This window comes from Squalius cephalus, assembly GCF_949319135.1.
Source record: "Squalius cephalus genome assembly, chromosome: 5".
Lineage (NCBI taxonomy): Eukaryota > Metazoa > Chordata > Actinopteri > Cypriniformes > Leuciscidae > Squalius > Squalius cephalus.
In genome coordinates, this window is record NC_137126.1 from 40,691,905 (window position 1) to 40,980,262 (window position 288,358).

General features: G+C 37.7%; 8 protein-coding genes across 33 annotated transcripts in view; 4 read left to right on the plus strand and 4 right to left on the minus strand.

The window, feature by feature from the left end:
• Positions 1-14,052: 14,052 nt before the first annotated feature.
• Positions 14,053-31,602, minus strand: hira (histone cell cycle regulator a). Its single transcript, XM_079871396.1, has 25 exons — positions 31,350-31,602; positions 30,729-30,791; positions 30,458-30,568; positions 30,077-30,167; positions 28,877-28,971; positions 28,684-28,779; positions 27,543-27,703; positions 27,272-27,439; positions 27,037-27,150; positions 25,669-25,739; positions 25,435-25,540; positions 23,750-23,965; positions 22,596-22,681; positions 22,327-22,503; positions 22,051-22,218; positions 21,765-21,969; positions 20,804-20,902; positions 20,432-20,580; positions 19,243-19,404; positions 18,992-19,050; positions 15,987-16,092; positions 15,697-15,819; positions 15,455-15,618; positions 15,244-15,332; positions 14,053-14,679 (listed from the first exon to the last, which is right to left on the minus strand). The coding sequence occupies exons 1-25, from the start codon at positions 31,384-31,386 to the stop codon at positions 14,563-14,565; spliced, it is 3,033 nt and encodes a 1,010-aa protein (XP_079727522.1). The 5' UTR covers positions 31,387-31,602; the 3' UTR covers positions 14,053-14,562.
• Positions 31,603-32,487: 885 nt separating this feature from the next.
• On the plus strand, positions 32,488-38,289 carry rnf215 (ring finger protein 215). The gene is made up of 10 exons (XM_079872897.1): positions 32,488-32,830; positions 33,676-33,825; positions 33,906-33,977; positions 34,069-34,154; positions 34,253-34,307; positions 34,407-34,511; positions 35,612-35,728; positions 36,556-36,705; positions 36,821-36,923; positions 37,026-38,289. The coding sequence occupies exons 1-10, from the start codon at positions 32,627-32,629 to the stop codon at positions 37,037-37,039; spliced, it is 1,056 nt and encodes a 351-aa protein (XP_079729023.1). The 5' UTR covers positions 32,488-32,626; the 3' UTR covers positions 37,040-38,289.
• Positions 38,290-39,688: 1,399 nt separating this feature from the next.
• ascc2 (activating signal cointegrator 1 complex subunit 2) lies at positions 39,689-48,511 on the minus strand. Of its 2 annotated transcripts, none has more exons than XM_079872301.1 (19): positions 48,429-48,511; positions 47,647-47,743; positions 47,361-47,519; positions 47,029-47,202; positions 46,400-46,529; positions 46,210-46,277; positions 46,019-46,120; positions 45,594-45,706; positions 45,404-45,475; positions 45,106-45,210; positions 44,946-45,014; positions 44,147-44,221; positions 43,411-43,636; positions 43,103-43,299; positions 42,592-42,711; positions 41,895-42,131; positions 41,437-41,515; positions 41,105-41,199; positions 39,689-39,911 (listed from the first exon to the last, which is right to left on the minus strand). In XM_079872301.1, exons 2-19 carry the CDS (start codon positions 47,731-47,733, stop codon positions 39,740-39,742), a joined length of 2,280 nt encoding a protein of 759 aa, XP_079728427.1. In that variant the 5' UTR covers positions 47,734-47,743; positions 48,429-48,511; the 3' UTR covers positions 39,689-39,739. The 2 variants fall into 2 exon arrangements, with proteins under 2 accessions (XP_079728427.1, XP_079728426.1); XM_079872300.1 differs by having other exon boundaries at positions 47,647-47,772.
• Positions 48,512-50,373: 1,862 nt separating this feature from the next.
• zdhhc8b (zDHHC palmitoyltransferase 8b) lies at positions 50,374-111,664 on the plus strand. 2 transcript variants are annotated; one of them, XM_079872970.1, is made up of 11 exons: positions 50,374-50,779; positions 99,500-99,621; positions 99,773-99,930; positions 100,030-100,202; positions 100,877-100,979; positions 101,303-101,394; positions 103,690-103,822; positions 104,087-104,198; positions 104,542-104,651; positions 105,298-106,331; positions 108,076-111,664. In XM_079872970.1, exons 1-11 carry the CDS (start codon positions 50,676-50,678, stop codon positions 108,224-108,226), a joined length of 2,292 nt encoding a protein of 763 aa, XP_079729096.1. In that variant the 5' UTR covers positions 50,374-50,675; the 3' UTR covers positions 108,227-111,664. The 2 variants fall into 2 exon arrangements, with proteins under 2 accessions (XP_079729096.1, XP_079729095.1); XM_079872969.1 differs by having other exon boundaries at positions 50,391-50,779; positions 104,087-104,202; positions 104,546-104,651.
• Positions 111,665-112,096: 432 nt separating this feature from the next.
• LOC307158116 (uncharacterized protein) lies at positions 112,097-129,014 on the plus strand. The gene is made up of 5 exons (XM_079870419.1): positions 112,097-112,286; positions 124,112-124,986; positions 127,166-127,217; positions 127,496-127,632; positions 128,884-129,014. The coding sequence occupies exons 1-4, from the start codon at positions 112,206-112,208 to the stop codon at positions 127,556-127,558; spliced, it is 1,071 nt and encodes a 356-aa protein (XP_079726545.1). The 5' UTR covers positions 112,097-112,205; the 3' UTR covers positions 127,559-127,632; positions 128,884-129,014.
• On the plus strand, positions 128,779-134,904 carry LOC307159148 (uncharacterized protein; the record flags this gene model as incomplete). Its single annotated transcript, XM_079872359.1, has 4 exons — positions 128,779-128,794; positions 128,884-129,017; positions 132,382-132,621; positions 133,371-134,904. The coding sequence occupies 4 exons, from the start codon at positions 128,779-128,781 to the stop codon at positions 133,917-133,919; spliced, it is 939 nt and encodes a 312-aa protein (XP_079728485.1). The 3' UTR covers positions 133,920-134,904.
• Positions 134,905-136,202: 1,298 nt separating this feature from the next.
• Positions 136,203-151,645, minus strand: chfr (checkpoint with forkhead and ring finger domains, E3 ubiquitin protein ligase). 5 transcript variants are annotated; one of them, XM_079870417.1, is made up of 18 exons: positions 151,530-151,645; positions 150,295-150,452; positions 149,028-149,127; positions 145,789-145,898; positions 145,614-145,673; positions 144,724-144,891; positions 143,703-143,894; positions 142,496-142,670; positions 142,162-142,316; positions 141,355-141,517; positions 140,977-141,107; positions 140,742-140,858; positions 140,575-140,658; positions 140,416-140,486; positions 138,796-138,883; positions 137,991-138,098; positions 137,772-137,844; positions 136,203-137,539 (listed from the first exon to the last, which is right to left on the minus strand). In XM_079870417.1, exons 2-18 carry the CDS (start codon positions 150,404-150,406, stop codon positions 137,497-137,499), a joined length of 1,950 nt encoding a protein of 649 aa, XP_079726543.1. In that variant the 5' UTR covers positions 150,407-150,452; positions 151,530-151,645; the 3' UTR covers positions 136,203-137,496. The 5 variants fall into 5 exon arrangements, with proteins under 5 accessions (XP_079726543.1, XP_079726542.1, XP_079726540.1 ...); XM_079870416.1 differs by having other exon boundaries at positions 143,703-143,897; positions 151,530-151,623; XM_079870414.1 differs by having other exon boundaries at positions 136,223-137,539; positions 140,965-141,107; positions 143,703-143,897.
• A 14,801-nt stretch (positions 151,646-166,446) lies between these two features.
• fbrsl1 (fibrosin-like 1) overlaps positions 166,447-288,358 on the minus strand; it is a 315,258-nt gene continuing 193,346 nt past the window's right edge. For 4 of the 20 annotated variants that reach the window (XM_079871214.1, XM_079871211.1, XM_079871218.1 and 1 more), the window contains 15 exons: positions 269,090-269,119; positions 204,483-204,531; positions 183,538-183,907; positions 182,594-182,838; positions 180,429-180,691; positions 177,428-177,478; positions 177,198-177,293; positions 175,690-175,761; positions 175,549-175,578; positions 175,374-175,445; positions 175,002-175,134; positions 173,692-173,775; positions 169,782-169,865; positions 168,964-169,225; positions 166,447-168,871 (listed from right to left, as the gene is read on the minus strand). In XM_079871214.1, the coding sequence (XP_079727340.1) occupies positions 167,569-168,871; positions 168,964-169,225; positions 169,782-169,865; positions 173,692-173,775; positions 175,002-175,134; positions 175,374-175,445; positions 175,549-175,578; positions 175,690-175,761; positions 177,198-177,293; positions 177,428-177,478; positions 180,429-180,691; positions 182,594-182,838; positions 183,538-183,907; positions 204,483-204,531; positions 269,090-269,119 (3,144 nt within the window). In that variant the 3' untranslated portion in view covers positions 166,447-167,568. Of the gene's footprint in view, positions 168,872-168,963; positions 169,226-169,781; positions 169,866-173,691; positions 173,776-175,001; positions 175,135-175,373; positions 175,446-175,548; positions 175,579-175,689; positions 175,762-177,197; positions 177,294-177,427; positions 177,479-180,428; positions 180,692-180,830; positions 180,992-182,593; positions 182,839-183,537; positions 183,908-204,482; positions 204,532-228,634; positions 228,666-269,089; positions 269,120-288,358 lie in introns of those variants that run through there. The other 16 variants (XM_079871205.1, XM_079871203.1, XM_079871210.1 and 13 more) reach the window with 13 other exon arrangements.

The following is a 288,358-nucleotide window of genomic DNA, read 5'->3' on the forward strand; positions in this document are numbered from 1 at the left end:
GTGTGTGTGTGTGTGTGTGTGTGTGTGTGTGTGTGTAGTATTTTAATTTTTTATCATGTAATTTTACATATTTATCTATGTTTTTGTTTTGTTATGTCTCATGCACAGTCCATTTGTCATGGACTTCAAGGCCCAAAACTCAGTTTTTGAGTTCATGGCGTACTGAATGAGAGAGGTGAACACCACTCTTCAGCTGTGATTATATCCACACACACAAAAAATATTGCTCAAATAATAAAGTGGTAACTGAGACCTTAGTGTTCAAACTCTACTCCCATGACAACAGTCTCATGCAGGTGTTTCCGAGATCATGGTTGTAAATAAATATAAACCTTGAGAAGGAATCCAGCACAGCTGTTTTAAAAAACCTAAGAGCTCTAGTGTGCTTTATCATGTGTATGTGAAGTATAATATCACTGATCCAGGCTGACTGCTGTCAGATTACGGACCCTGCAAGCCAATGTTTTTAACAGACAAGACAGTGCGGAATGAACAGGTTGTAGAACATGACATTTCTTTCACATTCTGATTACTTGTGTGTGTGCAATGGCTGGGTCTGTTTGTTTGTTGTGGGCTGCAAAGTCTGAGTGTTCATCAGAAATCCACAACAACCCAGCAGAGGGTATAATTTACAGTGATTGCATTTGAATACTCTCTGACACTCACTCCTTGACAATTCTCCTTTCTTTCTTTCTTTCTTTCTTTCTGCTCTCCATTCTTACACAATTGCTTTCTGTTTCACTGTTTTTCACTGAGCAGGTTTGGACAAGTGTGTCAGCAGTCGGACAGATTGGTTACTACCTGGCCTGAGGTTTGGGCATGTGTCAGGTAAATAAGCTAGACACTATATACCTTCTTCTGTTCCTCCTCTCAAAAAAAGAAAGGCTGTCACTGAGGCGCTAACCTTTTAAAAGGTACACCTTTGTAGGCCTACTATACCCATAAACAGTGCATATTACTGTCTTAAAGGTACATTTTAGTTCCTAAAGTGCACATATTAGAGGCATTCGCATCATTCTTGTAACTATTGGCAGAAGTGCCCGCCTTTTGGCCTGTTTGCACCACAGGAACTGGGAACAATTTTAGGAATGCCCTTTTGGAGGACTAAATTAGCTCCAACTTCAAGCACACTAGGAACTTCCAGTGACGTAAGTGTACGCTGATTGGACGAAAGCATGCCATACGAAACCCTGGCACCTGCCATTTTTAAAAATCTTACTGGCAGTGCGAATGCAACCATTGCATTGGAAAATTGCTCTAGGGGAAAATGTATTAGGTACCCCTAATAGTACCTAAATGGTACATATTAGTACTTTTTGTAAAGGTACCGTCACAGTGACAGCTTTTGTGCCTTTTTTTCTGAGGGTGATTTCTTTCATTAAAACTGATATTAAATAATGTAAACAAACCGAAAATCTAAAATGAAACAAACAGTTGTTGTTGGTAGTCTAATTTCACTCTGACTGATGGCAATCAGTGTTACTGTTAACTAAAAAATACTAAAACTGAAATTAAAATGAAAAAATATATAATAATAATAATAATAATAAAAAACTACTTAAATTAAATAAAATTACAAAACCTTAAGCTAAAATTAAAAACTCTAATTCAAATTATTAATAAATACTATAAAATAGTATATAAATAATAATAAAACAACACTAATTGCAATATGGCATTCCAGCTGAAAAGACCCGCATAGCTTTGACCTCAAACATTACATGATCTAGCGTGAACAGCTTCTTATGGTTCAGTTTTCCATTTTAAAGGTCTTTATCAAACAAAACAAATAGAATAGAATATACCCGAGCACAAAAAGCAGACTGTTTGTTTGTCTGTAGCTCAGTCTTGTCACTCACTTAACATTCAGCAGAGCAGAGACTGATGGATTTAATTATGATTCCATCCATGTGAGTGTGTGAATGATTTCTCAACATTCCAGAATGCAAATAGCAGGAGAGGAGGGAATTGTGCATGATGGGAATCAGGCAGAGAAAAGAGAGAGTGGGTGGGGTGTGGTTGGGGGGGGGGGGGGTGGGGGGGGGGGTATTGCATGTCTGATTAGTTGGAAAGTCGTTTACACATTAAAGTTTAACTGGCTTGTGGTATAAGAGCATATCGGCAGCCAAAAAGTGATAAGAACAGGACGCATGACTCAAGATGTAGGTGAAATGGGACGATCATTTTCCTTTCTAAATAATATTATAGGAATGCAACGGTCAGAATACATGGCACTGTCTATGATACAGGGTACAAAACTTGATCTTTTATATGACCCTTTACAACAAATGGTCGATGAAAGGAGGTGCTTAACTTTAGAAAATGTTGATTGGCAAATTATATAAGTTGTTTTTCAGCTCAGGTCAGTAAATTCCCAAAAATATTTTTTTCTTACAACAACTTGTAAAACAACAAATCAAATCAATCATCAAATCAATCATCGTCGGCAATCATCACAAAAATATATGTAAAAATTATTAACAACAATGATTTGTTCAATAACAAAATTGAATGATTTACTTGTAAGTTCACTGTGCTGTAAAAAAGTTGATTGAACTTATTGTTTTGTGAAAATGTTTTTAGGTGTAATTGTTTATCTAACATTATTCTATGGGGCTGTTAAATGCTTGATTCTGATTGGTTGATGAAAGTTATAAGGTTTGCAATTATTTTCCAGGAAACGCACAGCTATAGGTCCAAGCAGGTCTTTGTGTGCATTATTTGATTATTTATTTATTTATATATAAAAAACATTTATAATAAATAAAAAATATATATAACATAGGGGAGACTGGGACTAGTTGTCAGGTATAGATTTTAACTAAAAAGTTGAACCTGTCTCCTGGGACAAGGCTATTTTTTCACATTATATTTTGGCCTCTTGTGTAACACCAATAAAACAAGCAATTATTAATTAACAACTATACAATTCTACAAGTAGGCTACTCTCATCTCTCCCATCTCTCACTGTTGAGTAAGCTTTAAGATCACTGCTGTTTTTTCTATATATTTGTTTAAAAATGATTGCTCTACATTCATGTCAAAAGATCCTAGTCATTTTTTTCTTCTTCTTTTGCCTAAAGACTCCAGATGGAGGTAAAGTGTTTGTTGTGTCTGACAGTGCAGTTTGTGCTCTAAAGTCTCTCATGTGGGTTGGATATTCTAAAGCTATATTTAAATAATAAAAATCCTAGTTTGATTGATTTGCACTGAGAACTTTATTTGTGTTTGGATGTTTGGATGTGATCAGTCTGGCTCTTCTAACAGCCAGATGACTGTGTTTTTGATTAATTGTCCAACAATCATTTGATTGACTGCTCCTTGTTTTGTCTTCTGGCAGTCTCACCACGTCAGTATTCTCAAAATACAAGTGCTGGTCTCGTCCTGGAGAATCTGCAAGGAGGAAATCATGACTGAAAGCTGCAAGGCAGCCAAACAGGTGCTCGGCAAAACCTTCAGTCCTCACAGACTTCCCCGCTGTTGTGTATTTATATAAAGGTGACTCGAGAACTGCATCCGCCCACCTTCCCCCTGTCTGTCTCTCAGATCCAAGATCTTATCAGCTGAAACTGAAGTGTTGGACCTGTGCCCGCACAGACATATACACACCTTTAAATCTAGATAAGAGAAAAAGACATTTCAGATTTAGTGCTGACAGCGTTCAACACTCTTGCTTCTCCTAACCGGAGATGTCTGTGAGTGGGGCTGGGCAATAAAACTAATGGCGATAATTATCGCAATATAATTGTATTAGATAAATTAAAACAAAAGTTCGATAAGTGTTCAATATGATGTTCATGCGCTATGCAAATTATGTTATGCATGCTTGTTGCAGACCATTGCACTGGTGACAATATGCGCTGCCATTTCTGTTGCGTATGCAAAAAATAAAAATTGCAAACACGGCAAAAGCAGAACGAAACGTTTACTCACTGTCACTGATCGTCTCGTTCATGCGACCACTAAACAGTATGGAAGTTTGTTTCCGCCACAGAATGCAACATTTTAAAAGATAATTGCGACTTTTTATCTCACAATTGCGAGTTTACATCTTGCAGAATTGCGAGATATAAACTCGCAATTGCATGTTGTAAAGTCAGAATTGCGAGATATAAACTCGCAATTCTGACTTTATAACTCGCAATTCTTTTCTCAGAATTGTGAGATATAAACTCGCAACTGCGATGACTTTAAAAGTTATAATAATGAAATAAAAAAATACATTTCGACATACCAAATTGAAATTATGAGATTAAAAAGTCAAAATTCTGAATTAAAAAGTCAATATTATTACTTTAAAAGTCGAACTAAGTCAAAATTACCTAGGCCTATTTCTTGCTGACTTGCAAGCTCACTGATTTGTACGGAAGCCCTGAAGCACAACGTCAAAAAATAAATAAATCTAAGATTACGAGAATAAAGTTGTAGCAAAATTAGATTAAAGTCGTAATATTTTCAGAATAAAGTCATAATTACGAGAATAAATTCAATCTGCGTGTTAAAATTTATTTCATTTTGGCTGGAATTCGCTTTGGAATTCTATTGAAGATACAGTCGATAGCATTTGCACAAATAAGTTTACGAGTGTTAAACTATACAACTAAAATGAAACAAACTTATCTTATAAAACACTGTCAATTTCACTGTAAACTCTAAAAATAGATCAATTCAAAATGAATGTTTAAGAGCAAGCATGTTGAAGATTAGCTGATGGGCTGTCGATTCATTAAACGATAAGCTGTTTCCTCACAAAAGCGGTTTATTCAGTATTGTGAAGCCTCTCCTCCATTGACATCCATTAAAAAAATGTCCTCTGGTCTCCTTCCCTGATTACCGCAGCGTTAGCTAGGCTTTTTTCGCTTAAGGTTGGAGGTTTGCCTTCAAGTGGCTTTGCAACTGCTGTTTAAATCATTGCTTTTCACACAAATTGTGTTGACTCACAATGAGTTTGGAACAGAAAAGGTCTCTTTAAAGGGACTTTTAGCATACTTTAGTATACTCTAAAAATGTTTATAAAATAAAAAAACATAAATTTCAAGCTTTTATATTTTATTGTTGTGCGAAAAGCAATATACATTTTTTTTTCTTTTTTTTTAAATGTAAAATAAATAATAATAATGTAATCAACCCCTCGGGACATTATAGTGATCAAAGTTTAAGAAACACCCATGAATAATATAAGATTTGTTGTTGAACGTGATATGTTTCCTTGTGCTAACTATACTTTATATTACTCTCCAAATGGCACAGTTTGTGTTTTAAAAACTCCGCCCCTTTCGAACAATCGACTACAAGCTTGCATTCAGATCTGGCACCATCCAATCAACAGTCGGTAGATTGAACCAAGACCCCGCACAATTTTTTTTCTTTTTCAACAATGTATGTCACACATAAGGAAATATCCATTTCATCTCAACTTTAAGAGTTTGGCTCTAAGACCTTCTGGAGTTCTCAGAGGGCAAATTATGTTCCATTTGAAAGAAAGCCACAACATGAACAGAACAGCTGGAAATCAGCAGTTCATTCCATCTTGGTCAAAGCAGCAGTTGCATGCTGGTCCTTCAGCAACCTGTTATTTGGGTATTAATTACAATCAGCAAGTGAAGCAGTAAAAGTACCAAATTGTTGCACCACAGTGATAACCTCATACATATGATTACAATCCACACATTTTATGAAAGAAATTCATTGTGGAGAGCATTATGGATATAAGCGAAATTGACATCAGATCAATATAGAGTTGATTTAAGGGGAATGTTTGCTGTTTTTCTTTTTTTGGACACGTACCAATTGGTATGATCACACCTTGACGCCTAAATTAGACATCAATCCATTCTGAACCATATCGTATATAGATATGTCCGAATTTTTTCAAGCCTAGCAATTATTATAACAGTGGTGTGATGAAAGTCATTATGTGTGAAGTCAAAAAATGTGACTGTATAAATTTATTTAACTTTTCCTTGACTCACAGATGATCTTTTTTTTTTTTTTTTTAAACTATATGTAATAAAAAAGCATTCTTACAAAGCAAAAAAAAGTAACTATTGAAAAATAGAAATAAATAGACTATAAAACTAATTATTGTCAGAAATAACATCAAAGTTTGCCATGGGGGTTGACCCTTAACTTAGGTAAAAACACTGTAAAATATGACCTTGAGTGACTTATATTTATGAAACGGATACATTTTAAAATATGATCGATAACAAAGTCCATTTCAAGGAAAGTCTGTTCACTTGGCGGCCATATTTGCAACGCCTCTGTGCAGCTAATTCCATGGCATCCAATACCAAGTCCTACTTGAATGGGGGAATCCTGAAACTTACAATTAAATAACATATTTCAAATCAGCAACAAAATCTGACACAAACTGTCCCATAAATGGTGTGTCCAAATAGCGTAAAAAAAGCTTATTTTTCAGGCTAGATCAGCCAATGCGCATGTGCAGTCCTAAGCGCGAGTCTCATGCAAGCGGCAACCTTCCGGTCTCTCTCTTGAATCCAACACAGAAGTGACTTAAACTGCAGTTCATCGACTGGCCGCTAGAGACAGGCTCCAAAAGAGAATCAATCCCAGACCAGTGGTCTTCACTATTTTTTTCATGAGAGCCACACTGATAGGACAAAGTCAGGAGAGCCAATTTTACCGCAAAGTATCAAAAGTTACATCCAGTCATAAATACCATGACTGCTTATCAATCTGTCATCCATGAACATACAATATGCATTGCAATAGCCTAAATACAAAAGGGTGGGGGGGGGGGGAAACATTCTTTATGATTTACCAGTAAAAATTTTAATTCAGACAAGACGATTTCCCTTAATGACAAAAAAAAGCAGGATTTCCAGAATATATTCATCCCAGAATATATTAAATGGCCTTAAGATATTTTTTAGCGCAATTTTCCTACGGACAAAATTGCGATTGTTAACTCATGATTTCTGTTCTGTCTGTGCGCACCAATCTTGCACTTCTATCTCCTCCTCAACCAGACCACCTAGAGACTTCGGGTTTTCGGCATTATGTTAAGGAAGGTCTAATCTCGGGAACGCACACACAAAAAAAAAACAAAAAACATTTACTATCTCTTAGTGTTGTGATCCCATGACGTCAGAAAATTGCGCTAAAACACTCACTGAGTTTTTATTACTTGTTTTTCTACATTAGCCCATCATGTATCTAACCATCCTGATTGATGAATCTGAATGTATTGTACACGTGATCGGGTTGATGTGCGTGTTTATGTCACAAGCTCAAAATCGGAATTAATTTTTTGACACGCCGCACACTGCACATATACAAAGTTTCCCGCTGTTTGCGCTTAATAACCATATCCTACATTCGTTCTTTATTTGTTTTAAACATCAGACTTAATATTTATCCATTTCTGTTCATAATTTGGAGACTATGAGCATGAACCACTGTGCCGTGCTGCTCATATTTATCACGCAGTAAAAATGCCTCTCCTCGCGCCCAAAAGTCGTCTGTGGATGAGAATCCGAAACAAGAACTGGTGGGACGTTGTCCAGCTCCACTTCACAGACGCTGAGTGAAAGTGAAAGGAGATTTTTAGAATGACGGGACACTCATTTATGACACTTTATTCAACAGGAAGAACAGCTCGTTCAGCGCGTCATACGTCATCCTTTCAGTTTTGGTTTTCAATCCGATCAAGATGTTCTCTCGATCGGATTAGAAAAGGAATAAACCATCCCTTTCAATCCGATAGAAATTATTTGTAATAGAGCTGATACTTTGAGTTTTAATGGGTGATGATATAGCCCTAGTTGTTTTTAATAAATATCTGTAGTGACTGCATGATCACATCACCGTATTATTTATCGCCATGCGAGCCACAATTAGAGCTTGGCGAGCTGCAGGAGGCTGATGAGGAACACTGCCAGTTAAAATGCCCAACTTTACAGTAGAAAAAAAATTTTTTACAGCCTGGTACAAAAAGTGGTTTTGGTCTATATAGATAATCTTGCCCTTCATGACAACTGTGAGGGGGTGATTTTTTTTATATATAATTCATCCTTTTAAATTATATTAAGCCTTAAATTTCTGCATAATTAAGGGCGTGGCCACTTGATTGACAGGTGGATTGCTGCTGCTGTCACTACTAGTTTGTCTGCTGTCTGTTAGCCATCACGTCACCTCTCAGCTAATACCGCCTCTTTGTGTGTTTACACGACAGTTTCACATGTTTTGGCCCTTTTGGCCTTCCATAGAACGGCAACTGCAGTGACGCAATGACTTTAATGACTCAGCGATTGGCTCTTTTACTTAGAAGGCGAGACGTATTCCATCCGTCTATATTCCGCCCTATTGCGTGTGGCAGTATCTCCTATAGGCCTACTATTCATATAAGTAATAGTAGTGCACCATCTTTGTATATCTATAGTCTTCTTTGTTGATAATTAGAAATAACTTTTCCATCAACTACGGGTAATATAGTTTAGTAGCCTAAGCAATGCAGTAACCTGGTGACTTAATATAAAAGGTGATGATTTACTGGTGTGCATGTATAAAATGCTATAGCCTTATGGTTTTAAAACTTTTTAAAACAATAGTGTGATAGTTGAGATCATATAAAATTGATCACGTGTGGCTCTGCAATATTTTCCTGATGAATAAACATTGAATGTGTGAAGTCCTCATTCTAGGAAGTTGCAGTTCTTGTCAGTAAGTCAAAAAGGACAGCGGGGCCAGAGGCCACAGTGTCATTGTGTGTGTGTCAGTCTGAGGGACGCCGTTAATATATTTTACTCTAAGCCTTTTCAACACCAGGATTTATATTGTATTAAAGCCAGTCCTGACACTGAGGTTGCTTCTCTCCAAGCTTCAACCTTGAGAGCAATGGCATTGTCCCTCTCCCACAGCTCTCTCGAGGGACAGAAAAAAGAGGACGTAATAAGAGGAGTGAGAAGTGTAGATGGACTGCCATCATGTGGCCCTGCTGACATTCTGCAGAAAGAGAAGAAACACTTACACCTTTCACTGGTCTACACTTCATAGTGAGTGATGAAGTGACGCTACCACATCCATTTATCATTTCAATACCATTGTAGTATTAAATCTATCTATCTATCTATCTATCTATCTATCTATCTATCTATCTATCTATCTATCTATACATGTTGGTGAATGGGTCTACAGCTGGTTGCGCCGTATGTTTTGTTTAACTAAAAATAACAAATTTTAGAGAGTCGGAAACAACTTCATCCCAGGGTAAAGTACAGCATCTGTAATTACTTGAATCCATTCTAAATTTTAAAGCTACTGCTTCAATTTTTCTTTAGGTACTTATATTTTTTATTTTCCTTTTTTTTTCAACATAGTAAACTGTTTTCTGTTCCTCACTTGAAGATAAACTAGTTTTGCAGTTGCAGTCTAAATTATGAAAAATATGAGTGGAATGCATAACTTCAAAACTCATTTTCCTGTGAGTGTTCAAACAGATTTAAGTGAAACCCTTTCCAGCTTTACTACAGTGCGCAGCTGTCATTTCCATCAAAGCTGTCGACAGGTTGAGATGGTAGAGACGGGCTCTCTGTGGTGAGATCTCCCGTGAGGTTTCCTCTCTGACAGATGGACCACTCATTGACCTCCACTCTCTGTTTCTGCTAAAGGCGGCATGGCCCAAATGTCACCTGTCCATTCATAATTCATACAAACCCAAATAAACATTTTTAGCTCTTTTTTGATAGGCTTTGAGTACTAGTTTTTCAAAGTTTTGAAACATGAGATCACAGCAATAGCTTATCACAATGATCCAATACCCAATGGACAAATCAAGTTTTTTAAAATTGAGTCAAGAATGCGAAAAAAGCTTCATTTTTTGGGGTCATTTTTAGAGGTCAGTGAACTTTTCCTTTAAATGTAATCAGAAATGACCAATGAGCATCTAATACACGTTTCTTTCCCTGTCGGCCTAATTTTCCCTCTTCACACACACAGAGTCAGCCAGAGAAGTGAGCTATTAGTCTTCGCACTGGTCTAACGGGTGAAAGTTTGAGAGTGTGTAAATCATTAAATGTGCTGTGTGTGAGGTTTCAGGCTGTGCGGTTTTTGAAGGGACTGCTTTTAAATTGTGTTTAGCCAGAGTCAGACCTTGTGAGATGTAGGCAGCACTCTGTCTCCTCCTGTTTTTTTTCTGTCTCTCTCTATCTAAAGGCACAGTAGCCTAAATATTTTCACTCTATACTGTTAGATTATGGCTTTCGGAGCTGAATTGCTTTGTTTTTATATTTCATATTGTCAAACCAACATCTTTTTTTACCGATAAGCTGGTTTGGTTGACATTTTGTCATCTGATTCAATGACAGCCTTGCATTTTTAAGTGTGGCTTGCATATTTGGGACCATTGTAATGCGTTCAAATGTTTGGGGTCAGAAAGAATGTTTATTGTTTTTTTAAATAAGTATATGCTCACCAAAGCACCAAATATACAGTAAAAACTGTTTTAATCAATTTTAAATAAATTTTAACAAAATTTTAAAATGTAATTTATTTCTGTGATGCAAGTATCATTGTATCATTACTCCAGTCTTCAGTGTCACATGATCCTTCAGAAATCATTCTAATATGCTAATATGATTTGGTGTTCAAGTAACATTTCTTAGTATTATGAATATTGAAAACAGTTGTGTCGCTTCATATTTTTTGTCAAAACTACGATAGATTTATTTTATTAGGATTCTTTGATGAATAGAGAGTTAAATAGAAATCTTTTATAACATTATACATGTCTTTATTGTCCCTTTTTATCCATTTTAATGCATCCTTGCTAAATAAGATCAATAATTTATTTTTAAATCAATCTTTTGAATATGTATTTGTCATTGTGTGCAAGCTATACTTTTCCCTCTAAAAATCTGTGAATAGTAAATACACAACAAAAAGTTATGCAACACACTCAAATGGCATCTGTCATTTTCTAACATTTATATAAATGTTCAGATCAACAGGACTGGAGACATCACAGCTGTGTTTCTTTCAGAAAAAAATGGCATCGCTCAGAACAACAGCACTGAAAAAGCATTTCAGCCCCAGAGAGCTGACACTTAAAGCCCTTAGGCAAGGCCTCTGGACTGATATGGTGAGCAGAGTCGGATTTATATAAGAGGTAAACTGTCCACGCTAGAGGTCTCATTATGAATTACTTGGTGCGTGTGTTAATGTGGATCTCAGGTGTTTATCCTCTAGTGTTAAAATGCAGCTGTTCCTGCTTTTAAGAGACTTTTCCGTCATTCACACAATGCTAAGCCATCCATTAAATGCTAAGCCATCCAGTAGGGTCATGCCTCTTGGCCACTTGAAAAGAAAGTTGTTTACGCTTGATGAGTGGCATATTTATGTTTATGCACATTCTGAGAATTGAAAGCTTTTGCATTAATGTGAATATTCTGTATGCACATGCTGTGGATACTGTGGCATTTATGAAGGTCACAACAAGTGTGGGTTTGGTAATATGCAAAAACGCAAACAACCTTTGAGACATGCAAGTTAACATAGGTTAATGTTTATCATTCTAGTTCAAAAGAGAAGCAAGATTCAGTAGGATTTTGATGTGCCCTTACTAAGATGCTGACAGTATTCCATGAGTCAGAATAATCGGTACCTTTATAATAATTTCAAGGAATCTAATAAAAATGACATATTATTAGGCTAGGAAGATTGTAGGCTAATGGATCCTGCAGCCATTAACCAAGTTGCCAGAGAGATATTTTCTTTAGATTTGTACACTGCAGTTCAAAAGCAGGGTCATGCTTTTTTTTATTATTATTATTTTAAGAATATACAACTAGAATAATACTTTCCCATCACGGATGCATTCAGCTAATCAAAAATGACAAATGATTGTTACAAAACAATTCCATTTCAAATAAATGCTGTTATTTTTAACTTTATATTCATTTCACAATTCTGAAAAAATATTGTAGTTTCCACGAAAATGTTAAAGCACTGCTACTTCTGCGGAGTGATTTGCTCGCAGCACCTGAGAAGCCCCGTGGTGAGGAGCAGAGAGTTCACTCAGAGTGTTGCGCTAATCACTCCGCCCAAGTAGCAGTGCTTCGCCTTCTGAGAATATAGTTCCAAGTATGTATATGGTTAGAAGATGGCTGTGTCTCATGTGACCTTGTTATTTGTACACGCAGTGACTAGGCCTATACAAATCACAACATGTAAATAGGAAAATGTATTCCTATTTCCAGTATGCTAGTTGGAGCCGTTTACCTCCAATCTTTGTGCTAAGCTAGGCTAGCGGTGGGTGTGTCAGACAGAGTTATGGCACGCACAGAGATGAAAAGGGTATGTATGGACTTATCTAACTCTGGGGGATACGGTGAATAAGCTAAAGTCCCAAATAGTCGGCATGTTCCTTTAAAGGTACACATATAACTTTTGGCCCTCTAGCGGTTAAAAAACAAAACTGCATGAATTTTGCGGAAGAACATTGTTTTGGTTGTGCTTCGGCTCTGCATGTCCTGCAGATGAATAGGCCTAGCTGTTACTGCTCATAAAACATTCCCTAGGCTTAAGAGATATAACCAGTTTAGATGGAAAGGATCTCAAGCTGACTAGCTGAAGAAGTTACTGCAGCTATACACATTAATAGACACAGTAACGTTACTTCCTTGAAAATAAATTCTAGCACAGCGCTAAAGCAACCATAATGAAATGACTCTTCATAATAGATAATGCTTTACAAAGAACTCTGTTAGAGAGCTACATATGGACATTTAGTGAGTAATGAAAACTCCATCTCTGTGTCGCTTTTACAACATTTGAAATCCCATTTCTCGTCATCTTCGAAAAGCCAAGACAATCTTGATTCTCGTTTTACTATGAACTCTGTCGCGTTCTCTTTTTGCCAGCAGACTCTCCTCTGTTGGGCAATTTTTTAAACGGTCGATTCCTCAGAGGTTCGAGATTCAGCTGCTCTTTGTCCACCTTTCTCACTCATTGTTACAACTAACCTATGCCACTCCCACACCATTACAAGTAGCTGGAACAACTTTTCACTATTTACGGATAAGACGAGACACGTCACCCACACATGTATGAAATTTCCTGTGAAAATCATATAATAGGCTTAAGACAAAAACACGTTTTGGAAGGATGATGATGTATGGACCATTTTCAGAGACTGTGATGACGCGATTTAACTATACTTTGTTTTATATTACCTTTGCATCAAATAACAAAAACTAGTTAACGTTGCTGTGAGGGAGCGGCTGTGGGAGAGAAAAATGTATATTTTTCTCTCCTCTGTCTGCTGTTATCAATCTCTCTCCATTTTTTCCTCTTTTTCTTTTGCTATTTAAGCAACTGGGAACACAAAGAAATATATTTAATGCAGTCTTTCATTCATCGCTATAGAAGTTTACCCAACTTTGATGACTTCCGCTTCTGAGAAACCCAGAAAAGTGAAAAGGGTATTTTGACTCGTTATTTAATTTTTGCTCATTTTGAACAAAAAAAGTTACATAGTGTACCTGTTTGCACAAATCTTTCTTGATCACCAAATCATCTTGATCACCAAATCATCTTGTTAGTTTAATTCTGAAGCATCATGTGACACTCAAGGCTGCTGAAAACTCACAGGAATAAATTATTCAAATAAATTGTAATGTTTCACAATATTGCTATATTTTTGATTAAATAAATGTAGCTTTGGTAAATGTCTAAGAGACTTCTTTCAAAAACAAACTTATGCCATTCCCAAACTTTTGAACAATAGTGTACATATTTGATTTAAATCATGTCACACTTCTATTCGCAGGATTCAGATTATATTTCTATTGGCTTAAACCTGTTGCATGTTCTTTTTTTTTATTTCTTTAAAAAAAAAAAAAAAACATTTTTAATTTTAGGGAGTTAATTTTGGAATCTGCAGAAACAAACATATCTCTACTACCACCTCCTGCCCAAAACAAGGTAGTACTAAATGAGAACCAATAAAAATGTCTTGATTTACCACCAGCAAATAAATCACCAAAAGCAAAAATTACATATGAGAGAGAGAAAGAACAGAGCAACAGATTTTAGAACTGGTAAATTGTTTATTCCTTATTAATTGAAGGTTTACCATTTTCTTAATTTTATAGAAAACGGAGAAAAAAAATCGCCTTTTACAAACATTTACAAATAAATGACAAGTGGCTGTACAAATAGTAACTGAAGGAGAAAGACCAAAAGAAAGGAGGGAGGGAGAGTTGATTCACCACCATCAACTTTTTAAGTTGAGAAGTAAAAACATCCAGTTTTAAGATGACTGCCATGCAAACTTTGTGCTTGATCAAAATTATCCCAAAATGCAAGCTATCCCATCCTTTCCTCTTTCTTACCACAGGCACAAAGTTTACAAACATAATTAATAAATGCATTTAACAAATTAATTCTTAAAAAAGCATCATTATTTTGCCCATTTTTATTAGTGTCCATGTCTGCGTTATAGACAGTGCTGTCAGTGAAAGCTAAGGCAGATTGTTAGCACATGTACAGGCTAGGAAGAGGGTTGGGGTGAAACATCAAAAGGTCAAAGGTGAAGTGCTATTTGATACGCAGCAATTCGAGCTGATCCTGGTACTCGGTGAAGAGTCTCTGGAACCGCAAATTCTGACCAATCACAGGCAGCACCTCTGTCAGCAGATCCCTCTTTCTCAGACCCTGAAATAGACACAGAAGATAGTGAAGCCTTGTGAATTCAGTAAACATGCTTGGATGTTCAAAAAAAGCATTATTTTACATTATTGCCACAAACCCTCTTCCCTCTCTGTCAGTATTGCTGTTTATTTAGTTCCGATCTCTATGAAGCCTCTCCTTCTGAAAAGCACAATGTGCTTTGACTGGACGGCTGGACCAGTGTTTTGTGATTGGTCAACCACTTCGAGCATGTTTTGATAATGTCATGGTCCTTACCATAACCACAAGTTTCAACACACTACTAACTACACAACTCAATCGTTTTTTGCATATGCCCTGGGCAGAAATGATTTAAATGAAGAATACTGTGATGTGTACGTTCCCAAAGTAAACTCAAGACTACAATCGGTGTGTTTCAGGGAGATCAAAAACAGTGCTTGCATAGAGAACTCCCTTTGGACTTCCTTTTACTTGCTCAAACAGCAACATTGCACACTGAAGAAAGTTGAAAAAGGAAAAAAAAGAAGGGAAAAAAAAAAGAAGCATAATAGTTCCTCTTTATGTACAAGAAAGAAAGAAAAAAAATACCAGAACTGTCGGCTCCCATGAGCTGTTGCTGGATTTGTGAACTGGTCCCAGTAAATCCTGACATAGTTCCCTTAACCTCTGCTCATAACCTGCAAAGATACACACAGAGTTATTTCTCAATGACAAAGACAGAATGTGGGCAGCATTTTAATTTCTAAAGGACCCTCTTGACTGTCTTTTTTTTTTACCAGCTTGCCACCTTCTCACTCACCCTCGTTTACGAGGAAACGTGCGTAGATGAGAAGCCAGTGTCTGTACTCGCTTGCTGAGAGGAGGATAAGGGCAGAGGAGAGCTGGTTCTCCAAGAAGGCCAGAGTTATTCCCTGCTGCAAGTTGTGAGGAGTCGATGACAAGCGAGATGCCAACCGCCCCGCACTGAGAGAGACAAAACTGAGACGGTTACTCTACAAGAATCAGAAAGCAGCATTAGCAGAGCACAGCAATCACTATTACCTCAGATTACGGCCCTGTGTGAGGGCCAGTGGCCCCATGGAGCCCAGAGCATCCTGAGAGGACAAGCAATTGCGGAAGTCTGCACACTGTACCAGAGAGTCCTGCTTATCTGCGATCAAATTCCTGTTAGATATGAAGAGAAAATACACTAAATATCAGAGACAGAACAATCATAGTAGCCCCAAAAAGTTTTTAGTCAGTAGTCCACAACAAAATTCACTCATGAACACAGCATTCTGGTTGTTCCATGTTAGTGGAACTTGACTTAATACATGGTTTGTGTCACTCACCAGGTCTCCAGCGATGTGTTGAAGCAGTATGTTTTTCCATTTGACAACGCCACCACAGCTACTCCTTGCTGGGTCAAAAGAGACTGACTTACTGTGGCATCTGTGCCTGGAGAGAGAGAGAGGGATAAGGTATAATATTCAGTTGATTTAAGATAAAGTAATTTTCACAGACAAACTTTTTCTCTTTTCTCATGTAATTCAGCACTTCTGTGTTACACTACCATTCAAAAGTTTGTGGTAGGTAAATGTTTTTGGAAAGAAAGTCTCTTTTGCTCGCAAAGGCTGCATTTATTTGATTAAAAACACTAATATTGTGAAATATTACACAATTTAAAATAACATCTATTTTAATATAAATTGTAGTTTATTCCTGCAAAGCTGAATTTGCAGCATAATTACTCTTATTACAGTCTTCAGTGTCACATGATCCTTCAGAAATCATTTGGTAACACTTTACAAAAAGGTTCATTAGTTAACATTAGTTAACTACCTTAGTTAACATGAACTAAGAATGAACAATACTTCTTCAGCATTTATTTATCTTAGTTAATATTAGGGCTGGGCAAAAAAATCGATTTTTCGATTAATCGTTTTTTAAAATGTGGTCGATTCAAAATCGATTCTCAAACGCCACGAATCGATTTTTTCCCATATTTATTTATCTATTACCCAAAAGCCAGTATTAGTTTTCCTCCACTGTTCATAGGCTTGCAAACTCCATTTTATAGCTAATGCTGTGAGATTTTATGTTTGTTTTATCTTAATCATAAAATAACCTCAACTAGTGCTGCACAATTAATCATATCGCAATCGCGATGTCAAGCCTACGCAATGACGTGAATGTCCTGTGACACAGAAAGACTCGAGCTGATATCGTGCGTGCCCACAAGACAGCCCAGAATACAGTTCTCTTTCGTGCTTGAACGAACAATAACACACACAATTATGCCAAAATGTCTTTTTGTCGAGTATCTTCATAACATAAGAGCAGTCTTATGATGAACGTGAATGATGAGGCGCGTGTGAGATCCGCGTCTCTGTTAGCAGCGGTTGGTCTCTTAAAGGGACAGTACACAGTAGCCACTAATTATCTCTGTCATTAAAGTTAATCAAAGAACAAAGGGAACAGATAAAAACACTCACTGCTCTTGACTAAATAACTTTTGTAACTTTAATAAGGATTAGTCTATATATACTTTAGAATTAATGCATCGCAGACTGTTTGATAACTTTATTCAATTTCTGTAGGCCTATATGTCCTACCTAGACAGATAAAATATATGCAAGTTTTTTTATGGGTTTATATGAGGATTTTTAACCTGTTTGATCAAGGCATGCGACTGTTCTGACTTGTCCAATTTTCAGCATAAATTTTTCATCTTGCATCAAAACCCTGTCTATTTATTGTATGTTTAATATACAGGTTGGTAGCTCTTAATTTCTTTTTATTAATTAACCACTTCCAAACTTATGTTCACTTTACTTTCTTTTTTTCTTTTTTATAAATATAGGATTTGTATTAAATATATAGGCTATTCATTGAGTGGAATCGAAATCGAATTTAGAATCAAAATCGAATCGAGAATCGAAATCGAAAATCGAATCGAGAATCGAAATCGAATCGAATTGAGAGCTTGAGAATCGAAATCGAATCGATTTGTAAAATCTGAATCGATACCCAGCCCTAGTTAATATTAATTTCAACATTTCCTAATAAGTTATTAAAATCCAAGGTTGTATTTGTTAACATTAGTTGATACAGTGTGAACTAACATGAACAAACAATGAACAGCTGTATGTTTATTAACTAACATTAACAAAGATTAAGAAATACTGTAACGAATGTATTGCTCATTGTGTTAGTTAATACATTAACTAATGTTAACTAATGAACCTTATTGTAAATTGTTGCCAATCATTCTAATATGCTGAAACGGTGCTCAAGAAACATTTCGTAAACAGTTGCTTAATATTTTAGTGGAAAGTGTGATTAAAAACTAGAAAGTTGAAAAGAACAGCGTTTATTTGAAATTGAAATCTTTATAAATGCAATGCAACATTTTTATGAATAAAAAAATGTATTCACTGTCATTTTTTATCAATTTAATGTGTAACTGAATAAAGTATTAAATTCTTTACAAAGGAGTATATTTTGATAGTTTTAAATGCAATTTTACATAACTTATCTAAAATATGGTAAAATGCTGGTGTAGAACATGAGTATGAACACCTACATTTGCTCAAAGATAATGTCCAAACGAAGAGTGTTTAGAAATGTTCACAACAGTCCTGTTCACTTTGCATGAAAGTTCCCACCTGTGATTGCTCTTATTCTCGAAGATCTAATCTATTTTTAAATATTTTTTAACAGTAAAAATCATACTTTTTGCAAAATTCTCCTGTTCATTCCCATGGCATATTGTGCAAAGAGTTTACTACAGTAAATAAGAGGGTGGAGCTTAGCAATTAATAAGTAGCCTGGTAATACCAGACTCTGCTACTTCACTTTGCTTCGTAGAGAGAGTCTGGAATAGCATAATAGAGAAGTGTTTTCTCTCTCGCGGGGGGGCGCTTGTCTGAAGTTTAAAATCATTGGTTACCCGTAAGCCAATCACATAACGTTTGGTTATGGCGTGTGTTATGCGCATGCTCAGCCGCATCTAACTTCCACTGTAAACACATGTATGATGCAAAAACTAAACCATTGAGCGAAATACCGGAGTGAACATGGCAAGTAAATCTACGCAAGTACGCATCCACCACGGTACAATCAGCGTCTACGTCACGGCTCTCAGCCCGCCCTCTGTTCGTTGATTGGCCCGGCTGTTTTCAGGCCGGTGGAAAACTGAAAGATACGCTGCTATCTCAGACTGACTACAGGAGCGAAATGAAATTAGCGGAAGTAGGAAGTCTGACGTAGTCAGGCTAATTAATAAGCTCCACATAAAGAAATAAAAAGGAGGAGGAGCATATTAACTTATTCAAGAAAGAAAACAAAATCACACCTGATAAGATTGGATTCAGAGATTCATTTTTGACCAAAGCTGTCTGTTTCTGAACATCCCTGCAGGAAAAAAAAAGACAATAGCAGCCATTTAACATCATGTCTAGATCTTTCAGATTTTACTTAGTCACTGACCTTTAAAAAAATAAGTCACAAAACAACCTGGTTGTCGTTATAAATAGAGCCAAGTTTTAACAAACAAATGACTTGTCTTGACTTTTCTATTGAGAATTGGAGAGGATGGGTCAGTACCAGACAGAGAGCGTGGCTGATGCCGTCAGCGCCATGACGAAGTGGCCTGAGCAATGAAGTGCTGACATGGGGGCGGGCAGCATGATGGATGGAATCAGTCTCCGTCCACATGCAGTGAAGACAGAAAGTGTGCGGTCCTCGCATGCTACGGCAACAACATCACTATGAAAAGAGAAAGAGAAGGTAGTTTTAGTTGAAATGTCAAAATCAGGTGTAAACTAGTGTGTTTTAAAGGGCCCCTATTATGCTATTTTAAAGGCTTCTGATTTTGTTTTTGGAGTCTCCTACAACAGTTTTACATGCAAAGGTCAAAAAACACTTTCATTTTCTCATACATTGCACATATTATATATTATATATAACATATATAATTATATATAATATATATTATATATATATATAACATATTATAATTCTCAAACGCCTCATTGGAGTCATTTCTCAGTGATACACTACTCAGTTTGAGGTACATTATGAGATGTTGCAACTGTAATTCCTCACCATCAGCTTTAACAAGTGCATGTCCATCAATAAAACGATGTGTATATTTCCTAATTTATGGTGCTGCACATGCGAGAAATGACGTGTTTGAAGACTGGACAGGTTGTTCGCGGGCGGACAATGTACAACATAGGTGGGCATTATGCAAACATCTTTCTAGTAACGTAAAACTGTCACACAGTGAGATTTGAAAACTAGTCGTTTAGGCGGTTCTGAGTCGATTCTTTCTTTTGGGATACAATAACTTTATCATGCACTTTCGACTTTACAACTTTGCAGATCGTTTACATTCACAAACAGCTATATTACATACTGCATGTAGGAGCATTAATTATTTGATATTTATTATTGGTTATTCACTGTCACATGGGCACAGGTGATCACTTCCGTTTTCTTTATTTCCTTTGGCGGATTGTTTGATGCTGTGTTTGGAAGGGGCGAGTTGCGGGAGCCAACTTTCTGTTGACCGTATTGCTTTGGTTGAAATATGTCAAGCTGAAATAAAAGTAAAATCAGATAAGACCGCCAGTCTATTGTTTTGGTAATGATATGACGACCGAGTGCGAGCGAGTCACGAGCCATCCCGCTACATAGCCTCTATGTGGCTATTGGATGCCTGAACACTGCATGAAAGGGAATATTCGAAAAAAAAACATAATGGGGGCACTTTAATACGTTACATACTCACCTGCTCCCTGTGGCTATGATGATGCGACTGGGCAGCAGCGTGTCCCACTCTCTGCCCTCTCTGCTCCATTTGAGCTGACTGAGACGAGCTCCAGACACCACAGAGACATCGTTCTCCACTTCCAGATATGTGATGGAGTCTGTGCCCACCTAAACATGCAGGTAAATTTTGCTTTTATTATTAGCTGATTTGAATCCTCTAATAGCTATTTTTCATCCAGCAATGGCATGGAGTCTACTTTTGCATTTCATTACATCAGCACTATTACAGACATAGTACTTGAGCTTCCTGTTTACACAATATAATCTATTGAGAGCATTAATTGTGAACACAGGACTGATATCTTAGTTGTAGAGAGTGCTTGTGCCATACCTGAGTGCTGAATGATTTCCGTATGGATGGGGTAGGAAGTTTTAACACCACTACAGGTGTTACTAATCGAGATGGCTCCTTTTCCACTGAGGCCTGAGTCTACAAGAGAAAAGACCAATTAGAAATCAGTAAACAAAATTCATCTTTGATGCCCATGCCCACTCACATAAGAGACCCTCAGGTCTCTTCTCTATACAAAAAAGATAATAGTAGAGATTATAACGATCATTGTCTACTAGTGTCGATTTTTTCTTATAATTTTATATATAATAGGAACAAAATGAACATATATTTGTACATTACTGTTCAAAAGTTTGGGGTCAGTAATATTTATTTTTTTAATTCATAATAATTCATAAGGATTACATTTATATTTCAAATAAATGCTGCTCTTTTGAACTTTATTCATAAAAGAACTCTGAAAATTCAATATTAAGTAAGAACAACAATATTAAGTAGCACAACTGTTGATAACTGATAATAAGTAGTATTTGTTGAGCACCAAATCAGCATATTAGAATAATTTCTGAAGGATCATGTGACACTGAAGAATGGTGTAATGATAATGAAATATCAGCCTTGCCATGACAGGAATAAATTATTTTATTTTAAAATATAACTTTTTACTGTTTTATGATGAATAAATGTAGCCTTGGTGAGCATGACACCTTTAAAAATATATAAATTTAAATCGTACCGACCCCAAACTGTTGAAAAGTAGTGTATAATATGTATAAAAATGCTGTATGTAAATAAATATTTATTTATATATAAATCATATTATACACTGCATGTTAAAAAATGATCCTTATATACTATAAAAATATTTTAGCAGAAGTGCTTTATGCTAACAGCATGCTGCACTTTAGCAGTTACAGTTTTTACAGTCAAACCCTCTGATAAAAGAGTAGATTTCGAAACTGTAGTTTTACAAACATCTCTCGAGAAAAGGAAATGTCACCTGTGGGATGGGCTGTGATATGGGCATCATCATTTTAGCATCTTTCCTTGGCCGTCCCTTCTTCCTCTTCTCTACCACCTCTCCTGCCTCCATCTCTACCTTCCTCTTGACCATAGAAAGTGATTTCACCATGTTTTTGTCCTCACTGTCGCTGCTGGTTTCATCTTTTACTTTCAGCTCCTTCGCAGAGCTGTTGTCTTTAACCCTAAGATAGAATCAAAAAACAACTTCAGTTTTTTAAGTTCAGTTTGGAAAAACACACCAGTTATCAAGGAGACATTGTTACCTGTCAAGTGGGGTGATGCCTATAGTGATGGGTATGCTAGTGACCCCTGGTGTGGCCTTTGACCTTTCAGTAAATCGTGAATCCAGTGCTTTCATGGGCTCGATTTTGGAGGCAGACGTCAACAGCAGATTAGATTTCATAGCGATTGAGTTTACAGGTGCAGGTGCACTGAAAGAGAGACCAGAGAAAATAAAAGAAATTAGATTTTTACAAAGTATGGGGCGAGAGAGAGGGGGAATAGGACATGCCCGGTACATTACATACACGTACACTTACCTGTCCTTGTTTTCTTCCGCAGTTTTGTTGGGAGAGGTGGTGGTGGGGTCGTGGGAGGGTCGCAGGCCGAGTGAGTTGGCCGTGCTGGAATCTGAAGAGATCTGAGGGGTGAGCTGGGTAGATGCGGACGACCCCGGCAAGATCGGCACGCTGTTAAACAAAGCTGGTGAGAAGTCCCTGGGTAAAAGAAAGAGAGATTCAGCCACTGACTGCGTGCAGTGGTATAAGTGAGTGATAATTTTAGACGTGTTGGAGTGCGCGTTCGTTACCCCGTGTCGAGCTGTGCGATGCAGAGAGGTGTGATTCTTCTTCTCCCGTCTGCGGTTCTGGTCTCCACCTGCTTCTTCAAGAGGTTCTGCCCAATCCAAATAAACGTGCCATTTGTTAAAGCAGACAAAGTGAAATATACAATGCTGTCACTGTAACCATTTACTTGACTTGAAAGCTGGCAATTTAATTCATGTATGATAATTGTATAAAATGCATTATAAAATACGTCTAAATATAAAAAGTCCTGCAAATACATTCTTTGGAGACAAAAGTCTAAATATTCAAGCTCTCTAAAACCACTCATTATGTGCATTAAGGCTGGCAGTATGATTCTCCTAATTCGTTTACACATCGCAAAAATTAGAGTAGTCCCAAAAAGTATTTGTACACTTTTGGACTCTTAAGTGACATATAAATTATATGAATTTCATATATAATTAGATACCCAAGGCCATGTGTCCACCAAAGTGTTTTAGCCAGCTAAAAATGCCAGGCGCTATTCTGAAAATGGCTAGCTGTGGTTGCTTGACAGCGCTTAGTGCTGTGTTTTTGTTTTGTTTTTTCAGTTAAAATGCTTTGGCTGCTATTATATGGACTATTCGTGGAAGTGTTACTAATATCTGATTTCGCAGATAGTTTGTTTCTTGCTCTGGCCCTTGTTAGGGATGAAGAAATGGCTGAACCACGTAGAAAAGAAAGGACGGTCGGTGTGGTATTTGTCCCGCCCCTCCTCCACTGTGATTGGACAGCTGGATAAAAAGTAATAGTGATGAGTGCTGCGTTTTACCCAAAGTTGTACATTTTTCAACTCTCGATGCCCAGAAAAAAACAGCAATCTTGTGAAATAGATGCTCAGAACCTCGTCACGCTGCTGGCATTTTTAACTACGTGGTGCGACCATTGAAAACAATTGAAAAATTATGCTGGCCTTGGTGGACACAGCCTAAATATCAATCCAATTGGCATCTGCAAAGAAATTATGCTAGATAGTTTGGATTTTAAAGATACGACAGAGAGCAGAAAACTACACTTAGTAAACTTGCAAGTCAGCCATTGCTGGAGTTGGAAAAATGAGTAACCAAATTATTTACCCAATCATTTTTTAGTATATGGACTATTTTAATCATTTGCTGTGTGTATTGTTTCTTCTGACCTTCCTGATGTCCTCCAGAGACTCTCCATTGAGCACATTGGTGAGTTTGGGCGTCTGGTTCTCAGGACCACTTCCCTGGGCTCCATTAGGGTTCGGGTTCCTCTGCCGTTCCTGCTGATACTTGAGCATTTCTGGGTTCTCAATGATTGTGCTGGCAAGCTGCGACTCCATCGTGATGGCCAGACTCTTTCCATAGATGTTCTGATGAATAGCATTCTACAAAAATATACAGAATATATTATATATATATATATATATATATATATATATATATATATATATATATAAAAATATATAAAAATATACAGAAATCTTACTTTGGAGACTCAAGTCTTTTCCGACAACTTGCTAGTTTTTGTGCATGCATGTGTGCAGTGTTGAAGAGTAACTAATTAAAAGTATCGAAGCTATTAAGCCATTTACGTTCTTCGGTAGCATGACAATAGCTCAGCTGATTTCAAAACAGTGTGGCTTTTTTTTCCTATAACAAGCTATTTTTTCCCCAACTAGGAGCGGTGTAATGCAGCCACGACACTTCAGGAGTTTCGAAGTTGTCATCTGATAGGTTGAATTCTACAGGATTTCCAGGAGACGCGTATGTCACTTTCTTTAAAGGGGTGGTTGATTATGATTTCACTTTTTTAATTTAGTTAGTGTGTAATGTTGCTGTTTGAGCATAAATAAAATCTGCAAAGTTACAATGCTCAAAGTTCAAAGCAAAGGGAGATATTTGCTTTTAAAGAAATCGTTTTTTAAGGACTACAACAAACGGCTGGTAGGGACTACACGACATTCTTCCCGGGTTAGTGACATCACTAACCCTAAAATTTACATAAACCCCTCCCCCGGGAACGCAATTTATAGATTATCATGACAGAATATGCTAATTTACTAGAAGATACTACACACAAACTACATAAATTCATCAACTAACCATTCAGAAATGTCTTGTTGCATTCTACATGTTGTCAGTTCTTGAGTCTCTCCATTATTGTCTGACTCCAGTTTGAACATAAACATTGACATTTTTAGTGCATGTCTGTGTGAGGTACAAGGACACAAACTGTTGAAGCTCTGCCCCCTGTGCTGTGAGCAGCAGCTCATTTGCATTTAAAGGGACAGACAAAAATGGTGCATCCCCAGCACACACTCTGGGGACATCAGAGACTTATTTTATATCTTGTGAAAAGGGCATTATACCACCCCTTTAACGGTCTGCCTGGAAACAAAGCCGTCCTGATGCCAAACCCCCTTGTGGAAGAAGAAAGCCATCGTATTTATAACTGTGACAATGAGCACTTATCAGGATCAACTCAGGATTTTCAAATGAATGCGAAGTATGTATATGTAAAGTTTGCGGCATAGACTACAAGAGTTTTACACACTGTTATTGTAGGGACATCAACGTTACATGACGCGAAACAAAACAAACTGTGATTGGTTGCTTTAAATGGCAGTCAGACGGCATCTAAGACGGCCAATGAAAGCTGCTATGAAGTCCAGAACAGAAGGTATGGGTACACAAGACTAAATGTGTGCAACATAAATATCACTTTTTTGGGCCAAATAAATACTTTTTTTCAATATAATTTTATAATTGAAATGTTATTGTTGCCTTAAAAACTGCTTTTGATAGTTAACTTGGTAGTTTCTCCAACACTGGTGTGTTTGTGCGTTTTCTCCACCTTTTCCTCTTCATTCAAGGGATCTCCCAGTTCATCCTGTGAGAAGTCCAGGAAGGCCACTGTCCCATCCATGGAGCACACCAGAAGTCCCAGCCCATTCAGTGTCCTGAGAGATACAATCCGTACACAACACTCTCATGCAAGATCAGCAATCATCAGGTGGATATAAGTTTTTATCCCACAACGTCTACGATGCTTTACACAGCTTGGAAAATAGAAAAGTTGTTTTCTTACCACGTAATATCCATAATAGATTTATCAAAGAGGTCATGGATGACAACCAAGGGACGCTTGAGTGAGGTGAGCTGAAAAACAAGAGCAGGACAACTGATTCAAGGTGCGTTTTCTTAACATTCAGAAATCCTACCCGTACACTACAGGAAGATGTGACATTTTTCTGTCCTCATTAGCCCTATTCAGACGGGACTAGTTTAACATGGAGAGGTGGGGTAAAGCAATTATTACCAGAGCTTCTCAGTGATTTTAGTCCCGTCCGAATGTGCCATCTCAGTAATCATTACGGACAATGTCAGTAAAGATTACGGCGACTTTTACCTTCAGTAAAAAGGTCCGGAAAAACGACCTCAGGTAATACTAATCCCGTGCGAATAGACCCGCTGTAAATATGTACTTAAATATTTTGTCATTTCGTGTTTAAATGTAGTTTCCTGTGGTTTTTCAAGTATGGAGACACTTGAAAAAGCATTCAGTTGTGTTCTAGACGCTGGGACAAGTCTGGCAAAACTCAAGTGTTTTCCACATATACCGTTCAGATCAGAAAGAAGATCGAAAGCACTTGTTAGAGGCACAAAATATCTTTTAGCGTTAAGTAAGTGCCTATTACCAACACAATCCAATGTGAAGTTAATTAATACATCGTTCGACCGGACACAACTGTTTTATATATATAAATATAGGTTATATGTGTTTGCGCACGTGATATCAGGAAGCAACGTAATACGCACATGACGACAAGAGGGTGACAGCGATGCGCAAATCGAGTTACCTCTCCCACTTCTGCTAGTTTTACTGAGATATCTTATCCCGTGCGAATTGGCCATTAATATTACAGATGTCCTGTGGTAAAATAACATTACTCCATCTACCCTTGTAAAGTTAATCCCGTCCGAATATGGCTTTTGAAACCAAAATACTGTGTGAAACAAGAAAAACAAAATGAAACCGAACATATTATGTGGAGCTTTGGACCAGTGAGGTTTCACTGCGGGAGCCACTCCACAGTCCAGCGGGACTGACAAAATGCATTGTCATGGTTGCAGCTGGTTAGGACAAAAACTCATTAACGTGGACGAGATGCGATTTATTGCTTTCTCGTGTCAGTTGTCTGTTTTATATTGATTAAGCAATATTTCTGAGCACAGCATAACTACAATTGTTTAAGGTCAGTAAGATTTTTTTTTGTTCATTTGATCAAAAGTGAATGCAGTTTTGGTGAGCGTAAGAAAAACAGTCCTTTTGAAAGGTAGTGTATTCTACATGGAAATGTTGATGACTGATGAAGGGTGAACGTGTGGCTGATGAAGGGTAAACGTGTGGCTGATGAAGGGTAAAAATAAGGGGTGATAGTGAGAAGTCTCATACCCATACAGAGAGTGAGCGGTCCTTACTACCCACAGCACAGCAGCAGTACGGGCAGCTGGGTTTGGGTGTGCTGCCATTCTTCTGTTTTTTCTTAAAGATCTTAGGATTGAACTTCTGCAGAGAGATGGAGAGGAATTCATAAACCATTCAATAACATTTACTGCAGTAAAAACCACAATGAAGATTATAATACATGATTTTCTGTGAAATATGAATGATTTGAGCTGACACTAACCACCACAGTAACAGCTTTTCGATGACCCACAAAATCCATGTTGGTTTTCCAGCCGTCACGTTCGATGATCTGAGCTGTGGGCCCAGAATTATTCATGGCGTGAGCTGAAACCAGGTACTGACCATCTGGAGACCAGCTCAACCTCAGGACGTGTGTGGTGCCGCCACACTGAATCAAAGCAAGAGAGAAGGAAAAAGAGAGAGTGCAGGGTCAAGTGCATGTAAACAACTTAAAGAAGAAAAAAAATAAGCAAAGCGAAGTTTAGTCTTACTTCACTAAACGGTTTGGTGATGTTTGTCTCCAGCTGCCAGTCCATGGTCCTCCAGACCTTCAGGCTATGGTCATCTGCCTGAGAGGCGATGTACTTTCCAACGGGGTCCCACGTCAGGCCTTTCACCAGCCCAGTGTGTCCCTTTAAAGTCATCACAATCTCTGTGGCATACACATACAAAAGCAAATTCAAAAATGCAGTCTTAGATGCTTTGATTCAGAACTGAATTTATTGATACAGAAGCCAACATTTTCTAGATGTTATTAGAGTGGACATAACAGTATTTAGGCACTTAAGCCACACTTAAAAGGTTAGTTCACCCAAACATTCTTTCATCAATTACTCACCTTCATTTTGTTCCATACCTATTAGACTTTCGTTCATCTTCAAAACACAAATGAAGATATTTTTAAATGTATCTTAAAGATTTCTGCCCCTCCATTGAAAGTATATTCCCCCAAACACTTCAGAACCCTCATGAAGAGATTCTAAAATAAATCCATATGTATCGAGTGGTTTAATCCAAGTCTTATGAAGAGACACGATCACTTATATGATGAACTGATTTAATTTAGGCTTTTATTCACATGTAAACAAACATTGATCAAACATAGAGCACTCAAATTTGGTAAACAGAAGCATGTTTGCTTGACATGCGAGAACCAATGAAATTCATTCTTGCATATCACGCCAGCACATTTGAGTTTCCGCAAGAAACAATGTTGTTTCAAGCAAGTTGAGCTTCTTTTTACTATATTTAAGTGCTCCATGTATCTAAATGAAATCTGTTCATCATATAAAGCGAGTGATCGTGTCTCTTTAGAAGGCTTATATTAAACTGCTTGATTCATATGAATTTATTTTACAAACTCTTTATGAACGTTTTGAAGCGTCAGCGATTTGGATATATAGACTTTCTGTGGAGGGACAGAAATCTCTCAGATTTAATTGAAAATATCTTCATTTGTGTTTCGAAGATGAATAAAAGTCTTTTGGGTTTGAAACGACATGAGAGTGTGTGAATTTTTATTTTTGGGTAATCTAACCCTTTAATGTCATTGCATTAGAAACATATCAAACCAAGCGGCATCTGCAAACAAATGACACTAGGCTTTTTCTAAGATCTAAATTCACATTTCACCTGGAAATTTTCGAGCGTTCCATATAACGATGGTATTATCCACACTGCAGGACGCGAGCCAGACATCATGAGGTGACCAGGCAACATCCATTACATCTGAATCAGATTTAGAGAAAACACCACATGTGCTTCACACAATGCCAAAACTGAGGACAATATCCAGCAATCACATGGGCAGCGTTTTTCTCCTCACCTCCCGTGTGGCTCCTCAGAATCATGACGCACCTCCACTGTTCCACATTAGCCAGTTTACTGCTGGATCCAAACACCGTGCTTGGACCTATGAAACTGTTCAACAAAAGAAATAACACAAAATGCCTCAAAGGTCTGTGCGTGGATGCATTTGTGGCATCTGTTTGTGTTTTATAAACAAGACAACAATCTGCGTTCAAAAGTAGGGAAATAAACAGTGCATTTGCGCTTGCAGGGCATCTTGATCATTCTGTCTACTGGAATACATATAAAAATTAGATTTTTAGCATCACATCCTTATTTTTTTTAAAATGTTCAAATTCAAATACATTTGAAATATTATAATATTTCAAAAAGTTAATGTAAAAATGTTGGAACTAATCATTAAACTTAATGTTTTACTAATTCTTTTTCTTTAAAGGTGCAGTGAGCAACTTCTAAAAAACACCACTGAATGTGGATTGGACTGAGCACTACAACACGCTTGTAGCCAATCAGCAGTAGGGGCGTGTCCACTCATGATGGGAGCGGAGAGAGAGTGAGCAAGAGAGATTTGAAGAAAGACTGGAGAGAGAGCGAGAGATGGCTGAGAGACATTACAAAAGAGAAAAGGTCAGAGGAATATCACTGGAAAGAGAAGGGTTATGATCAGGTAAGAGCTTTAGGACCCATGTTAATATTAGAAAAGTCTTCCAGTGCTGGAGAGACCTTAGCGGGAAGGCCTGAAAACAGACTCTGAGTTTGTGTTGTTTCTGCTCCATACGTGAGTAACATTGATTTTGCAATGTTTCACAGAAGCAAGATATGCTGCTGTTGTAATGTTAGCTCTAGTAACAGGACAGCTTTGAGTGTCACTGTTTGTCTTGAGCTGATGTGCTACTGGCGACTAACAACCAACTCTTGCATGCATGTACTCTTGTGTGCTGCGAGTTAATTTTTTTTGTTCTTCCTTGTTGTTCATTCGTCGTCTTCGCTTTACTTTTCGTGAAGCATTATTTTGCTCCACTACAGCTATTACAAAGAGACATCCACTCTTACATTGCGTGTTTGTGCATTTTGGGGTGGATCAATGAAGGCAGGGATGTGTTTGTTTGGGTTGATTTCAAATATCAAGTGTTTTTTTAGAAATCACTTACTGCACCTTTAATTGTTATCAATGTGAACTTTTTTAAAGTTGGGAAAAAAAGTCAGTTTAACTCACGCCGCTCTCTTCCACACCATGACCAGTTTGTCGTCTCCCCCTGACGCCAAGTATAAGCCATTATTAGACCAGCGCACGCAATTCACACATGCTGAAATGCACAAAGTTACATAAAACATTTGATTAGATACAGAATATTCATCAGTGTCACACATTCTGTCTCACATTCTGTCAGTGCAGTTCATATCCACAGGAGTTTACAATACATTTAAGTGATAATATATATATTCTAGACAGTCTCTGAATTTTTCTTTTGAATGTTAGGAGCAAAATATGTGGTCTAAATGCAGCAGTATCAAGAGAACAACAATCCACAAATGTTCTTTATTAACCAGTACTTCATATATTTTAATCTTTAAAATTGAGATAAACAGGTAATACCTAAGTGATTGTCCATCTGACAAAGCAATTTGGGAATATTTTCGTTCTTCTCGTCCTCTTCTCGAAGAACCGGGGCCATATTCCAGATGACCACTTTCCCAGAGTCCTCACCTTTTAGTGAGCAAAGAAAATATTATTTCCTGATGACAAACTACTAAATTAGGACTGAAATTAAACTACCTTTTACAACAACAACAAAAAAAAAGATGAATCTGAAAGCTATAGCCAAACGATTACAGGAAAATATATGTAAGTGGGTTTGATTTTTCACCTTGGCCACCTGTAGCAAACTTGGTTCCATCTGGATGGATATCAACTGAGAATATTGGTTTACCTGAAAACGAAAACACTCTTAGAACACAAATTCAGTTTGAAAATACTTGTCTAACATGACCAAAGAGTCCAAAGATATTCAATGATAGAACAACAAATGCACCGTATACAATACTTGCAGTTCAAAGAAGGTTCAAATACAAATATGGCCACATTAACATATAACAGATACAAACAATGTCACATGTTTGATTTAATCTGTTAATTATGAGCAGATCGTCTCGTCTTAAATTACATAAATGATTCTTAATAACAGCCATCAGCTCCAGCTTGATCGACCCATGTCATATGTCTACCTGCCTGTCTTTTGCAACTTCAAAATGGGTGGTGTGCACTGTGCACATCATATAGTCATGGGTGGCTTCTTAAAAACCAGCCAAGCTATACAAAACAAAAAAACAGCCGATTACTATGATTCGTATTGCGCTAAAATGAGCAGAAAAGAATCCGAGCGCAATCACAGCACTGGAGAAGAGACCCGATCCGTCTCTACACAACAAAAGCTCAAGTTGAAGCCCCGGATTCTTGCACAAACACACAGTCGGGCTGCTGCTCTCACCATTGTGATTGACCCAACTCGGCTTCAGGAGCTTCATCTTCACGCTGATCAAGTATAAAAGCGCCGTTTGCAACCCGCGATCTCCTTCTGTGCTTCCGAGGAGAATTGTTTCCAGCGTCCACCCTCCCGGCCGGCCGTTTAAGAGCTGCGGCTCATCCGTTACTTTGTTGCTCAGTTAAACTCCATGTCTGTCTCTCTCTCTCTCATCACTCTGAGCGTGAAGCTGCAGCAACTGAAGTCACGCCGGAAGTTCGCCGTCTTCATCGAAGTTCCCTTGGAAACAAAGAATCAACGTGTTTGTTCCTTATTTACATTCATTCATTCATTAAGCAGAAGCCGTCATTAAAGGCATTAAAGGAGGAAAAACATAAACACAAGCATCTAAATTAGCTAGTAATAATAGCAGTAACATTATATAAGTATACCTCAGTAACAGAGAGAGAAAATAGAATTTGTGTTCAAAGGGATTTCACTTCACAAAATTGTATAATTGGTGACTATATTTAAATTTGTATTGACTTTTTTATTAGACCACAATTATCTATCTATCTATCTATCTATCTATCTATCTATCTATCTATCTATCTATCTATCTATCTATCTATCTATCTATCCCCATTGTTACATTTTGACGTTTCTGCAGTTCACAGTTTAGCACAGTTGATTAAAACTACTTTATGTTTCTTGACAAAAAATGTAGTTTATATATATATATATATATATATATATACACACACACACACACACACACACACACACACACACACACACACACATATATGTTTATAGATAAATAGACATTTTCTTTGAGGACAGTAAAATGTCATGTAATTTCTAATGTAACTATTATGAGTGTAAATTATCATATAGCTCATGATATAGCACAAAAAAAATACAGTTTACCACTGGGTGGCGAGCACACATCTTTTCATAACGGCTGCGGCGAAGATATGAAGTACAGAAATAGAAATCGAAATACAAAGAATGCGGTTACAAATCGGAGAATGCGAAGTGGGCGGAGCTTGATGCGTCATGATGAATGATTGGACCCCACAGCGCCCCCTCGCGGACTTAATACATTAACCACCAACATATGCCGTTCTAGCTAGTTTCTCTTTCACAAGTGCAGGCAGGAAATAGGGAACCGTAGAAGAAGAACTCCACTCAAATTATTTATTTACATCAGGAGGTGACAGAGCGGAGCCTGTCCTGTCAGTATGGCTCTAACTTTCAGTCTATGACTTACTATGACATATAACATCAACTGACAGGGAGCCATGGGCGCATTCGCTTGTCTTTCTGTGCTGTGCTCGTTGTGGCTTTGCCCGCTAGTTTCTAGCGAACAGGTAGCATTTGTAGAGGTGTTTCTGGAAGAGCATCAGGATGTTTTTCAGGGTGAGGTGGTCAAGGGGAGTCTGGAGAACGACCCTATGGAAAACCACAGCAAAAAGAAACATGAGCTCAAAGGAGACCTCATATTAGTAAGTTATCAGTGCTTGATATTGGAAATTATTTTCACTGTATTCTGAATGTGTTTCTTGCCATTGCTGTAACACTTTTCTCGTGTGTTGGGTCAGCACTGTGATTATATGTCAAATATTATAAATATTGACATAAATATTATATTAGATATTACAAAAAATGGCAATATAGCATTAAGTTCTATAAATTACTTATAAATTAATTATAACAATTGTTTTGTATTTCGCTAAACTGCTAAAATTATATACACAACCATTTTATAATTTCACTGTTTTGAATGTGGGTTTATTGCTTTCTGTCTTTAAAATAGAACATGCATTATTTATTGTATTTGCTTAACACTTTTCTCTCCTGCTGTGTCAGCACATTGGTATATTAATAGTATGACACAATATTGGTTATATTAGCTGTATGTTTAATTTGTGTATTATTATACCGTATAATACATAAATGAAATATACAGCTAATATAACCAATATGGAGTCAGTATATCGTTAAAATGTTAAAGAAAAAAACCTTTAAAATGACAAACAGAAAACATTTTTTATATGTAAGTTTTATTAATATTATGTTAAATATTGAAAATATTGACAATATTAGCATTCACTTCTATGAATAAATAAATTGGGAAAATATAAGCACAACTGCTTAAAATTATATAGCATTTTCTTAATATAAAAATAAATAAAATAAAAAGACATTCTAGTGATTGTCATCTTCAATTGATTTTTTGATTAAAGTGCAGATGTTGCTTTTTTTTTAAACTAATCGTAAGTAAAGTTTGTGGGACATGCTTTGTCCATTGTCTTAAACATCAGTGACATGCTTCTTTTTGTTTATGCAGATAAAAGATGAAGCTCTTGAAAGCAACAGTGAAAGCAGTGATGGGAAGGATCAGAACCCGTGGATTGGAGTGGTTCCTGTCCAGATGGAGGAAGGCACAGTTTCCAGCAACAGCAACCAGGAGTCATTTGCTGCCTCTGTGGTCAATAAGGTATTCAAAACTGTCATTGTGAAGACTGAAGCATGATGACAAGGTAATACTGATCAAACTGACAGCTGTCTCCTCTATAGATGAAGCGTGCTCTTGTTTTTGGTGCGTCGGCTTTGATAATACTGGCTTTAAACCAGAATACTGTCAGAGAGGTGAGGGCTTTGCTGTTCTGTTCCATAAACTTTTATTTTATGGGATAATGGTTATTAGATAAGTATGAAAAAAAAAACTGTTCTTCTCCAGATGGATCTCTCTCAGGTCCTCTCAAAGCCAATCATTGTCATTCAGACATCAGAAAATGTCACTAAGCTCATTGGAGCACTCCTCAGGTAATCTTCAATCATTCAATTGTCGGTATTCTTCAGAATAAACAATATACTGGATTTAGAAATGTCTTTTTTTTATTTTTTTTTTATTTTTTTATTAGGGGCCTTCATGCAACAGCCAAAATCACTTATAAGACTTTTCTACAGGATAGCCTGGTAAGATTTTACTGATAATAAGCTCATGTGCTGCATAGTTTCATGCTTGTTATGATTCATTAGTGTAGGCGTGTGATATTTCTATATGCGGTGTCAAAGGGGGCCACCTTGACCCTGTGGTCCAGCTGTGGCCGTTCAAGAGGAGGGTTGTACGGGGAATGGCAGGGGGTCATCTGCACTGGAGAGACCAACTCTCAGGTCCAGGTATGAGTGTTATTAAGACATCTCATATCATCCAGGGTACTCTCATAGCTTTACAGCTAGAGCTGCATGATTAATTGTTAAAAGATCACAATTTCAATTCATACACCCATGCAATCTTATTCCTAAATGACAACGATTCTGCTACGTCTATTAAACCTTTGACAAGTAAGATCACAGCAAGCATTTGAATCTGCTTTAGTGCTGCTGCTGACCCAGAGAGAGCAGAGTTGTCATGTATAGGTTTGAAACAGCTTCAAAAATTATAATTCAAAATGATCACAGAAGTACTGGGATATAAGTTTCTAGAATAAATTACTCTTTGAAAGTAACTTGACCCGTCAAATAAAGATTGTATCAATTACACTGTTACCAGTAAAGGCCAAGAAATGATTGTCAAAAATGTATTTGTCATTGATTCAAATCAATTAAAGGAGAACTCCGGTCAATTTTAACATTGAGCTCATTTTTTTGTAAATTTGGAGTGCTGTCAGTACAGAGAACAACGACAAAAATCGGTGTTGCCTACACCGTGTTATCCTCTTTTTAAAATTTGCACCCTGTTGACTTCAATGGGGCAAGTTTTAAACCTGCTTTTAGCCTCTTAACATCCTTGATGTGTCATTACAAGTGCCCAGCCATGTGAGTGATTCCTTCAGAGTGAACACGGGTGAATCTGACTGCAGTAGATGTAAAAGATATGAATAAAAATGATGTTAATTCAGCCAGCGCAAATACCTGTATTTTCTTCCTGTTTTCGGGCGAAGTCCGAAGTAGTCGATTGTCGAGTTCACTCGCGTGATAACCTATGCGCGTGAACTCGACAATCGACTACTGTGGACTTCGACGTTTAGATTAACATTTTGTCATAACCTCTTGTAAATGACATGCTATTTTGTTTAGTTCTATTCAGAATCGTGATTTCTATTTTAAACAACAAAAAAAAAAATTGTGATTCTCAATTTATCCAGAATTGTGCAGCTCTAGGTTTCAGTGCTGTCATGTATATAATTATCTTATGTTTCTTAATACTACATGTCACCTTTATTGGTCAGCAAGGAGCAATTCTCTTCTTTTATCTTTCTATTTGTCCATCTGCCTAGAAATATCTCCAGCAGCTTTGGAACACTGTCGTTCTGGTGGCCCTTGTCCTCTCCACAGGGGTCATAGTTCAAGCACGCTGGCAGTACCAGGACAACCAGTTTAATGATGATTTAGAGGTGAATGCTGTTTTTTTGACACATTCATTCTGAAGTTAGAAAGATTTTGATTTAAAACGTAATGCCCGGTTTCACAGACAAGGCTTAAGCCTAGTCCCACACTAAAATGCACGTTTGAGCTGTCTTAATTGAAAGTAACTTGCACTTACACTAATAATGTTTATAAAAGCTATTTAAATGTCTTAATTGAAGGCCTAAACCTGGCTTAATCTAAGCCTAGTCTGTGAAACTGAGCCCAATGTTACTAACTGTTAAGATGGAGCAGCGTTAAGTAGAGGCTGAGAGGGAAAATTATTATTCCATTCAAAAGTGTGGGGTCAGCAAGATTTCTTCCTACAATTAAATAATTTGATTCAGCAAGGATGCATTAATTTGGTCAAAAGTTACAGTAAAGACATTTATAATGTTACAATAGATTTCGATTAAAAAAAAAAAAAATGCTGCTTTTTTTTTTACTTTCCATTTATCAAAGAACCCTGAAAATATTTGATTATGGTTTCCACAAAAATGATTAGCACCACAATTGTTTTCAACCTTGATAATAATTAGAAATGTTTCTTGAGCTCCAAATCAGCATATTAGAATGATTTAGATGATTCAGCTTTGCCATCACACTTACATAAAATATTAAAATGATACTAAGTTATTTTAAATTGTAATAATATTTCAAAATATTACACTTTTACTATATTTGAATCAATAAATGCAGCCTTGGTGAGCATAAGAGACTTTTTCTTTAAAAATCATTAAATCCCAAACTTTTGAACAGTAGTCTATACACTGCACATGGTTTATCATAATAATAAAACATACTGTTTGTCTTACAGTCAAACATAAAGCAAGACATTTTAAAGAGATTATCAGCATTGAAGACGAGGACATACCGGCAGCCCAAAGTGAGGTGTGACCAAACACAAACTCAGCCGGTGGAGATGGACAGTTGTGCAGTTTGTCTGGAGCAATACAACAACAACCAGGTGACAGATATTCTACCCATCCTTATGCTTTTGCTCTGTAGAGTCATTATTCTTTTATAAAGAGAGACACAGTCTATCAGATATTTGATCTCTGCTCTATTTGGGTGTGTTTTAGTGTTTGAGGGTGTTACCGTGCCTCCATGAGTTCCACAGAGATTGTGTGGATCCCTGGCTACTCCTCCAGCAGACATGCCCTCTCTGCAAACGTGGCGTTTTTGGTGAGAAAAACAATTATTACTTGCTCATCTATCTATATATTTTTGCTCCATGCAAAGTGTATTTGATCTGAACTCTTCCTGTTCTCATTCTCTTCCTCCCAGGTAATTTTTATTGAACTGGACCAGGATGGATTCTGGACTAGGAAATAGTGGAATTGGATTGACTGATTCAGACTTTTCATGGCAACTAAATCCCTCCTCTGTACTGTAAGGTCAGGATTCCTCCATGGTAATGATCTTTGACATTTTCAAAGACTATATACCTTGAGTTCTTTCAAGAGACCCCAAGAGTCAGGACTAGTTCCTGATCTTTAGTCAGACCACTTGAGAAGGTAGGTTCTTGTACATGGGATCAGTTCTTTTGCGCACAGTTGAGTACTCAAGTTACATTTGTTGAACCGACTCAGCAGTTTACAGATACACAGATTGTCAAGTCATGTGCACAGCAAAAAACAAAAGTAATGATTCAGATCTCTTCAAATTAAGGAGAAATCATATGACATGATACCAGGGCTAGTCTTGTCCCTCTCTTGTTAAGCAGAGACATAATGCAGGTCGGAGGCTCATACATTACATGCAAAAAAAAAAAAAAGATATTGCGGCCACATTTTATTCATTCATTCCCATGTTTTAATTAAATTGTGTCCGTGATTTAACTAAACTAAAATGAGGGAATAAATCTGTAAACTGTGGTAACGATTTACAACATTTTATGATTTGCCTAATAATTACCTAAAACAATGTAGAAAAAATTGTTGTGGGAACGAATACTTAATACATGACCATGAAATCTTGTTTTTTTCCCAATGCATGTCAAGTATGGGGCTCCATAATGTAGTACCATTGTAGTGCCATTGTTTGGCTTTGACAGCTAAACCCCCAGCTCCAGCACTAGCACCAATTCAGTGGAAATGGGGCATGTTAATCAATTCTGTTACTCTAAACTACCCAGTGAAATGAAAGATACATGAAAGGAGTATCTGTATTCCATACAAAGAGCTGCAAGGATGCCCTGTGCCGCCTTGCTGCACAGAGCGACTTTCTCTATGTTAGTGTCACTTTTAAAGATGATTTATAAGGGACTATTAAGTACATTTACATGCATTTTAGAAGTTCAGTTTTAGAGTTTCAAATTGTCTTTTTAAATGTCTTGTAAATGCTTTAGTCTGACTGAAATGCCAGTCATGTTTTTGCTTTTTTAGACTAACAAACCTACATTACCTTTCAAAAGGTTTTTGTTGTTATTGAAAGAAATCAATACTTTTATTCAGCAAGGATGCATTATATTGATCAAAAGTGACAGTAAAACATTTATAATGTTCCAAAAGATAGTTTTTTTCAACTTTCAATTCATCAAAGAATCCTTAAAAAAAAGAATGTTTACTGAAAAATATTTAGCATCAAAACATTGATTTCTGAAGGATCATGTGATACAGAAGACTAAAGTAATTCTTGCCATTATAGGAAAAAATAAATTTAATAAATATGTGTATATATATATATATATATATATATATATATATATATATATATAAAATTTCAATATTGTAATTTTTTTTTTACAATATTATGGTTTTGTATTTTTGATCAAATAAAAAGGCAATTATAGCTCAGCTTCATTCAGCATGTTTGCACAAGTTTGCACATCCCTCAAAATACGTGTATTTAATCCTTTTAATATTTGAGTATGCATTGTCACGTATACTTGGACAGACTGTAGTTCAATTATATCTGCGCATGTAAATGTACTTAAAGATATAGGACATAGGAAAAAGGAATCTCAAGGCAGCCAATCATTAAATCACAATCTATACTTATGCCAAATCTGAGGAATTTTCCCCATCCCAACTATCACACTATCTCAGGAGGGCATCTGCTAGACAGGTAAACAACTATTACAGGAAAAAAAAAAAAAAACACTTACACAAGAGGAACTACAAAGAGACAGTCTTAATAAGAACAGTATTTATTCATGTTTTATCTTCCTATGGTTTACGTTTTATTTCAAAAGCATTCTTAAATATGCTTTCTGTTACAAAATGCTTTGAATTTATCTTAGCAAGTAGAAATATGCTGCTCTACATGGCAAGAGAACATTGCCTGTTCAAAGTCTATGTAAGAAAAAGGACATCACTCTCTTCCAGAGGGACTAATGCTCACAGCCTTTGGCACAGTCTCATTCATGTGTTTGAAATCGGACTTTGCAGCCAGTCTGTACAACCTCAAGTGGGAAGGATTCTCAAAGGACTGCTCTTATGTCAAGTCTTAATCGCTTTCTGAACCTTTAGAGAACTGGAACAGGATATTTTGAGCTCCATTTTTGCTTTAATAGTGTAATGTACTGCGTCTTTTGTAGCAATTTATTTTAGATGCAACATTCGAACCTGATGTTCCTTTATTTATTTGTTGAATTTTACTTAACAGTGCAATAACTGTTTGTACCTCTCCTCTGTTCAATAAACTTGTGTGTTACAGGGCAAAAGAAATGGCTCTTTTGTCTTACATCATTTTGTTTTCTGACTGTCACTATCAAAAACATTAAATATGATTATCTTGATCCCTTTATAGACACACATCCCTGTGCATTTTACTAAGCACTTCAAACTCCAAATCAGCCTGTTTTTCTATTGATTTATACTTCAGAAAATAAACTCATCAAGAACTAATTTTCAATCTGAAAGAAATAATAGGCCTATGCAATAGACCAGAGTGTCATCTCCATGTGCCAACAAGAGCTACAATTAACCTCAGGTACTTCATTCTGCTTTTTCAGTTCTCCAAGAACTGTGTAATGTTCTGTTCTTGATTCAAAAGTCTTAAGAAGGGATCATGCCCTTGTTCCTCTTCCTGTCAGCCATCGTTCTGCGACTGTGATTGGCTCCTCTGCTCTTGTTCGCCTCCTTTCTACGACGGTCCAAAACGGTCTCCTGCGCCTGTCCCCGCCCCCTTGGACCACCTACAACATGACTTGCCGGTGGCGGTCTGTAGCTATTAGGAAAAAACAAATAAAATTAAAGGTACATTATGTAAGAATTTTGTAATAAAATATCCCAAAATCACTTGCACAGTGTGATATATTTCCTGCAGTTGTGTACTTACAATATCCCAAAAGTTCCCAAAGATTTTTAATTTCAGAGAAATTCCAATTTAAATAATGGCTCGTCCCTGTTCACTTGTCGCCTTGTCAATGACGTAATATCCGCGTTATCCCTGGTTTCCGCTCGTACTGCCATAGTAACCATGGCGACAGACATGGACAACTGCGTTACGTCTAACAAAAAAGCTCACGCTGTTGTTGTTTCGTTCAAACATTATGGACCATGGCAAGCAGACTTTGGGACAAAAGGAGAACTAAAAGAGGATCAATATCAGCATGGCGTTTTCGAGATGCTGAGAGCTCCACGTCCACGACTAACTTCGACTTGACAGAGACGCGCAAATGTACATAAAACTAATCAATGTTATATAGCTCAACATGATGAAATGTTAGAATATGATCAGTATGTTATTCTAATGTTGATCTGGCTTACTGCTAGTCTCATACAGACAAACTAACACATAGAATAACATTATGACTTTCAACACACTCAATTGCAGTTTAGTGTGATAGTGTGTAGACCAAGTGCAACGGCGCTGTGTTACCTCACAAGTTTCATTCGTCAAATAAACTGACTTGTGTGAGTAGTAATTCAGCACTTGCGGGTAGTTCGGTAGAATGAAATGTCCTTATTCCTTTATATCCGCGGGACTCGCGTGTAGCGCTGATATCTGTCTGTCTCTCATTAGCAATCGCGCCCTGCTTCATACCACAGTCATGTTAAAAACATGAATGTTTCCTCATCCATAACTTCCATCAAACATCACTCATCCATAAACATTATTAGATCCTTCGGCATGACGACAAGTTCCATAATTCCGCTTATCATCCACGTCATCAACCTACGCCTGTGTTATTGTAAGAGGTTAGCGACACCTATCTGCGAAAAAATTTACATATTGTAGCTTTAATGACTGACTGATCCATGTTTCCGGGAATGCGGGTGTGAGTTCAGTAATAGGATGCGGCTGTCACTCCCGTAATTAAACTGTGTTTGAACGTAACCGTATTAAGGATTTAAATACAGGACTGACAACCGTATTCTGTTGCTGTGTGGACGTGGCCAGTCCGTTGTCAAACTTACCCTTTCCTGCTTTGCATGGCAGCTCTCCTGGCCTCAGCTCTCTCTCTGAGGACTGCTGGGTCCTGGACGAAGTAATCCTTCCTCACAGCGTCATTCTGATCAAAATGGCATAAGACAAGATCATTGTAAAAATGGATATGTGCATTATGTGAGAGCCTGGAATTTTAATGTATGACTAATCAGTCTACTTCAAATTAACAGGAAAAGAGAAAAAGAAAAAAAGTAAAGTACTGAAAGCACCATATGATCTATCACACACACATCAAAACACCTGTGTAAAGGAGAATTTAAAGACAATGAATATAAAATAAGAGAAAATGATTAATTCAAACCATGTCCTCTTCTTCCCCCTCGTCTTCTTCCACCTGAGCCTTTTTGACTGTTCTTAGAACTTGTGGGATAGTAAACGGCCTAAAGGGTGAATACATAGATGTTAACTTAAATGTAAATAAAAAAGTTCCAATACAAATTAGGGCTGCACAATTTAGCAAAACTGGAAATTGTGATTTTTCTGGTAACTATATATATGTGTGATATAAACTGATTAAAGAAAAAAAGCTCCAGGTTTGACGAGTTGCTTGTAGGGCTGCACAATTTGGCCAACATGTTTTTGATTATATATCAATATGACTAATAATAATTATACTCGGAGCAGAGATGAGTTTTTCTGTTTGAAAACCTTTGAATCTGAACATTGAAGGGGGATGCATTCCTCTCAATATCTACAATGGTAAATGCAAGCAGGAAGTGGAAAAGGATTGTTATTTTGTACACTGGTCACAGCTCATACCTGCGGTTCAACAGTTCATCTTCTTCATCCAGATCATTTGCTCCTATTTGGTTGATATCATACGTGTCGTCATATTCGTCGTCATAATCATCCAAGCCGAAAGCATTATCACGGTCTCCAGAGGGCTCATTCGTTATGGGAATCTCATCCACCACTGTCTGGTAGGCTTGATATCTCTCTCTCTGCTCTTCTATGTGCTGCTTGTCATCGAGTGTGGCACGTACACTCTCCCCCTGTCTGAAATACGCAGAGATTTTAATTTCTAGCTGACACAAACCAGCTTTTACAGCTTGAGCTGAATATTTCATAAGTTCACTTTATGCCTACTCTGATGTCAGTTTACACCAGTGGTTCTCAACTCCAGTCCTCGGGACCCGCTGCTCTGCACATTTTGTATGTCTCCCTTATTTAACACACCTGAATCAGATCATCAGCTCGTTAAGAGAGACTCCATGAACTGAACTGAGTGTGTCAGATAAGAGAGACATACAAAATGTGCAAAGCAACGGGTCCCGAGGACTGGAGTTGAGAACCACTGGTTTACACTGTACTTGTCAAAGACTATTTTTTATTGGATAGTTTGACTAAACAGAGTAAAAATCACAGAGTAACTGCAGGGCAGGTTGGGATAATGTTTCTTGAAGTGGCAACAATTGTTACAGAATTTTAAGTTTCAACATGGGCTCTCAGAACCTACCTCCGGCCTTTCCATATGCGACTCATGTCCAATCGGTCACGGTTGAACACGTCAAACTCGTCATCGTTAAACACATTTGATCTTGTGCTCAAAACTGGGGGAAGCTCCTTCTTCACAGGCCTACAAGGCAACATTACAGAGCCAATAAATAACAATGAAGTGGACCTTAGCTGAACCATAAATCCTTGGGTAACCCTTTACAATAAGGTTACGTTAGTTAACTACATTAGTCAACATGATCTAACAATGAAAAGCACTTCTTATTTAGCTTAGTTAATGCTAATTTCAACATTTAGTAATACATTATTTAAATCAAAAGTTATCAATTATTTAATGGACCTAAGCTAATGTGAATTAACAATGAACAGTTGTTGTTTTTTTATTAACTAACGTTAACAAAGATGAATTAATACTGCAACAAATGTATTGCTCATTGTTATTTAATGCATTAATGTGACCTTATTGTAAGGGTTACTATTTTTTTATGCAAGACACTTCAGTTGGACTTTACCTGGCCATTGCCCTGTCCAGTTTGTCAAGAGAAGGTGACAGTTTATCTTCCAGGATGTTGTTTATGACAAGTTCCGAATTGTAGCCGTACTCCTCCAAACATGCCAGTATGAATCCATCTCCCAAGTCTGGAAGCAGCTCTCGGATATGGGTCAGCAGAGACTCCAGTTCTCCAGCACTCAATGTGCACACTGCCCCCTATAGGCCCCAGAAAAAAAAGATAGAAAAAAATGCTTTTTATTTCACCAGTGGGTGCTAAAAATTTATTTTCAACAATGTTGTAGAATTTTTAGCAGCTAATGAACTCACGTTGTCACCCTTACGAGGAGTGTCAGTCATAGCTTCCGCTCCTCTCAACTCCTCTCTAACTCCTGCTCCTTCCTGCTGGGAAGCTTCTAAATCTCTGCCGGTCTTGTTCTTGGCTCCTGCACTGTGATTGGCTGAGGAGATTGCAGAGGGGAAGCTTCTCTTTTTCCCCACAAACTCCCAGGCGGAATCTACACCCTGCAACAGGTAAGATGTCCTGGTGTCGTCTCTGAGTGGGAAGATCAAGGAGAATAGCAGAAAATCATAGAAAGTAGTTTGAAAAAGAAGGGAAAGATGTATTATTCTGATTCTCCGTGACAGAAAAAGTAAAGACAAGATTTAAAGGCAAGTCAGGAAGAATGTGCTTTGTGGTTCTCTCTTTACTTGCACAACAGGTTAAACTGGCACTGAATTGATGGCATAGACATTGTTTATGCTGCAATAATCTCTCTGACATTTAACAATCTGCTTCTGCTGCCAGTGTTTCTTTGCATGGCAACGTTAATGAAGTGAACATTGTATATACATGGTAAGTATTGGAGGAAATGAGCACTAGCTATGGTATCAGTGCATTAATATTTATCAAGGGTATAGGAAAATGATTCGAAATTGGGACAGGTTATTTCTGGAATCATTGAGGTCGTCTTCTCTCAAGCAGAAGCCTGAAAGATGCCAGAATGCTTTCCCTTTTGTTACTTTCAAAATCAGCACACAATACAGTGACCATAGTAAAGGATACAAAAGAGGGAAGGCCTGCTGAAGGAGACTGATGTCATCCACTATAGGGAACTGTTCATCATAATCTGCCAGAAATCTGAAAGATAAAGAGACAAACAGTGCAATGAGAATGCAATTGAAATTAGTTGTCGGCTATGATAGATTACATATAAAACCACAGGGGTGTAACAGTTCTCAGAAGAAAATCGAACCGTACCGTTCTCCACCCACTTGCACCGTGGTTAATCTCAAATCTGACGACGCATATATAAAATGGTTTGTTGAAATTAACAACAAATAAAACAGACAGAGTTCAGTGAATAAACAGTCGAGTAAGACAATGCATGTGTACAGTATCAGTGCATTATGTCTTAAAGTGACAACAGCCTAATATTCCTGCTGTCTGTGTTTTAGTGTTAATCAACCAACAAAAGACAAATAAATCACTCACTGCTCTTGATTGAATAGCTTTTGTAACTTTAATGAGGATTCATATTTCATTTATACAGTAAAATATGCAATGTTATTTTACATTTGATTACTTTATTCAATTTCTGTACCTGAAATCTAGTTAAATCTACAAAAAAAAACAACGAAAAAGCTTTTTGTTTGTGTCTTTGCTCTATTGTATTTATTTGTGCTGTTGCTTGTAGTTAGATTATTTGTTCTTTTTTTTTTGTCATTTTTTCCCCCTTACATAGCACATACCAAACCGCACCGAAACCGTGACCCTAAAATTGTGATACAAACCGAACCGTGAATAATTTGAACTGTTACACCCCTAAACCATACACTTGGTGAGAAACTTCTATATAATTTACCTTTTCTCTTGAAGGAAAGCTGTGAAGTTCTGTAGAAGATCTTCTACAAAGGATGCCACGTTTTCAGAGCTGTGAAAATGATAGGATCAAGGATATTTGGTATTCATTCTTGTGTTTGCCTAATCGAAAGAGGTTTAAAAGCATGTATTTTTTCCCTCACCCCTCCAGTATGGGCTGTAAACACGAGTGTTGGAGCAGCAGGTGAGCAATCTCTACCATTTTCTTTCTGGAATGAGATACTTGTCTCCACAAGTTCTCCTGTAAACTGAGACAGATTGCAACTTATTTAACTTATCTTTACAAATTCACAAGAGTAGTAGTAGTAGTAGTAGTAGTACAGATTTTAATGCCATGTCAGCAGCTCAGGCAAGAGCAGAGTTATAGTATAAGATACACAAGAGTTTACAAAAGAGAGTCTAGGTTTGTAAGAACACATCAGTCAAGTTTGCCATTCTTACCTTTTATTGAAATTCCTCTTCTTCACTGCCTTTTCCAGGTCTGGAACTACCGTCTCATAGAATGACGATAATCTACATTTAGAGATGCTCTGTTTATTATTTTTGTATCAGAAATATCAGGAATGAATTTCTGCCTTTGAGGACACTGTGAATTATAGTTAGAGTCATTATGTGGATGTATTTGTGACACCTGTTAAGAAAGTTGTGTTGTTTGAAGGTAGAACAAGCCTCAGGGAAGATGTCCAGGAAAGAGTGGACAGTAGTGCAGGTATCACACATGTACAGCACCAAGTCTGCAAGCTCCTATGAGACATAAACATAATAATATTTAAATATAAGCATATTATTTCTTTGAATTAAAGCAGGGTTTCTCAAACTCGGTCCTCCTGGAGGGCCACTGTCCTGCACAGTTTAGCTCCAACCCTGATCAAACACACCTGAGCAAGCTAATCAATGTCTTCAGGATCACTAGAAACTCACAGTTAGGTGTGTTTGATCAGGGTTGGAGCTAAACTGTGCAGGACAGTGGCCCTCCAGGACCGGGTTTGAGAAACCCTGAATTAAAGATAGAGTCAGTATTTGTGAAAACGTTCAAGAAAGATGTGTTTTGGTTACCTCCTCTGGCATGGTCATGGCAGTTAGACATCTGTTTGCATTCAGTTTGAGGGGTTGATCCCCTGACTGAATACCACACTTCTGTAATATTGAGTCAAACACCTAGAATATACATGCACACATTTTAGGAAGTTCAGCAGACCCTGACAAATCAAAGCTTCTAGAAATGTTTATTGTGTCACATGAAATACCTGGATGATTGAAGGTACAGTCTCATCTAGGTCTCCATAATAACTGGGTTGCTGAGTAAAAATGTTCTCTGGAAAAGGGGGAAATTGGGAATTTTTTGTTTTACACGTTGAAACCAGCATGAGTGGTAAAACATCAGGTGAGTTCATGCATTTTTCTAATTATAAATATGTACAATAAGATTACTAGTACCGATCATTTTATGTACCAGTTGGGAATTTCCTTTCCCAAACAGCACACACAGATCCAGAATTTTGGGAATGTCAAATAAGTAGTTGTTGTAAATAATCTCTGCAAACACTGCAGGGGTAATGAAGTTCTCCTGAGGAAGAAAATAAAACAATATTTTCAATTTTGAATCCCACTGAATGCCAAATATATTACAGTACACATTTACATTACTGTTTAAGAGTTTGGGGTCAGTAAGATATTTTATTTTCATTGAAAGTAAAATACTTTTATAATGTTACAAAAAAATAATAAAATAAATGCTGTTCTTCTGAACTTTCTATTCAACAAAGAATCCTTCATAATTTTTTTTTTTTACTGTTTCCACACAAAAAAAAAAAAATCAGCATATTAGAATGATTTCTGAAGGATCATGTGATACTGAATACTTGGAGTAATGATGCTGAAAATTCAGCTTTACCACCGCAGGAATGAATTACACTTTAAAACATATTGTAGAAAACAATTTCACGTTACAGTTTTATTTTTATGCATCTAGGACTTATTGCCTGTCCAAAACCACACAGTACAACGATTAAATAATATAGTTAGTTGTGCAATATAATTTATGTAATAAAACAGTTTATGTTCACCTTAGACTCTTTGTGCGTAGCCATCCTGAGGAAGACCATGAACACAGAGCGATGAACGTTCCTCTGCATGTCGGCTACAGCTGGACTGGACGAGATACCAGACGGGTCCAAACTGCGTGGAGCGTGCCTCAAATAAGAGTCCAAGCACCTCTGTAATGACTCATCAAATACCACCTAAAGGGAGAAAGAATAAAAAAGAAACACTATTGACAGCTACCTGGCTAAATAATGTAAGTGTCCAAAAATAACAATATTATTATTCTATTGGGCTGTACCAAAACCTTCATTACTAACATTTTGACTTGTACAACTTGTATTTTAGAGATTCCGACCTGACACCAGAACTTGTCGTGGGGTAAAGCCAGCAGCCACTCCAGATCCTCTGAGATGAACTGAGCATGTTCCAGGAACTCCTCCACTAATGCAGGTGTGCCATCCTCAGGTGGGGGCTTAAAGGTTAAGAAACATCTCTCTTCTTTACGATCAGGGTGCTTGTGGGAGAGATTCAGGTGGCATCATCATTCAAATTGTTCATATAAGAACTGGACTATAGTGCTGGATCAAGTCTACTATAGTTAATTACGAAGGACATAAATGTAAAGTGAAATATTCACTCACCAGTGCTGGTAGAGTGCGTTCTTTGCCTTGTGGTCCAAAGGGCTGAGTCACATGCAGTTCATCTAAAGGCACTTTAGCACAGGCCATTTCACCTGCCCTGAAGAAAATAGCCAATGGGTGTACCTCCTGATAAAACATACAGTACAAAGACAAGTACTCGTTTACTTTGTCTGAACTGTAAATGATTTGCCTAGAGTTAAATGGTGGTTTAAAAGATTATTAGAGCTGGTTTATGCATATAAGTCTTAATTATCTGGCCTAAGAATTTAGAGTTGTTATTATTTTGATTGACTGGTTTACTGTCTATAGATGGTTGACAGGCTAATTTGTCAGAGATCCAACACCAGTGAGACGGTTGACAACACCATAAACATATTTTGCCACTGTACAGATTGTCAAAAGAAGAGTAACATTTAATTTTAGTTTTTGTAATTTCATTTTAGACATGCAGTTGTTTAATTATGAGATGACTAACGTTAGATGGCTATAGTATTAGCGAGCTGGCTAATGCTGCCCGTGTTAGTGAGCTCGGTATATTTACTAAAGACAACACGACCAAACAACAGCCGTTTTCATTAGCTGCAAATTATTTTAGTAAAAGACAGACATTAACGGCACACTTTTGTTGACTGTTACTAAAAATGAGCCAGACAATCACAAATGAGAACGAAACTAAGAAAAAAAGTTAGATTTCTTGCGTTTAAATAACAAATAGCTTCGTTCATTTAAACAGAACAGTATGAAAATAATTCAAATTAAAAACCAAGTGATAAAAATGTCACCTCTTGACTGAATCTTTCAACAGATGTTTAACAGCTCCAGCTCAAGGCATCAGCTCTATCAGCGTGGATATCCGGTCTACTCTACTCGTGTTGAAGAGATTCCAAAATAAAAGTCTTTTAAAAATAAAAATAAAAACTGTTCTTGAACTGTTCTTAAAGACGTTTAACTAGTGGATCGATGAACCCCATAGAACCTATATTTTCATGGCATTTTTATTCATTCAAATCTAAATGTATACCTAAGTAATGTATGGTGTAGGCAAATATTAGTTAATGTTCTTAATGAAAGTGTATCCCCAGACAATGATTAAGACTAAAATTCATGTTTGAGCTGTTAAAACTAAGTAACTTGCACTGACATATCTTAAAATATATCACTGCCATTGTTTTGTCTCAAGATGCAGACCAATGTTGTTGTTTTTTGTCTAGGGCATGTTTATAAAAGGTACTTGTATATCCTAATTGAACTAAGCCCTAATCCTGTCTTAATCTAAGCCCTGTTTGTTAAATTATGCCATTGTGTTCCCAAAATAATCTAGTTCTTTCTGTCTGTTCCAACCCCATTCAGACCCGGGTTGACTGAGAGTCTGAATGGGGTAGGAACAGACAGACAGACAGACAGATAAATAGATGGATGGGGGGTTTTTTTTCTTAATTTTTTTTTTACAATTCATGATTGTTTTTCCACTCATCCATTTCTCAACAGATTCCGTTCATTTACACTGCACTTAGGCCTACTTAACTGATGGATGAAATTAAGTTCAATCTTTGCTTGTCATTGAAGACAGTTTTTCCCCCAGTGTGTGTTACCAATTCATAACTTACATTGAGCAGACTGGGTTTCTTTCTCATCCCTAATTCTGCCTCGATTTTTTTTTTCTTTCCACTTTAGTTATTTTATGAAAGGGCACTACTATACATACTTCAGACAATGAATACATTTGCTACACAGTTGAACGATAAAGAAGAAAACTTTGAAAATTAAAAAAAAAACTATTTTCGACGGATATAGCAGGCTGCTCGAGCACGTTCTTATGAAGGTACTTCGACAAAAGATATTGGCAGTGGTTTTCACTTTATAAAACTTAACATATCAAAAAACTTTAGAAAAGGTTTTAAAGATACATGCTTAACATAGGCTAAAAATATTTGTTCAGTGGGCAGGTGACCTGAGCTGTGACACTTCCAGACTGTCACATATACAAATTATTTTAGTTACATTCATTCTTTTATTTATTTCATTATTTAATGTGAACGTTGTTATTTGTCCAGTGTTTTGGCTGCACAATGATTAAGTAGCTGTAGGCTAAAGTTACAAGAAGAGCAATGGTGATTGTGCACTATTAGCCTATGGCGCTCTTAATATCTTTAGCTATTCATGAAACACTGAGCAGTGTCTGCTGTTCACTGGAATACGTTTTATGGTATATTCATTTATTTATTTTCATTATGCAATGTGAACGTTTGTCGAATTTATTGGCTGAACAATGATAATAATGCACAATAGAGGGAAGTGACAACAATCATTGAATAAAAAATAATGAGTAAAGACAACAAGATAAAGATGTAAAATCATAAAAATAGATATAGTGAACCATCATCTCTGCTTCTGTTAGTAACATTTTGACTTTTTGCAGCACCCAAGCTAAAATACACGAAATCAAGACGAGCAACAGATCATTCTTCAAATCTGCCACCAGAGGTCAGACGGGAACCACAAACTCGATCACAAACACATTGAAAGTTCGTTTTTGCAGTGGGCACTGCTCTGTATCCAAACTCAATATTTTAATACTGCCATATGTTTTGATGTTTCATTAAGATGATTTAAAACAACAAGGGCTTCATGTGGATGATTTCCCTTTAGAACTGGCGTGTGTCAACTCCACCCATTGTTTGATTTCTCCATCATTAGCAAAAGCCCAATTCTCTTTTTACGCTGCTTATCCTCAAGACGCGTAAAGGCCCAACTGATGGAGCGCGCGCGTGTCTGTCGCCTCCTCTATTTGCGTAGCGGAGGCTCCACCTCAAGCATTGCAGTGACCTCAGCAGTGGGCTGAATTGAGCTGGGTGGGATTTTCAGGCTCGTATTCCCGATCGCGTATTCTAGGATCACGATTTAACGGTGTATGTGACGGAGCGAATACGCGTTTAGCCGGCTCGCGCTGAACGGTGCAGGATTTGTGTTTGTGTTTGCGTGCATCTAACGATAGGGATCAAATAAACGAGGAATGTGGGATTTACAGAATGCCCAACAGCGTTGGAAAAAGATTTAAACCCACCAAATACATCCCGGTGTCCACTGCCGCCACTCTTCTGGTGGGATCCACTACTTTATTCTTCGTTTTCACGTAAGTTTGCGAGGATTTTTTTCCCCCCACGGGTTATTTCGTTAAACACTGGTTCACTCTTAATAAGTTTTATGACAGTTAAATGACCACAAGGCCCGTGGTTTGACTGTAGACCTAACTATTTCTCTGATTTCTTAATTTAGAGATGTAGCATTTAGAAGTGTGCATTTTGGGGGGTCTTAAAATGCTAGATGATATCGGTCATTTCTGTTGAGATTTCACATGTGAAATTAGTTCAGCAAAACGGTCTTGTCTTAAAATGTGTATGCTATAACATACTCATTGATAGACTTAGTTAGAGACTGCTACATATGCTGCCTGTTTAGTGGACATGTTTGTTCTTGTTCATTCATTGCAATGATTTCTAAATGTAGTGTAGTGTAGGTGCTTTCGTCGTGATCGGTTTTGACATCCACATAGTTTCATATTGTAACATCACGGCTGTCTTCAGTGTACAGAGTGCATTGATCTTTGCTTCAAAAGCTTTCTCTTACAACGCAAGGCTAATGTCATTACAAAAGATCAGCATAAAGTGATCTTTGTAAGTGTATTGATTGCCAGGAAGTTGCTTTAGGTTGAATCATTCATCAATCAGTGAGTGTGATGGAGCAGATTGTGGCAGGCTTTGATTTACTCTAGCAGTTGTTTGAAGAATCAACATTAGACTCAGATTACAGTTATTCTCATTCAGATTACAGTTCAGAGTACACCGTCTTTAATTGATCATCTTGCAGGCATATAATCATTTGCTTTTGGTATATGTTGTAGAATAAGCATTCTGCAGATTAGACTGTCATAATCTTTTTAAATGATGGTTTAGGTGAGTAGATCACTAAGCTTTTTTTAACCATTTTAAACACCTTTTTGTCTAAGCTAGTTCATTTTTGAATAGTACTGCGATGTGACGAAGGATTTTTTAAAGTACAAATATAAGGTCAAAAAGCCTCATGCAAAGACAGACAGTATAAGTGTTTAGGGGTGAAGAGACACCAGGAAAGCCAAACCGAAACTCTCAGACTCTTCCATTCAGATAGGGACGCCCCACATTTAGTAATCATTTTAATCTTTTTTATTCTCTGCTTTTACAGTTATTTTTTAATTCTAATGCAATTTTTTATTTTTATTTATTATGCATCTGCTGTGGTTATTTTAAGTTTATTTTAATTCCTTTTTATGTAAAGCACTTTGAATTACTATTGTGTTTGAAATGTGCTTTAGAAATAATTTTGCCTTGCCCTGCTTTGCATAAAAATCATAAAGGATTTTGCAAAACATTGTAGAAGGACTGCAGGACATGTCAACATCCCAGAAGTATTTCATGCCAACTACCCAGCTGAATTTGATTTTGGAGATGACAATGTTGGCACTTGTAGGACTAGAATAATTCCCTTATATGTGATGTCTAAAATAAGTTAAATTTATATTTTACTGCTCAAATTGTCCCACCCTTAAACTTTTATAAAAACTATAAAGTCGGTACTGGTTTTGGAGCATGAGGCCTGAGCAGATGGATGATCTCGTCCCGTTGCTCTTTGACACTCTGGATTAATATGCTGTTTTGGAAATATGGTTAGACCTTTACATGCAAAAATCCATATGCAAATAATAGGAAACAGACTGGTTTTTCAGTTTCCTCTGGTAGCCATTGAGAAGGTAAAAGGTGTCCACCCTCAGACCTCAAAACCTCAAAACCTCAATGTCAACACTCATGTGCAGCATTAAAGCTAATGTCAGTACCTAAGGCCACACTTGTTCACTGACTCCTCACTAGAGAACAGTTGATTGACCTTCAAGGCAACACAGGCTGTGTGATGACTTTCCCTTGAATGTGAGAAGTAATGGGGGATCTGGGTGTTGTCAGTCATGTACACACATCTTAACCATGTTGTTCTCATTTGGTTTACCCATGTGGCATCACTGCATTTATGCCGTGAGCAGTGGTGGGTGGACTGTGGAGTGAGGAGACTATGACGTAGACCTTGTGATCTTCCCACATATCATTTATCCATTTGACGTCTTCTTAAAGTGGCTTGACCACTTTCTAAGACATTTAGTCTTGCTTTATAATAATTTTCTTCTGGTGCATGTTTATTGATCTTTGGGAAAAAAATTGATTTTAATGGCTTAAATATAGCAGTTTCTCCTTCCAACCAATGAATAGAAAGCAGTGTGAGCTGTCAGATAGTGACCCCCTTTTAATTTGTGTCTAACCTCTTTCCCTTGTTCCCTTATGGGGGACAGATTGGATTAGAAGCAGTCTGTGTGCAGATGTCCTGTGGTCTGTAGTATTTCTAAACATTATGGTGACATAATGGGCTATAGTTTAAATTTAAGGCCTTTAATGAAGCGCTCATCTCCATTTATATTAATCTTCGTTCCCTGCCGTGCTTTCTCGTTAATGGGCCTGTAATATTTTAATGCTCTTCTGTAAGATTTCATGATAAACACTTTCACCCTGTGTAAGTATGTGCACACACAAATACAATACAAGCAAGCAAGCTCTTGTAAATTCAGTGTTATAATGTTTAGAAAATGTAAAATGTGAATGAGAGGAGGACTTCAGCTGTGATAACATACATAGACACTGCTTTTGTTTAGCAAGAGAACAATATTTGGCTGATGAATTGCACATAATTCTGTTGATAATTAATCTGTCAGGTCGGAGACTCAAACAGAGCAGAACAGCGGCGATTATTAGTGTGCCATTCAGAACCTGCAGAGAGACGGAGTGATAAGCAAAACAGAAAGAGAATGACGAAGGTGGTTTTAGGAGTAGAGATGAAGATATTGTCCACAGTCACAGAGAAGGTTTGGCACCAAATGTATCAGTGTTGTTGTTTTTTTGTCTATTGTTTAAACCCTGCCATTCTTCAGAATATGTTTTTCATTCATTCATTCATTTATTCACTCCTCAATCACTCACTCACTCACTCACTCACTCACTCATTCGTTTCACTCACTCACTCACTCACTCACTCTTTCGTTTCACTCACTCACTCACTCACTCACTCACTCACTCACTCATTCGTTTCACTCACTCACTCATTCCACTCACTCACTCACTCACTCACTCACTCGCTCACTCATTTCACTCACTCACTCATTCGTTCCACTCACTCACTCACTCACTCACTCACTCACTCACTCACTCAGTCATCACTCACTCACTCACTCACTCACTCACTCACTCACTCACTCACTCAGTCATCACTCACTCACTCACTCACTCACTCAGTCATTCCACTCAGTCATTCCACTCACTCACTCACTCACTCACTCACTCACTCACTCACTCACTCACGTACTCACTCACTCACTCACTCACTCATTCATTCATCCCACTCACTCCACTCACTCACATACTCACTCACTCACTCACTCACACATTCATTCATTCATTCATTCATTCATTCATTCATTGGCACCAAATGTATCAGTGTTGTTGTTGTTTTTTGTCTATTGTTTAAACCCTGACATTCTTCAGAATATGTTTTTCATTCATTCATTCATTCATTTATTCACTCCTCAATCACTCACTCACTCACTCATTCGTTTCACTCACTCACTCACTCACTCACTCACTCACTCACTCACTCACTCATTCCACTAACTCACTCACTCACTTACTCACTCACTCACTCTTTCGTTTCACTCACTCACTCACTCACTCACTCACTCACTCACTCACTCATTCGTTTCACTCACTCACTCATTCCACTCACTCGCTCGCTCACTCACTCACTCACTCACTCACTCATTTCACTCACTCACTCACTCATTCGTTCCACTCACTCATTTGTTCCACTCTCATTCGTTCCACTCACTCGCTCGCTCGTTCGTTCGTTCGTTCGTTCGTTCGTTCGTTCGTTCGTTCGTTCATTCATTCATTCATTCATTCATTCATTCATGCCACTCACTTCAGTCACTCACTCACTCACTCACTCACTCACTCAGTCATTCCACTCACATTTTCAATTTTCATTGAAAGATTAGACATTGTTGCCTTTTTCCTTCTTGTCTCTCTGAAGGATTGCATTCACATATGAATCCATATTCCCAAATCCGCTAGAACTCTTTCATCATCACATCTTCTCTACTATCTACTGCATTATTCATAGTTATGTATAAGCAATTTTGATTTCAATCTAGGTCATTTTTGCATTCAGTTGAACAGTGCTGTGCTGCTGTCAGTGTGGGTGAATATCCATGAGTCTGTTATTATAACTTATTAAAATCAGGAAGAGACTGGGACTGAGAAAGAATTCGGAAGAATAGCTCCTATAATTCCATGTGATTTTTCAATAGGACTGTAAGGTTCATTATAAGAAATAGATGGCAGAAATAGTTATTGTTAATTGTTGTGTTTCTCTTCATATGCACAGAAAGATGGAGAAAGTAAAAGCTTAGCCTCAAATCTGTAACTGTTCATAAAAGCTCTGTGAATACAGGCCATAAACTTTAATTATAACCATGAGCAGTTTGTGGATTTGGCTACAGTTTTCTTTGTCTCGTTCATTTATAATGATTTGTATTTCTTTTGCATTCCCTAGAGGAAACTGTGGAAGATAAAAGTTAAAGTTAAGTTCTGAAATGTTTTCATTGCTGTTATCTGTGCATTTTCTGTTTAAAGCATCATATGGTGGAATTATCTGTGTAATGAATGCAAAAACTGCATTTAATTAATTAGGCAAATATATTCCACTTATTCAGGTGTAAGCTACAACTAATGAAAATGAGAATGAATTGGTCGGATAGCTATTAAATTCTCATGACTATTGAAAATACTCTTGACTATGAAGTTATTTAGCCTTTAGATATCTGTGTCTTAAATATTTGTTTAATTTTCTTCCTCTGCCAAACAAAAATTAAATCATATCTGTTCCATTCAGAGCCCTGCAAGTCTGTTTAAAACAATAGAGACAACTATGACTCACTCTCACCCTATGTGAGACTCGCATTAGAATGGATGTGCGAATCTAATTTTGGACGTCATAGCTCATGTATTCTTAGCTAGAGGCTACATGACAGTAATGAGATCAAATCTGTTTCCCCTGGTAAGTTGACATTAAGTAAAGCTGGTTCTCATGAAGATTGATCCAATTGATGGTGTTAATTTGGTATAGTTTGATGTTGCTTAAACTAGTCTGTCCACCCTCTGAGAAATACAATTATACCATATTATCAGTTACACCAATGCATGACCATAAATTTCTAACATAACATTTTGACACCTGCAGCTGTTAGCGCTCAGTCGAGAGATGAATGATAGATGAATATATGTGCGTGGGCCTTTTTGCTTCCCTATGCACTATCATTCAGAAGGTTGGCAAGACTTTTAAATGTTTCACAGAATGCGGTTTTGCTGTTAAAAACGCAAAAAAAGTGCAATGTCTAGAGACAAGTTTGACAACTTGAGCGCAGGTTTTTTCGAATGCTGTCATGCGCGAGACGTGACCACAACGTTTAAAGACGTCCGTCTAGCCTAGCGCATGTTTACATTGAAAAACAATGGAAAATAAGTATTGTGTAATGGAAAAATGCATTCAGTGTGAAGAGCTCCTAAGAAGTCTCTTATTCTCACCAATGCTGCATTTATTTGGTCAAAATACAGTAAAAAAACAGTAATATTGTGAAATATTATTACAATATATTTACAAAAAGATTCTTTGATGAACAAAGTTTAAAACAGAAGCATTTATTTGAAATAGAATTTCTTTTTAGCAATGTAAGTATTGTACTGCCACGTTTGATCAATTTAATGCATCCTTGCTGGATAAAATAATACATTTCTTTAAAAGAAAAACTTAAACTACCATTAAAAAATGTGGGATCAGTATTTATACTGTAGCTCCATTGAGAAAGACCTGCAGAGTCATAATCAGTGTTGGGGGTAACGCATTACAAGTAACGTGAGTTACGTAATCGGATTACTTTTTTTCAAGTAACTAGAAAATTAAGCCTTTTTCAAATAAGTAACGCACATTACTTTGTTTTCCTGTTTACATTTAATCATTTAGCAGACACTTTTATTCAAATATGCAAATGTCATGACCAGTCTCAGCTAGACCAGCGCAGCACACTTAGCAAGGATTTTTTAATATAATAGATATAGAATAGTAAGTGTTAGTATTATTGAGTCAAATGTTGGTGAAAGAGATGCGTCTTTAGTAAATTCTTGAAGATGGCTAAAGGCTCAGCAGCTCGAGTTGAGTTGGTCATTCCACCAGCTTGGAACAGTCAAGGTAAATGTCTGTGAAAGTGATTTATTGACTGACACCTCTCCTGTCCCCATGTTGAGAGAAATCGGGAGTAAGTGTAGAGGTGTTGTGTTCGCTGTGTAAACATGATGTTAACTGTAGTTCTAGACTAAATGTGAGCAGGCATTTAGGCTACTAATTGCATTTGCACAAAAACAGATTCAGTATTCCTCCACATGAATAAAAACAATAAAATGCAAACCTCCAAATAATTAAATATGTTAAATAGCAAAAATATACTTATGTATTTAATCTCACTTATTTAACCAATGTCTTCCAATTTAACCATACTAATAAGCTAAATGACTTTAGATAAACATCACAACACAATTAGTTACTTTTTTTTTTTTTTTACTTTAACGCAATAATAACGTATTGCTTTTAAAAGTAACTGTCACCAACACTGGTCATAATATATGATGAACAATTGAGTGATGCTTCTTATTTAGTTTAACTGATTCTCTAATGAGGCTGCCAATCACAAACTGTTGATTCTGCATGCATGCCTAAACCATTGGACCTGTTTTATGTTTACAGAAACATTATCTGTATATTGATTCTTTGAGAATGAGTCAGACGAATAAATCCCAGGTCATTTAATCTCATTGCAGCCAGACTTCCCCATCACCAAGCCACAGCCAGGTTCAAATAGTGCAGATGGATCAGTATGCCATCCATGTAAGGCATTCTGAGTGGATCTACTGGAGTTTTTTCATTATACAAAACTATTTGTCCGCAGATTGCAGTGATTAACCAATCAGATTTAGTATTCCAGAGAGCCATGTCATTTTTTTATGATGCTTGCATTTAACAGAACAAAGCAGTGCTGTAAAGTAATAAAGAAATGCACATTTTGTTAAAACTCCATTGGTTCATATTGGAAATATCTATAGCTTGCAGGCTGAAAAAGACTTCAAAGAGTCAGGCAAAAACGGAAGCTTTTTCTAACAGAAAAACGTAATTTGGTGGTCAGTTAGTAAAACTGTAAACTGTGATGACTTTTGAGTGTGTCTGAGAATGTAACGCTCTGTGTGCACATGGTTCCTCATCCAGTATGACAAATCAGTGCATCCCACTGCTATTGCACAGCTAGTGCTCCTCTGATAGAATCGTGTTCTGATGCTTTTGTCAGTGAAAGAGAATTTTCTGACACTGTTTCCCCTGAAAACGGCACAGCAGGGGTTTGATATATGCAATGTGCCCAGGCAGAAGTGACAACAGATGAAGCCACCGCTGTGGCTAGCCGAAACACAGGCATTATTGATGCACACTGTGAAGGAGATGTGAACTTTTGATTTTTCATTAACCTTAGGTACACAAAACTTAATTTTGAGACAGACACTGAACGTAATGATGATGGAGTGAGTCAGATGTTGATTCAGGAACTGCTCTGATGGTGTCAGTCGGTTCGTTCAGTGGAGGATTTGTCCGACTGACTCAATCCAGAACTAATTTGTGAATTTTTTCAAATGATTAATTTAAAAGAACTCATTTGTCATTTGTTTGTGAATCAGACTTCACTGGTTCGCACTGTTTTTGTTTTCGCCTTAAAAAATGTCAGTAGGGAGACATTATTATTATTATTATTATTTATTTTTTTTATCTTTTTATCGCATTGTCGCATTTAATTCTGAATCAACTCTTGGGTAAAATATCATTTATTTTGCCAGGATGCTCAGCAGAGGCAAAGTACAGGAAACACTGCTTTCGTTTTCTGAGCAGCTAAGTGTGTCACATAACCTGGATTTTAGTAGGATAAGAAAGATGAAAGTTTGTGCTTTGCCGACATAAAAGTTGTTTGTCTTTAACATTTGTTTCAGATTCTTAGCTTTTTATGTCAAAAATCACCTGCTTACTTTTAAATGTGGGGTTTAAAACTGTAAAAATATAACTACCATACTTGGGGGATTGTTTTAGGGGAAACGGGCTTCAAAAAACATTCTTAAGAATACGTTTTTTTTCTGAACTGCTGTTTCTTCTTATTTTCTAATTTAAGAATAAATTTAAGAATATTTTGTAATAATCCCAAAAACATTTATTAAGAATGTTCTTAACTTTTTCTGAAGAAAGTTTTACAAGTCCCCCTGTAGTCAATAATTGAATCCCTTAAAACTCATCTTTGATCACCAAAATTACATATTTAAGCGTTTTTACCTTGAAAATTTTCTTCATGCCTGAAAATATCTTGAATGTAACTCTACACCCTTGCCTCATTTAGTATAGGGGTTCTACGAATATGCAAATTGGCCCCACCTCCACTCACTCGCACCAGTTCAGAGATGCACTCGTTGATGATCACACATTGACGTGATTGGTTACAAGGTAGTTTGTGATGTCAGAAACACCAGCAATTTCAAACTGCGTTTTAAAGACAGTCTTTGGTTCACTGCAGTTTTAAGGAGAAAATACTCAGCAATGATTTTGACTTGGTAATTTACACATGGTTTGTCTTAAAGCATATTAAAAACACCACAGACATAAACAATATTAAAACCTTTAATATCCTTTTAGATTCTGTTTCTTAACAAACAGTTCTTTTTCTATCTTTATTTTAAAGGCCCTGTATGGTTCGGTTCCAGAGATATGGAGATCTTAATGTGACTCCATGAGTAAATTGGTAAGCCCCGCCCCCCTTAGTTACTTGTGAACTTGGACAAACAAATGGAGTTTCTTATTGTCATTCAATGACAGCTGTCAGTGTGAAACCTTGTCCCAAGACGTTTTTGAGAAATTTTAGAAACAAAAAGACCACCTCTGGTCGAGGAGCTTTCATGTGGGATTTAAATATGCCATGGAGGGATATATAAAAGATTTAAAAATAAATATGGTGGGTAAAGATTGATTTGGAAGCGAGGGTTTACAGATCAAAATGCAAGCGAGAGAAGCCTCAAGTTACGGTCGTCACGATCGCAGATGACAACATCGAGGATCAACACCATTCATGTACATTTAAATTAATTTACATTTAACCAATTTAATATGGAGAGGCACTGAATTGTATACCAGTCTGTACATGACGTGCCATTAGCTATTTAGGTTTGTACGTTAGCATGGACTCACTAGCTTTAATTGTAACTTAATGAGAGGATGACAACCAGAAAATGAACGTTTTCGCCTTCAATGGGATTGGGGTTGAATCCTTAGGGAACCAAGTTACTGTGCCCACATCATTGGATTAATACACAGTTTAATCCAAAGCAGACATTTTGCTCTGTCTTGTTTGGGTTTAGGAAATGGAATAAAATAAATTCCATTGCCCATCCTCTCAGGATACCTGGAATCAGTGTTACAAGTACCCCAGGCACATCGTTTGACCATTTTTGTTCCATAAACACCATCAAACCGATGAGAGCTTCGGATCTTCCAATGTTTCTCTTTGCCGCTGAAACCTAAAGATGTCCGAGTTATACTCAACTGCCATTGGCTCTTCTGCGTTCGAGGGGAGGGGCTTACAGATACGTCAGTTGCATAGAACATACCTGTCTGAGTGCCAGAATTTTCATTTTTGGGTGAACCATCCCTTTAAGAAAGATTTGAGAACTTTTTAAGAATGCTTCAACTTAGGAACATTTTAACGAAATATCTTAACTCTTAACTTCTTAAGAAGATGTCTATGAATCAGGCCCTAGATCTTTTAAATGAGACAGTTATACTGGTATTATATTGAATAATATTGCATATGTAGTGTGTAATTTTCTGTGTTATTATGTGGATAAATTGAAGGGAACAACACAACATAGAATATCTCAGACAATTAACTCCCTAGATTATTGCTTCCTCATAGTAGCTTTCCCTCTCATTAAAAGATGGAGAATCCCTGCTGTACATGCTTCTGAGACTCATAATGAACTTAATTGTCCTGTTGGGCTTTGGTTTGCTTCATTTGTCCCAGTAGATCTGCCTGTTTTTGGCCGGTACTTTCCATTCATTCACCAGCAAAAACTCATTTTAGGTGGTACAGGGATTTAGACGCTTCATTCAATTGAGACCAGGTTATCGCTGTGTTATTATATATACAAAAGGCTCCTGACAAGCTAAAAATACAGCCTTTTTGTTTTTGCCACGCCTCTGTTGGCTTTCGTAATCATAGCCTGCTTGAAAATCTTCCCCAAAACACAGAGGCTGCCTGTGCAGACTGGCTGGGGTAACTGGAGCTGTGTGTGTGTGTGTGTGTGTGTGTGTGTGTGTGTGTGTGTGTGTGTGTGTGTGTGTGTGTGTGTGTGTGTGTGTGTGTGTGTGTGTGTGTGTGTGTGTGTGTGTGTGTGTGTGTGTGTGTGTGTGTGTGTGTGTGTGTGTGTGTGTGTGTGTGTGTGTGTGTGTGTGTGTGTGTGTGTGTGTGTTACCTCTGAGGTGAAAAGGGCAGCAGTGGAGCAGGAGAAATAGAGAGAGGTGGCAGGCAGGGTGGGAGCTGAGTGAGTAGGGCTACTCCTTTTTCTCCATCCCCCTTTCCAACTATTCATCTGCCCACTGGCTGGAAAAGCCTCTGACTCTTTTACGAACATGTGGAACACATTTAACCACCTCAGCTGCGCCCACCCGAGCTGTCTCCACCCTCCTTTCTCTTACTCTTTTCCACCCATTCTGCACGCTCTGCCATTTACGCCTACTATTTCACTGCTTTTGCAGTATTGCATTCTTGTTTGATTATAAGACAAGTATGTCATAGTTTTTGCCCTTTGCTGTATTCCAAAGTAGCAAAGGGCAAAAAAGAATAAAATAAACTAATAAATCTGAAAAATGAGTTATGAGCTCTTAGGTTTTCAAAACTTAATCAGGTTTCAAAACTTAAATTTAAATCTTAAATACTGGTGCATTCATTCGGATTAAGTCTTTTCAGTCAAATCCTACTATTATAAACCTATAAAATGGATCCACATGGAGACTGTCTCATCAGAGAGAAGGTGCCGTCACTCATCTCAGAGGTGCCACTGGTCTCCAGTGCTTTGATGTAAGAGATGTAAAGGCCAGCATGGCCCCTTCGGGTTTGTTATTTTATATGTACAATATTTTTATATCAATGGAGGGCCACTATGGAATTTTTCATAGACTGAAGCCTATATTGGTCTAGAGACCAAGGAGCAATGCAGCTTGTGCTGTATGGAGCAGAGCAGACGCTTTCCAAATGAAATCAAAATATAGCATAAAACTTACTGACCCCAAGCTTTTGAACGTTTTAAAAGTTAGTGTGTATGTCAGCAAAACTGTAAAATAACACAAACTGTAGAGGCCAAAAAGAGACGTGAATGAATTTAGTTAACAGATGCCTTCATAATGAATTGGTGTTGATTGTGCAATGCTCAGAAATTAGTTCAGTTCTTGGTTTGGTGCATAGATTATAATAATGCAGAATGAATTGAATTGAATTTGACTTTCATCAATGGTGTGAGAACTGTGTCTTATATATTTCTGATCGGCTCATCTGTATTCAGCGTACACATTTATGTCATTTTCAATCAAGCCAGTTTGAAGCAAAGGAATAAAGGAAACTCAAAAGACTCCGAAATGAGAAGTGACCCTAGAGCCCTGGAGTAGAGCGCTCTGCCGTCGTCTGTCAGCCCAGTGCTCCGACAGAATGAAATCACCAATGCAAATCCATTCAATTTGACTGTAAAATTCTGGAAGGCACCCACAATTATAGCTTTATCCTGACCAACAGAGAGCTGAATGCCATTGTGAGTCAGAGTTTGGTCTTTTCTTTCACAACAAGATTTTACAATGCTCTACCACAGTCTTTGTAAGAATTTGATTACATTTCAGACAAGACAGAAGATGAGGCATGTGATGAGGCAATTTTAAAAGTTATTTTTTTCACTTGATAACCGAAATGAATTGTGCTTTTAACTCTTTCCCCACCATTGACGGAAATGTTCGTAATTTATGAGACAATTCTTCCGACGAAATTGGCGAAAATTTCCGTCTTTGCGTGTTTTTGCTGTTATACAGTAGGGGGCGCTATGGGGCATCTTCTGAAAGAGTACTGAATCTCCAGATCAAAACACAAGTGAAAAAAGAAGCAGAAACAAGCCATAGCATATGTAAGCAGATGCATATGTAAAATAACGCGATCTTCACTTATGCTTAATGTTACCAAATGAAATGTCGACACAGGACAAGGTATAGGACACAAGGGGTTGTTGATGGACTCAATCTATTCCATCTATGTTTTAGGGCTGTACCAGAATATTCGAGTATTCGAATATTCGTTCGGTGGGTTGGTATTCGATTTTCAAATTTGACATTCGAATATTCGTTTTAAATTTTTTTTATTTTTTTTTCACACCTGGCATCCCCCTAGAAACGGTTCCCATTCGCGCTTGAATGGGGCTGTCATGCGTTTTCTAAGATCGGATAGTTCTCTCTGATTTATCAATATGAACAATGAACACATAAATGTGTTTTTGCAAAACGGATATGAATCCGAACTTCAAATTCCGCACTATAGGCAGATGTAATGGAGTGCACGTATAGCAACAGATAAGCTGCATTTTACTGATCGTCAGCTAAAATTTCTAAATCAAAGACCGCAATAAGAGAGCGGCAACAGCCCTGGTAAGATCATTTCGGTTCTTTACTTTTAATGAAGTTGATTGTGTGTTAAAGCATCTGCGACCCACTTTCACTTTGATTTGCGATAGTTTGCACGTTGGCTTGATGAATAGATGCTGATCTGCGGTGACGCGTGCTATAAGCGTCGTCATATCTGGCTATAACATGATATAGCCTAAAACACGCTCTCACGCGGTTATTTTTTTAGCATTTTTGGGCGAAATACAATACTCTTATTTTAGAGCGCAGAACAGCGGAGTTTGTATGGGCAGAAGTGCATGCCTGAGCTTGTAGGCTATAAGCTGCGTTGCTTTGACATTGTGGAAATAGAATAGAAACAATATATTAGCCTACCCTTTACTGTGTCAGTAATTACTGTGCTGCTGATTTCTGATTTGAGAGTTATTTGTTACTCAGAAAAATATTAGGCTGTGTTTTGTATCACTAGTGCAGTGTCCGTTCTCGGAGCCCTGCGCGTGAGGCGCGCGCGCGCTTCCCGCTCGCGCTGTTCTGTATTAAAAGTTTATTAATTCTGAACGTGTCACGTCTCGCGTGTCTATATTGCACCAAATGTGACACTGCACTCGTGAAGTCGATTGGATGAACGGTTCTAAATGCAAGATAAATAATCTAAATGCAAACAGACAGACGCATAGAGATTCCTGCCTTTATTAGAGAGAAGAATATGTTCAGCCCCCTCCCTCCGAAGCTTCGAATATTCGATGTTAATTCCTATCGAAGCTTCGAAGCTCAAAAAATGGTATTCGGACCAGCCCTACTATGTTTTGATCATCGTTCTGAATCTGGATGTAGACGTTGACAAAAACTTGATTTTTTGTTTAAAAGCAGAGGATCTGTTCTTTCTTTTAGTGTATTGCATGTTCAGATATTCATATAGCCTACTAAATATTCTGGGGGCCATGAAAATTGAGAAAATGATCAAAAATGCTGTCGCTATAGCTGGCAACTTTTTTTTTAATTTAAACGCTGGCGGGGAAAGAGTTAATAAATGTTTAAAATATATTTATGGGAGCCACCTTTTTTAGTTTTAAGTGCCCAAATGCAACGTTGGTCTTGAGGTTCATAGTATCCTAGATTCAGATTTTTCGGCACCGTCACATACACTCTTAAAAAGAAAAGTTCAAAAAGAGTGTTTTTTCAGCAGTGCCATAGAATAACCATTTTTGGATTGCAAAGGAACTTTTCAGTGAACATTTCATAAAAGAACCATTATTTCAGTGGGAAGAACATTTTTCCACTATAAAGAACCTTTTTATATAATGGAAAGATTCCATGGATGTTAAAGGTTCTTAAAGGTTCCTTATTGGCATATGGTTCCATGATTTTTAAGTGGGTACATCATGACATAAGCATATTATGTTTAGTTTTTGATGGAAATTCCAGATACTTGAAAGAGGCGTACATTTTCTAGGATAGGTCTAGGGCAATATCTTATCTGCTCCAGAGCAGCTTTGGTATAAAAGACTATTGTTTTCAAGAGCTTGTCTCTGCTTTTACAGTAAGCCTTGATGGGGTTTATAGGTGGAACGGACCAGATAGAAGGAGGATCTTGTCTTATCTGTGCTGGCTTGTTTGTTTTCCTCTCCTCCGGGACGTAATTGTCAGAGAGTATGGCTGGAAGACCTTTTTTTCCCCTTTCAGATCTTCACTGTTTCCCTTTTGTTTCTTGCCATCTCCTGCTGTTTTAAACAGCCTGTTGGGACGTGTCTTTTACTCAGTTTCATTCTCAAGATCACGCATGTTCATTTATGTTCCAGTATTGTGGCCAAAATAAGCTGAAGAAGATATCGTTGTGGCTGATATCCATGATCTTTGATGGGCAACACAGTGGGAAATCAAGCTGTTTTCCTGATCAATTCAGGATAAAAGAATGAAGCACATTTAACGTTTAAGACGCCTTCAGTCTGTATTGTATCGTAGTTCTTTTTTATGGTCTAAAAATGATTTTAATCACATTAAAAGAAAATCCATATGTATTTTGCACACTGTAAGTGATACTATAATGGTTTTGTATACATGCCTTTCAGGGTTGATCGATTTTATTGATCTTCCATCTGCGTGTTTGTGTTTATATGACTGTGTTTATATCGGGTAAAGTTAGAGTGTGATGGTGTGTGTGTTATTAAATAAATCATTGATCATTGATCACATGACAGGCAATTGTGAGTTATAAAGTCAGAAATCGTGAGATATAATCTCGCAATTCTTAAAAAATTTTTTTTTTTTTTTTTTCCCCTCAGAATTGGACTTTATAACAATATACTATTCTGAAAAAAGAAGTCAGAAACGAGATGTAAAAAGTCAGAATTTTGAGATAAAACGTCACAATTATCTTTTAAATAGTTATATTCCGTGGTGGGAACAAGCTTCCATATTAAACTGATCAAAAGCGACAATAAAGTAAAATTATACTTCAAATAAATGCTGTTATTTTGAACTTTCTATTAACCAAAGAATCCTAAAAATATTATCTTGGTTTCCACAAAAAATATTAAGCAGCACAATTAGCAAATTAGATTTTTGAAGGCTCATGTGTCACTGAAGACTGTAGTAAAGGCTGCTGAAAATGCAGATTTGTCATCACAGCAATAAATGACATTTTAAATTATATAAAAATGGAAAAGCTTTGTTTTAAATTGTAACACCGTGTTCTAACCAGACGCGATGCGATAAGATTCCAGCGACAAATAATTTGTCTGTCCACACTAGACACGACTGTTTTACTGTATTTTTGACCAACTAAATGCAACCTTAGTGAGCATAAGAGACTTTTTTTCAAACATCAGGTATTTGTGTGTGTAGGTGGGGGTCAAAGGTCTGATCAGGATAGTGTGGACAGCTGACCCCACTCGACTGTGTGTATCTAGTTGAGTGTTAGAAAGTCATAAAACAACAGCTAAAGAAATAGACAGAGTCAACAGTCTTGTCCTGTTGTTTTGCAGTTGTGCTCAGAATCAGCAAAGTGTTTAGACTTAGTGTTGCTGACAGAGCACTAAAAATATATTCACAATTCAAATATATTGAAGTGTCCTGTTTGATGGTGGGGCCAATCATCAATCACGAGATGGGCTTGTGTTATGGGATATTGAGTTAATTCAGATAAAGCCTACATGATGGAACCCATGGACAAACCCATTTAGGGCCAATATTGGGGCTTATTCAGATGATGAACCCAAACCTATGTAGGGCCCGTTATTCAAGTCCATATCGTGCCTTCATTGGCCCCACTATGAGATAATGACTGGGAATGAGGATTCATGTACCAACACTTGAGCAATGACAAATTTATTGATTTTAAAGTGTTTTGATTGTTAATCGAGATGGTATTGATGTAATCAAAGCAATGCCTTGAAAATGTTTTGGAAGAGTGACAAAAGATTTGATGATAAGTTGAGGTGAGTTTCAGTTATCCGCTACCACACAGTTTCTTAAACACGATTACAGTCCATTTATGGTCCGTAGTTAGAAAAAGCCCTTTGCAGTGTTGTTGCTCAAATGCTGGTGTCATAATGAGGTTTAGTGGGAGGGCAGCCTCAGGATAAAAAGTGGAAGCCAATCGTTTTGTGTTCTTCTGAGTGGAAAAGATGGAGCATTTATATTGCTTGTGTGTATGCACACACAGCCAGTGTTTAAATCATCATTATGAATGAGGTTATGGATATGGATGGAGTGTAAAGCTCTTGCTAATTAAACTCAGATATGGGAGAGGGAGACAGAGACTTGGGAAATTTTCCTCATCGCATGAGAGCTGAGCTTGAATCAAACAAACAGAACGTCAAAACCACAACCCTGTTTAAATCTTCTGAAAGTAATGAATGGCTTTTATTCTTTCAAAACGATTTATGATGCAATAGTTGGTGTCATTTTTGCATAAATTTTAAATTAGCTCACGGTCCTATTGTGAGTCTGTTTAACAGACCTGACCCTTGACCTTGAGATTTAGGCATGTCGTCGCTTTTATTTATATACTTGTTGCTTCTATTCTTACATTGTCTTTTAAATTACTGATTAACTTTAAGCTTTTTATGTAGTTTCTTTATATTTGTATAATTTTTCTTTTAAGCTTTTGTGAAAAATGAAGCCTTGCCCTTGAACGAAACAACATGTAACTAGTTTTATCTGCATATATCAGTAGTTGCTCTTGCTCTGCACCTCTTTGCTCACAAGTATGTGTGACAACCCTGTGCTTTTCAGACAGCTGTAGTTTTGAGACTGTCAAGTTGTGTATGCAGGTGTATGAGACATTCCTCTGATCCATGAAGAACACATCCACTCGTGAATGTCAAGCCTGCCAGGGCAGTGAGAGAGAACTTATAGCCTCTTTACTGCTACCCAGCATTGCGTCAAAAAAAAAAAAAAATCCTGTAAAGCTCTGGAGATTTTTAATTTTTTTTTCATTACTTATGCCAACATTAATTAGGAAGTGTGAGATGTACAGATACACTTAGTGGAGAAATAAAAGGCTAGTGTGAGAAAGTTTTGGCCATTCAGAACTGTCACTTGTGTTTTATACCTTACAAATGTACAAAATATTGGATGTTGTTGAGAATTCAACAAATTGTTTGTAATGGTTTACGTTGTTAAATTGTTTGATCGTTTTCCAAAAGATTGTTTCAGAAAGGGTGCAGAATAGTTTTAATGGCGTTACAATGAGGCTGTATGAATAATATTTATGTTAAAAAGCTTAACATTTTATACATAATATTTTATTTTATTATTTATTTAGACACCCACTACTTCTCAAAATAAGTCTTTTATGCTCACCAAGGCTACATTTATTTGATAAATACAGTTAAAACTGTAATTATGTAATGCAAAATTATTACAATTTAAAAAAAAATTGATATATATATATATATATATATATAATATTATTATTATTATTATTATTATTATTATTATTATTTTCAGTGTTGAAAACAGTGCTGCTGTATAATGTTGAGGAAAATGTGATCCATTTTTTTCATGATTCTTTGATGAATAGAAAGTTCATAGCATTTATTTGGGAAAAACAATCTTTTGTAACATTATCAAAGTCTTTACTATCACTTTTGAATAATTTAATGCCTCTTTGCTGAAGTATTATTTTCTTTAAAGAAAAAAGAAAGAATACTGACCCTAAATTTTAACCGTTAGAGTATAAATGTGCTAAAACTATTTTTGTATATATTTCCCAAAAGTTTCTGACTACAGTGAAGTATTTAAAAGTATATGGTCTCTGAATCTGAGGTTATAGTTTGTTCCCAATAGTCTCTTAAAGGGGTTGTTGATTATGATTTCACTTTTCTAACTTTAGTTAGTGTGTAATGTTAATGTTTGCAGATAACATCTGCAAAGTTACAATGCTCAAAGTTCAAAGCAAAGGGAGATATTTGCTTTTAAAGAAATTGCTTTTTAAGGACTACAACAAATGGCTGGTAGTTTCTACACGACATTCCTCCCGGCCGGCTTAGTGACATCACAAATTTACATAAACCCCGCCCCCTGAACACGATTTATAGATTATCAAGACAGAATATGCTAATCAGTGACTAGAAGATAACTACACATCAGTTACATAAATTCATCAACTAACCATTCAGAAATGTCCTGTTGCATTCTACATGTTGTCACTTCTTCTTGAGTCTCTCCATCATTGTCTGAATCCGGTTTGAACATAAAAGGCTAAATGTTTTTGAAATTTTCAGTGCAAGTCTGTGTGAGGTAAAATGACACAAGCTGTTGAAGCTCCGCCCCCTGTGCTGGGAGCAGCAGCTCATTTGCATTTAAAGGGACAGACACAAAACGGTGCGTTTTTGCTCACCCTTAAAAAATGACAACTTTAACATGCTATATAAAAATATCTGGGGTATTTTGAGCTAAAACTTCACATACACACTCTGGGGACATCAAAGACATATTTTACATCTTGTGAAAAGGGCATTATACCACCCCTTTAAGGTATAGGACTGTACAACTCTACTCTAATATAATACATTTACGCCACTATAGTCTCTAATGTTATTTACTATACTATAGCCACAGACAATAGAATATATGACACTATTATTTTGTGGTCTATTTACAACATAGTTTCTGGTTTTACATCCCACCTCTGACGTTCTTTTTCTTGCAGTGAGGTAGAAATCCTATTCTCAGATGTTCTTGCAGGGTACTGAATAACACGGCTAATGATTCTTTCCACTTACTGCCTACAGTACAGTGAGTGTCCTTGTTTTAACTCAAGAGCTGCTTTGTCTTTTTCTCTGAAAACCTGATTAAACATCACTGCAGCCTCCCACGATGCCGTGCAAGAGTTTAACCCAAGGACTAACTGAGGCGTTGGACGTAAGTGTTCTCTTGGATGCATGACAAGGACAGTCATACCCTTAGAGGCCATTAAGGAGTTTCGTTTAGGAACAGCACGGTAACTGTGTGGTGTCTGGTTGAGTGCACACTATTTTTAAGCCTCTCAGAACAGGAGCAAGGCACCGTTTCATTTTAAAATATAGCAGCTAGGCCCGCAGGCAACGGTCAGCCATGGGACACGTTAACTGCCTTCACTTAGTCTGCAAGGTCTTTTCTTTATCAAATAGTGTGTGTATATAATAAAATATAACTCTTACTTTTAATTCTAAAGCTTAGTTATATCTTTTTCTCATTGTCTCTTTCTATCCAGGGTCCCTGTGGGTCCTTAATAAGTCTTTAAAAAAATGATCAAATTGAAGGCCATGAAAAGTCTTAAATATCTTACACGGTAATTATTATTTCAAGATGTCTTAAATTTGTGAATGAATAACAGGAATCACGATATGGCTTAATATATTGATTCAACTTCAAAAGGTGATGATTAAATAAAATAAATGTGACACATTCCAAAGTATAAACATGGCGCTGGTGCATGTTCGCAGTTTTAGAACAGTTCATTAGTATATGAATATCACCTATTTATGCCAAGTGATTGCTTGTGATCCACTGTTGATATATTATGACAGTGCTTAATTTATGGTGATCATACCTGCAAATTCATCAGCTTTTTGGCGAAATTTAGCTTTCGGACATTGAAATAGGCCATGCACGTGATTTGATTAAACTTCTGAAGTTTCTGAAGTTCATATTGAAATTCGTGTGTGTGTGTTTGAATGAATGTTGCCAGCCAGTTGTCACTCAAAGACTTTGAAATTAATAAATGTGAAGGAAGTCTCAGATGGGAAAGTAATGCTGATTAAAAAGTCGTGTTTCTGAGCTTTCCACTAGCATTCACACACATGCATGCTCTGTTACACATTTTGAGTAGTGAAGATAATTCTGTACAAAGGAGATTGTAATAGCTACTTTCTAGACAGCAGCCTGCCAAAACTTATCTCCCTACCCGTCCCTGGCAGAAGTCTCTCTCTCTCTCTCTCTCTCTCTCTCTCTCTCTCTCTCTCTCTCTCTCTCTCTCTCTCTCTCTCTCTCTCTCTCTCTCTCTCTCTCTCTCTCAATCACAGTTACGCTGTGCAATTTATGGTCTGGCAAACACATGTGAATGACTTTTATGCAAAGTTATCTGTATTTTACATATTGAGTTGCCTGATCTTGCCATCAATTTAACCAACACTATCAGCTCGCTTTTTTTTCTCTGAAAATACCATTTAGCCGTGAACAGCCTGTTTATATTGAATATTCTGCTTGTCTAAAAAAAACTTCTAAACTCATAAATGTGAAATGCCTTATTTGGCATACCATATGGCATGCATGAGCCAATTAAACTTGATTTACTGAAGTTATAATATCACAAAATATAGCCTATGCATTTGAAAAACTGTTTCAGTTTCAACTTTCCACAAAACTATTAAAGGTAGGGAAGGCAATTTTGGAGAGGCTAGCAATAGCGAGCTAGCTTTGAAAGCACAAGAGCCACGCCTCCTTCAAAACACATGAACGCACATTGAGTCTGCAAACTAAGCATTATGAGAGACTGCGTTAAATTACCTCATGTCTCAAAGCACATAACATTACAATAATAATGTACAGAAACAACTTAGAGCTCTGACTTGTACCGCCTGACTGCTGCAGGTTCATTTCGCCATTGATAGTGTTGCCATAGAAATGCTTAAATCCGAGTCTGAGGATGTGAACAGCTCTGAGTAGACCATCACGGGTTGCCATCTCTTAATTACGGTAATTACGACATGGCGTGAACACAACAGAAGCTCGTTGTTTTGGTTCAGGAGGAACTGTAAGGCGGCGGCTGCTGTTTGTTTGCGCCGTTCAGTGACTGTGTGTCTACAACTCTGCATAGCCTTACAGAACGCGCTGATGACGTGTGATGCGTGAGCAGGGTGTGCAAAGGTATGGAAATGCATAAGTTGACAGGCTGGTAGGAAATCCTATCATTGCATTCGTACCAAATGCAATGATTGGATGAACATTTTTTGGTCCTGAGATTTTCACAGAGGATATATGTACTTTTTTTTAGACCACTTCTATTATTGATTGCTATCAGGATGTGAAGAAAGTTTCAACCAGTATAACAAAAAGTGTTTATAGAAAACAATGCCGGTCCTACCTTTAAGCAGCAAAACTGCTTTCAATATTGATATTTTTTAAACACCAAATCAGAGATGGGATGATTTCTGATTTGATGCCTAAATCGCCTATTTGAAATTGTTTGAATCTTTGCATCAACTGAAATGACACACAGTTTCTAGAAGTGTATGTGTTTCTGAAGCAGCTGCCACACCTCTTGAGCAGATTTTTCCAGCCCGCTGCATATGTCACAACACCTGCTGTCAACACTGCAATTGAAAACATCTTGATGTGTCTGATGAGAATAATGAATGAAGCAGATGGGAATGGGATTTTAGCAGCTCCATCAGAAACACACCTGTTGTTCTGTGTGAAGCATATCTGCATCCTAGAGAAACCCTGAAGGCTTGTGCTGATGTGGCTAACCCTTATATTGAGTTTTTGTTTTAGTTTGTGCTTTCAGTTCAGCAGCCAAAATCTCTCTCTTCCCAAAAAGAGTGTTATGCTTAGCTACTCAAAGTTAACAGCATTTGAGAAGAATTTGGCTGAATGAGGTGCCCACAAATGACCAACAACCCATAATGTCAACCTTTTAGATGAAAGGATTTTATATCTTATCCTATTATACGGAGTCTTCTTATCTGTCTAAACCTTTCACATCAGCGGTCAGAGTATGACTCAAGCCATGATTGTTGTCCAAATTTGACCATAGTCATCATCCTTGGTATTGTGTCATTGGTACTTCATTTAACAGATTTTGTTCTTGTCTGACAGATGTTTTTGATAGTTTTGCCTCCTGCCCTTTTGTAATTTACCGTCCGTGTCAGCACTTTCCATAGAGTGACTTATCTTGCATCTGTCAAGCTACCGACTGCCCGCAGGTGACGTGAGTTCACAGCTCTGAATAATGGCAGGCAGAAAATGGAAAGTGCTTTCTCCTATTTTTATTGTTTATGTTCTTATTCTGTTCTACAATGTTTGTGCCACAATGTTTGACCTCCATTCATAGGGTCAAAGGTTAGCACTTGTGAAAATTCACCTCTGAGCTTGTGTGTTTTGGCTGTCTATGGAAAGATAATACTCTTCAGGTCAGGAAAATGCCCTTGTTAACCTCTTCTCTCTCTGTGTTGGATACCATTAAACACTCAAGTTGACTTTTAAGCACTATGTACTTCGGCATAATGGTGGATTTCATGCTGTTTAGGAATAATTTTCAAATCAAGCATTTATTAGTCTATTTATACTGTTCAAACGTTTGGAGTTGGTCAAAATGTTTTAGGTTTTTGAAATAAGTCTCTTATACTCACCAAGGCTGCATTTATTTGATCAAAAATACAGAAAATACAGTAATATTGTTAAATATTATTACAATTTAAAATAACTGTTTTCTATTTTAATATATTTTAAAATGCATTTTATTCTTGTGATGACAAAGCTGAATTTGGAGCAGCCATTACTCCAGTCTTCAGTGTCACATGATTCTTCAGAAATCATGCTGATTTGATGCTCAAGAAACATTTTTTTTATTATTATCAATGTTGAAAACATTTGTTTTGTTAAATATGTTTGTGGAAACTGAGATACAGATTCTTTGATGAATTGAAAGGTCAAAAGAACAGCATTTATTTGAATCGGCTTACGTTTTACAAGAAAATACTATTTCAGTTTTTCTTGCTTCAGTTACTTGCTGTTTTTTTGTAATGAATTGTGAAATTTGATAGCAATTTCTGAGTAAAAATGGATTCTTCCCAGCTGATGTCTTGCCTCCCTACATCATTTTTAATCAATAAAAGGTAGTGAGTATTGTGGGGTTTAGGGGTTAAAGTTTATAGTCTGGGAACTGAAAGGTTAAAGCACTTAAACCCCAGGTGGATTTAGTAAGTTCATGGCCATTCTGTTCTGTTCAGACAATTTCATGTTAAATGTTAAATCATGCTCAGATTGAACTAGGTTACTGCAACACAGAACTGAGAATAAACAGAGACCACGTTATCTCAGTTTGGACCCTGTAACCATAAATTGATGTTAAGTAGGAGTGCATCTTGACACCCCATAATGATTTCCTCCTTCTTCTGTCCTCTCTTTAAGTCCCATGTCTCCTTTCTTATTTTTTTTTTTACTTCTGCAGCTGATTTGAATACAGATCCTCTCTACCCTCTCTTTCTCTCTTCTTCTTGTGAAGATGGATGGGTTCTGAGCGGAAGTGGAGTGCAAGGCTTTTGGGTCACTAATTAAAATCTCCAGAAAGCCCATTGAAACTCTTATGCTTGACATCCATCATGGTGTCAAAACTCCTACATATGATAATGAATGCTCTTGGATGAAATCTCATGACTTTGTGAGATTGTGCAGGGGGGTCTTTTTTTTTTTATAATGTAAAACAGATGCAGTGATGGAACGTATTTTATCAGACTATTCTTGTTTTCTCCACCCTCTCTCTGTCTTCTTTTTCCATTTCCTACTGGGTTTAAATGTGACCTGTGTTCAAAAGTAGATCTATTGTGCGTTTGTGGACCTACTACATCGACACATATGCACAGATGTGGTGCTTATCTGTGTAACAAATACACTAATGATTGTATTTAGAAGCCCATGTTTAGCAGTGATTATGCCAAATCTCTGGATTATTCATTTTAGCTGGATGAATGATTTTGAAGTTTAATGAATGACGAGAAGTTAGAATAAAACTGAATATGACATGTTTGCAGATATAGAGAGGCTGCTTATTGCCAGGATTCCAAAGAAAACAGCTGGCTGGAGTTTTGCTGTCGATCTTGCAGGAAAAAACCTTGATAATTGGTTCAGTTTATCTCGATGACTCTTCTCACACATTGAACTATGGCTATGTTCGTAATTGCGTACTACTCTTATTATTTAGAATCCAAGTTTCTTGTATATGCTGGAAATGTTTTTCCATCGAGCAGAGCATTGATCCTTGTGTTTCAGCTGAGCAGTCATGTAAAATACCTCTGGGCAGTTCTTGAAGTCATTTGTGACCCTCATCATGTGTTAACAAAACACAAACGCTCTGGGTAAACAAAGCCAAGTGCCCAGTGCATGCTGACTCAACCTTTGCAGAGCAGTCGCGATGTAATAGAGCATTTGAGGAGCTAAATCTAAGAGCATTCCAAAGAAAATTGATTTATTCAGCCGTTGGTGACTTATTATGTTAAGGACTAGTGCCTTTTATCCCCTTGGAAGCAAACCACAGTGAGTGAGATGATAAGTAATCTTTGTGTGAGTAAAGACAGAAAGCAAAGAAAAAATAAATAAAAAGAAGGCCCAGAGCCTTGCATAAAATATGAAGCGTGATAAATTCTCTGGATGTAATCTGTCATAACATTTGTTATGGAAAGTTACAGTTTATGTACAATCCATTTGGGTGACAAAATGCAGATGTGAATACTTTACATATATTAAATTCTATGTTAAATGTAAAATCACCCAGTGCAAGGACAACTATGAATAGACCATGTGTTGTGTGTGTAATATACATTTTGAAGGCTTTAAATATATTTGAATGGTGTGCAGCTTTTTCTGTACTCCAGTGCTTGTCATTCCCAAAAACGGACCGGTTTTGTTCGCTGAGGGAGTGCGGCCCCATGGGAAGGCATGACTCAAAACTTAAATATAAAACTGGGTGTATGCCTTAATAGTGCTCTGCTCTGAGAACCGCACAAATCAGACTTTAATGGAGGCGAGGGAGAATTGTTATAAATTTTTATGGTCCTCTTGCTTCATGAAAGTAGCACTGGGTCTTGGAGGCAAAAAGTTTTTTGTTTTTTTTTAGCTTGTCTTTATAGTGATTTATTTAGTCTTGTTTGGTATGCATTTGTGGCATGCATACAAATGCATGTAATTCAATTGTTATGTGTTTGCCACATAGACTTCCATTTAAAGTTTTTATTATTGTTATTATTACTTATTTTTTTATTTATTGATTTGGCAAATTTAAAAAAAAATAATTCACTCAATTTTGCCATTGAGCAACATTAAGTTATGGTTTACTCATATGTTTTAATGACTTTATATGCTAATAAATGTTGAGCTAATAATTATTACATTACATTACATTACATTACATTACATTATATTATAATGGGATTTGTCATGAGCACAAATGTGACATTTAATATAATTTAAGAGCTACAGCGGAGATGTACATGATCAGTCAGTTACAAGTTAAATTTGTGTCTGTTCCTCACACAAATCTGAAACCTTTTCTGGACTTCAGATGTGACGATTTTGAGAAGATTTTTAAGTGTGCAGTTATGTGATGCTAACATAATAAGCCATTCTGTTGACTAAGTCTCCATTTTGTTTTTCACATGGCTGGCTGCTTTTTTAATAAACCGATGCTACTATTATAGAGCACTGAGGGCAGCAATTCTCTGTGTTTTACTGGTCATATTTTATAGGTGAGCATTCAGAGACACTTAATCTCAGGTATTAACTCAGATTCCTGTTCAATCCTTTAAACAGGCCTCTACAGTGTACCTCAATATAAGGCAGTCTGTATATTAAAAAAAAAAAAATATTAAACCTGCCTTTAGACTCGACTTTAAACAAGGACCTACTCACAACCTGGTTGCATTCACTATAGTGGCATCAAGAATTCTTAGGTTTATTTTTTCTGCACTCATGTCCCACCACACAAGATGTAGAACCTTTGGCGTCTGCACTTGCAGCCCTAAATCTTGACAAATATGGTCCTAATCACAAAGCTAGTTGTTTCAGACTGCAGGTCGTATTTAGGACCCAAAAAAAAACCCAACCCTTTTTTTTTTTATTCACAGGCAGGCTAACTGGCTTCTAGCCTCCTACCTGCTGCTGCTCTTGCCTGTCATAGTTTCCACTGTGGGAGGAACATTGCTTCGCTCAAAAGAACCCCATTCATGCTAAACCTTTTGAGACAGAGATAGAGAGAGTTTGTGTTAGCCATTCAGACTTTACTTTGAGGGATGAGGAAGCCTGTAGATAAGAAGAGTGTTGAAACTCAGTGTTGGGCCCCTTTGTGAGATGAAATAAACGATTGAATGCTCACGGTAAGGGGCAATTTCCCCATTGAAATCTAAGTTCTAAAGAACTATTGCCAATTCCAACTCATGATTGTTTCATGTAGAGGTTATACATTTCCTTTACGGTTCAACAGTTTTATTTTAGAGTTTGAGGTGTATAGGCTTGCCAGCAACAGTTGTTTTCAGGTTCTGTTATAAACGCCATTGTATTTCAACTGCATGGTCTATGATGCATCAATCAATCTATCTATCTATCTATCTATCTATCTATCTATCTATCTATCTATCTATCTATCTATCTATCTATCTATCTATCTATCTATCTATCTATCTATCTATCTATCTATCTATCTATCTATCTATCTATCTATCTCGCTCTACCTCTCTATCTATAGTTTTATTCGTTCTGTCTGTCCATCATATATATTGATCGCTTGTTCGTTCTGTTCATTCGTTTCTGCCTACCTATCGTTCTATCTGTCTGTCTGTGCATCTATCTTTCAGTAGTTTGTTCATTCGTTTGTTCTTTTCTGCGTATCTTTCTGTCTGTCTTTCTGTGCTGTGTATGTATCTATCTATTTATCTATCATCTCTATCATTTATCTATGTATCATTCACTCTACGCGTCTCTATCGCTAGTTTGTTTGTTCTGTCTGTCTATCATTTTATCTATCGTTCTACCTGTCTGTTGTTTTTATCTGTCCGTCCGTCCATCGATAGATGGATTGTCTTTCATTCTGTCTGTCTATCGTTCTATCTGTTTGTGTATCGTCCTATCTTCCTGAAATTCCATCTTTCAGCCTGTCTATCTATATCTGCCTCTCGTTCTGTCTTCTCGCAGATTTATTTTCTGTCACTCGTCAGAACATCTGCTGATTTTTACCAAGTCGAGTAATTTGCTAAGTGCCCCGGTCAATCATTTATTTCTGCTGAAAGAAGAGATGGTAAAGGAAGGGAAGGAGTGGATGTTCGTTGCTCATTAGGCATTATGTTCACAGGTGCACTGGAGTATTTCCATTTCTAAAAGCTTCAATTATAAATTGGCCAATCTTTGGATTGCGTGCTTGTGTTCATCGATACGCCAGTGTATTGCTCCCATTGGTCTTGGATCTTTTTTGGACATGATAATTAAACCGTTTTAAACCCTAATTAAACCCTGATCACTGTATTCATCCACATGCTGGGTTTCTTCCTCTTTTAATATAGGTTCACTTACAGTACATGGTGATTTCTGTCGGCCTCCAAAACATCTCAAACCCTAGTCATAATCACAGCACACCAGGAGTGGCAGTATAAAGACAGCCCTATTCATTTATGTTCAGCCCTTGCTGCAAGTTTGACTCATTTCTTTGGATGAGCACATGGCCAAACAAAGCATATCCTCCACGTCATCGTTCATGCTAAGACAGAGAGCAGTCACAACACAGAAACAGCTGCTCTGTACAGTCAGTTAAGTGTCTTGTTCAAGGGCATAATGACTGAGCAAGATTTGAACCCACGTCTCATTGTTTACTGCCATGTCTCATTAGCATAAGTATTCCAGTTATGCCCACAGAGACTGTTCGTACAGTGCTGTTTATATGACTCTTGGTGGAGTCCCTGCATCTGACTGTATACTAAACATTTCTGCGGAGATAATGAGAGGTCAGAGCTCTGACACATAGAGGTTAGCGTTTATTATGCGTAACCTTGCACACTGAGTGTCTGTGAAAACTTTTGTCAGTCACTTTACATTACTGAATTTTTTTTTATTTATAAGTAATGGAATGAGCTGCTGTGAAAAAATGGATAAGAGAACACACTTCAATTGAGGTCATAATAAACCTCTTTTTGTTTATCTGATGAGAAAATAAGATGATCAGCAGTTTGTGACGTGTTTTGCAGTGTGAAGTTGGATCAGGCCACATGTCTGTGGGAATTGTGCTGGCAGATTTTCAGCAAACAATGCATGTTATAGCTCTATTGTGCATTAGTAATCTGTGCCTCCCATTGTGTCCATGCAGAAGAACGGATGGTTCTCAGAGCTGTAGTCCCATAATTCACGCAAATCCCTTCATCATCTCCTCCAGCTGCAACGTAAGAGTTCCCCACAATGAATGAGACTCTTATGCCCGTTCTCACTGCATGAGTAGTGTAGTTATCTCAGAAGAATTTTCAGTTTAAGACTATGAAGAATATTGCCAGTGTTCCAAATTAAAGTGTGTTCACTGTGTGAAATTAAAATGAGGGTAATATAGGCATGTTATTTTGAATCGGTTTTGTACTTAAAGACCCCCTGTGGTGAAAATCAAGTTTGTAATGTTGTTTATATGTCTGTGTCTTTAATATGCTTTCAGACAAACCATGTGTAAAATCATCAGTCACACCATTGCTGAGTATTTTTTCCTCAAAAACGTGATTTGAACCAATTTTTTTAAAAAATTTTAACCAATATTTCCTCTTGCCATTGTGTAGCGTTTATACCCATTCCACAGAATTCAATGGGGGGGGGGGGGGATCTGTGTGAGCCTTCTTTGTCTGATTTTGACATAAACCTATGTTCCCCCCCATTTTCTATCATTGTGAGATTGATTGTTGTACAGAAATATGCTGGAAAAATTGAATTTCCATCAGACAGCTGTTAAAGTTTTACTGCAGGTGAATAGTTTTAAATCCTGAAATCTTCTATGTTCTAAAGAAAGTGCATCTGTCGATTTTGTGCTGATTTTGCTGTGTACAGTCACTCTACTGTTTCTCTGTCTCTGAAGCTCAGCATTCACTGACATTTCTGTCGACCAAACGGAGAGAATGCGCTTAGATTTGGTGTCCTATTTTTGTGTGTCTGTGGGGAGAGAAAGCAGAGCGTCTCTTTGACACACACCTCATGATTCCTTGACTCCCTTTAACTCTTCTCATGGGAAGACATTACACTCTCTCCTGTCTGTTTCTCTCAGAGGAGTACGTCTGCCATTCCATCATCCTGCTTTTATTCCCGTTTTTCTCTCACAGCATGGAAATATTTTAGCATCTCCATTCCTCTTTTTACACGTTTTGAGCTCCATTGCATTATGTCGTGGTGCTCAAGAGTATCAGTTTTTTCCTCTTTGTCTCTGTCTCTCTTTCAGTCTAGGTTGTGTGCATCAGCTTTGAATTCTCTCTCTCTCTCTCTCTCTCTCTCTCTCTCTCTCTCTCTCTCTCTCTCTCTCTCTCTCTCTCTCTCTCTCTCTCTCTCGGAGGCTGAGAGCATTTTGCTCACTCTTGACAGGTCTCTTTTATCGTAGTTTTAAATTTTTAAATTGAAGTATAATTTTATTAAAATAATATAAAGGGACGACTGACTGTTCTTACTGCAACCAAGCTGCTAATCGTCAGAACCCTGATTGGATTAACGTAGTAACATAATAATACTTTTTTCAACAAGAATGCATTAAATTGATCAAAATGAAAGAAAAAAAAATGTTTTTGTAGAAAAACATTTCTATAAGTAAATTCTGTTCTTTTGAACATTCTATTCATCAAAGAATCCTGAAAGAAGTATCACTGTTTTTCCGCACAAAAAACATTGCATTTTCACATTTATAAATGTAATGTATATTAAGCACCAAATCAGCATATTAGAATGATTTCAGAAGGATCATGTGACACTGAAGAGTAATGACTGCTGAAAATTCAGCTTTGCTATCACAAAAATAAATTACTTTTTAAGGTATAATTAAATATAAACAAGGTTTTAAAATTGTAATAATAACAATATTTCTTTTTTTTATTTACTGTATTTTCAATTAAATAAATGCATCCTTTGCAAACATAAGAAGCTTCCTTCAAAACATTAAAACATCTTACCGACCCCAAACCTTTGAACGTATATTTACATATTAACCAGAAATGGATCATGATGGTCAATTAAGTGACCAACAAGTTTTTTTTATCCAGCTCCCAGCCTGAGCTATGGCATTCGTTTTTACGTACAAGGTTATACAAAACAGAGAGCATTTACATATAAACATTCAAAGAGAGAGAAGCAAAAACAGCCTGACTGATAAAATGATATAGTTTTATGAACTAAATTCTGACTGTGTTTAAACTAACATTATAAATGTCCTTGAGCACATATGTTAGAAGCTTCAAATACAGCCACTTTAATAGATTGGTCTTTGGATACTTTTCTGTGTAGAGGATGTCTAATGTCTAAGAGACTTAGTCTTTACTAAAGCACTGTTGAACTGAAACAAACCCATGAGGAGAGCGTGGCTGAGGTATTAATACATCAAAAGAGTGATTTTATTCCTAAGATTGTATCTCGTCCCTCGGTGAAAGCTTTGCTAAATCTGGCTCTTAATTATGCTAATATATTATCATTTGTTAAGGGAAAGCACAGCCGTGATTAGTGATTTTCAATACTGTTCTCTCATGTTGCTCATCTAATAATATGCTGCTTTTTAAAGAAAGATGATTAGACTGAAATTGTGATTAAAATGTGCTCTTTATGTGTCTATAAGTGCCAGAGCTTTTACTACAGTGTCAGAATGTCTCCCGCGTGGCACTCAGAAATGTGTTTTTATTGCCGTTTGACCTCTGACCCAAAAACTGTCACTGGGAAACTTAAGCTTGGCATTTTTTCCTGCAGTTATTTCTTGCCTCGCAGAGAGCGTGTATTCATTTTCATCATGTCTTATTGAACAGCTCTGAGGCTGGTCTTTGTGCAGCGGAGAACATTACAGAATGTCAGAATAGAGACAAATTGGATGGAGGCCACGGAAAGGAGCAATTATGGGTGATTTGCATTGCCTACTGTAAGGACCAGAAGCAATATTCACATGACATTTCATTATGAGAGTAGATAGAGTTTGTGCTCAGTTCACCTTGACTTAACTTGACTAATTTTTTTGAGCTGTCGTCATTCCTCTCGAGAGATGTCAGCATCCTCATCTGGAGAGAGAGGAGGTGATCTCAGAAGTGCCTAAGTAAATCAATCTCTCTCTCTCTCTCTCTCTCTCTCTCTCTCTCTCTCTCTCTCTCTCTCTCTCTCTACTCTCTCTCTCCTCTCTCTCTCTCTCTCTCTCTCTCTCTCTCTCTCTCTCTCTCTCTCTCTCTCTCTCTCTCTCTCTCTCTCTCTCTCTCTCTCTCTCGTCTATCAGCAACTCCTGCTGGAACAAAGGCAGTTCCTCTTTGAGACTGAAGTTTGAGAGATTTCCACTGAGCGGTCATTACTGCTGCAGCCAAACTGATTTCCTTCCATTCTTATGTGGGGAAATGTCTCAGACACTTCTTAATGTGTAGATTAGATAGATGGAGAGGAACATTTGGCCGAGAGAAAGACAAGCGATTGTGTTCATTCCTCATCGGTTCCTTGTCTCAGTTTTATTCACCGTCCTTGCAAGAGGCCTGCGATTAGCGCACATGCACTAATTGCAGTGGGCGTTTTTGTGCTATTTATGCTTTTGTTGTACATTGTTAGGACTCCTCACACGTTTGTGCTTTGTTTAATGAGTATATGGATTTATTATGCAAAATCATATCCTGGCAGCGTTGATTTAGATGCAAATTAAAACAAAACAAAAATCTTCAAAGGAAAATTCCTGTCTTAGATGTTCTTCTAATTAAATATGATCATTAATAGGTTTGCACAAAATATTTCCGGTTTCCATATGTATATGGTATAAATATATATATAATATTAGTGGAGCATACTCTTATTATTGCTCATACTTGGGGTTACGTATTAGACTTTTGGACAGTAAGCAACCTAGCAACACGCTAAAAACCACTCAAGTCAAAACTTAGGAACACTCCAACAAACGGGCCAGCAACACCATTCATTTTTTTCTTCATAAAATGTAAAATCTATTTTTATTTTTAATCTGTATTCAAATAACCGCCCTCATCAGTCTGTATGAGTGACCCCGCATTTAGATGATCCATCTTGCATAATATTCACACTCTCTATGAGTCATTCAGGTCAAGGGTTTCTGGATTGTTGAATATAATAGCCTTTAGTGCTTAGAAACACGGCAAGATCTCTTGTGTAAAATTGACTGCTGTGTTCAGGCAGTTTTACCCATGATTCTCAGCTAAAGTAAGCTAAACTGCTTAATTCTGTTCTGTTTGCTGTGCACATATTAATGCCAAGGAGAGACAGGAATTCTGGGTGAAGAGATTTCTCATCTGTTTCTCAGATTGTTCATCTCCCGCTCACCGCCTCTATCTCTCTATGCTTCATTCCTCTGTTGGAGTGGATGGATTTGTTTGCTGTAAATAGCAACACCTGTTCAGCAGAGATTAACAGGAAGCAAAGGGTTATTCTGGGCATAAGGAGGTGTCCTGTGTATGTGTGTGTGTATGTGTGCTGTAGGTTCTGCATAGTGCTGAAACGGTATAGAGGTTAGAAGATCAGATGGGCTGAAAGAGAGAGACTGCATGTCCCTGTAGTAACTGGAGAGCACACATATGGGGAGGTATTTTTGAACATTAAAAGAGCTTCATAAAGTGTGGTCAATTACTCGCTCCAGATAATGGGCATGTGTTTAAAGGGCCATTGATACAGTCCTGAATGTGGTAAAATTATTCATTCTTGAAATCTAATGCCAGTTTGGGTAATGCTATCTTTTATTTTGGATGTTCTGAGTTTTACACATTTGTTGTTTCAACTTATTTGGCGCTCCATTTGGCACACTTGACTTGAAAACAGTGTGTGTCTGAACGGGCAAGTGTTGTGAGCTATTTATAACCATATAGCTGTTCTTTGCTGGGTTAAGTTGTGCCACACGTTTGTACAGTAAGTTGGAACGCCTACTCGGGGTTCATTTTCCTTCAGCCTTGCTTAGTTTTGTAATATATGGTTATTTAAGCATTTTTATATGCATTGCTAGACAGTTGATGCAACACTTACAGAGATTATATCATACTGAAATCTTCCAGCAACGCCTCAGACATTCATTACTGGTATACTCTGTAATTTTTCTCAGAAAAAGTTTTGTGCACAAATAAATGACTTGTACTTTTGAAAAATATTGGCTCAGACTCATAGGAAAATCCAGCACGAGTCATTATATTGAGGCTGGCATATTGAGATTAAATGTCCAGCCAGACACCATTTACTTAAACGCTATCATTCAAAGGCAACTTGCTGTATATTTGCCCATGCAACAATGAACAATTTGTGTAGGCACCTTTAAGAATATCAGCTTGGTTGAACACACACTCACACACACACACAGATGACTGTTTGCCCTCTTTCTAAACCACTCACTCCATCTCTCTGTCTCTATCCAGATGGCTTAGTGTGGGTTTTGGCCCAGACACACATTGGTAGCGCACACACACACACACACACACACACACACACACACACACACACACACACACACACACACACACACACACACACACACACACACACACACACACACAGTAATCAGTTTAATAAGGAACCAGGCTCTTAAAACACTATTGAAGGGGGTGGATTGGAATCCACTGCAGCTTCAATGTATATGTAATGAGTGATTATAATCAAGGTATTAATCTATATTTTTCCTTCTAAATATCAAATGAGTTGAATGACTTCTCTGGAGATTTTACTTTGTTATAGAAGGTACCAGTGTGATTACTGAAATGTTCTTTTCATGTATTCTTTAATGTCTTTATTTGATATCTGAATGCAGTAACAGTGCTTGCTTATTTAGCAATCTTCCAGAAATTAAATAGGGACTTGTTTTGTGTTTGAGAAAGGTCTTCAATGTGTTAGAACATTGAAGGGACCCTTTCTTTGTTAAAGCCTTACTTTCAGTTAGACTAAAGTCTCCTCTCCTTGAGAGAAAGAACGCATTATCTTGATGTTTTGAGAGGACTCTCCTGTTTATCGTTTGAGCCTGGCCAAATCCAACCTTGGAAAAGCTGTGTGTCGGTGTGTGTTAGTCTTCTTGGTTACAGGTTAACTGGAACCACTGGCATTATTGGAGATTGAGTTATTGTTCTGGACATGCTGGCGGCCAGCATCCCAAATCTGCGACCTGGAAGGTCACGACATGGCTAACTTCAGGGTCCGAGTGTCAGCTGCATAATCGATGGACATATGCTTCAGTCTATCTGTATATGTGTGGAAAATTACTATATTTATCTATTTCTTAGCCAATCAGAAACAGCAACCTGAAGCAAGAACGTAACTTAGACCTTTGGTGAAGGGTACAATTGCTGTGATCTTTGTAACTGTAAGCGGGGCGGCCTACGAACGCCTGTGTGAGTCTTGAAGCTGACTACTGCTGATGAAACTACAAACTATCTTCAGTAAAACTTTTCTTCTATTTATTATAATTCTGATTCCGGGTCTTCTTTCGAACATCTGGTCCTTTGGTCCTAAACTGTTACCCCCAACACTATTTACACTATATGTTACATCTGACATTGAGTTTTAAACTTCAAGTGGTTGTCATTTTGGTAATGTTCCTAGAAAAAAAAAACTTTACAAATGCTTTGTTAAACTATTCAGGCATATGGCCAGCACATTGCCTTTGTATTGCCTGATTGTTTGACAAAAATATATTTTATTATAAGAGGGGAAAATACTTTTTTTTTCCTTTACAAGAAAATATATTATCCAGCTGCTCTCTCTGGTCAATGTTTAGGGATGTCGTTTTTATGGCATAGTGTCTGTTTATTTAAATCTCATTTAAATCCAGATACTTTTCCTAGCAATATGGTATTAAATAATTCATTGTGTTTCCTTTCTACAACAACAAAGCAAAATTTAGAAATCACAAGATCTAGTTTAATTGAAGTTTTTCTTTTTTCTTTAGCAAGTGTTTTCCATCCATCCATCCCGTTCTTTACATCATTTATCACAGTTTTTCCTTTCTGCAATAAAGTAATGGTTTAAAAATCACAACATCCTTTGAAATGCATGTGTTTCGTAGGCATATTTAAAGACACAGACAATCTCTCTCCCTCCTATCCTCTGTACATGATAGATAGATTGTCTATTGTGAGTTCTGATTGCTAAAGCGAGTTATTGTGTCTCTTTGTGGCCCTCAGCATGTGAAAGCTCCCCATTGTGCTGAGGGTCTCTCTCTCCCCTCCCTCACCCCCCTCTACTTTGATTATGCGGGTCATGACAGGCGATACAACTTTCTACAGTCTTTTTTATTACAGACAGAAACACCTAGCTGGATTGTCTCATTTAATCTAGGAGCTTTGTAAGCATGTGATCAATCTCAGCAGGCAGACAGGAAGGAAGGTAATATTGCAGAGCTGTCATCGTGAGTTTGTTTTAACCTTGCAATCTTTTTAATTCACAGTGCGTTTGTGCACATTTTTCCTATATGAACACGGTATAGTCAACACTACAGCTATATTTATCAAACGATATACTGTTATGCCACATTTGTGTTCCAGATCCAGTGTCACCATATCTTGCTGTTTTCCACCACAGCGAAACGACCCATGTCAAACATGATAGTAAATCAGGCCTTTGCATTCTACATGCTCACAATGATTCTGTTCCCACTACATGTGCCTGTGTGCTGGCATAGTGCGTGCATGTGTGTGTAGATCAGGCCTAATGTGCTTTTAATGTGCGTGAAGCTACGTAAAGAAAGCAGTAAATCAGAGGGAAAGGAGAAGTTCTGCTAGACCAAAACAAGATTGTGTAACTTGGCTGGAACTGATCCAGGAACAGACCTACTCATGCACTAATCAAAAACTCTATGAGAACAGAGCTAATCTAGCCGTATTTAACATTAGAGCTGTGGCGTAGTGGTATGCACAGTCTAGACACGTTAAAAGGGATAAAACATTTAAATTCTGTCATTGTTTACTCACTATCAAGTTGTTCCAAACTTGTGTGAATTTCTTTCTTCTGCTGAACACAAAAGAAGATATTTTGAAGAATGTCTGTAACCAAACAGTTAATGGACCCCACCGACTTCCAAAGTATTTTTCTTCCATACTATGAAAGTCAGTTGGGGCCATCAACTGTTTTGGATTTGTGTGTGTGTGTGTGTGTGTGTGTGTGTGTGTGTGTGTGTGTGTGTGTGTGTGTGTGTGTGTGTGTGTGTGTGTGTGTGTGTGTGTGTGTGTGTGTGTGTCTGTGTCTGTGTGTCTGTGTGTCTGTGTGTGTGTCTGTGTGTGTGTGTGTGTTTTGTCATGGTTTTCTATCCCGGTGGGGACTTCAACCTGAATGCACACAGAGACTCATGGGGACTCGTGTCACAGTGGGGACCTAAATAGAGGTCCCCATGGGTAAACAAGCTTATAAATCATACAGAATGAGTTTTTTTGGAAAATTAAAAATGCAGAAAGTTTTGTGTGATGGGTAGGTTTAGGGGTAGGGTTAGTGTAAGGAGAATATACCATTTGTACAGTATAAAAACCATTCTATGTCTATGGAGAGTCCCCACAAAGATAGTGAACCAGACGTGTGTGGGTGTGTGTGTGTGTGTGTGTGTGTGTGTGTGTGTGTGTGTGTGTGTGTGTGTGTGTGTGCGTGTGTGTGTGTGTGTGTACTGTTTGTCTCGTGAGGTGTAGTGACCACACAGCAGGTTTCAGATCAGTGACTTTTGACCTCATTCATTCAGTTGGACACGTTTATAGAAATGCTAGCATTTGTCTCATGGACCTTATCTTCTCTTAGCAAACACTCAGCTGAATTGAGTCTGACACAAGCAACAGTTGAGTAAACATTGTTTGACGGTGCAGGTTTTTCCCCTCTCTCACTTAGACTCATTCTGTCTGCACTTCCGTTCAGGAAGTGGCTAGAAAATGGTTGAAAATGGTTTCCAGCTACTTGGATTCGTTCAACGATATGCTTGAAGATACGTGTGTCTACACATTCGTGATTGTGTGTAAATGTGTGTAGTTTTAGCAGAGGACACACAAATAAATAGTGTCTCTTAAGGTCAAGGAGAAAGAAGATATTAAGTCCCAGTACTTGGCAGCCACTCCATCTGGGTCATTCTCCAAGCCAATCTAAATGCCTAGATGTCATAAGAATGGATGGGGTTTTATTCTTATCACTGCTGTGTCATAAACTGCTGAGGATTTTGATTCACCCCAGTGACTCAAATCTTTTAAATCAGTGCACCAAAGAGATTTTGATTTGTTCAGTGACATTTTTTGGCAGTGATGCCATTATGCCAGTAGGTGAGTGTCTTTTGTGTGTGTTATGAGTGAGTGACTGAATCGTTCACTCCAATGATTTGCTATAAAGCAGTTCATGATGGAAATAATAGAAATTTTTAATAGTTAACAACCTAAAATAACAGTGTCTGCAACAGCAGATCTATATTTTTTTTCTTCAGTTTTGTCAACTGCTGGGCACGTCTTCAGTCAAGTTTTAGGATAAAGAGACAAGCCTAAATCCATTACCGTAGGGTTTTTTATTTTTAATGCTTTAAAAAAAGTATCTTATGTTCACCAAGGCTGCATTTATTTGATCATAAATTTAGTATAAACTGTAATATTGTGAAATATTATTTCAATTTAAAATAGCTTTTCTATTTTAATATATTTTCAAATGTAATTTATTCCTATGATTTCAATATTCAGCATCATTACTCCAGACTTCAGTGTCACATGATCCTTCAGAAATCATTCTAATATGCTGATTTGGTGCTCGAGAAACATTTCTTATTATTATCACTGTTAAAAACAATTTTGGATTTGTATGTTTTGACTTTTATTGTTGTTGATTTAATGTAGTTTTGTATTTTTACTTGTCGGACCAATCGGAGAGGCTAATGGGGATCCAAATAAATAAATGAATAAATAACACATTTACAGATAAGATGTCAGTCTATAACGGCAAGGGAGATTACCAAAGCCATCACGTGCTTCAAAAGTGAAAAACATATGCAAAAGAACACAAAAAGTCAGTGCACGGAAGTGAACGAGAATGATTTGTCATCAAAACAAATCTATAACTTTGAATTGTGCACATTCCTCTTATGCCCTTTTACGAAGACTTGATTTTGTTTTTGGGTTGTACTAGAATATGCTTTCATGCTTGATTGTTCAACACATTTTCAATTATTACAGCACCTCTCTACCCTGGCTGGCCTGAACGCTTTGTTAGTTCCTGTTTCGATGAAGCCCCTCCTTCCGAAATAGGTGTTTGGGAAATTTTTCAGGCGGGGATTTTTCAAAAGATGACTTCACAAAGCCCGGAAAAAAACGCATTGTAGTCAAAGCGAGTTGTTCGTTTTAGTTCTTGGAAAGTGGTTTCTGTTAAATAAAATATCTCCCTTTGGAGTGGATTTTGAGCTTTGTAACCTTAAAGATCTTTTTGTGCTCAAACAGCAACATTACAGAGTAAATAGAGTAAAAAAAAAAAAGCATAATAGGACCTAATTAAGACCCAAGACATTTATTAAAGGGAAAGTCTATTTTCATTTGAATGTTGTTTTTAAAAAGGGGACACTTAAACCAAAACTAACATTATACGTTTGTTAGACATTTTGTAAATCTCTAGTTCCCGGTTTCTGCATGAATTTGCCCAGCTCTTGATGTTCGGCCTGGTTTTGGCTGTCCAATATTTGCCACGCATGTTAACCACAGCAGCTGCAGTCTGGCCTTAAAATACGCTTGGTAAAGAATGTGATGTGGAGTTGGCCAACAACTGCCACTCAGATATGCACTGTCAGGACAGAACTGTGTGTGTGTGTGTGTTTGAGGGGCACACCTGTGGATGTATGTATAAACTTGCTTTGAGTCTACAAGGATATGACAGTGTGGAGATATTTACAGAGGCCTCAGTGAACAGTGGTGAAGATGCTTGGGGACAGATTCTCTTTGGTCTAAATCTGACCCGGTCGCATTTATCCAGCTTTAGATTGCTTAGTTCAGCCCTCTGTTTAGCTCAGATCAGTTTAAGCTGCTGTTGTTGGGGGTATTCTACTGTTTTAAACAGATCTATATGAGGAAAGAGCAGATGTCATCTCTTCTATTGTCCTTTCAGAGCGTGATTAATAGACCGGCGGGGCTTTGTGACCTTATTTATGGTGCTTTTCCCTCTCATTATTAAATTGTTTAAAAGGCTAGCAGTGAAGATAATCTCTTTGATGTGGACCATATCCCATAATGCCTATTGTGTACCATGTGGTAGTGTGCTCATTGTTTTTAAACTGGTGAGATTATGCTGGTAATAGTTCTCCTGTAAGTTTTGACCTGTTAGCAGTGTGTATTCAATATCTTTGGGAGCATTACTCCCTCTGGCTGTGTTTTGACTGATGCTTTAACTCTCGGAGAGGTGATTACCATGGATTAATATGGGATTTATCTGTATTTGCGTTTCTCACTGCATCTTGTTTGTGAGTTTGTGTATTCAGAATCTCAGAAAAGAAGCGCTATAAAAAAATTGTTGTTGAGAAGTTTCAAAATCAGGGCATGAGGTGAGGATTTGTATGAAAGCTTGTTTTGTAATTGCTAGAAATGTCGAATTGTAAGAAATAAACTCGCAATGCAAGAAAAAAGTCAGAATTGCAAGTTTTAGATCTCACAATTACGACATTTTTTCTTGCAATTGTGAGCTGACTATATCTTGCAATTCTGACTTTATTTCTTCCTATAGCAAGTTTATATCTTGCAATCTTGACATTTTTTTCTCGCAATTGTGTTTACTATATCTCACAAATCTGACTTTATTTATCACAATTTCAAGTTTATTACTCACAATTTTGAGAAAAAGTCTGAAATGTGAGATATAAACTCGCAACTGCGAGAAATAAAGTCAGAATTGTGAGATAAATTTGTTTTTATTTGTTTGTTTTTATTTGTTATTCTGTGGCGGAAACAAGCTTCCACTGATTCGAGTGTTTGTCCCAAGTAGTTCAAAAGTTTTTTAAAGAAACAAATACTTTTATTCAGTAAAGCATTAAATCTATCAAAAATGACAGCAAAGACATTTATAATTTTTAGCTATAATTAAAGATTTATATTACAATTAAATTCTGTTCTTTTGAAGTTTCTATTCATCAAAGAATTCTAGAAAAAGGATACCAGTTTCCACCAAAATATTAAGCAGCAGAACTGTTTTCAACATTGTTAATAAGAAGAAATATTTCTTGAGGACCAAATCAGCATATTAGAATGATTTCTGAAGGATCATGTGACATTGGAGTAATGGCTGCTGAAAGTTTTGATTTGTGTAAATGCAGCTTTGGTGAGCATAAGAGACTTCTTTCAAAAACATTCAAAAATCTTACTGACCCTAAACGTGACTCATTTTAGAGCCACTGTGAGCCAACAGCTCTTACATATCCTGAGCATGTGCACAGTCCTCTTTGCCAGAAATCTGACCATTTCCTTTCATGTTTTGATGTATTTTATGCTTAATATTAGAGGCCCAATTGAATTTTCATAGCTACAGTAAGTCAGTCCAGCAAACATATATTGAGGGGATACAGCAAATACCTGATTAAGCTTATTATAAGCTGCATGATAGGTTAATTGGTTTATTGTGTGTTAATGTGTTCTGCTAAATGTCTGGAGGAATATTGTGAGATCCTGTGGGCCTCAGCGAATGAGTTGGCAAACACTGCTGAAGCTGATAAGGGGAAACCAAGCTTTGGCATCCCAGGAAGGATTAGTGAAAACTGGCTAGTTCCACACCACAAACACCCCCCAACTGAGATTAGAAATGGGGGGATAGTCTCTGCTCATGTACAGGGTCCAAAGTTAAGTTGTTGCTACACCTGACAATGACAGATGAATTGAGATCAACAGCAAACTCTGATGAACAACTTTATTGTAAACACTATGGGTGTAAATATTTGTTCTGACACTGATTTGATTCAGTTGCGATTCTTGAATGCATTGTGAACCGATTTGATTTCGGAATTATTTAAACTTATGAAGGCACAAATATAACTGGAGAGACAATCTGCCTTGACTACGGTCAAATATTGGTTAAACTCAAAAATTTACTTTTGTATAAGAAATTCATGCGGAATTGATGAACGATGCATCAGTGTAGATCAGCACAGGTAAGTCGGCACAAAACGGAAGTTGCGATAGTCTTTTCTTCCCTATTGTAATTTCTCGAACAAGAAAAAATGTAGGGCGGGACTTGTCCAACGGGAATTGATCGGATTGTTGTTGTTTACTATTGCTATGATCTGATGTGAGTGATGGGGTGTGAATCTTCACTGGTCTCATGATTCAATTCGAGTACGACTATCATGTCAACGTTTCGATTCGATTCGATATCAAGATGCATCTCAATGCATTGCATCCTTAATTTTCAATATTACTGCACATGCCATGGCTACATTTTCGCCAATGAATACAAGCAATTAGATATACTGTATGAACTCCCTTTTTATTTTATCTGCTCCAAGAAAGTACACTTCCTGAATGTAGTAAACATAAAAAAAAAACTTAAGTCTGAACACAGGAGACAACAGAAGCATTTAGAACTAATAAACACTAGTAAATACTAAAAGCGCATGAAACTGTCAAGTAGTGTACTTAAGTTACAATAACGCACACACTCACATGCTGTAAATGTTAGAACCATAGACTGTAAAAAAAATATGGACGTAGTGTCCATGACGTCACCCATAGGTTTCTGAAGAGCATTTTTGAAGCCCAAAGTGGGCGGAGCCGGCCGTCGCCATCTTGACAAAGCATCACCGCGCGTCACTCCCAGATAACCAAAAATGGGCAGAGGCGGGATTAGCTGAGGTGACGTAACGACTAAAGCCTGGAACCCACCAAGCCAACGGTCGGCGGTCGGGCAGTTTTTGTGTGTCAGCCGACTAAGTTTTCTCAGTGTGTTACGCACTGTTCCGTACCGTCGGCTGAAATTGGTCCTCGTCTGCTTTTTTTCAGCCGGTTCGACATGTTGAATCGGCGTCGGTGAGAGAGAGAACTCTGATTGGCTGTTCAGCTTAGTGAAGAGTCAGTGCACGAGAATAATAGCAAAACAGCGAGCAAAAAAGTCAAAACGGTACAGATAGAAGGTTGTTCTAATGTTACGTCATCTTACCTGTGTTTCTTGGCGAATAATTCAATATTAACACGAGCGGAGTGGAATAAAGAAAGTGTTTAACAGGATTGATATTCAAAACGGTAAGCACGCACGGCTAGTAGTGACAGCAGCGGCAATTGTCACTCAAGTGGCCACGCCCTTAATTATGCAGAACTTTAAGGCTAAATATAATTTAAAATTCACCCCCCTTACAGTTGTCATGAAGGGTAAAATTAGCTAAATAGACCAAAACTACTTTTTGTACCGGGCTGTAAACATAGTTTTTTTCTGCTGTTAAGTTGGGCATTTTAACATGGGGGTCTATGGGATTGACTCTCTTTTGGAGCCTGTCTCTAGCGGCCAGTCGATGAACTGCAGTTTAAGTCACTTCCGTGTTTAATTCAAGAGAGAGACCGGAAGGTTGCCGCTTCGTTAAAACCATAGACAGTAAAAGAAATGGACACAGCGACCCCACTGGATTCAACGGAGAAAAGTGAAGTCAATTAGAAGCACTCACTTCCTGATGGCTGACCGTACTGCGCAACCTGTCTGTCTTCTAGTAGCTGTGCCAAGAGAAATCTGAATCATTCTCTTCGGAAACTTGCAGGGACGGAGAGCGTGAGTAGGAGGTGTCTATGAGCTAGGAGCAGGAGCAACTTTTGCTAAGTATTCTGATTAATTATTTTGTCATTTTGCCTCCACGTCCCCCCGATTGCCCGCGAGCTTCTCCTCCTGTCCATACGGTAATTTCTCTACTGTGCGACAGAGAGTCGCGTGGTTATGACGCAATCGTTAGCCTATTTTTTTTTAAAAACTGCTTCTACAGGGCCATAACGTAAGATACAAGGTAATGGAGCCTTCTATACATTTTCATGTTTCTTTAGAAATAAATAATGGACAAATGGAGTCTTTAAACGCCTCAGATGTAAAGTTATTCGCTGTCAAAGTGACGCCAAAATGAATGGAATGCTAACAGGAGGTGATGGTCTGCTAATCAATGGCGGCCCCCGGGGAAGCTTCAGTTTCCGGCTGATAGATTACCCTCCTGGTTAAAACAGTTGGTGCATTTTTGATTACTCGCTTTTGTCACGCCTCCATCTGCCATTTTATGCTAGTGCGAGAATTACTGCATCGATGCAGAATCGTTCACGTCCGCATCACGATGCATCGATTAATTTCAACACCAAATAATTTATAATAAATACCGCAATATTCCATAAAAAAAACAACAAGATTGTCCATTTTGATTTCATGGTGACTTTAAAGGATTTATTAAGTTGCAAATCCTACAAAGTCACCATTAAAATGTCATTTTTACGTATCTGAAGCTTGGCAAGTGTTAATTTTGAACTTAGTGTGTGTACTCTTACACGCTAACACACATACTCTCTGGAGCGGTCATTTACTTTCATAAGATTCTAATGAGGGAAATGTAGGGCAATAATTTTTCTTTTAGTACGGCTCTACAGGAAGTCCTTCTAATGAATAACGTGTTTGATTTCTCTGTTGTCAGAAGCTCCAGGGTGGATCTGTTCACCACACAACGTTAGCGTCTCAACATTCCCTCAGTAAGCACCTGTCTCACTGATTAATGATCTCCTGCATTCAAGCCCGTCACCATCTTCCTCTTTTTCTAGACTCCTCTGCTCCATTATAAACCATGTAGATTTCACACGTTGATTAATGAAACAATGTTTATAATAGATACAGGACTCCTAGGGTTCACTAATTGGCTTGTGGTGCTTTGGAAGTTGGAACAACTCGAGGATTGAAGTGAAGAAAAAAAGACAGAGAATAGAGGTGTGATTTCAGTTGTTAAGACTATCTTATCTCTGCAGGCATAAGATTGCATCCATGCGGTAAATGCGAGGACAAGAAAATGTGTACAACAAACATACCCAGCATTAATGTTGAATTTCCAGCATTGAAACACTCTGACAGATATGATAGGTGGAACTTCAAAAGCTTTTGCCTCTATTCTGGCACTTAGATGTGTTATTTGTGTAGTCAGATGGGATCTACATCACTGAAATACATTCATCATCCCAGTGCATCATGGAGGTGTGTATGCTGTAGGGCTGTAACGATATGCGATATGAAACCGAAATCGTGACACTCAGATCCACGAACCTGTGTCGCGGTGTGAGTTCGGCAGAATCGCGACACACCCCTTCCAACTCCCAGAGTTATCCTTCCCGTCCAGATCTATTTAGTTTCATATTCATGTTTAAAGAAAATAATTTATTTTTTTATTTCATCTATGTTGATATGAAAAGTGAAAAGCATAAGTAAGATCATAAGATGCGCAATATATCGGGAGACAAATGGAGTGGGCAGACATGATACGAACTGAATCGAGGGTTTGGTGTATCGTTACAGCCCTAGTATGCTGCATATCAATGATGCCACATGCATATACAGGGGGAAAACTGTTTGATGACTTACTGTCAGATCCAAGCAGATATCCATAGATATTTATTACTGGTTGTTGTTAAGACATGTATAACAATTATATAATTATTTTTCATACTTAACATCGGGGATTTGAACAATTCAAATCCTAAACTGTATAATGCCTTGGAAACCACCTGCAACACCCTGTCAGTTTTTATTTCATTTTAATTTTCATATTTTATTTTATTTTACCACGATAAGTATGAACATAGTAATAGTGATAACTGTCTTATCAAGTGTCTTATTTTTTATAATTAATTATTTTTATTATTAATCATCTAGTAAATTACCAGATTTGTTGGGGCTGTGCTCTCTCTCTCTCTCTCTCTCTCTCTCTCTCTCTCTCTCTCTCTCTCTCTCTCTCTCTCTCTCTCTCTCTCTCTCTCTCTCTCTCTCTCTCTCTCTCTCTCTCTCTTAGTTTCTAGCATATTTAATGTATTTTCTTTTAATCTCTTAAAGTTATGAATTACCTAGCACCGGTTTAAAAGATTTGTGCTCCCTAAAGCTGTTGTTGACAGGGTTGTTCCTTTTATCTATATTGATCTTGTTGGCAAATTATAATCCTCACAGATAGATGGCTCCTTAAAAGCGACTGCCTCTGGCACAGAAATGCTAATGTTTGTAGCAGCTAGGCATGAGAGACACTGCAGGGAATGTCCTAAATTAAACATAATATACACCCCTCCAGCCTGTGTAATTTACACTAAAATAGGGGGATCTTGTATACAAGAGGCTTGTAGGTAAATCGAGGTTTAGGATCCGGGCTGCTAGCACAAAGTTCGCTGGTTTAATCCTTAGTAGGGTTGACCAATAAAATGGCAACGAGAAATGGCGATTTCCATTGAAGCCCTCACTAAAGAAATCAACCTTAAATTATTTCATGAAGATAGTCAATGAGTCATGTTGTTTAAATGCAATAATGCATACTATGACAATTTCAGTGCTTACAATTATGTACACAGAGGAGGAATTGATGAATTTGTCCAGAGACAGTCTTGGCAATATATGAGAATTATGTGTTTTCAACACTTTGTGAATGGCTTCATATGACAAGGCTCCTTTTCCACAAAACAAGGTCAATAGAATGGGTTTGCAAAATCTGAAAGCCTTCCACAGAAGAGTTTACATTTACTGGGCATTTGGCAGACTGAAAATCCCAAGCAAATTACATTGCATTCAAGTTATACATTTTATAGTTCATGTGAGTTTAAGATGTTATAGCTGCAAACGGTGGCATTAATGGGCATACTTTCGAAATTAAATAAGTAGCAACTAGATATGTGTATGGTGTTCAGTTCCTTTTAGTTTGCATAGTGTATATTTAACCAAAAAATTAGCTTTTTTTTGTGTACAAAAAACATAGTAATGGAATGGAAATATGGTTCACAGGGGACAATTTTAAGTTCAACAATAATTGTCCTGAAATGTATTGTTGAGAGTGGTGATTTTTTTCATAAAAGTGATGTGGTGGTGGTGGTGATTCAAAGGAGATTAATTTAGAGATGTAATCTGTGCAATCAATATATATATATAGTCTAGACACACACAATACCGCAATACTGTAAGAAAACGTGGGGTCAGTAATATTTTTTTAATTAATTTATTTTATTAAATATTACAGTAAAAACAGTAATATTGTGAAATATTTTTACAATTTAAATAGCTTATTTTTATTTTTAATATATTTAAAAATGTAATTTACTACTTTGATGGCAACGCTGAATTATCAGCAGGCATTACTTCAGTTTTCAGTGTCACATGATCCTTCAGATCATCATTCTAAAATTATGATTTGGTGCTCAACATTTACTATTATTATTATTATCAATTTTAAATGTATGTGTGTTTGTGTGGCACCCAAGCCTTTAGCATGTGAAAACTACGAAATAATGTGCCGACCTTTAAAAAGAGATTCTAAAGAATCTCTGCATTGTCTTTCAGATGAAGGGCACTTTAAGCCTTTGAGACTTCATGAACGCAGCCTGTTGTCTCTCTCGCATAGAGCAAGACGCTTGCAGATCAACCGATCAAGGGTTATTGCATTTCACAGGCAGTGTATTTATTCCATAATTTCCCTGACGTTCTTGTTTACCCCCAAGGAGCTGTTCATGCGGCCGATAAAACAGGCTTTTATTTCTTTGCCCACGGCATGGATTGATTCTGAGGTCGTCCGTTTGTGATTGGATTATACGTGAAGGAGTAGTTATTCCATCTGTTTTGCTCTGTTGTGTCTGAGGGTGGTGATTCTTGCCTCTTTATCATTCTTACCTTACACTTCATTACTGCTTTGTATTCTCAGGACTGCATTGTAAAGTTTCTGATTAAAATGAAGAAAAAAATTAATTGAGAACAAAACTGAATGGAATGAGTGTATCGTATCGCATCGCACCAGTGAGATAAAGGTGACAGAAGACTTCACCTATCCGAAAAGCCTGGCATTCCTCCAGTGCAGACGGAGTAGGAGTTGGTGCTTTTCCCTCGGGTTCGAGAGAATGGTACTGTGATCTACTGCCTACAGAGAGAGAATTGACGCAGCAGGAGAGTTTAGAGAGTTATAGGTCATTCCAGCTTTAAAATCTGATTGGATGAGGTTTGTTTGAAGCTGCTGTGGAATAGCCGATATACAGTAACAGCTTTGCAACTCTAAACGGTCTGCAGTCAGGCTAATGGACTACATTACTTAATGGAAATATTGTTTATTGTAATTGCTGCTATACTTAAATGCAATTATGTGTTGAACAATGCTGTTTTTATCAAATAAATCGGGTAAAATCACTGTAAAGCAAGTCTTTGAGTGGCTTGTTGCATTATTATGCATCTGCTGTATTACTCACAATCAAATTCACATACACATACACAACCTTAGCATAGGCAAGAAATGAAATCTCAGCCATTCTCAAAGACTGATAAATCTTTCTTTGGATGATTTTATTCACATTGTGGTTATACTATGAATATATTGTAGATTTATGGACCTCTAAAATAAACGTGGTTGGTCATTTCACATGTCGATCCAATGGCGTCTTCCTGTCTGAATGGGCGGTTCTTGGCCAGAAAATGAAATGTAATAGACTCAGGTCCAAGTTTAGAAATGCTCAAATATATATGCTCTGCTCTGCCTGTTAACCCATCTTAAATGAGACCTGAGTAGAGTTCAGTTATATAGTGTATTATGAAAGGTGCTATGGTAGGACAGATAGTCGTGGACTGCAACATGTCATCTTGCTAAATGTCCTATATTTTGTATGTGTTGGGCACCAGTAGTTTACCCATAAGACATTGCCACGCTCTGTGAGTTGTGGTTGATCAGTATTGGTTTCTTTAATAGCCACTAACGCTATCTATATGTTTATGGTTGATATAATTTAGCTAATGCGGGAGCTGTACATAATAATTATTTTTTTTTAAATTATAATAAAATAATATAATTTTTTTTACTTACTATAATGATTAATTTTATTATTATTAAATATATTATTGTTGTTGTTATTAATATGTATATATTTAAATGGTTCAATAAAATAAAATAATAATTATTAGTAGTATTAAATTATTACTGTTGTCATTTCATTTATGCAAAACAAGTATTATTATATAATAATAATTATAAGTATTGTTGTCATTTGATTTCAAACAATGTTTTATTATTTTAATAATATTAGCAATAATGATAACAATAATCAAATAATAATATTTATAATGTTCACATTTTTTAACTGACCCAAGGGGGAATAAATTTTGCTATAGTTATCAGCCAAAATTATGTCCTTATTTATTAGTTTGTCACAAGAGTCTGCACAAATGTGATTTTACTTTATCAAAATGTTCTGTCAATAATCAGCATTAGGTTGCTTATGGCTGAATAAGCTCACAAGTTTTCTGAGGTTTGCATGAATCATCTAGGGATTCAATTAAATTAAAAAAATGAACAACCTCTGGCTGTGAAATGATCAACTTTGAGCTATAACATTCTTCTGTCTCTCTTGTACCCTCTCAGGTGCCCGTGGTTAACCAAGGCCATCTCCCCTCTTGTGCCTCTATACAATGGCATCATCTTCCTCTTTGTGTTGGCTAACTTCAGCATGGCCACCTTCATGGACCCTGGAGTCTTTCCCAGAGGTATGATCCTGTCATCGTTTAAGTTTCCCAATTCAAATATCTGCAGATTAGATACAGCAGTAGCTCCACGATTAGGACGTCTATAATACTGCAAGATAGACAATGTTGATGTGAATGTTGAAATTTCCTTCTGTTTCTCTCTCAATCCCAGCGGATGAGGACGAAGACAAAGACGATGATTTCCGAGCTCCGCTTTATAAAAACGTGGAGATAAAGGGAATCCAGGTGCGGATGAAGTGGTGTGCCACGTGCCACTTCTACAGACCTCCGCGCTGCTCACACTGCAGCGTGTGTGACAACTGTGTGGAGGTGAGACGCATAGGAACACGCATACCAGCATTCCTGCGTTATATAAAATGATCACGATGCCAGCGCTCTCACACATACATACTTCCCTTCTCACTGTAGGACTTTGACCACCACTGCCCATGGGTGAACAACTGCATTGGTCGGAGGAATTATCGCTATTTCTTCTTGTTCCTGCTGTCTCTAAGTGCTCACATGGTGGGCGTATTTTCCTTTGGCCTGCTGTTCGTGTTACACCACCTTGAGACTCTGAGTGCACTCCACACAACTGTGACGTATCCTTCCCTGAAGAGCAACTATGATGAAAGCTCATTTAGTTGTATTTAATACATTTATTTACCTACCAATTAAAAGTATGGGGTAAGACTGTTTTTTAATTTTTTTATTTTGAAAAACATTACTATTATTCAGCCAGATTGTATTAAATCGATCAAGAATGACAAAAAAGTCATTTATAATGTTACATAAGAATTCTATTTCTAATAAATGCTGTTCTTTTAAATGTTCTATTCATCAAAGAATCCTGAAAAAAATGTATATATTATTTTTTTTCCTCTTTGTCGCATCTTTATTTTTGTGTCGTCAGCAGTATTATTTTAGTGTTATGTATTTTTTAGTTATATAAACTACTACTACTAAATAAACTATAGATATAGATATAGATTTAGTTTATTTTAGCACTTCAACTGAAACTTATTTTATTTCAGTTTGTTGCTAAAGCAACAATTCAAATTTTTGTTTAAGTTTATTAAGTTGACCTTTTTCATCTAATATTTTTAATTTTAATTTTTAACCATTTTGTTTAACAATAACAACACTGCTCGTCTTACAGGGCCCACAGTGAGATCTCATTGGCTCACAATCCTGCTCCACTTAGCTGTGTATGAAAAATCAAAAATGTTCTGATTGGCTGTGATTTTGTGGGCTCCTTGACTCTCCTGCTGTCTAGTCTTGTGGTCATGTGTGTGACTGGCCTCTTCTTCATCCCTGTTATGGGCCTCACTGGGTTTCACATGGTTCTTGTAGTCAGAGGACGGACCACAAACGAACAGGTGAACCAAATTACACAACACTAAATATATTTATCTGGTCTGTGTAACAACATACGCATATGTAGAGGCAGGATCGTAGTCACATGTTGCACACCCACTCAGAATCACCTTGATGTCTTTCCAACTTGATTGCCTTCTGTTGTTCGTGCATGACATCTGTTATAAAGGCTGTTATTTTCAGTGCACATTACGGTCCTTTGGGTCAAGGACAGTTGTTTTCCACTCTCCTCAGTATGCTGAAAGTAGAATTCCTCTCTCTCTCTCTCTCTCTCTCTCTCTCTCTCTCTCTCTCTCTCTCTCTCTCTCTCTCTCTCTGTTCTCAGGTGACAGGAAAGTTCAGAGGAGGAGTGAATCCATTCACTCGGGGTTGCTGTGGCAACATGAAACACGTCTTATGCAGTCCGCTTGCTCCTAGGTAAAGAAGAAACTGGCTTCTGCACACACATATATTCATGTTCATAATCACTGAGAGTTGCAAGCACGCACAGTACACACATACCGGAAAGTGTGTGAAATACACTGGCCACAGTGTGTTTCCACGACCAGTTGGAACAGACAGATGGGTGTTTCATTTCACTTTAAGTGAATTTACATTAGGTTATTTGTTATTTTCTATTTGCAAAACAGGCAGGATTCAATGAACATTCCGCTTAGGCAAATGCTACAAAAGCCCTATGAAGGATCAACTTAACTGTGTAACTGTTTTTTATTGCCAATGTGTAAAACACTTGTAACAAAATATTTTTAAAAAATGAGCCCTTTGACTTCCTAGGTTGTCTATGAAAGCCTGTAGACTGATTTTTATGACGTTTTTGCTGAGAAAATCAAAAGGATGTGACGTTTATGTTCGCTCCTGAGAGCCTTTCTTCCGTTTAATGACTCATGAAATGAATGCTTATACAATGTTCAGGATAAAGCCGAAAGGTCTATTCTGTACTGTAATGTCAATGTGTCATGTAAAGAAAAGGAATTAATTCAAACTATAGTCTCACATGGCCAGATCTAAGTAGTCTGTCGTCTCAAATATACTTTATAATCAAACAATCATTACATTGTAATTTTAATGATCTCATCTGTCCACTTAATGCCGGTGAATTGCAGAGCTTGTGCAAATGTATCCACATCGATATGATCAGATGCTTTCTTAACTGCTGTTTTCTCACCGCTGACGTCTTTGTTGTGTGCTTATTTTGTTATTGAGATGAAAGCGCGCAGCAGAAAAGGAAATATGCTTTAAAATAAGCGTGACGCCGTTAATAATTACTGTAACAAATATAAACAGAAGACATGGATGGAAAAAAGAGGTTGTTTATCATTGTAGACAATCTAGAGGGGGTTTCAGAAGAATAGAGGTCCATAGGAAGGTAGATTGCGTCCTGTTTTTCTTGCCTGTATTATGACACTCCGAGCAGGAAGAGCGTATAGCACTGAAGACTTGAAGCAGGTCATGTAACAATGGGGAGAGAGAAAGTGATTGCCGTATAAACACAGATCAGAGCCAAGGTTAATGACTTGTTAAAACTCGTTTAGGCGTCTTCAGAAACAATAGAGGACACCCTTTGTGAGGTCAAAGCAGAACAAAAGGAGATTGCTGTAAACTTACTACTTTTTTCCACTGGACAAATTAAAATGTTCCTTGAATCAGAAATAGAAATTATAGAAGTTCGACAACAAAAACGTGTCATCATTTACTCACCCTCAAGTTGTTTCAAATGAGTATGGCTTTCTTTCTTCTGAACACTGTCTGATGTTTTCAAGTTTAAAAAAGGATAAAAGTGGTCTATACTCTGCTTTATGTATACTTTTACACTATAATACCATGTTCCAAGGCCTCTGAAGCCATAGAGTAGCTTTTTGTGAGGAGTGCACCAACATTTAAATGGTTATGAACTGAACATCTTGACATCTACTAGCTCTCCTTGGCACAAACATGAGAGTTCATAGGAGAAGTAACAATATCTGATTCATGAGCGAATCATTCTTTTGACTCAAGAACTCGAGAGCCAGATCCATCTGTTTTGTGAATGAATCAGAATTGAAGCTATCAAACACTACCGTTCTAAAGTTTGGGGTCAGTAAGATTTTTTTGTGTGTTTTTTGAAAGAATTCCCTTATGCTCGTGGAGGCTGCATTTATTTAATCAAAAATACAGTAAAAAAAAAAAACCAGTAATATTGTGAAATATTATTTCAATGTGAAATAACTGTTTTCTATTTTAATATATTTTAAAATGTAATTTATTCCTGTGATTTCAAAGCTGAATTTTCAGCATCATTGCTCCAGTCTTCAGTGTCACATGATCCTTCAGAAATCATTCTAATATGCTGATTTGATGCTCAAGAAACATCTCGTATATTATCAATGTTGAAAACTGCTTAATATTTTTTTGTGGAAACCATAATAGATTTACAGCATCCTTGCTGAATAAAAGTATTATTATTATTTTAAACGACATCTAAATCTTCAGAATGTAAGCTTTTCATGTTCCAAAGAATAAAGAAAGTCGTGTGGGTGTGAAAGAACATGAATGAACATGAGAAAATGTCATTTTTATCAAATATTTGTTTAAGCATTGTCTGATTTTGGCATACACTGATTAAGTCTGACCCATGAATTTATATGCTTTATCTAAAAATATCAAATCTGTGTTGTTTTGGAGGAAAAGCATTTCAACACACATCACGTCATCGGTTGTATATCTGCTCTACAGGTATATCGCTGATCCCAGGAAGAAAATTCCTATCGCTTTGAAACCACCATTCCTCCGCCCTGACCTCTCTAACCGACACGTCACTGTAAAAGTCAGTGATAATGGTATCCATAGTAACATCCTACGAAGCAAAGTGAGTCAAAAAAAAAAGCTTTTAATTCTGTCTGCCTACATCCTGGAATTTCAATGGTGTTTAATCATTTCTGTTATTGTAGTAAGTGCCGCTACACCAGCAGTTCATAATGTCATCAAAACAGGCTCATTATTTAGATTTCAATGAAAACTGGAATTATTCAAATGCATGGTGTCCTCATTTTTAGAGGAACAGTTTTAGGAATGTGGTGCCTGTGCCTAAATCATGCTTCCCAAAATAAATCGTGGTTTTTTTGTGCTTTAGTCTAAGACTAGTCTGGATGGTGTGGATGATAAAAGTATAGATAAACAGCCACCTCTGCCACCAAAAGCAGATCGCTACAACCAGCTCAAGAGTCAACTCACCTCCAGCGAAGGCAAGTAGCGCTACAGAACAGCCAGTCACTCATACTGTAGTCAAATGGTTTGCAGTTTACTAGGTTTTTTGTTAAGCAGTCAGCACCAAAATGTAACAAAATTAATTTTTATTTATATATTTAAACATATATTTGGCTTGCGAGATTTTTTTTAAATGCTACTTAAAAGTATTTAAAAACCATGTGATTATAAATAAAATATTGTATTCATCTAATTCATCAAAGCCTGTTTTCTGCTTGTGAAAAATCATCTTTTTCTAAACTGCACTTCTACTGCCATCTGGTGTTGCATCATATTGCAGTACTGTTGAGTCATTCATTTAATTTGTGCCACATTTTCCAGAGAGTTCCCTGTCCAGCAAACCCACCAATCCATCCACCCCAGCCATGTACAAATACCGGCCTTCCTTCGGCACCATGCCTAAAGTGCACTATCACGCAACCGGAGAGAAGGTGAGAGTCAGGAATATAATAATATAATTTACATTACAGTACTGTTCAAACGTCTGGGGTTGGTAAGATTTTTTCAAATGTTTTTGAAAGAACTTTTTATGCTCTCCAAGGCTGCATTTATAGCATTTTTAATTGCTCTTTTCTGTTTTGAATATATATTTAAAATATAATTTATTTCTTTGATGGGAAAGCTGAATTTTTAGCTGCCATTAACTCAGTCTTCATTGTCACATGATCCTTCAGAAATCATTCTAATATGGTGACTTGGCGCTCAAGTAACATTTCTTATTATCACATTTGAAAAAGGTTGTTTGGCTTAATATTATTGTTGATACCATGTTAATATTTCTCGGGATTATTTAATGAATAAAATTCAAAAGAACTGCTTTCGTTTGAAATAAAATTAATTTGTAACAATGTCTTTACTGTCACTTGATCAGTCAAATTCATCCTTGCTGAATAATATTTTTTTATTATTAATTTACAAAAACTAACTCCAAATTTTTGAAATATAATATAAATATTATATTATACTTAAATATAAATAAATATAATAATATACTTTTGATATAATATAATATCATATTTTTAAAAGGCTGTCTGATTATTTTGAAACATTTTCTCAATTGTATTCATCTGTTCTCAGATTGTAATGTCCGAGAATGGTAAGCCCTCTGCAGTTTTGGAGGAGCGGGGTCACGATTACCGTTCAGAGCCAAATCTGGATCTGCCAGACTACCGCAGCACTCCTCTCCACCGAACGTACCAGTCTTCCCCTTTCCAGCTGGACTCTTTCAGCACGACGTCTCGCTCCTTCAGCCTCAAACAGGGAGTGAACAGGGCCGACCGTGTGCCACTGGGTGGCAGCAAACCAGAAACGGTCACTTCCACCCCTCACAAAGGAGTCTTCTCTCCTGGGACGTTATCTGGCCGCAATGGCAGCCTGTCCTACGATAGCTTGCTAACCCCCAGCTTAACACCATCTCTGGGCGAATGTGCGGCCCACCCGGGAGTGCCCTCTATGGGTTTTCATTCACCCTACTTGCCCACTAAAATGTGCCACGTGCGAGGGCCCGAGCTTCAACGACACGCCGGTCCCCCGTCCTACAGCCCCGTGCACGTAGGAGCGATGTACGGGCGGCAGTCACCACACCCGAGAGATCGAGATCCCTCACCAGTCCGCTACGACAACCTCTCTAAAACCATCATGGCCTCCATCCAGGAGAGGAAGGAGTTTGAGGAGAGGGAGAAACTCATGCTTCGGCACGCTCAAGCGCCGGTGGCCTACGCCAACGATTCAGGTGTGTTTGACACCTGCAGTGGAGCCGCCTATGGACTCCCACCTGGGACGTGTTACCCTGACAGTCCTAGAGGCCCCGGACCCCGAGAGCCCACCCCTCCTGTGTGCAGCTCTCGGGACACCTTGATGGGATACGCTCCCCGAACCCCTGTTCTGCGTTCCTCTGCATCCTCGCTCACCAGAGCACCGAGGACTTCAACTACGTCCCTCCACACAGATGGAGGCAGTGCAAGCAGGACAGCCGAACACCAATATCGCTCTCCGGTGCACCATTCGCATCACTCTCCGACAGCTGTGCCCCGTTCCCCATTATACGCCCATCAGAAGGTCGCCTTCATTAGCGCCCTGGAGAGGGCGGACTCACCACGTCTGGGTACAAGGTATGACGTATAGCATCTGCTTTTAACCAATCGGTAAAGAGGGTGAGGATAGGTGCATGATGTATAGACTAAACAGGCTAGAGGTTCATGAGATATGAACGCTCTGACCCGAATGGGTCTGAAAAGAGATTTAATTTGTGCTGTTCATTTGTCAATTTTTGAGTACTGTTTTTTGTACTTTAATTCATTAATTTCTGTCATTATTGTTATTGGGAAAACATAAGGTTATGCTTTTTTTTTTTTTTTTTTTTTTTGCCTTTCTGCTGAGAAGAAAATGTTTTTGTGATTATGTATCTGGTAGCCAAATAAATGTCCTTTTCTTTGCCTTTTTTCCCCTCATTATCATCAGTTTCCATGTCTGCATGTCTTTTCATTCATATTCATGAGCTTATTTATGATACATTTTGCATGGTATCTACTTCTGGCATACTGTACATTTCATTGCATTATGGTAATGAAATGCAACAGTGTTGCATTGTCAGAAATCAATGTAATATACAAAAATCATGATGTGATATCCATTCATGTTTTTGTTCTGTTTGAGTAGTGCTTTTTGTTCACAATCATTTACTGTATGTGCATACTATTTGTTTTGTTGCTTTTTTTCTTTGACTGACTTGATTTTGTTCTTATTTTTACAACTGATAAGTGACTAACATCAAACCGCATGAGTTGATCTATCATACCATTAAGCCATTGTATCTTCTTTAACATAATGATTTATTACAGGGCTCAACAGTAAGGAATTCTACCTGACAACATTTTTATAGATCCCACAAAAAAAAGAATGATCCATTTTTAGTTTTTTTTTTTTTTTTTTTTTTTTACAAGAAATGTTTTTCTTCAGAATTTTATTTTTTTAATACATTGTGAAGAAAAGAAATGGTGAAGAAAGCATAGCAACTATTTTTAAATAAACTATCATAAACAGATTTAAAGGTACACTATGTAGCATGCATTTTGTGGAAGAACATTGTTTTGGTTGTGCTTCGGCTCTGCATGTCCTGCAGATGAATCGGCCTAGCTGTTACTGCTCATAAAACATACACTACTAGGCTTAAGAGATATGACCAGTTTAGATGGAAAGGATCTCAAGCTGACTAGCTGAAGAAGTTACTGCAGCTATACACATTAATAGTACTTAATTCCAGCACAGCGCTACAGCAACCATAATGAAATGACCCTTCACACTATAATGCTCTACAATGAACTCTGTTAGAGAGCTACATGTGGTCATTTTTCCGTTCAATAATATACCTTACTCACCTGTTGAGTAATAAAAACGCCATATCCGAATAAGCCACGGGCGAGTGACATATTTACGCAATTTCCTGTGGAAAAACCGCCCTGTCAGTTCTAAAATGTAAACGCTTATAATATGCTTACCACAGTGAATCTGACAAAAAAAACACGTTTTGGAAGAAGGATTTCTGACGTATTGAATCATTATCTAATTTTTGTTACTTTTGAACAAAAAACTTACATAGTGTACCTTTAAAAAAGTTTGCAAGGCATACTTGCAAGGACAAGTAGCTTTTGAGTCCTGTATTAATGTTCATTCCCTTCCACCACTCTTCAACTGTCCTCTTCTTCATTAACTCATCTTCATTTGTAACATTTCAAACCATTCAGTACATGTTTGACTCTCTACCTGCCTAATGAAGAACATAAGAGGAGAACAGTTGAGGATACAGTCTTCAACTGAAATATGTCTTCCTGTTTTTTTGATATTTTCTCCACATAGAGAGGACCCCGGTCCAGGTAAAGTCAACGGGCAACTAAAGGGCCAAGCACGTGACTGCCATCTAGGGACTCCTTCTGGAACTCCCAGCAGACACACCAATGTCAAAAAGGTCACAGGAGTGGGTGGAACTACATATGAGATTTCAGTTTGACGGACAGCTTGAGAGCCACTGCCTGCGAGGAAAAGCACTGCCATGGCAACACCACCTCCACTTGTGCTCAAGAGAACAAGTTTCTCTTTCTTTTCACAGTTTTATGAAATAATACTCGCCGATCAGGAGAAGCAGTATCTGGGGCAGGTCTTTTGGGAGAATATTTTACATTGGCCTTTTCTTTGTTAAAGAGACTTTCCATGTGACAGTGTAAAATATAACAGGAGCTGCTTAATCAAAAGCCTTGTATGTTTTTTAAAGTGTCAGCCGTCAGAGGATATAAATCGCACACACAACAGGAAATACTGGTTCAATCGCTTCAAATGGAATTAAAAAAAAAAATCTATATACCATTAAGGGCTGAATATGTACAATGCCAATTCAGTTGTTTGTATATAAAAGGTCAAAGGTCACTTATTGAATGCAAATGTGCTCAGTATGCTGATCTTTCACACACTTGAATGTGAGTGTATGTGTACATGCCAGTAACTTCATTACTACTATATTTTTGTCATTATACTGATCTAATAATCAGGGTTTCATCTCAAATGCATTTCTCTGTTAAAAAGATAGTTTACCTCAAAATGAAAACCAATGTTCTTTTCAAAGAAACTCATACAGATTTAAAACAACATGATGGTGAGTAAATTTAGACAGAATTTCATTTTTGGGTGAACTATCCCTTTAAGCTATCAGGTTCAAACAAACCATAACAGCACTTGGGTACTTTAAAAACCTACACAGAAGTTTTATTTTTCAAATATGGTGGTCATTTACACTTTTTACTAATGTAAAACTATAAGCTGCCATAGAAATAAACATACACTTGTATATGTAATATAAAAAAAATAATTAAAAGTTTAATATGGTGGATACTGGGCATTATCGCCAGTGTTAAAACTTTCTTTCAAACTTTGTTTTTCTTTATAAAAAGTATTTTGTAGTGGCAGAGATATGAATATGTAAACAGAAACACACCACTGTGTATTAGCAGTACAGGCCACATGTTAAAGCCATAGTCTAACGTTTTACAGAAATGATCATCTTCATCTTTTAACATACATTTGAAAAATACTCCTTCCTTTATTACATAAAGGACTTATGGAGTTGAAGATGAATTAAACCGTTGTACTGAAAGTAAGATCCGCAATATCCACGTTTTTTTATTGCTTTACCATTTACCTTTACCTGTAATAGATTAGAAAAACATGATGATAATTCATGGCTACATCCCAAATATTTTTCCATTTCTTTTATTTTTATAACGTTTGTGTTTTTTAAAACCCAACTTTCAATGGTTTGGTATATATTTCACTTTTTATACAGATATTCAAAGAGGTGTTTGTATTTTTTGAGTGGATTTTTCTTCTTTTTCTGCATATTTTATAATTTATTTGTACAAATTAGTTAGTACGCATTGCCATTTTGATTAGTTGAAAGTAGCACTTTCTGTTAAGTTTTTTTTCTTTTTTTTTCAATGAACAAATGTTGAAAGAGAAATAAAATGCTATAATAGGATGTCTTAGGAAATGCTCTTCAGGAAAGTTACACATGTAGTTAAGATGCTTGTTTCTGAATGCTGGATCCATTTGAGAGAGTAAAGAATAAAAAACTGTCATAACGACATGACACATGGTCCTTATACCCTGTCGTTCAAAAGTTTAGGGTCAGTAGGGTTTTTTTAAACCGAGGACATTAAATTGATCCAAAAGTGATAATAAAGACTTTTATGCTGTTACAGAAAGTAAAAGACTATTTTAAAAAATTCTGTTCTTTTCTGTTGGTCAAAGAAAGCAGCACAACTGACAGCACTGATAAGAAGAAATGTTTCTTTTGCACCAAATCAACATAGAATGAAGGATTGAAGGATCCTAGAATTGAACGATCATGTGACACGGAAGACTGGAGTAATAGATTAGTTTAGTTCAGCCATGTCTGAATTACCGTAATTAGGAGATAATGACTTGTAATTTCAACTTGTAAACTGGGAATCCGACTAGAACGTCACGTGTTGTCATCTCGCAATTACGGTAATTACGACATGGTGTGAATGCAGCAAATGACTTCTGAAAATTCAGTTCTGACATAATATTTCACAATATTACTGTTTTTGCTGTATTTTTGTTCAAATAAATGCAGCCTTAGTTAGCATAAGAAATTTCTTTCAAAAACATAAAAGAATCGTACCGACCCCAAACTTTTGAACGGTAGAGTATTTTAAAGCAGATATCTTCGTAGGTTCCTTTCATATCCGTCTCACCTTCCCTTCTCACTTTCAAGAGTAGTTGTAGTCTCTTTTGATTCTACAGCAAGGGCAAAAAATAAATAAGAATAATAAAAAAATAAAATAGTCCTCCAAACACAGGTGTGTGTATTGTGCAGGCATCTGTACAGTTATTACACAGACAAATGCTCACATTTAAAATGAGGGAATTTATAAAGTGTTGTTCTTGTAAAAAATAAGGGTTATTAATTTTTTTTTAGCCAATTATGTAATATAGTTATGGCCTATACCAACTTCTAATGTTTACCGTGCTTGGTTTATGTCCTCTTCATTACCTTATATATTATAAAATTATAAATTGCATTTGTATTTTAAAAGGGGAGACCAATAAAAAAAAAAAGTTTTTTTTGAGAGAGAGAGGGAGCGAGAGCTTGAGAGTGAAAGAGAAACCGATCTTGGAAATTGTTGCTGTAAAGTGCAAGACATGCTGATTAAAAAAAAAAAAAATTAAATAAAAAACACCTAAAAAAAGAAATCGGTTTTAAATGTAATGATTTTTCTCAAGAAATGAAATGGACAGCATATGTGAAAGTGACAAATTCCTACCTGTTGAAAACTTCACTGTGGCCTGTTTCATGATGAACTAACAATTTTATAAGGATCAGTTTGTAGTGAAATGTTGATTTATGTTATCGGCATCTCTGACAGGGTGATCTTACAGATGTCTTTCTGGCTGAAAATACACCGCACTTGGAGTTCTCTGCTGCCCATCAGATGACTTTCCAAGGAATCCATAGTGATTTCCTCACAGATCTGCCTTAGGGGTCTAACAGACTACAGACACTCAAGCACTGATACAGACATCATTTTGGTGCATGTGAAAAGAGTCATAATCATACTTTTCCCAGTCAAACAGCTCCTTGAAATTGTAAATAACTCACATGGACATGGATAGGCCTTTACAGTTTGTCAGGCTCCATTTCTGTGAATGTTTCACTGTGTTCGGTCATGTTGTCATCTCTGTCCTTCATTGCCGCTGTCTGGCACAGCGTCACCTTCTGCTTAAATGAAACAAGTTGTACAGTTAAAAAAAAAAAGAACTAGGACTTTTTTTGTGATGAAGTATTTCGTTCAAATGAAATGAAGACATTATAGTTTCATATCAAGGTACTTCTATTATTTTAAAAAATCTGAATAAATATAACTTGAACATTCATTTTTGTGTCTTTATTTGTCACATATTGTCTTGTAAAATTATGGTAGGTGGATGGATGGATGGATGGATGGATGGATGGATGGATGGATGGATGGATGGATGGATGGATGGATGGATGGATGGATAGATAGATAGATAGATAGATAGATAGATAGATAGATAGATAGATAGATAGATAAGAATAAAAGGGAAGATTTGCTTAAACAAATATGCAAAGAGCCATTGACTGCTAAGTCCGAACCGCACATAAATAAAGCAGCCTAAATTAAAACAAAATCTCTTGCATTTTAGGACGTAGATTAAAGGTAATTCCACTCCCTAAAGCAGTGTGCAATGGCAATAAGTGTTCCCATTCTCTCTCTCTCACTCTCCCCGCTGATGTCTATTTGATCTGTGCAGTAGTCGTGAACGCGCACCGCCAGACCTCCGCTGTAGCTGCGTGCGTGTCCACGCTTTATGAAGGCGCGTTCCCTCAGGTGAATGGAGAGAGTAAGAGGACGAGTCCTGTGTGTGTCTCTGGCCGAGCTGAACTGACAAAAATGGGGCTTCGCGGATTGACAAGGACGGGGGTGTACATGACAGTCTGCCTTCTGTGGGTGACTGGATGCTTTACGCAAAAAGTGAGTACAAGTGTGTGGCAGTAGCCTACTTTCCCTTTTGTTTGTCTGCGGTTTGTTTCGGCTTGTCAAAATGTTTACAGCAATGATTCTAGTTTGCAATATAGTACACTACATGGAGTATATGTTGCAGTTAAAACAACTTCAAAATAGCAGGTCCCTTGGTTTGAAAGATAGACCTATTTAATTCGGAAGTTTGGGGAAGGTGTTGTGATGAAATGTGGAGCAGCTTGTTGTGTGGTCCGGGTCGGTTCTGGCAGAGAGTTGGGCTGAGCGGGGTCAGTTCAGCACGGGCCAGCGGTTCCGCATCAGATGGTTCCGTGAGCTCAAATAATACATAAATAAATGAAGGGGAAAAGAAAGGAAAATTATATTATGAAAGTTTTTTTTTTTTTTTTTTTTTTGTACAGGTAGCCTATGTTAAGTTATAAAAAATACATTAAAATGACATAATTCGATCTATGATCAAACTGTTTTCAGTTCTTTACTTTATTGTGGGGCTTAAAGTAAAAAATATAACAATACAACAATACAAGGCTGAAATTCTTGTTGGAAATGTTGGCACAAGTAGATCTGAATACTATGTTTATGATATTATTATTATTTGTGAATCAATTTTACTTTAAAATATTATTAGGCTAATATTTGAATACCTTTTGTTTGTCAAATCAAAATCAGTGTTGTGTGATCAACATGCACGTTTTTTTTATTACTGGTTGCTTAAGTTACACCATGTGAAAGAGTCATTTGATCAAAATGTTTGTAGAAAATTGTATAAACATTTTGCTAAAATGAATGCAACCTTTTACTTAGCAAATTGTATCATTTTGGGGATCTGTCTGCATAATACATAGCTGGCTATAGTTGCAACATCTCACTGTCACAAAATAACAATTTTGTTTAGAAAAGAATTGAGTTGTGTCACAGCACTTGCAGTCACTAGCAGTTTATACTTGACTGCAGGTTCTTAGACCTGGCTATATGTACAGCCATAGATCAGAACTGAATGGCTGGACCTTTGATATTGTGCCATTCACATTCCCTTCACTACAGCTCCTTTGTATTCTCTATCAACTTTCGTCACAGAGGCTGTACACTGTTTATGTAGCTTCTCAATGTTAGGAAATCAAGAGTTTGGGAAATATGTGTTGAGGAGAAGCTTAGTGTGTTTTTGAGGTGATTACCAGATTCCTGTGGGAAACATGCTCCACTCATGCAATTAAACACATTGCTCTGTGGTCAATTCCACATGCTGTCTTTCACCAATACTTATTCCCTTCCCAGGCATGGATATGGTTTATTAATTATTGTAGTGCAGAGTGAGATAAACAGAGATAGACCCCATCTATTTGAATCTTAATTTTTTTTTAAACGTGCACTGAGTAATTTCCCCTTATTTAGGATACGTTTACACGATAAAGATGTACTAAAACGGAAAAGTTTCCACTTTGTGTGTGTTTTTTTTGTGTTTTTTTTAAGTTTAGCATATAGACAACAACAATGTCAAAACAATCCGCATTCACAGATCCACGAAAACGACTAAAAACGCTGTATTCTGCTGCCAGGCCAGTAGTTGGCGATGTCACTTTGTAAAGAAGCACTACGCTCCTATAGATTGAAGGCGTAATATGCATGCGTATGACGTCACAATTTTCACAAATTTGATCATTTTCAAAAATTTGCACTTTGAAACCCGTTTTCAAAAGTTTTCAGGCCCCCAAACACTGTTGTCATGTAAATGAATGGCCCAAAACGCATAAAAGTTTCTAGTTTTTAGTTTAAAACAAACAACAACAAAAAAATCTTTTAAGCATTTATTTCTTCTGTGGCAAACAAAATAACATTATATTCCCTCAGTGTTTTTTTTTTTTGGTCCATATAATAAAAGTCAATGTCAAGAAGTCAACATTCTTTATTACAAATATGTTCCACAGAAAAAAGAAAGTAATTTAGGTTTAGACATAAGAGTGAGTAAATTATGTCAGAATTATCATTTGTCAGAAATGTCAGAATTATCCCTTTAAAGGTCGGATGAATAGGCTACAGTATATATTCCTTTTAAGGGTTATTTCTGAGGTGACAACCTGTCACATTCAGTCATGACTCTCTTCCTCTGTGAATTCTGAATTCTGAGAATCCTGAGCGGTTTACAAAGGCTTTATTGCATTGTTGATGTGCATCGCTTCAGTTACAGAGTGTGTGTACCTCAGCACAATTATCTGGCCCCTCTAAATGCCTCCTTTGTCCTCTTGAATTAACTTGATTTTCAGAACTGTGCAAATCAAGTTTGGAATTTGCTGCATGACCCCCACAATCAGATGAAGATTATATATATTTAAAAATCTCCATTATATTATGTCATCTACGATATATTTAAGATACTTGTCAGCAATGACAGAGAGTGTTGGTGCAGGTCTAGCTCTAGTAGTCATCAATATTTTGGACAATGAATTGCTCTCATTCTTGAATTAGTGTGGTTAACACAGTGTAGGTTGGAAATTCTTGCATACATGCATGTTAGTTTGTTGGCATATCTATGCAAAGCACTTGCAGTTGCAGAGTGGTTTCTCTCAATTTTTCAAACTCACTACACCATAATGCCCTGAGAATGGAGAAAGCCACTCATAATAGTTTTAATGGGAGTGAACCACTAATGTGCATTTCCTGGCCAGCAGACTACATTCTGTGTGAATTTGGAAGTGATTTGTGGAGACGAGAGTGGCTAGTAGAATTATTCCAGTGACATCTATGGCCTGGGAGCAAACAACTATGATAAACATGTTCAGGGTTGCTCTGGGAAAATAGTTTTTTTCTTTCTTTTTCCTTCCACTGATTTGGCACATTCGTGCAATTGGCATGAAATGCCACAGCAGTGTCCTAAAATGATGTACTCCGTATTCAAACTATTTTAAAATAAATGTTATAATTATAATGCATGCAAACTATTTTAATTGCAAAATTAGTGAACTGGAAAATTCTGGCAAATTTATATTTAGGCTTTTAATATTTAGGCAATAAACTACAAATATATAATTAATGAGTATTTGTATCTTCCATAAATCATTTAAAAAAACGACAACATTTAAATGAATGAATTACATTTTCAATCCAAGATCATTTTTTTGATCAAAATAATATTGCATGATTTTAATTTAATTTAATTTAAATATTTATTTTTTATTTTTTATTCTAGGTTATTTTATTTTTTTCTTGAAGGTATTTATGTTGCGTAAACATTTTTTTACAAAGTATAAATGTAGTATAAAATGTAAAGCACTGAGCACTGAGTACATTACAGTTTCACAGGTTGCAGGTTCCATTTGCTTTTAGTGAACTATTGTTAACTTTTCATATCCTTTTCGAGGATTCATTTTATTGACTATTAGTGTTGGTTTCAGTTACTCTATTACTTAATGAAGTTCTTTGTGTTTAATAAAAATCTGTTTCTGTGTGCAGTGTAAAGTGATGTGCAGCAGCTACCACTGTTGTTTTCATCAAAATATTATTGTGTAATATTGTCATCTTCCTGTCCTGCTGGCCTCGGTGTCCAGTGGCAGGCTATGACTGATGTAACCGGTTGTAACACATCATCACGGGCTCTCTGGGCTCGATAGTGCCTGGAACAGTCTCACTTTTCACAACCAATAAATAGCTGTGCTCCTCTCCCAGCCCCCTTACAGGGGCCCATAGCATGTTTATGGGGGACTCACAGGGGTGTTTGCGCATTTGAGTGTGTGTGTGGGGGGCAAAAGGGGCTTACTTAAGCCCTCTGCTCGCACAATTTCAGTAGTCATAATGTCAGCTCATATTATCTCTGAAACTTCTGTTGTGAAAACACTCTTCAGTACAAAAGAGACCAGGAAAAGAACTAGATATAAACTTTCAGTTTACCAGCTGACTTCTCACGTTTCATATCGAGTCACATTTTTCTCTTCAAAGCCTTTAAGTACAAATAATGTTGGTGAGACAAGCAGAGAATGAATTATTGTAAAAACAACAATAAGAACGGAGGTTATGAACTGACATGTTTACTGTACGGGGGAATGAAGGGGCAGATGTGTGTGTAACCTATCAAATACAAGAGGAAGCTCCAGCGTGGTGTTTTTCACATTGCAGCCTTTACTGCAAAATCTGCTGTTCCCTACGACAGCTGTGAGTTTATCTGGCACTGTTTTACTCACACTCATTCATTGAGTCAGCTACAGTTTGTTGGTGTTAAAAGTGTAGAGGCTTGTTTTTCAGTTCAAGAGTTGCTGTTGCATTAGCAGTTTACAGAAGGAACAGATTCTCTAATTCAAATGGAATAAAACTACACAGAAAACGGTTAAATAGTAGGATAATAATAAATACATATACACTACTTTTTTTAAAGAAATAAATACTTTTATTTAGCAAAGATGCATTCAACTGATCAAATGTGACAGTACATACACTTATAATGTTACACAATATTTCTATTTCAAAGAAATGCTGTTCTTTTGGACTTTCTATTCATCAAAGAATTCAGAAAAAAAAAAAATGTATCAAGGTTTCCACAAAAATATTAAGAAACACAATTGTTTTCAACACTGATAATAATAGTAAGAAATGTTTCTTAAAGCACCAAATCAGCATACTAGAATGATTTCTGAAGGATCATGTGACATTGAAAACTGGAGTAATGGCTGTTAAAAATTCAGCTTTGTCATCACAAGAATAAATGACACTTTAAAATGTATTCAAATAGAAAACAGTTATTTTAAATTGTAATAATATTTCACAAAGTCTCAATTTTTACTGTATTTTTGGATCAAATAAATGCATCTTTGTTGAGCATAAGAGACGTTGCACTGTTTTGCATTACTGTTGTAAACTGTGATTACTTCATTGCATTGACATCTGTGTCTGCATTTAGAATATATGGGAAAGCTCCATGGCTATCATATATTGTCATTTCCGGACTTGTGCGAAGGCTAAACGGGAAGAATTGTTCATATCACCTAGTATTATTTTATACCTTCCTGTTTATAGTGTTTCTACAATCATGGCTTCAGGGTTCATGGCGCCCTATTTTCTTTTGGACTGGTTCCATGCCATTTTCGTTTTCCATTGTTACCTTTGTGTTTCATATTTTTCTTACCTAGATCATGATGTGCAGTTTGAAAGTGCAATGGATTGTTAAAATAATAGTTGCTTTTACTTTTAATGTAGCACAACTGGGGCACGATAACCAGCGGGACCTTATGTAAATGCCTCTTCTTATTACCCTCGTTTCATTAAAAGGCTATCTAACCAAACAGCAAAGCCTTCCAATGTCCCCTGTGTGAGAAAAGACAACTAAACTAATTACGCCATGCCAGTGCGGGATGATGAATGATGTAACAGAGCTGGGATGTTTGGCATTATAAGAATGTCCTATTTCCTATTCCACACTGTGGTACTTTGGACGCCATTCATGTGAAGTCTACCATGCATGGTACACTGCCCTAACCAGCAGATAGTCCAGTATTATGGTGGAGCCACGGTAATGACCCAATTCTATTTGTTCGAATAGAGAGGGAGGTACTTACAAAAATCTCGCAAATCACTGCCAACGTTTTCTTTTTTGTTGTCTTTCGGAATTAGACACGATCATGTTGGACTTGTTGAACCAAGTGGTTTTCTAAGGGCAGCTGGGTGGTTTGGTTAAATCACAAACCTCTTCAGCACACTTCAGTGAAACATAGACCTTAACCAATTGCATTTACTCTATTTCTGTTGTTTGGTACATACTTGTCTTGAACCTTTTTTCACCTCTTGTTCCAGTTTAGTTTGTTCTCTGTCTCTCATATTCATGTGCATTGCTCAGCTTTACTGTTGTGCTAACCTGAAATCGGCTTACTTTACATCCCAGCAGCAGCGAGTGGCATTTGACCGGCTCAAATGTCAGGCATGCAATTATTAGTGTAGTAACACATGAACCTGAGGTAAACTCTGGACGGCATGAGGCTTTGACCAACTGATCTCTTTTAAACAGCCTGAATGGAGAAAAGCATGGGCTGAGAATCAAGGGTAGAAGTGTACACAGAAGAAAACAAGGCATTATGAATGCGAAAACGACTTTGACCTTGTTAAGCTGAGATTGTTTACTGTGGCCTTGTCTATTTAAGATTACCCTTTTCACTGATTCTGCTTTGTCCAACAAGATATGTTTTTGGGGCTGGGTGGGGTCTCAAATCCATAGCCTGATTAAAAATGTTGCGTCTTAAAGCAAATCTTGAAGTAAATGCTAACGTTTCCTCAGCCTGCTTTGTTTGATTATACACTATCGATCAATGGAGGCGAGGATGAAAATGATAAGACTCTAACTTCTGGGATAGTACAATGTGGATGCCCTCAAGAGCATCCCAAAAAGGTCATATTTTCTCAATTGTCTTTTAAAACAATCCTTTTTTGTTAGAATTATTACAACCAACATTAAAATGCTGCATAGATTTCAGACAAGATTTTAAAAATCAACAGCAGTATAAAACAATGTCTAAATGGGTCATATTTGGCTACTTGATAAAAAAAAAGTTTCCTTTGCCTGGTGATCAGCCGAAAAGGAAAGTAGTTTCAGAGGGGCAGTGATGAAAGATTATGGAGACAATCATTTCTTGTTGACTAATATATTAAGCACAATAAAACTAGGAATGTGTCTTTAGAAGGTAAACCGGCTCTTTTTTTTCTTTTTTTTTCATCTAGACTTTAATTTCACTTTTTGTCCTGGATAATGCCATCACTTGGGGCTAGGCTTGTTACCTGTCTGGCGTTGTTGAGGTCTTGCAGTTCTTTTATTCCATCCCACAGTCCAGAACCAGTGCCAACAGGAAGCCCAATAAACAAACAGGCCCCTGCCAAGGTCTGGTTTGGAGTGGTCTAGCCCTGATCCCCATCTGCCTTTAATTATACCGAGGTCCCCTCATCCTGCACACCTGTGAGATATTACGAACAGCATGTCTGAAGGAATACCTCCCTGGGGTTAGCAAAGCAGCCAGCATATCCAGCTTTGATACCCGATGAAGGAGGAAGGGTTGAATAGTTCAGGTTTGGGAGAGGCAGACCGAAGCTAATTTTCTGAACAGAACATTTAGTTTTGTTTCTCGGTGGGTTTCTTTTACAGCTGTCTGTTGTTATCACACTGAAACGATCAAAATAGGGCAATGCTTTATGTAGTTTTATAGCATCTAACGACTAACCGTCAGACCAACGTCGGCTGCCAAAATTGTTTACCAATGTTTAATGTTGCATCAAACGAACCGGAGGTGTGCCAAAGACTTTCCCGTTAGTTTGTTGAACTTGTGCCATCCTATTGAACTTTTGATGCTAGAACTACCACTGGCCTATTAAGATGTTTTAGGACCGTAGCGTTAACCCCTGGAGTGCAGGTTCTGGGAAGAATTATCTTGAACAGTCTGCTGATTCTCCACTGTTATTAAGTGCATTATAACATGTTGAACATGTTTATCTTAATCTAAATTCAAGTGGTGCAGAAATTTCCATTTGTTATATCTTTCTTTTTCTTCCATGCAAAGTTAGCTTTAAATGTGCTGCTATAAAGTCAACGCATGCAACTCTTTGACCTCCACATGAAAAGCATTGTGTCCCGCAAGGAAAATTTTACTATTTGTTAATATGCAAGAATGTCTAATTTGTACAATGTGATGATTATTCTCTTAATGTCATATTCTTTCATTGTGACATATCTTAATGCGTCTAGATCTGTGCTTCCCAACCTTTTTTGACTTCAAGGGCCCCGAACAATTTTCGAAGGCCCCCTAGCCCTAATTTTGTTTTCAAAACGTATTTAAATCTATGAATGAACACTCCTACTTTCTATACATTTAAAAGTTACTACAGTAATCTACAGTAATTTACATGACTCTTCCAGTTGTTCATGATTTACTGGATAAGGACTTTTATATTTCTACCTCAATTTCTACCTAATAAAATGTTTTACACCTTGCTTGGCATAACTAGTCAAATCTATATTCATTATAAAAATGCTCACGGGACTTTAACACTTTATTATTTGACATGACTTTTCTAGCTCTACTAATCACGCTTTTCAAATTAGGTTACTTCATACAGCAACAGCACTGTATATCCAAGTTTTCCAAGACTCTGGGAACCCAGGTTCTTTAAAGGAAACAACACGTTGTTGAGGGGGTACATTTAATATTTTCTATTTGTATTTACTTTAGCTTATTTGTCTTACTTTAAATACTTTAAGTCAAGTCTGAGGCCTCATATAGGCCCTGGTTGAAAAGCAGTGTTCTCACTAAACTCAAGAACATATTTCTTGTTGAAACGGGAAGTTTGTTAAAAAAAAAAAAAAATCAAGAATTTGCTCCAAAAATGAAGTATGTATAACTTTGAGTTAGATAGGAGAAAACATTATATCATCGAAAACAATTATATCACCTTTAACATCTGAGCAAAATCACAAACATAATCTTGTGGTCCTGTTCGTAATTGTTTTTTGTTTTTTTTTTAAATAGGAGTTAACAACAAAAGGTTACAAGTACACCAGATAAACATAAGAAAGGTAAAAGGGGACAAACAAACATGCACACATACAAATATACATATGCAAATATACACATATATACATTTACATAGAAAGGACATTAGGATAAACTACATGATTACACTTTTGTGGAATGGTCTGAGCAATTCGATCAAACAGTGTTAACATGTTGCAATTTAAAAAAAGGTACAAAAGTTTTGTTTTTGATAAGTACAGAAGTGGTGAGGGTGAATGATAACTCTTAACTTGTTAAGCATGCTTGATAATGGTTTTTGTTTATGCTTCTTTATCTTTATCTTAATATTAAGATAAAGCATTATTTAATTTAGTAGTTTTTCTGTATTATCTTAAATGTTATTTTGGATTATCTTGTTCGATTGTGATTTGGTTTGGGTAGTTACTGGGAGTAGGTCCTGATAAGCCTTAGGGCTTCTACCTATCCCTTTTCGAACAGGTTGATTATTATGCTAAAAAAAAAAAAAAAAAAATTTTGTTTTTCTTGTTTTTGTTTTATTTTATTGATGGATATTTCATGTGTTGCTGTCTTTTTTTAATTTACTTTTTAATTGTTTCAATTTCATTGTATGTCATAGTTATAACAGTATAGTATTGGAATGCAATGAGGAATCAGGCATCTATGTAGTGAAGGAATGTAGACCAGACCCGGTTGAAGATATCGAGTTTAGATTTTACAGATGCTGTAAGTTTTTCCTTATTGCATTGTGTTATTAGAATATTGAGCCAAAGGTTTATTGATAGCTTTGTTCTGTCTTTCCAGTTAAGGTTGTTGTTGGTTTTGTTTTTTGTTTTTTTTGCTGTAGTTAGTGCAATGAGTATAAATTGTTCTTGATGTTTAGATATAGTTAGTGTAGATAAATCTCCAAGTGTCACATCTTGTTTTGGTTTTGTTTCATGTCAGTCATGTTTCATGTCTTTGTCATGTGATTCCCTGTTAGTCATGTGATCTTGCCATGTGTTCCCTTGTCTGATTTGTCATGTTGTCATTGGGTCCTGCTGCCGAGCCTGAGCCTCTTCACGTCATTCCTGCCGAGCCAGAGACTGTTCACGCCATGTCAGCCGTGCCTGTGTCTTCGGACAAGATGGCCGCCGCGCCTGAATCAGCTCCGGAAGATACAGCACTCCTCATAGTTGCCACAGCTATTTTGAGTGTGTGGGCAGCACACACAACGGCTCCAGCCCATGAGCCCTCGGCCAAGATGGCTGCCACTACGCCAGAGTTTTGTCCCAAAATGGCCGCTGCCGTTCATGAGCCCTCTGCCAAGATGGCCGCCGCCGTTCCAGAGTCTCGTCCCAAGATGGCCGCCACCACACCAGAGTCTCGTCCCAAGAAAATTTAGAGGGGGCAGTAGGTTCCTGATTAAAGCCACGGAGGCCGTGCCTCCCTGGCCCCCTGAACGGTTGGATTTGCCCTGGCTGCCCTAACGCAACATTCTCATTTTCCACTAGATATTTTCCTCTACATCCCATCAGCAATTTCGATTTTGGCACGCTCTGCAGCAGCTGACCACTAAGGAGCGAATGTACAGTGACGTGACATAACTGCCAGATTCACACTGTGCTTTCGCGCTATTGCTGACGCTGAGCCAAAAACGGACTCGCTCAGCGCTTGTCATATATCACAACTATTCAGTGTTTTTAACCACATAATGTTTATTTTAGGTTTCAGACATTTAAATACATATAATTTATAGCAAAACAATACATTTATAGTTTGTAAAATACACAATGGTGTCTATGGAAGCAGCAATAACAATCCATTCAAATATATTTGCCGACGTGTTTTATTCATATCAGATACACAGTGTAAGTAACTATAAAGTCTGGTCTGATGGATGATGGCATCTTTTATCGGCCCAACCCTAATGTCAGCCATGTTTCATGTCTTTGTCATGTGATTCCCTGTGATCCTGCCATGTGTTCCCTTGTCTGATGTGTCATGTTGTCATTGGTTCATTGTTCAATTGTTCACAGATGTCCCTTGTCTAGTCCTTGTGTATTTTAGCCCACATGTTTGCCATGTGTCTTGGTCAAGTATTGTTTTACTGTAACCTCTGTGGGTAAGGTCCTGTCATGTTTATGTTTTGTTCATGCCATGTCATGCCTTTTTTTTATGTTTGATCACGTTCTGTAAATAAACTGCACTTGGGTTCTCTACAAACTTGCCTTCAGTGGACCATTATTACACCAAGTAATGCTATTTCCGGACACGCTGTAGCCCAAGAATCCCTGATAGCCTGTCCACGACCTCCAACCAAAAGTGTTGAATGTATCAGCAGTCCCAAAAGGCATGGAAATGATTATCAATATAAGTTGGACAGTGTGTACATTTGTTGTTGTCTAAATATCCCATTTGGTAAAGTTTGTGCGTTGTAATATGCGTTCTATGTAGCAGTTTGTATTGGATCAGCTGAATTTTACCATTATATGTATACGTATATGTATATGTATATGTGATCCTGGATCACAAAACCAGTCACAAGTAGCATGGGTAAATTTGTGGCAATAGCCAACAATACATTGTATGGGTCAAAATTATCGATTTTTCTTTTATGCTAAAAATCATTAAGTAATGATTAAATTTCCTACCGTAAATTTATAAAACATTTCTTTTTGTGAGTGAATGCAGCACAATCACAAACATAAATGGACAACTTTAAAGGCTATTTTCTCAATGTTTCGATTTTTTTTTGCACCCTCAGATTCCAGTTTTTCACATAGTTGTATCTCAGCCAAATATTGTTATATCCTAACAAACCATACATCAATAGAAAGCTTATATATTCAGTTTTCATATGATGTATAAATCTCAATTTCAAAAAATGTACCCATGTGACTGGTTTTGTGGTCCAGGGTCACATAAATATATATAAATATATATAAATGTTTTATTGCAGATGTTGCCAGTTAACGTTCTCTGTACCCATGCAAGTAGTCAATTTTTGAGTAGGAATTGCTATTTATTTGTCTTTATTAGTTATTAATAACTTATATATTTGTGACAGTGACAACAGTTTCTTTAAAAAGGTTTTAAAAGTGAAAAGACATGGTAAAGAGGGGAATGATAGTTTTATATTCCTTGAACCAACTGCTTTTCTTTTTACTTCTCTTAACTGTATGTATTGAAAGTAGGCCTCGTTTGGAATGTTATATTTTAGTTGAATTTGGTCAAAGGTCATAAGCAGGCCATCAGTGTATTTTGTATCAATTTTGTATCAATGCTGTTTGGTTCCAGGCTGTGACAGTAGAAATGCATCTGATGCTTTTTGTCTTTGGTCTTTAGGTTTACTTTGATTGTGGAGCCAAGGTGGATGTTATGGATGTGCAGGGCCTCATTCTGTCACCTGGCTTTCCATATAACTATTCATCTGGAACTCACTGTGTGTGGCAGTTCTTTGTGCCTGTTGGTCACCAGCTAATCATGGAGATGTTTGATTTTGATGTCTTTGAGAGCCATAACAGTCCTGCAAGATACACCTCCACTGTTGTGGACGAGGTACCGAATGATGGCAGCGCGCTGGTATCAAAAAGCCTTGGGAGTCCAAAAGAACCCCAGTCCACACATAAAGAGGAGGTCAAGCAAGTGGTTATCCAAGAGCAGTCCACCAAAATGGAGATGACCAAAGTTTCCAATTCTGCCAAAATGCTGTCCGATTCCCCCTCGGCTCCACAACCATCGCTTCCATTATCCGGAGAGCAGCCAGTTGAAGACAGAAATTCTATTTCACCTCAGGCATCAAGAGCAGTCAGTGACTGGATCTCCACAAGTCCACGCACAGCCACAGAAATGGATGAAGCTGTGAGCCCTGAAACCCAGCCACCTTTGATTGATGCATGTCCCCATGATGTCCTCTACATATCTGATCTCATCACCTTCTCCACCCGATTCTGCGGCTCTAGGCGCCCTTCTAGCAGCCAGTTGGTGTTTGGGTCTGACGATGACATGGTGGAGGTCATCATGGAGTTGATAACCACTACCCACTGGGGCCGTGGTTTTGCTCTCCTCTTCCATTACCAGAATCAAACACAAGCATTCACAACCAAACAACAGAGATCGGTATTGTCCTCGGACAGCAGAACTGGTGCACTTCTTGGTGCAGTGAGTGGAACAGTCGTGTTTGCTGTGGCCCTTGCTGGCATCCTCTGTGTGATTTTCAGGTAAGGAGGTTTCCTCTACAAGTGGAGAGATTTATTTGTAGTTGATCCAGAAAGTACATCGTAAAAATCCCATGCAGCCATGCGAACATATCTGACTTAAGAGTTGCTGGGTGAATTGAGACATGTGAATAATATATATATATATATATATATATATATATATATATATATATATATATATACAACTATTTTTCAATTGTTTGGTGTTAGTACACTTTTTTTTATTCAGCAAGGATGCATTACATTGATCAGCGATACAAAGACATTTTGTAATCTTTCCAATTATTTCTATTTCTGTTTTTTTTTTTTTTTTACTTTAGAATCCAGAAAAAAAGATTCACAAAAAAAAAAATTAACCAACTGCTTTCAACATTGATAATAATAACAAATGTGTTTTTTTATAGGACCAAATCAGCATATTAGACTGAATTCTGAAAGATCACGTGACACTGAAGACTGGAGTAATGATGCTGAAAATTCAACCTATAAATGAATTAATTACATCTTAACAAATATTAAAATAAAAACAGCTATTTTAAATTGTAATAATATTTCAAAAATATTACTGTTTTCACTGTGCATTGTGAAATTATAATAATGTGACATTTATAATATAATATAAATGTCATTCTGACATTCAAGTCTTCGTATTCAACATCTGTATTCTAACACATCCTCCTTCTCAGTCCATTACAAACTAGCTGTTTGCATCACAATTATTTTTTTCATTCGTTCACTTTAGAATTAGCCATATGTCGCATACACTGTACCATGTCCGTGACAACTTAAGTCAGATGAGTTGGTGTTGACACAGCTGAAAGTATTTTTCACCATTGTTAAATCAGCTTAAATCAAGTCTTTCTTCTTCTTTTTCGGAAACACTTTGATGTTAAAACACTATTCATACCTGAGCATATTCATGGTGCCGCACCTGGCATTAAACTAAATGCACAAAAGCGAGGTGCAGTCACACAATAGAGAGGAAAGGAAGCGGAAGAAATATAAGAAGCCGAGAGAAATGGTAGAATAGAGAAAAAAAGAGACCAGTTGTCTACAAAGATGATTCAATTGTTTGTTAAATCACAAAGCATGATGTTTCAAAGAATCCATAATGTAAGATTCATTCTTTGTTGGTCCCAGTGGGAATAACAGCGTGACTTTTGACACCCACAGAACTGATTTATGAAACTTGAATGGAGATTTATGTGCTGATCTTTTCAAATGCTGTTTACACCTGGTATTAACATACATCTTTCTTGGGTGATCCAATCACATTGAAAACATATTTTAATAACCGGTATAAACAGGGCCATTTCAAATATTTTAATAACCGGTATAAACAGGGCCATTTCAAAATGTTACTATTACAAACAGAATCTAGGCTATTTGTTTGCATGTTTGTTTAAAGAATTTATTCTTTCCAACATATGTTTGGCTTTTAACAATACACAACTGTTTTGTGATATTTTAATATACCTTGTTTGGAGACTTGAAGCACATTTGCCATTTAGTGGGATTTGACTTTTATGAACTTCATACTGACCGTGTAATGTAAGCTAACACCAAAATCTATTGACATCCCACAGTCCATTGGTGGATCATAACAAAGGGTTTATAAGGAATAGATATATCCCAAAATTGCCTACAGGTATATTGTAATCCAATATATCTCAGAGTAAATGCACAAGTATAAAGTATACAAGTATAATGTTAGTTTAACTTTTAGTATAATGAACTTTAATTTATTTTATTATTAATTTTATTATAGAATGAATTTGTATTTTAATAATGAAGAGGTGGGGCTTATTAAACTATTATTTTCAACTATTCACTGTGGGGTATTGTGCTAATATTACTGTCTGGTTATGAATTTCATCAGTAAATAAATTACATTTCTTTACTGATGACCTGACCTCTCTAGGCTTCAGAGGTCATGCAATTACATTCGATTTTAAAGCATCACTTTCTGATTCACCCTGCAACTTACTCCTACCAAAACTCCTACTGTGAGCATACAGACAGTTTTCACCATGTCCTAGCAGAATTCATAGCAGATATTTGAATGTTGTTTCAAATAGAAGTAAAGAAGTAAACACTCATTTAATAGAACACTTGATGACCAATAACAGTGACAGTAAAAACAAACAAGATAATGTTATTTGTATTGTTCTATTCCCAGACCGAAACTATGCGCGAAAGGAGCCAATGCTTCATCTTCTATCAGCTCAGAGGTAAAGTCAAAATATGAGACGTGTATGTGTATATATATATACACTGTATACATAATACATACATACATGTGACAATTGAATTGTGTAAATTGTTGCTCCTTAAATATTAGATGAGCAGTCTTGATCTCTGTCACAAAAACATGAATACACAGTGATTTTGTTCCTCTTTTTCTTTCTGGTGGCGAGTCTTCAGTTTGTTCTGAGATTAGGTGCTTGGTGAGTGTTCATTTTGGACCCTGTCTGTTCATGTAGAAATAATGTGAGGTACTGTGTTGTAGGCTCCAGAAGGAGTGCTAAATTCAGCGGCAGATGTGAGTGAGCTGCAGATGGGTTTCTCCTAATGACTTGGAGCAGCAGCTGGGTACAGTGAACGACAACAACAACCATTCCCTCAACCGCAGTCTGTCCCATACAGGTGCTTAGTATGTCTTTATGCGTCTACTACCTCGTTTTATTTTCCCTTCCATATCACTCCCTCAGTCCATGATTCTCTCTCTCTCTCTCTCTCTCTCTCTCTCTCTCTCTCTCTCTCTCTCTCTCTCTCTCTCTCTCTCTCTCTCTCTCTCTCTCTCTCTCTCTCTCTCTCTCTCTCTCTCTCTCTCTCTCTCTCTCTCTCTCTCTCTCTCTCTCTCTCTCTCTCTCTCTCTCTCTCTCTCTCTCTCTCTCTCTCTCTCTCTCTCTCTCTCCCACGGTGTATTGTTTTCTTCATTGATGTTGTCAGATGAAGCGAACCTTAGGGTCACTGGGTTCCTTTCGGTAAAGCTGTTGAGTTCATTTGTCCCCTATCTGAACCTATACATTTAAGATTGATTTGGCTCTTCAAGGAACAGATAAAAAGCTAAATTACTGAAATTCAAGAACAGTACTGCAAGACTACGAGAACTCCATTAGAGTGTAGCTTGCTGAAAAGTGAATTTCCTTCTCTATTCAAACCACCTGGAAATAACTGCATTTGAAGCAAAACAATGCCATTTGTTTTATGTTTCAACAGAAACAACAAGGTGCATTTCATTATTTTTCATGCAAAATGATATGTGAAATAATAATATGAAAGTTATGTGTGAGGTTTTTCTGTTTCTCCGGAGACTGCGCCATTTGTGTCCCCATTTACTACTAATATAAAATGTAGAAAAAGATCACAGATTGAACTTTTGATTCAATTCCAATAAAAATATATTTAATTGCAATAAGTATCATTAGTATTAATGATAAATGAACTATTACTCACAGTCCTAAACATATGGACCCAGCTGTTAAACCTGTATTTGTTGATGACTTTAGGGTGGCACAGTATGATTTTGTGAAAGTTCAGCAGTAACCATTTCAAATGAAATTATGAAGAAAAAAAACACACTTTTTTTTTTTTTTTTCTGAGCCATGAATATTTCCTAAACACAAATGTATGAAGTCACTATATCTTAATGGGAGGTCGAGAATATATGCAGTACTTACATCGGCTTTATACTAAGCTCTAAATCAGAAAATCCCCCTTTCTTTAAATTGGTCTAATCGTACCAGCTAGAGAACTTAAATGTTTTCCTTTTTATTTTTTTTAGGCACCATGACAAATACAAACAGTTATTTAGCTTTTTATATATGCGTTAAACTGAAGTATTTACAGTCATATTATAAATTTGACATTCCACATGTTCACGGCGCTCTGAAGCTTGTGACGTGTCGGAGAAGAGTGATCTGCAGCTGTTCTCCAGTGGTCTTACTGAATTAGAGCTGGGCACAGATGAGGTTTTTGTCATCGCTTCTGCACCCACCTCAGCCCAACTGCCCTTCTCTCCACATACTGTGAGTATCTGATTCTTCTCCTACATTTCTACATCCAGAAATAGATGAGAAACTTTGATATATTTTGTATATACACTACCGTTCAGAAGTTTGGGGTTGATACGTTTTTTTTTTATGTTGATGTAAAAAGCCTCTTATGCTCACCATAGCCGCATTTATTTGATCAAAAATACAATACAAATTTTTATATTGTGAAATATTTTTGCAATTTATAATAACTCTTTTCTGTTTTAATATATTTTAAAAAGTAATTTATTCCTGTGATTTCAAAGCTGAATTTTCAGCATCATTACTCCAGCCTTCAGTGTCACATGATCCTTCAGAAATCAGTCTAATATGATGATTTGCTGCTCAAAAAAACATTTCTTAACAAAAACTAAATCTTACTGGGCCTAAACTTTTGTACAATAGTAGATATATATATGTGTGTGTGTGTGTGTACGTGTACGTGTACGTGTACATGTGTATATGTACAGTACCAGTCAAAAGTTTGGAAACATTACTATTTTTAATGTTTTTGAAAGAAGTCTCTTATGCTCATCAAGCCTGCAGTTAAAAAAAAAAAAAAACAGTAATATTATGAAATATTATTACAATTTAAAATAATGGTTCTCTTTTTAAATATATTTTAAAATGTAATTTGACTGGTACTGTATATGTATATGTGTACATCTTGTTACGTCTGTACGTCTATGTACTTCTTATTTTTATTTATTTTTATATTTCCCTTTATTTAAATTTTCCTTTCTTTTTAAATGTAATGCAGTAACTAGAGGATGACACATATCATTTTGTTGTCCTTCATGCAATGAACACAAAAGAAAGCCTAAACAGCAGAGTGGTTTTCAGACTTTCTCCTTTGGAACCTAATTTGTGACTGTGAACTTCAGGGAAAATGGCCTTATATACATCCACTGAAAAGTGAATCAAGTTATTGTTGAATAAATAACCTGCACAATTTTTTTTTTTCAGATGCCACTTTTTTTTGATAGTTTGTTGTCTAATGCAAAGTGTCCAAATACTTTTGAAGGTCACTCTGATATCTTTTATATATTTTAAATTGTTTGATACTCTGTTTACATTTGCTTGGTAGTTTCAAACGTTCTTCATGACATTGCACCAGCTATTCATGCTGAAAACAATTCAGTGTAGTACGCTGATGGAGGCCAAGCTTCATGGTGTGTGATGATGTGCTGGATGAGGGGCAGAGAAGTAGCTCTTCACTAGAGGCTGGGGAGGCTTCACTTCAGGGGGAGCTGGCCCACTAATAGCTCTGACTAATGAATGCTATAAGTCTGTAGCCAATTTCCCAGCTACAGCTCTCTGTGTGTGTGTGTGTGTGTGTGTGTGTGTGTGTGTGTGTGTGTGTGTGTGTGTGTGTGTGTGTGTGTGTGTGTGTGTGTGTGTGTGTGTGTGTGTGTGTGTGTGTGTGTGTGTGTGTGTGTGTGTGTGTGTGTGTGTGTGTGTGTGTGTGTGTGTGTGTGTGTGTGTGTGTGTGTGTGTGTGTGTGTGTGTGTGTGTGTGTGTGTGTGTGTGTGTGTGTGTGTGTGTGTGTGTGTGTGTGTGTGTGTGTGTGTGTGTGTGTGTGTGTGTGGTCCATGCTGCTTTGGCTCTGAAATGTGGCATGAAAAATTTGCCAAGCTGTGTGTTCATCCAAGGAGGTTTGAGAAGAATCAGAAACCTGCGTCTCTGCGGTGTCCGGCTGGGTTCCTGCTAACTGTTTGGCGCTGTAGTTTCTTTATCCATATTTGTTTTTTGCATTTGCCCACAACCAGACAATTTGGTATTGTCTTGGTTAATTTATGGAACAGTGCCAGAACAGCTCAAGATTAAACCCTGCATAATACTCGTCTAGACATGGGGAGCTGCAAGAGATCATGTGTGAGGACTGTCAAACTCCCACTGATGAGAAAACCCCCTCTGATACTCACCCACACGCTGCACATGTCCAGTTAACAGCTGACTCAGCTGACTGACACATTTGGAGGTCTCGTGGACCCCATTTAGATCACAGTCTCTGCCACGGCGTCTGAAACTGCTCAAGAGAATGGGAGAAATCCATTTGAATCCTACTAAAGCAACTCCTAAGGCAAAAGTTGGTCAGCAGGCTCATACTGCACTGGAAGCCAAAGTCCCACATTTATTAGATCCTTTACACTAATGAAAGTTTATTCATTATAAAATTTCATTTCCAGTAACTTGGAGTCAGTGATTTTGACCATTTATGAAGCCCAAATTACTTAGTCAGGAAAGTGGCTTACAAAGTTCACACACTGGACTCATTCTGAAACTATTTAATTGTATTATCAAGGTAATTATAGTAGTATTATAGATTATGTTGTACAATCTTCATGGATTTCCGTTTCCTCAAATATCTGATAATACTTCTTTTGAGAATTCCTTTTTGATGAAAGTGGTAAACACATTTAACACGTGTTTTTATAATATAAATAATATAATAGTCCTGTGATGGTAAAGCTGACTTTTCAGCATCTTTACTCCAGTCTTCATTGTCACAAGAAACATTTATTTTTATTATCAATGGTGAAAACAGTTGTGCTGCATATTATTTTTGTAAAAAAATTTTTTTTTTGAAAGACAAATAGAAACTCTCACTTTAATCCATCCTTGCTGAATAAAAGTATTTATTTCTTTAAAAAAAATCTTACTGACCCCAAACTTTTGAAAATGTATAAAGTAATTTTTTTTATAGTATAATATAATATATTACAATATATCCCTTTGCGTCAGGGTCCTGATCACCCTGTCTGGGTTTATTCTGTGATAACAACCGGCTGGATGTACATTATCCCACTTATTACACGGCCACTTGCCACGAAAGTAAATAGTTAGACATGAAATATTGATCTGAGTTGAAATATTTTATTAGGTCTTTAAATGCAAAGCTTCCGTTAAGAGAGCAGTTTCTAGCACGGTTCAAACTAGATGGGCATCTAATACAGTCATTCCTAGCAAGCTTAAAGTGCCGACTTCAGTTACCCGGATGGGCCTGTGTTACAACATACCGCTTGATGGCACGATTGACCAATCAGAATGAAGTATTCCACAGAGCCATGCAATAAAATATAATAAATAAATATTATTGTTTATTCTGCGTAGTGAACATCCACTACAGGGTAAAACTCATTACACAAGTGAACAATACAAATGCATAATATTTCCAAGATAATGTGATTCTGACCATTTGTACTTATCTTTTTGCATTTAGTGCACTATCTAAAGTGCCTGACAAGTACTAATCTATAGAATTAGTAGTGCTACCATATCAAGTATTTATTACAACATAGAGGGGTTTATAGTGTTGGCCAGTTTAAAAAAAAACTCTTTGTTCTCTCTTTTGTAGCAACGAGAGCGTTTCCTGAGACACAGTGACACTGGACCCAGCCGCCCCTTCGACTGGTCGACTCCAGATCCAGCACTGCCTACTGTGATAAAGAGCAGCCAAACCGGATCGACAAACAGCACACGACCACGAGCGTGGAGTGTCCGAACCTTCCAGGATCTCCTTCCTCCTCTTCCTCAACTCCATAAGAAATGGTGCAGCTGGAACGCAAACAGCCCTTTCACCAAGCTGGTGGACAGTGTGAGTAATGACACATAATGAAAAAAATCATAAAAAATATGATTCAAATTTCATTAGTGACATTTTTACAAATTCTTACAAATTTGTAAAATTGACAACCTATCATTCGGACCCATAAATGCGCTCTTAACGATGACCACGATGAAGAACGTTCATCATAATGTTTTTCTTTATCACTTTTTGTTTCTTTCAAGTGTGTAAGTAAGCATGGGTGGTGGCAAAAAAATCAATTGCTTTTCGAAGTTTTTCTTTCATGCTGTAAGTAAGGTATACTAAGAAGTCTCCTATGTTCATCAATATTGATCATATTATTAAACTGTGAAATACAATTTAAAACAACTTTTTGTCTATTTGAATGTATTTTGAAATATAATTTATTTCTGTGAAGTCAAAGCTGAATTTTTCAGAAGCCGTTACTCCAGTCTTCAGTGTTTGCAACACAAAGTACATTATTTTGTATTTTGAGAACTGTAACATCCCAGTATTATTAAAGTTGTCATCACAAACAGCCATGCACATGATGTGAAGGATTAAAAGGTTTAAGTCCGAAAAAAAATAATTGAATTAGTTTGAAGAGCCCATCAATGTTTCTCATTACTTGAAACATCCTGTTTCAATAAGAAATATCAACACAGGAAAGAAAATAGTGGTGTTGTATTTTTAGGATAGATATAGTAATAAAAGAAAATTTTATGCAAGGTTTTTTTTTTGTTTTGTTTTTTAAATTGACTGTGACAATGTGCACTCAGGGACTCCCAAGCACAGCTACAGATGCTGGAAGAGGAAAGGTCCTTTCTGATGCCCCTCTTCACAGTCATGCCAACAGCTGCCACTCCGACTCCTTCGTGAGCAATGCCTCGTACCCCCTGACTCAACCCGCCCAGCGCCAGCGACGGCTCAACTCCACCAGCAACCTGCGACGCACCCGTTTCAACACTCCATGCTTTGGCCTGCTCTCTGGCACGTCCGAGTCCTCCAAACCACAAGCCAATGGAATTGCAACCTCAAACACGCTCTCCGACACCAGCCAGCAGCAGGACCAAGCTGAAGTATCAAGCGTGGAGGACGATCACGTCACTGTACCTGTGTTTGCTATCTCGGAAGAGGAAGACCGACAGCCTCTTGTGTCAGCAGAACCTCCAGAGAAGTCTTTGAGGATGAATGGACAGATGTTTGAAGGCACAAAGATGCCACTGCTATCCAAAAGCCAAGTCGCCAGCATCCATCCAACCTCTTTAGGGAGGGGAGGTCGTGGTGGGACGTTGGAGACGCAGGATCCTTCAGCTCTCTCTTGTTAACTGTGACTTCAGAAACAGTCTGCCAGTGCCACGAAGTTTAAGTATGATGGTCATGTGACCGATTCAGCCAATAGATGATCAGAACGGGACTGAAAACGCACATCTTATGAGCTGCTCCTGGTGTCTTCAGCACATATTTGGTGTGTGACAATGTACCGTGGAATTTGAAAGGGGTTTTGTTTGGAATATTGGCACGAATGAAAAATGAAAGCACTTATTGTTCTTCCTGTTATTGTATCAGCACAGTTCATTTGCTAAATATAAAACCATCTAACAGTATATTATTTTATAACCTGCAATTGTTTTGAAAGTACTCGTGTATGTATAAGAGAAACTGTTAACAATGATCACGTAATTCCACTCACTACTAAGAGTTCGAGTTGTAGACTGGGTGCATTGTTACTTTCGTTATGAAATTCCATATATCTGCTCTATGAACAATAAGGCTTGTTCCTAATCCCTTTGCAACACGTAGAAGACCAATTAGCAGATCTAGTAGAAAGCTGCTTTGCATCTCTCTCGACTTCAACTTTTTTTTTTAATCAACATGGGTCCAATACACGTATTGTTCTGTTAAAAAAAAAAAGAAAAAAGAATGTGTGTGTTAGTAAAACATTTGAAATAGCATATTCGTAATTCTCCAGGGACACAAGCACTGCATAATTCATTTCATGTTAAAAACTGTTCTACAAATAATTCCAATTGTTCTTTTTTTTTCACCTCCTTTTTCACTTACTATGTGCCTTTTGGCAATCATCTATGCTGCTAAATATGCACTGATGCAATAACTGAAATTTTGTTTATACAATCATATTTTTATAACAATTTCATATATAATGCAACTGTTTTCGTTATATGGTGTTTTCCTGAATGCAGTAATATTGTCAACTGTATTGATTTTGATGGATTATAAAGGGAATTGATCACTGTACAGACATTTAAAATGCAGTAACTAACATTTAATGCAAATAAACATTGTATAGTGAAGTTGTGTGGCTTCTGTACAATCATTTCAGAATATGCATAGAAAGGAGAGTCATATAATTGAATGTAGTCTTTTATTATTAGTGCAGTAAATTAGACAAGGTTTTATTTCTAGGCATTACAAACATGAGGCACAGCAAGCGCTAATTCAATTATGGAACTTACAGTGCTATTATATGTGCTTCTCTATAGTTACTGATAAACAAAGTTTTTTTTTTTTCCTCCCCATTTGAAAGCCCCAGTTTAAACTTTGAGGTAGAAATAAAACATTTTAAAAAAAGCCTTTTCTGAAAGAAGGAAGAAAAAAAAAAAAAAAAAAAACTTCCCACCCATGCAAGTAAATATTTGCTGTGGAATACATTTCCCTTTCAGCAAATGCAAAGCAGCCTCCAAAGCTTCCCTAACACTCGGGACCAACCCCGAATAAATCCCTCAATCATTCCTGCAGATTTTAAGAGTTCATAGTATGAGACCCGCTTTAGAGCTTACATCATAACACCATTGAATTTCATTAAAACCACCTTTTAGGTGCATACAAGAGCCTGTTTCAAAGAAAACTATAACATGTGCATGTAGATATTTAGAAAGGTGTAATCAGATTTTTATCTGATTGTATATTAATTGGTATGACAAATAATCCTGCATATATATATATATATATGTGTGTGTGTGTGTGTGTGCATATTTTCGCATTTTTTAAAAAGTAATATTTTGCATACCAGTTAATATACAATATGATACAATTTAGGGAAAGTTACTTAAAAATGCATCGACCAAAGGCATAAATGAAAATTTTATATATATATATAGAGAGAGAGAGAGAGAGAGAGAGAGAGAGAGAGAGAGAGAGAGAGAGAGAGAGATTAAACAGGTGCAAGCAACCATTAATTTGCAGCACTAAACTTCATTGTACAAACAAATTGCCAAAGTAGAGAAAAGTAAGGGTAGGGTGACTTATTCTGTGATCCTAACCACAACGTAACATTCACTAATGAACTGAAGCAAATCCACCAAATGTGGGCGTTTGTCAGATGCCATTAGTTTAGTGTGTGAGGTTTTAGAGTGCTGAGCCATTCTGTCCACCTTCATTAAAGAGCAGTTGAGGGTTGTAGAGAATTGACCTCTATGGTTGTAGGAAGTCTAATCTGAGCCTCTGAAGAATGTCTTGGTGTGAGGGACCACCGAGCCGAAAAATATGGCACAAGGTCGAAAAATAAAGGAGGCATTACACCCTTTTTCAACAATATCATCTAACAGTAATGCAGTAAAAGTTCCCTGCAAGGTGAGGCACCAACTTTTAGGTAAAAATATATATATTTCATGAATTAAATGGGTTTTATAGCAGAAGAAACAACCTCAAACATAAAGAAAAGTTCAAGTTGAAGGGTAAAAATGTTCTTAACTTTAAGAATTTTCATGTGGCTTGAAGCTTAATGCCACATTTTAATGACTGATTGTGGTTACAGTTTAATGGATCACATAATGGATGCATGTACAAAAACTAAAACTGGCTGAAACCAATGTGGTTTACGGAGTTCAACAACAAATAGAGCTGAGTGTTAAATGTACACATCAACTGAAATGCAACTTCTGGGGTAGATGGAAATAACTATTTTCTAGTATAGAAATACAGCTCTAGCCTAGTTAGAAAATATTTAAACAGCTATTATATGGCCTTACCATCTACCTACATAACCCAACCAAAGCTACAGGTGAAAGGAAACCTAAAATATGTTAGTGACCTAAGAAAACACTGGGAAAAGCATCAACTAGCTGAAACTGGCTAGTTTGCATATGAATTTCATAAACATTTCCCCAGAGGCAACAGCAAAAATGCCATAAACATAAGACGTGCCCATCTATATTATAAATCAGATTTGACTTGATTATCCCTAGCAGTGCGATATAACCCTCAGTCTTGTTTTATATTAAAAAAACACACACAAAAAAAAAAACAACCTCATATGCCTTTAGAACAGCCCTGCAAATGAAAGAACAAATACACACACAAGGGCTAACATGTCAGTTTAGTGCACTTGATCAGTCACCTCTAGAACACAATCATCCCATTTTTATAACATACATTTTCAATGTTCTCAGTAGCACGTAAATGTCTTGAGCAGAACATAATAATAATAATACTAGTAATACACTGAGATGTCACACATAACATTTGAAAGAACTGTGACACTTAAAGTCAACTCTTAGGCACCAAAGGTTAGTTATATCATTTGTATATTATATATTGTTTAAGCTAAAAAGCTTTTTGAAAGAAAAAGTGATTGCCAACGTAGATTCGTTTTACAATTACAAGCAGAGATGTGACATGAATCCATAGTGGAATGAAGTGTGCATACTGAAAGTGTGACGGTCAATCCATCATGGAAAATTAGTGTCTGTCTCTACACACAGTGCAGATCCAGATCAAGTGTTTCCATATGCTGAAACCATACTTCAAGGATGATTGGTTTATCATCATCTGATTGACTTTTGCATATGTAAAGATGCCATCTAGAGGAGAAAAAGAGGTATAACACCTGCCCGCAGCAATGCTAATAAAGCTACGGTCAAATCAAGCGTCGCTCCACTAGCTTTAGTTCTTAAACCGCGTCTGCTCACACACGTGGTTGAATTTCCTGAAAGAGGAGAATACAAAATTACTGATTAAGATTGATCATTGTGTGTCATCAGAGATATAGGATTATGATCATTTAAAGACTTTTTATAAATGTACTAGCATACAGATCCATGTTGTTGTACTTCAGACTGACACTACATAGATGTGCATTAGCTGCCCTCTACTGGTGGATTCAAGTATGGAGCATTTCAGAGGATGGACAAGATATGATCAACTGTGGTTTCACTTACAAAGCGTGGTGTGCTTTCACTTGAGTCCGACAGTTGCGCCCCCAGTAACAGTCTGGTCTGGTGGTCACAGCATCTGTGGAAAAACAAGCAAACTCACTGCATCACTTCCAGTTTATTCTGTAGTTTTATAGATTTGGCTTGATGTGTGGCACGACATTAATTCTGTGACACTAATATGACTGTGTAGCTTTGTGTTACTTTAATGCATATGAGTCTTACCCGGCAGCTCTGATGGAGGAATACGCTCTCTGTATTTGTATGCAATCTCTCTAAAAGTGCGAAGTCCACAGCAGTAGCACAGGAAAGAGTTGCCAGTGATTCTGTAATCTGAAATAATTACAACAGGGCATCAATCACTGATTGAATCAAATAGTAGTAGTTGAACTGACTTCATTTCTTGTTGGTAGCAAAAGGACGAATCAGCTGAAATTTTTGAATCCGCATTGTTGGAAAATATGCATTCAAATCAATTTATGTTCCGACTGAGAAAAAGACGAAAGGCTTGTTAGAAAAAAAGATCTCTGTGATGTAAAACTAAAGACTTTCGATATACAAAGACAGTGCACTTATATCATTATGAATGGGAGAGAAAGTGTAACGCACAATATGGTGAGATAAGTCCCGCTTTCTAAATAAGTCATTGCATCACTGCAGCCTGAAAACCACCATTTCTTTTGTCATGATTTGAGCGTTTAGAAACATTTATGAGACAGTTGTTGTCAGATTTCATTGGTGATTTCAAATATGAAATCATAAGCAGCTTTGGAGAATTTGATGTTTCCATGTTCAAAGAGATAAGAGCTGTACTTGTATGACTGAAATAGCTGCCCGAGAGGCTTTACAAAGATGGCCGCCGAGTAAAATGACTTGCCTTATAGGGACTTTGTGTGAAACCAACACTCCACAATCACTTTTCACAAAAACGTGCATATTGTGATAAATATAGCATATCCCACAAAATGTTTAAGAATATTGCAATATAATTTTCCTTCTATCACCTAGCCTCAACAATTCTCAATATTACCAGAGAGATGGTACAGGCCCTGCTGTACAGCCTGGAGCGCTTCCTGCAACATGTGCCTCCAGCTCAGTCCTCGAGAAGTCAAATAGTTCTGCCACAAAGAAAGCACAAACGATCAACAAACACGGAGCTTATACAGTTATAGCATTCAAATAACACTTGAATTTAAAACTAAATATTTCTGGTAAAACATCCTCCTAATAATTAACTTGTTACATTTTCTAAAGAAAATGGGAGGGGTGCTTTTGCAAAGGTAACCAAGGTCCTTATATCGTTATGGGCTAATTAAAACATGAAAAATGCTAATTAAAAAAAAAAAAAAAAAAAAAAAAAATCTGCCTTTTCTGCTGAATCAAGAAAAAAAAAAAAAAAAAAATCAAGATTTTTTTTATTGCACTAACATCTTACTGTAGGGTGTACTGTAGGGTTAGTTCACACAAAAATGAAAATTATCCCATAATTTATTCACCCTCAAGCCGCCCTAGGTGTATATGACTTTTCCTCTTTCAGTCAAACACAATCAGAGTTACATTAAAAAATATCCTGGTGCTTCCAAGCTTTATAATGGGAGTAAATGGTACCTTAGGCAAAAAAGCGCATCCATCCATCATAAAAGTAATCCATACGACTCCAGGGGGTTAATGAAGGCCTTCTGAAGCAAAGCACTATTTTTCTAAGAAAATATTTATGACCATACACGAGTCGAGTTCTGGCGGAAGAGTGACCTCTGACCCGACGCATGACATGTTGACAAATGTAGAAGCACAGAGGACAGAGCAAAACAAAACACCGGTCGCGAACTAGAAGTCTAAAAGGAGAATTTTTAAAGAGACATGTCAGAGGATTTAGATATATGAGAGAAGAGGAGCTTGAGTTTGTTTGAACCGCGAGAGGCGTCTACTCTCACCTAAGCTTACGCTGCTCCTACATCGTACGACATGCGTCAGGTCAGAGGTCACTCTTCCGCCGGAACTAGACTCACGTACAGCCGTTACCGGAAGCCAGTGATTATGGCTTATAAAGCTTTAAATATGAATATGTTTCTTACAAAAACACATTCTCTTCACTTCAGAAGGCCTTTATTAACCCCCCGGCCATATAGATTACTTTTATGATGGACGGATTCACTTTTTTGGGGCTTCTAAAAACTCTATTCACTCCCATTATAAAGCTTGGAAGAGCCAGAATTTTTTTTTTTAATAGAACTCTGATTGTGTTTGGCTAAAAGAAGAAAGTCATATACACCTAGGATGGCTTGAGGGTGAGTAAATTATGGGATCATTTTCATTTTTGGGTGAACTAACCCTTTAAGATTAATCACAGTTCCATATTTTAATTTGCCCATTTTATCATTCATCAGGCAAAAAAAGGTCATATGATTTTGGTTAGAGGTTGCATGCATGTCTGTAGCACAATACTGGACAAGTTAAAAGTGTAATACTTGTAAAGTTCATCAATTATGAAATTCAATTCAGCCATAAAGCAGCTCTGCAGTGATGTCATCATCCAGCTTTTATTCAGTTCAAGTTTACTTTTCATCCAATAGTGTCAGTGCATTCAAAAATACTATAATAGTACATTAATAATACTGGTCTCAAATATAAGCAAAAGAACTGTACATACCTGAAGGACTTCAGACTCATATTGATTGCCATTAAAAACTCCATCCAGACATTTGTCATTAAGGTTAAGATCTGTGAGGAGAAATATCCATAATCATTATTATAAAATAACACAGGCAGAAAAATATCATACAGAAATCTTAACCAGACAGAAACCTACCGCTGAAATGCGCAAGGCAGCCGTGACAACCGATCCGCTGGCAGCCCCAGTACACATGACAGAAAGGTTTCTGGCACACCATACCTGTTCAAAGGAGCGGACAACAAATCATCAGGTGACTGCAGTAGGCCTGAGAACATTGATGGACAGGTGTCAGGGCCACTCACAGTGCTGCGGGGACATCTGAGGGGGAAGGTACTCGAAGCGTCGGTCAGGCATGGGCTGCAGGCAGCAGGTGCAGATGAGGTGACTGCCCTGAGGAGCACACCTGAACTCCTGAGGAGCTGCAGTGGGAAAACAGAGGATTTCAGCATAGCTAGAAGGGCATGGCTTTCTCTGTTGGTGTGTGTGTGAGTGCATGGTTTAGGCTCAAATGTGAGCGTGAATGACCTGTGGAGGTACCGGAGGATGTAGAGGGCCCGTCTCCAGGCACTTTAGCTGGTCCCTCAGATTGAGCAGGCTCACAGATCCACAGGGCAGAGCTGAGCTCCTTCCGATAGCCCGGACACTGCCGACACATCATGTAGGGCTGACTGTGTACAAACAAAGTTAATCAGGCTGGGTATCTATATTTAGAACCTACTGGACGTCTACTATTTTAATCATCAAATTTCAGCTAAACTTTAATATAATTTATAAAATACAAAACACTACAATAATTAGATAACTGGGTTTTCCAGGAGGTTGAAGTGAATATACTGCATATATATATGACAAGCACTTCCTTTTAACAAAAAAACACAAGGCTCTGAATGGATAACACTGTGTAAAGATGCTGACCTCATGTCAGAAATGTCACTGTCATTGTCTGAGAGTTCAAACAGATAGTCTGAACTGCCCTCCTCGTCCGAGAAGGAGCGCTCGACTTTCGGCTGCAGCATGTCCTGCGTGATCTTGTTCCGGGCATCCATGCTGCGCAAGTCATCTTCACTCCGACACTTCTCTGAGAGCAAAACAATACATTTTAAGAAATTGTTCAAAAGTTGGAAGCCAGCAAAGTTTTTAAAGAAACGACTCCTTTTATACTGCAAGGATGCAATTAAAGGTAAGTTAGGACATTTATAATGTTACCGAAAATATATATATTTCAAATAAATGCTTTTTTTTTTACTTTCTATTAATCAAAGAATCCTGGAAAAAAAATGCATCAAGTTTCTACAAAAATATTAAGCAGCACAACTGTTTTCAGCAATGATAATAAGACAACAAAATCTATTTTTTTAGCACCAAATCAGCATATTAGAATGAATTCTAAAGGATCATGTGACACTGTAATGACTGCTGAAAATTCAGCTTTACATCACAAGAATAAATGACATTTTACAAAATATTACAATAATAAACATTTTAAATTGTAAAACTAATTCACAACATTACTGTTCTTACTGTATTTTTGACTAAATAATTGCAGTCTTGATGAGCATAAGAGACTGTTTTACCTCACCATCCTATTTGTGCAAAGTAGTTTAAATGGATTAAAAGTGCAAACTCTTAGCAGCAAATACACTTAAAAAAAATAACACATCTCTGTAAACTCTTTGATATTGACTATTTATCTCTTTGGCTAGGTTGTGTGTGATACAGTACCTGGGTGCTGGAGAAGGTAAGCCTCCACCAGGTTGTTGAGAATGTGGTTTTTACGGATTCTCTCCACAGGACATCGGCAGGTGGGGCAGAAGGAGGAACGTTCCATCCAGCCAGAATAACAGGCAGCGCAAAATGTATGCATGCAGGGCTGAAGACTGTAAGGAAGCACACACATTAACCGAAAATTCATTCCAACTCAGCCTCCACACACCTTATTAAAATCTTTCTTTAAAGGATTTGTATAAAGGTTTACATTAAGAAAACAACAAAGGGATTTATGTTGGCCAACATGTCCAATCGGGTTTAGGTGTTGATTTGCGCACACTGGACTGACCTGACACAGTCATGCAGCAGGTCTTGGCAGACGATGCATGTGAGGGATTCTTCCATCTTGTCTGTTGTGGCTCCCTCAGTTTTCTCTTTTCCCGCTGCTCCTCTGATAGGGACCAGAGGATCTGCTGCAGAAACAGCAGATTCACTGAGAGTAGATCCAAACCCATTCTGATCATCTGCAAGACAGATCGATAAATAAACATCACATTTAAAAGTGTTCATATTGTAGAACAGATCCGAAACACATTTTAATTCCAGATATACACTACTGTTCTAAAGCCAGCAAGATTTTTTTTAAAGAAATGAATACTTTTATTCAGCAAGGATGCATTAAATTGATCAAAAAGTGACATGTATAACGTTACAAGATTTCTATTTTAAAAGGGCAATTCCGCGCAAAACTGTCACATCCATAACACCAACACAATGCCATGGTATTTAGTTGGCGTTATGGATGTGACATTTTTGCGTGGAATTGCCCAAAAATAAAATCTGTTATTTTAACTTTCTATTCATCAAAGAATCTTCAAAAATATGCATCACTGTTTCCACCAAAGTATTAAGCAGCACAACTATTTTCAACATGATTATAATAAGAAGAAATGTTACTCAAGTACCATGTGACACTGAAGACTGGAGTAATGATTGCTGAAAATACAGCTTTGCCATCATAGCAATAAATAACATTTTAAAATGTATTAAAGTAGAAAGTTATTTCAAACTAAAAATAGTTCACAAGATTAATGTAATTTTTTTATCAAATAAATGCATCCTAGGTGAGCAAAAAACACTTTTCAAAAACATTAAAAAAAAACAACCTTACCAAAACCAAACTTTTGAAATGCTGCACATAGCAATCTTAAACTAGCAGTTAGTGCATGTGCTTATGAGGGTGATACTGGTTCATATCTGGCTTGTGACAGTGTCAAACCCTTTTGCCAACACGTCACCCTATCATTTACTGTATTTCTTTCACTAAAATAGCACACATTATGATGTACGACACTCAATCATGTTGCCAGATTTATCACAGATTGCTTTCTAGACACTTTCAAAGTACTCTGAAAATGACTATGTTGAGTTATGAAAATGCATCTCACTGACATGTTGAAATACAGATGCTCAGAACGCTCAAAATAGACAGAAATCATAAAATATTTTAAGTGCATCACATATATTCCTTTTTCCAAAACAGTGTGTTACAGCACCTCTGTCAATTTTTCTTCTTTTCCTCTGCATTTCCATCTCCGGCTCCGTCTGCTGTCCTCCCTCAGTCCAGTAGGTCCACTTCAGGCGGGTGTGATTCATGACCGGCTCCCCGGGGCTGCCTGCTGGTGCGGTCATCTCTGATTCTCCTTTACGAACAACCGAGGAACTGACTGGGTTCTTTGCAGAAACATCTGCTAAATGGTACACATAAGCATTTTTTGACTATGGCCTTGTCCACACTAACACATTTCTTTTGAAAACGTATCTTTTTCTCTCCGTTTTGGCCTTCCATCCACACTGAGATGGCGTTTTTGAAAACACTCTCCTAAGTGGATGAATTTGAAAACGTCGTTTGCGCGTTGTAGTGTGGACTGTCAAAACGGAGGTATTTAAAAACGATGACGTAACTTTAGTCATGTGATGCATTTTGTACCAATAGACATTGGTATTGATATTTCTATTCACTTTCACACTGTTGCTAAAATATGTTACTTGGCACACTCTTCATATCACAATCCTGCAAAAATTTACACACATTTGCTATCCTGCGGTTGAGCAGTTGCGTTTTAGACCAAACATATGGTGGCTGAGTGCGACCTAGACGCATCAGTGAATGGTTAGATATGTTGCTATATACAATCATCCAATCAGAAGAATTAATAAAATAAATGTATTATTTATTTTTTCGTCTGTACTATCTCAGTGAGCTTTTGTGAGGTTTTACGCATGCACAGTAAGGTGAATTTAGCATTTTCATGTGTTTTTCAAAAGTTTCTCATCCACACCAAAATGTCGGAAAATGCTATTGTGGACGGAGAGCGTTTTTAAACAAAAACGCAGTTTTCAAATGTATCTGGATTAAAAATGTAGATGCTATGTCAAACACTGTAAATTTGAAAAACTCAAAGCATAGATGAACAGCTGCCAAAAAAGACATTGCATTTACAAATAATATAATAATCACTTTCTTATCAAAGCAACTTGCAGGAAAGTGCATAATACAGTGTGGACTGTAATTACCAGAGCAGGCAGATAAGGGCATGTTGTAGAAGTGGAAGGACGAGCTGGAGGTAGATGGCTGGGGGTCCTCATGCTCAGACTGGGGTAGAGGCTTCACAATAACAGGCTCTACTGGTGCTGGTTCACTCTCGGTTTCTGTTAGATCAGAATCTTCTTCTATCCCAGCATCTGTGGGGACCACAAAGAGAAAACAGTAACTTAGAGAAATAGTTTCACTCAAAAAAGAAAAATTCTGTCAGAAATTGGGATCAGTGATTCATCTGTGCATATTCTTCCAAAGGAATAAAAAAAAAAGAAGTTTTGTAAGCTCTCTCTATTCTTCAAAATGTAGTAAAGGCAAGGTCAAACTACACAACTTTTGGCTGGATTTCCAAAGTCTGTGACAAATCTCCCAGGTCACGGCCAAATCTGTGTTTGATGTGGTCAGCAGTCACAAACATTGCAATATTTTCAAACCTATTTGATATTATCGTCACATGATCTTGTTGTGTGTGCGATGCAATGGCAAGGTGGAACTAATACAGCCAATCACAGTGCAGAGGGTATAAAATGAAAAAAATCTTGTAATCACAAATTTTTTGCTTGAATTTATGCAAGAAAACATTTTTTTTTTGACCCAACCTTATTTCTCTTGACCAAAGGTCTTGTAGTGTGTACATCTAGTCTCCATTGTGTTGTGTCATATGCACACTGCTACGACAATACACCTTGTTGAGTAGTGTGAGCACCACAGCGATTCAGGCAGTCTTACAGTCCTCTAGTGTGAGCTTGCTTTAACGCGCTCTCTTCCTATGAAACAACTGTCCTTTTCTGCTGACAGGCTATAGCTAAATGAACATCTGTATAACAAACAGAAACATCTGAATGAAATGTTATCAATATCGGTTTACCTTCAACGTCCTGTGAGGCACTTTCTTGTGGCCTGATGGTCTGATACATGTAAGCAATGTCTGCAAAAAAGAAAATAGATGAGTGATGTGGCTAATCTGGGTCATATTTTTGAAAGCAACTGTAATACCAAAACAGAAAACGCTTAACAAATGTGAAAAGAAAAAAATAACGTACTTTGTTCTGGCTCATTCTTCCTGTACACAAAGTAAATGACATCCCCATTTTGTAGTAAGTGCATCTGTTTCTTCACCACTTTGGACATGTTGATCACTGTCCCATTGGTGCTGAAACAAACAAACAGACCATTATCAAGCAGAAAGTTAACAAGTTATAGGTCCCTTTGAATGCATAGAGTGCTATTTAGAGGCTAAACGATGTAAGCCAATGGCCTTTTTGTGAATTTTGTTTTTAGGGACTATGAACAAAAAGAAGGAAACAAAGTTATGGGGAAACATCATAAGCTGGATTCAAACTCAGTCTACGTGCCTGAGCAACATGTCCAAGCATGTGCATTAAACCACAAGGCCACATTTCTGATACCTACACTGTCTTCTGATGTACTTTGAACATATTCGATTAGTGTCTTCAAAGATGACAAATTACCCATTTAAGAACTTACTTATAATATATGTTTAAAATAAATCCCTGATAGCCTCTGATCCACCTAAATATTGACTATTTCTTTTAAGATAATGAATAGAGAGAGAATAAAGTGTTGAGTTAAATTATCGTTAAAAAGGGCAAACAGAAAGCTGTACAAAAAAAAAAAAAAAAAAAGGTTAACAAATGAGAAAGGGATCCTTGCAGTTCCCATTATGTTGATTAAGCATTGTGTAAAACACAGCATAAAGACTGTCTAGCAGACACACACTTAATTACTGTAGCTGGATGGAAATGTAACGCAGCAGCGGAGAGCTATCATACATTTAAATACATGAGACATACCGTTTCTACAGACGCAGATCAACTAGTGAATCTCCATCCACTGACTATTAACCAAATTACAATTAATTATTCACCAAAGCAATGATTAAATGTCATGAGGGAATTGGATATATATTTGCCGCAGGGCCAAGCATGTCATTAATTGAATTCACTTACTAATGTAATTAGAAGTCACTCAGTTTAATTTGCCAAAACTTAATAGAACTAAAAAGAATTAATGCCATCTGCAACTACTGATGTTTTTTTTATTCAATGGGCAATAGACTCTGACATTAGCATTATACACTAGTCTTCCAAAAAACACTCCTCCTTTCTTGCTGTATCAATGTACAGTAGTGGACAAAAAATATGTCTTGCCTAGGAAAATTGACATCACACTTTATTCAAATATTATAAAAAATTGGTTAAAGATTTTAAAAGCATATTATTGCATAATTATTTCGATGGTTTAATCAAACTTGAAGGGTCAATCAATCAAATTTATTTCAGGAATACATGGCCTCTCGGCCCATAGTTCCACAAAGTCACAATAGCATGACAGATGCTCTTTTCTTCATTCCATGATTTATTTATTTATTTATTTATTTATTTATTTATTTATTTATTTATATATTATATATATATATATATATATATATATATATATATATATATATATATATATATATATATATATATATATATACACAATGCCAATCTCCATGCATGCTTCGACTCTGTGAATGTACAGGTGCTGGTCATAAAATTAGAATATCATCAAAAAGTTGATTTATTTCAAGAATTCAACTTAACAGATGAAACTCATATATTATATAGACTCATTACATGCAAAGTGAGATATTTCAAGCCTTTATTTGTTATAATTTTGATGATTATGGCTTACATCTTATGAAACCCACGAAATCAAAATCCCAGAAAATTTGAATATTACATGAAATCACACAGTAATTACACAGTGATACCATGGTCATTGAACCAGGTTTTGGTTCTTTTGGCAGTGTGGGCAGGTGCAAATCCTGCTGGAAAATGAAGGAAGCATGAAGTGCTCTGAAAATGTCCTGGTAGACGGCTGCGTTGACTCTGGATTTAATAAAGCACAGTGGACCAAAGTCCCTTTTTCTGATTCTGATGAGAGCAAATTTTGCATCTCATTTGGAAACCAAGGTCCCAGAGTCTGGAGGAAGAATGGAGAGGCACACAATCCAAGATGCTTGAAGTCCAGTGTGAAGTTTCCACAGTCTGTGTTGGTTTGGGGAGCCATGTCATCGGCTGGTGTTGGTCCACTGTGCTGTCCACTCAACGCAGACGTCTACCAGGACATTTTCAGTGCACTTCATGCTTCCTTCATTTTCCAGCAGGATTTGCACCTGCCCACACTGCCAAAAGAACCAAAACCTGGTTCAATGACCATGGTATCACTGTGTAATTACTGTGTGATTTCATGTAATATTCCAATTTTTTGAAATCCTGTTTTCGTGGGTTTTATGAGCTATAAGCCATAATCATCAAAATTATAACAAATAAAGGCTTGAAATATCTCACTTTGCATGTAATGAGTCTATATAGCCTAATATATGAGTTTCACCTGTTAAGTTGAATTCTTGAAATAAATCAACTTTTTGATGATATTCTAATTTAATGACCAGCACCTGTATATTCAAATTCTTATTTTCTAAAACTGATGTGTGCCATGCATTTTGTGCTTTTTCTCTCAATTGTTGAATATATGTGAATGTTCTTATATCACCTACACTTTGAGCCTCCCAGGCACTAGAGAAACCATAGAAATACAATAGAACTCGAATGCCGGAAACCCATGTTTTTCTACCTACTTCATCTAACTGAAAAAGCATATTAGAACATTTTCTTGGATACCGATAATTAGACATGGACACTAATTTTATCCAATACATGATACACCTTTTCATATAAAGTAGTAGACGATGCAAATCTACCAAGATCACCCAAAACAGCTACATTGCTCACACATGTACTGATACACAGGAGTTTTTTTACAGAAGGATAACTGAACATTCTCAATACACTCCACTGGCTCAAAGCCCCATATCTCAGATCCATAATACAATATGGGTGCAGCCATGCGGTCAAACAAATACAACGCTTGGTTACAGCTACTTTTATGCTTACGAACAAACCTCAATAAAGAAAGCAATGCCTTCTTACCTTGGTTTGCTAAGTGTTGTCGAGTTTTCCACCATGACAGTTTTGGTGTAAACCACATACCCAGATATTTATAATTAACCGGTTCAATCTGCTCACCGGCAAAATACCATTTTTCATTCTTATTTAAAAAGCCCCCTCTTCTAAAAACCATAACTTTTGTTTTACTCCAATTTTGAAGGGTCATTACTGTATAGTGAAAACTTTGCAAACAAGACTATAGATTATATATATAATACTGCCATGAAATTAGCCAACAATCTATGTCCATCAACTATATGTCTTACCTCATGTCCTCCAGCCACACCTTTCCTGAGTTCTGATCTTGAGTGATTTTGCAATGATTCCCTGAGACCAGTTTATTAGCCGGAAATGAGAGGTCACAATCTATAAACAAAATATATCTGTAAGGTTATGATATAGAGACAAGTCAACAATAAATCAAAATGGAATACATTCTCTTTGGTAATTATAAACCTTTAACAAAAAGAAATGTTCCACTTAGAAATGTTCCCCTGTCCCAAATGCCAGCTTAAGCCTTTACATAAATCTGCAAAAATGCAAGCTTTAGCTCTAACAGTATGTACAAATTACAAAAAAATTATTTGCATGAAGAAAATAAAGCTTAACATTAGGACCATTAATAATATTTGCATTGTGAATGTTGATAATAATGATAACACTTAAGTATTTTCACATTACAGTAGAGCATGTTACTATCAAAACCAAGGTCATGGGATCAGGTCATGATAAATATAGACTTTTCAATGCAAGTTGCTTTGTCATAGTTGCAGGCTACATAACAGTGAAAACTAAAATGACAAATGGGACACCTTACGATTTTATCCTGTTTGAATCTGAAATATGTGACATTACAAAAGTAAAATGGGTTGCGAAAGCATTTTCATGTCGACTTTAATAAAGCACGTTCCTCTTTTCTCTCCCTGACCGGGCCCATTACTTTTCTCTCACAGACACATTAGGCATGCAAGTCTTAAATGAAGTATAGTGTGGCATGATGTGATGTAAGGTTAAAAATTAGACTACTATAGTAATGAAGCGTATCAGTTCTGCTAATAACCAGTGCAGCATAACCAAACAGACACAAGGATTGACATTAATTAAAGCGGGAAAACTGACAGTCTTCAAACCCAGACAGACACAGACAGAGTCAAAGGGATACAACCTTTCCCTGCACACCAGCACAACACAAAAAACTACTTAATATTCCAAGAGCATGTCTTCAATAGACGCCTTTGTCATTACTGGGGTGGGGGTTCGTTTGCTGAACTAAAGAGAGCATTGTTAAAGGCAAGGGCTCACTGAATACATGCAGACACCGCTTCAGACTGATTATCTTGAGAGAAAAAAAGTAACAACTAATAAAAGTTAATAAGTAAAACTTGAAGTCATAGGAGAGTCTATGAAGAAGTTTTGTGAAAAAGCAAATAACGGAGAAGCCCTTTTAAACTGAAATAATTATTTGACAAGTTAAGACTGAGCATTGAGCAATAACATGATCAAACACTTTATTAGTGATGATGTTTAGCTAACCTTTTTTTCTCCCCACAGTGCATTCTCTATTTATGAGTAATATCTCTGAACCCGGAGATGCGTCGACTTTAACCAGTTTCCCCCAGGCCTGACCGCTGCCCTGATGAGTCATCTTCTCCTCTTCCTTATTTTACCTGCCAGACAGCAGATCTCGTCACCTACAGAAGCACAAGGCAAAGAATAAAAACACAAAAATGTCATAGAGGCAAATAAATGCAAAGGCATTCACCCACAATGCTGATTATATTATGGAAAAAAACTAGTGTGAAAGACTATAAACAGCATGCTTAGTCAAATGAAGTGCACAGGAAGAGACCAGGGAGTGTTGGGTTGAAACACAAGATGAGTTGTAACCATCAGTTTAACCAATTAGAAATAAGCTACAGGGGTGAATTACTATCATGTTGTAGAAGTTATACTCTGTGTAAAACAATCAGCATCTGAATGTTTCTTCATGTGTAAAAGCTTTACTTATATCACAACTGACCAAAAGCATTGTTAGCCAACTATGAGCAAGATCTGATGAATTGTGCTGGTAATGACGGAACTTGAGATCATCTTGAGATCACACTTGGCTTCAGGAAATCATTGCCACCAATTTACGATCAACTCAGCTCATAAAGCTTTTGGGAGATGCAGTTTTTGAATGAAAATGTTTAAAAGTAAATTAGGATGGGGTTTTAAATTTGATTAGCCTTTACAATAATGTAAAACCACGTTGTCTGTTAGTGTTACAGTAGTGGTAGTAAAGCAGGGTGTAACAAGACTGTAACGTTACTTGATATTAATTTTATAAAGTTTAGGCAAGTTATGCATTTCTAAACTACTTTAATTTGAAGCAGTTAGATATTACACTAAAGTTTTACGAAGTTACAGACGCTTTTAAACAAAATAAGTTACACACTCTCTGACCTCACCTAACGTTACTTGATTAACCTAAGACATTGTGCTAACCAGCTAACTGAAGCTGCCAACGAGTTCGGTGTAAAGCGAAAGCCTAGTAACTAGTACACTAAATGATAAAAGTTGAATATGTAAAAACGTTCATTTCTTTAAGTGACTGATTTCAAGTTGAGTTTTGTTTTGGAAAGCTAAACAACAGCGTGAAACAGCGCAGTGTTTACCCGAAGGGCTGCTAACAACTCAGAGTCGCTAGCCCACAATCACATCTGAAACTGTTCAAATTAGCGGAATTAAAATGTAAACTCAACCTGTAATATTTTCAATGTACTAACCTAACCAGCGTCTGAGAGTATCCGGAGCATTAGCGCATGTTGACTTGCGTCCTCTGAGTGCTTTCGTTATTATTTTGTGGAGCACTTCCTGCCCAGCAGTGGCATTTTCATGCATCAGCTGATAGAGAGAGAGAGAGAGAGAGAGAGAGAGAGAGAGAGAGAGAGAGAGAGAGAGGGGGGGGGGGGGGGGGGGGGGGGGGGGGCGCTATGGGAATGAAGCTGGCAGGGGGTCACCATGCTTCTGTCTGGCCCATGTGAAAGCCCTGAACAAAAACCTGTCTGGAATGATGTCTAGACAAGAGACTGATTCACATTTTAGAGCTAGAGATGGAGATATGGACTGTTGTGAATGAGTGAATTTTTGCATAAATCATTTAATAATGATTTAGAATGAAACATTTAGTCAAGGTTTTTTTTTTTTTTTTTTTTAACACTTACTTAACTATCCATTGTATTTAAAAGCAGATTTACAAAAGACATAGCCTAGTGCCTTGATGCCTGTGTACATTACTGTCATATTAATTGTGAGATTTTTTATTTATTCTATTGATAACAATAAGCCTGTAAAAATGTCCACCTATATCAACTTAAAAACGTTAAGTGCCCCTATTATGCTAATTTAAAGATTCCTAATTTTGTTTTGGAGTCTCATACTCCAGTCTGGAGTCTAATCTCAAATAGGTTTATATGCATCAAAGGTAAAAACATTTCTCATAATAGTATCCTATGTGGTTTATTCACTTCATGCCTTTAGAGAATCTCTAGTTTTCATTCTTGCTGTTACTTTTACTTCTTTAAGTACAATTTTAATGTGGTACTTTTTACTTTTACTCAAATATGATTTGGCCAGATACTTTTACTTTTAATAGAGTAAAATTTTCCCTCAGTACTTGTACTTTCACTTGACATTTCTGAGTACTTTTTACACCTCTGCTTCAGGGCGAGTAAATCATGGGCTAATTTTCATTTTTGGGTGAACTATCCCTTTAAAGCTCAGAGATTGTACGTAAAGACGATGACAAGGGCTCACAATAACACTAAACTATGTATATTGAACATACTTACAGGTTGTGATTCTGAGGAGCAAGTTGGTCCAAATAAAGTGGATACTGTCCCATTAATGGATAAGCGTTTTGTAAATCCCATTTGGACCTCGCATAGATTTGAGAATCGTCGAAAGGTTGTACTGCTGTTGTATCGCTGTGGTAAATTTAACCACTGACTCTTCATATACTCATCCTTTGGAAGCGTTTGCTAAGAGAATTTGTTTTTGCAGAGCAGAAAACAGCATCTTTTCGACATTTTTGTTTGAGGGAGGCCCAATGAAGACATTATGCAAGTGTGTTACAGCGTTACGTGTGCAGGTCACGGAAGTGAGACTGGAATTCCTGACGACTCGCTTAGGCAGTTCAGAGTCGATTCTTTCTTTTGGGACACAATAACTTGATCATAATTGATCATAACAGATAAAAATGTCTAAATAAATATCCTGCCGAATGACCAAAGTGTATTTATGTAATGATATAAATTATGTTTAGATGAGTGAAGTGTGGGTACAACACTAACAAATGTATTCAGATCTCCTCACAGACAGGGTCATAACAAGGATTTGGAATGTGGAGGGATACATTAAGGAGTGAGTGAGTGAGAGAGAGAGATTGCTGATAACACACTCTCTGACAATGACAGTGAGAAACTGTCACAGTGTGTGCAGGGTGCAAGACTGTGGTCATTTGCTTTGGCAGTAGTCCTTTGGCCAGCTTTCACTTAGCTTTTCATAGCCTCTCTTAGATTGAATAGAGTGTCTCAGAGGGCTCTAAAGGTGTCTGAACAGTCTGCCTCTGATAAGCGCTCAGGCACTTTTATGTCAGAGCCTGTCTGTTCACATCCAGTCCGTGCCAACTCATAGAGCCTTGCAGTTTATTCCACTGTCGGGATGGGGGAGTTTAACCTGACAGGTTCACTTCACTGAAGCACAGCACAGCTCTATTGATTTAAATAGACAAATTGTTTATTAACAGATTAACTGTTAATAGATTGACTGATTCTGGTTTTGCTGGCTTTATTCTTTACTCAGTAGTTCTTATATGCACATTCATTATAATTGTTGTGATTTCGTGGACAGATAATATAATTTGCCAACACATTTCATACAGTGACACCAATGTCCTTCATACTTCATTTAAGCCTATTTTATCAGCTTATCACTTATCTTCATCTAAACGATTTTCTTTAATTATCATGCATGTATGCAAGCATTTTATGAAATCAACAACGAAATCATTTTAACAAAATAGAACATCTTTACTTTGAAACTTTCATTTTTTAATTGACAGGACTGGTTAAATGAAGTGGTGGTAAAAATTGTCAGTTGCAGCCCATACACTCCCTTAAAACACACTTTTAACTCTCTCTATAGTTTAACTTGAGGACATAAATTCATGACAGTAGATTGTTTTTTCTGAAGATGATGAATTTTCCATCACAGTGTCATTTACACCAGGGAGCCACAAGGGAGTGACAGGGTCCGTGGAAAAGTCTAAGAAAAACTGAAGAAAAAAAAAAGAGTAAAAAATAAATCAATGATACATAATATTTAAAGAAATTAGTAAATAAAAAAAAATAAAAAAAAATTAAACTATTAAATAGATAAATAAACATTTTGATTAATATAAATAAATAAAAATGTGATTAAAAATTAATTAAATAGTACATTTCTATAGTGAGTAATACTTTTTCTCTATAGTGAGAGATCATACTTTGTGACTGAAAGATTAGGCAAGGCAAAGCAATCAAATTTTAAACAAAGTAGCAACATATAAAAATATATATGACGGCTAATGGCTTCATAAAAAAATGTAAGAGTTTTAATGTTCATATATAAAAATGTAGGCCTATACATAAACAATTTATATATATATATATCATTCTCTGGGACATAAACGCATCGAAACTAAAGAAACATTTTATCTTGTACATTCATCATCGTAACACTTGGATGCAGCTGTAGTTCTACAAACATTCCAGCAGGGGTAGCTGTTGGTCTATGACAAAATTAGTATTGCATCGCACGATTGCTTCAGGGTACAGTGCCTGAACATTTTCTATACATTTATGCATAATTACATATTTTTTTCAGTAATTTTTAACAATAAAACATTCAATGTCATTTGTCAAGAAACTGATTACCACATTATTCATAAACCCACGCGTTCACACTATTAAACATGATTTGTATTCGCTGATAGTAGCTACGTGAGGATGCAGCCAAGAGGCACAAATGTCAGGTCAAAATTACATTTTCTCTTGTTTGTTGTATATGGCTATTTTGCAGAAGCACAGTTCTTATATTACGGAAGCTATTTTCCTCTCGCCTGCATCTCCACAGGTCGTTTCTATGGAAAACAGTTTTTGCATAATCTCATTGCATTGGTATTTGTTAGTAAATTGGTGCGCTGGAGGGGCTGTGCGCATGCGCAGAGGGATCGGCTTCATACAGCGGCGCTCATTTTGTTCAGTTGATCTTCACTCTAAGCAGAACTCCCTGAATTGTGAAAGGCCCAAACTTAGACAAGAATGAATTCCCAGCATGGTTTATGCATGTTAGTGATGATTTGGTGCTGGTTATGTCCTATAAAAAACTGCCCAGTTTAGGCTACACACCACAATTGTGTTAAGCTTGTTTGCTGCTGGTCCGATGGCTGTTTTTTTTTTTCAACTTGCAGCACTTCCTTCAACATTTCTGGCCAATTCACTGATTTGTCGGTGAGTCTAGATGATCACAGACTAACAAATCCCTCGTGTTTCTCTGACAGTCTCACCACGGCACTGCAAATCAAAGACATGGAGAACTGAGATAGAGCAAAGGCGGCCCAACTTCATTTAGAAAAGTCACCATTCAAAGCCTGCTTGCCCTTCTTTCAAAACCCTTATTAGACTCGCTGAAGGGAGATTACAAGCAAATAAAATTACTTTAATTGTAATATTGGATTTCATAATGGCCTCAGATATGTAATTATGCCCCTCTTAAACTTTTCATTAAAAAACCATTTGGCAACAACAAAGGACATTATGCCGGGGCGTGCAGCATTTGTGATGGCGCACAGCTTGTAGGTATTAGACATATTTCCCTGGGAAAGAAAATAATGAGCAACCCAAACAGAGCAGAGAAGGACGAGAAACTGATAGCAGGTGAAAGAGCAGCGTTAATTAATGTGAGATTCAGTGCACATGCAGAACAACACAACAGGAACAGGGCACAGAGCGCCTGCCATTTTATGCATGATGGACATTTTATCTCTCACAAACAGCCTCCAAGTGAACAGATTTATGACTGCATGTGTCAAAATGTAATCCATGTTTGATTATTATGGCCATTCCATATACACATTTAAAAATTCTGGACAAAGAAGATAATGGAGGCATGATTTGTATGTGGCATGTTTTGGTGATTCACAAGCAAAACTGCAAAACAGGTAGACCAAGAATGTATTACAGTAATAATCAAATATACACATTTTTATACACAAATATAATCAAAACACATTTAAAAAAAAAAAAATTAAAAGAACACCTAGGATAAACAAATTATATTCACAGCAACTAAATCTAATTAGTATGAAGTTGTTTTCCAGTGTAGAAACATCTAAACATCCTTAAAACAAGATGCGTTTAAATGAGAACTGCATTAAATAACAGGACTTGTTTTCAAAGAATCTTGAATTTATTTGTATTACCCCATTGGCAAATAGTTTTGCTTATATTTTTAGCATAAACCATTTTTTTTGGTTTTTGGTTCATGCTTATTATAAAAAAATATTAGCCGATAGGAAAAGAAAAATAAACTTAATAAAATATATATATATAATAATTATGAATATTCAGAACTATTAAAAGGACTTTTTAAATGGACGTTTAGATATTTTCACTGGTAAACAAACCAAAAACAGATTAAGAAAATTATTTTTTGCATCGTTTGAAGTCGGTATTTCCATTGGTACAACTTTCCATAAAATCGCTTCTATGGAAACCTCTTTTTTGCATAAACCCATTGGAATTTGTTTATAAGTTGGCCAACTTCTCCTTTGACCTTTCCATGATGACTTACATTGAGCCCTCGGAAAGAAGAAAGGGAGTGTCAGCACATGCCGTGTGACTAAAACTAGCAAGCCGAAAACCAAAGCTAAAGATAAGAAGCATTCTTGGGCGACAGAGTAACCCGTCCTGGAGAGGTTGGGCTTGATAGCAGCACTTGTCGTTTTGATGTGTTAAATGGCCAGTTGTCAACAGAAGCCAAACGCTGACGGTTGAGCCACTGTGTAATGGCGGGTTTAGGCTGATAATCGGATGTCTACAGCCAGGAGTGGTTAGCCAGCATATAAACGTGGCAGTTAAGGGTTGGTTTTACATGCGTATGCACACAATGAGAACAACCTTTGATGGTCTGGTACCAGGGAGCGATATGCTGTCTTTTCATGTGAACTGCAGTTCTATGGAAATTCAGATATTTGAAATTATAAACATGCTCCGGTCAATGCACTTTGCTGACTAGCCAGGCATTTGCGCTGTACAAAGGCTTATGTTGCTTGTAGCCCTGCAACCACTACAGAACCTGCCCTTAAGCTTTATGACATTAGTGAACAGGGAGAGATAAGATATGGGGATTGTTATGTGTTCATGTGGTGATAACAGATAAGTGAAGTTTTCTTTTTTTTTTTCTTTTTTTTTTTTTTTAAAGCAGGCTGCCAGACAGTATAGGCAAGAGCAGAGCTGGTCTAATGTCTCTTCGACAGGGAGGAATGCGGAGCTTTTGAGCTCAAGCCAGGCATCTGCAATCATTTAGCTATGGGTGTGCATACAGCGCCCTCCCATCTCCCCCTCCAGCAGTCATACAGCTCAGAATACTGTGCAAAGCCAGCTTAAAAAACACTGGGTCAAGTGCAGGGCAGTTGTCAGATGTTTGTTGTTAGTCATATGTCAGAAGTGAAAGCAAACAGATTAAGAGATTTTTCTTTTTTTTGCAGACAACTAAAAGCACACATTTGCATGCAGGCCAAGGCCATATGCGCCCTCCATAGAACCAACTAAGTGTGAGAAGAGTAGTAAAACATTGGGGAGAAAATGTGAGTGGCCTGGCCTGGCAAAACCCACCGCCGTGTGTAAGGCTATTCTGAGCAATTGCTTACTGACCCCATGTTAAAAGAGCCTGTGGCTCAGGCCTTTCAGTGTAGGTCTAAGGGATTTGCTTTATTGTAATACTTAATATTAAATTGAGTACACAATATACACCACTGTTCAAAAGTTTGGGATCAGTCTTTTTTTTGTTGCATTAAAGGACAAGTTCGGTATTTTACACTTAAAGCCCTGTTTTCAGATCGTTTCTGATGAAATGGAACGGTTAAGATTGAAATTTGGACACATGCTGCTGTTCCGAGAATTTCTGGTTTCTGTGGTAGCACCCCCCCACCTCCACAATGGCTGCATAGGTGCACTGGAACAATCCTTCCTAAAACGCATTAAACTTTCGTTTACAAAGACGTGAAACTCACCGAGTGGTCAGGGGTGTTCACTGATATGCTCACACAAAAATCGCTGCAAAAGATGCTTTCCAACAGGTGTTTTACCATTCGTTGTAAAACTGTGGACCTATTTTTCCAAACGCCTCACACCCGTACATTCTACCATTGAGATTCTGATTTCATCAGAAACGATCTGAAAACAGGGCTTTAAGTGTAAAATACCGAACTTGTCCTTTAAATCGATCAAATGTGACAGTAAAGACATTCTGAACGTTTCAATTTCTGTTTTTAAATATCTTTATTTTCAAAGAATCCTGAAAGAATGATATCTGAAGGATTATGTGACACTGAAGACTGGAGTTTGCCATCACAATGTGTTACACTTCAAAATATAGGCTAGTAAAATAGAAAATTATATTTCACAGTAAAACCGTTTTTATAGTTTTTTGTTTTGTTTTGCTTTTTACAAATAAATGCGAGCATAAGAGACTTCTTTTAAACAAATCGTACCGACCTCAAACTTCTAATTGAATAAAATAAGATAAATAGGCGGAGAAGGGTGAACTAACTTTCGGGGGAAAGGCTTTGCGATTCCTCCTTAAAAACACATTTAAATAGTTTATGATGATATATTCGCGAAAATTCAGAATTCAGCTGGCGCACTAAACCAAACTCTGATGTTACAGCGATTCATCTTAACGCATCTGATTGGCCACTGCATTCAAGTTCGACATAGTTGTGTGTGATTGGTTATAGTGCTCAACGATGCAAAACTTATGATGCAACTGATACTTTTCATTTAATTTTCATTTTCACTTTATAACTAGATTTAGTTTAAATGTTCAGGTGCATTTTTGACCCGTGGCCAGGGGAAGGCTTACACACGCTCCGCCTATGATAAGATAAATAATAGTAACTTGAATAATTATTTAAAAAGAAATGTTTGTTTTCCCTCCAAAATACAGTTCTCCTTCGGATCATACGCAATAATATAATTCACTGAATGTGACTGCAGACCTAAAATGACTTTCTCCATATGAAGGCCATCTTATGCGCTGTGGACAAACAGACATCCATATATTTGTGAGACATTGCTATACATTGCTTGAAGGAATAAATCAAAGTTTCACTGTTTGATGCGAGAAGTCTCGCTTCCCAATTGAGAACCAAAAAAATCTTTTAGAGAACTTCAGGGGAGAACAGGGAGGCGTATATTACCTGAAGACAGCTATTGTTAAACAGTCAATAAAGAACAGTGCTTTTTGGCTACTGAGGATGTAGTTACAGCATCTACCAACAGGGCCTAACAGGGCTGTGTCAAACAATCAAACCTTCACTTAAAAAATCATGACATTATATTTGAACAAATAAATGTCAGTGTATGAAAAAGCTTTTCTTATACTCTCCTTCTCTATTGAGCATTAGCATCCATCTTCACCAATTTACTGTTGTCCTCCAGCGCAGATTGTACAGCAGCGCAGATTGCAGGTCGTCTGAATATCATGCGTGCTTCGCTCCACTATAACCTCCATCTCTGCCAGATGAACCCAGCTGCAGAAATTCTCATTGGCTTTTATGGTTTGTATACACAATGATGCCTGTGTATGTGAGTGTGAGGAGTCAGGCAGCGAGCTTTCACTGAGGCATGAAGAAAGAGGAAAAAAATCAGTTAAAAAATGAATGAAAGTGGAAAAATTATTTTGGCTGCTGGGGCTCAGTTGGTTTGTCTGGAATTCTCTTTCTCTCTCTCTCTTTCCTTTCCCCCCTTCCCCATCTTTCCCTGTCTACTTTACATCTTTACTCTCACTATTTCTCATTTCTCCCTCCATGTCATCATATCTCAGTGGCTTGCTTGTTTTTAGAATAAACGATTATTTGTTTCCATTCCATTCCCTCATATGTTCCTGTTTGCAGAGGATGTGTTTCTTTCCAGAAGCACTCAGAGTCCGACAGCATTACTGTTAGAGAGACTTGGATGCTATTCTATCACTTCAGTCTGGAATTCACTCCGTCTGAGGTCAGTGCTTCACTACGTTTTATGGTCTGCAAAGGATTTGGTCAATATACAGTAGCACAGTTATTGAGTAAATGATAAATACTTTCATATAGTATTACCATCTGTATGTGTACTTTTCAGGGTGCAGCTGTAGATGAAAGTTTAGATGAAAAACAAGGGGGAAAAGTATAGTTTAATATAGAATTTGTCTTAGTTTACTGTCACTCCTTACAGGCCCCCTGAAAACAAAATGTAAGGTTTTTTTTTTTTTTTTTTTTTTAGCTTTTAGTATCAATATATTATGGAAGCCCTGAAACGCAACGTTAAAAAAAAAATCCGTCAAAAAAAAAAAAAAAATTCTAGTACCTTAAAAAAAAAAAAAAAAAATCCGTCAAAAAAAAAAAATTCTAGTACGTAAAAAAAAAAAAAAATCCGTCAAATTTTTTTTTTTTCTAGTATTTCGAGATTAAAGTCGAAACGTTTCGAGATTAAAGTCGAAAAGTTTCGAGAATAAAGTCGAAACGTTTTTAGAGAATACAGTCTTCTGTAGAAGTTGCGTGTGTGTGCATTCATAACGGTGCGCGTCCACTGGCGTGTTTCCAATTCTGAATTTTGTGTGTGTCTGTGTGTGTGTGTGTGTGTGTGTGTGTGTGTGTGTGTGTGTGTCTGTGTAAAGAAATGCACTTGTGAAGTCGAACTGCCTCGGACATGGATCTACACAAAATAGTAGCTTTTTACTTTTATCTGGGCTTTCAACAAAAAGAAAATTCGAGGTGCCAATCTACCAACATGCATTACCATGGGGCTGCCTATAGACGAGCACACAGAATCCGCCGGAGTAGGTTCACAATCTGATCGAAACTTTATGTGGCAGTGTTTTTGACGTGTTTTCGTGCTCGTCTATAATAGGCAACACTATCTGGGTCGAGAACACTTAACAGTAACCGCACTGATTCCCTCTTCACCGTTCTGGATACATTTTAAGTGCATCATTATGTATCCAATCATGTGGCGGGATCCCGTTGTTTCCTTCGACTTTAATCTCGAAACATTTCGACTTTAATCTCGAAACATTTCGACTTTAATCTCGAAACATTTCGACTTTATTCTCGAAACATTTCGACTTTATTCTCGAAATGATAGCATTTTTTTTTTTTTTTTTTTTACAGATTTTTTTTTTTTTTTTACGTTGCGGTTCGACTTTAATCTCGAAACGTTTCGACTTTAATCTCGAAATGATAGCATTTTTTTTTTTTTTCAGAATTTTTTTTTTTGCGGTTCAGGGCTTCCGTAATATATAGGCTAGTATGAATAGTCATATAGCATGCATATTATCACATTTAGGAGATATAAGCATTCAAAACTGTAAGTCTCTCACTTCCTCTAAAATGGATCACAGATTTTTATGACATCACTGCGGACTTCAGCTTCTCATCACATCTTCTGTCCACTCAAATGCTCTCTAGAATCTAAAGCGTCCCACGACTCCCTCCAATATTAACCAACTGCAGAACCATACGTCATAGCAGTGTGAGGATGACAGCGCCAGCCTAACAGTCTGATGCCGGAAGTGGGCGGGGTAAAAGCATCTAAGGGGTGGAGATGGGTAGGTTTAGGGGTGGGTTTAGGGGTCAGGGGGTGGAGATGGGTAGGTTTAGGTATGGTATATGTAAGGTGGATATGTATGGTATTGGTATGCGGTTCCGGCATCAGACTGTTAGGCTGGCGCTCTCGTCCTCACACTGCTATGACGTATGGTTCTGCAGTTCTGCAGTCAGACCTATCTCACTCCCTCCCCCATTCTATAAATAACACCTGCCCAAAGCAATCGCTGATACGTCACAAAGCAGTATAGGTCGGAGATGTGTGTTCGGTAGCTCAAACGCCCGAGTTTTATTCCGTTTTCTAACTAGCCTGGTTAAAACCAGACCATTCTCAGTAGTAACTGAGTTATGGTCTGGCAAAGCTCCATAGACAAATCATTTCCAAAGGGGCGTCACCAATGGACGTCGCTCAAATGCCTCTGGGCGCAATTGGATAGACCTAAAACCAATCAGAGCGATCGGCATCGTGTGAAGCCATATGCTGCGTCCCAATTCGCCTAAGTTACACTACGCCATAAAAGTATGTACTCTTTTTGTGAAGAAAAGGTATTTACTTTTGAATGTGTAGCAAAAAAGTAGGCAAGCTTTGGGACATACTACTTCGTCATCTTTATCGGACGGATCTGTCGCGTGCATCCTGTCACTTAAACTGCCCTGTCAATCATCGTGTCACAGTTAAAATCCTCTATTAAATCTAATTTAATTTCCTACCGTTTCGGAGAGAAATGTAGTAGCACGTTCATCTGCCAGTGGGTCTTTCATGGAGACTGTCCTCATGTGTTTGCAATTTGAATATAATAATGCATTTAAAAGTTGAACGGACGTCGCTCAAATGCCTCTGGGTGCAATTGGATAGACCTAAAACCAATCAGAGCGATCGTCATTGTGTAAAGCCCGCCTCAACGTTTCTGATTGGTGCCGCGATTTCTAGGCCATGGAAATGGGCTTGGATGAGCTCTTTGCCAGACTACTTCTTGAGAAAATCTGAATTTGCCGGAAGTTGTCTGGGTTTTCCCAGGCTATTTTCTAACTGTACGTTGGTTAAGAATGAAATGTCTAGAATTTATTCACACCTCTACTATTAAATCCAACGTATCATCAGCGCTCTGATTCGCTTCCATGGTGCTGTCAAGTATGACTTGCAGTCTGTGAGGTAAACTAAACGCTATTGGCTATTTGAAAATGGGGAGGAGCCATTCAATGTCCCGCCTTGGCTTCCTGTAACGCATCATACAAACCTGTGCGTTCCAAGGTACTTCAATGTACAATATGTTTTTTTTTTCGCAGCTAGGGGTCGCTAACCTCTTACAATAACAAAGGCGTAGTTTGATGACGCAACATTTGCTAAGAATTATGGATCTTGTCGTCAATGTCAAGCCGACCGATCTAATAATGTTTATGGATGAGTAAATACTACATCGATGTTTTTATCATGACTGTGATATGAAGCAGTTCGGGATTGCTAAGAGACAGCTACTGTATCAGCTCCACACGCGACGCGAGTCCTGCGGATATAAAAGGAATATGGACATTTCATTCTACCGAACTAACGTTACACGCAAGTGCAGAATTACAACTCACAGGTCAGTTTATTAGACAAATTAAACTTGTGAGGTAACGCAGCGCTGTTTCACTTGGTCTAACATTACACTATCACACTAAACTGCATTTGAATGTGTTGAAATGTATGTGTTAGTTTGTCTGTATGAGACTAGCAGTAAGCTAGATCAACATTAGAATAACATACAGATCATATTCTAACATTGTATCATTGTTGAACTATATAACATTGATTCGTTTTATGTAAATGTGCTCACCTGTTTAATAAAGTACATGTAGGAGCGGTCGAAGTCTCGGACGTGGAGCTCTCGGCATCTCGAAAACACCGCGCTGATATTGATTCTCGTTTTAGTTCTCCTTTTTTATCCAAAGTCTGCTTGCCATGGTCCATAATGTTTGAACGAAACAACAACAGCGTGCAAATAGACATTGCGAACTACACAGTTGTCCACGTCTGTCGCCTTGGTTACAATCAGAGGGCTCTGGTTGCTATGGCAGTACGAGCGGAAACCAGGGAGAACGCGGATATGACGCCATTGACGGCGACAAAACGGAAATAAAGAAACAGTACCTGTCTTCGAATTGAATTACAAATTTCTCCTGGTTTGCAAGTTGTTGGAAACAGTCGGGATAATGTAAGTACACAACAACAACAACAAAAAAATATAACAAAGTGATTTTTGCTATTTTTAAAGCAAATTTTTTTTTACATATTGTACCTTTCAGTGGGGCTTTAAGTTTACTTCTTACAAACCACTTCTGCTGGTGTCAGATAATACTTTAATACAGATCAACCTGTGCTAGAGTGAAAACGTCCCACATAGACTGAAATTTGGGTAAATGGGCTAGAAAATTTAAGTATTACATAAACTTAAGTTAAAATGTTACAATTTGTGCAAAAAATTACATGACACCTCATTTACCTATGTAGTCAGCATTTCCTAAAATAAGCAGATGGACTGGTTAAAACCAGAAGAAGAAAAAAAATGCTGTTTCTGCTAATCTTCAACAATAATGTTGATATATTTGTAAGAAGCTAATTAACAAAAAAGTAGTGGATTATATTATATAATAAAAAAGGTCCACTGTAGATCTCTACCAACTATAAGTAACTTTGGAACTATGTCAACTAGCAGTCATTAGAGTATTAGTTGAATGTCTGCTTAAAGGGATAGGTCACCCAAAAATAAAAATTCTGTCATCATTTACTCACCATCAAGTTGTTCCAAGCCTGTGTGAGTTTCTTTCTTCTGCTGAACACAAAAGAAGATATTTTTAAGAATATGGCAAACCAAACAGTTGATGATGAACAACTGACTTCCATAGTATGAAGAAAAAAAATAAAAAATACTATGGAAGTCAATAGGGCCCATCAACTGTTTGGTTAGCCATATTCTTCAAAATATCTTCTTTTGTGTTCAGCAGAAGAAAGATGCATAAAGGTTTGGAACAACTTTATGTTTTTTGCTTTTATTTTATACTCAAATAATTGGCCAGTGTCGTTATGAAAGATAAGTCAAGTGTGTAATTTCTGCTCCACTACGGAGGTTGGAAAAATTATGACTATTTCCAAAAACAAAACGGTCTATGAAGAGAGTTGTCTGTTAACTGAAATTTTGCCGGCAAAAATGCTATTGTCAAAAAAAACCCCAAAACGGGCGTTTTATTTTCAACCAATGCTCATTGCAGCTAGATAGAACATTCATTGCATAGACTAGAATTCAGGGACCATGTTCACCAGCCAAACAATCAAATAAATGGATGGATGGATGGATGGATGGACCAGACAGACAGACATATGTGGTCATTTAAAAGACAAAAGCAGAAAAATAAAGTGAAGATTTTCTCTCTGGTTTCTCTATCCGGTCCAGGTCTGGAAAGTGCTAACTAGCTGATTAGAGGGAGACAGCAGAAGGCCAGAGAGGCACAGATGCTCAGTGTCTATGGAATAACCCTCTCAATTACAGGATGGCCAAATTGAAACGGATCCCGATTTAACTCTCTTTCCAATACACCTCACGGCAGCTTTCCCAGTCCGTCTATCTCTCTCTCCGGCGATGGCCCTCTCTGAAGCAGCACGTCCAGATAGGCTGCCAGACGCAGCAGGGAGACCATCGATTCTCAATAACACCACTAATGACTGCACACTGCCTGACGCATGCTGCCATTACTTGAGGTGAGGGCCGAGACCGAGGGCAGGCCAGAGCGTGGCACGCCAGATGGAGCCAGTTAGGGATGGTTATGAGGATGAATTGTTTGTCAGTTGGGGAGAAGATAGATAGAGAGAGCAGAAGAATGAAATTGCACGTCAGAAAGACAGACAAAGATAGAGAGACTAGAGGGACAGTAACCTCTTGTCGTCTTATTTGCAGGACAGACCAACTTCGGTCTATTCTTTTTCAGTTTCTTTCACTACTTCTTCCTCGCCTTCTTGATCCATCCCTCATTAGCAGGCGTCACTCCCATTAATGAGTCCAGACCGCAGGTCAATACGGCACTAGCCTCAGAGTCAATACCAGTTACCTGCAACACAAACACTCAAAAGCTGCACTTGCAGAAAATCGATATCGTGTTGCAGACCTGTCCCATCACCACTCTCAGCCTACTCTCTACAGCAGTGCTGACATAAACGCTCTTTCCTGTGAACATATAGTGAATAGTGACTGGAAAATATTCAGCATAAACAGACTGAACAAAGTCTAATTGACATACAGACACTTTCTGAATTTTGTTTCCAAATTTTTTTTTGCAAAACATCTTCTAAAAAAAAAGCAATCCGGTTCTGTCATGAAAGGTCACCCAAAATTCAGTGGAAAATAATGTTTTGCATAAAGAAAATGAACCCTATTGTTCAAGGAATTTTTGCATAAACATTTAAATTGCAAAGTACATTTGTAAAATACAATTTGAAGTAGAAATCATCTGCTGCACTGAATCTAATTTATGCTAATTAAAAATAAAATAAATACTTGAAAAAAATATTTGGTAATATTATAAGACGAATCAGACAATTGTCTTGGTATTGTTGTAATAAGAATGACGTTTTCTTTCTCAATATAGGGTAAAATGTGCTTCATTGTCATGAAAATAAATGTGGAAAATGCACAAAAAACTACTTATGACCTAGACATTTCTTAGTGAGATCAACCCATCCTTGTGTATGAAACATTGCACACTTCACCATCAACATTCAGCGAGTTTACTGAAGACTATCATTAAATAGCAGACAGGTATGCAGATATAAGGTCCAACCTTTATTCCATACATTTTTAAACCATGAATGTTCATTTTTTCACGCCTAAAGCTCTACTTGTTTTGTATACAAGAGTCTAAGAAAAACAACTGCACAACACCACAAGGTCGACAGAAAGAGTCTATTGCCACCCCAACCATTCCAATATGTTTCCCAGATGTCCAGGTTTTGTGGCTGGAGAAGTGTTGACTGCTAAAACAGTTCCTTTATGACCTGGAGGTTTATAGCTGTTTGTTTCATTGGCTCTTAATTGGACAAATGAATAACAGGTATCCAGGTTCTCACTGTAGAACTCCATTTTGACAACCGTCCAATCAGAACTCTCTTAATCCTCTTTGCATAGATTGCATTGCCATGACCGCACCCCCATTTGATTGGACAGCTCCGTCACCATGGTTTTCAACCTGGAAGTGGTTCTGTTTAATTTCATTGTTTTTTTAGAAACATTTAAAAAGCCTAACAAATGTACAATGTCATTTCGTTCCAAGTAATATCAACAAGATATTTACAATATCTTTAAATTTTACATAAACCAAACAAGAATATTGTAATGCATATTTGTCTGCATATCTCAAAAAACAAAAACAAAAACAAAAAAATTCCGAAATGTAACTTTGTACATGGTCAGCACTGAATATCTCCAGGTACCATAGAGCAAATCAACTGTCAAACAGTGAGTTCATACCAATTCAGATATGTAGACATCCATATCCTGCAGCTCACTAGGATAAATACAGGGCAGAGAACAAATGAAACTTAATGCAAATACATAAAAAATGTCTGTACATGAAGGATAGGAAATGTACAAACAAATTTCAGAATGTCTTTTCACTTGAAAACTGAAAAGGCATTGGATTAATAATATATTAATATCAAATTTCTGTTTGGTAGTACACGTTTATGTCTTATATTCGGAGCTACCAAGAGATGGAGCTACCAACTCATTTCTTCAACTCCAATCAATTAAAAAAGCCGGTTGATGTGCTTGTTCCAAGATACAAATCTTTGTACAAATTACACATTTATTTATCGTTTACTCTACTTTGTGTGAAAATAAGTGCATGTTGCCTGTGTCCAACTCAAGTGAGGCATTTTCCTTCCTAGTACGTTACCGTGCCTCCACTTCTTTGGGGTTGCGCGACGGTGAGTACTCCCGAGGGTCCTGGGTGGTGATTGGCGTAGTCCGTCTTGGCGACGCTGGTCTGGCAGCACCAGAGGGTACCAGAGGTGGTGGGGCACTTAGTGCTGCAGTTGGGGGTGTCCGGTTAAGAAGTCCGTTATGTCCTGTTGAAGGGCTAAGCCTTGGGTACGGCATCCCACCAAGGTGTGACATAAATGGTGGCATGTGGGGTAAGTGTCCTTCGATGGGCGACTGGTGAAGTTGGTGAAGCCTTGCCCGATCCAGTTCCTCCCGTAAATGCATCCGTTCCCTTTCTTCAGCCTGTTGCCTCAGTCTCTCCTGTTCCCGCCGAACTTCCAGAAGGTGTTCATGGTGCGAGTAGTCATGTGGCTCCCGATCCCGATAGGCCCGTTCTGGATCATAGATGCCAGGGAACCGGTGTCCAGGCTCAGAGCGAAGCTGGAAGTCCATGCGCCGCTGAAGGTCGAGGTTCCGGTAAGCCTCTCGTAGAGGATCCCAGGAGAACGCCGGATGTGGAAGGCGGTCTCGACCTGCTGCAAGAGGGCTGACTCCCATAAAAGGTGCCATGCGGGTGCGTTCAAGCGCATTCAGACTTCCCATTTGATGCATGGCACTCAGAGTGAGTGGCAGTGAGTGTGGCATGGGGACTCCGTGAAGCGAGCCCGGTGTCGGAGGGTCATTACAGCGAGGAGATGGCGGAGGAGGCTGATGGGATAGTACAGGGTGGTGATGAGCTATTGGTGTTGTTTGATGAGGTGGAGGAGGGACTTGAGGCTTAGTGGCAGCTTCAGATCCAATCACCACCACGTCCTGCTCTTCCTTGCGTTCCTCCTTGATCTTCATGTCGTTCTTCACCTTGTGTAGCAGATCCCCTGAGCTGGTTTCCTTTCTATCCCTCTCACTTTCTTTAATCGGTAGCGGTTGTGGGATACCCATCTTGATTCCTGCATCGTTAAGGACATTTTTCGAGTAAGGAGAGGGCGATCGGTGAATGGATTTGAGAGAGTCATCTGAGGAACGCCTGTCTGTGATCTCCTTCCCTGGAGAACGACTTTCCTTCACCTTTATGTCTCCTAAAATGCCTGCCTCTCGCTGGCGCTCCAAATGCTCTTTCTCAGGCTCTCGGTTGCGGTCGGCACTGCCACTGCGGTGTCTGCCAGAGTCAGTCGAGTTCTGGCTATTTGAGCGGATCAGGTTGCTGATCTGGTAGCTAACTGGAGCGGAAGCTGGAGATGAGCGGTTTGAATGGCGATTACGATCTATAGAGTCTCTGCAACAGGAAAGAACCCATCATTAGTTGAATTAGTGGACAAAAAGAAGGCAAAATAAGATGCTTTGCTCCATGAAATCAGCAACACCAACCTGTCCTTTTCTTTCTCTTCTTTCCCAACAGAAGAGTCCCTTTTTTCTCTCTCCCTTTCTTTTTCTTTCTCGCGCTCCCGGTCTCTGTCTCTATCGTGGCTGTTTGCGGAGCTGCTTCTTTCTGCATCTGCAGATTTGGGCCACTGTGGAGGGGTCGGGAAGGAGGGCGGTGTACGGTGCAGCCGATTCCAGGTGTCGTGGTGAGGACTACTGAGACCATGCAGCCCTGGACCCTCTTTGGGTCCAAAAACACTGTTGGCCCCTGAAATAACAAGAAACATAACATCAGTGTATCAGATCACAGTCCAGTTCTATCAAGGTTCTGCATACACAAACTGAAAGGTTAATGGGATAGTTTCTTCTACAAATGGGGTACCAAGGGCTGCTTTTTAAGACTTTTCAGCAGAGAACAAATGAATGACCCAGCGGGCTCAAAAGCTATGAAAAGCAAAGCGTTCCATAGAGATTCTATTTCAATGCAATCAGTTTCACTAAAAGAACTCCCATTCAGCCAATGAAGGAAGAAGGGAGAGGAAATGAGATATGGCGAACCCCTACTTTGCGAGAAACTAATAAATGCAAGAGCAATGATAAACCAGTTGGGTTGCGAGTTTGAGTTGGGGTGTGAATTTGGCAAAGGCCTGTCTGCGGTAATGCCTGCCTCCCCCTGTTTCCCTTAACTCTCATTTTGCATTTGCAGCAAAGCTAAGTGCCTTTCTTTCATTCCCACCTCCTTTTTATTCCCTCTGCACTCTCTGTGGTCTACAGCTAAGCTGTGCTGCACTGAGCTGAGCTAGAGGCCGGGGGCCGGGGCTTACCGAGGGTTGGGTTGCCTAATCCACCGAAGGCACTGCTTGAAAGGTTGCTGAGGCCGCCAAAGGTACTGGAGCGACTGAATGGATCTGCAAAATGCCAAACAGGGATTAGCGACGCGGGGCCGGAGGTGCCCGACCATTCCAACCGGCTTTTCTCTTACAAGCCAGCTTTGTTTTTTGCGTCACTGTTACTGCTGCTATTCTAACTCCCTAAGGGTTGTTTATTTCTCCCAGTAAGATTGTTGGAGAGTGTTCACTGGCTGCGGATTAGGTAGCGAAAGGTGCTGGCATGAAGAGCGATACCTGATTGGAGTGCGATTGCTAGGGACATTTTGAAATGTCTAATGTGGAAAATGATTAAGTGAAAGCTAGCAAAAAAGCTCATGTGTCTCCCATTTCCTCCAAAAGTTTATGTGATCCTTGAATCTACTTACCCCTTACCCCTATTAAGCTATGTATTAATACTTACCTTGCTAGGAATGAAGGATCCAAAATCATCCATGCAGTTGCATTAATATATAATCAAATTAAATACAAAACAAACAACCTCCGGCCCACAGAACTAAAAACACAATTCAGTGTTTTCTATGTGGAACATGAATATAAATTCCTGAAGTCCAGGAATGGATTTTATGACTAATCCACAGTGTACTTAAATAAGTAAGCAGTCATTTAGCAAATGCTTTTATGCCAAGAAATTCACAATACACTAATTCACTTGAACAATCCCCCTTGGAGCAACCTAGAGTTAAGTGCTTTGCTCAAGGGCACAATAGTGATAAGTTTTTGACTCAGAAACCAGAAGCCTTCTGATTACCAGTCCTGAGCTTTAACTACTACATGTAGGCAACACCTCACCCAACTCAAAATTTTAGTTTTCTCTACATTTCCTTTGGGCCCCAGGTGTTTACAAATTCAAATTGGATTGACTTGAGAGCTCACTGTGTGAAATCAGCATTCATCACTGAACTCAAATAACATATCTGATAGAAACTGTAGGGGAACACTATCTGAACGAAGCAGAGTCCAGTAAAAAAGGAAACGGTAGTAAAATATACTTGTACTGTATATTGTTGTACAAATGGAAACAAAGGTTGAGTTTTGGTCAGAAAGGTGTGTGTGTGTGTGTGTGTGTGTGTGTGTTTGGGTGGTGGTGGTGGTGGGGGGGGGGTAATTTGGTGAAGAAAAGACATAAGAAATAATAATAATAAAAAAACTGTAATTGTACACTGTATTATATCATTGTATTGCTTTATATTATATTTCGAAAATAAGTGTATTTTGTCTTGTGGTAATTGTTGCTTTTTTATACAGCAGCCTGTTCAGCAAAAAAGTAACTTTCATTCAAGATAAAATATCAAGCCTTAATATCTTAAGTATTTTTGCTTAAGTTTATCCTGTTTTAAGCATGTTATGGTATTTTTCCAAACACTAACAAAACAAATTTACTATTTATATAGAAAATATATTACCCTGGACCACAAAACCAGTCACATGTATGAAGGACTAAAAATGACAGAACGAAAAATAAATAAATAAATAAATAAAAGTAGAAATAAATAAATAAATGCAGAAATAATAGTAAAAATAAATACATTTTGGTAATATAAATGGCTATTTCTGTATTTTTACATGTATTTATTTATTTATTTATGCATTTCTATATGTATTTATTTATGTATTTATACATTTATTTATATATTTATGTATTTATATATTTATTTATTTATATATTTATATATGTATTTATTTATACATTTATTTATTCCTACATTTATTTATTTCTGTATTTCCACATTTCTACATTTATTTTTCCCTGCGCATGTATGCTAATTGACCAATGGCTAACCACGCCCCCTCCACTCACTCTGTCAACATTCGGTAACAGGCGCTATGGCAGCTGTCACAGTCGGAGACATTTCACAGGAGGCAATTGATGATTTTTTAGAGACAGAAAGATTATATATCATCTCGATGTCACCAAAAGGGCCTTAAATATGCATTGGAGGGTTATATTAATAATTTTATTGTTGAGAAGGTCGATAAGCTTCAGCTCCAGAACAAAGATTTACAGTTCACACTTCACAGTGTAAACGTCATAGTTTGGTGCTATTTCGCTTCAAACGCTCGCTTTATACGCGCGTCCTATTCGCTTTGGATTCAAAATGTTCAAGCGTCGAACTAGACGCGGATACGCGCGAATTTGACGCTCTATTCGCGTTTGGTGGGAGCGCAGAAGAACAGGCTGCGATGTCAAGATTGCATGCTGGATGTGTGTGTGTGTGTCAGAGAGCGGGCGCGATGAACAGTGGAAACATAAAAAACATACTCCATTTTGTTCATACAGGACATAATTAAAACTGCAAAGTGTTTAGCCTACTTATATTTGTTTAAAACACAACATTGTGCTTTTGTCAAACTGTAAACTCTTGTCAAACTGTAACCTACAACTGTCACCCAACCAAAATCACACACACACGCTGTTTAAAAGCTAAAATGACAAGAAAAAACATAAAAACGAATGAAAACTGATAACCGCAATGCATTGCAATGGACGAGGAAGCAGAGAATGTCCGAGTGTATTGGGTTAGCTATGCGTACTGTGATTGGCTCATCGCGTTTGGGGGCGTGGCTTAGCCATTGGTCAATTAGCATACAAGCGCAGGGAAAAATAAATGTAGAAATGTGGAAATACAGAAATAAATAAATGTAGAAATGTGGAAATACAGAAATAAATAAATGTAGAAATGTGGAAATACAGAAATAAATAAATGTAGGAATAAATAAATGTATAAATAAATACATATATAAATATATAAATAAATAAATATATAAATACATAAATATATAAATAAATGTATAAATACATAAATAAATACATATAGAAATGCATAAATAAATAAATAAATACATGTAAAAATACAGAAATAGCCATTTATATTACCAAAATGTATTTATTTTTACTATTATTTCTGCATTTATTTATTTATTTCTACTTTTATTTATTTATTTATTTATTTTTCGTTCTGTCATTTTTAGTCCTTCATACACATGGGTCAATTTCTGAATAAATTATCTTCCCATTGATGTATGGTTTGTTATGACAGGACAATATTTGGCTGAGATATAACTATTTGAAAATCTGGAATCTGAGAGTGCAAAAAAAAACCCGGAACATTGAGAAAAACGCATTTAAAGTTGTCCATTTATGTTTGCGATTATGCCGCATTCACTCACAAAAATAAAGGTTTTATATATTCAAGGTAGGAAATTTACAAAATATCTTCATGGAACATGATCTTTACATAATACCCTAATGATTTTTGGCATAAAAGAAAAATCGATCATTTTGATCCATGCAATGTATTGTTGCCACAAATTTACCCGTGCTACTTGTGACTGGTTTTGTGATCCAGGATCACATATTAGATATTTTATTGTTAAAAAACATTTTGAAAGTTGAGTTAAGGGTAAGATTAGAATATCTGACCCTTTGGGGAGACACTTCTGAGCCGACTGATACCAGACTAATATGCCTTAGAGTAGATCTTATATTTTATTTGACGAGAACAAAAACAAGGCTTTGAGGGATATTAGTATAGTATTTTCAATTTGCCAAGTTATCTAAGGGTTCTACACTAGGCCACGACTGATATTTACAATTTATATTTATATGTATATTTTTTACAATATATATTCGGAATTTGGTTTGGGAAAGACGTGCTTTAATAGCTGAATGATCATCACTGAGGTGTGCAAGCACTACAACATATGGAACAGATTGCACATCTGCCATTCTTTGCCTTATGTTCGCATTAAATAAAAAGTGATTTCAACATGAGATGAATGTATTAAATTTGAATTACAGAAGGACATAGAGAAGAAGAACTATTTAAAATGGTGGTTTACTTACACTTACCTGCCAAATGGCTAGGAGGCAGGAAGCCGGCGTGGTGAGGAGATGGCCCATAGGGTGAAGCAGCTGGATGTCCCGATCCTATAGAATACAGCAAACAGTTAAAAAAGCCAAACAGTTACATTTTTCACCACAACAGAAGTAGATGTAGTCTCTATATACTGTAAAATAAGACAAGAGACTAAGGTTAGTTTAAGTACTTTCTCCTATTCCAGTTTAATGTGGAGAGACAACTAGAAGCCAACCTGGCTCAACCAATGGTGTGTTTAGAGGGAAACTGAGTAGTTTACCCAGACAATAAAAGGACAGTGATGTCTTAGATTGAGTGTTCAGGTTGCATTTCAAAGGGTCAACCGTCTATTCATATGTCATTTGTTAGTGCGTATCATTAATGAAGAAACCAATTACAAGCTCCTTCATGACACCACGCTGCATAATTACAATCCAAAGGGCAGACACGCTCTTGTTGCCCTTCAACAAAGAGCTACCAGTCAATTATATCAGGTAAAAGCATTTATATTCATGCCCGTAGCCCCAGCGTTGAGCCAAGACAACGTACAAAATAACAACATGCAAATGAGAAAATACAAATCCATGTTTATTATACTGGAGCAATACCAATAAAGATATTGCAGTATAATTTGCAAGATAAGATATAAATAATCCGTGAGGGGACTATCTTGATTGGATTATAAATATAGTTTGTAAGTGAAATAAAAATCGCTTTTCTAGAAGTAATATCTTAAAGTGGTCAGGTCTAGCAGTGATTTCAGCATCAGGCTTTCCCATAACAGCAGGAAAGGGAATTATTTACAGGAAGCGTTGTGTAACTGCAACTGTTTTTATCTAAAATTGTAATATTTTTCATCTCAAGAATTTAAAGTAAATATGACATGGTTACACTCTATTACACTAAGTAGAATATTAGTAGACAGTGTTAAAGTTAGGATTAGTAGGATAAGTTGACGTCGTTGCAATGTAACGTACAGTGCATTTAGTAGAATATCTGCTGAGGGAGCATCAAAATAAAGTGTTGGCAGGTATTAAGCAGACAGTCTACTAATACTCTAATGTAGTTGCAAAGTTACTTATAGTTAGTAGAATGTCTAAAGTGGACCACTGAAATAAAGTGTTACCTGACATGTTGTTTGTTGCTCATTTTACAGGACATTCAATGAGAAAAAAAAAACTGTACAGTAGGATTTGATTTTCTGCATAACCTTATGCATAATGAGACTAGGAATGTATACTGAGAGTAAATAGTCAAGTTTGATTTCATGTTAACTTTGGGAGTTTTCTTCACACACCTGTTGATGAGAAGAGGGGTCTGGCCAGGTCATGAGGGTAGGGGAACCCAGGGAACACGCCTGGAGCTGGAGGACGGCTGAATAGATCAAGTTTTCCATTCATGTCCAGTTTATGCGGGTCCAAGTGCATCTGCTTTTAAGGGACAAACGTCATTTTGAGGTTATATTCAATGTGACTATGATATATGTGTACAACGTTTAAAAAGTACTATTTATTTCTTCATTTGTAAACCTTCCTTAATGAGGAAAAATTACTAAGCTAGATTACAAAGTTTACTTATGCATTCTTGTACTTCGCTCACACTAAAGGCTACACAATATTAAAGAAAGAGACGAGGAAAAGTCCTTTCTGAACCTTCCGAGAGAACTTACTTTCATCTTCTGCTGATGATGGTAGATCTGCCAGGCGATTTGAACATGCACAGCACACCATTTACCTGGCTTCTGCCATGAGCGAAGAAGACATTTCAAAGCATTAGTAAAAAGGCGGTAGCATTTAAGGTGTAACATGCAGGGATTTGAAGGAAAATGAAAATTTGATGCTTACTCTTACTGAAGTCCTAAAAGGATCTGTTATCTGTTAGGAAAAGAAATCGAGAAAATAGAGAAAAGTTCAAGTTCATGAAATGCTGAAAACACCACAATCCTCTTTAGTTTGTAATGGCTAATCTCTTAGCGGACGGCTTACCCTCGGGTCCTTCTGAAGGAGAGTGTGCGGGACCGTTCCTGGTCTTGCTGCAACATCAATAGGGTTTGAGGCCTGGAGAGAAAATGAAGACCTTTTTAGAAAAACTTAATGGAACATAGGCTAATGGAACAATGGACGCTGAGGTCTGTTTCTTTACTGTTTTCAATTATGAACTGTTTAGAGATATTACACTGCACTGCATTTTTGGCTGCTTGGTGTGATGACTAATGTCTACCCGGCACAGAAAACAACTTAATCTTTAAACTGGATTAACTAGAAAAAAACTGTAGCTTATCCAAATTTGAATTTTGCGAAATTCATACAGAGGTTTTGTGGCTTGTAGTCTGTGTGTTAACTTTAAGGTAATCTACTTTAAAAGTAACTTTTTGCAGAAATATGCATTTAAAAATGACTAGCAAATGAGCAAATCATGGTTCATTGCTGTCATGTAACTAAAGCCTTTAGGCTATTTAATTAGAATATAAGCCTATAAACTCAATGTTTTAAAAGGAAACATGTCAGCTCAGGAATCTGTGAATCATCATGGGTGTAGCCTAAAGTTTAAAACTTCACTTTAGTCCCAGGTTTCATGGATGCAAACTTCCAGACTCGCTCTACCTTTGACTGGTAGCTAACATAATAGTGAGAGTTATTTGAGTAGTGCCAGGTAAAAACCATTACACACCAAGTGAGTGAAATCTATCTAACACACACATTGCAAAGACACACACACGCACACTAACCACCCTGCTTAAGACCACAGCGCTAAGTCTTAAGTTAACACAAAAGCCTCCAGCAGGTTATTGAGCCTATGCCTCTTTGCATAATCCATTAGTGGAGAAAGTGGCAGTGGTAGATTTCTCCATCTGTCTGGAAATGAAGCTGTGTGGGATTTGAGAGCACTCTGAATACTAATGGTGAGGTGAGGCTGGGCTCTAGATCAGGGGACATGCCACATTTCTACTCAATAGAGAGAACACAGAGAATGTAATGCTAACAATACCAGGGATACACAGGGAATGTTTTAAATACCTTGATAGAGGTTAACTGTTCATTTTTAATTGACACCTTCGTATCTGGACCCCTTTTTCTTAAGACTTTTTTGTCATTTTTATTATCAGCAAATGTAAAGATGTGACAGGAAATTACTGGGATAGAGAGAAGGGGACGGGATTGAGACATCCCAGATTCAAATCTATCTCTCTTAATTTCGGTGCATCCTGTAAAATGTTGGAGAGGAAATTTAACTTCCATTCTCATAACTGACAATACTTTAGACTAATCCCATGTTTCACAGAAATATTTTCAGGTTCATATGGCACCTGTAGAAAGCGTCGTTTTTTCTTCTTACGCTCACACTACCAGCCTTTTATGGGCCATATGTTTCAATTTTTTTTTGACATCTTAATCTCGTAAATATTCGAACCAACTACATGCTCTCTTTCTCGTTCTGCTCAAGTCAAAACAGTTTTGTCTACATTCCCACATGAAGTGTGTTAAGGTCTAACCTTTGGCTGGAAGGCGCCTTGCAATGAACTGAAGGGCCCTGAATGTGGAAGCAATGGAGGCATGCCCGGCATTGTTGGCGGGTAGGAGGGAAAGAACTGCAAAAAAAAAGAAAAAGAAAACATGCAAAAACTTTACAAATAGGCATATGTCTCAAAGTTAACATAATTGACAATCTGATTCATCTTCAGTCAAAGCAAGGGTAATGCAGTCAAAAAAATTTGCCACTTACATTTGAATGTCTCAAGAAAGGATTGTCCAGCTTTGGGGCGTACTTGTCGAACTGAGAGAGGGAGAGAGAAAGAGAGAGAGAGAGAGAGAGCGCAAATTAAAAACATATCAACTAAAATCAAAGGCATCTGTGACCAAAAACATGAGAGAGCTTTACTGCAGTGTGCTTACATAGTCAAATAAATAGCAGATGAAGCTCAAATAAATTACACCCTTTTAATAAAACAATTACACAGTAAAACAGCCATTCAATGTCACATGAAAGAAAACCACAGCAGCCGCAGCTGGCACAGGGTTCACAGAGCCGACTCGGAGTGTGGGAACACACTCACAAAAGAGTCCAACCAGATTGCTAAACAAATGAAAGGCACCCTTCACTTCCAATTAAATTGACGTGCCATTCCTTTACAGTTTAGAAATACATATAGAACAGTAAATCTTTCAAGTCAAGTTCTAGTTAAACAGTGCAATTTGAGCGTAACTATAGCAGTGTAACTACAGGATAGCAACTAGAAAAAGCATGTGAATGTGGCGAGATTCTGTATTTGATGAGTCAGGAAACAGCTGTAATGTTTATGATCATTTTTAGACAGTTATATAAAATGTGATGGAGATAATGTCATAGCTTTAATCTTAATTTTTCATTTTGTAATAAAATGCATAAATGTTTTAAAATTTGTCCATAAACATTTAAAAAATCCATACTAAACTTTTTTTTATGTTAATAAAACAAGTGTCATTCTAATTCAACTGGATCAAGTTTTTAGCCCTCCAGGTTCAAGTCATTTCTTTTACATAAACATACAAATCCTTTACAAACCCACTTATATAGTGTTGTTTCTACAGAAGCCTATCATCTTATGTCTTCGGTGATGATAATAAAAGTGGATAAACTCTTGTGTGAGTGTGTGGTTTCAATAAAAAGCAAGATGTCTTGAACAACAGCCCACTTATGATACAGACTTTACTGTATATTCCAACAGATCAGCATGCATAAGCTGCTTTTATCCTGCATTGTATGAATGTGTGGTGATAATTAGCTTAAATCAAACACAAAAGTTTGCCCTGGCTGAGAAAATTGCTGATCTGGCTTCCAATTGCACTTCTGTGATCCTTCTGAGGGCCGCACACCTGCTTTATGGTTAACACTTGCCGAGTAAATACAGCAAAGGTTTATAGTAGTCTATAAAAAAAACAGTGCTTCATAATTCACAGCCCCTGGGCCGTGTCAGAGCTTAATGACAAAAAGCTTTGGCAAATCAAGGCTCAATATTACATCTGTAAACAATTAAATCTTTATACAAGAAAAGCTAGGAGGAAGGGAAGAAAGAAAAGGAAACAAGAAAGACATTATATAAAGTGTGTTACTGTTCAAAGTCAACATGAAATGGCATTCGCTACCCACTTTACTTTCCTGAACGGACACATTTTCGAATTTTTCCTTTGTCAGTAAAGGATATTTCTTCTTTGGAATAACATACACCAATGAATTATGCACAATAAGACCAGGAACATGCATAAAGGAAGTAAATTGGGTTATTTTTTTCATCTCATGTTGACTTAAAAATTTAAACACAACATTTCTTTCTTATGCACAGACTCTTAAACCAAGCACAAATGCTTTAGAAATCAATCATCAGTGTATTTGTCAGTAGAAAACATCACATTTAAATCACATGGTGTTAAAAGAAATTCAACAATAGCAGTTCAGCAAACAAGACTTGCATCACGTAAAACATTGGAGGAAGGTCATTCAGCATTCAGATTCACAGCCGTTTCAGTGTTTCAATTTCTGATGATGAAACAGTTCTGTAACCCATAAAAGAATCCAAACAGCAAACTACAAACATATGGCATGTTTAATATCATATGCAAACAGATTCTAATCTTTGGAGATGGTAATCTATGATTCAAAAATGCTTCACTTTTCATCTAGTGCTCTGACATAATATCTTTTGGATTGGTTGACAGCAGCGATAGTATGCAGATAAGACGCTCTCGTTCCTGTTTGAATACGTTTCAGAAATCTGAATGCATTTTATATGGCTAGCTAACTTTGAGGAGCTGAATTTATCTGATTACAGGCTGCCAAAGTTTGCCTTTAATAGCCTCTTTGCACACGGAAGCAATTACGCTTTATCAAAACAACCCCGTTGATGTCATGACTTTCATCTACGGTGAGGTCATTATGTTTTGACCACATGCTTTGAATGCGTCACATAGAATGAGTTCTGTCTGTACCTCAGTCACGCCATAAGACTCTGTCTGCCTCCTGTTTTTCTCAAACAGCCCCCAGCACTCAGAAACATCACCATTCTGCTCATATGAAAGCAATAAAACATCTCTGGCTCACACTATAAAAGCGCAATGAGTACGGCATGTCAACATGGCAGCAAAAAGGGTTTTTATTAGGGAAAGAGCTACAATATTTGTGGTTGTCATGGGACAATTGTTTATCTTGTTAGGATGATGGGTATCGCTTATGTCACTGAGATGGTGCTGTAAAACTGTTTCAACCCTTTGGCCTCTGTTTAAGATCTGGCCTGGTTCATGATAAGCCTTAAGCCTCAGTAGTGGGTTGTAAACTCTATTACTTATTACACAACAATTAGTTCCGGTGCGCTATTAGGATTGGATGAACATCGTTCCGCTTCACAGTTTGCATCAGTCGGCTTGTCAGTGTTTGCAATGTTCCGAAAAGGCTGCCAGTCTGTGCGTTGCTCCCTTACATTGAACTGTTTTCGTGAAAGGAGCAACAATAGACGAAATAACGTGCCATATATGCCAAATATAAGTTACTCGTGCTGTTGGTCTGAATATCAGCACGACTGCGATGCGGCCATGCTGATATTCGATACGTCAACACGATAGTGAGAGTCAATTGCTGGAAGAATATGATGGCCGCATAGAAAGGGCTTGTTTTGAATAGGTTGGAGAATTTTAAGGGGGAATAGGGAGGTAAGGAAGGGAGTAAAATCTATCCGTTTTTTACTTATCCTCACATTTCTGGCTGGGGTACGCACCATTGGAGGTGCAGTGGGCGGCCCAATGATGGCTGCCGGGGGCAGACTGGCAGGGAAAGGCGTAAAGGTGTGCTGATGCGTGTGTTGGTGCTGGTGCATATGCTGATGTTGGTGAAACTCAGCCCGGAGGAGCGACACAGGGCCCAACGGCGACCCTGTCGCCCCTGGAGCCGACCCCCGACCTCGCTCTGAACTCTGAACCAGGAAGCGGTTGTTCAGCTCCTGCCGCAGAAGATCATGCTCTGCAAGAAAGGAGAGCGAAGGGAAAAAGGAGGGAAAGGGGGGAGATGGGGAAGACACGGGAGGGAAAAGAAAAAAAAGGCAAGGGCGGCCAGTGAGTTTTCACAACAGCGGTAGGAAGAAGCGAAAGAGGGTAGTCACCTGGCTTTCTCTGTTTCTCCAATTCAAGGTGTGAGGGTTTTCTACGTGAGGACTCATTGGTGGAGGTAAGAGAGTTGCCTGTGACAATGTGCCAATCAGAATCCCCGAATGAGGCTGGCAATACATGATTGGTTGGTTGAAAGATATCAACAGGCTGGTATCTAAAGACAAGAGAGAACCAAGAGTCACCTCAGCAGAAAACACACACACACTTGCCTCGACATACACAAACTCTTATACTGACTTAAAGGAACAGTTCACCCCAAAAGGAAAAATTATCACCCTCATCACCCAAACCTGTATGAATTACTTTCTTCTGTGGAATTTTGAACACATATATAAGTAAATATTACAATAAATAAAAATAAAATTGTGTTCTCTAAAAGAAACAAATGCATACAGGTTTGCATTCAAATTTTTCATTTTTGGGTAAACTATTCCTTTAAGAAAAAATCTTTGAGAACTTGCTTGATGCTTTTAAAAGACATCAATATATACTTTTAATTTTAGAGTCTACACTTGGTTTCTTACAATAAACTAAGATATGTTTTTAGTGATGGCAGCTAAAGAAAGGATTACACTGTAGATGCTAACTGCATGTTAAAATATACTATATTTTTCTTAAATACCTTGTCATTCTATACTTGATCCTTAGATTTCGATCAGCATGTCGCACTAAACTGTCTGGAATTGGCGTCCAAAAGCCAATAATCAACAAAAAAATTACACTTACCGTACAAGGAAAGGCAGAGATGGAGAGGACAGGTATAATTTATCAAAATGTTTGCATATAGCATATATTGTATCAAACAAGGCATTTAAAAACTGACATAATTGTCAAAGGTGCCTTTTTGAGGCACAGGATCCAGATATGAGAAAAGAGCAGTGTAGCTGACATCCTTCTTTATTACAGGTATCATATACTGCAGAAACTGGAGCAACTGGATATAAGTCAAATTTTTCACATGCTGACCTCTGATGCGTGCCTCATCTCGTCTCGCACTTGAACAATCTTGAAAAGAATGTGATTTAAGGGCAGTTCTGTTGTTATTGAGTACTGTGCCTGTAAAGCTGTCTTTAACACGGGTTATTTGTCAACAAGCAGAGGAATTTTATACCAAGCAATTAAAGTAACATTACAGTAACTGCAGGAACAGTCACTAGATTTGTGGGAACCAAATTCGTGCAAATTTAAGGCTAGTATTACAATATGCTAATTTAAGTCTTCAAAATGGGATAAATGTAACACATAAGATGAATAAACAATGTTTATATTTTTGTGGTATCACATACCTTTAATTTTATAGGTCCAAGTTTTTTTTAAAAAAAAGCACACTCTTAGGGCACTAGAAAAAACTACAACAGAGTGTTTGAGGAACAGAAATGCATTAAATGTATTCTGCAGGTCTGGTAAAAAGTTGGTAAAAACGGGACCCTCCATTCTCATTGGTCATTGGATGCTGATGTCAGAGTAAAAGTGTACATTTTTGCACCATCACTTCTGCAAACATTTTAATTGTTCCTCTACATCCTTGAAAGGCACCTTTCCAAATTGAAATCAGTGGATTTGTAGCATTATTTAGTGTAGCGTAAACTCTAATGTGTACACAACCATGTGCAAATTCAATATTTTTTATCAATTTGTTATATTGCAGGACTGACAGAACCTACTGGTTGTCAAAAAATATGTTCAAATCTCACATCAACTACTCCATAAAAAGTTTACATCTCAGAGAGGGGATTTTTTTTATTTATTTTTTTACCTGGATAGGGTGGTCCGGCAGGGTGTCCTGGCACCACCAGGCTGTTGGTCGGAGGAGGCAGTGTAGCGGGGTTGGCGAACATGGCCGGATGGCTGGAGATGTGAGAGGGCGAGTGAAGGGAGTAGTGGGAGGAAGGCAGACCGGCTATGGAGAGAGGAAGTGGAGGAGCAGGAGACGGGAGGCCGCGGAGATGATGAGGGGAGTGAGACAGGTGGTGTTTGGGAGGAAGATTGGAAGGGTTGTTGCTGTGATTACAAAGGAAAGACAGGATATAAGAAACAATATTCATATTAGGACAGTTTATGAACTTAAAGCTGTCATGAAGTTCAAATATAACTGTCGAATTTTCCGTTTTTTTATTACAAAATAAAATTAGATTTTTTTGACAGGAAAACGTAACATTTATTTACATATACATATGTACATATATTTATAAATATGGTCAGAATTACTGGCACCCTTGGCAAATACGATCAAATATGGCTGTGAAAATAAATCTGCATGATCCTTTTGATCTTTAAAAAAATGTAACCTTTCATTGAATTAAAACAATTGAAAGTGTGTGTGTGTGTGTGGTGGGGGGTTGGGGTGGAATCACATTATCAAATCAATGATTTTCTCCAAAACACATTGGCCAAAATTATTGGCACCCCTAGAAAATCTTCTGAGTTAAATATATCTGAAGAATATTCCCATTCATGTTTAAATTTTTTAGCAAACAAACAGGGACTAGGTGACTAGGAACATAAAAATTGGTTGAGCTTCACAAAAAAAAAAAAAAATCCCACTTCCCATTTCCACCATCAGGGCAATAATTAAAAAGTTATAATCAACTAAAAAGATGTTACAAATCTAACTGGAAGAGGATGCGTGTCTATATTGTCTTAATGCTCAGCGAGGACGACAGTTTGAGTAAAAGTATTATAAAAAAAAATACTACTAACCTGATGTCGTGAAGACTGCTGTAAGGCGAAGGATGATGATGATGACTGATGATTGGCCGGCTGTGGTGTGACGGGGGTGGGAGTCTGTGCTCCAGTGAATGTGATTGGTTCCTCAGGAGGGGAGGGGTGGGGATATGGGGCACAGATTCCTTCTTGATACTGAGAGGGTTTGGGGAGATAGGGTGAGGTCTAGGCGGGGGGGCTGCCGCCGCAGCAGGGGCAGGAGACCCCGTAGGGGGCGACGCAGGAGTCGGACTTGAGATCGGCGGGACAAACGAAACGTCGTTACTCTGTTCCTGGCTACGCTGAAGGCCAGACACTTTGGTCGAGCTGGAAGTTTTGGACCCGAGATTCTCATTCGTTGGCGTAACTAGAAAGAAAGAAAGACAAAACAGAGATTTTTTTTAATTTAATAGTCACTATATTTAATTCGGATGTCAAATGCAGTTTAGATGCTTTAATTGATGTAGCTGGGGTAAAGAGTGTAGTCTTCAACTGTAAAGGTTCATTCACACCAAGAGCGATAACTATTAAGATCAGCATCCATACAAACGCACGATACCGTTCTGTTAATTTGAAGTACACATTGCAGTTATGTTGTCTGCCGCTTTAAATGCTCAAGCTATTTAAAGGGTAGGGCAGGATAGATTCTAATTGGCTGTCAATGTTTTTATTGTTCATCATCTGGGAAGAAAAAAAAATTCTGAAAGTGATATCAATCATTCCACTGTGAGGTTATCATTATAGTTGTGGTAAAGAACTTCCAGATTTTCATAGAATTAGAATCATTATTTAAACTGTCTTTGGTGTGAATGGGCCTTAATCCTGCCTTTATTGACAGTATTTTGAAACAAATCACAAACCACACTCAATACAAAACACCCCCTCAAAGCAACAGATAATTTGACCCATACTGAGTGGATTTTGTCGACACCATAGGACAGGGAAAGCACCACAGGGTTGTTTTTTTGTGGCTCAGGTGCATGCAAGCATCTCAAATCAAATGTGCATGCAGTTTGGCACAGCTGACGACACGTAACCTATAGCGTGGGATTGGTTTGCCAATCCATCCATTAGTTTGCAGCAGGGTGAACAGAATCCAGCTGCGATGCCTTCTCTGCTCACTGTGCATAATGCTGGCATACACCATGACACCAAATACATCCACATCTGTCTGACTGTCTTCCTCTCTGTGCCTCATCTCTCTTATCTCCCCTTTATCGTTTTATCCCAGGTTCCTTTTCTTTCTGTATTTCTTTCTCTCTCCATGGGTTTTATGAAGTGTTTAATCAGGTCATTTTCATGCTTGACTATAATCAGATGATCCAATTTTCTGCAAGCAATCCAGTCAGAATGAATAAATCAGAGCTAATTAAAGTTAAATGCCGTTCCCATTCATAGATTTACAGAGCACACAGTCTGCCATGAAATAATTATGTTTCAATTGTGCTGTGAAAAGGGATCATGCACCCTTTATACTGGTCTTTCAGAGTCCCCCTAGCTCACTCTCTCTTTTTCACAAGATATTTCCAGGGATTTCAGTAACACTGCCACAGTCTTTGTACAGAGGAACTTCTGCTTTTGCTCAGTTAATCAGAGTGCAGTGCAAAAAAGAAGCTTTTACACTAAGCATTCTACAGACTATAATGTTTCAAAATGTAAAAGCGGTAACACTTTATTTTGATGGTCCCTTTTGAACATTCTGTTGACTTCAAGTAACTACATGTCAACTAACTCTCGTTAGAGTATTAGTAGACTGCCTGCTTAATATCTGCTAACTCTTTATTGTAATGGTCCTCCAACAAACATTCTACTGACTATAAGTAACTTATAAGCAACTACATGTCAACATATTCTAACCCTAACCCAACCAGTCTACTTATACTCCACTAACACTCTAGTGAGAGTTAGTTGACATGTAGGTGCAACGTTACTTATAGTCAACAGAATGTGTTAAAGGGACCGTCAAAATAAAGCAAAATAATCAAGGGGTTAGAAAAGGAAGGTTCACCATAAAATCATCTAGAAATATCCAAATTCAATACAACAGCTAGTGTACATACACATATAAATATAATATTTATAAATGCATATCAGCCATCACTAATCTGAATAAATGTTTTACACAAAATATTATAGAATTTGAATATAAGCCAATTATTGCGTATTGATCTCAACACTGAAGAAAGTGATGGCTTATTGACCAGAATCTAGATGTCGGTGCATTCCTAGAGCAAACACCTGTTTCAACAATCACATATGTCTATTTTACTGGCAACAGTGCTAGAAAAGAACACAGAAAGGAAAGATGGAGGGGTAGAGAGTAATTTAAGACAATATCTTCCCAAGGCCACTAATTAGCCCATTTAATGCAGTCCTCACTCATAACAGCTTAGTGCAACCTCAAACAAAGACTCTGAAAGCTTGCAGCACACATACTCTCTCCCAGGCCATTAAAACCTCAGACCGGCGCTCCTAATGGAATATCTGAGCTGTATTAACATACCACTTAATCATTAATGGCCACCAATAATTGAAGGATAAAAACGCCAGCTCGAGTTCTTGACATATTTCTCCCCTGCCGAATGTGACGCACTTCATAAATGAGCCCAAGTCTACAAACAGAACATGTTCTTAGAAGGAAAATTGTCCTTTTAAGTGTGTAGGTGGTGGAGCTTGTCCTTTTTTGCAGCTTTGGGATGGCTTTTGAAGGTTTTTTGGGAACGGCAGCGGTTAGGATTTGTAGGGCAGAGCCTCGTACAAGATTAGCGCAAAGGGAGAACTTCTACCCAATCGCTTGGAAAGGTCTAAACAGATGCACTCATGGATAACCTTGTCTTGCTGCCTTTTCCTTCAAAGCAGAGAAGAAATAAGTTGCCCGTCAGTGACGTTGCCTTGGAAACCAGTCTCGGAGGCACGTTCATACAGTGAAAGCGGACAGTGGTAGTCAGGCTCCTCAGCTAGCAGTCCGTGGCACTTTAGGCACAATGGGCACTGCGCTTTCTCTTAATGATGATTCTAATGGGTCATAATGGCAGCCAGCAGGCAGGACAAGACATACAAGCTTGGCTTCTTTCTCATTAAAAAAGTGCCCTGTGAATGTCTCTGGATGCCTGCTGTATGTAATGAAGAAGCTTCTTCCCAGTCTAGAATGTGGCCGTAATCATTTCGCAGAAAATATGACACAATGTCATTCGAAACGAGCCAGTGTGATGTCATGCTTCTGGCAGTGGCTGTGCGTGTCACCTGTGAAATTCTTGTCAATTTTTGGTTGTGGTAAATTGTTAATATGTCAACCTCACTGTAGACACATCAGAATATGGATAGGGCAAGTTGCCACATTAAAGATGTATGGCTTTCAATTTTCTCAATACATTCCATATTGTGACTGTTGGCCCTGAAATTCTTCCTTAGGATTCTTTTAATGAGGAGACGGTGCCAAATAAACTTGTAACTCTTTTAACTTTTGTTTTTGACAACTGACAGGCCTCAGGGCAGAAATATTTCCCTGAGACAAACAAGACCTCATTATCTAACACCAAGGTCAGTGTTGTGAGTGTGCCCGCTAACAACAAAACCATACAACACACCAACTTCAGTGTAAGTGGAGTAGATTTTTACAGTTTACCCATGCAAACTTTGCCAGGATGATGCTATGGGCTTGGATTATTGGATTATGCTAGGTGTTCTGAGTAGTTTTAGTGTATTGGCATATCTAGGGAGCTGCTAGGTGGTTACTAGCCATTTACTTACTAGCCATTTCACCCATTTTATCCTCCACCGGGCAAAAAATGGCATTCGGATAGCTAAGAATAGTAAGAAAAGTAATTTTATATCATGAAAAGTACATTTATATCTAACAAGTGTTTGATCATTCATGTCCATAGCACAAATGGTACAGAAAAATGAATAAATAACATAAGTAAATGAGTATATATATATAAATAAATAAATGTTATAAATTAATAATAATAACAATAATAACTATATATTTTGTAAAAAAAAAAAAAAATCATATACACTATAATAGCACAGTGCAGCAACACAAATATAAAACAAAACAAAATATAATATAATATAATATAATATAATAATATAATATAATAATAAATATAATAAACTATAATATAATAATAATAAATAGGGTTAGGAGTTTGTTCAAATATAACAATTTAAATGATTTAACAAGCACTCAAATTCTTGCCATGCCATTTTATGCCATACAGTTCTCTCAAGCCTCGAACAGAACAGCGTTTTCAATCTGTAAAATAAAACAGGCAACAACACAGACCCTTAAGACTGAGTGAAATCACAGTAGAGCGATTAGACACACAGACAAGAGCGCCCTCAGGAACACCCACAGATTTGTAGAGGTCAGAGGTCGCATTCTGAGGAGAGAGTGACACTCCCTTGGGATGTGTTGGCATCCCTGTTCACCAGATGACACTTCAGCAGACTATTGATCTATCCTCTCCCCCTGCTGCTTCTCTCATGGTACGATCCCTCAAGGGACTCTGGGCTCAACACGTGCCTACTGCGGTAGGAACCACCACGGTGTTAGTAGGGGTGTGTGTTCTCATGACGGATGGGTTCTAGCAGAAGCAGGGTGACCCCAGCATCGCCCCACAGCTGTTCCACTAAGATATCCTTGACCTTTGAACTCATTTCAGGCTCAAACAGCCGTCTTAGAACATCTGGAGAGCTGCCGTACTCTCCCCATTACACACACACACCGACATGATGAAAGTGCAGACAGATGGCTTTAGCTACCAGAGGAAATTCTTTTCAGTTTCTGAAAAAGAGTCTTACAATCACTTTTCTAATCTACATATAGTAAGCACTTGAGTAGCTAATAGCAAGTAAATACTTAAAGTAAGAAATAAAGTAAAAAATGTATTTGATAATTTATTCTATAATCTATATTGTCAAGTGCTTGTAAGTATATGAGGTAGCAAATAGGATCCAATTTGAATTTGAATGTACACTCTAAAAAACGTCACAGTATAAATAAAATAATCAAAACGTCACGATAAAATATGGCACAATGTACTGTGTTCCGTATTGTTTTTTTCCACAGGTGTGTTCCCCATATTTTGAATGACCCATTGTATTGCATTGTGTTTTAGGATCGAAGGAAATGTCCATAAACTTGATGAGACATGTTTTTCTAAAGATTATTTTTTTGCAGTGTAGGGAAGAAGAATGAAAATAAATCAAAATTTAAACAAATATTTAACTAAAAAAGTAAAATTTGTATCTCGGCTAGACAAAGCCTTGTTTGAAAGTTCTGAACAATCTTTTTCAAGGTTTATAGGTCTTATGAAGAGAGGACAATAGAACACCAGATAAATAAACAGACCGGAAGATAGAATGATAGAACAACAGATAGAATGATAGATAGAACGATAGATAGATAGATAGATAGATAGATAGATAGATAGATAGATAGATAGATAGATAGATAGATAGATAGAATGACAGAAGAAAGATAGATAGACAGACAAAGTGACAGACACTGAAAATAAACTCTCTTCTGCAGCTTGAGGGATTGTGGTTAATTTTAGCACAATAAGAATTCATGGTTGCATACTTTTAAAATACAAAGCATCAAGACATTATCAGGACACACTAATCCTAATGTTGCATACTATGATTTGGGATGCAGCCTGTGTCTATTTCCAGACTATTAAGCCCCCCACCCCCCTACCCCCACCCTTTACAACAATATTCTCAACCGTCTCCTGTTGCACATGCAAATGGGAGATTATGGATTTACGTCTTAGTCTGTCTCTGTTTTATATGTAATAAAAACAGCTCATATGCAAACAGGGTCTTAAGATAAGGCAGCAGGGGATGCAAATTCTCCCAAATGACCAGAGGCCAATGATGCTTATTGCAAATACTCACACACCGCACTGCCTTCTGCTGCGAGAACTCAAGCCTAACGCTACACATTCTGAGCTCATTTCCCTTGCAAACCCTGTGGTATATCTCTCCATCATCACTGTGTGCCAAACAACAAACATTAATACTCACGCACAAAGACAGATATAAAACCACAAGTAACAAACTAAAAGCTGCCTCCAGCTGATGAAGTCAACAAACAGAATAAGACAAGAATTTATCTTGCGAGCAGGTGCTGCATGGAGAGCTGTCATCTTTTCACAGATTAGCTGCATCCAGACAGGAAATTCTCTCCTCTTTACCAGTCAAATCCACTGGGATCTGCATTTCATTGTGCCAACAAAGAACAGAGAATGCCAAAACATCTAAATCACAACTGGGTGGGTTCCTCTAGCTGATGAAAGAGATTTTGGCTTCAGAGATGTTGATTATAAACCGGAATATTGTCTCACGGCTGTCAAAATGTGATCAATTAATTTTAAATTAAGGCATTCAAATAAATTAAGGCATTTTATTATTTATTTTTAGTATTCAATGGGTTTTAATACAAAAAAAAATGTCTACAGTATATATTAAAATAGTTTGATGCCTGATTTCAAATGGTATTTCTGTTTAATGGTGTGTGTGTATATATATATATATATTTATATATATATAGATTGATAGATAGATAGATAAATAGATATATATAGATAGATAACAGAAATGCAAAGACAGTCTGTGTGTTTCAAGACATTTTAAGGGCCAATGACAGCTGGTGCAAAGACATTGGTCCTCTAATTCCATCTCTGTTCGGGACAGGGTAAGGCGGCACCAGAGCGTTCCGGGTGTTAAGCTGCAACATGTTGGCTGGTGAAGCCACACAGAAAATCTGTGAGCACCTACTGTTCATTTCAGAGATCTGGAAGCTTTCCGTGCCCTCCATGAACCACTGCTTCCCCATGCTGGGAACAGACTCACACTGTGCCCATATGGCTCAGACGGCATATGCCATCCTGTTCCATGCCATGCGTGATTACTGACGGACAGAACGAAGACTGAGGGGGAAAATGCGTAAGAAACAAAATGATTTACTTCTTTTTACTGGGCCTGAGTTGCATAGTTATCAGAAAGGACATTTTGTTAATAGAAACTTTACTATGAAAATTCTGTCATGATTTATTCTCATGTTGTTCTAAACCTGTATGAACACAAAATCAGAAACTCCGAAGACAGTTCTGGTCACTATTTTCAATGCAGTTGTAATGAATAGGGACTTTTAAGCTTCATAAAGGACATAATGGCACCATAAAAGTAGTCCACATGAGTCGTGCTTTTCTGAAACCATTCAACAGCTTTGCGTGAAAAACAACTTTAAAACGGTTATTTATTGAAAATCTTGTCAACCACCCTTAGCTCTCCGTAACACAGTGATGGGAGAACTAGTGATTTGTGACTAAATAATTTTGAGTTAAATTAATGATTCAAACTGACTACGTTTACACATGCACAAATAATGCGATTATTTCTAATATTCAGAGTAAGGTCTTAATCGCAGTAAGATGTTTACATGACACGAGCAGAGGTCTTCACTCCGGTTTACATGCAATTTTCATTATTCTGATTATTCACAATTAAGTAAGGTTATACCAACACTCGGATAGGAATACAGTATGCATGTTACCGGCCATTGTTTTAATCTACTCACATCAAATTCAAAATGCATTTTAATGGACATACTGGATATTTTTGGCGCCGTAATGAACATCGCATGATGAATGTGCTTACATGCCTGTTTATTGCGATTTAAATCGGCATATGCCACATAGTTTAATGTGATTATGGTTACTACGATTATGAGCTTAATCGCATTAGTTTAATCGAAGTATTGTGTTTACATGAGGTAAAGTTTAATCGCAATATTGCCAAAATCCCATTATAATCGCATTATGAGGGTGCATGTAAACACACTCACTGTTAAGGAAGATTATCAATGAACAACAACCTGAACTGCTTTTGCATCCCTTTTTAAAGTGTCAGTCCTTGTTCATTATAGCAGAAAGAGAGCATGTAACACTGTCTTCATATTTTCTCCTTTCTGCTCTGCGGAAGAAAGTCATACTGGTTTAGAACATGAAGGGGAGCAAGAAACACCACAATTTTCATTACTGGATGAAAAAAATCCTACTCTTAACAGTATGCAGCACTTCTGAAACATTCATTTTTACGACGGCGATAAAAATACAAGCTCTTCACTAATCTATCTGTGCCTCTGATGTGGGCTGGGCATTTCCAAATGTCCCAGATTGTTTGTGTGGTACCACGTTGTGCCCAAACGGCTCATCATTTCATTAATTAGCTTGAGCTGCACGGTTGGCAAACGCGGCAGGCACGGCGGCAGCTGTCTGGATTGATTAGAGAAGAGGACCCAGTGCTGCAATTATCTAGATGACTGCAGACAATGGCTGTCTGCTCTAATAAAGATTCGTCTTACGGCTCAGAAGGGTGTTGGAATCAGCGGAGACTCAGTCGTATGCAGGCCAATACAACAGACAAATCTCGATTCCTCGGCCTTTGACATTTGGAGTAAAAGCCAAAATATTGGAACCACCCATAAATGGACAAATATCAAGTCTTTCAGCTGAAGAAGTCAGACCATGACTTTGGTTCTTATTAGATTAACCTCACTACAGGGTTTGGATAAGTGATTTATTAGATAGTGATTTTGGCCGTTTTGAGGTTATTGGGATTGACAGATTAACTGAAGAGGTCATTTTGATAAATAACAAATAAGAGATTCATTGTGCAGTGTGGACAACTTCACTGATTATAGCAGAACTTTGTGAGATCGCAAACTGAGATGAGTGACGTCTTAGTAGTGATTATAAAGAACTTTGCGTTCTTTCTAAACTATATATAATCCATTCAGAATTTGAATAAAATCAAACAGCTAATAATGTGTTGCTAATGTTACACAAACAATGTTTCCGTTCGCCATCTCAGAGTCAGACAGCTGCCTTCTAAAAAATCAGCATCCTTAGAAATAATGATATGAAAAGCCTGCCCCGCACGTTGACAGGATTGGTTACAAGTTTGTGACGGTATGAGAGAGTGGTGGTTTGCAGTTTTAAGGAGAAAATACTCAGCAATGGTATTGACTGATGATATTGTACATGGTCTGTCTGAAAGCATATTAAAAACACCACACATACATATAAACAACATTCAAAACTTGATTTTCATCACAGGGGATATCATTCAAGTTGTGAGAAGAGCACAAGAACTGATGACTCTGACTAGAAGAACAGCCGTCATTATAGAACATTCTGGAATGGCAAACCATTCTCTCTCGGGTTCTCCGGCTCTGGTTTCCTTCCATCCGACTCTCAGCCTCGCTTCACGGGGCAGCGCCAGGCTCAGCATGGGCAATAATTCCACCTCAGCATGTCAGCTTTATTTAGCCGCATAATGCCCTTACAAACCTAACAATACCTCTTTGTTACCCTGCAGGAGAGCATCCTCTATTAGCACTGCCAGCTGCTTTTCTCCTGATTTACAGGCTGCAGAGAAAAGCAGGAGGTGAAACAGGAGGAGAAAAGCGAATGAAAAGGAAAAAAAAACAGGCCAAACAACATGGTTGAAAGCCATTTGGGGTAGCGAGCATTTTGCCATGGGAGAGCACAAATAAAGGTGTTCTCTAACAATGCTATCAGGCATGAACCTGCTTCAGACCTGTATGACATTGGGTGCATATCATATCATCTTTCAGCAAGTAACTGATTACTTTTCAGTGGAAGGGGAAACGGATGAATGGGAATCATTCAACGGCCCAAGTAGCATAACATGGGTCTGAAAGAGCTCTTGTGCTTTCTTGCCCCTCTCTTTTTATGTACCTGGAACTGGCTTTCCTACCACGGTGAACTCTCAGGAACAATCCCAGTTTGACAGGCCTTTTTCTACCCGTCACACCTGACTACTTGTTTTGACATTGTGGCCATAGTGGCAAGGTGGTGTAAAGGCATATTGTCAATATTTTCATTCGGATAATGTTCCCTCAAGTGCTTTTGCACTTAACCGCTTCCAGTCAAAAAAATGAGCATTAGACGGAAACCGCTTTGCTTGGTTAGCATGCACGCCCGCACACAAACCTCACAAGAAGGGGCATATGTGGACGACCAAATGCATGTTTTTCAAATGGCTTATGATCTTTTTTTGTTCCCTAATGACTCGCCTTGTGACTTTATTATAAAATAATTCAGCCATACCAAGGCGAAGAGTATCTCGACATCTTCACGGCAAATTAAACTGGATAATCGGCTTTAGACAGAGCTGATTGTATCTTTCATAGTGTGACTTTATGGAAAAAACGTATTAAAGAAAGAACATGACACGAACACGGGTCAAGTGACAGTCAGACCCTGATAAAAGAGGCTATTTCAAAGATCTCATTGTATGGACTGTTTACCTCCATTCCTGGACGTTTTCAGCATAAAAACATTGCTCCTTTTCACTGAAATCTTTCACAGATGCTTGAGGAGGCATTACGTCTCATTAAAGACCATACAGGGCACATATTATTCTGCCATTTCTATGAACGCCTTTAGAAATTGTAACACCCGAACAACACACTGGATGAAACTGAGATTGCATCACAGGTGAAAAGATATATTTCCGTAAGAACCGCAGAAGGCACTGGAAAAACTCTTCTCATTTTACTGAAGGGGGAAATAACCCCAAACAAAACATTCATTGTCACTCCACAATCTTATCTTTCAATCTATATCCTTAAAGGCTTATTTTTCAGGTAGTCTGAGGGCTAGCATCTGACAAAAAGCTTCTGAATTTAACGAACCAAAGAAGCCCGAAACACCATTATCTGGGAGGAAGGAGGTCTAGAATCCTGTTCAGAAACGCATCACTTCTGTATAACAGTTTTAAGAGGCGACATCTGAGTGTTTACAATCGCCAAGCGTGTCCTTTCATGCAGTCACAGGCTAAATTACAGCTCTGAGACCCTCTTGTGGGTCAACTCAAATGGGACTCAGGTGGGTTTGACACTGGGATAAAGACATGGGATAAGGTTGCAGGGAAATATCAGGTTAGCAAACACACACTACGTTTAGGCTTTAAATCATGCAAGAACAGGACTAAACACAATGGGGAGCGGTATTCGGTGGCTGTCAGTTTTTTAAAGCTAAACAGAAGCAGTGCAAGCAGATTTATGGAGACATTGTTGTTGATCAAACATTTTGCAGACATTTGCAAGTGTATATATGAAAAAAAAAAAAGAAATACAGCACTACCAATATAGTCTGATTCACATAGAAATCATTATTTTGATAAATAAATCAGCCCCAAAGACTTAAGTTATCAGTCTGAATCTGAAATCCAGCAGTTAATACATTTTTACTGGATGTTTGTGACAACATATACAGTACATTCAGAAAAGTTCCACACACATCAGTATGACATGCTGGACTTATTGTACTTCAACCTTGTTCGTTTACGTCACATTAAATAATGTGTATACTCTGACCAGGCTTTCTGAAGTTTAAACCGTATGAGGCCAGGCTATAACCCATCTGTATAGACATTAAGCAGTACAGTGGGGAGGGAAGTAACAAAGGCAGTCTGAAGGGGCAAGGAAGGTTTTGGAGGTGTGCCAGTAAAACTAATGGAGACAGGCCCTCTGTCTTGACCTCGAGCACCGCTCAGGGGGACCCGCTCAAACATGCATGTCTCCTTTAATTTCCTGTTACACACACACATACACAAAGAAATAACATACTGCCTTATTATGGTCATAGTGGCTATAAGAACAAAAGAACAGGCATGGAATGCGCCACTTCAGAGTGGCTTGTAATGGAATATTCAGAGTGGCTTGTAATGGAATATTTTATTTATATATATATATATATATATATATATATATATATATATATATATATATATATACGTAAAAAATTTTATCGCGAGATTAACGTTCTTTTTGGCCTAGCAAACTTTGTTTTTTTTCACATGCTGTTGCAACAACTAATAACATTATAAAAACTACAACACCACACTGAATATAGCTAGACTGGAAACAAAACAACATGGCACGCCATACACACTCGGCGCCGAAACTCCCGCTTCAATGCTGCTCACGCGACACTCCTGCTTGACGCTCACCGGTCCGTGACACGCTGCTCCTGCTCCCGATGTGAATGAACTCATTGATTAACATGTACGCCGAAAAAAATATGCACTGTTCACTGTTCTTACTTTTTAGTTTTAAGATTGACACTGAAAAATCGTAACTCAATAGAATTGGGAAGCTTTTGTTGTCTATCAAGTAAAATAAAAATATATAATATAATGTTCACAGTCCAAATAAAAAAAAAAGTATTCAAACTGAAAATATGGACTTATATGGTTCTTCGTCTCAAGGCTTCATTTAGAATAGATAAAAATTTGTGATTAATTGCGAGTTAACTATGACAGCACTAATATATATATATATATAGGACCTTGAGTGCAGTTTCTTTCTAATAACAAAACAAAACAAAACAGAACATTTACAAGGTTTACACTTAAAAGCAAATGCATGCATCTAGAATCCATCTTCTTGGAAGCATTGGGTACACAACACCCATAATAAACGGTCGTCAACTAAAAGAGGCGAACATGAGTATAAGGGCTTGCTTAATGTTTAAGTTTAATGCATGAGGTGTAGCTTTTCAAAGATTTCTGTTCATGACTATACTCACAGCAACCTGTCAAGTAGAGGTCTATCTACGTTTCCTACAAAAGTGTTTGAGTGCAAATAGGCCAGCTAAAAGCCTCCTAGAAGAGGAGCATTTTAAAGCTGGTTTGAAAGGGAGACCCAGGTGGTTCATTCTTGCTGAAGAACCTTTGGGCCATTCTAATGTTCTCACTGCTCATGGTTTAAATTCAGGCGGTTAGTAAAGGAAAATCCATAGCCTCGGGTAAATAATAAAGCACCACAGCTGCCCATGTAGATGTTCACCAAAACTGTCTTCTGTGACATGCTTTCAATTTACTTGCAATCATAACAGAAGACCTCCAAAACACACCCTTATCAAACCTACAGGGGTTCACACCTGAGCTGAATGTATTTTTCTCTGATATATCTCTGATTTATAAAAAAAAAAAATTAGGGTGCCCAATCCAACATGGAACATGCATGTGTGAATTGAACAGAGTTCATGAAACCATCAGGGTTGTGAACCATTCACAATTAATTTGAGATTTAAATTTAAGATTCCAATTAAATTCATGAATTGAGGTAAAAAAAAAAAAAAAAAAATCAAGATACACAATTTCAATTCAAATTTGAATGTAATAGGCTGAAATTCAGTATTTTTTTAACTAATTTGGTTATTTAATATAGCCTATACATATAGGTGGATGAATTGCTTGTTGGATGTATTTAAATTCTTCTTCCTTCCGATTCAAATTCCAATTGAATTTCCTCTGGCCAATTTAATTCAAACCCTGGTTAACATGCTTCATATATTAAAGGTCATGTCTACAACTATAAGAAAACAATATGCAAGTCATATGTGTGTTTCTCAGAATTTAAACTTTAAGATGACATCACAAAATTGACATGAACTCCACTAGCTGTAGCGCACAAAAAGCAGGACTTGTTTGATACCTGCTCATCTTTTCCACATCTATTGCCATCGTGGCTCTTCATGCCCCCTCACACCTAGGAGAGGCAGCAAGGTCTACCTCTAAATGGCTCTTCATAGTCGAGATCCACTCCTGGGACCCTCTTATCCGGTCTCTCCCCAGCAAGGCAACACATCAGCGGGGTTCAGCGTCCCACTCTTTCGCTGCTCTCCAGTGCGGTGCTAAAATAACAGCCACTCTGGGTCTGAATGGGGCCACTGGAGAGGAAGGCTGTTAAGAGGCCTATCCTGTGCTCGGCGCAAGGGGAAAAGATGCCTGTTTGATTAATAGAAGACCACACAGACTGGGATTTCTAAAAAAATTTCTTTCCTTCCCTTTTCAGCGATGAGAGCCTCACACAGAGTGGTATTTGCGCCTTAGCGTAGCTCAAAACGATTAACGACTGTCTGAACAAAATACGAGATCTCTGCGCAACGTCTCTCGCTGTAGAGCGTCCCTCTGCGGTTTTCTACCATGTGCTGATTTCAGGGCTAATTAGCTTAACCTCACAAACCGTCTCTGAGCTGCAAGACTTCAGTGTGATGAATGTAGATGGAATAATGCGTCTGCGGAGTAACTTAAACGCACAGAAGCATGTGTTTGTACTTTCCATGGCGACGTGACGTATCTTAAACACGGAATACGCATAGCATTGATAAAGAGCAAATAAAGCAATAAAAACGTGAATACTACTTTGTAGCATGACATACCACAACCACGTTAAAGCGCGCCTAAGTCCTTTGAACTCCAAGAAGCATGGAAGAGCTTTCATATTGTTCCTGGTCATGGAATTCTGTTCATTTAACCTCCTTCCTGTGCTCAGCCACAGAATTCCGGTCTTTATAAGATCCTTCTGAACCGGTTCCCGAAATGTCGAATCCATTACAAGCGTGTTTGCAATATCCATCCAGTCTAGCAGTTCGTCTTTGCCAGTGACTGAACATTATCCAAGATTCATGTTTGGCCACAAGCAACAACCATCTGGCTTTGTGAGCGAGGATAACAACGTCCTCTGCAAATAGCATTGACTTCAAACACAGGACACAATGAAACAAAATGTTAAAAATCTCATCCTGGCATCTCCTTCAAACGGGCGGTAAAGAGCCAAGCGTTCATATTTGATATTCACTGCCTATTCTAGCCATCCTGATAAAAAGCATTCTCGTTCTCGCTAAAAAAATGCAGCTAGACTGATGGTTATCCCAGCCCTAGCGGGAGTGATCACACTGGGGATAGTTAAACGAGCTCCAGCAATCAACTCTTGAAAGAAACTGGTCATTAGCTGGCCCACGAGTGCTAAAATTACCCTGCACAAATGCAGGCAGACTCCTGAGAGGGCCTGACCTCAACTTTACAAGCTGCTTTCCTCGCTGTAGGGCTGCTAGATCATCTCAAGAGCGCTGCTCCATCCCCGTCTGGTCCCAGGGCGGCCATGGCACAGGGTAAGGATGGTTTTAACAGGCTTAGACTGGTAGCCCAGGGAAAGCTTACTGAAAGGTGTAAGACACTTACTGTAAACCTGCAAGCATCAAATGTACCATTTAATGACTTGGGTAAAAAGACAATTTGTAAATCTTGAGAAAATATGTTCACTTAAGATCTGTGTTAAGATTTATGTGCATTATTTTCATGAACATATTTTCCCTCAAAAGCCTCATTACCATAATACAGCTGGATGTTTAACCAGTTATTCTCAATGGGGTTTCTCATTCTTGCAATGAAATGATTTAATGATCTAAATAAGTATAAATTAAAGGAAGTACAACAAATACTATGATGGGCATAATACCCAAATAACCAAATATATATATGGCCCAGGATGTTTTTTTAACAGGCACACTAGTGAAACCTCTGGACACTGTTCACTTTCCGCAAAATCAAGTTAGTAATATTTGTATTTGAAAGGTTAAGTTATGTCTCAGAAATTATTGGTTTAGAAACTGTCCAACGATTCTCTGCAAATGAAAGCTACAGCAATATCAATACCCCATGCAGCTTAAATGCACAGCAACCGATAGCATTTCAGCAAATGGCCAGACGTCAACAAAATCAATACACCATGTGCGATCATTCGAATAAATTGGAATGAAATGAAAAGGGAAACGAACATGTCGAAATGTAATATTTTCTGAAACGCGTTAAGAAAAGCAACTCATAGTTACAGCCACCGTAGTATAGCATGGCTCAGTGCCTCTCCATAAATAGAACATGACAACAGAATCATAATTTAAAACATCATAAATATTGAAAGGAAATTAAAATAATTTATGGAATAGGTTGGTCGACAGGGTATGTTTTTCTGTTTGCACAGAGCAAAACGACGGGCGGAGAGGAAGAGGAAGATAGCTTTAGTAATTGCTTTTTCTACCCCTGAAGCAGCTTCCTGCCTTTTATCAAAAAGGCAATCTCTGTCAGTAATGGCTCAATTAATAATTAAACACATGTTTTATCTTCTCCACGCTCCTGCTATTTATTTTCATCTTCCTGACAGGCAGAACTACACAAACAGGGTTAGCGCTATCAATAAAGAGGAACATTCATAACACTCGCTTTCCAGAAATGAAAGGAAAACACGCACACATACAAGCAAGCTACCAAAACAAATGGTCATATGTTCTGAGATGTTGGGGAGAAATAATGAAAGTTGGAAATAATAAAGAGATATGAATGCCATTCTTCCATTTCAGCTGAAGTTGCAGTTCTGTTTCAGAGACAAGTGGGACCAAACGACATTTATGAAGCACTCTGACTCTGAGAGAAATTTTCCTTGTCAAACAATTAAATTTAATATACTGTATATACAAAAAGCTTCATAGAGTGGGTGTTCCTTCAAAGTAATTTACATGCTTTACTAATTGGTCAGACAGTTGGATCTCTTCCTGTCTAACTAGCCAGAATAAGTTGCAATATGGACCAGACTTTGAATTAATGGCAATATATGTGTAAACCAAGAGCCAAAAAGGCGGAGAACAGAAAACAAGCATTAACAATCACCCAAACAAAGGACAACAGCATTCTATGTTTATTAATATCAAATGACAAGCTTGGCTAAATGACTAGCCACACCACAAAAAGAGCTCGGACAAAACAGCAGTGGAACATTTACACACGATAACAGCTGGACAGGCTTTATCAAACACATACAAATCCAATTCCACCTGTACATGCAACATTAACCTCCGCAATGACCGGTGGGTTTAATATTAGCTGCTAATCTTGGAATATCCCAAGTCCGTACGCTGGTCCATCCCTGACCGTGACTCCTCGATCTCTGCACTTTCACGATCCAACAGCTGCAAAGCTGATTAGCTGGTCAAGAGGTCAACTTCTATTCATTATTTAATGGGCAAGAGGCCACAAACAGTGCAGAGCTAAGGTTAGCAATACATCAGCATTAACCTCAGTAGAGGAGAAGAGCCGCATACAAACACACTCTCATTCTCCACCATTTCCCCCAAAATCCTTTGACCTCTGCTGGCCTCCACACATTTTCCCCTCCCTCTGTTTTTTCACCCATGCAGGAGAGGAGAGAAGAGAGTGCATTTTATATTCTGAAGGACTGAGGGGAGGGCGTGTGCGAAGGGGTGCTCATTCGCCGAGGCGGAGCAGGGAGCAGACTTTTATTGACATGCAGCAAATAGCGGGTAGGAACAAAGGCCACTCAACGGCTATTGAATCGTGGGCCTGCAGACAGAGTGCTTGATTAGCGATTCGACACGGAGACCCTGAGCCGTGTAGCATATAATGAGTGCTTAGAGAACGACCCTGCGGCTCCCTGGGGACGGTGGAGGGGAGGCAGGGCGGGGGGAGTAGCACCCATCCTCTGCGGAATTGATTCAGCCAAATGCTATCAAGAAAAACAGAGTATAACGTGTGACGACCAGACATGGCTCTTAATCCGGAATTACATACGTTACGATAACGGTATGGACTGTAAATATTATTCATAATAAATTAGTTGGGTCAATTTGTTTTCATGTGTTGGCGAGCAGACAGATTTTTGCAACGGTGGATTAACAGAGAAAACTGGCGCGTTATCAATTTGATATTGTGAGGATGTAGCAATGGCTGTTACCCCCCTTCTTTTGTTGCTTTCTCACTCTCTTTCTTTCTTTGTTCTATAGTCCTAATCCACTATGTGTGGGCCGGTAAGTTTAATGGAAACAATTTATTAAGTCCGGCTTAAAATGCCATCTGCTGTTAAGCCTTCCAAAGCCGCTAAGCTCTCAGTTTGGCCCGAAGCTGGCGGTGCTTCTCGCGTACAGTAATACGCTGTTTAAAATGAGCACAACGGGTCAAAATTAATCAGGATTAGCAAACCAGAAATCCACTTCACAAATGGCTTTTCACCACAATCTTCCTTCGCTATCCCAGCATGCCCCGGGTTTGCCTGACAGACCTCACACACAAAATGGGTGCGTCACCGCTTCACTGATGGGTAAAATGAAGAGAAAGAGAGCAACCCCCCTCCCAACTATGCTTAAAGCCTCTAACCTCATTGTGCTGCAGGCAGAAGCTGCACACGGTTCTAGGTCCAACAATCACCATATATAGCTCTGCATTAGCTGTACTCTAGCTCCACACATAGAGTAAATAATAAATGTAAAACAGAGCTATATTTCATATGTGATAGAATGATTGACAGAGAGAACGATAGATAGAACGATAGATCGTAAAAGCAGTAGATAGAATGACAGAACAAACTGTAGCTAGACCAAACTCATGAGCGATAGCCGGAAAGAAAGAACGCCACATTGATAGAATGAATGATGGAACTAATGATAGAAAGAATGATCAATCGTTAGACAGAATGAACGTTAAAACAGTTCTACGAACAGTAGCTATAACAATAGAACCGATGAACTAATATAAGTATATAAGTTATGAGCATGAATTCACTATGCATTCATTCAGGGCAAGAAAACCCTGGCACTGCTAGATGGAGAGCAAGCCTCTTATAAAGTTACGAAAAGCACAGCGATTGTGGTAATTATGTAAGAACAGATTACAGTAAAACTAAACAGCTGTTAAGCTGATACGAAACTTGTATGTCACCGCAGTACTTGACTGAGGGCACAAAATCAATCAAATCAAGCACCAGCGTGCACGAAAGCTGTTTACAGAAACAAAGACATGCATATTTGTGCAAGCAGCACCACATTCATGCTGAGGTATTTCCCTGTAATGCAATTCTCCAACGCAAGACGTGAGCCAAGCGAGTGATCAGTCTGCCAGAAGTTCTCCAGGGCAGACCAATTTGGGGATCAGAGCTGAGCGAGCTTTAGATTGGTCTCGGCGGACGTACTGTAATGGGACACATATGCTCCTATACCCCCAAAATCTAGAATAACAGTCTGAAGGAATGGTGCATTCCATGGAACAAAGTCTGGACAAACCCACATTCAAAAACGACAACAGGAGAACAAGGGTAATAATACTATACATTCCTTGCCAAGTGCTTTGGATGCTATTGCCAGATGCTATTGGATGCTAAGGCCATGTGACATACATGAAATTCAAAAATAAACTCAACAACAACCACAATTTCAATTAATTTCACTTAGGAAATAGAACTTTTACTTGCAGTCAAGAATTAAGAAGAATTAAGGTATCTGTAATACAGCCCCAGAAATTCTGGAACAGAGAGACAAAGTTTTCCAGGTGATACCTAAAAAAGACCAAACTGGAACTACTGTGATACCACTGGATATGAAAGGTTACGAAGACTGAACAATAAACAGCAATGCAATTTGATGCATATGAAGTCCGAACTCAAAGTATTATACAACTTCTAGAACATTAAAAGTTAAGAAATCCACACTGGAAATATAATGAAACTTAATGGATATCAAAGATTACGATGTCAGAAATTGAACTATCATCAAAGGTTATGCATCCCTGAAAGATCTGTAATCTCTACAGTCTGGGCATCAAATTGCTAGTATGATAATATTTATTTCCTGCAGTCCTAAATCACTTAATCCACATATTCCCACTCTTGGTTTTGCATTCTTTTAAAATCCATGCCATCCCAATCTGCTTTCTCTGCATCATCCCTGTGATCCCTGGGAAGAGTGTGTGCTTGACACACATTAGCAGGATATTAAGGAAGATGCAGTTTGTCTCGCCATCAACCATAACAGATTAGGGAGCCTGTTATATCAACAACAACAAGAACAAGCTCTTCTGTTGACATCTGAAGTGCTCAAGCCATGTGCTCTGATCTTCTTTTAAACATGTCAGTTGTTGCACAAGTCTTTTCCTATGGTTATGTCTGGAAGTCATCCAGAGACATGCATAAAAATGACTTTAATATGGAACCCGACAGTAGTCACAAGTTCTACTCTTCCTCTGAGCTCGACTTGTCTCCTCTCACTTCCTCTTTTCTGCGTTTTCAGAGAGTGGGGGGCAAAAGCTCTCCAAAAGACTCATGCAGGGCATCAGAAGTGTGGCATTAAACTCGACATCTCCTCCGCACTGTGCAACAAACAGAATTCGTTTCACAACTTAGTTCCCCTACAAAACCTGGATGTGGACCAACTAAAAAAAACTTCAAGGGGCGACTTCCTACTGCTCTCAGCTAAACCTTAACTACTGCTGGAAACAGTTAAAAGTAGCTCAAAAACGCATTAGAAGCAAAACTCTATCAGCAGCCACTTGAAAATGAATGAAAACAAGGAAACAAATAAGCACCATTTCACAGTCTCGTAGGATTTAAACAGGCTTTTAGCAGGATTACAAGACATCTGAGATTTGCTGTCTGTCATAGAGGTCTAAAGATGCAAACACACTCAACCCAAGCTTCTGATGAGTCTGACAGCCCAGGACTTACTGCTACCACATTTAGCACCATGTACATCTACAGTACATGTGTGCACCCTAACATTTGAGCATTTGAGGGGAACCTGAAAAGATGGTTATCTCTTTGGCTCACAAGGACAAAAAAGCTTCCACCTCTAACATTAATTTAAAAAATGAGAAAAACAGAACAGCACTAGTCCGGCAAGAGTAACGTTACTCTTGTGAATGATGCATGGCTCTGAAAGTGAGCTTAGAGTTGCCTGTGGGAACATATTGCATAGATGTCAGGTTTGGGGAGAAAAATATTAACTTCAACACCAATAACCTAGACTATCTGAACTGTGGCCTAGAACAGACCTTCCTAGAATGGAAAAATAAGTGAAACAAGGATTTGGTTGCGTGAGTTTTACTACAGTGCAGTTTGCACAATGAAAGTTTCATTGACAACCCTGAGGTATTCTTTGTTTCAAAACCAGTTTATGAATGGGGTAAAAGGTCAAATCAGGCTTAATCATGTCTTGAACATCCAATGCAAGGAAAATGACATTAGAAACATTTATATAGCACCCACAACATGCTCTTACCTTTAGGTGCAGAAGGCGAGAAAAGCTTCTCTGATCCTACATCAGATGCCTGAAAAACAGAAGTAAAACACAATTAGACCATTTTTAAACAAGTGCTCTCCTCCCCTTTTTTGGGGGTGTAAAGGCAACAACATGGCAACAACTGTTGTGCCACGCTAAAGATGGCTACCAACAACAGAGCAAAAGACGAGGGGAAAGAAAAACAGGAGGGGAATGACATAAAAATCCTGTAAAATCCAGTAAACACTGTCCAAATGTTTAGGTGGAGCCATCTTGCACTATTTTCCACATCCCTGCTCTTAATGATTTAACAAAAGATCACTGATGGATGGTGACATCACAAATCCTACCCGCAGACTACAATAGGAAAACAGTAATTTCCCTACAAAGTGACTTAAGTGCTATGTAGACTAAACATGAGTGTGCTTTTCCTTCCCCTCCATGTAGCAGAACGTGTAGTTTCTGGCAAGCAGCAAGAAAAAGAAAACATGCCATGCTCCTACCAAAACACACAGTCATTGACAGACAGGACATGGGGCTCTTAACGAAGAAGGAACTCTTAAATTCTTCACACACTATACACAGGGGTGGTAAAGAATGCCAGCACACACATTCCAACTTTTTCTTAGAATAGAGCACTAGTGACAGCTTTTGTACCTTTTCTTCTGAGATACATATATTACAGTAGAGTCAAATGCAAAACAATGTAAAAGAGACCATAAAAGAGATAGGAGTTCAAGGAATGTGCAAAAATACATATTTTGAAAAACAACTAGCTAGTGGGTTGTGTGTTGGACATGTTTCTGAGGCTCTATTCACACAGGAGGTCATGGGTCACTGCGCTGTTGTTTTGTAGGAGCGTTCCTACTCTGTTATAACTATATCCGCTGGTGAATCATGATCTGCACTCCTATGGCAGTTGCCACACCATTTCACTTCCTATTTGCATTAAGTTGAGCGAGAAGAAAACAGCATTGATGTAGAAATGCTTAATTTGAAAATGTCACTATGGCTCATTTTTATAAACAATATACTGTGGACACATAGGCCTAGTATTTTCAAATTCTGCAGCATGTTTTGATGAAAATGGACCACAGTTTGTCTATTTGAACCTTGTGTAAGCCAAGTTTCTAGCTCCATTAATAACGTGTTTTTATTATGTGTACTCAGTCTAATATGCAAAACCTCCTGTGAGACCAGACCCACGGCGTGGCATAATTTCTGAGACCTCCGCTGACGTGAATCCTGGACTACATTAATAAAGAGCTCTATTTCAGCCCCATAATTCACTACGTCAGGGGACTAATTTTTCAGCAAGCGGGATTTTTCACTACACAAGCTCTCTGTGTCTGAGAGCTGGAACACTTTAGCTCACACCCCCGTAGGATTACATGAAAGAAAAGAGGTTCAGATGGAACTGGGCCCGTAGCATATGTATTAGCCTCGGGTTTGGGCAAAGACTGCCGTTAACGTTCGTTCGGCTCATGTCTTTAATGTTGAAAAGAAACTTTCAATACAATGATCCGTCTATGAAAGGTATTTTTTTGAGAGCTTGAAGCAAGAAAGGAACTGCCAGAGCGTAACAAAAATAATAATGGCGGCTGCATTTCACTGTTTGTATTTTTTGCCAGTGAGCTGTTCTACCGAGCAGCCTTTAAACCGTGTCCCTACAGGCCAGAGGTCAGAGATCACCCATAACAAATTCTTTGCACTCTTACGACGCAGGGGGCCCGAGCGGTGATTAAAGGACAGAGCGATCAAAATGAGCAGGAAAAGAGAAAGGACAGAGAGCGGGAGAGAGAAAAAAAAAAAAAAGCAAAGTCCCTGCCCACTGAAGGAAGCAGAGGGGCTATAACCATTTCAAAATGGAGGAAATTGAAGCCACATTGCTGGGAGCCAAACAGCGCTGGCGGGGCCGCAGGAGGCCTGACCCGAGAGGACGTGCGTTACTGGATCTGGAGGTAGAGAGGCCAGACCTGGGACTCTGAGATACCAAAACAGCCCTCAGTTGACTTCTCCCATTGCACTCATTAACTACAGGCAATGATGCACCTCCTCTGGACCACGACCCGACTCTCACAGGAGCCACAGAGGAAAACAGCCAGAGGAGGAGGTAGGGAGGGAGTTAGACAAATAAAAGGGTCATGGTCATGTGTTGAGACATGCTGCCTACAGCTGTAAAGTGCCACTGGAAGAAGGAACAGGAAAGGGAAGACAGGGAGGTGAGGTCGGTTTAATTCCAGCAAAAGGGTGCTAAGCCGTAAAAATAAAACAATCACAACAGTCAGAGTTCAGGCTACACCAAACACAAATATTTTATACAGCTTCATCTAATGCTCCACAACAAGCCAATGAAAGCAGTCTACATAAAAAAAAACACCTTTGGGAAGATATATTCTGTGGTGTGACATGCTATACTCCCATCTAGAACTATAGACAGCATTTAAACATCAATTCTTTTGAAAAACGCATGCAGTTTTTATGACCTCAGTAATTGAGAATATATGGAATATTTTTACATCTTCCACACCACTCTAAAAATGCTTTATGGACAAACCCAATCATTGGATTTAAAAATTGTATTAAAAAAATTAAACCAATGTTTGGGTTTGTCAATATTTCACCCAACCATGGGTTGAAACAACCCAGCAACCCAAACTAGTAATCAAAATCAATATGCAGGTGCAAAAGGTGAAATATGCACAAAAAAAATGTCACATTTCATCAATAATCAGATGTTACTGTAAAAAAAAACATTACCATGGGATCAACATGGAATTCCTATCAAATAGAATTCGATGGGATTGGGGTTCGTACGATTTTTTAAATGTTTTTTAAAGAATACTCTTATACTTGGTGGCATTTATTTGACCAATAATACAGTAATTTTGTGAAATATTACAATTTGAAATTCTGTTCTCTATTTGAATATATTTTAAAATGCAATGTCTTCCTGTGATGGCAAAGCTGACTTTTCAGCATCATTAGTCCTTTCTTCAGCCACAGAAATCATTCTAATATGCTAATTTGTAGCGCAAGAAACATTTCTTCAACTGTTAAAAACAGTTGTGCTGCTTAACATTTTTGTGGAAACCATGATAATTTTTCAGTATTCTTCGATGAATAGACCATTCAATATTATCACTTTGGATCAATTGAATTTGTCCCTGTGAAAAAAACAAAAGAAAAACGTAAATAATTTGAACGGTAGTGTAATTCAAAAGACACCATGGTATTAGTATAATTATACGGCTAGTTTCTAGAGGTTAAATAAATAGAATTGAATAAGTCCACCTCAAACTCGATGAACATAACCAAAATTCAATACTGTATAAATTCCACTGAAATACATGATAGAACCAACAAAATAATAAGACAACTGATCGGTTTCGTCCTCTGTTCCGCCCACCCCACGCCCCTCCGTTCATCTCCGACACCCCATGCGTTCAGTGCCAGGAGAGGGTGGCACAGCGGAGCCACTGGAGGCTTCAGAGGAAGCTATGGCACTGACGTGATGTCATGCTGCCAGGGGCAGGCAGGCGGGCCAGATGGCATCAATTATCAGAGAGGAAGAGAAAAAGAGGGTCAGCCTGGCCTGAAGAGAGCTGCCACAGAGTCCTCTGATTAACCTGACAACAACCAGATGACCTCTACAACAAACACAGGTTTTAGCATGTGGATCATGCCTGGGATTTATCATTGTCTCTCCAAACTCCTCCTTATTCTTTCTCTCTACCATCAGTAATCATTCCTCACCCATCTTCTTGCTTCAGTCTCTCTCTCTCTCTTGATGGCAGGATGTTTTCCAGAACCTTACAGGCTTCTATTTTCTAACTGTTTATGTAACATCATGTTGAAGAAGGACAGCAAAGGGCTGATAACATCTCAGTCATCACCCTCTTAAAAACCTGCAAGAGCCACAACTACCTACCACAACTATTTGTTGAGTTTGAAATGTGTGTGCTGATGTGGTACCCGATTGTCGATAAGATACTGTGGATGTCTGTTATACTATGTATTATGTAGGTGTTTGTGTGCTTTTATTGTTCACAAGCTTCTCAATTATATTTAATTTAAGTATCAACTTTGTCTCTGACGTTGTGGGGGATGGAATATTCCCCCCGCTTTCTCTCTATCTCTCACTCTCTCTCTCTCTCTCTCTCTATATATATATATAATTATTAGTTGTTAAATATTAAGCAAGTTCCCCAGGATTGCGTGATCATGTGCGTTTAACCAGCCGATGCACCAATGCAGTCATTCAGGCATACAGGTTCCTGCTAATGAAACTCCAAATTAATTATCTTCTCTGTGTTTGTCCTTCTCTCTCCCATTTCCCTCCCTCCCTCTCTCTCTCTCTCTCCTCCTCTCGCTGCTCTGCTTAATGACCTCCTACATACTCGTTTATCATGAGCTCTGCTACATCTCTCCCCCTGCGCTCTCATCCTATCAGCCGCAGCGCAGACCGCCTCCAGTCAGAACAGGTGTGTGTGTGAGAGAGTGATTACAGCTCTCTGCCCTCTCCACTCCACAGGAGAGTGACACACACACACACACACACACACACAAACTCCCACACCAGCGCATTAGACATGCATCTGCACCTAAAGCATCATTAAGATGATAATGTATTCCACTGGGTGACCGTGCAAAATGCAGTCCTACCCACAAGTCTGTGCTGCTCGCCGCGAGCGCCACATTCCACGTCAGCCGCGATTGGCCGAGGGTGTGGAACGATTCCTCCGCTGAACTCTCGCTTGGCAACAACACGACGAGAACCTGCAGCGGAATCACAGCACAGCTCCTGTGGTTTGCATTTCTAAAACGCCTGCATCCTCGCTCTGATCTCTCTTCATTTATCTTTCTGTAGTAATCTTCCTTATCCAGAATCCTCCTTTTTTTACATCTTTCTCGCTATAATTTAATCTTTCCATTTCATTCACACATTTTTCTATCTTTCTTTTTTTAATCATTTTTTCCCTGCTTTTGAGCACTCACAGGTTGTTAACATAGCAGCAGGTTGGTGCGAAATACAAATTAGAAAGCTATCCGGTGAGTGAAGGGCAGAGTGAGATCACAGGCAAAGATGTGTCGCACAGTAACACTAAAGCCAAACAGCGAGACAGAGTCACAAATCAGCACAGTTGTTGCCTCCAGGGCTCGACACATGGCCAGGCATTAACATATTATGAGAAACCAGGTAAAAAGTAAAGAAAAACAGAGTGGAGGAAAGCACATTCATTCACATGGTAGGCTGCTTCAAAACCTAGTGAGCTGCCTAAATAGGGATCACTGATACATTCCCAATGCAGAACGCAATGAGTAGAGATCGACTGATTTTGCTTTATGATACAATAATATGTCTCTGTAAAAAAAAAAAAAAAAAAAAAAAAAAAAAAGCAAACAAAAACTTGTGTATGATTATAATATTACTACAAATATGAACGTTTTAATAAAGTATTATTATTATTATATAACAATAATAATAATAATAGTATAATAATTATTATTCATTATTTTTTGTGCTTTAAATGTCCAAACAAATTAATTATTTTCTGTTAAATGCGGGGGTTTTTTTTGCCTTTTGAGACAAATTGAAATGATAATTAAATAAAACATGCATTTGCATTATTTTTTATGATTTTAATAGGAATAGAATTAATAATTATTGTTTTTAATATTAATAATTATAAATATACTTGCATTCAACATGGTCAAATATCAATAAAAATGACTATTTACCACAATATAGAGCTTCTGTCTTTGTAGAGCGTTCCAAATCAGTTGCTTATCAGGTTTCATTTCAGTTTCCTATGTAGGCAGGAGGCAAGTTAAGGCTCACACTACATGATTTGTGGGCTCAGACCGTAGATTTCTAAGGTCTGCAACGAAAACCCCGGGACGAGGCCAAGTCGGTGCTCGTTTGCGGTCGTCGATGCTCATTAAGTATTAGCAGGTTAGTGATGTGATCTGAGCCAGTCTCGGGCAGTCACAAACGCTGCAATATTTTCAAACCTGTTTGAAATGATCGCCACGTGATCTTGTAGTGTGTGTGCAATGCAACGGCAAGGTGAAACTAATCCAGCCAATCCCAGTGCAGGCGGTATAAACGAAAAAAATTGCGCGATTTTGTAAGAAAACGTTGTTTGCTGTTGGTCGGGACTGCCTCTTGATGTCTAGGTTGTGCTGTGTAGCATGCACACTGCTAAGACAAGACAACAACAGATGACAATACACCTTGTTGTGTAGTGTGAGCACCACAGCGATTCAGGCAGTCTTACAATCCTCTAGTGTGAGCTTGTCCTTAGCTCACTAGGTTTAGGAACAGAGCTAACATATCTCTACCAAAACATTCATTCAGCAACTTGGTGGGCTGAAAAAGCAGCATGACAAATTATCATTGTATTTCTAAAGCGCTTTTCATGATATTATCTCAAAGCAGCTTTACAATGATCTGTGACCTCTAGTAAGCAAACCAAGGGCATTCAAAGCCGGGACAGTGAAGCCAGTCAAAATTAAATTCTGGTACAAACCAACTAGTTGTGCTACGCCTGCTTTCTTGAAAGCAATGTTCCCATGCTCCTGGGTGACAGACAGTAGCCACACAGGGGCTGTCACGGGTACAGGCTCTCACAGGCCTCCTCGTCTTTAATACGAAAGCAGGGGAAGATAAAACGTGGCTTATCGGCAAAGGAATCAGAGCCTGTTCTTTAGTAGACACACTGCAGATACAGATCTTAGTCCAGGGTTTCTTTCTCATGCCAACACATGTGAGATAAGGAGAGTAGCAAAGAAAGAGAGCGAGAAAGAGATAAACAAGCTTCCATTCTGGCTAACCGGACAATTCCATTAGATGGTTATATTATTCAATCTTACGCGACTCAAGTAGCCTAATATCTAAAACTCTAATAAAGCTGGAAGAAACCGAGAAATATAACAACTAAAATTAGGCTATCAGAACGAATAGTTTCGCATATAGTGCAAATCTAGGTGTTAATCGAGTAGCCACAAGGGGGTGCTAAAGGGTGTATAAATTTGAGTTAATTCTACCGTCAAAATGAACTTAAGATATTTATTAACTATCACATTTATTATTAAATATGAATTTTTATGTAAAATATTTGACAAACTATATAGCTTGACACCATAAAAAAATTCAGATATTTTTGACTATCAAATTATATCATAATCCCTTGCCTTGTGACAAAACATTTAAAATATTTCTTCCCAAAAAAGCAGTGGTTGTAAAAGATAGATGAGATCAAGTACTTCTTGAACGGCATACGAGAACGACATATTGAACGGCCTGTACTTCAATCTCTCGCAGCCTCATTACCATTCATATCAAATTAAGTATGACGTACTCTGACTAAGGTCTACGGTACAGATCACCAATTAAACGCATCCGATTCTTGCGAGACAGCTTGAAGCGCTATTCAGCGCCGTCCTTGTTCACCTTGTTTTCATCAATGAGAACAACGTCTGAGTCATTCACTACCTCAGGCAAGTATGAAGGAGAGCAGAGGAGAGTTGCTTTTTCTTTGCAGATCTGCTTCGCTACAAGGGAAACCCATCCAGGCACATTGAATAATTCATAAATGATAAAGGGTTTATGCCCCTTGCTGAGCCTTCATGTGCAGTAGGTAGAAGAAAGAAAAGGATGTTGAGGATTGTTCAGGTCTTGTTAGACAGGGATCACAGCGGTCTGACTGCGAGGTAGAGCCAGGCCTGTCCTGCCAAGCACTGACGCCTTTAATGAGAGGAAAAAATGCAAAGCAAGACGCCCTGCTTTCATCCAACCGTGATGCCATGTGAATCTTACATGAATCATCCCCTTGTAGCGCAAACGGCACAGTGGGCCAAAATAAGCAGGCATCCTAACCTGAATCAAGGGTGCATTCAGAACCAAAACACTCCAAGAGCAGCACATTGCACTCTTGTAAGTGAGTAGGGCACACGGTGGCCTTCGCACCCCAGATCCATTTGACCTCTGACCTTTCGTGCTGCCCTCACTCACACTGCCTGAACTGGAACTGCTTGAAATAAAGTGGTTGCAGAATCATGTAAATTAGGGCTGCACGATATATAGAAATAAAACCGATTATTGCGATATGGCTTAGTGCGATTGTCAAATTGCACAAGCTGCAATTTAGGTAGATATATGTGCTACCGTTTCAGAATGAAGCGTGTAATTTACACAAGTGTAGTTTGTGATACAGTAGCTGCGTTGACATAGACCCTAATAATCTGATTGTAATTGGACTACAAGCACAGTCGGAACAAAAAAAGTCACATGTAACCATGTCAATCTGACCCGAAATCAAAGAAAAGAAGCAATTTCTGAGGATAGTATGCGCAATCAACAGGAAACTCAAAAAGAAAGAAAGGAAAATCAATTCCAATTTGAAGCTTGTGACATATAAACGCGCAAATCAACTCGATCACTTTATTTAACGTTCACGTAAACTGCGTTCGGATTCTTCAATTGATTGATTGAAAGAAAAGGAGTCCATGTAAATGTAGCTAGTGTTCTCAGAACGGCTACCGTGAATGAAGCCGCTGTGAGTGAAACCGCACTTCACTTAGAAAACAGCAACCTGTTAAAACTTTATAGTATACCGTTTGAAAATGAAGAAATTAAGATGTAAATATCAGTTTTGTAATTTTACAGAAAAAAATATTTTTTATTTTATTTTAAAATAAAGCAGAATTATTACAACCTATTTCTTATTCTGTTTAATATATTAATTAATAAACACAAAATTATAATTATTATTTTATAGTCTGGTCAATTTATAGTGTATTGGTCAAAAACAAAAACTCAAGTGGAAAGAGATGTTTTTTTTAAAAATCTGTTCACTTTATGGTAAAACTAAGTATGAACACCCACATTTTTTAAGTTTTTCCCAATTTGTTCAGCCCTAAAGGGATTTTGCACTTTAAAAAAAGTCTTCAGATTAAAAACAAAACTTTTTTTATGCAGATGCACTCCCCAAATCATACTAGAACGATTAATTCCTTCCAAATAGACATCCGGTGAAACATCTAGTATTTTTTTTCATATCGCAATATACATCACAGAAAATCGAAATATTGCCATGTCAGTTTTTCCTATATCTTGCAGCCTAACTGTAAGTACATCAAAGCAGACACTGCAGGAAGTTGTAGGTGAAAGAGAAGGAAATGAAAAGGCAAAGGCAGGGGGAGGTAGAAACTGACAGAGTGCCAAAGACTAATCCCCCAACCCCTCGCTGCACAAACAGACACGGAATGTCCTATATAAAGGAAGCTCACAGTTGAGCTGGGCTCCTGTTGGGAAGGGACGCGCCACATTAAGTGGAATTTACTTTTAAAGCGGACACCCCTGCTCGTGTTACCGTGTGCTGTAACGCTATCCCTGTGCCACGGCCTCTCGCGGGTCAACCCAGCTCTGCTCACGCCTTTAAAATCACCTCGCAAGCTCCGCTGTTCTTAAAATAGAGGGAAGAGCAGGATGAGGACAGGGGCACCTGCTTCTCATTTAAGGGATAGTTCATCCAACAAATTGAACTTCTCTGATCATTTACTCATCATTATGAGTTTCTTTCTTCTGTTGAACACAAAAAAATCTATTTTGAATAATATTTCAACTAAAACAACCGTGGGTCCCATTCACTTTCATTGTATGTACAACTTTTCAAAATATTTTCTTTTGTGTTTCACAGAAGTCAACGTACATACACAGTGATAATTGAACTACGGTGTTTTTAGCTAGTCTTCATCTGTCTGTCAAAACATGACAATCAAATATTTGCAAATCAATATATTTGTTTTTTCTTAGCAAGTGCAAAGTGCTTAGGTCAATTTGATTATTTTGATTAACATGTAAACAATCCTATTGAGAAATATTAAAATATTATCATTTTTTTAATAATAATTATGAAAATAATTAAAATGGTGTTTTCATATTATTATTATTAATTGGCTAAAGTACATTTGTTTATACCCACAACAACCAATATTTCATAATATTTTTATTTTATAATATTATTATTATTTAAAAAAATACTATTACTATTATTATTATTAATTAGCCATTCAAAGCACCTTTGGTTCCATCCACAACTGTACATGTAAATCTACGAAGAACCTGGTGATCCTTTTAGCAGCCATGTATAGTCCTATATCATTCTAGCATAATATCTATTCACATTTTTGTATTATTATTATCATCGTCATTATTAAAATTAATAAGTAAAATTATGTTTTTATTATTATATATTTTCAAAAATGTTATCATCATTGTTATTCAAATAATAATTAAAATGATATTTTTGTAAGTTTTAAATATTATTATTATTTACTATTCAAAGTACCTTTGTTTCTACCCGCAACTGTCTTGTGAAGAACCTGGTGACTATTTTATCGTCCATGTTTGGTCCTATAGGGTTCTAGCCCACCAACAGGATTTCTTTATGGCCTAACTGATGTCTTTATTCACTGCTAGGAAACTTGACTAGAGGACACAGTTCAAGCACGCTGGATAGCCAGTTTATGGAAGGAAGTTTGGGAAGGCTCGCAGCAGCTGCCCCAGGCATGTCACATTTATCTAACGCTAACCCCAGCACATTGTGCAGAGCTTCTTTTATCACCCCGGCCCCAGATGTGCATCTTATGACGGCACAAGGTGTATAAATAAACACCCAAGAAATGTCCTGTGACGAGCTCTAGCCATGCAAACCCAGCGAGTTACACTCGTCGTGACAAAACGCTACATCCCCGTCCGTTTATCATCAACTCGACAACTGTGCTAACCTTGTGAGAGAGATTATGGCTCCGGCTTTCACACTTGCCGTTTAAACCTCGCCCATGCACATACCAGCGACTGAGTCAACCTTGTGACAAAAGGCCTCCAGTGGGGTTTTCAATTACATTCAAACTCTATTCTGCGCAGAACTTGCGTCACTTGAACCAATGTTAGAGGCAAAGAGCGGGTTTAAGCACACTAGATATGTATGTAGTGAACTGTTTTATAAGATAGCACTGTGTTTACAACATACTACATAAAAATTGTAGGAAGTCAATGTTGTTGGCTCCACTACGCCAAAGTCAGCTAAGGTAAACTGACAGCGAATTGGGAATAACAATTACATACTTTGTAAAGCACTGTGTACATATTTGTTCATGTTGTTACAGCCTTTTGTGTTAAATAAATACCTGGTAATTAGAGGGCTGTACAATGAAGTGTAATCTACACAGGCTAACACACACACACACACACACTGTGTAAACCAGCTGAACAACACACCAGGGCCTCCAACCGCAAAAAGGAAAAAATATCTTATTTCAACAAACACCCTTATTAGCTTTGAGACATTTTGTGAGGACTTCACTGAGAAAATATTGATATCAGTTGGAACGAACACTGCCAATTAGCACCTGTATGCTGTACGAATTTCTGGAAAAATGCAATAAAGGCTTCGGAAAGAGCGGGCTGACGAGGGCGTGTGTGGGCGCGGTTGAATTACAAAAGACCCCTGTGGAAGAAAATTGAAAGTTGCTCTGGATGCCAAGAAAGCAATGCATAAAGTTGTTCACTTTGGATTAAAATATAATGAAGCAAGTAAATGCATCTTTGTCTGACATGCTACACTTTCAATTATTCATGTGGAAAGGGAGAGAGAGAGGAAAACAACAACTGGCAAACAGATTCCCCAGGGTGTTCAGCCCATCTACTAGGAGGCACATGATGGCAAGGGTGAATTTCTGTCTCTGCCTGTTAAAAGCTTTAATAGTCCTTGCGAGGCTCACAGCACCAGCTCTTTCTAGTAGAGATGCATTTACTGGCTGATACCAATAAGATGATTAATTTTGGCTGATAAACGGCCAGTATTAAAATTCAGTTAAAATTCTATCTATCTTACATGCATGCACTTTTGAACAGTATGTGTCTACATTTATTAAATATATGAAAAAATTGTGCATCCCTTACAAACAACTACAATTAACACCATAATGCCAAACTGGTCATTTTCTCTGCATCTCTTCTTTTCGATCCTGGCACAAGAGCATCGTGCCGTCAATTGATTTGTTTCGTATCAGATAAAAAGCAAGGTTAAGCAGCTAATTAAAGAAACCTTTGATCGAATAAGCACAAACCATGTCCGTTCAATAAAGCAAACCATCTCGCATCAGAATACTGGAATAGCATTTTAAAAGCAGAAAAGCTCATGAGAAAAACCACCTGAGCTCTAATGTAAGATTAGTGTTGGTGATGCTAACATTCCTGACAGGGAAAAACCCTTTTCTTTCATTTGTCACTGGGATTATCCTCTAAGACTCAATCGACACACACTTTCCCTGTGGATCTACGAGAAATCGGATTGGTGAGTCGTTTAGACATAGTCCTGTTTGCATATCATGTCTGCGGACATAGAGGAATTCCACTCAACATCCTTCCGGGATTTGCGGCAAATAGCAAGGAGATAAAAGGCGGATAATCCTGGAATGCCAGAATCCCTTAACCCATCATCCCGGATCCAACCGCGAGGCATCACTGAGAGAAAAACCCTTCTGCGAGCACAGATTCAGTGGCCAAGATCGGCTCCCCCGACTCCAGAGTCCCCACTCTATCCTCACACTGCTTAAAAGCTTTACAGCGAGAAAGAAGGGGATTTAACTAAGTGGTAAATGCGGTGAAAGGCGGGGAGGGAGCGGGCCGGGATGGGGGGCATGTACTGTAGGTTTCCCTACTGAGCAATAAAAATGGCTTTACAATGATAAAGCCCCCTAACGTGCAAACCTCCCCTCATACAAAGACCTGGATCGTTTGAAACTCCAATAAATGAAAGGCGGTAAGAGAGGTCTTGTGATTTTTGTGACATGTTTAAAATATATCTGTAAAAGAGACCAATCACTCTGTGTTTTCATGTGGCTTTTCCACGTACTGTCCAATTCTTGGACCTGTGTATCCTCTACGGGGCATTAACTACACCTAAAACCATGACTTGTTGAGAAGTAAGCTTTACAGCATCCTGGTTTTGCACAGAAAGCAGCATTCACATTTTCTCAAAAACAATTTTAACTGTTAAATACAGTACCTAAGTCACTTAAATGTGAAACTAGAAAAAAATATGCATAATCTTTGAATCTGTGACTGATGGCAAGATATCACCACCTCAGCCTTGGCCCTTTCCCTCGGTCTTGCTCTATTTACAGTGCTCCTCATAGCAGACACAAGCAACTTGAACGCCAGCCAGCCACATCAAAACCCACCCAGACCCAGGCCTTGAACCCACCCACCTGGAGGCTGTATATCACACAGCCAGAGCTGCGCTGAGGAAATCTCACTAGATCAAACAAATACCAGGAAGGGGGCAACTGACAGAAATATCCCAGGAATCACCTCTCTTCTCTCTTTCTCTCACTTTTTACTGTCCCTCAACTGATGAACAGGCACTTTGTGAGTTAGGACCGAAAGCTCCCTGCGGGTAATCAGAGCATTACAGAAGTTGGACTGAACGCGGCCCAATTATATTCAGTGTACGTGGGTGTGCGACACCTGCCAGTGCCCTTCAAACCCTCAGTATGACGCAGCAGACAAATCAATGATAAGCCCACCGGGCTCCTTCTGCTCCTGACACCTCTCCGTCTTCCTCTGCCTTCCCTTCCCATTATAGCTGGCTGTCACTTGTTGGATTATTACCGCTGCACTCTGCACCCGGAGTATGGAGAGGGGGTGGACAGAAATGTCTGCCTCCTCTCTTAAAGTCAGCACTACCTCGCTGAAATTGAACAAGATAACCCTGCGGAGAGCAGTACAGGAAGTATGAGACAAAGCAGAAAGACAAACATGCATGTGTGTGCGCACCTGAAAGTTCAGTTTTTCATTAGTAATCTATCTAACAATCTATCTTCTTAACGTTTGGCTTATCTAATGTAACAATCAAAAAGCTCTCTAGTACAGGTCTTTTAATTCAATAAAGCTTTTGTTTCTGCTCAGATATGAAACGGAAAACTTCTTACACGTGGCTTTGGAATTCTGCACAGCCTTCCGGATGTCACGTTGAACGAACACGCGTGGAAGCGTGAACCAAACCCTGACAGTTTTGACAATGTTCCACACCTCAGACACTGAAAACAGCATAACAAGCCCTCGTGCAATACTTGCAGCACAATTTAATATACTAATAATGGTTGCATATGTGTGTAGGAAATTTTTCCTGACGTGCACAAACCAAATCCAGATGTTGGGCATCTGTGCCCAGGAAAAACATGATGGATAAACACAGGGAGCCAGAAAATGAAAACAGTACACATGAAGTATAATCAAGAAGAAACAGGCCACTTGTGTTCTCACATATAATTTGTTTTTGCGGGAGCGAGACAAAGCTTTGCCAAGATGATCAAGAAGAGGGCACTGAAATTATATGAAGCAAGTCCAAAGCCTTGCTGACAGTGACTCTTTGGCAAACGCAGTTCAGAGGAGCTGCTAAACTCTTCAGATCGCATGAGGCTGGGAGCTGAGGATTTCCAGAATCTACCTTCTCAACCCCTTAAGGCACAATAAAATGAAATGCTATATATAGCAAACAAAATACATATGTTCTTCAAGGGCAAACTTTCGATAAACAGTACAAGGTTTCAACTTCTTAATATAGTTCTACACTGTACACTCTCTAGTGCTCTCAAAAATCAGCTAAATACTGGTGCTTTCAGGAACCAGGAAACCAATAGGCTTATCTGAACAGTGAACAATCTAACGTAACATCAAAAATTCTAAATATTCATATGGGCAAAACACAATAGATAAGAGAAAATGGTAGAAAATAGAATAACCAGGAAATCTTGATAGCTAGGAATCGATTAAAGGTGCAGCAAGCGATTTCTGAGAAACGCTGTTGAAAGTGGATCGGAACGAGCACCACAAGCATTGCATGTTCGTGCATTTTGCGGGCGGAGCAATGAAGGGGGGGTGTGTTTGTTTGGGTGTCTTTCAAATATCAACAGTATTTCTCAGAAATCCCTTATTGCACAATTAATACGGATCTTATGAGTATCAATAGTGATATTTGTTTAAGAACTGGAAAACTGATATGCAAAACCAGTTTGTAATTGTTTCATTTTTGTTACAATATTGCCTAAATTCAATACAGTCCAATAATATATTCATAACTAACCTCTGAATGTGATGAATTTGCTTTAATATTCCATTAAATAATAATAACAAAAAGTCAAGAAATGTATGCAAGTAAAATTAAAGTATTACATAACTTTACCTGTAAACAATGGCATTGTTGGGTGCTATTTTTAAAGACTTACCAGATGGCGCCATTTATCTGTAAATTCAATATTTAAGAACAGATCAAGTAGAAAAGGATGAAAATTGATTTAAAAAAAAAAAAAAAATCTGTCCACTGTCCGACTAGTATCCTTTCTACAATTGTACTCATTTCAATAAGTTAGGCCTAAATTCCCTGATATTTCCTGGTTTTACTGTGGGATGCATTAAATAATCTTTATTTTTAAGTGTGTAGCTCAGACAATTATCTACAATGTAGACTAGCTGGCTACCAAACTGCATAAAGTAAAATTTATAGCCAGAAACACCTCCTACACAAACAGCTAGTGGCTTTTTCGAGCCAAGCTTTACCGCACACGGTGCTTGGCGGACGTCACGTACTACCGAGTGCGGTTTAAGCACCTATCTAAATAGTGGTAGTCTAACTAGCCCAGCACAGGCCACTGTTTGTACAGGCTCTCTCTCAGATCTCTGATGTTGCCACAGTGCTAAACTGCACAGCTGTTGTGCAATCTGTGGCGGTGTTAATTACCCTAATGTGAACGGCAGCTTGTCAGCCCCACACTAACAAAGAGGCCTTATGGTTTTAATGTTGGCCATCTTTCGTTCACCCTCCCCTTCTGCTTTTCGCTTTCTCTTTGCCCTTTTGCCATCTTTAACCTTCTCTTCTTTCCCTCTCTTTTGCGTCTTCTGTCTCAGTCTTCATTCATCTCCCATTTCTTACTCTCCTTACCCTGGCGGACCACCCGTCGTATATTCTACACATCCCTGGAAATAAAAAAAAAAACACATCTAATGAAACCTCCCTTCGCAAATCTGCTTAGTAAGGAGAGAAAGCGGCTAAGGGACCAGATTAAACAAGGATTTAATCCAGTGCCAGTGAAAGGTCTTAAAAGGAAATATGAGAGCAGTGAATGGTAGAATGCAGATGCCCTGAAAGGAAGGGAAGGCAGTAAATCTGAAACAATCACTGCACATCTGACTTAGCATCTGTAAAAGCGACAGAGACCTCCAGCTAAGAGAGAGATGTTTTTCACAAAACTTCCTGGAACACTTTCATATGAAAGACTTTGTTTCAGTCCACTTTATCAGCCAGGTGAGGCTTCATACACAACAATTTCTCTAGTTTAAACATGCTTAAGATATCAAAATATTGCAAAATGCAGTTAGTTATTTTTCTGATTGGTGGGAATCTAAAAGTCACAACAAACACCACAGTGGCACAAATGCTTTAAATGGGTTTTGTTAGTAAGCACTTCCTAGGGGATGTACTGTACATCATTGCTAGATGTACTTATCTAAACTCTTAACATCCTAAAGCAGGTCTGAGATAAGTACAAGAGCAAATAGCTTCTGCAATTCATTTCTCAAACAGTATAACCGTGAATTACACCAATGTGGCACTTCTCTCAGGTGGCGTGCACTTTTATTCTTCCTTCCTCTCCTCTTCAGTCGCTTTCCTCTATTATTAGAGGAAAAAACAGCTGGTAAATAGCATGTCTGGGCTGTGGGCTTTCATAATTTTCCACATCACACAAGGTACATTTAATTATGAGCTATAAAGGTGACAAAAGACACGCAAGTGCCTGACCGGAAAGCACAGCGCTGAGGAATGCAGGAAAAAGCCACATTTGGGACAAATAAAATCTTCGTTTGTTCTAGAATCAGTCTAAGGCTATGCCCACAATAATCTGGATATATCTGAAAACTGTTCTCGTTGCATGAATGTAATATGAAGATTGTACAAAGTAACATTTATCCTTAGCAACACTATTAAAGTGAATAGCAGGCACAACAATGCCATACAACCACATGGGTACAATATGAGTGACTAAAAGTGTCCGTTTTCACGGTCCACACTTTAACGCAAAAACAGTGTTTTCAAATGTATCCATTTGGGAGACTAGGTCTTCATGAAGCTCAGTTGTTGCTGTTTTTAAATGTATCCGGGTATAGACGTAGCCTAAATCTGGATACTCACTCAAGAATCTAGACACTCTGTGAGGCCTGCAAATGGGCCCACCTTCACACACTCAAAATATACTCCAGATATACCACATTCAAGGTAGAGAAAGAGACACCATGCACAAAAGAGACAGGACGCCTTTGGTGCGCCATTCTTTCATTGCACAAAAAAGCAAGGCACTATGCTCCCGTACACAATGGCTAATTGGAACGGGATCACACAAGATTAAAGAGCGAGGTCTTGGAATTATTCATCCGCCTGCCTCTGTGTTTGAAGTGTAGTGGCTGTGGTTAATCTGCAAGGCTTTGACAAAACAACAGCAGCAGCACAGCCGGCCAGCGTGACCCAAGCAGAGAGGAATAACTCCCTGACATCCAGCTTTAGCGTTTCCGTGGCAGACAAGCACAGTGTGCCGTGCGCACCGGACCCCGTTCAGCTGTATCCGCTGTGTGCAGCCAGCTTGAAATCCAGTGAGTCACTGACCTATGACTTCAGCAATACCTGGAGGTATTCAAAAGGCCTCGGCACGTTGCTGTTGTGTTCTCGTGTGAAAGCGTGTGTGAGCGTTTGACATTTAGAAGAAAGAAAATGACAGGATAAAAAAAAGGACGATGGGACATCTCAAAGCTTAGAGGGCTTTACCAAGAGTGAGATGGGGGGAAAAGAGAAAAAAGAATGGGAAAAATGGCCTATATTGTTATGGCAGTCCATTGTCTGGCCATCTCAAAACTCAAGGCATTTTACTAATAGGAAAGGTCACTTTCTATAAAAAATAGAGTATAGCCTCACATATATATTGCCTTTTTCTAGAATAACATAATATAATATAATGGGGAACACTTTATTTTAAGGTGACGTAGTTACATGTTACTACATGCACTTACTATATAGTAACCCTAAACCAAACCCTAACCGTAACTCTATAGTAAATACATGTAGTTCATTAACTTTAGTCAGTACTTATTTGAGTAAGCACAATGTAACTACGTCATCTTAAAATAACCATATAGTATAATATAAAAAAACGCTTTATATGCAATTATTTCTCCAGTTTCAACAAGCTTAGATATAAAAATATTGCAACATGTAGTTTAGTTTTTTTTTCCTGTTTGCTGTGCATCTAAAAGTCACAACAAACACCAAAATCTTCTTCATTGACAATGGTAAAATACTATTAACTCTTAGAACACTTTTAAAAACAAAGGTCCCAAAAAGGGGGTTTCACAGTAATGCCATAGAATAACTATATTTTCAGTTCCCCTAAGAACCTTTTAATGAACAGGTCTTAAAAGAACCATTTTAAAAATCTAAAGAACCCTTTTTCCACTATAAAGAAGTATTTGGGGAATGGAAAGCGTCATGTAAGTAAAATTTCATATCTTTACAGGAAAAACTCATATCAAAATTCAAGGTAGTTTATCTTACATGATAGCTAACATACATGGTAACACCCTTGATAACATTAACATTTAACAATAATAAAAAAAATCTCTCTAATCACTAACATTAATGAACCCATTTTACAACCGAATAAATCAAGTCATTATGGAGATTAGGTGAAAACATACATTTCCCTTCCTGCTCCGTGCTTGTCTACTTTTACAAAACTCCATTTATTTCTCTTCGGACTAAGAGGACTCAAGATGTTAGCTTCGTGCCGGAAGGTCTGTCATATCAGGCTAGGCTGTGATCCGCCTCAACTCTTATATTACAAATAGCTGGCAGATTTTTCCTCACCCTCTTATCAGGACTGCGAGCCAGAACCCCGCCATATCTGCTCTCCGCGCCTGATAAGTGGAGGGTTTGAAGATACGAACGAGGGAGCGTTTGCAAGCTAATTCCAGAGCTGCATCTGCACAAGATTAAAGATTAGCTTCTGGCCACGAAAAAAAAAAAAGAAGAAGAAGAAATACACATTTGATTTGTCGGAGAGGAAGGTGAAGGTGAACGGGCATCGTTTTAACAGTCACTGCAATTCTGCTACACTTACTGCTATTTCATATCGCAAATAGCCTTGCTACTTGGTGTAATGAAAGTAGAAATCAGAGTAAAAATCTTTCTTGACAAAAATCCACATATTTACCCACAAATCTTGTGAAATTTAAACCAGCAAAGTATACAATATGTACTCTTCCCCAAGTTAATACTGTGACCTCACAGCCACCTGACCCAGTCTCAAAAGTCCCTGACAGTTCAGAGACGAGAAACTCTTATGAAGTAGGTAGTCTATATCTTCTTATAACTTATGGGTGTAAAAGCTGTAAATCTGAATGCATACAGCTGAGCAATGCAGCAATCAATTTGCTTTAACTGTGCGTTCATAAAACATTATGCAATGTGAGTAACATATAATTATCATATATCAACACATTAGACACCCGCAATGTAAAATGATGCAGTGCAAGCCATAAACATGATTTGTGAAGGTGGCGACGAGTATCTTAAATGGCCTCGATGCAAATCCTCTATGCAAATCTCATTCAAAGTGCTAATGCTGACAGACAACAAACCACCACAATCCCTGATCTATGCACTGCCCAGCCTGAGGCAAGCTGTTTACATCACCATATGGAAGTCTGGGACGTTTTAGGCATTCTCTTAACTCAAAATAAGCTAAAACTCATTTGTTTCCTTGTAAAAAATTTCCTATCCAGACATGTAGCCAACTATAACAATTGTTAAAGGTAGATTTGCTTAGGAACCTCAAACAACCAAGGCACAGCTTATATGCAAAAGGGCTTTTGGGTAACCTTGTGAACGGTTGATTAGGTCTAGAGTCTAGATATCCTATGCAATATGAAATGAATGCAACTGATATACAATGCTTGACAAATGTAAATCGTATGTGTAAGACACAGAAAGAAAGATTGACAATGAGTCAATGACAAAAAAGGAGATAAAAAAAGAGGAGATGAAAAGCCATCTTTACATTTTGTGTACATTAAACAAACGTTTACAGCATATTCAACAAGAATGACCCTATACAAATCAAGAGGTGTAACCAAGTACAAACAACTAAAATATTTTATACTAATATTTCACACCTTGAAGGCACATGAGTGTACTTAACTTCATCATTTAAAAAAATCATTTATTTCATTAGTTGTGTAAAATAAAAGTAATAAAAAAAATGAGTTACTCTATTTGACCTGAACAAAAAGCACTTCTTCATAAAAAGGTCAAATATTTAAGGTTATGAAACTGAATGACCATGAAACAAATCATCAGGGTCTAAAGGGGTTGATCATATTTTAATATTTTTATTATTATTATTTTATATCACATGACAACAAAATGGCTTCCTGCAGGTTGGTAATACCACACTGACTTGTATTTTGTGGACCAACATTTTTCAAATATTAGTACTTTAAAACTGCATAACTGCTTATTCAAATTCTGTATTTTTTTAAGAAATAACAATAAAAGATAAATGGTCTTTAAATAGATTTAAAAGTAAATAAATGAATAAAATAACCCCCTGACGGTTACACTATCTAGACACCTTTACTTAAACCTCTACAAAAATGGCAAAATGAAATTTAATTCTGATTCAAAGAAAAGGTGTAATGATATTTTAATTTATTACTGAATAATTTAATAGATATAGACTAAATAAATAAGCATGTCATGTCAGTGACCCATATGCAAAGCCTTAGCAACAAATTAAGTAAAGAAAAAAGAATCTCAATACAAAAAGCCAGACCTTGACAGATGTAAATTCTATAGAAAGAAAGATTTCAGACGCGTATTTATCATTTGATTCGGAATAAAAGCACAACAAAGCTGCAAAACACAAAGCGCACATACACAATACTAAGGCATTAAACCGAATGAAACTCAATGACTTCACGTAGTAAATTGCTTGTGATATCAGCGCGTGAGGGAAATAACACATTCAGTCTCTAGAACAAAACCTGAACCGCTATTTGGTTCGAGCAAAGCCTTATTCATAAGTCTTCAGACAAATGCGGTGTGGTTTTCATTTGCCTTTCCCCCCTCTTTTTCTTTTCTTAAAAGCATTTAAAAAACATTGTGATCAAATTATTTTCGGCAAAATATAACTAGGTTTCAGAAGCATAGAAGACATTCGTTATCGTGGGCTCATTCTTTATTGAAAACATATCCTTACCGAATTCTATATTAGATTCGCTTCCATCGGAGAAAAATACTTGGCAAAGATGACAAATATAATGCAATTCCGTTACATCCAGTATATGCCGTATGAAAGCTACGGCAGATTTTTTTCTCTTTTCCGCCGAGCTCTCTACCGACTGAAGGCGGACAAGAAATACGAACCTGTCCCAACAATAAATCTTCAGCGGAACGTTTTTAACGACTGCGGTGGCGAAAGCTGTCAGAAGCGGTGGATATTTTTAACGACAGATCAGACAGATTGATATCTGTTCAGCAATGAGTCATACATTCCTCGCTCAGGTGAACAGAATCGGGTTTTTAGTCAAGGTAAGGTGAAGGCGATAGATATGAATCCCAAGTCGTGGAAGCTCCTATGACAGATCATTAACAATAGATTCCCAGCAGAAGTACCGCTCGCTTTCACAGCCAAAAACAGCGCAGAACAACATTCCATGGATTGGAGCTCTTGGTAATCTCGTTTAGCTCGAATAATTGAGCGAATCCTTTGGTTTTCGACGTATCTGGAAGGTTTTAAAAGTCCCCACACGAATTGAGCGCGTCCAGCGCCTCCGCTGCGCGAGGCTCTCCAGGCACATACGGGAGCGAGTGTTCCGTGAGCGCGCGCTGAAGTGCGCTTCAAGCGGCCACTCCGCTGGGTGTGCTGAAAAAAACATGCACAGGACAAGACCAAAGCAATCGATGTATGAGAGGCGGAGTTTATACCAGCCTTTTTTTTTTTTTTAAGAAGAAGAAAAAATAACTCGCTCTAGCAGACATTTATAAATGTCATATGGACGACTTTCAATTCAATGCAAAGAATTACTACCTTTTCTCCTAAACCTTTTCATAGATGCCAAAGTATTAGGCATATTGTACAATGAGCTGTTCACAAACACAGGGATATTCAACCTTTACAGACCACAATATAAAAAAGACTTGACAATATGACTTGACAACTTGCCCTTGACTTTAAAAAATGCCTTCATTATATACTTGATCCTTGCTTTAGAATATCACAGTGTGGTTTTGTTCACTTAGTTCATCCAACGACTATATATATATATATATATATATATATATATATATATATATATATATATATATATATATATATATGTATGTATATATAAAATACTGTTAGAGAAAACAAGAATTTGCATTTTCTGTAAAGCTGCGTTGAAACTATACATTGTGAAAAGCGCTATTCAAATAAATTTGAATTTAATTTGTGCAATTGAAATATTCACTCAAAAGCACAGTTATTGAGGTGTCGCCCTTGTGACAATTTCATCCTTTCACAACCAGATGAGATGGGATCCGACAGTTTCTGAATCTGTGTTCAAAAAGAATGATAAGTCTGAATCTATTCTGCAAGTGGGTCAATTCAGTGAGATCAAATTTGCTGAGCAGTGAAATCAAATGAATGGGCAAAAGTATCAAAGACCAAGAGTAAAGGGCACCATTTCTAAAGAGAATAATTTCCTAAATGTTTTCAGAAAGAAGTATTGCACATCTTGTGTTTTATTGAGGGCTTGACCTATAAACTGTGCAGACAATGTAATACAGCTTGACTGAATCAAAGCCATTTTCTCACCAAGTTATTCAAGCTGCGGCTGGCCTTAATAAGAGCCAAATGAATGGCATATTTCAAACACTAAAAAAGTGTTGCAAACTAACCAAACAATGTTCTTGTTTTGATTTGACCAGTGGACAAATAGTGTAGACTGCTCCATAAAGCATGCAATGTCTGCGGTACTTCTAGGAAGTTTTTGCATGGAATGCAAAGCTTGTAATTATTTGCAGCTGATTGTGATTATAGGTCATCCCCTTTCCTACACACTTCCTATTAAAACCATCAGGCATTCAGAGAAAAACAATACATGGAATGGAGAGATCATGAATCAGGCAATGTAACAAATGTCATGCTATCTTTTATCCTGATTAGTTTATTGCACTGAAGAATATCAATTAAATCTTGTAAATGACTACAGCATCATACAAATATAATTCATAAAGTTCAATCTCGGTGCCAACACCGACTTGAGGTCTTTGAGTTAAGCAAGGGTGATAATACACTAATAAACACAAACTTGTACTGTATCTTTGTGAATCATTGTTCCCTGCATAGAATATGTTCGTGAAGATGCAAAATTATGTTATGGCACTAACCACAGAGACAATAATAGGTTTTGAACTCTTGGAAAATATGTCCATAGATCCGTAGGCACATCTGATGACAGAAGAACGATTTTAACTTTAGACAAGATCTACGGAATGAAGGACAGAACTGCAAATTCAAAGTCATGTAAAGCTTGAAAGAATGAATCACAGTGCAAGCTCGTTTGCAACAAAAAGCACCATCAGACGCACACACGTTCTGAGTGCTATGAAGACAAAATCTGAAAGAAAGAGGCGAGACCAAGCTAGGGATAGAGATGGAGAAAGAAAGAGAGAAAAAAGGCAGAGTGAGGGAAAGACGCTCCAGTTGCCTCAGGTTGCCTTTCAGCTATCTTTCCCTGTAGATTCATCTGTCAGAGCTCAACCAAGAGAGAGACAGAGAGTGAGAGAGAGTGCAGGCCTCATTGGGCATCTCATCCTCAGGCTTAACAATCCAATATTGGTTGTTGCCGAAGATAATTATGCCCCTCTGATGATGGAACACCTTGGGCAAGTTACAGCAATTTGCATCACCAAACATGGCAGATCAGCATAAAGGGAGGAAGGTTTAAAGGGATAGTTCACTAAAGAAATTAAAATTCTGTCATTACTCACCCTCATGCCATTCCAAACCATATGACTTTCCTTCGTCTGTGGAATGCGAAAAGGAGAAATGTCATTGCTTTTTTTCAATATATGAATTCATAGTTTCCACATGTGTTACGCTTTAAGGACGAAACAAATAAGCACAAATATGTATTCCAAGTCTCTGAAAGACATACAATAGCTTTGTATGAAGAACAGACCAATTTTTAAGCCGTTATTTATTGATATGCACGTGACTAGCACTCGAATTAGTCAGACTTGTGAAATGAATCAACTGGCTCATTAGATAGAACCAGCTCAAAAGAACAATTTGATCATGAAATCAGACTTATCTGGTTCACAAGTTCAAATCAACTTAAATCAAATCACTAGAGGGCGAGAACATCAGTGAACACACAAATAAGGCATCAGGAGACTTGGACATACTGTAGCCATATGAACCACTTTTATGGTGTTTTTTTCATTTTTGGAGCTTTACAGATGACTGTCATTGTATAGAAAAAGGAAGAGCAAGACATTTCTCCTTTTATGCTCTACTAAAAAAACAACATTTGGTTATGTAAATAATGATAATCACATGCATGTCTCTAAATTCCCTGTCCTTTTTTAAACCTCCTACCACTTTCCCTCATTTTAAATAATGTAAATGGTAAAAAAAAAATTCTACGCTGACAGATGAGGTCAACATGGTCACTTCTGTACTCTCCCAAACACCTTTGCATCTACTTTACATGTCTTCTGTTTGTGTCATTCAGAAGAGTTAAATGAGTTGTTTGGATATGTGTGTTTGGAAAGACTTAGCCTATTGAAAATGCGTTATTAAAGGACGTTCACTTTAACTGGTGTGCAAATAAATAAATATATAATACATGTGTGGGGCACAGAGCATTATTTAAAATTGTGGCTATAAATCACTCAAATCAGCATCTGAAATTCCATGATAGAAGCCATTCCAGATCTCTGTTCTGCAAATACAGGAAGTGATTTATCAAAGCGCGTACACAAATTTTCTTTAATCATTGGTTAGTGTTTGACCACATGCCTGCAAAATTATACTTTTTGAAGTCGCTCGGCCTGTTGGCTAAAGAATGCGCGAGATTATACCACACGTTCCACCAACCGTGTTTCATAATGAATGCACACTCGACAAGTACGGCGTTTGGAAATGTAAACGTTTCAGAACCTCAGTCTTTTAGACCTTTGCAAGAACTTTTGAGACTAAGCAAGAACCACCAAGACTAGACATTTCTGTGGTGAGGACAGACTCAGAAAAGAACTCAGAAAAGCAGCCTAACATAGTTATCGTTCACATGAATATTTATAACTACTCATGAGCGATTTCTCATTTTCATCCTATTTTTCTGCACCATTACTGCAACCATTTAAAATGGATCAGAGAGAGAAACTAGGAGCGAAAGAGAGAGTCTAGGGAGAGAAAAAAAACAGTGGCATTATTTTTCCATAATAAAATTTCCCTGCCTTAACAAGATAAAAGTAAATTGCGCACTGACTCAGAAAGTGTGAAAGGCATTCTAGAATGAATTTTTCATGTGCATTGATAATTTAATATGTTGTGGCGCCAATTTATCAGATTTCCGTGTCGTTGCAGCTCTTTTTTTCTGAGGAGAATAACAAGGATATGATCTCGCTTTCTGAGAGCTTTCAGAACAATGTCACAGAAAAAAGGTGTTCACAATGATTGGATGAAAAAAAAAAAAACCTCCTCAGAGAGACTTAATATAACTTGCTCTCATTTTCCTACTACTGAACGCACTAACAAGGCGACGAGGCGGACTCAATTGAACAACATGTGTTCTAAATTCTTCACATTATTCATGCAGGCTGGAATGCTATCATTCCATATGGAGAACATCCAAATTAGATGCCCAGGTAAAATGCTCATGGGACTTGCGTGGCATGTAAATGTGGAACAAAACGCTATAGATCCAGCATCGTCATTCCAGTTGCGGATACATTATGACACACGTAAAGACAAAAGCATCACATTGTTTTTCACGGAACGGAAACAGTTAAAGCAGTCTGGCTGCGCCTGTGGCTGAGGATGATAAAGTATTATTTATCATGAGGAACAGCTACTGGCCCAGCGAAGGGAGAGAGGGAGGTAGAGCAAGAGGTAGAAAGATTAAATATAAGGTTACCACAGCTAGGACCTAATCTATTCAGAGACAAATGCCGGGTCTCTGAAGCACATTTGTTGTGCGCCCCCGAGGTTTAACAGCCGGCATTATGGTTCCATTTCTCATCATTAGCAAGCCTACATCAATGTCCCCACTAAGGGGTCAGCTCTGGGAATAGATCCAAGGGCTGTGTCAGGCCAGGAAGAGAGAAAAAAAAAGGGGAGGGGAACTGAGAAATGTCTTTTTCTTTGTGCGCGTGTGCGTGGGGTACGTGCTGTGTGCCATCTCTTATCGTACTACGAGGGATCCATATGGTTTTACATCCTTGTGTACATGAGTATTTGCATAAGCCACTTTGCATGCACGTTTGACACAAATGAGGGGAAGAGGCAGAGTGCAACAGGGACAAAACAAACAGATAGAGGGATGGAATCAGTTGAAAAGACCGAGAGGCAGAAACGGGAAAGACAAAACACAGAAAGACAGGAAAATCAAGTGTGATGTATCTGGCTGCAGCACGTGTGTCCCCTCGCCTACCATATGCTCCGGCATTTCACGCTAGTAGATCTGAATACGGACACAAGCATTGCAGGGTTTTTTTTTTTCATCCAGCAACCCTGCCTTTCTCCACCGTGTTAGTAGATATGTTAATCCGCTGGCATTCATCTGAACTACAGCGACTCCGGAATAGTTCTCCAGACCCACGCGTCAGAGCTCCAACCCAGCCGCGGGCAGCAGATGCTCCTGCAGACTTACCCCAGCCGCAAACTGGGCTTTCAGGCTTCCCACTGAGAGCTTCCCTGCCTCCTCGTAGAGCTCCAGAAGTGTATAATAAGCCCCCTTGAGGAAAAGTAAGGGATGAAGAAAAAAAGACGTGTGGAAGGTTTAAGAGCAGGAAAACAACGGCGTGGTTACACTGGAGGCTGCATTAGCACAGGACTGGTTTCTGATGGGCAACTGGAGTTTGTTCAGCTAAGCAGCGGTTACTATGTCAATACTGTTATTCAATTAGAACTCAAAATCTATGACTTCATCACCTCTGTTTTCTACAGCAAATTTTTTTGAAAAATACAAATATCTACATGGATGGATGGATATGTATACACACAAACACACACATATATACACACACATACATACAAGACAGTCCTACTGACTAGTTTGGCGGGTTGAATTTTATATATGATACAGTATATAGATTTTTTGTCTTTTAAAAGGGAATCTGAAATAATAAACTAAGTGCAATATATTATCGATTGATTGATGTTGATCTTTTTATGCATTTCGATACTGAAATATCTGAAACGCTTCCAATACTAATTTTCCGCAGAACAGATACACGATCTCTCCGACAGTGAGTTGACACACAAACCCCCCTTCCCTTATTCACTCGTTTCATTTGCTCCGGATGAATATTGTTGGTGTTACAGGGCTTGAAATTCGGCATTGGATTGTGCATAATTTAAAGCACATAAAGCAGCCTCTCAGTTTAAAGTGAGTTAATGCACTTAAACAGTCAAATACACACAAATAATGTCCAAAAAATTAAGTGAACGTAAACAGTTGAGTAAGTAGTACAATGGATCCGTGTGTCAGGTCTTAAAGTGACAGTAGCCTAATATACCTGCTGCCAAATTATGAGATAATATTACTAATATCTTTATGGCAGTTTTTCCCCATGGTATCGATGTAAAAATTGTGGCCTATATATATACTGCATCATATATATATAATTTCTTACTGAGAAGGAATATTTTAATTTACAAATAAGAATATTACACACATAATATTCCATCGATCCATCTTGTAATATATTAAAATATATCATCATCAGAACAAAAGTCATTAGAACTTCTTGTTCCAGTACCCATTCTGATGAACTGAGTTAATTCAGTGAACGATTCACCAGACTAATTAAACAAAATCTTTTTTAGGGAGAAACGGAAACTATTACATAGTTGATTCTAACTGTAACCTGTAGGGAAAACATCACTCAAGGGATAATCAAGTGGACCACTCAGGTTGTATTTCAAATATAAAACCTACTGAAATTAAACAGACACTTTTCATTTTAACAAGTTAAAACAAGAAATCAAGCTTTACAAGGAAGATAGAAAGGAAAAGTAAAGTTGAAGAAGAAAAAAAATCCTCCAGTGAATAACAAATCAACAGCAAGCAAATTAAATGAATTGAGTTAGGAATATCACATTACGATCATTAAATTAAATTTACGACAGTAGATTTCAAATCGAATTACCGAATACAAGCCAGCTGTTTACAGGGCCCTGCTCTATGAACCGTAGTTGTAGACTCGGAACACCAGTCGACCTCGGAAACGCAACATAAACAAACCGCAGGGTCAGCTAATCAAATTCAGGTGAACTGTAAATTCTGTGTTGACTAAAAAAAAAAGAAAAATCATGAGGAAAAATAAACACTTGTGTAACAAGCTTTCTGCACTTAGCATGTTGCAGAGGGCTCAACTTTGCAGGCGGGCTGCATTATCCTTCCCCAATTCAATCAGCAGCGAGCAGCAGTCATGCCAGGGATGTGAATCCCCTATTCAAGTTTCAGTTTTTCATACAAACCATGCACAGCTTGTCCCTCGCATTCCCTTTGACGTTTGTCTGGAAGAATAGCCTCTTTATGCTTATTGCATTCAGAGGTGGTGGCAATAGCATGACGCTAATATCAATAAAGCAGTGGTTGACTCCAGCAGCCATGAAATTTGAGTCACTTTCTGTGCATTAACTGCAAAGTGGCAGATTAAATCACCCAGCAAATGATATACAGTCAAACGAGGCCATTACGGGAATGAAGCATGGGGCGGATGCCTCTCATCAAGATGGTGGTACACAAAGGAAAAAAAAAAATCAAAAAAGAGAGGCAGTTATAGACATGACAAATACTGATGGAGGCAGTTAAGAGGCTTGCAGTAACAATGCTTTCAAGACACTTATGTGGAGGACTTGCTGAGCCACTCCTGAGTCGAGTATATGCCATTGGACAGATATATTTCACAGATGATGCTTGATCAGCAAAATGCTTATTGCTTACTGCAAAGATAAAGCTTGATGCATTAGTTAAGTGATAGTCAAACCCCAAAATATTGCAATACTATTTATGTTAAATCAGAGAGCCCGGCCAATATTGCACACCTACTGTAAGAAAATCCCATTAGCAGATGCTAGTCATGCAGGCTAAACGATCTTATACTCTGCTGCCAAAGAAAGCCTGCTTGCCGCTGTCAGAAGGATCCACGTTTATATCTATTAGCACTTTAACTTGATGCTTTCAAAGACTTAGCATCTCAAAATGTATGTCTATTCTTTTCTCAAGGCCCATTAGACAAGGGAAAGAGTCTTTGACTGGGGCGCTGAAGCCTATGAACGGTTAATGTAAGCTTAACAAGAATCAAGATGTTGGCTTAAGAATCAAAGCTATCCTAGAAGGAATAAAAAAAAAAGAGGATATCAAATGGGTAGAGAACTGTCAATTTTCCTGCTTTCCACTCTTTCATATTATGATCACAACACTGCACACAGGGCCAGCCCAGGAAGTTGTGTTGCAGTCCTATTTTAGTATTTTTCAGTACTTGGGTGTAGTACTTCAGCTAGGCTCATTTTTAAAACACGCCTACTGTATGCCGATAATTTAGCAAAATGATATTCCATTGCTTCTTGCACGTTTTGTGACACTTTCAAAGTGAAATGTCCAGTGAGTGCTGCTGAAATTACATTGTTTTATCTGATGAACATGAATCTGACAACGTGGTGCTAAAAGTTTAATGCTCTATCGCATTTGAAAATAAAGTACTGCCTACACTATACCTATACCTAACCAAACCAATATTAACAAAAGCAAACAATGGTGTTTTAGCTTGGTTCCATGAGTCTTTTAGTTCGTTTCTTGTGACTCTTGCCCAAGCGTTCCACATCGCAAGTGCCGTGCTGTGGCAGATGAGCGATCGAGCAAGTTTTCTATGTAAGAAAAGCCATAAATATGGAGCTGTTTATTTATGCAAAAGTCAAAATGTATTAGTTTGCAAATCGTGCACTATGGTAAACTTTTTTGAGGTCATAACATCAGAATAATCATAAATTGTGTAAAAGGGAATAAAGGTTGTTGGTGTTTTACTGCCACTGATGGTCATTTCTGCAGGAAACAGCAATAAGTTGTATTCGTATGTATTGTATACATTTTTGGAGTTAGTAATCACTTACCAACATTTTTTTGTTTTTGTTTAAAATGATACCCAATTTCACAACATTGTTGACAAAAATTCTAAAATGACTACAAAAAAAAAATGATGTAAACATCCTCGCATTCCCATTGTAACATTATGTCTAAACTGGTGCTGACTGAGTTTGAACTTTTATTGAACCTGGATTATTCCTTTAAAAACTGCACAACATAGATGCATCTCCTAAGAATTTAAGAGAAAATTACTAGTACTAATCTTGAAAACACAAGATTGTACAAAAGCGTGGAATTCTCTTTTCCCCTGAACTTCTTTTTCTCTGGTTTGTTAGGTCATATCAAAAGGTTTTAATGCATTTTAATGAACACACCCGTTAATCTGCTATGCTTTTGTGCAGCTAATATGGATTAGCCTCTTTTTGCATGCTAGCGTTGCCAGAAAAGACTCTATAAATCACTCCCACGGCCATGTTTTCCTTCCTCCTCCATCTGGACACAAGCCTGACATGACTTTTACCCCTCTTTTTCTTGTGGGACCAACCCTTAAAGACCCCAGACACTCATCTGAAAGGGGGGGTGCCCTTGCCAACCTCCTCCTCAAATCCACAGGGATGGGGGGATGAGCAAGGAGACGAGAATATAAAGAGGACAGAGGGCAAGAGGGCCTTTTCTCTAATTAGTGCTACAGAGCCCAAGAGACAAGGGTTGAAACAGTCTACACTGAGTTCATATTGGTCCTTTGTTTCTTTGTTCCATAATGTATTACCCAGAGCTCCGAATGCACAGACAAGCATGCCTGCCACTAGTGTTTTATTAATATGTGCAGAGACTACACACACACACACACACAGAATGTAAAAGCAAAGAGAAAAACATACATACTAAAAGACCTCAGCCCACAAATACATTCATTTATAGATGCAAACACAAAACCTATAGCTAATTTATGTATATACTAGGGTTGCACTAGGGTTGTCCTGCATTTAAAATGAGGTAGCAAACAGGATGCAGAATTGCAATTAAAATTTGAATAAGAGGAAGAAGAATTCAAAGGAATTGCAATTCAAACAGACAGACAGACAGACAGAGATAGATAGAGAGATACATAGATAGATAGATAGATAGAGACTAGATGGATAGATACAGACAGACAAAGACACAGATAGACAGATTATAGAAAAACAATTATAGACAGGGATGCACATAAGTGGTGCGCATGCGCTACCCAATTAAACAATGTGTACCAGATGAATTGCCGCAACCCTCATTTGCGTACCTAAGATTTGGGGATAGATAGGTGCGCAATCTGTGGTGTTGGATAGGCCTCAGAACTAGAGATGCGCGGATGGGCTATTTCATCCGCAACCGCATCGCAAAACTCATCATCCGTCCGCCATCCATCCGCACCAACGTTTTTGACCAATTTTCAAAACCGCACCCGCCCGCCATCCGCTGATTGGGCAATGCAAGGCGCTGCTGATGACAGCCGCGAGACTAGAAAACTCTCTTACCTCAGAATATCAGCAGTGAACTCCGTCTCCGATCGGCGCACATGGACAAAAATAAATAAATGATTTAAATAAATAAATAGCCTAAATTAAACGAACTTCGGCAAACCTGACCGTACAATATTTTCATTGTAGCCTAATAGAAAACGCATTTTGGCACATCATTTAGGATTTTTCGTTGGTGCACCATCAGCTAGCCTATGCCTACAAAAGACAGATGAAATTTAATATTAATAATTGATCCATGTCGGTATACACAGCCTAATATTTTACACTTAGGCTATAATTAAAAAATAGCCTAAACAATCAAGATAGCCTATTTACTTTTTTTATTTATTAAAACCAGGAAATTGGTTAATGAAACATGGATTAAAATTAAGATACAATTAGTACAAAACGAAATTCGCTTTAAAGAAAGGCTTTGTGCTTTCTGTTTGAGGTCTCTGTGAAAGTTTGAAAGTCTTTTAGTGCCGCGGCGCTTTCAGAGTGGTCACGTCCGTAATGGAGAACTGTCACTCATGTAAGATTGTTTTTTCCTCATAAATGACAAAATACTTTTAAAAAAAAGACAAACCATCAATTTAAAAAAAAAATATATATATAAAAAAAAGGATGGATTTATAGCGTTTTGGGGGGAAAAATGGATGGATGACCTTCTATTGCCTTTTTTGAGGCAATAATTCTCTTTTTTAAAATTGCCTTTTAATTCTCCTTTTTTGAGTTTGTCACGTAAAGTTACCTCCTTCGCCGGCGTTGCCATCTCTGATAATAACAAGCAGTCTGCATAGACTCGACTAGGCCATATTAGCCTACTGCCTGATAAAAATTTAACTATTTTAAAGTGTGCTCGATTTTTTTTCTTTTTTTTATTTGGATGTAGGTATAGTCAGATAACAATATTTAACAATATATTATGCATCCCTCTAATTTGTTCCTCCCGTGAGGTGGGTTAAGGAAAAAATGCATTTGAAAATGTGAGGACCAAGCAACAACCCCAGGTTCTCCCCTGAGAACAAGACCAAAAATGTTATGTGCACCCCTGATTATAGAAATATCACACTACTGTACCCCATTCCACTCATACCAACTAAAAATATCTAATTAATTTATCCATGGTATGAAATATTAAACAAAACATAATTGTTTTTCTTTCTTGCCACTCTGTATGACCCCATTCACTCACTGTCAGCAGCCTAGGGAGAGTCACATAATGCCTAGCTGTCCAGCAAATACACTTTACAGGTTATTTAAACTCTAACACACTAAAAAGTGCAGCCACGCTGGGAGGCATTAAGCCTGTCTGATACGCACGTGAAAAAAGGAAGAAAAAAAACAGCAGTCGACATCTGACTGTGCTCGAGGGGATTGAAAACGTTATCGGTCATATGTGAAACCACAGCTCTGATAAAATAAAAAAAATGTGACCTTGCAAAGAGCTTTCTTCCCCTCATGTATGATGGTTTATGTGTTCACGAACATTTGCATTAAAGGTGCTGAAGAAAATGTATATGTTTTATTGGTTTATTTCCCCAAACCAATGCCCTCTAGGAAAATATCAGACTGTTTTCACAGTTGAAAATTCCTGAGATACCTAATGTTCACCTTGGAAATGTCATGACATTCCTTGATGGTCATGGGACAACCATCTGCATGGGCTCCTATTTTTAAATAAGACATGAAGTGGAAAATCAAAACTTTCAATTAGTTCCTTATATAAATATGAGACAGGATAGTCTAGTGGTAGTTTTAATTTTGATGTTCACATTAAAGTATTTTAATAAGCCAAGCCAACATGCTAGTGACCTTAGAAAAAGTACTAAAATGAGAAAAAGTTTTGCGCAAAAAGATTTGCCGAAGGTGCGACCAAATGTGAGTGGGTGACTACAGCCATAGTGTTTTAGACAAACACCTTATTTGAACCTTAAAATCTGGTTTTAAAGTTTAAATGGACCTAACACATCTGTGCACTGTTCTTTGGTTTGTAATTAGTTTTTATATATCTATTAGCTCCGAAAAGTGTAGATATTGTGGCCCTTGGTGTGCAGAAACACAAGACAGCCCAGTAACCAAAGCTTTGCAACATCCGTGAAACTCCAAAGCAAAACCTATCTTAGGTTTTCTCTTAGTGTTTACACAGTAATAAATCTTGATGCTTTCATAATGCACAGAAAATGGCAAAAGCAGCAGAAAAATGTACCACTGCACACTACCACAAGCTACCATAACCTACCTAACAAGAAACAGGACAAGAAAAATCTATTCCCTTGCAGCCTGATCATAAAGACAAACAAGCATTAACCCAGCTGTTTTAAAAAGCATCAGAGTTTTATTTAACATCTTAAACCTTTAATTGGAGGCTAAGTTATTTCCTCCTTGAGGAACATGGAAACCGCACACCCTCTGCTCTATAGCTTTCCATATCGAGAGAGGCTCGGAGGAGCTACCCATCTGTGATTCTAACCAATTGAGCTCAAGAGGGTGCAGACCCCCCGTCCCGGCAGCCCTTGTCAATGGCCTCTTAAACTGGGCAGGGAGGCTAACAGGTCTGGAAAGGCCCTGTCAACCCTTTCCCCCCTGGGGTCACACATGGAAATGACTAAGGCTATTTTTAAGCAAGGCCACGGTAGGAATAAAGGAATAAATCTTGTGCTTTAACTAATAAGAGAGGCCCTCCTCACCTTTAGGGTATGTCTGAAAATGTTATGGTGTCCATTTCGCCCTTATTACCCCATCCGCTCCCTCTTTCTCTGTCTGGAAGTCTGTAACATCCCACAAAACAGGAAGTAGAAAGCATTCATGTAATTGCTTTTTGAACAGCTTCAAGTCTGGGTCCCCTGGTGGTCTGATTTCTCATCTTACCTCTTGCTCTCTCAAAACAGATGTGAACACAGGCTAAAATTTAGATGATACATTACATTTATGCATTTAGCTGACACTTTTCCCCAAAGCGACTTACAAAGGAGGAACACTGGCAAAAAGCAGTTCGTCACAGCCTTAGCCTTCAAAAATGACAAATAAACATAATAAAAGTAGTCCATGTGACTACTTACGAGACACAAGAGCCAATGATGCCTGGTACACACAATGTGTCCATTAGATTTATTAGTCTATTTCTATTTCAAAAACACTATTGAAATATTGTCTCGTATTGTATAATAAATCTAATGCACACTTTGTTCTTACCAGGCATCATTGACTGTCTCGCAAGAAGTCATATGGACTACTCTACTTTTATGATATATTGCGGTATGATAACTATAAAGATAACCTTTTTATTCTAAGCGCACTCTGCAGGTAAATACAGTAATGTCGTGAAATATTACCGCAATTTTAAATAACTATTTTCCATTTTAATTTATCTTTAAATGTAATTGCAAAAATTAAATATAGAAATAAAATAAAAATCATACTGACCGATAGCAGTTCCCTTAAATAACTGCTTCAAATTTCACATACAGTATCTCTAAGACCATGAAACTCCCAATAACATACAGAGTCACAAAACCTGTGCAAAGTGTAAGCTTGCTAAATCCGAAGGTTGCATGTGTAAATCTAATCTCATTCGTTCGGAGAGTACGGTGGCCTGGTCTTCAGTCTGAGCACTTTATGGCTCTATATGCCATTTCACTTCCCATTTATTCAGTTGGAGCTGCAGTACTCTCCAGAGGAAGTCACAACCCTGCAGGCCCAGTCTCTATACCTTTCATCTGATTTATACCATAACTCTGCCCAAACACACACACAGCTTCCAAGGACGAGAAGTGCATCATAGTGAGAGAAAGGCCAAGGAAGAGAGAGAGAGATTGTACATGTTTACAGAGCTAAATCAATAGAGGAGAGGACAGGAGAAGGTTGAGTCTAAACGAAACAGCAGTTTTGGAGGACTGACTGTGTTGTCTCCTAAAGCTGCAGTGTGTCATTTTTAGATGTTACAAATATTTTCTTCCATCCCAGTTTAACGTGGAGGGACAACTAAATGTCAATCAGTTGTAAGCTGATTTCCCCTAAACACGGTCCTTTCAACATTGCTCCATTTGTTTGAGCAGTAGCATGAGTTTTAGGATCTGTTTGGAAACAACAAATGTTTTTACAATTCAGTTTGGTGCCATTAATAGCACAGAAATTACACACTGCAACTTTTAGGTGGGAACAGGTGGAAATCTTCTTTGCGTACTCCTAACAATACAGTTGATGAAACACAGAACAATGCAGTTAGTCCTGAAGGAGGAGGTACAACCCTCCGGAGTTCAACCACACAGTTTTGTTCAATGCTTTTCAGGAAACAAACAAACAGACAGACAGACAGACAGACAGACAGACAGACAGACAGACAGACAGACAGACAGACAGACAGCTATGAGGAAACACTCCATTTCCCAAAATGATCTTAAACTCTGAAAGCTCTCTTTCTCTCAACACAGAAACATAGAAATTAAAACACTCAAGTATCTCCACATACCCTATCCTGACACACTGATGGATGGCCAGGATGCAGAACCTCTCCCAGTAAGACCATTAGTGGAGTGAAGTGATGTCCAAAGCACCAGTGCATGACTGGGCCAGCGGAGTGCCTTTATAAATGAGTCTCTGCTGAGAGCGCTGGCTGGACAGCTCAGAGGAAGAGGAGAGGAATACTCACTTTGGCTCTACACAGCTACTAGGAATTGCCAAACACACAGTGAGGAGTGTGATGCATCAAATTAATTCCTGTTTTAAAAAGGAATCATTACCCTACAAGTGTTTGGTATCTGTACCTACTTTTAACAGAAAAGGTCAAGGAAATTACAATCCAAATCTTTGACAGTACCACTTGATATGCAATGACAATGCAGAAACCTATGAAACAACACAAATAGCAAGAACAAAGCCCAGTCAAGATACATTTAGAATTTTTTCCCCATTTTAGGCCTTAAAAACTAAACAAATGACAGTTTTACAGATGCAGCAATAAACTTGATCTAGTTTTTGCTATAAAACAAACTATTTTACATCATGCCAGCAACTGAGCATGATTCTATCCTCCATGAGGTCCATATTATTCTTTATGCTTCTTAAACAAACTATTTTATATCATGCCAGCAACTGCAAACCGACACTGAGCATGATTCAATCCTCCATGAGGTCCATATTATTCTTTATGCTTCTTAGAATCCAGATACTATGATTCCACCCTGGATGTAGACGTGGGGTTTCCCGGCAGGGGTTGGAAGTGACACGGCCTTTTGGAAAGCTCCGCGGGGGCGCTTTGACAAATGGACTGTCTGACGAGCACTGCGTTCAGGGAGCAGGACCCTGTGCTCACGCCTCGTTTACCTGCCGCTACGCTCACTCGCTCATCCTGGTTCTTAGACACACACGCACACACACGCGCTTTCTCTAGCAGCGACCCAGTTGTTGAAGATGTGAAAGTCAGGGAAGTCAGTGTGTACTGCAATAGATCAAAATGTGGCAACAGTGACTTTGTCGCCCTGCAATATAGTTTGTTTTGGTACAGTGTCACGATGAGTGGAACACTCCATCCGGTACATAGCCCGAATTCCCTGATTGGCTATAATATAATTCTTCATGTTTATCCACCGACCATGAGGCACATTTGACACATTCACATTACAACTGTTTTTTTTTTTTTTTTTTCTCCACTTGACCTGTAGATGTTTATCTTTGGTTTATCCTCTTAGGTTTATTTTTGGACCTTGTGAATCTTTTGTTGTTGTTCTCATCTTCGTCTGCTGTTGTTTTTATGCATTTTATGTATTTATGTACCCAGAAGTTAGCATTCCCTCAACAAAATCTAGAAGTAAAAATCAGAAGAGGTTGGATCATTGGGCCTACTCAACGAAAGCTGATTTAATTTTAAGTACCTAAAAAAAGAAATCACCTGAATAAATGTGAAAGGTGGCCTACATTTGCACCTCCCACCACCCGCTCGCTCCTCGTTATTTCACTGTCGAGATTTATACCTTTACATCTCTTCAATCCAATCACGGTCTCGTTTCGACGGGACTCCTCAACCGCACTGCCACAAACACTGACAACTGCAACAGTCGTCTCGACAGATCCGTAGGTGTGTAAACAACCTCGCTGCGCATGTGTGTTTGGGATTGTGACAAATTCCCAAACATGTCTCTGGCGACTTCCCGCTGCTTTGGTGTCAGCCAGACACGTCAGACACAGACGCAGGGCCCCGTGGGACGGGCGCGGAACAAGATGTCGCCTGTCAAGCGGGGAACATTTGAAAATAAATAACATCAGTGATGATTTGGGTTTACTTGTCACCGACGAGCTGGTGTTTTTGAGAAGTGATGCCGCCGCTGATCCTCTGGGAGAAGCAATCGCTCTTTTCCAGACCGGCATCTCCAAACAGATGTGCCTGATTTCCATTGCAGATCTCACTGCATAAATCCACATGAGGATTTCAATATTGGTCTTAACAAGCAGATGACAGCAAGCAAGGGGGTGATCATTCATAATTGGAGATTGGAGGCGGGAAAAAAACGAGAAAAAAACAAAAAAACAAAAAAAAACCTATGCTACCGGATTAAGTAGCTCTGAATATAACAGTAATACCAAATCTAGTTAAGAGCTTAGTTGATGCACAATGGCATGTTTTTCACCAGGTCTGTTGATGGACCTCATGAATATTAATAAGCAATTCCCCAGGAAACAAAAGGTTTGTGATTTTGTATGCAAGCTTATTGAGAGCTAATTGTTCTTGGTTTACCAACAGTTAGAGCTTAAATTGTGGCACAGCAAAGAGGTTTTAGATAATGACTACTACAGTGGATTACCAATTAGAAAGCAGCTGGGGCTTACAAAAATTGAACTAATTAATCAAGTTCCTAGCCTGCCGGGCAATATTTTTGTACACAACCATTGCTAGGATGTTATCATGTTTGTGCAATTCTTATAACATTTCCAGGTTTAAAAGCCAGAGCTTGGAAACAACATCATATTCTGAAAAAAAAAATGGATGTAATATGTATAAGCATGTTCAGTATTGCTCATATTTCATGTTGCAGATCCCATACATATACAATTAAAGATGATATGAAATCAAAATTGACCTTTTTTTTTTAAAAACACCACACTATTTATATTTTTGCATTTCACGGATAATGTCATATTAAAAATTATAAATATATACATATGAAGATTAACTATTAATATCAAAGCCTATCATGATTTATTATCTTGTATAGAAATGCTAACACCAGTGGTTTAATCCTCGGGGAACACACAGACTGATAAAAGGCATAATCCAAATGCACCGCAAGTTGCTTTGGATAAAAGTGTCCAACAAATGTAGAAATGTAAATGTGAATTCTGTTTTATCTTCCACATCAGACTGCATTCTCTTGGACTAATTCATGAACGTTATATAACTGTATACCTGCATGTCTGACTACGACTGCAGTATTTCAGAGTGCAGAGGTGAAACACAAGGTCTGCTTGTAACAATAGCAATCATCTCCAGGACCTTAAGGAGAACCAGCTGCTGAAAGCAGTCGATTAGAGGTTAGGAGCGGGATGAAATGCACTTGAGTCATACACATGAATCTCCCTGCCTCGGCTCTATCCAGAGATTACATATCATAAAGCAAGGCAAAGTCAACCAGCTCCAAGCATGCAGCAGAGATTTGACTTCCTCTGGGAGACTCCATTAGTCATCAACACAATGACTGCTTCTTGGGAGTGGAAACACCTTCTAGAAGGAATAATGGAGAACATGGAGGGGGTGGGGTTTCTGAAAGAGTGCTGGAGTGTTTTAGTTCTGTGGTCAAGGCAGAGGTGTGGCAAAAATGATTATTTGCCTGAGCTTCCTGTCTCTGCAGAGGATACAGTAGTATTAACGGTCACATGAAGGAACTGAAGAAGGAGAAAAGGTTGAAGATAAAGGATACCCTCTTTTTTTATTAGCCTAAATGTTAATCTCTTTAAACCATCAACAACAGAGCTCTACCAATATTGGTTTAACTTCCACTATCAACACATGAAGTTGGACACTAGGATACAACGTTTGTACACTCAACAAGACAGCATTTACAGCTTCAGTTCTAGACTGTGATGAACCTGTTATTTTAATGACCAATCAACACAGTTTGAAGACTTCTAACCTCAAACAGATTCTTGCAAAAAACTGTAACTGTAGTGGTGTTAATATCAAGTTACTTTAACATTACTCTCAGAATTTTTTTTTTTTTTTTTTAAATGGTACCTTTAGAGGTAAAACAGCTTGTCACTGGGGCAGTACCCTTAAAAGGACATCTTTGTACTGTCACTTTTGATCAATTTAATGCATTCCTGCTGAAAAAACTGCATCCCTGATGAAATCTTACGAACCTTAAACATTTGAATAGCAGTGCGTTATATTTATACACATATAACAGACAGATAGACAGTGTGTTACACTGTGAAACAAAGATGAATAAAAAAAGTCTGAACAAAGATTTTGGATCGTGAACTGTCTGTACCTTCAGGGTTTAAGCAAAAGCGAAGGCTGTTGAGATCAAAGTGAAACATAGTTAAATGGGCCCTTAAAGAAGGGCCCGGACAAAACGAGATCAGATCATTTTTGATTAGTCTCTCAGGTCTTGGGGTTTGAGCCTGGTTCAGAATAATGATTTTTAGCTTTGGGTTAATGAAGCTCATTCACTGCTGCTGTTGTGACAGCTTAGCACAGCCTTAATAAAATAATCATCCCCTTCACCTAATTAAACCAAAATAATCTCACCCACCCGCTGACCCTGACAAGCCCCTAACCTCTTGTTCGGGGACTTTGGGAAATGGCGAGATCGTTCACACCATCTCCTTTTCCTTCACTCTTAGAGGAATGCAATAATAATAAGACAGTGAAATCCTGATTATCTGTAACAGTACTGCCAGCTATAAAATGCAGGATTTTAAAATGGCTCGTTTCATTGAGCATCCCCTGCCACCTTCCCAAGCTTGTGTGAGACACACTCTCCGCTCGGCTCGGGGAGTAATTGACTCTGGTTTGGTATCACACACTCATTGCTAATTTGGCGGCCTGTCTTATCATATTACTAGTGAGAATAAGGGGCCTCCCAGCGTCCACCCCCTCTTTTTCCTTTAAGGTTACACTGCAACAAAATAGCTACAGCAGTCATTATTAATGAAGGTGCGGAAGAATTCATTTCTTATTTATGAGAAGCTAACCAACTGGCAAGGCTTCTGACGGCCCTATTAATGATCTTTAGTGGGCCTCGGGCGGATTCTGCTCGCCCAAATCCACTGTTTTCTTCCTCTCAGTCCATCTCTGATCAACTCCCTCACCAGCACACAGAGGGAGGTGCTAATTCGTATGGAGGATTTAGACATAACGGGGGGGGGGTGGAACTCAAGGGAAGGGACCGTTGATCAGGCTCAGCTCTGGTGGAGAGAGGCAGACAAATAACAAATGACAGGTCTGTGATTAAATCAAAGCTGCAGCCGTAAGTGTTGAAGTATCAGCCTGTCACTAGCAATCTAGAGCTGGTTACGCCACTTTCCCCATCTCTACAGCCTTGTATACTCTATCTTTACCCATAATGCACCACCATTGTGCGTATCTCTTTCTCTCTCTCGCACACACACGCCTGCACATGCACAAACAGCAATTTATTTGTGATCAGTCTTTTACATCACTTCTAAAATTCATAGATTAGTATAGAACCCAAGGTCAAACACCAAATCCTAACCCTTACATACCCCAATGAATGTGGTCTATTCCTCTGAGATGACGTATTGTAGACCACCTTATAAATGGCATAGCAACACCCTGGCAACTACCAACATGATGGTGATGAGTTTTGCACAGGAAAGCACCACTCACAATTCCTTCAGAAAAAGAATATGTGCAGGGTGAGAGAGGCTGCATGCACATTTAGTAAAAATGTCCCAACGAATTTGTCCACTGCTTAGTATAATATGGCTGGTGCAACTGCACACTGTCCATTATGTGATATTTTACAATAATTACATACATACAAATAAAATGCCAATTTTGCACATAATTCATAAAGTGCACATGAAAAGCAAAAAGGTTTTGGTGCTACGTTTTCAGATAACAGTACAGGGGAACAGTAGCGGACGTAATCATATTGATGGGAAGAAGATGAATGTTCACAGGAATTTATAAATAAAATGGAATGAAATCATGTGCTTTCTGGCAGAAAATAGTAGCATCAGCCAAATACCTCAATATCCAACTTCTCATTTCATAAAAGGCCACCGAGTGAATTCAGAATAAGACATTTACTTTATGCACATAGTCCAGGGCTTCTCATGCGACCATAATACCCGAGGGCCCAGAGGCTTATATGTCCTCTTCGTTGACCCACTGAAAGCTGGGACTGCCGCACAACAAGGAGATTGTCTGTAGCTCCAGATATGCATCAATACCAGTGGCCCACAGCCAGACTGAACATATCTCAAAGAATCTGAGATGGCGCCCTGGGTAAACGGCAGTGCATTTGGTATGGCAGACAATAAAGGGCATTATGTTAGCACTTGCTGTCCCATTATGGCGCATTCATTACAAAGTCTGTTTCCCTCAAATACCTGAACATCTAATACCAAAGTACTGTTAAGACAATACTGTAAGCCCTGCTTTATACTGAACAACAGCATCCAGATTCACATTTTTTCCAGAAATCCTATAAAATATAGCCACATAATTTTTATAATTGTAGCAAGAACCTAGCAAAATTGGCCAATTACTCCAACTGACCAATGTTGTAGCACTGCTAAACACTTGTAGGGGATCGTAATTTTAGCCTACTTTATTTCAAAAGTTAAAACGCTCTTGTGACAGAACATTATGCCACAGATAAAAGGATAAGAGACTTTTACACTCTCTATAGAGAGCATTCAATTTATAAATTCAAAACGAATGATTACCAAGGTCTTTTCAGTTCTTCTAAAAAGTCTGAGAATTCGAAGGTTCAGAACATTCTTCAGTTTATGTATTGATGCACCTGGGTATTTTTTATAACACCGAAAAAAGTTTTTTTTTAGTGAACCTTCATATAGTAATATTGACAAACTGTTTTCATTATTTTTTTCCCCATTATTAAAAAAAAAAAACATTGTACAACCTTTCTCATTTACAAATGTACAATCATCATATTTAAATACAAAAAATCATAAGGTCAAACCATTAAGTAACTTCAGCAAGATTTACTGGCTTTTAGATGCAATCAGAGCAATATTCATGTGGCACAAAAACAGTAAGCACCTCAATTTGGGTGAACGCATTGGATGCTTTTTTTGGATACATAGCCATGCGATAGATATCTAGATGTAATATTTGTACATTTTTGCAAAAAATAGAATATATTAACATTATTGTTGCAATTACATTTGGTGCCACTAGTAACACAAATGAAACATTCAACATTAGGAGAGATGCGGGGTTTACACATGCATGCATCTCAAACCCACAAGCCAGTCCTTCGGAAAATATGACATGTACGTGACAGACCGTTGGTTTGAGCGACCTTACCAAGAGGTGCAACCTTTATATACACCAGCCATTACAGATTTCACAAGGGTCACCATCACAGGGTCTTCCTGCCTGCTCTATGTTCTTACTATTAACCCTGAGGCATGATGTGTGTGTGTGTGTGTGGGGGGGGGGGGTGGTCATGCTTAACAAGGAGAGACACTGTTCCAGGAACATCTAATATTTACAGCCGAGGTAATAACCAGCACAGTGGAGAAAAATAAAGAAGAGAGTATCTCTCTCACTACAACACACATACACGACTGCACAATCAGACAATGGAGGCTTACTCTGGATGTGTGCAGTGGAGAGGAAGTGACCTTATGAAACAATCTGTCTGAATTGCAGTTGCTCATCGTAATGTTATGGGTCCCTGAACTGGAAAAAGATTTAAAAGACATTTAAACCTGATGGACCAGTGAGAACATACTGAACAGTGATTTTAAATGCAATAACATGGACTGTACAGCGGTTATGTCTATGTGCCCTTTTCTACCCTTAACGTTACATCATAAAAAATTGCTTCAATAATATCATATCACCGTAACACAAAACAAATTCTAAGCTTTACTACAACAAAGCAGCATTCATATTCCATTCTATTCCAGTAACAAAGTAAGTATTCATGTAAATAGCTATTGTAAGCATATAGACATAGAAATATGACATGCTTATTTGATGAGTTTTAGGCAATATGGGTTTAAGGCTACTTACATTGTATTATGTCATAATATAGTTTTGTCAAGACGTGAAAACTAATGGTAACACTTTATTTTAAGGTGACCTAGTTACAAGTTACTACATGTACTTACTGGAGTAATAACAGTAAATTATGCATAATTACAAGTAACTAACCCTAAACCAAACTCTACCCTAACTGTAACTCTATAGTAAGTACAAGTCATTAATTAATATTGCTCAGCACTTATTTGAGTAAGTAAAATGTAACTATGTTACTTTAATTTAAAGAGTAATTAAACTAATAATTTCACCCAAATAACAGAGGAAATATTATATATCGCCGATGTAAAGCGGAAACCTCGTATCTCCAAAAACGCTACTTTTCAGGAAATGGAAAAAACACTGTAAATGTAAACTGCATTTTCAAAGCTGAAATTGTGGCTTTATATATGGTCAGACACTTGCATGTGTCTTTTTATTAACATTTTACCAAAATCAAGCTCAAATGGAGTTACCAGCAAATTCTGGGAATTTCGGACATACATGTTTTGTCTGTCATTAGAACAGCCGCATCTGAGGCAGTAAGTGCATCACATTACGTTTTCATCAACTTACAGGTTTAAGTTTAACACGTTTATTGTAACTATAAGGGCGCTCATTTTTTCCTGTCATTTGGCCAAAATCTCATGTTATTAAAGATGAAGTGATACGCTCAGGCTATTTAAGATAGTGTTGGCTATGACTTGAAGACAAATTCTAGACTATAACTTCTTCGCTCCTCAAAAACATAATATATACAGTATAAAACATATACAGTGTTAGCCAAGAGAATGCTGTACTATATATATATACAGCCAACAACCTCCTTCCCTCAGTAAGAGCATTGAAGATGGGTAGTGGCTGGGTCTTCCAGCATGACAACGACCCGAAACACACAGCCAGGGCAACTAAGGAGTGGCTCCGTAAGAAGCATCTCAAGGTCCTGGAGTGGCCTAGCCAGTCTCCAGACCTGAACACAATACAAAATCTTTGGAGGGAGCTGAAAGTCCGTATTGCCCAGCGACAGCCCCATAACCTGAAGGATCTGGAGAAGGTCTGTATGAAGGAGTGGGCCAAAATCCCTGCTGCAGTGTGTGCAAACCTGGTCAAGAACTACAGGAAACGTATGATCTCTGTAATTGCAAACAAAGGTTTCTGTACCAAAAATTAAGTTCTGCTTTTCTGATGTATCAAATACTTATGTCATGCAATAAAATGCAAATTAATTACTTAAAAGTCATACAATGTGATTTTCTGGATTTTTGTTTTAGATTCCGTCTCTCGCAGTCGAAGAGTACCTATGATCAAAATTACAGACTTCTACATGCTTTGTAAGTGGGAAAACCTGAAAAATCTGCAGTGTATCAAATACTTGTTCTCCCCACTGTAGATGTCTCATGTGTATTGAGTGTAGCATTGTAGTTGTTACAGTAAATTAACAGGGTAAGGCTACGTGAACATGTCCCATTGACCTCCATTCATTTTGCAGATAGGACAAATGAATGGAGAATCTTGAAAGTTGAATTCTGAGAAATGCCCAAGTTGCCCAAAGGGCAAACAAACAACTTTTACTTTGATAACCCTATAGAACGTGTTACTGTATAAAAGGTCACTGTACTCAACATTTCCAGGTCCACCTTTTGGCAATTAGACAAAAAATTGCACATTTTTCGAAATTTCGCCAAAGTTCATGTGTTAGGTGGCACCCCTAATTCTCAATGGAATTCCTCAAAACTTTGCAAAAGTCATTTTTATGTTAATTGGAACAAAATGCAATGCCAGCCAAATTGTTATTTTGAAATTAAAATTTCCCATTCAAATTTGATGCACCCTAAATATAAATATAAATATATATATATATATATATATATATATATATATATATATATATATATATATATATATATATATATATATATATAAACAAACAGTTTTTTATCTACCCTTGCATTGCAAACAAGCAGAGATGGTCCAAACTGACAAGAAGCGAAGTGGGAGAGAAAGAGAAGGACAAGAAAGGTACCTGAGCCGGGACTCGAACCTGGGTCACCCGAAGTGCAACCATGCTACATGTCGGAGTGCTGCCCATAAGGCTATCGGCTCCGGCACATATTTTATTCTAAGCTTGCACAAATGGTCACATGAATGTGTTAATTTTCCCTCATTATGTACAATTTCATCACAGGAGTCCCTTTTTGTGGCACATTTCACTGTAACCCATGGTAGAAAATTACCGTGCATTCATCTTTCCTGTTGGTTTGTATTAATGCTCTTCCTGCTCTTTGCCTACACTTCCTAAAAGTGCATGGATCCAACGAGTCATCAAGTACTGCATTAGTTCTGAGTGCACTCCGAGTTTCATTCACTCATTTTCTTTCCTCACTCACTCGCTAACACACAAACCTGATAAATAACTCATGTTATAGCCCTCAAAGCTCTCTTCTATATCCCGTTCTCCATTCATTTCACAGTCCCAGAAGCCTCCATGTGTCCTGTGCTTCAGACACTCTCTGCTCTGGAAACGAAAAGTCCCCTTTGGGCTTAGCATGAAGGTAATATGGATGGGGAAAATGGAGGGAGGAATTGATTGGGGAACATCAACAATCTTTCAAAACTCATCCACCATTCCCTCTTCTCTATCCTCAGCCGGAAGGAAAAAACAAAAGGATAGGCACAATAGGCGAAGTGCAAAAGGAAAAGGAGGCATCTGTGGTAAAGGCACCAGGGCCTGTCTCTGTCAAATTATAACACATCCAATAACTCAATCCTTTCTCACACTTACAAATTAGTCCATTAAGCTGTCGGGAGCAAACAGAAGAGGGGACAGATTTTGAGGAATACAAAGACAAATTGTCGGCTGTTATTCGATGTCCTGTCAGCCGTAACAGCACTTATTGATGATGATCTGGTGTAGCTAGCTAAAGGGATATTACAGAATAAATATCAATGTTCAGCAGTGGTCAGGGTTGACAATACCTCTGGATAAAGTAGATTTCCAATGAGATTTATAAACGCACTACATTGACCTTAAAGGTGCACAGAGTAATTGTTTTGCTTAAGGAGGTCTAAAATACCTGGAGAAAGCTATTCAGCACTGGTAAAACCTCAATGATATAATATTTTAACACACACGCACACAGACACACACACGCATTTATATATTGTTATTTATGTGTATCTTGCAATAAATATATATTTTTAATGGCAGTGGAATGTGGAAAGATGTTGTTACATCATCTACAAGTAGGGGTTAAACCAGCCAAAGTAGAGGTCTTCACTGATCCACATGGATCCGAAAACCCGAGATACGACACGAGACTAGCGCAAATTTGGGTCCAACGACTTCTATGAAAACATTATTGTCTCACTTTTTATAAGGTCTCTCTGAATCCGTGCTTCTACATGCAATAGGGTTTGAACGAATTAAGATTTTTGTTTAAGTTGACATTTATGTGATGAAAGTCGAGTCGACTAGTCGCTGATGACGTCAATGACGAACAAATAAGCCTGAACCTCGACCTGAGACTCGAACGTGGGTTGCCTTGTGCACAGCTATGGCATATTAGACAGCGCTCCTACACAACAGCTTATTTTTATCAGTTCTTTTGTCTTTAAGTTGTTATATTTCTCACAGATTTCTGCTTGTTCTAAATCAGATATAGATAAAGTAGCACAGTAAAGATTACATTTATATGAATGCATTCGTGTGAGAGAGAGCGAATGCGAGTGAATTGCACCTGACAGCGTCTCTCTACTAATAGTGAAGCTGTGGGTTTTAGTTACTTTAGCCGCGTTTCCACCGAAATTACCCGGAACAATTTGTCCCAGGAAATTCCCCCCCCCCAAACATGTTGCTGTGTTTCCACCGTGGTCTTAAGTACTGTGAAGATTAGGCAAATAGTCCGGTGACGTAGGACTGCGCGCTGCTTTACAGTTCTCTATGGATTTCATTCTCTGAATATAAGCTTAATAAAGCCTGAACCTCGTCAGTCATTTCGTGTCGGGTACAGATTTTAGAACCCGCAAAGACCTCTACCCTGTCCCAAATGGCACCCTAAACCCCCACTGTCTTCTTACGAGTCTGCACTTTCTTTGACTTTCTGCTGCGGAGCTCGATTCAGTGCGGGCTTGACAAAAAAGCGTGGATCGAAAGCGCATTTTGACAGCAGAGGGGACGCTCGTGAGCACCCTTCTGAAACCTACAGTTATTAAACTTCGTAGACTTCGTAATCACGTGCATGTGGCGGCCATTGTTAGCCCACAAGACCGTAAGTGCATATGAAGTGCACCATTTGAGACAGGGCCAAACCCCGTTTATTCATGTCTTTCTTTTGATCAAGGTTTTTTGTTTTTCACATTATACAGAAAAGGGAACACACATAACCAAACCCCTCATCCCCCAAACTTCAACTTCAAATTCATGTATTTCTAACAGCTGAAATCAGCCTCTCTGCTGCCTCCAGCTCTGGAGCATGTGTGCCGTTTATGAGTACGTTCAAGCTTACATTTTCTCAAAACTGTCAAAGTTTGAGTTTAACGTTCAAATAAAATAAATTGCTTAAGGGAGTCATGACATGAGAAATTTGATCTTTGATCTTTTGACATGTAAGTGATCTTTGCAACATTAAAACCTCCTGCAAGCTTTATAGCTTAAACCACCCGCCTCATTATAAATATATCAAAATAGCATTTATGTAACAAAGCTCTAAAAATGGCTCATTTTGGATGTTGTGGGATCTGTGATGTCACACAGGCAATACTATTTGCATATGATTACCTCTAGAACAATAAATCAATGAATAGTTTTACATCATTGCCCACTGGCATTAAATTATTAGAAGACACACATACGTCTACACAATGAGCATTGTGCTGCATCAAGAAGAAATAGAACCAGTGTCCTGTCTACACTGGATAGAATATGTAGATGCTTGTTCAATTTCTTAAAGTGGATCATTTCAGACAGGGCCAGAATAAGGGTTGTGGACATATGATCGCTTATGTGCAAAAAAAACAAACAAAAAAAACAACAAAAAACACACTGTTGTTATAAGCGAACATCAAAGAACATAGAATTTTTTTTTAAATCCATGTCATGACCCCTTTAAAAGATAGACAGAAAAAAAGAATAAAACCTCATTTATAGGTAACCCTTAAAGGCCTCATGTAAGTGTACATTTTCAAAAGCTCTATTCTTCTCTTTACGTGCAAAACCTTTTTAAGTTGAAATTGGAAAATGTGGAATGAATACTAACCTTTCTTGGTGCATCCTTGAACTTTTAACTAAAGCATCTAACACTTTATAATATTTGTCTCTTTTTTTTGTAGAGACAAATATGTGTCCTCGTTTTAAGTCTTTCAATATTAGACGCATACAAACATGAATGCAGTTATTTCTACCTTTGACTCATTCAGCTTAAACACAGAGCACAAAAGCAGTCAGTGATAATTTAATATTAACTCAAAACCCACATAACTACAATTATAGAGTCACTCTGCCGTTCATAAAGTGTAAAACTTACAGTCTTACAGATTCAGTACTATTCCTGTAATCTAATTATCAACAAAGAGAACATTCACACCTAGTCAAAATTTCTCCGCCCAAGCCATGTGTCTGTTTTAGTCTCCGATTAGTAGCTATAGGAGAGAGTGCTGCATGTATCTGATTAATCACCCTAGTTCCTCGCTTCGCTTCAGGAAGTGCCGACAACTAATGAAATCATGCAGGAATTAAGTTGTTAAGGAGCTAAACATTGCTGCTTGGCTCATCATAACAAGCCTGAAAAGAAGGACTCTCCCCAACCAAACCTCCCCTGCTTTATCCTCCTGCTCTTTCGTATTCCATCTCCAAAACCAAGCCAACAACAGCTTTCATCCAATACATTTAAAAAGCCCAAGTGAAAAGCCTAAAATGAGAGAGAGAAAAAAATCTGTGTTGGATGCTAGGATTGAGGATTCAAGGCCTGTGGGAAGGAGAGAAGGAGACTAAAGGGAGGTGGACAGGAGTGTGGGTTGGGCTTAACAAGCCAGGATCTCGTAGATTTAAAGGCGCTTCTAAAAATTTATGGAAGCGTGTTTGGACAGAGGCCATAGTGAACAGCTTGGCCAGCTGAGCGGCAGTGCAGCGGGACGCCTAATAAGCCCCGCGCAATTTTTCACCCCATATTTTATCAATAAAAAAGCAGTTTAAAAAAACCCACCGCGGACGCAGCTCTGTGCCGTCCACCATCTGGAGCTGCCTTTCATTCTCTAATCCTGCCGTCATTAAAACGTTTCTTGGCAGTTTGAGGCTCGTTCCCCGTGTGCAGATGTGGAGCGAATCTTCAGACGCTCTCCTGATCAAAGAGCTCTCACGTCTACGCCAGACAGAGAAAACTTACCGCCTTCTGGCTACCGCAGGCCAGGCTGGAGTTACAGCTAACATTATTTATTTATTTACAAAGTTATTTATTTATCCCCACACTCCCACATGAGCACAGGTCAGCGCAGAATGCCAGCCTCCTCATCTCTGCTTCTGTAGGCCATAACAGTGTTCTTTCATTACGTGTTCTGTGATTTCACTGACACTGTTCAAAAAGCGAAGCCCTTGGATTTGCATTTGGCAGGACCACGAATTCATACGTCACGCTTTGATAAAAAGGCCCAAACTGTAGTTTCACAATCAAAGTACTCTTAACCTTTACATCAAAATGACTAAAATACATGCCAAAACTCTGTTTTACACAACATCAGCAATTCAATCAACAAACTCACCAAGGCTGCATTTATTTGACCAAAAATACAGTAAAAAATATTATAATATATTAATTACATTTAATCATTGTCAGTGTATTTACCTATTAGAACAGAGTACTATTAAAACCTACCAGTTGATTCACAATTTTTCCCCACTTCTGCCATAAGTCTACATGTTGTTAAAATGTTGTTTGTCAAAATGCTAAAATCAAGCAAAACAATTATAAGACAGACAAATGATAGAGTGAAGCATCTGTCTCAGAATGCTTTGTTTGAACATTTGTTCCAGAAAACCAATTCGCTCTATTCCAGCTTGTTTTATTTGACAAGATGCATTTTAGGTCAGAAACATTTTTACACAAGTTCACGGATGGAAATGCAAGGGCCTGGCCAATGCACTGCCAATACAGTCCTGCAGGGATGACTGAGAAATGAGTTAGCATTTTAGCACTTCCCGTTTCATTCAACATCCCAAAGTCAAGTTTGTTGGTTAAATGCCTGAAATAAGGTCTGTGTGGTTAACAAGCTATTTTACACTATTCTAAATCAAACTTTTTTTTAAAGTGGTGGTAAAGTGAAGTCCAATGGTGTTCTTCGTTTATAGCCTACGTTTAGTTGTTTACTTCTGCAGATTATATTTTAGGCTTTGAAATTCATAAAAGTTGTGTTAATTTGTGAAGATTATCATGATGAACTAAACATGTAACAGTCATAAACATTAGTTGGTCACAGAGGTTATTTTCTGCAATAATCCAAAAGCCATTAGAAAAATCCTATTTTTGATGAGGGAACTGGGTGATGCTAACTGGGTTAGCCTACAAAAACTGTGTGCACCCTTGAATTAGTCTGGCGCTAACTAGGCTCAGCCTTTGTTGCAGTAAAGTTGCACAACATTCTCAAAATGAATAATTTATTAAATGCACGCCGGTCTGTTATTGTAGGGACCTCGACTTTATATTTTCACGTCCTTAACCCTTTAAGTGTCACCCCCCTTTTTTAAAATATACATGAAAATGCACATTTCGACTTTAAATGGTTGTAATTAAAGAATGCTTTGGAGTATAGACGTAAAATTGGTCTTGTTTTAAAGAAGACATTTTGCAGAATTTTGTTGAAGTGAAATAAATTAAGAAAGTGAAACAAAAAAAAAGTTATATAAGTTTGTGTTTATGAAAATGTACAATTTAAAAAATTTAATTATTCATATTTTATATAAAATATATATTTTTAAAACCTGGCCGACTCTAAAACTGCTAGAAAATCAAAGCCAAAAATCTGAATAAGTTGTGTTTCAAATTTTAGGTTGATATCTCAAAAAATGAGCTTTCAGTGAGATTTTGTTTGGGCGCAGTACCAAACATTTTCACTAGGTGACAACCAGACTCCATTACTGCCCATATAAGGGCGCCTTCATTTCCATATGTGTTATTAAAAACATATTAATATATTTTTTTCTAAAATAATTGAATGGATGATATCTTTTGAACTCTTGGCATGAAAACAAACTGAGGTTTCATCCATTCTTTCATGATTTTTCATGTTCATTGCTATTTCAAAATAAAGGTCTGAACACGCCTTATAAATATGAAAATATTCTTGTTGCAAATTGATAAATTACAGCTCCTCTCTAATTTATTTTGGAAATCATTCACCAAATATGAAAACTAGAGTTTGTAAGCTTTCAAATGATATATAGTTTGTCAAGATTAGTTTATGTTTATTATAGGATATTACTGTTTTAAATATGTAATGATTTTGGGCCCACCGGTGGGCCGGTGACACTTAAGAGGTTAAACATGACGCGGAGCAAAACAAACTGTGATTGGTTGCTTTACATGTCGGTCAGACGTCCTCTTGGGTGGTCCTTGGGCAATAAAAGTTGCAATGGAATCCAGACCTTCTGGCTACGCGAGACTAGGCGCTAACTAACTCAAGTACTCAAGGGGGCGATAGAATAAAAAAGAAATAAATTCGCATTTAAACCAAATGTGTAGTTATTCAGGCAAATTCTTTCTCTGCTGTAAAAGACATAAAAATGTACAACATGTAGGTATTGCGAAATGAATTGATATCTGGAACACATTTGGAACCTAACTAAGCGTAGAAAAAAAACAGATTTTTACATACTTGAGTAGAGTGTTTCGGGCCTAACGTTTTCCTATCCATCATAGCTTTATCTAGTGTGTAAAAATGTCCATTTTGCCTACTAAAAAAAACAAAAATGTATAACACAATACTGCTGTAAAACAATGACAGGGCATTTTTAGGCCGGTAGGTCCAAACTGACAGAACTAGCACTGGATTGCAACTTAGCATCATAGCCTTATGGGGCACCAGGGTGGAGGGTGGGCGTTGATGGAGCTCCCCTAAAGCTACTGACGCACATCACACTCATTTGGCAGCCATCCCTCCGTCCATGGGCTTGCATATTCCGGCTGTCAAGGCCATGTGTTAGCTTTCCTACGATCCTCTGCCAGGCGTCTCCCAATGCCCCTCTACAGCAACACTGCGGGTGCTCTGACTGTAGCAGGTTTCTGCTAATGAAGTCAAATTAATTTAATCGAGGCCCCATCTAACCTATCTGTGCTGCCAGCAGGGAGGTGGGGTTAATGCCAGTCTGCTGCTGATTTCGCTCCAGAACAACCCTGTCAGAACTCATAAGAGTTAGCGCTCGCTGCTAAGTGCACTAAAACGCACACGCTATCTAGCATATGAAAGTAAATTACGCAAATGAAGTTGCAGTGTGTTCGGGCTCCTCTGAAATATAACAAAGGCACAGTGAGACACAGGCTGCCTTAAGTTATAAAACAGCCCAGACTATAACCAAGCCATTAAAAGCTGCTAAAAAAAGGAAAATCTGGCAAATGAGCGCTAGTGACTACCATCGTTAGGACTTGCTTCCCTTCAACCCCCTGTGCCTCAAAAGCCTATAAAGTTTTATGTGGGCCTCATTGATACAATAATTATTTTTTTCCTGTAATCTTTCATGGCCCGCACCCTTTTCCCCTCAGTGGAATGGATCAAAGCGGGCTCTATTATTTTCATGAGGGACTCAATCGCTGTATCCAAACTATAATTGAAAGCAGTCGGGCTTGTGTGTTTTGGTCGTCATCTCCGAACACTTGCTCTCTAGAGTGTTCCCCCTTTCTGCATACATCATCAACATACCTGCAGTTCAGAACAAACTAGCATTTTCTGGGTTTTGAAATTTCATACTTTAGGGAGTTAGGCACATAGAAATCTTATTTAGATTGGAATTACAGTACCGGTCAAAAGTTTGGTAACTTTACTATTTTTTATATTTTTGAAAGAATTATTTTATGCTCATCAAACCTGCATTCGTTTGATAAAAAATACTGAATTTTTTTAAATATTGTGAAATATTATTACAATTTAAAATGTTTTTCTATTTTAATATACTTTAAAATATAATTTATTTCTGTGATGCAAAGGTGAATTTACATCAGCCATTACTCCAGTCTTTAGTGTCACATGATCCTTCAGAAATAAAAAAATAAATTATATATATATATATATATATATATATATATATATATATATATATATATATATATATATATATATATATATATATATATATATATATAATACATTGGCCAAAGATTAACGTACAAAAACATGTTTTGTTTTGAGTTAAAGTTTTAATGAAAATCATCAGAGGCAGAGCGTTTCTATATAAAATTATTATATCATGCATAATATATTAAAATATTAGATAAATAATATTGAAATATGAATATACTATTTAATATCCACATATAAATACATATTTCATATATTATAAATATGATATATAATATTTAATGTTAATTTATCTCTTTAAGAATTAAGAATATGACTTTCCACATATAATGTGCCAGAGTGACAAAGATTAACATGCAAAAACGTTTCTTTTCAGTTCCAGTTTTTTACAAAAATCATCAGAGCATATAGGCACCCCTTGCAAAGACTACAAAGTCTTCACAAACTGCACAGGGTTCTACATTCAATTGAAATATGTACGAAAGTCTTTGATTCTGTCCATAGAAAGTCTCATCTCTCATGGGGTGCATCACAATCAATGAAATGAGCTAATAGTCGCAGCGAGCCCTTCTACGAGTTGCCTCTGATTGTCTGTGTCATTTCTTGGAAGAAAAGTGAAACCTCAGCTCATGTAAAACTTCTCCAGACAAGCCCTGGCTGGGACAAATCTTGGTTTTCAAGCTCCAGTTGGAAACACAAAGCACTGGCAACAAGCTGCGAGTAGTTAACGTCCGCCAATGTTTATTGAATAAGAGGCACTTAAGCATCATGTTTATGTAAGATCAGAAATACTCCAGTCTGACACATGTGCACACACACATATGCACCAAATGTTTTCTCAGCAGACAACATCTGTATCCAATATGGACTCAATTTAAGTTTTATTACTGATGTGGAAAAATGTTTATAGCGCTTGGCTTGTTATTCACACACTGTTCCTAGCAAAAGCACTGGGTAGATTGCCACGACAATCCACCTTTAAAAAGCAAACATTAAAATGCTCAGATTGCGGGAAACACCTGACTTTGATCCACAGTTTTGTTCAAAAAAGAATAACAGACACCTAGAATTCAGATAGAAACCCACAAGAACAGCAACCAAGTATCACTGAAACCATTGCACTAGCACTGCTTACAATATTCTGCCTGATGTTACATTTTGCTTAATTTGGTTGTTCTGAAATTGGCGAGCAAATTGCAGTTTACTTGGAAGTTTGGTCTAGAAGGTTTCAGAAAAATTGAATCAAATTGGGTTCGGAACAAGAAATTGAAACGTGTGGAAAACACCCTAAACACAATAATAAGCAGACTTTTCGTAATTTCCGCTAACTAATTCTCTTTTCAGACAATACCTTGAGCAACTGTTCCAGTCCAACAATAACTCACAGCGTGATTAAGTTTGGCCTCACTCAACTTCTCCCCGATGCCAAAATAAACAGACAATATAATAAGCACTATTTCACAAGTGTATGTCAAAGTGAATGTGTCCTTGCCAGCCATCTATGATGTGTATTTGTGGAGACATCATTTCAGCGATGATGCTTTAATGAGGTTGGCGTCAAGCCCTACAGGACATATTACTCTTTCATACTCAAGTCAAAAACATGAAAATTCTGTAATTACTCACTCACCTTCATGTTCTTCCAAACCCGTAAGCTGCTACATTTTCCGTGGAACACACAAGGAGAAATCTGAAGAACGTTTATCCAGCTCTTTTTCAAACAATTCATATAGTGACCACAGCTGTCAAACTCCAAAAAGGACAAAAACCACTGTAAAGAAACCACAGAAGTTGGCCATATGGCCCATGCATTATTTATTTTATTAAGTCATCTTAATTCATACAATACCAGTATGTGTGGAACAGACCAAAGGCCCACTTCAGCTCTCAAATCTTATTCTCCAATATTTAAACTGGTGCACTCATCATTATTTACAACAGCAATAAAAAACAATTATGTATGGCATCAGTGACGTCTAACCTATTGCAACGCATCTAAATAATGTTTTGATTGTGCATGAACAAGATTTGTGAGTTTATGGATAGAAATTTAAATTGCAGCTTGTTCATGAATAGCTATCATATGGCTAGTAATATGGTGCACATGCCTTATGGTCAAATCTTATGCCTGTGAACAGGGCTCGTTTTCATGGTATGGAAAAGAGCAGTATGAATGTGCTGTAAAACATCTCCATTTGTATTCTAGGGAAGGATGAAAGAGTTTGAAACAACATGAATGTGAATGACAGTAATTTTCATTTTTGGGTGAACTGCTTCTCTATAAGCCTTAAATGTTCTCATTTGCATGTCAAAGTAAATTCAATGCATGCACTTTTTCTTAAAAAAAATATTTTAAAAAAATGCCATAAAAGTCCCATAGTCACCATCCATTCAAGTAGAAACACAAGACCAACAAGAAACATTCAAATTCCATTTAGGGTCAGATCTCTTCTTCCATTCTCGAGCTGCATATAAGTAGCACCGCAAAATAGCGAGGGAAACATGGACCAGATGTAAGTCCCGACATTCAAAGAAAACATTTGATTTCAAATTGAAGAAAAGAACATTGGAAACAGTCATAATATAAATAAATTCAAAAGAAAACCTCATCCAGAGGTAACGTTATGATGCCATTAAGAGACAGAAAGAGAAATAAAGAAAGAAAAACATACACAGAGAGAGAGAGAGAGAGAGAGAGAGAGAGAGAGAGAGAGAGAGAGAGAGAGAGAGAGAGAGAGAGAGAGAGAAAATTGTAGGCAAGTGAGGGAAACCAATGAGCTGAAGAAAGCTAGAGAAGATAGAGAATGAAAGTCATGCTGGACAGAAGAAAAATGGCATCTCCATATTAAAGTGTGTGTCGAATGTGTCAGTTATAATTTCACGCCGCCCGCGGGGAAGAGAATTAAACCCGTCTGTGCCAGTGTGATCTCATTCACCCTTCGTTCCGACTGCATGCTGAATCCCAGGCTGATGGCGGAATATAGCAGGCAAATTGGTTTTAAATGAAAGCTAGCGTCCTAACCGGCGTTCGGCCTCCCTCTCCTCAGCCCTTCCCCAGGTGCACTTAATCTAATTTCATTAAAGAGATGAGGAGCGATGATTGCTTGTGTCGAAACATTAAGCCGCTCCATCTTCACCTCCATAAAAAAACTATTAGAGGCCTGTCAGCAAGCCTGTGGGTGGCCTGTTTATGACTGAATATGAGAAAAGGAGGATGATAGGAGAGATAGAAAAGACAGCTGAGAAGGGTCTAGGGGTAGAGGGTGCATTACAGATCATTAGTTCCTTCAGATCATCCAAACGATGCGGAGAGGAGCAAAGGAGGAAAACAGCACTAAAAAGGGCCAGGGAAATCATTTGTCAGGGAGAAAGACTGTAGAGAGACAGGCAGAGGTGCAGATATAGAGGAGGTACATGTGCAGACTAGTCTGAAAGTGTGTGTGACGTATATGGACGAATATCATGAAAACATGTCTGGGTCACATTGTTACCTAAAAAATGTGATCCATTTTGCATGAAGAAATGAAGCCTTTTTAGGGCCAATCAAGTTTTTGCAATGTGATAATATGTTAATTAAGCATTTTTTTTTTGACAAATTATAAATCACTATACATTCATTCTGTACTTTTTTTAAGGTAGATAAATGAACTGATTACATATATTTAATTATGTATTTAAATCAGCATCAAAGCACAACAACAAATACTACCATGATCGAACAATACTTTTTAAATTAACTGATTTTTTTTGTTTGTTGCAATACTAAATTAAAAACTAGAGGGTTGGTTTGTTTATTTGTCATAAAAATGTCAATAATAATAATAAACCTTATGCAATATTATCAATGGTCCTACAAATAGGCTTCAGATTTTAGGCTTCAGAATGTTATCACATGTATGAAGGAATACAAAAGTACCTTAAAATAACACTACAGTATAAATTACAATATTTTGACTGCTTTTTACTCAACACGCTCAAATTTAGCATGCTAACATACATAATAACTCAAACATTAGCAATAAGCAAGCTGATGTACATGATACAACTTAACTTAATCTAGTAATTCCATTACATGGGTAATCATGAGAAATCATGAGATAAATCAGCTTGATGTACTACAAAAACACGCTAGCATTTAGATCTCAAAAGAATGCTAGCATGGCCATTCCATGCAAGAGTGTGTAGGTAAAGGAGTTAATAAAAACGGGTGGGTTTTAAACAGCAGTGGCCCATTAAATTGGGGCCAACACAAAGATAAAAGCCAAGCGTGTGGCGCTAATGCTTCCAGTGTCACACTGAACAACATGATATTTGACAGGACAAATAGCTTGAATTGAGAGATGGAGAAGGTTAGGGTGTCAATAAAGACAGCAATGCTCGTCAGCCGTAAAGCCCTTCAGTTAAAGGAGAAAAATGTCTGTGTTTACCTGAAGTGGCTGAAATGGCTGGGTGTGTTATGTGACATGCTGTCACACTGATGTAACGGACAAAGATACAAGAGGAATGAAATAACAGAAATCTCTTTAAGCTGCCCAACACAACAGACAGTTTTCAGTGTTCACTTGTCAGTTGAGATAGAATCACACCTGACAGCTCTGTTCCTGATTCATGCAACTGTGGAAATCTGTGACAATGCAGCTACTGGACTGAATGGATTGTGTTTTGGTTCCATTGCCAAATATGCATTTTCATACTTTTTTCTAACTGCAGAACTAAACTATATTTTAATGATTGATTTGATCCGTAAGCATTTGAACCATAACCAATGCAACATTTAACACAACTAGGCTTGGGAAAAGAAAATCGATTGCAATTCTGGTATCAGATACTTGTTATAGTTTCAATTTTGATTCCACTTATCGATTCCTGCGAGTGCATTTTAATGTGATTTTAATGTGATTTTAAACCATTTAAAAGCGAGAAGACACGAAAAATAACTCAATTTCTGTGCTGGGACATTCAGAGTGCGCACAAAAAGCTGCCTCTCATATCAAATGCTAAATTGAGTTCTCTTTGGTGTCTTCCTGCGCTTGAACGGACAAATACACACACTTGTAAACACAGTTGGTTATGTCCACCTGTGTTGAAAATCAAGCTTTTAATGTTTATATGTCTATGTGCTGTTTTTAATATGCTTTAAGACAAACCATGTGCAAATTCACAAGCCAACACCATTGCTGAGTATTTTCTCCTTGGGCCTTCTTTTGTAACATTACAAATGTCTTTAGGGTCATTTTTGATCAGTTTGAGGCCCCGATCCTTGCTGAATAAAAGTATTAAAAAACAAACAAAAAAACAACAACAACAACAACAACATTCTTACCAAAAAAACCCAACTTGGTCATAAATAACAGTATCCTAACAAAATATTGTGAGCAATGAATCAAACAAATCCAATCCAAACCAATTAGTTAGAATCAACTTCCCACTTTGCCACATTCCTGACAATCAATCTGACTCGTGTAATATAAAATAAGACATTTAATGAGTAAAATTCAAAGGACCTGACTTGATTCTACACATATGGAAGTAACTGGACCGTGAAAAGTGGACATTACAAACTATTAGAACAAGTATCCAATAGTCCACAGCCTCAATGCCATCAGTGGGAAAGTAATCTTGTAAAAAGAACAATGATTACAAATGACAAATACCTTCTTTGGAATAACATGCACAGATAAGACTCACAATAAGAAACATGCATTAAGCAATTATGCAAATGTTGACTTTAAGATACTACAATATAAGACTTAACATACCAATATAAGCTAGAAATCTGCTAAAAAAAAAACACTGAGAAATACTGTGGCACGAAAATGAATCCAGATAAAGAGTTGAATCACATCAGATGGGTTCTTTATCAAAATCCAATTTTTCTTTACAGAAACCTTTAAAAGAAATCATTTTCTTTAGAAACACACACAAAAAAAGCTGTCAGCCATTTCAGAACAGGAAATGATTGTACAAAACAGGCAGAACAATGAAAACAAAGACCACACAATACTGTATATGAATACAAATACAAAATGTATCAACTATCTTCAGCTAGTTCCAAAACTTTTGGCCACAACTGTTCATATAATTTCAGGGACGGATCTCGCCCTCAGGTGGTATCATCTGTATGCTGTTTTCTTTGAACAAGTCGTGATGTCTGTTAATAAGTGGACTCGATCTATGAATCAATTTATTCAAATAAGCCCAACTGATCACGCCCCTCCAGCGCACCTGCAGGCCGTTTTATAATGTAGTAATGTGTAAAAATGCCATGATGTTCTTCCTGCAACTGCTCAAAGAAGCTATTGTTCAAGAGTAGACACCTGTTACTATTCAACAGGAGGGAAAGATTAATGCTTTAGAATAGATTTTAATGTATATAATTAAAAATAACAGTGTTTAATCTTTTTTTATTCAAAGCAATTATGAAAGACTGATTTTTGAAGAGGTAAATATGATCTTGCTTATGCTCATAGTTTAGGACGGATAAGCGCATAGAAAAACATCTATGAGTTATTCAACAGCGCACCTGGACACAAACCCCATGACAACCAACCTAGAACTATTATCTCTAGCACAAGCTCTCAGAAAAAAAGGACAAGAAATCTACCTAATGAATTCTTTCTAAGAGACACAAACTCTTTCTGACTCTGAATTGCTTCCACATGTTCTTCTCACTGATGTAAGAAAAGTCTGCTTCTGCATTTAGCATGGACAGAATTACCCTCCATGTGCTGCAATCTTTATTTATTCATTTTTAACATGGCAAAATAAACTAAAAACTGAAATCAGTAACAGAGCAGGTACAAAAAACAACTTGGAAATTAGTTTACATACAGTACAGCAGCCATTACATACTACACACTTTGTGTGTTTGTGTGTGTGTGTGTGTGTCCTGAAACCCTAAACTTTATGGCAATACCATAAATCTTTGACCTTGTGGGGACATTTTTTAACAAAACAGCTTATAAATCACACTAAATTAAGTTATGAAAATATATACACATTACAGATAAAATACTTAAATAGTATTGGATTAGCATTTCCATGACCAAAAAAAAAAAAAATTATATTACCATAGTGGCATGCCTGAAAAGCCATAGGATTATTATTGATTTGGAAAATAAACTTTTAACTTGAAGGGGTCATATGATGATTTTTAATGTTTTCCCTTTCCTTTAGTGTCAATGAATCTGTGCATGTTTATGATTTGCAAAGTTACAAAACTCATAGCCTCCCACAAAGCGATTTATTCGATCTAACAGAGAACACTGATCCAGACCTGTCTAAAACATCACGATAGATGTCCAGATATTTCTTGTTCAAAATTAGACGTTAAGATTTATTTATAAAGCTGCTCCCGAGCAGTAAAACCCTAAAGCGGTTAGAGAGGACAGCTTCCTGAACCCGAGAGAGTACAACGCCAGTTATGTACAGAGACTACACTTACACTGTAAAACAGTGTTTCTGCTCAAGTCGTCGTCCCTTATGACACTTTGCTGAATCCACTCTGGCTGTTCATGTGTTTTGAAGGAGGCGTGGCTTTGGAGACGCTCTGAAGGGAGGACGGGATCTAATGCTTTCAAAGCTAACTTGCTATTGCTAGCCTCTCCGAAAGTGCCTACCCTACCTTTAATAGTGTAAAATAAGGCACATTATTATTAAAACTGCAGAAAAAAAACAAACAGTTGGTCCCAATAGGCCATCAACACAGAATTATTAAAATAAAACTTTACGCCTTAAACTTGGCTCTGACTACATGCCACAAACTCTCTATTTTCCCTCCTACTTTGCCCTAGATGTGTTACGATCAGTTAAAATGCATAGAAGCACATAAACAAACACATACATAACTTGTGACCAAAAAGCTGCAGGAATTTGAGGAACATGGGCTGGTAGAGAGAAAGAGGCCCACAGAGAAACAAAGAAAGTAAAGGGCCCCAAAATTAGTGTGGAATACCCCATTTCTCTTCTCTCTGAAGCCTACTAGAGTTAAAAGAATAGCAGGCTCTAAAAGTCCCTCTCTTCATCGTGTCAAATCCAAAGAGGTTTTCTCTTACCATCTGCCTCAATGAGGAGAGAGATAAAAGCCTATTGACTAGCGTGAGCTGCGGTTAATGCAAATTGCTGCTTGCTATCAATGTATTATTTATAGAGCACGCCGGAGACGTTTTCCACTGAACTGGGAGCTTGGCTTACAGGAGATTAGTTATGCTATCACATTCATTTAGCAGGGAGTAATTGCTTAACTGCAGGGGAATTAACACGTGTTACACTTCCACTGGAGCTACATGCTGTTTATATGGGTGACAGACATATTAGGGTTATCAATATTAAAAGATAAACAAGCGCTAAAGGTGCTGGGAAAAACATTCCACCAGAAAAAGATCTGACAATCTACAAACCGCTAACCAAATCTCAACAGCATTCGTGACCAGAGCGCATTTGAATAACAAATTAGACATAATGGTATAATCTGACAAGTATCTATCCATCACTATATGTCTGTAGCTGTTGTTTATTTTGGAAAAAAATATGCAAATGTAACACCTTTTGAGGAGCTTGTGGAAAGCTCCGATGAAAACTACTGTCATTTAATGTCCGCTGACATGATCACAAATTACATTATAAACCAGAGATAAAATTTTACTCTCTTACATCAAAACTACTGTCCAGTAAATTATGTATATTGTTACACAGAAACATGAACCATCAAAGTTGTGGTCAATGTATCAGTGATGGGAAGTCTGATAATTTTCCGTGAACTGGTTCTTTCGGAGAGTTCATTTCAATGAACTGGTAAAAAAAAACATTCACCAGTTCATTTATAATCACTCGATGTCACATATACGTAATTCTAATATTAAAGGCACCAATAATGATGTGAAATGTGAAAGTTTTAGATGTCTAAAGCACATATAGTGAATAAACTAGTCTTAATCAATTTTTTACATAAACCATGAGAAACCATAAAAAAACCCTTTCATTTCACCCCTCATTCAAATCAACTGCCCAGAACTGTTGTAACCATTAACAGGCTCTTGACTCGAGAGAGAACTGCAATGTATTGCTTTTGACTCGAGAACTACTGCCATTGGATCACGGTTATATTTCCAGTACCTTTTATTTGTTATACTTTATGCTTTTTAGCAAAATACATCAGAAACATACATTTTGCCCCCATTATGAAACCCTGGGCTCACAGTTCTCAGTATGTCGGACTCAGACATGCCAGAAAGACTGTTCTCAGTTGTTGGACTAACTGGAGCGCTGAATGAATTGGTAAAAATCGGCATTATAGGATCATATACTCTTGGATATTGGCTCATTTCGAGATGGAGTGACTGTCAGAGTGTCTGAAAGTGAGTTTGATTGAATAACTTGTGCTGACTTGAGCCATGAACTATTTCAGTCCGATTTGGTGAACTGGTTCAGCCAGTTCACAAAAAAAAAAAGGGATCAAAAGAACTGGACATCACTACAATGTATGATAGCAATTTCACCCTGGTAGCTCTTTTCTAATTGGTTAAATCCATGGTTCTACAACGTCTGCCCTACAATAATTGTTAGAAAGTAAAAAAAAAAAGTAAAAAAAATAAAGGCGTTTATACCATCAGAAACTTTCAGAAACAGGACAAGGAAACATAAAATAGTGAATATTATAAGAATTACAATTACTTTAGCTAACAAAGGATAGCTTCTCCTTCATATTTAGAAGGTGCTCACCGCTTTTGGTGTAGTTCACAATAGTTCTTCCTGTCTATAATTAACCAGCACACACATAAAGACAGGTGACTACTTTTCTTTTCCAGTTCAAACAACTTCAAAGCAGTTGAATTGACACACCAAACACAATGACACCTCACAGAAAGCTTAAAACACTGCAATAAGTGCACTTGCTTTCTTTCGCACTGCGTTTCCCTTTGTATTCCTGTAATATGCAAATAATCAACAATCACAAGACTGGCAGCCATTTTCTGTCATCTACACACATACACAAACACACACATGCAGAAAGACGACAGCCTTTCAAACTATAAACTCCAAAATCACTCTTACTCGCTGAACAGTGGGTTAGGTAAACAGACGCACACACACAAACACTCATGAAAAGAAGTCTTACCTTGTCATCGATGTCACTCTCGCTGTCACACTGTAAGGAGATAGTGAGAAGAAAAAGATATGAGAGAATTATTCAGCATTATCCGACCTCATTATCGGTTCAGGTATGATTTTTACGGCTCCTCTTTTTTTCGTTCTTTCAGTGACACCTTTCAACAAAAATGGAGGTGATGAAGGGCATAAAGTGATACATTTGAAAGAGGCTGCCATGGTTTAAAAGCGAGACACCATAAAATCTAACTTTTCCATCGGTTTTTCAGTTCAGTGAATGATAATGGATAGTAAGGTAAGGGGAAATTATTCGTATACGGACAAAACGCTTTCAAATTACTGGAAAAAGGATTGTGCAGCAGCCTGCCGGTGCTGAGACGAAAACGTAAAACTTTAAAAGTGAATTTCACATCTGAAATTGTCTCATACTTTAGCTCTATGGTGCGCTGACAGCATTTAGAGGAACATTTTTAGGAGTTCATTCAAAGTTTTTTATATACAAAGTTTCTACATACATACAGAAGAAAATTATTTCACTGTAAATTATTTCGCCTTGGCTCAGAGTTTGGCCTATGGTGCTTCCCGATCCCATTAACTTCTCTTTTTCATTGACATTTTCCACTTACTCTGTACTATATTTGTCAAATACAGAGGCAAAAAAACAAAAAAAAGTGCATTTAAACTGTCTTGAAAGTTGAAACGAATAATATAACAATAAATAAGTACAACAGATCCCACCAGCAACTCAATAGCATCTGTGTCACTTTAGCCAAGACATTTTCTTCTGAAGATAAATCATTGAATTACTCGATCCAGATCAAAGTAAATCTGTGGTACTACAAAGCTAGTTGAGAAAGGTGAAGTGTGCAGGGAAGAGGCTTTATAAAGGACTAAAACGAATTAACAAGGGACAGTGGAGCACAGAATATGGCCACCAGTACAAACTTTAAAACATCAACAAAAAAAATCTCACATTAGGATACAAGGTCTCCCTCTCTCCATGTTACAAAATACCCTCTAAAACACTTAGCAGACGCTGGAGTGCCGTATTCCTCCATAAATTTTTCATGCCAGGCCATTATTGCACACTCTTGCGCTTCTAGCCTTTCATTTGAACGAGTGTTGGAGGACATTTCGGGTCTCGCGGCATAAATGGACTACAATTATGCATATGCAAATGAGCAATTACAAGCCATTTGCACTTAAAGGACTGATCTCAACCACTCACTTTTGTTTTCTTAATGAGGATTTGAAGTTTGCTTTTTTTCTCATCCTAAAATGAAAATTTTCCATTCAATCTTCTTTATTCTCCATTTAGAATATGATTGTTTGTTTAGATCGGTGTTAGCATGTATTCGCTAAGGAGAGACATTCACGAGTGTAAAGTCTATAGGTAAACGCGACTCCAAGACTTCCCAACCAGCTGGCCAATTAACTGTTGCAAAGAAAATCAAAGTTGTGGGTGACGGAAGAGTGGTTTGTTCGATATGTTTTACTGTTGTGTAAGACAATTATACAATTGTACAAAAATATCCAGTGAACAAGAATTATGTATGCTCAATACACACATAATTATAACAAAAATTGAGAGCAAAAAGGTCTGTTATACTCACATCACTTCTATAAGTGCTGTTTCTAATGCCAAGTCTGTCTGGCCGTTTCTCCTCCTAATCTCCTCCATAGCTTTAAAATATAGAATTCTGTGTAGAATTCAAATTGGTCAGATACATTTTGTGGCTTGCACCGACTCGATCATATGATCTACTCTGTGCTATCATGTCTCTGGACCGGAGGAGACTGTGTGTACGCTCTGTGGTTCGTGTGACACTAATGGAAAACCAGACTTCATTTGCCCCAATGGAAAGCATTATTACACTGTCTGAATCATTCCCTATCCCCTATATTCACCGTATAGAAAGTAGTAATTGTGTGAACAAGTGATAATTTTAGCTGCAGCTTCAGCGTCTGTTTGGGGGCGGGACGCTTTAGATTCTAGAGAATGTGATTGGACAGAAAATCTGATGAGAAGGTGGAGAGCAGAATGATGTCATCAAAATCGTTGATCCATATTGGCCCATCAACTGTTTGGTTACCAACATTCTTCAAAATATCTTCTTTTGTGTTCAACAGAAGAAAGAAATTCATACAGGCTTGGAAAAACTTGAAGGTGAGTAAATGATGCCAGAATTTTCATTTTTGGGTGAACTATCCCTTTAAGGCAAACATTTTGATTTCATGGGGACTTTAATGCGAACAAACAATGGCAAGTTGTATTTTAGTATAGGCCTTATTCGCAAACACCGGAAGTAGCTAACCGCGGCCATATTGTTGACATGACATCTGTCCTGCCCCTAGCCGCACGCAGGTTTGAGTTGAGGGGAGCAGTAGCTTAATGGCTTCATCTCGTCGGTATCAAGAGAAGATAAGCTTGATTGGTGTGGACCCATATCAAATAGACCCAATAGCCTTAAGTAAAGATCCGTCCTTATTGCCAGCCGTAACTTATCCAGATATTTATTAAATTTTACAGAGCTGCCAACTCTCACGCATTCACCGTGAGACACTTTTCACACGCTCTCACGCCACACATCCATTTTCTCACGAAGCAAAGAGGGCACGGAGACCGACAGACTAGACAGAGCAGGTTACTTGTGATATAAAAAATCTCAGCTATCATTTTCTGTCACTTTTATTACGAAATTCAAACAATAAATACCGTTTTGGCGCTTGTAAATGTGACGCGACAGATCCCTAGCTGCACGTGAACCGATCATCTCTAGCTAATAGTAAATAAACACGAACACTGTTGAAAGATACAGTACAACTTACCGAAATGTATATTCCTCAAACATAATATCGACCAATCAATCAAACAAACAAACAAACAAACAAACAAAGGGTTCAATAAAACTGCTGGAGAACAATTATGTCACATAACATTTACCTCAGGAAAGCCATTTGATGACCATAATATAGGCTATAGTTAGTTGGCTAGAAAAAAGAGCTATAGAGTATTTTGCTAAATATGTGTACTATATTATATATTTATTATATGTTTACTTATATCATTAAATAAAGTTATAATAAAAAAACACATTATATCTCTCTCTGTATGTTTACAGCATTAGGTGAGTTGTTTTTTTCTTGAGAAAAATTAATGCCTATCTTGTGTAGCCTACCTAATATTTATCCAAATGAGTCAATATTAAATCAAATCACAATAATTGAATTGAAATAATAAAAAAAGCGTAGCTTACCAGAAATTGTACCATGTAAACATTGTAACATGTTGTCACTAAACCTAATAAAATTCAGTTTAGTTGCTAAAATGTTTTGACAATCACAATACACTTATTGTGATGCAATATTTTTTTTTTTACATCCCCCAATCCCCCTAACATGTGGTAAAATGATGGGAACAGACTTTGCTGTGGGGAGTTTAGACTATACACACCATCGCGCTGTTTTAAAAAAATAAAAAATACAGCGATAATACCATGGATAATACCACGCTGCCTCGCTTGTCAATTGACAGACTGACAGTTGCCGTGGTTTCTATGTCAACAACATGGCCGCCGCGAACATTGATGACGTAGATCGAATAAGAACTATTGCTAACGTTTACAAAGACTAATACTGTAACAAATGTATTGTTCATTGTTAGTTAATGTTAGTTAATGCAATCTGGTTAAGTCTCCAATCTGGCAAACATCTGGTCATCTTTACATTCAAATCTATATCAGGAAACAAAGAAATGACTGGGGAGAAAGAGACGAGGAAAAGCACATCTCTGTCTTTGGCTGTTGATGTCCATTATCACCCTTTGAATATGTTTGAACCAATAACGACAGGTCCTGCTCAAACCAGCAGACTTCATAAGCAGATTTCTCGTGGTGTAATTTGTTTGTGCGTGTGTAGAGTCTTTGTATGCAGAGGCTACGCTCAACGCTCATCCTCCCACACAGGGTTTTGCCGCACTCTTTCCTATAGCTAGCATGAAAATAAAGATTAGACAAAACCTGCAACCAGGGACAGGAAAACTCTCAGAGCGGTCTTAAATTCAAAAGCCTGCATTCACTCTATGGAAATTCAGCACAGTTCAGCAGCAGTGCGCTTTTGTGGGTATGGATGTTTCAAGTACATTTGTGTGAGTCTGTGCTGTGGATTAGAGGCACACATTCATTGACTCTGTCCTTGCAACACTGGCTAAACAAATCCTAATTGCTCAGCTCTACTTGTCACAAGTCATCCACTGTAGGTCCAAGGCATTAGCACAAACAATGTGGCACAGCCGATTGTCAATCATGTTCTTATTCAGGTGGGATTTTCTTGTTAGGCGATGTGGATGTTAAACAGTTCAAAGCAAACAGCTCTGTCAGTGATTCAAACACGTGGTTACATTTCTCTGCTCTAGTAAGTAAAGACAATAAAAGGCATGTTGTGTTTGACTGTATCCTGCATAAAGGCCATTGCGGTTAACATCCAACCCTGAATGTAATGTTTGCTAGCCTATAATACGATTGAACGCATTCGCGTGTGTGTGTGTGTGTGTGTAAGCATGTGGGTGTGAATATGTGTGCACTTTGGGCACACCTACATCCTGTGCGGCAAAAAAGAGGCCCAACTGAACCCAAAAGAATAGAAAAAGGTAGACCTGAGCAAAGAGCAAGAGGACACAAACAGGAAGACAAGGGGAAAGATCTCTCAGATTAGACCGCACACGTTTAAATTCTGAGAAACAAGCATTTGGAGTGAGAAAGGCATACAATAGCAACCTTTCAAAAATTGTACCATGAAAAGACCATTAAAAATACACACACACAAAAAAAAAAACCATGGTAATTATACTATTGTACCATTTATACTGTAGATAAATATGGTAATCAAATCATATCAAAGTATCATGGAATTTCCACACGATTCCATAATTTATATATATATACAGTATACATATATATATATGGAGTAATATTTTATTTTACACAGATGCATTTTTTGTTTTAAAATATATGTATATATAAAAATAAGGTAAAATGTAAAGGGGCTGTGGATATATAATGTACATATACGTTAAAAATACCAAATTTTTTTTTTTTTTAAGTACCATTATACAATGATAAATCCCACGGTACTAAATGACTACAATATTAAATTAGAATAAAAGTAGCATAGTGCGGGTTTTTTTTTTTTTTTTTTTTTTTAAGTACCTTGGACTACTTTGTAAACACCATACATGAATTTTAGCACCATGGTTAAAAAAAAATAAAACAAAAAAAGTGCACAAAACATAAATCTTTAAATATGACACACCTGTGGAAAGGTCGTGAAAGACAGTAAAGAAAGCCAAGACGAAATCAAATACTGCTATAAACGCAGCAGACGCAGGCAGAGTAGAAAAACATATGAGGAGGACACTGAGCAATACAATTAAATGTCGTGTTATGTTTACTTTGGACATTACAGCTTCTCCTGTCATCTCCCGTGAAGATGGTTTTGACATTTAAACAACTTTCTTCACATTTGCTGTGCGTGTTTTATTTACAGACTCCCTCATGAACACTGCGGCACGTCCGCGTGTGTGTGTGCGTCAGTGAGCGAGTGTGATTTATTCACAGCGAGTCTCACTCTGGACCCCGTGGCTTCAGTTTTGGCCTGCCGACGGGCTCATATATTTCAGCTGAAATGGGAATGGGAGGAGGGGTGGGGGGAACTGTCTAATATTTCAGAACATTTTCCTGGCAGCATTTTAATAGACACGCACACCAAGGGGGGGGAAGACAATAAGCGATGCGCATCCCGGAGCACATTAAAACCGACTGCCCAAATCAATAACACAGTTGCACCTGTCACATGCTGAGGAGATTGGGAATGAATTGGCCTTGGAGGGGGAGTGAGAAACTAGCCTGACGACAGCCATGCTGGCTCAACATCAGCGTCTGCCTGGGGATGTCTGGATGAATACTGATTCCAGCAGTACAGGATGCCAGAAAGACCAAAAAATATGCAAAACCAGATCTCAGCACCTTCCGTGAATACATTTCGGTGTCAGCGCCATGGCAACAGAACAACAGTGACATCATCGGGGGCTGTCAGCACGTGCAATAATAATGAGGCCTGTCTGCTGCTAATCTGACACAACAATAACCATCTAGTGATCTGTATTACAGAGAAAAGAACACTGACAACAGTAAATGTAGACATTTGTCTTAAATATGTTTACTCAGAGAATATCCTCATCCAAAGTCTTTTTTTATTATTTCGAATGACGATGTTTTAAAGGGTTTGTTTCCCCCAAAATGAAAAATCTGTTCTCATTTACTCACCCTCCTCATGCCATTCCAAACCCGTAAGACTTTCGTTCATCTTCAAAACACAAATGAAATTTTTTTTCATGAAATCTGAGAGCTTTCTGTCCCTCCATTGACAGTGTAAGCAACTACCACTTTGACGCTTCAAAAAGTTCACAAAGAGATTGTAAAACTAGAGAGATCTCTTAGATTTAATTTAAAATATCTTCATTTGTATTTCTAAGATGAATGATAGTCTTATAGGTTCGGAATGGCTTGAGGGTGAGTAACTTATGCAAAAAATTTTTTGGGTGAACTATCCCCTTAACACATAGAGATAGAAAAATACCTCAAGATGTGCAATTCAGTGTTGTTTTTGTTGACTTAAACTCAATAATTGAAATACATCTGAAATGAAATACAAAATTAGATGAAAAATGTAGGCTTAAAAACAAAACTTAGAAATGTTGCCATGGAAACTAACTAAAATAAGTTCAAATAGAAGTTGAAGTGTTAAAATTACTAAAATCTGAAATAAAATTTAATTATTGCAAAAAAAAAAAAAGTCAAAAGACAAAAAACAACAAAATTATTTAAACCTAAAAGAAAACTGAAAACAAAAATAAAAGCTAAATCAAAATATTAATAAATATGATATTAGTATATAAATAAAATAACACTAGTCCAATTCAATAACAGATACAGTAGGATTCAGTTCACAAAATGTTTGTAAATGGCTGTAAGGAGAACTTTTTGGAAACATACAGTACTTGAAATCGCCATAAAAACATTAAATATTTTTTTCTAAACTAATCAAAAAACTAATACAATGCATTTGAGCGATGACTAAACTGAGTCACTGAATCATTTTATTCTTCGTAGAGCGAACCAACTTGCTCAAGGTCAATCGAGCAGGATCAAGCTCGGCTGTTACCTCATAATATATAATCACAGAGGTTAACTTCAACCTAGAAGGTCAAACTAAGGTGAAGGTCAAAAGTCAAAGATATAATCTAGGTTATCAAATGTACACTTTGCACGCACAATCCATTGTAGCAGTGAGTGAGTCGGTGAATACAACACTACAGGCTTTAAATAATTCAACACAGGACTGTCTCTGTTAGTGTTCACTTCAGGCGACTCTCCCTCTCAGTGGCCCAGCGGGAACTTGAGTCACTTTAGACAGTCTCGGGGGACTGAGCGGACATCGTCGTAGTGTAACTCCAACTAGCATGACAAACAACAGAAGGTCAATGCTCATAGGCATCGGTTACATTACTTTCTGCCCAACCACTATTAAATAGTCTGCGACGAATACTTTACTACAGACTGGAATGAATTATCCCCCAGAAATATTTTGTAACACCTTAGTTAACATTAGTTAACATGAATTAGCAATGAACAACACTTCTACAGCATTTATTTATCTTAGGTCTGGTTTCACAGACAGGGCTTAGATTAGGCCTTTAGTTCAATTTAAGGGTAGCTTTTATAAACTTGCCTCAGAAAAAAAAACATTACTGGTGTGAATCTTGAGACAAAACAATGACACTGACATAATTTAAGGTATGTCAGAGCAAGTTGCTTTCAGTTAAAACAGCTCAAACATGCATTTTAGTCTAAGCATTGTCTGTGAAATAGGGCATAAATGTCACTTTCTATATTTACTGTACTAATACAGTTCTGAACCAACAATAGCATTTAGTTAATAAATTATGTACAAAAGTATAGTTCATGTTAACTAATGCTAACGAATGAGATCTTTCGTAAAGTGTTATCAAATATTTGAGCATATCTAATTGAGGGGTAGGCAAGTTCGGTCCTAGAGAGCCGCTGTCCTGCAGAGTTTAGCTCCAATCCTAATCAAACACACCTAAACAAGCTAATCAGTAGCTAAATTTGAAATCGCCCCCTAAACCCTCATTCACTGTTCCCTACGTTAGTCCACTAATACTGTTCACTTGAAGGAGTGGGCAAATTCAGACAGCCGCTGAGCGTACCTCGGTTGTACACGTTAAAGGGTTAGTTCACCCAAAAATGAAAATTTTGTCAGTAATTACTTACCCTCATGTTGTTCCAACCGCGTAAGACCTTCGTTCATCTTCGGAACACAAATTAAGATATTTTTGATTAAATCTGAGAGCTGATCACTTCTCCATAGGCTGCTAGGTGACCGAAACTTGCTGGCCCAGAAAAGTTATTAAAGAGATCGTTAATATAGTCCAAGTGACTACAGTGGCTCAATCTTAAGTATATCAAGCGACGAGAATACTTTTTGTGCGCAAAAACAAACAAAAATAACGACTTTATTCCACTATTCATTTCCTTCTCTCTGGGCCTCGTAGTGTTTTTGCGCAGCGCGTCTGTGTTGCACGTCAACACGCATCACACACATGACCAGCTTCGGCCAATTGTGAGCCTACGTGGTGACGTGTAACACAGACGCGCGACGCAAAAACACTACGTGAACCAACTAGAGGCCCAGAGAGAAGGAAATGAATAGTGGAATAAAGTCGTTATTTTTGTTTGTTTTTGCGCACAAAAAGTATTCTCGTCGCTTGATAAACTTAAGATTGAGCCACTGGAGTCACTTGGACTATATTAACGATCTCTTTAATAACTTTTCTGGGCCAGCTAGTTTCGGTCACCTAGAAGCCTATGGAGGAGTGATCAGCTCTCAGATTTCATCAAAAATATCTTAATTTATGTTCCGAGGATGAACGAAGGTCTTACGGGGTTGGAACAACATGAGGGTGAGTAATTACTGACAGAATTTTCATTTTTGGGTGAACTAACCCTTTAATGCGGTGCATTGTGGGATTGAATAAGTGCACTCAATAACGTCCACTATGGTTTCGGAATTAATTCATGAATTAATGAATGAGCTAAGCACTCACCATGCTGTGACATCATCAGCACATTTAAAACCGTCGCCCCCTTCAAAACATGTTTTGGCGCCACCACTTTTTAATACAAAGCCAGTGCTAAATATCTTACCCTAAGCAACGGAAGGGCCAACAATTCCTGGAGCCTCTCACACACAAAGGCACTCTAGAAACAAAAATGACTGCTTACAATGGCAAAGGAAAGAAAAATAATCAAAACATTTTTTGTCTATAAATACATCAACATCCCGACTTGAGGTCAACAAAGAGCTTTCACAGAACTTTGCCAGCATAATATTTCAGTCATGTTGCTCAAGCGCCAACCCTTCAGAGATGAGAAGACACCAGCTTTCCTTGACCCCGGCATAAATGATGGATCAAAACCAGACGCCCACACTTTGATTTGATCAAGGCATCAAATTCATGCAGCAGTTTGACATGTGACTTTGCCTTTGGGCATTATGGGAAGTGACTGGAGCAAAGAAAAGATGGATTAAGAACTATTGATCTGATCAGGGGTTGAAGGCAGAAACTGAGAGAGAAAGATAATGATGCATATAGGAAACGAAGAGTGTGAGTTGATGTGGGAGGGATGGAGAGAGAGAGGAAAGATGGAGAGAGGAGATACAGGAAAGACTTCAGAATTAACAGTCTGTTAAAGGGTAATGGACAACAGATGAAAAAAAAAAAAAAATTCTAAATGCAAACTTACAATATAAACTACCAGTCCAAAGCCGTTACTTTAGTTTTCGACACGATCCTTCAGAAATTCAATATGCTGATTTGGTGCTCAATTATTAATAATTGTTATTATTATTAATTTTGACTTTTTGCTACTTAAATATGAAAACCGTGATACAATTATTATTTTTTTGTTCAGGATTCTTTGAGAAAGTTCAAAGGAACAGCATTTATTTGTAACATTATTGTAACATTACAAATGCCTTTACTGTCACTTTTGATCAATTTAATGCATCATTGCTGAATAAAAGTATTAATTTCTTCTTTTTCTTTAACTGGTAGTTATGGCTTTTTCAACATTGATAATGATAATAAATGTTTGAGCACCTAACCAGCATAATAAATAATTTCTGAACGATCATGGGACACTGAAGACTGGATGAATGCGTGTTAAAATATATAATATAATATAATATAATATATTAAAAACAATGCTTAATTAAATTTTTTGAATGTCATCAACAGACAGCACAGCTTTTCTTGTTGGTAAATTAATAAAAATAATATTTTATAACCTTTAAGGGTCCTGTGGGAATCACAGATGTGTGTTTGAGCTGCCCAAGTCATGAGATAATTTACAAAGACATTACATGTAACTTCTAAAATGTGTCAATAGACATTCGCTATTGACCTTATGCACCAGAGAAACAAGCATGCAGCCATCTTTAGAATTTTGTGTTTGAACTTCCATTTTTGCGGTAGCTCTGTATATTTCTATGGCATCGCTGTCTAAGAATAATTAGCTCGTCAAATGGATTTACTTATTGCAGAGTTAACAGAAGTCATCATGTGCATTGTAGGGTTTAAAGTGGATGTCATAAACGTCAGTAGACAGGTAAGATTTTAAAACGAGCGGTTCATTCATAAATCCATAAGATCTTACTATATTAATCCATAAGGTAATACAGATCTTTGGAAAAGGGGCGGAGCTAAAGAAGGTATGGGGTTCTTCAATGAGACTCTGAGAATAACATTTTAAAAGCTACAATTGGAGGCAGCAGTATGCAGAAACACTCTTTGGTACTAAATCGTTATCTTAGCAAATACCCAAAGCTTTCAAAATTAACAATTACTGTATGAATGAGTGCAAAAACTATTTTGTATAAGAACAAAATGTAAATGACATATTTGACAAAAAAAACAAACTTGTGTAATATTATTAATACTACGTGATATTGAGAAATAAATAACTACAGATCATAAATAAATGCCAAAAAGCAAAGGTCAGTGGCATCATTAACAACACAAAATCTATTTGTGTTCGTAATAAATGTTGCTGTTCTTGTTCAATCAAATCTGGTTGGACATTATTTCACACAGAAATACATCACATTATAGAAGTTAAATGTATTTTGAATGCCATTTCATGCTGTTTTCAAGCTATCTTGCTAAACACTAGATTCATTTGGTGGTAATCACTGACTAACGTCTGCAACCGAGCCAAAACGGTGCCGCTGTGGTTCTCAGCTGCCGGCCCATGAGAACATTCTGGAGACGTCTAACAGCATTTGGCTATGTGTGATGTGACAGGGAATCTCAAAGGAGCGTTAGGGAGTTTTTACAGCACTTAGGGCCTATTTACACTTAGTCACTTCATGAGTCTTTATCGATCGGACTGCTATCCATTCGGGTCCACACTTGGCCACATGAATGTGTGTCTGCAAAAACAATCTACTATTCCTACCAAATACATTGTAAAAAATTTAAGTTGCAGCCTTACATTTTTAAGTACAATCAACTTAGATGTTGAAGTCATTTAAACTTAAATTACATTAAACTGACTTGGTTGAATCTTGTATAACAAAGCTGAAAATTGCTTAACTTATTTTGATGAGTTAAAGCAATGTAAAAAACAAATGTTCACATGATCTTTTACAGTGTACGATATCCTATTTTATATGCTATTCCCCATCTTAAGCCTAGTCCCAGATTAAGTTCGAACTGTTTTAACTGAAAGTAACTTGCACTGACATATCTTAAAATATTGTTTTGTCTCAAGATTCATACCATAATGTTTTTTTGTTTTTTTTTCTAAGGCACATTTATAAAAGCCCCTGAATGAACTAAGGTTTATTCCTGGCTTAATCTAAGACCTGTCTGTGAAACCAGGCCTATATGTAGTAAAATGGATATTCCCAGATTTATTTTATATAAATAATTTTGTTTCTTCTAATTTTTGTTATCAGTAATAAGGGTTATAATACCATGAACTAAGTATTAGTTCACTCAATTTGATAAGATCAAATTAAACTGAAATAAAATCAAATATAAAAACTAGATAGTTTCCAAGGCAGCATTTAACATATTGATATGAATTAAAAACATATAGACATATTTAATAAAAACAAAATGACTAAAACTTAAACTAAAATTAAAACGGAACGGGCCTATAAAAATAAAAACATTCAAAATATGAATAAAAACTACAACAGTATCTCATATATATTAAAATAACACTGTCAGTATTAAACATGAGGGTGTTTTGGGTTACATTTTCTTTTATTTAGTAAATGTTGTGTTACTTTAGTGTCATGCGAGTTGCCCTGGTGGTGTTTCGTCTTTGTGTGTATGCAAATACTGCCCATTTATGAACTCTGATTCATCATAAGACTTTCTATTAAACCACTAATGGTTGTTTTCAGTATATTTTAAAGTAAAAAGCCAAAGTAGATTGGTATATTAGCACTAAATCACTTGATGTATGCATGTGATTCTAAAATATACAGGCACCAATATGCTATCCCATAATACCTGACTATAGTAAATGTAACCTTTTTTTTTTTTTTACAGCGAGTCTTATCCAACTGTCTTGGATGTTTTTCCCCCCACACATTTTATGAATGGATTGCTTTCTAATCAGTATAAAAACCCAAGTGTCCAAGTGTATTGCATGTAGCCCATTACATCAGGCACATAAAACAGCAGCAAAACAGAAGCATGCAGCACACACACTCACACACAAACACAGAGCACTAGGCTGTAGGAATTTAAGTGAGGGTGCTGAAGAAATTAGGCAGGGAAGGAAGGAAATGGGATGTTGACTTGAACTGGCCTCCAGGGCAGCAAAGAGCCTGAATGTGTGCGTCTGACAGTTTGATCGAGTGAGTGGAGGTCTCCCCATGGCCTGCGTGTAGCGCACCACAGAACAGATTGAGCCTAAGGGCATTTATCTCGTCTTCAATCTATCTCTCTCTCTCTTCTGTGTCCTCGTGTGGGCTGCAAAACACTGAGAATAAAGCGAGGATGGATGGATCAGAGACTAGACAGAGCGGGAGAGAACGAGAGAGAAAGAAGACTCAGCAGTCGAGTCATTGGTCCTCTCTGTTCAGTCTCTGTGGTGTGTGTATGCATGTATCAGTTGGTAGGAGGCTCGAGCTCTGATTTCTGGGGGCAGTCAGCCGTTTCACGCTTGACTTGTCATTCAACCACAGGGCTCCTCACAATGGGTGACAGAGATTGAAGGAGGACGGCTTTCTTTTCTCTTTCTCTCTCATTTAATTTAAAATTTTCAATTTTGTGTGCATCATAGGCACGGCAAAAACACATTCAAATACATTTATATGGCCAAAGAATAATGTAATAATAAAAAAAAAAAAAAAATATATATATATATATATCTCCAAGTGGGGTAACCTAGTGACAAATACAATCAAACAAAGTTGTGAAATAAAAATGAAAACGCAAAATAAAACAAAATAAAAAATGTTTAATAAAAATAAATAAAAATCACATTAACAATAACAAGTCAAAATGGAGTAACCCAGTGACACATAAAATAAAACAAAGTTGTGAAATAAAATAAAAACAATAAAGTAAGCTAAATGAAATAAGTCCAAGTGGAGTAAACTAGTGACAAACAAAATAAAACCTAAAACAAATAAAAAGTTGTGAAATAAATAAAAATGCAGAATGAAATAAAATGTTCAACAAAATGAAATAAACTAATAAAACAAAAATAAATGTAAAAATGAACATTGGGCCTTTAAAAAAATAAATTGTAGTGTAAGATCAATGAAAGAACCCTCAGGGTTAGTGTAGGTCTAGAGGTTTTGTCTTTCCTCGGATGAACAGTGACAGACTGGTGAAAGCAGCTCATGATTCAGCTTTAGCCTTAAAGATTTACCAAGACATTTTGTTTTTGTATGTTAAATATTTGGCTCTTGCATTTTTAGTAACATGATCAGTCTCTATATCTTGTCTGAGCAGATGTTCTTGTGCTCTTCCAAATGTTTGGCTATAATAAATCAGTCAATGGTGAGGGCACACAGTCACACAAGTACAGTAAGGGCTGAGACAGTAAATAGGCAGTGACCCAATCTGCTGACTTTTTTAGGCTGATTAAACTGTTGGGCTTTATTCCAAACCCTAACTGTATCCCATCCATCCCCATCCAACCATCCACAGTGTATGCACACATCCAGTAAGTTGTCTGAAGTGGAATATGCCACAAATAGTGACTAGTGCTATAGTGCTCACTTTATTCCAATACAGTCTTACACTATCGTTCAAAACTGTGGGGTCAGTATGTTTTTATAAGACATGAAGAATATATAAGATATAAGAATTTGTACTGATAAGAGAAGTGACAGTAAGAATTGATTAGTAGTGATAGTAAAGACATTTATAATGTTAAAAAAATACTATAAAAAAATCTATATAAAATATAAAATGTTCTTTTGAACTTTCTATTCCTTAAAGAATCCTGAGAAATATTAAGCAGCACAACTGTGATAATAATAAGAGATGTTCTGAAGGATCATGTGACACTGAAGACTGGAGTATGATGCTGAAAATTCACCTTTTCCATCACAGGAATAAATTACACCATAAAATATATTAAAATAGTAATCACTTTTTACAATAATACCGTTTTCTCTTGAACTGCTGTCTAGGAAGGCAGATTTAGAAACGGAGTTGTTGTGTTTCTATCATAGTGGATCTGGATGTTGGGGTATAAGGAAAGATCTGTATTGCTTGTATCTGTATTTGTAGACATGCAGTAAATCAGTTTTTGTTTGCCTTGTTTTGTTTTTCATCATCGCAAGCTGTCACACGTTCTCAGTTTAGCTTCAACTGATGAAAACTTGGAGCGCAGCCTGTGAAGTGTTCTCCAAATAAAATTTTAAAAAGAGTAACAAAGAAACCAAGAGGGGAAAAAGAAAAAGAGTGAGAAAAAGAGTGAGAGAGAGAGAGAGAGAGAGAGAGAGAGAGAGAGAGAGAGAGAGAGAGAGAGAGAGAGAGAGAGAGAGAGAGAGAGAGAGAGAGAGAGAACAAACATCCTAAGGCATTGAATAATTTAGAGAACCAAAGGGAGGACAAAACAAAAGAGCAAGAGAAAAACACCAGCAGTTTGACCCAGCGCAATACACCAGAAATATCACAGACGAGCTCTCTCTCATTCTCTCTGCAGAAGACATCAACTAGCAGCCATATTCATCAGATCTATCTCCTCTCAAGAATAACAGGACAGCTGACAAGTCAGTTCTGCTCATCCTCCCTGTGATCTTTCACCTGTGCTCTTCTATTTTCTTCCTTCTCGTTTCCTCTTTTCAGTACTTAAACTAGAGTTACTGTCAAACAAGGTGCCTGAAAATGAGGCTGGATCTCAGTAGCATTGAAATCAAGGAAAAACTGTATAATATACTGTAAATGTATTTTCCTATTGTTATAAACATAAATAAAGATCTTTGATGAAAGGCCATATGTTTATTTGAAATACATTTCTCCCATCAACAAGTGTTGCTGGATAGACCTTTCACACCAGTGATTCCTTTTTACAGCCTTTCTCTTCTCTCACTGACTTCCTCATCCCTCTTACAATCTCCTTTTTACAACAACCTCTCCTTTCCTCTCATGTTTGTCTACAATCCATCACTTTAACCTAATAGGCCTGACTGAGGGCAATCCGACAGGTTTGTGTGCGTCTCTATGAAGGCCACTCTCTCAAGAACTGCATTTCGTGAAAAAGCCGAGGTTAGAGTCAACAGCAGTGCTATCCCCTGTTCCGCAGCTCTGAGTGGGTCAGATGAAGAATGAGTCCATTCACCTGGAGTCTCAGAAATAGATGGACTATGTGATGTATGCTGCACATGAAACAGCAAGAGTGGGCTAAAATAGCAGGTTTCAATCTGAGTGACTGGCTTCCATGCAATTTCCAGGAGTCTAGATGCATAGGTTGTTGTTTTTTTGAATGTCCACCACGAAATAAAGTAATTTCCTGTACCAATTTATTGTACCAGACTGCTACAATAATCTTCCGAACTAGCTGTTGAAAATGGCAAAGATTGGACATTTTACCAGCAAAGTCTACATACATTTTCAACTAATTTCGCCTGTGTTGTCTAAGGCACGGAGCCATTATTTCATGAGCAACCACTCAGTTGCATGATGTTATTGTTGTACCACTGATTTCATATTTACCAACCTAAATATAATATTAATAAAATAATAATAAAAAAGTTAAATAATAGAAAAAATTTACTTACACTACCATTCAAAAGTTCAGGGTCAGTAAGATAATTAAAAATAAGTAAAAATAAAATAAAGAAAGAAATTCAGCAAGTATGCATTAAACGGATCAATAGTGACAGTAAAGACTTTTATAATGTAAAAAAAAAAAATATATAAACTAATTGCTGTTATTTTTATATTCATAATATAAAGTTCTTGGCTACAATAAGCAAAAAAGTGAACCAGACTTTACAATTGTTTGTTTGCTTTAACAATCAAAATATTTAATGAATCTATTTATTGCATTTCATATAACTAATTACATAATGCCTATTGTTAATGATTATGTTTTATTTATAATGCACACACAAAAAAAAAAGGGGGAAAAAAAGAGAAAAAAGAAAAACAATCAGGATTGGAAAAAAAATGTCAACAAATTGTGCTACTTTGACAGCTCCCTCTCCCTCTCGGTTTCTCTCTGGGCGTATATTAATGGTTTGTCCCTTGTTTGTAAATGTGCCAGGTTGTGTGAGTGGCTGCAGGCTGTCTATTACAGCTCTCCTGAGGGGCTCGGCTCCATATGGCCGCGCATATGGCACTCAGCACCATCAATTAATGCTGCTACAACTCCGATTTTCTACCAGCGCTGTCTGTCTTCCGCCTGTCGTGTCTCCTCTTCTCTTCATCTCTCAGGGTTTGCCGTGTTTCTCTTTTCCCCCACCGGGGAATCGAGTGTCAAGTTGATGGTCTCAAATCTGATAAACGCAAAGTTGTCTCACGTTTGAGACATGTCTCATAAAGGGTGAAGCCGATTGGAGGTTGCTTTCTGATTTGAGGAGATGTCAGTGTGGGGGGACGTCTTGGATTCGAGTTAAAGTTGTGTGTCGGAAAGGTTGCAATTATAACATTGTATGATCTTATTTTTAGTTTCACTACATGCACATTTAATTTGAAGTGTGTGATTTCATGTGATACATGTGGAATTACAAAAAAAGTCCCGAACCCTCCAACATCCGCAATTGGCCAAACAACTAGATAGTAGGAAAATTAGGAGTACATTCAAATGTAGTGTGTGATGTTGAATTAATTGAGAAATGAGTACCTCCGACGGATGAAGTCACCTTCTAATGCCCTATAGTTGTGTTTTTCAGACCGTGTGCAATTAACAAGCTTATTTGAATGGCAGAAGTTCCCACTGTGTGCTCCAAAAAGTCTCATTTTAAACATACTGTATGCGCACACAAAGGAAGTTCTGGAAATGTTTTGGACAGCTAGTCATTTTAAAGATCAAAGTGAAATTGTGTAGAGTGACTCCAGTTCTTAAGATTTGAATTGTTTCTGTTGTCTGCTTTCTGAGAGGTTTCCATCGGAAGCTTGAAGGTGTTGTCAGTTCTAGAGAGAATGCCTCCATCTCATTAATGTGTGATGCAACTCAGATGCGTGATGCGTTCAGACTCACAAGCACATACAAAAACAAACCAAAAAAAAAAAAAAAAAGAGTAGTTCTGCTTTGCATCGAGAAAGCAAATCACTTGTCTTGTGTATCTTATGGTAGGCGAGGATTTTCTCTCTTCAAAGTAATCCCTATTCACAAAAACCCAGGAAACCCAAGACAAGACATTAACGCATCACCCTTTTCTTGATCGCCTTCCAAAAGATTTTGCATGCCTGCCAGGGCTGTTCCTCCCAGCTCTCAGTGTGTAAGCTCAATGTCTAAGATTGATTGAGTCAAGCTGCTAGTTACCATGCAAACCTAGACCGTTGCCTGGGAGACCATCACAAAATGCTTCCTGGGATTTTCAAGGTCACTGGTTGGAGCAGGTCTTGCTGAGGGGGTGGACTCCCCAACTATGAGGGCCTTGTAGGGGGGTCTTTCACAAAACCTAGAGAATACCCCCATTCAATCTTCTTTTCTGCATTGGTCATGCTTTTGGACTCCACAGAGGATTCTCAACAAATTTGTTGTAATGCGCTGGCATTCCTTTATTGTTAGAATTCTGCTAATAGAAACTAGCTTCTACATTTTGTGGCGCCTAAACATCTATAGCTGCCTTAAGTATTTGGACACAAATCTCAATAGAACAAATGTCTTAACTTTAATGCATTAGATAACAAAATATGAAACCAAGTGGCATCTGCATCTTCAACGTATAGTTTTACTATTATATTTCACCAACTGGACTCTTTTGATGGACCTATAAAGTTAGGAGTAGATCATCACATTAACCATGGACATGTTCCACCAACATTTGATAATCATAAAAGGGCTTTTCACACGTAAAAGAGTTTACCCTAGGTCATTCTTAACCTTGGGTAAACTGAATCCTGGGTTGTCTTGCTTCAAATATCACACTGTTCATATTTTATTTAACAATTAATCCTGGGTATTAATAAACTGACGTTTCACACTACATCCCTAAACCCTGGTTTACCGTTCTTATCTGCATATTGCTTGTAGTGTCAGTGTCATTGGATGAACACTGTAATCTTATTGCATTAAGGCTCTAGCAGTGCTCATCCTCATTGTATATTGCTGACTGCCATCAAGTTTTCCTTGAATAGACTTTTTTAATTATAAAGGTAAGAATAAAACAGTCCCTCGTCTTCTCTCCAATTGATGTGTTTTCCATCACAATTTGACATTTTCCCCCTCAAACACTGAAAGGTGTTTATACAACACGTTATATACACGTGCAGTGTATACTAGTTTCTGTGGCACGTGAATATGAGGCACAAGATTGGTTGTCAGAGCTAAGCATCTAGTCGTAACATTCTAACACTGCACACACGCTGCAAAAGCAGGGCTTCATAACCCTGGGTAAAAAGCGGTGCTAACCCCACTTCTAAATTATAAACGTAAAACTTTCCTTTAAACAAAGTTAAAAGCGAGGATTGAACGACAATAACCCAGTGTTG

Coding starts and splice junctions, on each gene's coding strand:
- hira (XM_079871396.1), bottom strand. CDS start 31,386: ATGAAGCTCCTGAAGCCGAGTTGGGTCAATCACAATG. Junction 27,151..27,271: donor GAAAAGCTGTTACTGTGGTG/GTTAGTGTCAGC, acceptor ATCTCTCTGCAG/AAGTTCAATCCTAAGATCTT. Junction 25,740..27,036: donor ACCGCTCACTCTCTGTATGG/GTATGAGACTTC, acceptor CTTGTTTTTCAG/CTCACCTCACTCAAGCGTCC.
- rnf215 (XM_079872897.1), top strand. CDS start 32,627: ATGGGCGCATTCGCTTGTCTTTCTGTGCTGTGCTCGTTGTGGCTTTGC. Junction 32,831..33,675: donor TCAAAGGAGACCTCATATTA/GTAAGTTATCAG, acceptor TTGTTTATGCAG/ATAAAAGATGAAGCTCTTGA. Junction 34,155..34,252: donor CTCATTGGAGCACTCCTCAG/GTAATCTTCAAT, acceptor TTTTTTTATTAG/GGGCCTTCATGCAACAGCCA.
- ascc2 (XM_079872301.1), bottom strand. CDS start 47,733: ATGGCCTGTGCTAAAGTGCCTTTAGATGAACTGCATGTGACTCAGCCC. Junction 45,476..45,593: donor CAACACAACTTTCTTAACAG/GTGTCACAAATA, acceptor CTCTAAATGTAG/ATTATCGTCATTCTATGAGA. Junction 44,222..44,945: donor GCTTTCCTTCAAGAGAAAAG/GTAAATTATATA, acceptor TTTATCTTTCAG/ATTTCTGGCAGATTATGATG.
- zdhhc8b (XM_079872970.1), top strand. CDS start 50,676: ATGCCCAACAGCGTTGGAAAAAGATTTAAACCCACCAAATACATCCCG. Junction 101,395..103,689: donor TGCAGTCCGCTTGCTCCTAG/GTAAAGAAGAAA, acceptor TCTGCTCTACAG/GTATATCGCTGATCCCAGGA. Junction 104,199..104,541: donor TCAACTCACCTCCAGCGAAG/GCAAGTAGCGCT, acceptor CACATTTTCCAG/AGAGTTCCCTGTCCAGCAAA.
- LOC307158116 (XM_079870419.1), top strand. CDS start 112,206: ATGGGGCTTCGCGGATTGACAAGGACGGGGGTGTACATGACAGTCTGC. Junction 124,987..127,165: donor ATCCTCTGTGTGATTTTCAG/GTAAGGAGGTTT, acceptor TTCTATTCCCAG/ACCGAAACTATGCGCGAAAG. Junction 127,218..127,495: donor CATCTTCTATCAGCTCAGAG/GTAAAGTCAAAA, acceptor ACTGTGTTGTAG/GCTCCAGAAGGAGTGCTAAA.
- chfr (XM_079870414.1), bottom strand. CDS start 150,406: ATGACTCATCAGGGCAGCGGTCAGGCCTGGGGGAAACTGGTTAAAGTC. Junction 142,317..142,495: donor CTGCTGCATGACTGTGTCAG/GTCAGTCCAGTG, acceptor GCTTCCTTACAG/TCTTCAGCCCTGCATGCATA. Junction 137,540..137,771: donor GTGAAAGCACACCACGCTTT/GTAAGTGAAACC, acceptor CTCCTCTTTCAG/GAAATTCAACCACGTGTGTG.